General features: G+C 39.0%; 4 protein-coding genes across 5 annotated transcripts; 1 reads left to right on the top strand and 3 right to left on the bottom strand.

Moving 5' to 3' along the window:
• Positions 1-17841: 17841 nt before the first annotated feature.
• IER5 (immediate early response 5) lies at positions 17842-20481 on the bottom strand. The gene has a single exon (XM_070746281.1). It carries the CDS (start codon positions 19269-19271, stop codon positions 18504-18506), a length of 768 nt encoding a protein of 255 aa, XP_070602382.1. The 5' UTR covers positions 19272-20481; the 3' UTR covers positions 17842-18503.
• A 16506-nt stretch (positions 20482-36987) lies between these two features.
• STX6 (syntaxin 6) lies at positions 36988-53477 on the top strand. The gene is made up of 8 exons (XM_070746280.1): positions 36988-37302; positions 41385-41554; positions 42232-42326; positions 43964-44026; positions 45858-45980; positions 46460-46566; positions 48771-48865; positions 49919-53477. The coding sequence occupies exons 1-8, from the start codon at positions 37268-37270 to the stop codon at positions 49993-49995; spliced, it is 765 nt and encodes a 254-aa protein (XP_070602381.1). The 5' UTR covers positions 36988-37267; the 3' UTR covers positions 49996-53477.
• A 15755-nt stretch (positions 53478-69232) lies between these two features.
• Positions 69233-115779, bottom strand: KIAA1614 (KIAA1614 ortholog). The gene is made up of 10 exons (XM_070746279.1): positions 115471-115779; positions 112743-113711; positions 111474-111537; positions 100656-100799; positions 97640-99228; positions 92825-93011; positions 80092-80350; positions 77642-77769; positions 75184-75368; positions 69233-70831 (listed from the first exon to the last, which is right to left on the bottom strand). Exons 1-10 carry the CDS (start codon positions 115499-115501, stop codon positions 70638-70640), a joined length of 3750 nt encoding a protein of 1249 aa, XP_070602380.1. The 5' UTR covers positions 115502-115779; the 3' UTR covers positions 69233-70637.
• A 10104-nt stretch (positions 115780-125883) lies between these two features.
• Positions 125884-237983, bottom strand: XPR1 (xenotropic and polytropic retrovirus receptor 1). Of its 2 annotated transcripts, XM_070746277.1 has the most exons (15): positions 237490-237983; positions 228661-228712; positions 185759-185860; positions 183412-183635; positions 180692-180841; positions 178285-178368; positions 177397-177478; positions 168057-168244; positions 166079-166258; positions 164026-164191; positions 163157-163351; positions 148959-149125; positions 147672-147811; positions 146582-146803; positions 125884-131317 (listed from the first exon to the last, which is right to left on the bottom strand). In XM_070746277.1, exons 1-15 carry the CDS (start codon positions 237556-237558, stop codon positions 131257-131259), a joined length of 2082 nt encoding a protein of 693 aa, XP_070602378.1. In that variant the 5' UTR covers positions 237559-237983; the 3' UTR covers positions 125884-131256. The 2 variants fall into 2 exon arrangements, with proteins under 2 accessions (XP_070602378.1, XP_070602379.1); XM_070746278.1 differs by lacking the exons at positions 125884-131317; positions 146582-146803; positions 147672-147811; positions 148959-149125 and adding an exon at positions 157110-157974 and having other exon boundaries at positions 237490-237964.
• Positions 237984-288358: the final 50375 nt, after the last annotated feature.

Raw genomic sequence — 288358 nt, 5'->3', positions numbered from 1 at the left:
CAGAACTGTGGACACTTTATCATACCACCTTCAGGACTTGGGAGCCAGACAGCTTCACCCTGTTCCAAATTTTCAGAGGGGCGCGTGTGTTGTTCTTAAATGAATACAGCAGAAAGGTACTGAAAACCTGGACTGAGACAAGGCAACACTTTCTTTCTTTCTTTTCTTTTCTGGATGGAGTACAGCTAGCGGACTGTTACTGCTGCTGCTGTTGCTCAGGACTTGCAAATACAGTGATACCTCATCTTACGAACTTAATTGGTTCCGGGACGAGGTTTGTAAGGTGAAAAGTTTGTAAGACGAAACAATGTTTCCCATAGGAATCAATGGAAAAGCGATTAATGCCTGCAAGCCCAAAACTCACCCCTTTTGCCAGCTGAAGCGCCCTTTTTGCATTGCTGGGATTCCCCAGAGGCTCCCCTCCATGGGAAACCCCACCTCCAGACTTCTGTGTTTTTGTGATGCTGCAATTTCGCTGAGGCTCCCCTCGCTGGGAAACCCCACTTCCGGACTTCCATTGCCAGCGAAACGCCCGTTTTTGCGCTGCTGGGATTCCCCTGCAGCATCACAAAAACATGGAAGTCCGGAGGTGGTGTTTCCCATGTAAGGGAGCCTCAGTGGAATCCCAGTAGCACAAAAACAGGCGCTTCGCTGGCAACAGAAGTCCGAAGGCGGGGGATCCCAGTGGCGGTGGCTTGGGTTTGTAAGGTGAAAATAGTTTGGAAGAAGAGGCCAAAAAATCTTAAACCCCAGGTTTGTATCTCAAAAAGTTTGTATGACGAGGGGTTTGTAAGATGAGGTATCACTGTATACAGGTCATGGCACTGGTCCTTTTGTTGTTGTTGTTGCAGGTTTCTATTGGCCAACTGGAGAGCGAACACTGATTGGCCCACTGCATTACCAGTGCTTTGAGGTCTACAAGAGAGACAGGTCTGTTTCAAACTGTCTGAATAGCATCGATAAGCAGAAAAGAAAGGCCCATAATGACTGTCCTTGCACATCCTTCTCTTTTCTTGTACCCACAGAGGGTCCTGCTGTCCAAAAATATTTGGTTTGGGAATCTCATCTCCAGACGTGCACTCAGTTTTGGCAGTGATTGATGCACACCAGACAAGAAGACTGAATTTTGAATTAGGCTTAGCCCCAGAAAGCTTATGCATTCTTTCATTTCGAAGTATGAGCACAGACATCCCTGAATGTTCAAAGGTCTAAGAATTAATTGCAGAGAATATAATGCAGATGTTCTATGTCCGTATACTTTAGCTACTTGTCCTACCCTGTCCTTGTAGATGTCGCTAAGGCAGTGTTTCCCAACCTTGGCAACTTGAAGATATCTGGACTTCAACTCCCAGAATTCCCCAGCCAGCAAATGCTGGCTGGGGAATTCTGGGAGTTGAAGTCCAGATATCTTCAAGTTGCCAAGGTTGGGAAACACTGCGCTAAGGGATATGTGTGCTGATAAACAAGACATTACAGGCACAGGCAGTAGCATAAACTCCACTGTCCCCTTTTCCAAACATGCAAAGCATCTGAACAGGACCCCCCCCCCCCACCTGCAGGGTTTTGCAAAGAATCCACGCCTTTTTCAAAATATCAACTTATGTAATGCATTTCCACCTATCAACACATACTATAATCCTTTTTGGGGGGTGGAAACACACACTGTGGCAGACAAAGAATGGTTATCCACATATTGCAAGTGGAGAAGGGGAAATTGAGAGCCAAAAGAATAATACCCGCACCTTCAGGTGCGTTGGGAATTTAGCTCCCAGAATTCCCACCCATGCTGGCTAGGCATTCTGGAAGTCTAACATCTGAAAGGCACTGAGTTGAAAAAGATGTCAAAGCACATGGCCTATTAAACAAGACAGCTCTGGCTAACAATAGGTCATATTCTTAAACCCGGATGGGCACCAATGGTTTCGAAAGATCCTGGGATAGCCTTTTCTAAACAAACCAATGGAACCACAACAAATTCATGCTAAATCCTTCCCCAAATTGTGGCTTCCCTCTCCCAAGTTCTCTGTTTGGATATTTGAACACTCAGAACAATTCCACTACTGTTGTCACTTGGCTAGGAGAAAAGCGTTTGGGAACGAAGTTACCTACAGACAAACAAATGAGAGAGCCAGCTGGTGTAGAGGTTAGAACACCAGGCTACAAACTGGGACGCCCTGAGTTCTAGTCTTGCCTTAGGCACAAAACCAATTGGCTGACCTTGGGCTAGTTACTTTCTGTCTCTCAGCTCTAAGAAGTAGGAAATGGCACACCACTTCTGAAATCTCACTAAGAACATTGCAAGGCCTTGTCCAAGTGGCTACCTGGATTTGAGACCGATTTGGAGGCAACCCCCCACCTTCAAAGGGAGATAAAATTGATGAGGGACAAAACTGCAGCCTTCTCCTGTCCTCAAATATCCTCCTTTTTAATGTCTTGCCTTCATATGCACAGTTCCACACTTAACTGTTGAAGACTACATTCAAACTATAAAGACCTGCTTAAGAGCCTTGCTATATTCAAAGTGTTGGTTATGACCTACAAAGCCCTACATGGTTTAGGACCAGATTGTCTTCGGGACTGTCTTCTGCCTCATGTATCCCAGTGGCCAGTTAGGTCCCACAGACTCGGCCTTCTCCAGGCCCTGTTGGCCAGACAATGTCGACTGGCGGGGCCTAGGGGAAGAGCCTTCTCTGTGGCGGCCCCGGCCCTCTGGAACGAACTCCCTCCAGAGATAAGTACTGCCCCCTCCCTCTTGGTCTTCAGTAAAGCTTTAAAAACCTACCTTTGCGGGCGGGTATGGGGGCCGTGAGTGATGAGACCATCTTCGGCCGATACGAGATAATGATTGGACTGGATGAATGCGTGTGAGTTTACATGGGGTCTTTTAAAATGTTTTAGTAAACTTTCATATTTTGTAGTTATTAGATTCCTTATACAGTGATACCTCGTCTTACAAATGCCTTGTCATACAAACTTTTCGAGACACAAACCCGGGGTTTAAGATTTTTTTGCCTCTTCTTACAAACTATTTTCACCTTACAAACCCACCACCGCTGCTGGAATGGCCCGCCTCCGGACTTCCGTTGCCAGTGAAGCACCCGTTTTTGTGCTGCTGGGATTCCCCTGAGACTCCCCTTCATGGGAAACCCCACCTCCGGACTTCCATGTTTTTGTGATGCTGCAGGGGAATCCAGCAGCGCAAAAACGGGCGCTTCGCTGGCAACAAAAGTCTGGAGGTGGGATTTCCCAGCAAGGGGAGCCTCAGTGAAATCGCAGTATTGCAAAAACCAAAGGTCCAGAGATGCTGCGATTTCCCTGCAGCATCGCAAAAACACAGAAGTCCGGAAGTGGGGTTTCCCATGGAGGGGAACCTCAGGGGAATCCCAGCAGCGCAAAAACGGGCGCTTCGGCTGGCAAAAGGGGTGAATGTTGGGCTTGCATGCATTAATCTCTTTTCCATTGATTCCTATGGGAAACATTGTTTCATCTTACAAATGTTTCACCTTAAGAACCTCATCCCGGAACCAATTAAGTTTGTAAGACAAGGTATCACTGTATATTGTTATATTTAATGTTGTACGTTGCCCTGAGTCACCTCAAGAAAGGCGGCATAGAAATCTAGTAAGTAAATAAATATTCACAACTGTCTGATCTGGGAGCGGAGGCTCCACATTTGCGTCAAGGGCTTTCTAACCCGCGCGAGGTCTCATCACCTATATCCCTTTGCTGACAGCCGCTTTATTGCAGTTGCCATAAAAGCCCCATTGTTCTTCCAATCCTAGCAGCCTTTCCTTTGCATGTCCGAACCTATCCTTATGCTCAAGATTAATCCCCTCCGAAAACAAAGATGACAGCTGAGGTCAGACAATGTTAGCAGAAAGCACATGTGTGCAGTACGGATGAAGAAGAAGGGGGGGAGGAATCCCCAGGAAGCTTCACGTGTTCCCCAAGCTAGAACGATTGCTGCAAAGAGCAGATGGCTGGGTGGGTTGTGTTTTTTTGGTTTTTTTAATGGCTGCATTAATAAGTGTTGGCAAGAGAACCAAAACCTCACTCGTCCCCAGCACACATGTGAAGGCAGGGAATACACAGTGCTAGTGTGTGCCAAAATGCAGTATCTTAGCCTTTGAATAAAAAGGGAGGGAGGGGGACTACAGAGCTATTGTTTGCTTGGCGTGTGAGGTCACTTTGAAATCTTGAAAGGAACCTGCCAGGAGTACCCCCGGGTGGCGTTACTACAGGGTTAAAATCCTCGCTGTTGGCAATAACAAACAAGTCACTGTGTAGATGGATACTTCTGTGTCTCAGAATTGTTTGTGTGACAAAGATTAAAACTGGGGACAGGGGCTAAAGTGTTTCTTTCCCAGAGGTATAAACAGTGTAACCTAGTACAGTGATTTTCAACCTTTTTTGAGCCATGGCACATTTTTTACATTTACAAAACCCTGGGGCACATTGAGTTGGAGGGGGGCTAAAAAAAGTTTGGACAAAAGATTTTTCTCTCTCTTCCTCCCTTTCACTCTATTTCTCCCTCCCTCTTTCTCTCCCTTCTTTTTTCTCTCTCTCTATCCCTCTTTCTTTCTCTCTTCCTTCCTTCCTCTCTTTTTTGCTCTCTTTCTCCCTCCCTCCCTCTATGTCTTTCTCTCTCCCACCTTCCCTCCCTCTTTCTCTCTCTCTCTCTCTCTCTTGCTCTCTCCCTTGCTTTCTTTCTCTCTCTTGTTCTCTTTCTCTCTCTCTCTCTCTTTCTGGCTTTCTTTTTCTCTCTCTTGTTTTCTTTTTCTCTCTCTTGCTTTCTCTCTCTCTTTCTCTTGCTTTCTCTCTCTCTCTCTTGTTTTCTTTCTCTCTCTCTTTCTTTCTTTCTTTCTCCCTCTTTTGCTTTCTTTCTCTCTCTGAGCTTCGCGGCACACCTGACCATGTCTCACGGCACACTAGTGTGCCATGGCACACTGGTTGAAAAACACTGACCTAGAATATAGTACGAATAATTTTTCATTATTTATTGTATCTTCAGAGCAACAGAAAACAAGGCAAGTTTCTGGACTGTTGAGGTTAGTGTCTGTCTGTCTGAGTTTCAACAATTTTAATAGAAAGTCAATAATGTTCAATTGGCTCTACTGTATGGCTGTTCCTATCCATTCTTTGTCAATTAATGGGATTTTTGTTTGTATGCATTATTTGTTTCTAAGTTGAAACTACCGGTACATACTGCAGGATTATGTTGCTGAAGTGAGGTGGGGTGGGGGAAAGGCAATTTAAGCGGCACAATTTTTCTGCTGCAATTTAAGATTTTCAATAAGTACATCACCTACTTTAAAAAAGTCAGCTCCAATGACATCAGCCACTAGCTATCCATACCCTTCTGCTTCTTAGAAGCCAGCTAAGAAAATCTAATCCCTGGCCACAAATGTTTGCCCACCTCTCATTTTAGTATTTTGTGTGAATCATCTGTGGCTAATTCAATAAACTAGTTTTAAAAAGCCAAAGGCTAGCATAATTCCCTATGCCAGTGTTTCCCAACCTTGGCAACTTGGAGATATCTGGACTTCAACTCCCAGAATTTCCCAGCCAGCATTTGCTGGCTGGGGAATTCTGGGAGTTGAAGTCCAAATATCTTCAAGTTGCCAAGGTTGGGAAACACTGCCCTATGCCATGCATTTTTCTTATGTGGAACAGGATTGAGATCATGAAAACAGTCTACCACTATTTATTTCATTATCAGCTGCTTTGTTTGATGCAATACGCTCCTGGATTAAAGTGTAGCCTACTTGGGGGGAGGGGGAATCCCCATAACTCAACTTTTGGCTTGAGCAAATCACTACCATTGCAGGCATCTGCAAGGAGAGTCCCAGAGGTCCAGGGCCAATGGCTTTGTTAAAGCTGACAGATGCCTCCCATGCATTTTCATCAGAGAAACTTGGCTCCCTTTGAAAGCTCCACCCTTTTCCACTTCTGATTCCAGCTGTTTCCAGGCTAAAATCTGGCACACACTCTCCAAAGAAAGGAGGGATCTTGCTTTGGGATTCCAAATGTGCAATGCTCCATGTATTAAAAAAACAACAACCCAACCCACTCCCAACGTTCTTGAGCAATTTTTGAGAAGTTTACTCCATCTGATTCATATAGAATTGGAACTGACATAGGAACTATGGCAAAATCCAGATTTCTTGTTTAGCCAAACCAGAGTCATTTTCATTCTAATTTCAAGCAATGTCCTGGAAAAATAAGCACTTCTTTCCATTCTCTCTGCTCTACTCCTTTCTACCTGGCTCCCTACCTGGTTTCATGGCTCTTAAGCACGTGATCTCCGCTTCCATTTGTTCTGTTGGGCTCTCTGGTAGAATCCTCCCAAAAATTCAGAGGTACAAATTTCAGACACACACACACGTTTGAAAATTCAAAACAATGTTCTTTATCATGAAAATTCACTTAAAATAAGCCCTCTTTTGGTATAGCAAAGAGCACTAGTCTCCAAACAAACTGGTAATTTATACAAGTCCCTTATCAGTCCTGTGATACTTAGCTTGCAGCTGTGAGGCGATTCAAAGTCCTTTTTTCACAAAGTGAAACACACTTTGCTCTGGTTTAGGTTCAAAGCAGGGAAAAATCAGCACACAAAAAGTCAAAGTCAGTAACGCAGTCATGAAACACAACAAAGGATCAGATAATCCTCCACAATGGCCAAACCCACAGGCTGCTCTTTATAGCAGCCTCACTCATTACCACAGCCCCACCCAATCACAGGTTGCCTCATTTTCTTTGATAATAATCTCTCAGTTGTTGTTGCCTATGCATCGCTCTCCGCATGTGTGGCTGTATCATTAACTCTTGTTCTGAATCCAAGGAGGAGCTAGATAATTGATCTCCTTCTGAGCTGTCTGCCCCACTCTCCTCCTCCCTGTCACTCATGTCTTCTTGGTCAGAGGAGCCTTCATCACCAGATTCCACCGGGGGCAAAACAGGCCTGCAGCATGTGGACGTCTCCCACACATCCACAGTCCTTGGGGCTCTAGCTGGGCCAGAGCTAACCACAACACCACAGTTCAATCCTAGATTTCAATTCAGAATAAGTCCTGCTGAGTCTAACACATATCACTCCCTCCCGGAGAAATCTGTGGAGGATTTCATCCTTACTTGCCATATTTAGCAAATTGCTTTTCTTTTCTTTTTTGCAAATGAACAGCAGCTGGTTAGACAGAGGGGAAGATGGAAAACATTTTGACCTGCTCAGATTTCTGTTTCTCATTATGTTGCTTTGCAGCAGTGTATGGATTCTAAACTGTGAGAATAGGACTGAGATTACCAATCAGAAGCAAGGTACAATTTTCTTACTATGCTCAATCAGTGAGTCCACTACTCTTTCCTGGGTTGGTACACAGATTGGCCCTGTTTGTCTGACAGGAGCTTAATCCAGCATTCAATTTCAAAAGAAGAAAGTGTTTCCACACCCTGAATTGTTATAGAAAAGGGAGAAATTCAGTTAACAGATCTTGGAAGCTACTCCCTAATTTTCTGAAAAGCACAAAGGTCAAGAAAAATCTCCCATGACCACACTCGAGTGCTGTTCGAAGTACAAACATGTCCCTTAAAAATGGCAGATTAGTTCTATCATAAATCCCACCTCCTCTTCAGTAGTGAAGATGGGCCAGGGATGGTGTTAAAATCTAAAGTGCTCTGAATTTATCTGATCCCTCAGGGAACTCAAAGTATGTCCCATTGATAATAATGCAAAATAATTGCCACAAATTAGCATTCCTCCGGCAGGGAGGCAAACAGTATTAAGTTAATGAGTCAACACAATGATGGGTATCTCTATGGATGTAGTATGTAGACATCTACTGTACTACGTCTGGAAATCCCAGTGTGCTTTTAGCTAATTGGTTAGCTAAAATTCCCTAACCCTAATTTTTCTTGTATAAAATTGGCCTCAAGGTGATTAATAACAGGAACATACAAAATAAAAGTAAAATTAAGAAGACAATATTAAAACCATAGAATAAATACCTTTTGGAGCACATTTACCAAACTAACGTAAATTACTTAGAGATTAGAACTGCCCCCACCCTCCCTGTCTTTCGTAAACTACTCAAGACTCATTTATACCGCCAGGCATGTGGGAGTTGAGATAGCTCTTCCCACTAGGCCATTACATGTTATGCATGGTATGTTTGTGTGTATGTTTGGTTGTATAATAGGGGTTTTTAGTTGTTTTTTATTATTGGATTGTACATGTTGTGTTTATTATTGTTGTTAGCCGTCCCGAGTCTGCGGAAAGGGGTGGCATACAAATCCAATAAATTATTATTATTATTATTATTATTATTATTATTATTATTATTATTACTACTACTACTACTTGATGACATCAAGGACCCTTACAGCTAGTAGAATTTATCAGCTAGATTTTCCTCGGCAGGGAGTTCCAGGTCTTGGTAAGTTCCTTGAATTTTGCTTAATAATTACACAAAAGAGTCTTTTTTAAAGTCTTAAAATCTGGCTTGTATAAAACCATGATGGTGAACTTGTGGCACATAGAGTCATATCTGAGGGAACACAAGACGTTACCCTGTCAGCTCCAGCGTGCATGCACATGCTGACCAGCTGGTTTTCAGCCTTTTTTGGGACCATTTTGCTTCAGGAAAGCCTCCAGAATTCTGGGGATGGCGAAAAATGGCCCGACGGGCCAACATTGGCCATTTTTAGCTCTCTCCCGGTTTCAGGAGGTTTTCCTAAACCCTGAGGAGAGCGAAAATCAGACCAACGGGCGTACTGGAAGCCCGGAGGCTTCTTTTTTAAAAATAAAATAAAATAGACTTTATTTGAAAAATTAAAAACATACAAAGTTGACAGGATATTTACAATGATACAATTCAATGAATTACATTATAAATCAGTTGGGCAGATACAAATAGAAAAGGAAAGAAAGAAAGAAAGAAAAAAGAAAGAAAGGGAACTGTTTCTGTTGGCTCTTGAGGTTGAGCAAACTGTTCAAGAGTATTTTGTATGGTTAGCAAATTCTTGTTTTCCATACGTATTGTCATGAATTAAAAAGGAAAAATGTTTTATCGGAGATAGTGTATATGAGTGGGTGCATTCAAAGGTGAATTATGTTGATATGTAGTCTGCTGGTTTGTAATATAGAGTTCGTATTGAGTATGTTGTGGGTGATTTTGGGTTCCATTGATTAGTGGGGTAGCATGGTTATTTTATATATCTTCGGTGCTGAGATATTGTTTACATCTTTTAGGTTTTGCAAATATTTTTTCTGTTCTAACCATTTATACCAGTTTCCCCATGCACTATTAAAGTCAGATTTGTCTTTTTCTTGGAGTTCGACGGTCATTTTTGTCATCTCTGCACATACCGTGGTTTTAATTATTAAGGATAGAGGTGATGGGGAAGTCCGGAGGCTTCAGTGATGGGGGCTGAGCAGGGGGTTGTGCACATACACAGGGGCAGCATGGGGGTTGTGCGTATGCACGGGAGAGGGCATTGTATTATGGGTATGAGCACATGTGTGTGCGCTATTGCACACACACACGCGCACCCTTTTGGCACCAGAGCCAAAAAAAGGTTCGCCATTACTTGTATAGGAGAATATCTCAGGTTGAATAAAGGCAGTGATGGGATACCAAAATTTTTACTATCACACTGTGGGCGTGGCTTGTGCAAGATGCCCTGCATTTTGTTTCAACATCTTTCAGTGCAAATTGGGTGCCCTGGGGTGGAGCTCCATTTTCGCTACCCCACTGTGTTCCCCCCCAAATCCGGTCAGTAGCCCACCCCTGATTATGTAATATATAGTGTATGTACACTCACGCACGCACAGCTCTTCTAAAATTATACACATTCAACCTCATTTACTGCAATAGGAAAAACATAACCACAGACCAGAAGGGAAAAAAATAAAAAAATCAGAATTTTGCTACCGGTACTGTGTACCTGACCAAAAGTTTGCTACAGGTACTGCATACCTGACCGTACCCGTAGTAGCCCATCACTGCATTCAGGTCAAGACTAATCAATGGGGATGAAACCAAAGCCAGACAGAACTATATTGATCAGAGACATTTCTATTTTATGTGAATTAAGTTTCAGCTTGCTGTTATTCTACCAAAAGCACAAATTAATTTCAAACTTAAATCCTTGAATGGAAAGAAATGTTCCTGGCATTTTTGGAATGCTGCAAATATATTTGCTTTGGGGAACAAAAGGGATGCTAGAGACCAAAGTGAAAATATGCCAGCATTCCAATTTAATGTATTAACCTTGGACTGGATGGCAGTCTGTTGGGGCTTTGCATTCCTCCAAGGTCCCTTCCACCATTTACATTTTATGAGTCTAGGAACATCTGTTACCCTTAACCAGCACTGTGTCTGGATGATATCAGGCTGGGAAACTCCAGCCTACAGCATACATTAACCCTAATGCAGGCGCATGCAACACACTGTACATTTCTGGAGAAGACAAAGCTCTGGTGCCAAGCTATCTGAAATCCCAAAGAGAAGCAACTGTACTGCAAAATAGAGCTACACCGCAAAGTTTTATTGTCAGATCAGATTTAATCTCTTCGTTTCGAATGGCCAGAGAACCAAACTGAATCCTCTCCAGACAACCCCCGACTCTCCAGCTCACCAGTCAGAGTGGCAGCAACTTAACATTTAATCATGGCCACCAGATATGGCCACTTTCTTAACCCATCCACAGCTTTATGGTCGTTCTGGTACCTTTCACGTGGAAAGCCTCGTTTTTCAATAAACGGCATAAAGACTGCATAAGGAATGGAGGCCCCTAAAGTTTTGTTTTATTTTTTCTCTCAAAAGACTCGCAAAATTCCAGGCTGCTGAGATAAGCCAGAGAGATTTATATAGATCATGTTTGTATTTTCCCAAGCTGGTCATCCAAGGTCATGTCTTTCCCAATAATTATCCTTAAACACAGCTTAGCTACATTTTACATAATTCCTTGCTAATTTTCTAGCTTTGAACACTGGGGAAATGTGTGGGAGGTGAGGGGAGGGGAATGTTTATCCATTAAAGCTAGCTAGAGATACACTGCTTCTGAACATGGAAGTTCTGCCTGTGTAAAATTGATATGGGGGAACATTTTTCTTAAGGTAGGCTGCTGATTCATGAGGGAGGGAGGGAGGGAGGTTGAAGGCACAGCAAAAGCAAACCAAGAACCATTGAACCACTTGTGAAAAAAATCGATGGTTCCTCTCCATGCCAATCGCTCAACTTGAAAAATCAGAAAGCATTTATTTTTATTTATTTATTTTATTTATTAATTAGATTTGTATGCCGCCCCTCTCTTCAGACTCGGGGCGGCTAACAACAATAGTGAAACAACATATAACAAATCTAATATTTAAAATAATTTTAAAAACCCTAATTTAAAAAAACCAAACATACACACAAACGTACCATGCATAAATTGTATAGGTCTAGGGGGAAGGGCATATCTCAGTTCCCCCATGCCTGACGACGGAGGTGGGTTTTAAGGAGCTTGTGAAAGGCGAGGAGGGTGGGGGCAATTCTGATCTCTGGGGGGAGTTGGTTCCAGAGGGTCGGGGCCACCACAGAGAAGGCTCTTCCCCTGGGGCCCGCCAAATGACATTGTTTAGTCGACGGGACCCGGAGAAGGCCAACTCTGTGGGACCCAACTGGTCGCTGGGTCTCAACAATAACAGTATAACATGGGGAGTCTTCCCTTGCTTCACACATAAAAGAAAGACTGCTCAAAGTTACCAGGGCCCTTGATGACTATATGGATACACCCATGGATTTTTCTTGGTAACAGAGCCAGTTTGGCCTAGGTGCAGGAGAAGGCAAAGTTGGCTCTTCTATAGCATGATTGGCTCAGAAATTCTGGGAGTTGAAGTCCACAAGTCATAGAAGAGCCAACTTTGCCTACCCCAGAGATCATGAGTTCACACATCATCTTAGCCATAAAAGCTAGCTGGGTGACTTTGGGCCAGTCACTCATTCTCAGCCCAACCCACTTAACAAGATTGTTGTCATGGACAAAATAGCAGGAGGATACGTTGGATGTTTGCTACCTTGGGCTGATTTTAAAAATAAAGATAAATAAACAAACAAACCGCAATGAAACAATTTGCTTCTATTATTTTTAGGGACATTTACAGCTACTCATTTGAGTTTGTGGACAGATATGTCTTACTGGATTCCCAAGCACTAATCGTGATCTGTCCCTGTTTATCAGTCACCTGATCAGTACTAGCCTGTGCATAGTACACACTTATTTTGTTTGTCAAAAGTATTTTTAATCTACATTAGGCATTCAGGTCTTTTTGCAGTGAATAAGTAAGGTCTAGTTCAAAGATATGAAATTCGTCAAGTAGATTTTCCTAACACCAAAGATACTTAGGGTACTTCCAGACACAAAACCATCATAATAGAGAAGCTGAAATGGAAGAAATCACCCAGTCCAAGCTATTTTAGCCTTCAGTCACAATTTTTTTAAAAAGAAGTATAGGCAGGGCCCTTTTTATCTGAGGATATTTTTCTTAGCCTAGCCGCACTCTTATTTCTCCAAAAAGTAGGCTTGCTGTAATTAACCTGTAATTAACAATCATAATTTATTATTGTCGTTTTAATTTTACTCTAAGAGACTTTCTTTGTTCAGTTGCAATTCTGTTGATTTTGTTTACCTCTCATGTGGAAATAGTTTCTAGGTCATATTGTAATTAAAGATTCCTTTGCTGCTCCCCTTATATGTTATTCATAACAACCCTACTTTGATCTTAATCGAAATCAGTAACCTTTAAATAAAGGGTGTCATATCTTGGGAACTTTAAGACCTATGGACTTCAACTCCCACAATTTCTCCAGCCAGCCATTCTATGGGATAAAAACCATGGGTCACAGCATTCCCACCCATAATAACCAGGGATATTTTTGGTATCTAACATAACTGGAAGATAGCAGGTTAGGAAATGTTTCTCTGCCTTACAAAAAGAAATATTTTATTCCACAGCTGGAGGAAAATGTTCAAATCAAAGATCATTTTAGTAAAGTTGTAACATTCAAATTTACCTTATATATAATCTATTTCATTATTATATAATATGATATACTTTCTTATTGGACTAAATCAAAGACCATCTCCATCCATGGGTTTTCCAACGATATTGTATTATAGGTGATCCATAACCATAAGCACAATAATGAACCTGGGAGTGTCATTTGCCATTTGTCATAGGCAGATGAAGATAAAACTAAAAACAGTTTGGAGTCCAATATTAGCGTTATTAGTGCTATTTAGCTTTAACAATTTACATCCCCATATTTCAGCACATGCACATACAGATCAAAAGGTCAATTAGAACAACAGCAGCTAAACCTATTTTGGTTAAATGACATTTACTCTTAGTAATTGGGTGGACCCTTTTATTTCCTCAGTATCCTTGGTCATTTCCACAGAAGAGACTCCACCTTTCCCATAGTTATTGTTAGCCTCTTTTTTTCCATATTCATAGCTGAGTAAGAAATATGGATGAGAAACAGCTTAGCCCACTTCTCATCGAGGTGATTAACTAATATTCAACTACAGATGGGACTCTGCATGAAATTCCAGATCTCAACATTTTTAACTAGTCAATAAGGCATCCCTGAGAAAGCCAGCTAACCTCTCTTGTACCACTATTAAACAATAACACAAAAGTAGAACTTTAAAAGCAAATCATTGTATTGCAAACAATGTTCTTTTCTCCTCCAAAAACAAGACTGGGACTAAAGATGTCCCAAGATGTAAATTGCCATACCTACAAGTGTCCTTTCATTCAACCGTCTGTTTCAAAGCTAGTAAAATGGCAAATAGGCACGTTAAAACATCTTGCATTTACTTAATTATGCACATGGGTTTTTTGAAAGTAAACCTCCACAATATCAAACTCTTAGTACAGCTTTTCCCATACAGGTGCTGCCCAGAGGGTTTTGGATTACAAAATCAACTCAATTCCCAGCCAATCTGTCCATCAGCATGGTGGAATAAGATTTCTGGACATGATCTGGGATCCGGTATTGTTTCCACGATATTCTCTTTAACCAAAGCAGCAAGCATTCAACTTTTCTTTCTTTCCGGCTATTATGGAAAGAGTGTAAGTAAACCGCCTCCTACCGCACAAATCCCAGCGACCGTTAAGGTCCCACAGAGTTGGCCTTCTCCGGGTCCCGTTGACTAAACAATGTCATCTGGCGGGCCCCAGGAGAAGAGTCTTCTCTGTGGTGGCCCCGACCCTCTGGAATCAACTCCCCCCAGATATTAGAACTGCCCCCACCCTCCTTTTCTTTCGTAAAATACTTAAGACCCACCTATACCACCAGGCATGGGGGATTTGAGACACCTTTCCCCCAGGCTCTTTATACTTTATGTTTTGTATGTGTTGTCTCATTTTAATATGATAGGGTTTTATATATTTCTTTGTAATATTAGATTTGTTTCATTATAATACTGTTTTTTATCATTGTTGTGAGCCGCCCCGAGTCTTCGGAGAGGGGCGGCATACAAATCTAATTAATAATAATAATCCAAATGAAAAACAATTTACATTCTACTCTGCCCCACACAACTCTTTCTCTAGGATAGATATGGTATGGCTAAGTAAGAATATGCACAAAAAAATAAAATCTGTTGACATAGAACCAAATACGTGGGCTGACCATAACCCAATAACAATCACTTGGCAGGGGGAAAAGAAAGAATTTAGAAGATGGTCATTAAATACAAACCTACTTCGAGATGAAAAATATACAGAAATGCTAAACAAAGAAATAAAATTATTTCTAGAGGAAAATAAGAAACAACCCACCTCAACTCAAATACTATGGGACACACTGAAAGCATATACTAGGGGAGTTACTATATCATATACAGCTAAAAAACAAAAAGAAGAGAAGGCAGAATATAATCACTACGTAAATAAAATAGCCAACCTGGAAAAAACTCTTCAACAAAACCCAACAAACAAACAGACACAAATATCACTAAGGGAAGCTAAATCCAAAATAAATATATTAGAACAGCAAGAATTTATTAGAAATTTAAAACAAACGAAACAAAAATACTTTGAAACAGCTAACAAACCAGGTAGATGGCTTGCACAGAAAATCAAAAAAATGAGAAGCGAAAAATTAATTTATCAATTAGAGGATAAAGACGGGACAATACAACACATGGAACAACAGAAAAAGGAAATAATACAAGATTATTACAACAACCTATATAAAGAAGAACCAATCGAAATGGTAAAAATTACTAAATACATACAAGAAAATAATACCATACAAATTGAAGAACTCGATAAACAAATTTTAAATGAAAAAATTACTTTACAAGAAATCCAATTAGCATTAAAAAAACAAAAAAACAATAAAACCCCAGGGCCGGATGGACTCCCGGGGGAATTCTATAAAGGAAATAAAGATCTATTTGAACCCATATTACTGGAGACATACAATGAAATATTAGAACAAGCAAAAATTCCAGAATCCTGGAGAGAATCATACATAACGATGATACCAAAGGAGGGGTTAGACAAACAGAAAATAAAAAACTACAGACCAATTTCTCTGCTTAACGCGGATTATAAGATCTTTATGGTAATCTTAGCAGACAGAATAAAAGAAATATTAAATAAAATCATCAACACAGACCAAAATGGCTTTCTACCCTCCAGACAAATTTTCAACTGCACCAGGACAGTTTTAGACGTCTTAGAATATGGTGAAGCCCATCCAGGAAAACAAATAGCTCTTGTCTTCCTGGATGCCCAGAAGGCATTTGATAATGTTAATTGGCAATACTTAAATGAGTTAATTAGAGAATTAAAATTAGGTAACAGATTTGAAAACATTATCAAAAATATATATACCACCCAAAAGGCCAGAGCAATAATAAATGGAGACACTACAAAACCAATTTTGATAGAAAAAGGAGTCCGCCAAGGCTGCCCAATGTCACCCTTATTATTTATACTGACACAGGAACTACTACTAAATAAAATAAGAAATAATAAAAATATACAAGGAATTAAAATTAAAAAAGAAGAATACAAATTACAGGCATATGCGGACGACATGGTGTTCTTTTTAGAAGAACCAACCAGCTCTGGCCCAGAGCTAATTAAAGAAATTGAAATTTTTGGGGAATTTGCAGGTCTAAAAATAAATAAACAGAAAACAATGTTAATGACAAAAAACATGAGTATACGACAAATTAGGAAATTAGAAGAAACTACTACTACTACTACTACTAATAATAATAATAATAATAATAATAATAATAATACTTGCTCAGTTTGTAATAGAAAACATTTTGCATGCCTAATTTTCTAAGAGTTCTGCTGTTATTCTTTGTAATAAATATTAAATAAAAAATGAAATGTTCCCGAGACAGTTCCAAACTAGTCAATTTGCCTATTTTTTCTATAAAAGCAAGCCTACTCAAAACAAGCACTCTTTTCATGGCACATAGTTCAGGGAGGTGTAAAACTTTTCTAACTTGCAAGAATGGATTTCCTTTGGAATTTATCTCACTGAGGAAACCTGGGCGGTAGTGTTCCAAGCTTCAAATCCCTCAAGCAAAGATGATGATTAGTATGAACAGTATTCACCCTTTCAACTTATAGACAGGACAAAGCTTCATTGGTCACATTTTGGCTGATGCTGATAGCCTGCCTTGTGCCTAGTCAAAAGAGCTGCTCTAAGTTTGCAACTCTCAGACACGCTTCCTCAGGTATCCTAAATGAGAGAATACTTATGCTCTTCTTTACTCAAAGCTGTCCATGGTACCAACTTGGCCTTCATCCATATGTTATACCACAGATCAAGAAAGGATAGCCATTCTCTTGATATAAGTGAGAAACCAGCACCGATTAAAACAGCAATCTCATAAGGCAGGGGTCTTCAACCTTGGCAACTTCAAGTCTTGTGGACTTCAACTTCCAGAGTTCCTCAACCAGCAAAGCTGGCTGGGGATTTCTGGAAATTAATTAATTGATTGATTGATTTCTATGCTGCCCTATTCCTTGGACTCAGGGCGGCTCACAACAAAAATAAATACATAACATGAAGAAATCTAAATCTAAAAACATACTAAAACCTCAATTTCTTTAAAAAACCGCTCACTCACATTCAACCAGTCAGGTGACATTGACTAGCTGATGGGACCCGGAGAAGGCCAACACTGGGGACCTAACATGAGGCAGAGATGAAGTCCACAAATCTTAAAAGTTGCCAAGATTGGAGAGCCCTGCCATAAGGGACTTTTGATGTTGGATGCTGTGGATGGGGAACTCTGGGAGTTCAAGTCCACATATTTTCAGGCTGCCAGGATTGCAAAACATTACTTTGCAGTACCAGATTCTTCAGGGACAGAGATATCCAAAATAGCTTCTAATCAAAGCCAGATATAATTCCATCGCAAGGCGACTACTTGCATATATAATGAAGGCTTACCAGCAAATAAATTTATCACATTACACTCCAATGTAGGCAATTCAGTCAGCTTCAGTTATGGCTCCTGAAACATAATTCACATGCAGTTTTATTATTTGTTTATTTTTTCAGATTTGTGTGCTGCTCAACTCCCAAGGGATTCTGGGCAGCTAGTTTTCCCGCTGTCAGATTTGCAAAAGGGGCAACTTATCATTTTCCAACTCCCACCCTAAATTATCTTTTAGAAAAGTTTCATCCTAAATTGCTCTTTCCTAACTTGATGCTCTCTCCTGATGTGTGGGTGTCAACAATCCAATCAGTGCGTAGAAGTCTGCTCCAATCCTTGCCCAAACTCCCCCATCCCGGAAATTACAGACACACACAAGTGTAACATAACAATGTCAAAATATTTTAATACGTGTCACACACGCAGTTTACATTTTCATACAAAACACAACGGGGGGGGGGGGATTGACTGTACAAAAACATCCATCAAGAGCCACTTTTCTTTCCTTCAAGGGTCTTTATATAACTAAAGACCAGGAGCAAATAAAAGTCCCCGGGAACTCCAAACCCCATAGATTTTAACCCACCTCAGCAGCATCTCTCATTAACACAGGATATTATAGCAGGTTGGAGAAAACTCAGGTCCCAAATGTCATTTGAAGACTTTTGCAACTCACAGAGCATGCTCGGGTGGTGGCAGGATAGAACAACAGGTTTATAACAAGAGGTTTACTCTAACCTTGCCCAAAAGCTTGGAGGTGGAGAGAAAGGGGGGGAGAGGTTCTTGAGTAGGTAGAAACAAGCTGAAACAACTTTCATGCAGAATGAGACACTGGAAAAAAGAAAAAGCAGCGCGGGTCACTCTGATGGGAGTCCCATCACAACACAGCTGCTCCTTAAAGGAGGACAGCGCTTGGAGGGAGTGGAGGAGGCCGTGACGGGGAGCTCAGACGTCTCTATCCCCCCTTCCCAACGTCTGAATCAAAGCCGTGTCATATATCGTGTCGCCGGGACCCGTCGAGGGAAGAAGGAGGGGGGGAAAGTTCAGAAAGCCACGATGGCCGTGCTCCAAGGGTTGAGGTTCCGCAGCACCGATTCCTCGCAACAGATCTGCCCTGGCTCAGCCTCGGCCCCTCCTGCCTCCTCGTCCTCCTCTTTGTCTCGCCGCCTCCCCCGCAGGTTGCCGCCCTCCCTCCTCTCGCCCCCGCAGGACTTTTTGCCCAGCAGTCCCGAGAAACTGGAACCGAAGATGCTGATGAGATTGGCCACATTGCCCGTCTCCATGTCCTCCGCCTCCTCCTCCCCCCGGCGGAGCTTTTTCAGCGGAGACCTTTCCTCGGACGCGCCGTCGGGATGCAGAGCGGCGTTCCGCTTCCTGGAACAGTCGAGGGCGGCAGGAACGAACCCGGCCGGCCGTTTACCGGCTTCGCTGACGAGAGAAGAGGAGCAGCAGCAGCGTGGCGACCGTTGAACTTCCCAGTCCGGCGAGGGGAACTTCCGGCACCACCAGGGAGGCGTCCGGGGGTCGGACGGCGGCAGAAAGGCGCGAAGGGGAAGCGGCGGAGAGAAGCAAGGCAGCGGCGGGCGTCTTCCGTCCTCCACGCTGTCTCGGAGTGGATTCGGCGCGGGAGCAGCAGCAGCAGGCGAAGGGTAGCCATCGAGTTCACTCAGGTAGACCTGCCGGGCGCTGCGCAGGACGAGCGAGACGAGGAGGTTTTTGTGCAGTTTCACGCCGCCGCGTTGCCCTCGCGCGCTGTACATCTTGCCCAGCGAGATGCTGACGATGCGGTGAGCTTCCAATTTGCACTCCATGCCAGTGCGCGGCAGGGCAACTTCGCCGCGGGAGAATCGGCGAAGGAACCCGCCTCCCCCTTGAGGGTAGGTGGTGCTCGTGCACGCGCGGCCAAAACTCGGGAGCTTCGTTTCTTCGGTTTTGGTTAAATCAGCCCGAGGCAAACGCGCGGCACCATCGCAAGGCGGAATTCAACCCCACCGCACGCTCAACCCGCCTGCCTCTGCCGAATGCGAAGCCGCGTTCGGGACGCGCGCTTTTTATAGCGCCCCCTCTGCATTTTGACCAATCAGAACGCCCGTCCGTACCCGCCGTACTTGAATCGTCTTTTCCGCCAACCCCAGCCAAGCCTCCGGCGCGCGCCTTCTTTTTCTTTCTTTCTTTCTTTTTTTTTTTTTTGCGCACGCGCCTAATCCCCCGACCTTCGGCCAATGAGGAATGTTTGCAAAAGGCAAAAAGGTTCCAGCGCTTGTCTGGCTTGTTTTTGTTTTTGCTTTTTTTAAAGAGCGACGCTTAAAAAAAACCCTCGTGGGTTCTTGAGAGACGTTGTCGTTCGCTCCCGTGGGGAATTGTGGCGAAACTGGGGTTTAAGCTGCACGCGAGGGTTTTCTTGGCGACGAAGAAAGATTCGTAAATGCCGCGGCTGTCAACCTTAAGAGTTATTTAATTAAGATTTCATGCATTGATTTGCACGGGGTGTTTTCCCCTCAAGCGTAAACACACTGAACAGGATCCAGAGTTTGTTTACCAATAAAGCGGTGTGGACGGACAGTTTAGGACAAAACTCTTCATAATTGCAGAATGATTACTGAAGGGTTTACCATGAAGCTAGCAGGACGTGCCTTTATTTTAGATACGCAGCGCTGCTTCTTTTTCTTGCTAGTCCAACCGCCGACGGCTTCCCTCGTCTCTGCTAGCAAGTTTTTGCTCCAAAGCCGCCTAGTGAATATGGAAGTGGCAAGTTAACCCTTTACTCTCATTGTAATACAAGAATTATTACTTTATTCACAAAAAACAGTGATACACAGCGAACGAGATTTATATGCTGGATTTCATATCACAATATCACAAGTCGAACACATTATTATCATTATCATGCATAAGTGCACTTACGCATAATAATAATGTGCATAGGTACACCAGTGTGCCTTCCGTTACCTGTCCTAATATTTCTCTCTTACTAGTATCAGGTATATAAACATATCTTTGTATACCACCAATATGTACTTGACAAAGCAAATAAATAAAAAAAAACCTTGTTGTTGATGTTTTTGGATAAATAATCCCAGATGTTATTCCGAAGAGTCATAGTGGTTTTGCATCATTCTAGGAAGAGCTTATTCAAAAAGGCTTAGAAAAAAAGAAAGAAAGAAAGAAAAGAGTAAGAAAAATTGAGGAATTCTGGGAATTGGAAGTCCACGACTCTTAAAAGTTGCCAAAGTTGGAGACCCCTGTTCCCAGACCTAGAGAGTTTCTGAATGCAGTTGTAAGGGGTGGATCTGTAGGATATTAGTTCCATGAAACAAGAAATTGGAGCTTTAACTTATCGTTGGTTGCAATCCTCTTTAAAGGAATAAAAGTCGAGTTTGGGGATTATTGTCCCTAAGGAACCATAGAAACATAGAAGATTGACGGCAGAAAAAGACCTCATGGTCTTTGTATTTTATCTTAGGATGGATATGCAGGTATGTTTATCCCAGGTATGTTTAAATTCAGTTACTGTGGATTTATCAACCACGTCTGCTGGAAGTTTGTTCCAAGCATCTACTACTCTCAGTCAAATAATATTTTCTCACATTACTTCTAATCTTTCTCCCAACTAACCTCAGATTGTTTCCCCTTGTTCTTGTGTTCACTTTCCTATTAAAAACACTTCTCTCCTGAACCTTTAACATATTTAAATGTTTCGATCATGTCCCCCCCCCCCTTTCCCTTCTATCCTCCAGACTATACAGATTGAGTTCATTAAGTCTTTCCTGATAGGTTTTATGCTTAAGACCTTCCACCATTCTTGAAGCCCATCTTTGGACCCGTTCAATTTTATCAATATATTTTTGTAGGTGAAGTCTCCAGAACTGAACACAGTATTCCAAATGTGGTCTCACTAGCGCTCTATACAGTGGGATCACAATCTCCCTCTTCCTGCTTGTTATACCTCTAGCTATGCAGCCAAGCATTCTACTTGCTTTCCCTAAGTGCCATAATGATAAAGAACACACTTTACTAGGTTCAGCTGAATCACCAGGACAAGAATAACTTAGCTCAAGGATCCTAGACAGCGATAACATCATGCCTCTATTCTTATCATAGTGTATGATGCTGTCTTTATATTTGGCCTGCAAAGCATAGCGCAAAATGCAGCATCGATATAATGAGGCAAGACAATAAAACTGCATTTCGTATCAATTTTGTACATTGCCTAGGGAAACACTCATGACCTAATTATACACACATATTCAAACAAAATTGATAAAAGTTTCCCTGTTTCAGTAATAAAGCAAACAATTTGCCAATGACTTAATGGACTTTACACCCAAACTCCCTCACAAAAGCCAGATCTTAACCTATTTTTAAAAAAGTGATCTTAAGCAGAATTTTTGCTTTTATCTGGAGGTGTATTTCACTGAAATCATACAACTATTTTTTTCTTATTAAATATTCCAATGCCATTTATAAAATTCAGCCTAACTACTTGCTGTCCAGATAATCCATTTTAAAAACCTATATGTATTTATCCAGAGATTCGGTGGCAATTAAATCCAATTATGTGAGCACAGAATTACACTCTAAACGGGATTTAGCTTTTGTCTTGGTGCCCAATACCGCATTTCCTTACACATATTGTTTTTTTTAGCTACAACATTGGGTTTTTTTTCTAGGCAGATTTTATTTCTGATTTGACAAAAGTACATAAACAACAGTAGTGAAGCTGCACATAACTTGAAAATAAGAACATAACTGAAGTCACTTCTGAGAAGAAACGTCACCTTAAGTTACTTATAAAAATAATAAAGTTTCATTTTAAAGCTTCCATTTAAATCCCTTCACCGACACTTAGAAGAATAATCATAAAAGGATTCCAGAAAGCAGGACACTATAAATTCTAACAATGAAAACTGGCTGGGTGACTTTAGGCCAGTCGCTCTCAGTTCAATCCACCTCACAGAGGTATTATTATTATTATTATTATTATTATTATTATTATTATTATTAATTAGATTTGTATGCCGCCCCTCTCCGTAGACTCGGGGCGGCTCACAACAATAACAAGAACTGTAAAAAACAAATCTAATAATTTAAAAAACACTAAAAACCTCATTATTAAAAGCAAACACACACACAAACATTCCATGTATAAACTGTATAGGCCTGGGGGAGATGTGTCAGTTCCCCCATGCCTGACGACAGAGATGGGTCTTAAGAACTTTACGAAAGGCAAGGAGGGTGGGGGCAACTCTGATATCTGGGGGGAGTTGGTTCCAAAGGGTCGGGGCCGCCACAGAGAAGGCTCTTCCCCTGAGTCCCGCCAAACAACATTGTTTAGTTGACGGGACCCGGAGAAGGCCAACTCTGTGGGACCTATTGTGGGGAAAACAGGAGGAGGAAGTTGTATTAGGTGTGTTCACTTATAAAAATAATAGAATGGGATAAAAATCTAATAAATTTCATTGGATTCATGAACCTGACATTAGAGAAAGTGGAGAATTGTAATGTTGATCCATTAGCAAGGACTGTTTCTTCATAACTGTTGCTGATACAGATGTCTGCATTCTGAATAGTTCAAAATAAAAACAAGCAATGAGAAGTGTTTATTTTAAGGCACAATACTTCTTTTCCCACACCAGATTCTGGATTCTTTGCATTAAACACGGCATAGACCCTTTCTCAAGAAAGCATGGAAATAACCCATCATGATATTTTCTACTGATTAAAAAAACAAAACCAATTCACTAAGAAAATTGAATAGAAATTGCTTTGCTAATACAGCAGTTTATAAGATAAATAAACTTAATGGAAAAATGTAATGACAGAGTGTGCTGTATTATATCAAATGTATTCAAGATGCGTTTTTATATGAACTGTATATTAAAAAACATAGTAGTACTGTAATCAAGAAACAAATTCAATTAAAATGGCAAAATGGAAACAGGTAGCATTGAAAAGACAGAAATGCCCCTGTATTGGTTCACTGTTTTCTTTGAAGCTATTGTAAATGGGAAAAAGTGAAACATTGATTAAAGGAACAAGATCCCAACTTGAATTTGATCTACACATAATCAGGAAATACTACAGACAGATAGACTGCATCCTAAAATAAAAGAGGGAAGTTGTTGGACGTAATGCTGTTACTTAACCTCTATTTTAAGGAGAATGAGCAAAATAGCCTCTCTTGTGGGTGGAGATGGCAAATATGCCTTTCTTCAAAAGTTGGGGAGGGAAGGAAACGCTTGGGAGATGTAGTAGAATACTCAATTTGGGTCCATAGTGGGGAAGATTCTACAAGAGGTGGAACTGTAAGCATCCTAGGGGTGTAGGGGGAAATGCAGTTACTGTATTATGAAAGATACTGTAATTATTAATATTTCTAAATAAATAGTATAAATGCTATTTGCCTAATTTATTTTTATTATAAATCACATGTGTTGATTTTAGCAAAGACGTAGGTGCTCTAATTAGCAAAATAGTTAACTCCAGTAGGTTGATTTGCATGTCTAGGTAACTTTAGAACTGACTGGAAATTGCATTGCAATACAGGAAAAAATGTTAATAGTGGAATCCAAAAAGTCAAAAACAAAGCAAAATGCAAAAAGTCTGTGACATCATACAATGTATATGCAAACTTTAAGCAATAAAGGCTTGGCTGCTTAAGGAGTTACATCCAGAGCCAGGGTGGCACAGCAGTTAGAGTGCTGTACTGCAGGCCACTGTAGCTGACTGTAGATCTGTAGGTCAGTGGTTCAAATCTCATCACCGGCTCAAGGTTGACTCAGCCTTCCATCCTTCTGAGGTGGCTAAAATGGGGACCAGGATTGTAGGGGCAATATATTGGCTCTGTTAAAAAGTGCTATTGCTAACATGTTGTAAGCCGCCCTGAGTCTGAGGAGAAGGGCGGCATTAAAAAATCGAATAAATAAATAAATAAAATAAATCCAGGTAATCCTGAAGTCCCCACCTATGTAAGTTTCTGCTTCTTGTAACAATCACCCTTATTTTCTGAGACTAAGAGACAATAGGCAAACTACTGTGACATACGCCAATGCGGCACCTTTCAGATGCATTAAAACTGAAATTATCTCTAGAAGGAAGTACTGTATGCTGAATATCTGATATACATTAAGTGCTCTGCACAGCCAAGGTTGGAGAAAGCAACGAAAAGAGAAGATAAATATTGCAGAAAGCAGGCAGTGGCATTACCCTTTTAAGAAGACAAATGTTTTTGTTCTACATCCCTCATTCTCCTCCTCCTCCCTCCCACTTCTCAGGCTGATGTAATTCTTTAGTAAATTTCGAACAGAGGCAGCCGGTCACATGGCTGCTTGTGAGGCCAACATTAGGTGGGTGCACTGCCTTCCTGCTTTCTTACCCCTGCACGAGAGCGACAACCTGCTTGGATTTCAAGGGTGTGCATTGAAAGGGTTGTGGTTGCAGGCACCCATGTGCCAGTGTTGCTCTTACACAGCGGCTATGATTGGTTGCGGACTGTTTTTTGTCTCTGTGCCACGATTGGTTGGGATGTCTTACCACACAAAGACCCACAAGGGAATGTTGGAAATGAGTAACCAGGCTGTTAATGTCATATGTTTCTCTTCCTGGTTGCTTTTGGGCTCTCTGGATTTGTGTATTTTGCCATAAAAATACATCCCCCTCGCTCCGCTCTTGCTCAGGTGGGGTCACAGAGGGATATAACATGGGGAGTGAGACGGTCCGTAAGAAAGGATGTACATGTATGTTAATCCAGCTGTTCTGAAACGGTTTGACAACAATAAACATCAGTCTTTCTCTCCAGCTGCTCATTCTGAAGACAGCTCCTTGGCAGAGGGAGGGAGGCAAATCAAAGCTGACTTAAGAGGCGGCTTTTACCTATTCGTTTTCAATTCCATTTGATTTTTAAGGGGTGACTGCAGAACAGGTGATGATGGAGAAGGGAAAACCTTTTCACGGATGGGCTACATCAAATCTGCAGAGAGCCATTCCCTGCTAGGAAAGGAAAACAGACAGCCCTGCAAAAAACAGGGAGCAGGAAACAGCTTGTGAAAGTCATTTACAATTGTCAAAGGTGTGCCTGCTTCCCATGGATGATTTTTGTTGTTCTGAGTTTATATTTATCAGACACTGGGAAAGCCCTGAGCATAACTATTAGGGAGTGGATAGGTTGTTTTTTTTTAAAAAAAATATGTTTTATTGGTTTTGTACATAAGGTTACATAAAACAAACATAAAACAGTGCACAGTGCATGTGCCCATCACCCGACTGACAATAACAATCACCACCACCACCAATTGTGGGGGGTTCAAATATTTACTAGATTATGTTCTTTCTTTTTCCCCCCTTAGCTCTAATTTGCATTTGTTTACTATTCAAAGAGTGATTGGAATTTATTTTTCAAATTTTCGTCACAAATTCTACTCAACATATAATCTTTCACCTTATTCCATCGTACCATCAGCTTCTCTAATTTATTTTCATCAAACTTGTGGATATGGCTTGATAGGACGGTGCAGGATCACATCCTGGATACTCAATAGCCAATGTTCACAGATAAAGCCTGTGGATTACAGCGAAAGGGTGGATGCACACTATAATTCAAAACAGGCAGTTCTAATCAGCAATCTGTTGGGTGCTTTATATACAAAGCTGCCTTGTATATAAAGTGTAGTAAATAAATAGTATACTTACACTGTTAGGACTGGATTTAAATTTCCACACTGATGAAGCCCAACAACGTGCTGCTCCATCTACTTACAAGTCAAACTTACAGGTTTATGAAGCTCAGATCTCTGAGTTGACGTAGTTGCTTTGGCCATGTCGCTCTCTTGGCAACAATACATAAATGATTTCACATACCTTCTGGGGTATATTTTCAATTTCCTTGTCTAGCTAATAATGTTGGTGGTTCTTAGTAGTCTCTCTCTTTCACAAGTCCTTTTACAGAGGTGATATTCAGCAGGTTCTGGCCATTTCTAGAGAACTGGTAGCGGAAATTTTGAGTAGTTCAGAGAAACAGTAAATACCACCTTGAGTACCCCTGCACCCATCTATTCTCTGACTCCTGAGTCCCAGCTGATATGGAGGAAATGGAGATTTTACAGCAACCTTCTCCTGCTACAGCCACGAAGCCATGGCCACAGAACCAGTAGTAAAAATGTTGAATCCCACCACTGTTTACCTATATACACAATTTACTGGGCTCAAGGTTGGCCATGTCCTGGGCAGCCTGCTCTCTCATACTATTCAGATTAGATCCTAATTCAGCTTGTTGAGATCAACCAAAGTTGGCTAAATGCTGGTACGAAGATTTAAAAAAAGGATGATTATAAGAGTTTTATAAAAATAAATTTTAAGTAGCCCTTCCAATGAGAGTGAAGGTAAAGAGGAGGACAATCATTGGCCAAAATAGTTTAGAATTCTAGGATCTTGCATGGAACTTCCTTAATCTTGCATGGAGGGTTACTTTCTTAATCTAAATTAGGACCCAACAACACTAAAGTCCCAGATTTTAAAAAAGCAGACTTCAACAAACTTAGAGAAAATCTGAGAGCGGTCCCTTGGACAGAAGTCCTAAAAGTAAAACCACACAAGGAGCTTGGGAGACTTTAAAAACCATGATTATTGAAGTCCAGTGCAACACCATCCCGATGAAAAAGAAATACATGAAATCCAAAAAGAAACCAGCATGGTTACACAAAAACGTCACAGACAAACTGAATGGGGGGAAAAAGACAAACACAAAAAATGGAAAAAAGGACACATAACCAAAGCCAGCCAGAATCTGCAAACAAAAAATCAGGACGGCAAAGGGACTGTATGAACTAAGCCTAGCAACAAAAGTCAAAGACAATAAAAAAAGTTTCTTTCAACACATAAACAGACCCCCCCCCCAAAGAAACAGTTGGTCCACTAAAAGGAGAATATGGGAAAGAAATAATATACAATAGGGATAAAGCAGAACTACTCAACACATTCTTTATCTTCACTCAAAAAAAAGCTGTAAACTAACAAACCTATAACCCAGGTGCAGGATATAGAATTGGAACTCAACTCCACATCAGCAAAAAGACAGTAAGAGACCACTTGTTAGAACTCAACATGTACAAGTCACCAGGACCAGATGGACTACATCCCAGAGTCCTAAAGGAACTAGCAGAGGTCATCGCCGAACCACTTTATCACATCTTCGAAAGATCAGGCTCACAGGAGAACTGCCAGACAATTGGAAACGAGCCAATGTGGTCCCCATCTATAAAAAAAGCCAAAAAACAGACCCAGGAAACTAAGGACTGATCAACCTCACGTCAATACCTGGGAAAATAGTCGAAAAAATAATCAAGAAACAGATCTGTCACCACCTAGAGATAAATAACATAATAACCAACAGCCAACAAGGGTTTGTCAGGAAAAAATCGTGCCAAACCCACCTATCTCTTTCTTCAATATCAATTGACCAGCATAATACAGTGGACTTAGTATATCAGGATTTCAGTAAAGCTTTCAACAAGGTTGACTACAATCTACTACTCCGCAAACTAGAGAAAAGTGGGATGGACAGCAACGCTACCAGGTAGATTGGCAACTGGCTGACCAACCACACGCAACAAGTAGTCCTAAATGGATCCATGTTCACATGGAAAGAAGTCAGTAGCAGGGTACCACAAGGTTCAATTCTAGGCCCAGTACTTTTTAACATATTCATCAATGACCTATATGAGGGAATAGAAGGGGAACTAATCAAATTTGCACACGGCACCAAACTGGTGGGAGTGGCCAACACCCCATAGGATAGGCTCAAGATACAAAGGGACCTAGACAGACTAGTGCTATAGGCCCAAACAAACAAAATAAAGTTCAATGCAGAGAAAAGTAGGATCCTATACCAAAACATACATACAAACTGGGCCAAAACACTCTCAACAGCAATGAATGTGTGAGAGATCTTGGAGTCTTAGTGGAGAACAAACTAAACATGAGCCAACAATGTACAGTGGCAGCTAAAAAAGCCAACACAATCTTGAGCTTCATAAACAAAGGAATACACTCCAAGGGAGGTGCTAATACCCTGTAATACCCTAGTTAGGCCACACCTAGAGTACTGCATTCAGTTTTGGTCACCACACTACAAAAAAGACATTGATAATCTAGAAAAAGTGCAGAAGAGAACAACCAGAATCATAAAGGGACTAGAAACTAAAACATATGAGGAAAGATTGCAGGAACTGGGCATCGATAGTCTAGCAAAGAGGAGGTCTAGGGTGGACATGATAGCAGTCTTCAAATACTTGAGAGGCTGCCACAGGGAGAAAGGGATTACATTATTTTCCAAAAGCAACAGAGCCAGACAAGGAGCAACAATTGGAAGCTGTCCAAGGAGAGATTCAACCTGGAAATAAGGAGGGACTTTCTGACTGTGAAAACGATTAACCAGTGGAATGGCTCCAACACTAGAGACTTTTAAGACTGCTATTGGACTAGTGTGATGTAGGGTCTCCTGCACCAGCAGGGGGTTGGACTAGATGACCTGCAAGATCCCTTCCAACTCTAATAATAAAATAAAATAAATTGACCACTCCCAAATATTTCTCTTTTTGCAGACATACATAAGGGGCGCACATAAGTGCACCAGTGTGCCTTTCGTCCCCTGTCCAATTTGTCTCCCGTTATCCCATATGTCATACATCTTTCTTCCCTTTCATATATCTTCTCCATTTCCATATCCTTTCCTTGTATGTAATACTTCATGCCCATTCCCCTCGATGTGTTTTGTGCATTGGACAAATAAATAAATAAAATAAAATAAAATAAAATAAAATAAAATACATGCAGGGGTGGGCTGCTGCCCAGACTGGGGGGAACACAGTAAATGAAAATGTAGCTCCACCCCAGAGCATCCAATTTGCACTGAAAGATGTTGAAAGAAAATGCAGAGCGTCCTGCATAAGCCGCACCCACATTGTGGTAATAAAAATTTTGGTAGCCCTTCACTGCATACATGTACATATCTGTCTTGTTGGAAAGTCCCAGTTACTTATTTATTTCTACTTAAATGGAGTCAAGTAAATGTTTTGCAATATCAGCAGTACTTTGCCCACAGTTTAAAAAGCTTTGGGATGGATAAGATGCAGCTCCATTGTATTCAGTCTTTTTCAGTGTGGTTGGATGATCTTTGGTGGGCCCAAGGATATTCTGGGGTTTAGATATCTTCATACTGATTTGCCTAAATTGTGAGGCTTTGTGTTGTGGCTTCCAATGCCAACTTCTAGGAAAAGATTGTTTGTGCATGGGTCAAAGCCCTATTAAATCAAAGATAGTTGGCTGGACTTATGACTGTACAGTATGATTTGGGATGGCCCAATTGTTGGACATCTCACCTATAGTACTTTATCTATACAGAAAACAAAATAATGCAATCTTCAAATTGCAGTGTGAGACTCATTGTTAATTTAAGTTGCTTTTAAAAATGGATTAAACTAGTTTGGATTTGCCAATACTTATTTTGCATGAATAATTGTCAGATTTTCATGTATTCTTAAATCTGTTTCACCTTGTTTCTACTCAGTCTGCCTTAAAATACAAAACACATGGGAATATCTTATCCTAAAATAAACATTTTTAAAGGGTGATCCTTAAACATGAATTTTTGTATGCCATTTGCATTCTCTTCCATATACATTAGTCAAGGAAACATAAATCAGATCAATCTACACTCGTAATAGCAACATGGAAAGAACAGTATTCTTTTATTGTTTACTAAAGCTGGGAGCAACATCAGTTCTTGCTTTTTTGCATTTTTTAGAAGCTTCTTCTTGGATGCTATTGATGGCAGAATATTATACTAGAGCACCTAACAGTTGAGCAGAATGAAAATTTTATGTCTGCAGGGGTTTCTTCTTGCGCTAAGATATCATGTTCTATCAAGACTAGAGCTACAACTACAATATTGTATCCAAGGAGTGTCAGTGATGTATTGATACCCACAAGGCCCAGAACAAAATCTACTTATAAATCTTCTCTCAAGGCTTGCACCATAGGTTTTTGGTTATTTGGTCAGCAGTTTTGAAATTTCAATTTATTGATGTTGCTGAAAAAATAGATCCTTCACGTCTCTCTATAAAAGCCATTACAATCAACCAGAAATTAAATATGTCTTAAAACCAGCATGAAGTGCATAACACCACAGTTAGTAGTTAAGATATATTGGATTTCAGTTCCTATAACTGCTGTCCTGAAGGCTTGTGGTTATTAAAAATAAATAAACCATGATTTATTGTATTGTTTTTGATATGTTGAGCTGATGTGGGTAAACTCGAAATTTTGAGCATTTGGAATCTTAACAAAGGGGACCCCTCACCAAATATTCTCTTAGGACCTGACTTCACAAATTCACTGTTGCAAATGTACTTCTCTGAGCCCATGGTTCTTTTTCCTCTTACATGCAGAGCACACAAGTCTTATTCAGAAAGATTGCCGATAGTTGAAATCTATGTCAGTCCTAGGCACTTCAGTCTGTCTAAAAAAAATAATGAACCCCTAATTATTGGTAAGATATTGGTATGGTAAGGCCACACTTGGAATACTGCATTCAGTTTTTGTCGCCACCATGTAAAAAGGATGTTGAGACTCTAGAAAGAGTGCAGAGAAGAGCAACAATGATGATTAGGGGATTGGAGGCTAAAACATATGAAAAGGTTGCAGGAACAGTGCATGTCTAGTTTAATGGAAAGAAGGACTAGGGGAGACATAATAACAGTACAGTGGTACCTCTACTTACGAACTTAATTCATTCCGTGACCAGATTCTTAAGTAGAAAAGTATAAGAAGAAGCAATTTTTCCCATAGGAATCAATGTAAAAGCAAATAATGCAGAGGCTCGGGTTTGTAAGTGGAAAGTGGTTCTTGAGAAGAGGCAAAAAAATCTTGAATACCCGGTTCTTATCTAGAAAAGTTTGTAAGTAGAGGTGTTTGTAGGTAAAGGTACCACTATATTCCAATATCTCAGGGGCTGCTACAAAGAAGAGGGAATCAAGCAATTCTCCAAATCACATGAGAGTAGAAACTATGTACAACCCTTGTTTTATTGATTGCATGTAATATTCTAATTTTCTAAGATGGTGGATTTGGGGTTTTCATGAGCTGTACACCATAATTATTACAATTATTTTTTAATTAATTTTTTATTGATTTTAAAATATAGAATATAAAACACACACACAACACACAACAAGTGCTCAGTGATTGGTGCCCACCACCAGATAAACATTCACGCCCCACCATTCTTATATATACCATTTTAACTCAATAGCAATATATCTATTTACATATTATAAAGTGATTCCAATTTATTCCTTGTAGCTTGGTCTCGGATTCTACTAACCACATATCATCTTAACTTGTCCCATCATCCCATCAGTTGTCGCAAATCAGTTTCATTAACCAAATTCATCCTTTTGTCCATAATCTCAAATTGAATATGATCCACCATGTACCGGTACCAATTTTGCATTGTCCATTTTGTCGCATCCTTCCAACCCAAGACTATTACCGCCTGAGCACTTTCTATTGCTGCTTGTTTTATTTCTCTAAATTCTCCCATCGCATTGCTTTTAACTAATACTGCCATTTCCTTAGTAATTATCCATCGAATATTTAACATTCTATTAATATCCTCTTACACTTTTTGCCAAAAGTTCTGCACTACCGGGCATTCCCAAAGCATGTGCATAAACACTCCTTTATCTTGATCATAATTATTGCAATTACATTATAACAAATCACAGCTTGAACTATCTTGGCTTGCATGCAATGATTCTCTCTCATATATTATGTTTCACCTTTTAAGTTGCATTACTGAAATAAATGAACATTTGCACGATATTCTAATTTTTTGAGTTTCACCTGTATGGGGAAGGTGAAATCTTTATCGCTATCCTGGGACAATTTTCTTTCTCCACAAAGACAAAGAAAATCTTTGCTGCCTAAAGCCACTTTGCAAAGAGAAGAGGCTGCCTTGTGGCTCAATGCAAAAAATCTATGCCCAACCAGTTGTAGTCAGCTGATAGAAGCTATTGCTTTGCAGTTCAAATGCCTTCTAACAAGCAACTTTGAATGATCAAGTCTGATTGCATGAGCTTGTGTGGGCTCCCGTGGTGTTTGTACATCTCTGAGAAGATGAAATAATTATCTCTGGCAATATGTCAACAAACAAGATCTTTCCTACCAATTTCCTTTCTGTAATAGGGGGAAAAAAAGTTTTAGAACTAGATCAGAGCAGCGAACATGATGCTCTTCTTGAACTGCTGCTAGGTTTTGTTGTCTCTCTCAGGAATGAGAAGAATCCTATTGCTCTGCAGCTTTACAGTGTGGTCATCCCTTAAAGGCGTATTGCAGTAATGAGCAGAAGCCCAAACAGAGGAGACGGGCTTTGGAAGATAAAGAAAGGAAGCAGGCAGGCAGTCCCCTTCTCTTTCAACTTTTACTAGGGAGGAAAAAACCTTAGTAACAGTTTCTGGACTGCTAACAACCTAGTGCTGGGTGACAATGGAATACCTGAGGGAGAGGACAGTGGGGCCCAAGCCTTGGGAATTCCGCTTCAATTCACACCAAAAGCAAATAGGTCAGGCAAAAATGTAACAAAAGAATCTAACAGAATAGACAGTGCCCTGTAAAACAAAGAAAAGTCCAGCAATTTTTATTTGTGGTTTTTTTAAGGCACAAAGGGACCATTTTAATTTTATGTCTCAAAATGCAATGACAGTGTAGCCTCCTAGTAAAAGTAGGAACCTCATTCAAGAAATCAGAGTTGCTTAATGGGAATGTGGACAGGTGGGGTAAGGGTGGAAACAGAGGAGAAAGTGAGTGAGAGGATCTTGGGAACCTCTTTCTGGCATGAACAAGAAACTGAGGCAGCCTTGATGCTGTATGGTGGAAGTCAACTGCAGAAAATACGGCTTCAGCAACAGAGTATTGCCCACAAGATCATATGCTGCAACGTCCTGTCTGCTGGCGACTACTTCAGCTTCAACCACAACAACACAAGAGCACACAACAGATTTAAACTTAATATTAACCGCTCCAAACTTGACTGTAAAAAATATGACTTCAGTAACCGAGTTGTCGAAGCGTGGAACTCATTACCAGACTCCATAGTGTCATCCCCAAACCCCCAACACTTTACCCTTAGATTATCTACGGTTGACCTATCCAGATTCCTAAGAGGTCAGTAAGGGGTGAGTACAAGTGCACTAGAGTGCCTTCCGTCCCCTGTCCTATTGATCTCCTATATCTCCTATACCTTTCTTCTATTCCTGTATCTCTTCTTCTGTTCTTTTATTGATATGTTCTATTACTATATCTTCTTTTCTATTATTTCTTAGATTTTTTTTACTATGAGTATCTTCTCTATAACCTTCATCGTGTATTTTACTATGTGTATATAGATATATACCCACTAAAACCCTCATTGTGTATTGGACTAAAGAAAGAAAGAAAGAAAGAAAGAAAGAAAGAAAGAAAGAAAGAAAGAAAGAAAGAAAGAAAGAAAGAAAGTGATCAATGCCTGGAATGCACTACCTGACTCTATGGTTTCTTCTCCAAACCCCAAAAACTTTAACCTTGTATCATCTACAGTTAACCTCTCCCCCTTTCTAAGAGGTCTGTAAGGGGCGTGCATAAGCGCACCACTGTGCTTACCGTCCCTGTCCTTCTGTCCTATTATCCAGATTTACCTGTATCTATTTTGCTTTTGTTTATGTTCATATCACTACCTGCTATCCTGTGCATGTTTTGACAAATAAATAAATGAAATGAAACGGCACCCTGATGCATATTTCATGACTGAAAAGTCCCTTTGATGTCAAGAGACAATGTATCTGTGCATTGGTAAAAGATGGGTATACAATCAAGACTGTATACTGACCTCCTTGATGAATGAGAGTAACAACATCTAGCAAGAGACAGCCCACTGTGTAACAGCGTGGTCCTTAGTTTTTATTGATAACAGAGAGATTGCAATATTAATTTTAGCAGACTAGATATATTTTGTCAGTGGGAAAGAGATGTGAAGCCCTGAGGCAGATTGCATTGTACCACTGGATTGAAGTGGATTCAGTATGGGATACAATTGAATAAGGCAATTTTTTATAATTTTATAGGTAGAACAGTCGGTCTTCTTTTTTTCCCTGAAGTGTATTTTATTTAGAGAGCCAGTATAGTATAGTGGTTAAGGCACCAGGCTAGAAACCAGGAGACTGTGAATTGTACAGTTAAATACAAAATCAACTAAATGACCTTGAGCCGGTCACTTTTTCTCAGCCCTGGGAAGAAGGCATTGGTAAGCCACTTCCTAAATGTTGTGAAAAAAACTGCAGGAATGTGCCATCACCAGAATCCAAAAACTGGCTCAAAAATGTGTTGTGTGCATGGAGAGGGAAGGGGGGAGAGAGAGAAAGAGAAAGATTTGTATGGCTGCAGTATCTTGATGGTATGAACTAGCTCTCATTATTGATAAGATGAATATAAGAAACGGCTGTCTGAGTCTGAATTGAAATTCTCTCCCTCCCCCCTCCAGCTCTATAGCAGCAATAGAGGTAGTTCAATTTGGAGAACTCCATTTCTGTCTCCATGTCCAAGTAGCATTGAAGTACATTTGGCTACTATAATTTGCCTGCTACCTCTCTGGGATAAGGTTGAATAGGCTAAAAAAAAAAATCACATTCTGGTTCAATTAAGTTTCTGCACTATTCTGGATGCTGTAGTTTTTACAATGTGCTCTGTAATTCTTCCTGAAGAAAAGCAATTGCCTTAACCTTACCTTAAATACATACCTTTGGATAGTTTAACTACTTGGACCTTTTAAACCACAGATTTAATACCAGCTATATGATAATATGTCCTCTAGCAGTTCTTTGACTTAGCTAACATAGTTAATAACATCTATGTTAGTACCATTTTCACCATTCTCAGAAGAAAATAACAAAATACAAAGGCCTACAACTAGGAACAGAATGACTGGGCAAAAACAAGCAACGGTAGTACCAATAGGTACCTTGGGTGATTTCCCACAACAACTGGGGCATTGCTTGAATATCATTGGCATTATCAAATTCAACATCAGTCAATTGCAGACAGTGGCTTTTCTTGGAACAACTTCCATCCTGCAATGATATCTGTAACACAATCAAACATCCTGATCTGCCTCTCCCAGGTCCTTGGTAAGGACTCAATAGGTAGACAAAAATGTCAAACCCATTCTGAACATCTGGCTGACAGTGCGATGATTATGATGTTTGATCATTGCACAGTCAGTCAGATGTTCAAACTGGGTTTGGCATTTTTGTCTACCCATAGAATCCTTACCAAGGACCTGGGATAGGCAGATCCGGATGTTTGATGGATGATGATGATTACCTCTTTTATTCATTAAACATGAAACTCAGTCAACTGAACATTTATAAATAAATGTGTCCCATATATCATTGATTGGTGGTAATGGTTGACAGGGGTTGCTGTCAACATCCTAGGTCTCAACCAAGTATCTTCTTAAAATATATGATGTTCCAAGTAGTGCAGTTTTTTGCAGTTCTGATGGAGTTATTGCAGGAAGCTGCAATTCTTTGATATGTTTGTGTTGTAAAAATGATGTGCTGTAAAATTCTTAGACATGGTACAAAGTGCCCCGAAGGTTACATGTTTCATCCATAGCCTTGAAGTTCCGATGGCCAGGATAGGATAGGATAGGATTGCTGCTCCAAGCCTTCGGAGAGGGGCGGCATATAAATCTAATAAATTATTAATTATTATTAGGATAGGATAGGATAGAATAGAATAGAATAGGAATTTCTCATTGGCCAAGTGTGATTGGACACACAAGGAATTTGACTCTGTGCATATGCTCTCAGTGTACGTAAAAGAAAGGATACATTTGTCAAGAATTATGAGGTACAACATTTAATGGTTGTCATAAGGTACAACTAAGCAATCAGGAAACAATCAATATTAACACAAATCGTAGATACAATCAACAAGTTACAATCATACAGTCATAAATGGGAGATGATGGGTGATAGGAATGATGTGAAGACTAATAATTAATAGTAAATAGTTTGACAGTGGTGAGGGAACGTTATTATTTTTGTTGTTGCAAGACAACTACTATTTTAGTGAGGAGGGAGGTGATGTTGTAAAAATTGCACAGGTGGGATTTATTTATTTAGTCTGTCAGTTAGTTGAAACATGTACAAGATAGCGGGTATTGGTATAAACATAAATAAAAGCAAAGTAGAAAGCAGGGTTGGATAAGTAAGGTTGTTGTTGTTGCATGCAACAATCCCTTTAGAAAAAGAACTTTCAGAAGCCTGCCCACCTCCATCAACTGAAATGAAAACAAGAGCCCCCTCCTCCCCTATACTATTGACAAAGTCCCTCCTTTCCCCCGGCGCATCTGATTTGGCCACGCTCTCAGACAGGAAGGCGGGGCTTCCCCTGTTACCTCATCACGTGGGGCGAGGTGGACGTCCTTCTGATCCAATGGGGAGTGTCGCTGTTGTCTTCTCACGTGAACGGGGAGGGGGCTGTTCCTCCGGGCAAGGACTGCTGAAACCCGCCGAGTGGGAAAGAAGAGCTAGCGGGGCGGAGGGCTGTTGCTGCTGCTGCCCCTCCAGCCCGTAGTGGGTGGGGAAAGGGCGAGCGGAGGGTTGCAAGCCGAGTCGGAAGGGAACGGGCGGCCCAACCTGGGAAGCTCTCGGCACGGCGTGGGGGACCAACTTGGAGCCAAGCCCGCACCCGGCGACGGGCGCCAGGCGTCGTCATGTCCATGGAGGACCCCTTCTTTGTGGTGAAAGGGTGGGTGGACAGCCCGCAAAGGGGAGGTCGGGGGAGGAGGAAGAGGAGGCCTTGCCAGGGTGTGTGGGTGGGTGGCATTCCCGGCCTAGTCCTCCCTGGCATGGTCAGCCCGTCTTAGCCGGAGAAAAATCCCCTCCTCTTCTTTGAAATGGTGCCACTTCTGGACCCGAACCCATTGTTCTGATTTCTCGGAGGGTTCTTCCTTTCTTCCCCTCCCTCCTCGTTCTTGAACAGGATCGTCTTCTGCGCCCTGGGGTCCTCCCCCCCCCCATTTCCACGTTTTGTTATATGGTTGCGGTGTAAATGTTGCGGTTTGTTAGCAGGAGGGTGGGAGAATGTTGTAAAAATGGCACAGGCAGGCTTGTTGGTTTCCTTGTTTTGTTGGTTGGTTGGTTTTGTACAAAACATGTATGAACATAAACAAAAGCAATCTAGAAAGTAGGGTTGGATAAGGTGTCACTTTCTTTCAGGTGGATTAGCTCCCTTGGCAGATGCAAACTATCTATCATGTATCTTCTATCTATCTTTCTGTCTGTCTGTCTATCTCTTTCTTTCTTTCTGTCTGTCTCTCTCTTTCTCTCTTTTTGTACGCCGCCCATCTCCCGAGGGAGTCTAGGCGGCTCACAACAAATATTAAAACATATAAATAATATTAAAATTAGAAAGTAGGTTTGGATAAGGTATCACTTTCTTTCAGGTGGATTAGCTCCCTTGGCAGAAGCAAACTTATCTATCTATCTATCTATCTATCTATCTATCTATCTATCTATCTATCTATCTATCTATCTCTTCTTCTTCAAATATTAAAACATATAAATAATATTAAAAGCTCTAAAAAAAAATCTAAAAACCAATTGAATCCCACATATCATACATACCATTTATGGACGGATCTTGATGGTATGCCATCTGATCAACCTTGGTCCTGGCTAAGCCAACTTCCCATTTCCATCTGGCAAACCCCTGGATAAAGTTACAGCCACAAATTTGTCTGCAGCAGTGGCAGCCAAAATCCTACAGGGAGATGGAGGGGAGGGGGGGCAGTGGATGGCTCTGTTTTCCTTGATCTGTTAGACTGCATTGGGAAGCGTGGAGGTGTGTGTATACGTACTCTCCTAAAGGTGATTTAAACAAGGAAATGGAATGGTGGGAACTGGTGGGGGGGTGGGATAATCTAAATGGGTGAGTTCTGTCAGTTAAACTGGGTAATAGTTCATCCAGGACATGTCGAGTTATTTTATTCGGTTTGATAACAGCAGTTAATTTTCCTAAAGAAAGCTGTTGGACATATGCAAGAAAGTTTTAGCAAGTATCCATTAGAGATAATAGCTAAATGGCAGTACTGTACTTGGAGACAGTATTTCAGAATGCCGCGCTGTAATGTATAAATTGATTTAAGAGAATTAAAAATAACCACTGCACCTCCTCCCAAATCTCCCTTAACTCCCAGAAAGAAAATCATGCTCCTGTGTCTATATCATAATTCCACTATTTCTCTTGTTCTCATCCTACCACATTGTGTGGCTTCTGAGCATTGTTACTGGTCATTGTGCTACAATGTTGTTTTTAGGCCAGGATTATGAGCTTTCCATTTGCCAAGCAAGATACTTTAATATCCTGATCGTTTGCAATAGTATGTACATAAACAACTTTAATGCATATACTGTATACTGCTCAAAAAAATAAAGGGAAGACTCAAATAACACATCCTAGATCTGAATGAATGAAATATTGTTGAATACTTTGTTCTGTACAAAGTTGAATGTGCACAACAGCATGTGAAATTGATTGTCAATCAGTGTTGCTTCCTAAGTGGACAGTTTGATTTCACTGAAGTTTGATTTACTTGGAGTTATATTGTGTTGTTTAAGCGTTCCCCTTATTTTTTTGAGCAGTGTACAGTGGTACCTCTACTTACGAACGCCTCTACTGACAAACTTTTCAAGATACGAACCCAGTGTTTAAGGTTTTTTTGTCTCTACTTATGAACCATTTTCTCCTTATGAACCCAAGACATTGCCAGCCAAAGCACCTCCACTTTTGTCACTTTGAATCCCAGCGAGGGGAGGCTCAGGGGAATCCCAGCAGCAAAAGGACAGGCGCCTTGGCCGGCAACGGAAGTCCGGAGGCGGGGATTCCCAGCGGCGCAAGGCAAAAGGGGTGACTTTTGGGATGGGTTTGCACGCATTATTTGCTTTTACATTGATTCCTATGGGGAAAACTGCTTCTTCTTACAAACTTTTCTACTTACAAACCTGGTCACGGAATGAATTAAGTTCGTAAGTAGAAGTACCACTGTATATTTAAATATACATCTAAATATTTTTGCCCTAGGATGCTGTTATAGCTGAAGCATTCATACAAGCTACTGTAAGAAAGTAATATAGGTGCATTTAGAGTGCATTAAATGTGAATAGGCAGAAAGATTGCCTATTGTTCTGTTTTAATCAACCTTTCAAATATTTCTATTTTCTGTTACTATATTAAGCTTTCTTGACCTGATCCTCTCCAGATTTGTTGGATAGCAGCCCTCACCATCCCCAGCCAACATCAGGGTGTTGGTTGGGAATAATAAACATTATAATCTATCACGTCTGAAAGGCATTAGATTGAGGGAAAGCTAATCAAAAGCTTATGTGCAAGAATATAATAAGAGAAATAATATTTGGTAGAATGTTCATGTCATCTAAGCACCATAATCTTCCCTCTCATGAAATAAAGCAGTTTTTTCTGCTGAAGTAAAGGATGTGCTTCACATATACCCTAACATGCTGCGCATTCTATGAACTTGATAATGTCATAGTATAAATATACAGTTAACATGTTTTATTGCCTCTTCAAATTTACCTAATTCAGAAAATGCTACTTTCTCTGCCCATATTTTGAAATTATGTATTAATTTCCAGTTGAATAATATTTTTCAGGTGGAATTTTTTATGGCGCAGTAAAATATAGTAATTAGTGATTTGTTTTATGTTCAGCTGTATTTGGGAAAGTTATAATTGGTTGTGAAATGCTATTATTGTTCCATATTGAATGCACTATCATTTTGTTACTAAAAGATACTGTATCTTGTTTACTTATTTCACATGCCAAATTCATTACAGTGTGTGCATAACTGCCATAGCCTACTGTGTAAGTGGCATTCTTGGAACATTTTGCTAATTTTGAATGAGTCCTTGTGGAACTGAAAGCCCTGTGTTATAAACTGTTTGAAGAAGCCTTTTTTCTAATTTGTTACTAAGGTTTCTGTAGTCAAAGACATAAAGAAGGATATGTGTGAGAAAAGTCTATTTTGTTGATGGGAGAAAAAGACATCCTTTACTGTTTCTTTATTTTTCCTGCAACCAAGATAAATTGAGATTGATGAGAGTATTTAATAGTGCCAAGTTTTGAGCCATCTTTTCGGTTTTGCATGTTCTCAGAATTTCTTCCAGAATTAAAGTCCTTTCTTGGCATTCCTCTAGATCAGGGGTAGGCAAAGTTGGCTCTTCTATGACTTGTGGACTTCAACTCCCAGAATTCCTGAGCCCATCATGCTAGCTCAGGAATTCTGGGAATTGAAGTCCACAAGTCATAGAAGAGCCAACTTTTCCTACCCCTGCTCTAGATCAATGATGGTGAAACTATGGCGCGGGTGCCACAGGTGGCACGTGGAGCCATATCTGCTGGCACATGAGCCATTGCCCTAGTTCAGCTTCAATGTGCATGTATGTGCTAGCCAGCCCTTTTTTTGGCTTGCACAGAGGCTCTGGGAGGACGTTTTGGCTTCCAGAGAGCCTCCGGGGGTGGGGGAGGGTGTTTTCCCTTCTCCGGACTCCAGGGAAACCTTTGGAGCCTGGGGAGGGCGAAACATGAACCTACTGGGCCCACCAGAAGGCTACCAAAATTTTCACTACCATGCTGTGGGCGTGGCTTATGCATTTTCTTTCAACATCTTTCCGTGCAAATTGGGTGTTCTGGGGTGGAGCTCCATTTTTGCTACCCCACTGCGTTTCCTGCCACTCCCCAGTCCAGGCAGTAGCCCACCCCTGCTTCTATGTGAATACTCATGAGGATTTTCCTCCCTCTTTCACTTCCAGGGAAGTTCAGAAAGCAGTGAATACTGCTCAAGGGCTGTTCCAGAGATGGACAGAACTCCTGCAAGATCCATCAACAGCTACAAGAGAAGAAATTGACTGGACCACAAATGAGCTAAGGAACAACTTAAGGAGTATTGAGTGGGATCTTGAAGATTTAGATGAAACAATTAATATCTTTTTTTCTTGGGATGAATAAATTCACATAGTATCTAGGCAAGGAACCAAATGTTTTTTTTTCATAAAATTAATAAATAATATTTATAATATATTTATATTATAATATAATATGTATGTATAATAATATATATAGATATAGAATTATAGATAGATATATAGACATAGAATTAATAAATATATGATATTTATATTAATAAATATAATAAATAATAAACAAAAGTTCTCACCTAACATCTTTTGGAGCAGTTGTTGAACCAAAAAATATATAACTACTCTCCTTTATAAAAATATAAGACATACACTATAAGTGGACAGCTTTGTACATTTACAGGGTGTAAAGTTGTTATATATATGTCTGCTTTTCTTTATACAGTTTGTAATCACAAATGGAACATTGTTAGAGGAAGATACATTTAATGTGTCTCTAAGAAGTACCTAGCCAGCAAAAGACAATCAGAATTGAATTCTGTAGCATTGTTGATGATGGTTTTAGCCACGGATCTCACAAAACGGGGAAAAAGAAAGCAAGACATAAAACCATAGCAGTTCTGAAAATGCGATAGAATAGTTTTTCCTTGTGTACTGGCACTATTAACTTTTAAAGGTTTCATGAAAATATATAAGTAAAAATTGTATTTGAAATGCAATCCCTTAACTGATTATTCTAAACGCATTGTTGAAGCAAATCCTCGGAAATTCAACCTTGATGCCACAGAACTCGGTGTGAGAAAAGCCTTCATCACAAGCACTCGGCAAGTGGTCAGGGTAAGTTGCTTATATTTCTTGAGGAGTCAACATTATGATATAACACAAAAATGTTCTATCTATTTATTAGAGCATAAACAGTTTCTAATTCATCATTAAATTAAGTGGAAAATGAAGGTATCTTTCAAAATTGCTGTTCATGAACAAAAATATAATTCTGGTCATGCATTACAATGCTTCTGAGGGCAAGTCATTAAAAGACCTTACAATATTTATGTCTATTTTAATAAAACAGGATTTTATTTTATTAAAATAGAAATGTAGAAAATTGATTTTTTGTGATGGCAATCATCACTTCCTTCAATACTAGAAGTCAGAATTCATGAAAATACCAAAAGCAAAATGCCTTTATACCAGACATGGATATTTTTTGAGCACATTTTGGTCTCCAGATTGTGACATTACAGTAATTCTCAAGCTGCCTACTTTAAGCATTTTTTTAAAAAAAATATTTCTGGGTTCTCATATTTGTGGTGATTTGCTCATTGGTTAGTCATTTGACTCTATGTCGCCGTGAACATTATTTCTCCAAGATTGTTTTTAATAGCGATTGCTCCTTCAATTTCTTGTAAACGAAAGGTATCAGTGATAATAACTGGCCAGCTTGCTTTTCATCAACCTTTTTTTTAACCTGGCTTTGAGGCCTTTGAGAAGCCTTGTCAGGACAGAGATACCACAAGAAATGCTAGTGTTTTACTTTATTGATTTAAGCCATAATAACAGAATCTTGAAAGCCTGAGAGTGTTTCCCTTTTCTCCTTTAAATTAAAAAGAGACTCAAAAGAAGGGAGGGGGTTGAGTTCCTTTCCCTTAGTTCTTTGTTTTCCTGGCTCAACTGTTTTTGTAACAGTTACTGAATGTTGTAAACTGTTGTTGTATGATACTGCAAATGGCTATAAATACAGGCCAATTTCCAAGTGCCCCAAATGCAGTGACTTGGTGGTGGCTGGCAGCACGTTGGAACTGGATCATAATAACCTTTTGGGGAATTTGTCATAACTTTGATCAATCACTAAGCAACCAGTTATAAGTCAAGGACTACCTGTACTAATTGTATGTAGTATTGTATCTGTATCTTTATCATGTTGTAAGATTTTGAACAATTCTGTTTCTATTTCATTGACTTTAGTTACAGCTTTAGCATTAGAAATAGTCTTTAGAGTTCATTTAACTTTACTGACAAGAATGTCTTGATCAAGTTCCATGATCAAACCTTTAGACATATCAATTTCAAGGTTCCTTTTGTAAAAATTTTCTGTATTATCTCTTTTCTATGAATTTCATCTTTAATTTTTTATTCTATTTCTGGCTTTGCTTTGTACACCAAGGCCAAATTCTTCCATTATTAATCATTACGTGTTATACTTTATGATTCTTGACGAACATATTTTTTTTCTTTTATGTACCCTGAGAAGATATGGACCAAGACAAATTCCTTGTGTGTCCAATCACACTTGGCCAATAAAAAATTCAAAATATTTGCGACCTTTACAAGGCTTTTTGTTACTGAAACATTCCCAAAGAAAACAAAGCGAGAAAAAGACAATTGGGTTATATTTGTCACATAAATTATTTTATGGTAAATGAACTGCCGTATCAGTCAATTATACTAACTTACTATTTTTAAAAAAACAATAGGATATGAAGGATCAAATGTCAAATACTTCTGTTCAAGCTCTGGCAGAAAAGAAAAACAGGCAGGTCAGTATTGATACTGGATTACCTTGTATCTTGGATGCCAATTTTGTTAGTTGTGATTGGAGTGTTTGTATTAGGTGTTTAGTTATAATATTAGCCACCCACCTAAAAGGGAAGTACCCTTAGTTCAGGAAGCATACTTGACTTAGTTCATTTTTTCCTCCCTAAATTAATGGAAAGGACGGAATTATTGTTATGCTCACATTGATAATCCCCCAAGTAAGTGATTGTTGGGATGCTGAAGATAGAAACCATGAATTTCCAAATATAGACACAGCTTTGGTGGAAAATGAGTTTGTGTGGGGCAGCAGCACCACCTTTGTCTTGCTATAGGGAAGAAATGCCAGTGAGTTCCCTGAGCCTCTCCTGGACATGTTAATAGCTCAACACTGATTGGATTTCAAGTGAATGGACAACTATTTGTGTACTCTTTAAAGCTATATGAACAGAATATTATTCTTAAACATTGTACATGTTAAACTGTTCAGATATAATAATTAATAAATAAGCTTTTCTGAAAATTAATAGCTAAATCTTGCAGGTTCACATTGTTCTGAGTCTGACATAGCTGTGAAACAGCAACGTTAACATTTAAACGTAGATTAAAATAAGCAGTTTTTTCTTGGTGATTTATCATCACTATAGTTCAGCCTGTCTTTAACTACTTAGTTTCAAACTAGTACATTTTTTCTGTCGCCACTGTTCCTTTTTTGGCTGTTGTAGAAAGAAGGAGATTGTTTCTTAATAACCTGCATGAAAACTGAGCTGCAGCATCAGTATTGAAAATAGAAAATTATTGAGTCCTAAAAATCTGATTTTGGAAATATGATGAGATCAGTCTGGGTCATGAGATTTAAATGTTGTATTTGTCCATGTGCTTTACAGTTGTTGCATGCCACCATAATCCAATATATAGTCTGGAGGTTTCTAAATTAAAAACATACAATCAAAATAAGCAATAAACAGTTTAAGAGTTGGTTTATTTGTTTGTTTGTTTACAATATTAATAGTCCATCCTTCTTAGTAGAGTCTGAATGGAATACAACAGTCAAAAAAAATACACAACCCCACAATATTGAGAATGATTAAAAAGTGTCAGTGAACCAGCAAATAGCACTCCCCACTGATACCTGACACTGAAGCCAAATTTTCTGTTAAGCAATGCTACCTTAAAGGCTTTCTAAAAGAAAGCTAGGTGGTGGTTAATTAAATCATTTCTAGGAAATGTTATTCCAAAGATAAGGGCCTGCATAGAGAAATACTGTTTCTGTTTCTCTTCTGTTTCTTACATGAGGAGAATGTTAAAAAACCACCTTGAAATATATGGATGATGTTCCTTGAAGGAGAGACTCCTAGAGATACCAGGGAAGCATCTTATGTTTTATGTCAATGCTTCATGATATTTTAAAAGCAGCACTTTGAATTGTACCAAGAAGCCAATTGAAAGCCAGCGCAGTTTCTGTTGTGCAGCTATAGTAGATATTACTCTCACTTGTCAATATATGGGCCACCACCTTTTGCACCAGTTGCGGACTACAGTTATTATAGCATGTTGCAGTATAACCTAGAGGTGGTGAGAGCTTGAGTTATGGTCACCGAGACCTCCCACTCAAGATTCAGCCAGTGCATCAGTCAAAGCTGAGCCGAGATCCCCTCACCTTTACTCTCTTCCTGCAAATCCAGTGGATTCAGGAGAAGCCCCAAATATCACATCATTTGTGATTGAGTACTAGCCCATCTAAAATCAAATCTTGAGGGGACAAAGCAGCACCTACATCCTGCAAGATTTCAGTTTCAACATCATGCAAAAACTGACCATGTATTTCCTCTGCAGGTGCTTCTGGGAGAAAGTAGAACTCATAGCTGGAGCTCCAGGGGGGATAAATACAGCCGCTTGGATCGAGAACTGCAGTCTGCAAATTCACACTTCATTGAAGATCAGCAAGCACAGCAACAGGTAGTCTGGATCTTTCTGTCTGTGCAAAGATGCCATTATCTTTATATCGTGGTATGTTCTGCTAATTTACCCTGTTTGGATGAGTTAATGCTTCTGGATATCCAACTGGGTATGCTCATATAATATTTCCCTTTTATTTCTCCTCATACTAAATATAATGAATTCCTAATATAATGTTTCTGGAAAAACCTCTGTATTTTATTTCTCCCTTACCGTATAAATGTGTGCCAGCCTATCTGCAAGTTGTGTCCTTCCAGGATAAAAAGTCTTTGATTCCTTAATAAAATCCATTCTGTCATCCATGTCAATACTGTTGCATGGTAATAAATCTCCCGATTTGGAACTTTTTCTTCAAGGCAGTATCTGGATACTAAAGAGGCCAGAGTATTTTGCAGTTGTAGCCAATGATCTTTTCAGTGCATAATTTGAACTATGTAACTCTTTCTTGTCCCCTGATCCAACTCTATTCTGTGTTCCAGTTAATCGTTGATCAGCAGGATGAACAGTTGGAGCTGGTCTCTGGCAGTATTGGAGTACTAAAGAATATGTCCCAACGCATTGGAGGGGAATTGGATGAGCAAGCTGTGTGAGTATTGAGGAAATTGAATCCCTGTGCACATAATATAAATATACTATTATCAGCAGCCTTCTTGGCAGCTAAATCCCACTACTGTATTGACTTCTTCATGAACAATCATCCCTAGGATAGGGAGGGTCAGAAAGAAAGTTATTGAGTATGTGCATGATGGTATCTTTGTTGCAATTTGTAAATATTATTTTCTCACCCAGTGGAGTTTGGGCTAAAAAAATTGCCTTAGAAATGGTTAGCTTCCTTATGTAGAATTGAGTGTTTTAAATTATTTGTCATTTCCTGGAAATGCTAAGTATTTTGTCTCATTTACTTTGTATATTTATGAAATGGAATCAGCAGCATGCATTCTCATTTTGTCAAACCAAAACATAAAAGCAAAGTCATTTTGGCTTAACTTTCAGCAGCAAAGTCATTTTTGGCTTAACTTTCAGCAGCAAAGTCATTTTTGGCTTAACTTTCAGCATTAAAATACATTTTGGAATGAAAAAATGGAACTCAAACTACAGTGGTACCTCTATTTAAGAACTTAATTCGTTCCGTGACCAAGTTTGTAAGTAGAAGCAATTTTTCCCATAGGAATCAATGTAAAAGCAAACAATGTGTGCAAACCCATTAGAAAAGAAAAGAAGCTCGGAATTTGGGTGGGAGGAGGAAGTGGAAGAAGAGGACAGTCGCTGCCGAAGGAAGAAGGTGAGGGAAGGGGAACCCCCCCAAAAATCCAAAACTTTAAGGCTTAAAACCGCACCAGAGAGAAAAACCCATGGGGAATGGCAGGAAACTGGCAGGGCCTTCTTGCCTCTCTCAAATTTCCTAGGAAATTTTTTTGGGCTCGGGTTCTTAAGTAGAAAATGGTTCTTAAGAAGAGGCAAAAAAATCTTGAACATACGGTTCTTATCTAGAAAAGTTCTTAAGTAGAGGCATTCTTAGGTAGAGGTACCATTCAATGTGGTAGACACTGATAGAAAAGTAGTAATTCGCACAAAGCAGGGAATTTACTAACAGAATCTTCCATTTAGAATAATAAATTATTTTATTTCTATAGATGCTGTTTATCACAAATACACTCAAGCAATCAAATTGCTTGCTTCTTAAAGGGTTTCAGTACTTCATTATTGTGATTCTCCAAATACTGTCCAATTAACTTTAAGCTTAAAAAATAAGATTGCTGCTTTTTCTATTTCATATGAAAATGTTTGAAAACAAACAACGTACACTACTCCTCAATTTGTATTTTTGTAATGCCAGGTTTTTTCCAAATTAGACATTAAGTATATAAAGATTTTTTAGAAAATAAAAATAGTTATTTATTATTTATTATTTATTTATTACTTAGATTTGTATGCCGCCCCTCTCCGAAGACTCGGGGCGGCTCACAACACGTGGAAACAAATCATAAATAATCTAACAAATTTAAAATTAAAAGATTTAAAAGACCCCATATACTAACAGACATACACACAAGCATACCATATATAAATTAAACATGCCCAGGGGAAGATGTTTCAGTTCCCCCATGCCTGACGGATAGGATAGGAAGATGCTAATATGACCTAAGAAATTATTTCCCAGTTGAAATTATCCCTACCTTGTTGCTCTTATTCATCAGAAAGACAAAATATTTTTGAACACACCTTACCCCATAGTAATGAATAGACAGATGGCTAAAATCGTTACCATTGCTAATAAATACTGTTATCGTAGGAGACAATGATGAAAGTCTTAGGTAATTTCTAGTTGGGCCTTTTTGTAATAATTGATTTGGAAGGTTGTGATATAAGAAAATGTATATATAAGTGAAAGATCATATGAACTTTGTGTGTGAGAGAGATAAACTGAATAAATGAAGAAGGGAAAATTGTGGGGAAGATAATGACTGAAAGAGAAAAAAGAGGGAGAATAGCTACAATCGGGTCTCGTGAGGAAGGTAGACTCCAAGACACTTCCAAATTATATCTACTTTACAAAAAGTAAAACTTTTTGTAACAAACTCTTAGCTAACTTTTCTTATGGGAAGTTTCAACGCATAGGCCATTGCATCATAGGGACCTCAGTCATCTTCCAGTCAGTTCATGTTTATGCCATTACAGTATATCAGTAATGAGCATAGGAACAGTGTTAGGCGATGCTATAAAATGCTAGTGAAGAAACAACGAACGTCCAAAGCATAATCAATCCCCTATTCCTTCCTCTGCTTGCAGCATGTTAGACGACTTCTCTCATGAAGTGGACAGCACCCAATCCCGACTAGATAATGTTATGAAGAAACTCGCAAAAGTATCCCATATGACTAGTGGTAAGTAGCCTGAAATCTAACAAAATGTCATTTTTTCCATCATGAAAGGCGAGACAGTCTTAATTCAGCAGCTATAGCCTCTATATCAGTAGAGTGTCTCAAACCACTTGTTTCAAATCTGCTAAGTGCACTGAGAAAACAAAACTAGTGCAACCTTAAAGTAAAAATATTAAAAAATTAAAATAATAAAAAAGAGAATAATTTTGCACCTGACACTTTTGCCAAGCATGGAAGACCTGTATGTCTCCTTCAGAGCACCGGGGGGAGGGGGGGGTCCTAGGTTTAAGTTTGTTTGTTTGTTTGTTTGTTTGTTTGTTTATTTATTTATTTATTTATTTATTTATTTATTTATTTATTTATTTATTAGATTTGTATGCCGCCCCTCTCCGTAGACTCGGGGCGGCTCACAACAATAGAACAATTCATAACAAATCTAATAATTTAAAAACATTTTAAAAACCCCATTATTAATCAGACATACATACCATACATAAATTGTATAGGTTTGCCCAAGCCTTGCCTTCTGGATTTAGATTTATTGTTGATATCCATTATAGGCTTTTAGATTTTGTTGATAATGTTTTTTATAGTTTTTAATGTGTTGACATATACAATTCACTCTTTGATATATGCTCTGAAGGACATACGATTCTTCCATGCTTGGCAAAAGTGTCAGGTGCTAAATTAATCTCTTTTTTAATTATTGATGCTCAGTTTCATCTGTGAGATGAGTGGCAGTATAAAATGTATAATAAACAAAATACAGCTAATAAAAATGCTGCTAAAATGCTGCCATTGATTCAGGGAATTGATATATCAAGGAATGAGTTGTTTATGTTGCATACCATATTGATTGATGTATCCTAATGTGTAAGTGAATTATTCTACAAAAAGTCTCCCTTAACCCCATGCTTTATCTTATTGCTGTCTCTCTCCCCCTCCTCCACTCCCACCCCAAATTTAACTGTAGCACTGTTCTCAGTGAAAAGAGCTAGTTTCTCTGGAAAACATACCACTAATTTCTCTTCCTCTTGATTTTGTTTTTACTGGCAGATCGAAGACAGTGGTGTGCAATTATCATCCTCCTTGTTATCCTTGTGGTGGTGCTTATTCTGTTTTTTGTGCTGTGATAGTTTGGGGCTCGGATTCCTCTATGGGCTCCTTTTGTGCAGAAATCTTAGCACAGTTCCTGTCCACCAAAGGAAAGTCTTATCAAAAACACTTTAGGAGAGTTTGATACTGTGTTCTGCTGAGGATGGCTATCAGTGACATAACTCTCTGTCCTCATGGTTCTTCTTCTCACGATCCTCATTATCTTGCTCAAGGAAGAGATGGACCATTCACACAGACAGATACTGTTTACACTGGAGGTTGTTCCCCTGGGCTGAAGCGTTGGACCCTGCTCTACTATGGGACAGGTGGTTTAGACTGAAAGAAACCACTGTGGGATCATTTCCATCATATCATGTCAGATATAAGCCACCAGATGCCTTTTGTCTGCTTAACAGGACTCTCACCAATTTTAAACAAGTATAGGTATATGTGTGGATTCACACAACAAGCAGATCTTGCAGAAACGATTCCATCTACAAGATTCCTTTCACATGTTTTTTACATAGCCACTCCTGCCAAATAATCATGGATCTTTAAAGGAGGGAAATGGCCAGTAAGAGCAGCCACTGAACTCATACTGTGAATATTTGTTTTCCTCCAGAACAGAATTGTGCGCTTGAAAATGTCAAGGGCATGTAGTTCTGCACCCACTGTTGTAAGGTTAACTAATGTTAAATAGAACAATAGAACGTTACACGCAGAAAGCTGCAGGCCTGAATCTTAGCTGAAGTCAGACTCAGTACTCCTGAAAAGTAGGGGAAATGGCAAAAAGAGTCATAGCAAGTCTGGGCATTGGACTGGAATTCAGTTTTGCTTCAGGGAGGCAGACGGGTCCTAGCAGGATAATACGGTGCCGTAATCAAAATATATGTGCATGTTTGTGTTGTACATCAGACAGCTGTAGTGACTCTACTTTTCAGACCTGTAATCTCAAATTTTACTGCAGGGTAGACAAAGACAAAGTCAGTAGGCATACTGTGGTTGCTAAAATATTGTGATTTTGTGGCTTTGATTATCAGTTTTCGGAAAGAGAACTTTATATTTGAGTTCTGCTAATTTAAGAGATGCTTCTGCTGGATAGATGTCAAGATTTAAATGCAGGAATAGGAAATGGCAACGTGCCTCTTCCTTCTGTCTTGTGTTTACATCTTGGGGAGAATATGGACTCCCCTAGATGCACAAGCACACAAGGAAACAAAATTGCACAAATCCCTTAAATGTTTTCAGAACTTCAAAGTGTGTCGCAAAATGCACTCCAAAAGAATATATTTTGCCATTATTTTACTATGTTGATAGTTTGGTGGAATTAACTGCAGTCTAATAAATAGGATAGTGGTTGCTCCTGGATCTTAACCTCTGGACATTTTCCCACTATGGTCTGGTAACAGTAAGCTCCATTTCCATTGATTCTGTCATAAGGCGGTTTACTTGAACTCTACAAGCTTATGACTTACTATCTAAAATGTATCTGTTATGAAATTTTGGGATGCTATGTCCAGACATCATGATGACAAAAAAGGGGGACTATTTTGGATGATAATGTGTATTTCTTTGTTAACTTGGATGTGTGGGAAGCCTACTCTGCTGCTTTAGATGATTCCCTCATACTTATTCTGCTGGGAGTACAGATTTTGGATTTCCTCCAAAGCTACTTTAATTACGCATTAATATGTGTCATATGCACTCCTTTTCCGTTAAGAAACTCCATGCTAAAAGTTGTTAAGGCCCAGTACAATGATTGCTGTCAAAAGCTCAGTTTCATTTGCACCCAGTTCTCAACCAACAATGAGATTCGGATATTGCATTTCTATTATGACATCTGTAAGATCATAATTATCTGAAGATTTTTATCTGAGTCCATAGAGCCCATGGGTTCTTCTTTTTCTGTATTGCGATTGCTAAACAGACTTTGGTGGGGGAAAGTGGATTGAAAATACGTTTCTTCCAGCATTTGATTGAGAGAGGTTTTTTATCTCCCTATGTATTTCCCAATGTGAAAGTCTTAAAATCATGATGTGTGTGGGTCTACAGCTAGGAGCATTGCAGGTCATGTTTTCTATCTCTCAGTGATCTGGTGTACAGAAGCATGTGAAGAAGCCAGAATCTGATGTTTAGTTGATGTCCATATTCAACTTCTGAGGTCATCAGAAGTTGATTGAGGTTAATCCAGAATAGCTGCCTAATCATCTCTGCTCCCAGAAATTATCAGTAGAAACAACGAAATATTCTGAGCTGAGAATTTAAATCATCGTTTCTCAACTTTATCAGTTTTAAGTTGTGAATTCAATTCCCCAAATTCAAATTTGGTTGGGGAGTTCTGAGAGTTGAAGTCTATATATTTTAAGATTGCGAATGTGGAAAAGCATTGGTTTAATCTTAGACAGATGAGATAGCATTTATAGCTTGAAAAAAAAAGTAAGATATTTTGAAAGCCAATTGAGACATTTGAATGCAAATTTCTCTATTAATAGAGAAATAAAATCAAAAGAGTATCTATGATACTGTTCAGCAAAAATCCCAATTAAGTTAAAAACTTCCCCCTCCATTGCCAGCTAACAATCATATGGATTCTTGCAGGACCAAAATAGCACACCTATTGTCAAGCTTCCCTAGCAGCCATGAAGAATGTTCTCATTTAAGGAAACTCGCTTTAGGGGAGACTTTTTAAAGAGAGGAAGTCTGGTATTTTATTTATTTGTCATAATTTCCCCTTCACTCACATAATTTTAATTTCTCATTCTCAATTGCCCATGTGTTGCAGTAAATCTGTTTGGAAAGCAATGCTTTTAGACATGATCTCTTGAATGTTTTATAGGATTGGGTGTAAAATCCAAGAGTACTTGTTTAACTATTACTTAAAGATGTACAGCTAGTCCTCAACTTACGACAATTGGGACCAGAATTTTGGTCTTAAGCTATTGCGACCATAAGTCAACACACCAGTGACTGATCTGACTTTTTCCCCAGTGTAAAAATACCGGAAACTGGCCCCAAAACATTGCCTACTGTGGTCACATGACCATGGGATGCTGCAGCTGGTGGTAAATGTGAACCAGCTGCCAAGTACCCAAAATATGGTCATGTGACCGCAGGGAGGCATCGCGGCATTTCATGATGGATGGAAATGCTTTACAAGCTGTTAAACATCTTTTCCAAGGCCATGGTAACCTTGAATGGTGGTTACATGATCAGCCATATGTCGAGGACTATCTGTGTGTTTACACACTCACTTTTAGCCAATATAAGAATTGAACTTAGTTCAAAACTGTGTTTAATATTCTGCAGCATGTATCATCAGAATATTTTAATGCTTTTTAAAAAAAAAAAATGTAATGCTTAAGCTCTTAATATTTCCAGGGGAGTGCTGACACTCCATCATTCTGCAATGCTGTGCTTGTGTGAATTACTGTGGGTTTTGACTTGAAATCATGCTTGTATGCTCTCTTCTGCCCCACTCCCTTACACTTCTCTAAAGAGGGAAAGCATTGAGCTAACAAAAGTCTCTGTGTGAATGTCCTCCTTTGAATGGCTACCTTTTCAGTATCGCCATAACAAAGGCTATCTTTGTGTATCTGGACGATTCTGGCGCGGCTGCTACTTCAGAACAAGCTGGGTTTTTGTTTTGAACTAAATTCCATGAAATGACTATTTTGAGATACGAGACTAGAAGTGCTGCCTTGGGAAACAGCAAGAAGCGTCTTCACCCCAGGCCACTTCTACAGGAGGACAAAGCTCCGTTTCTCCAGGTGCTTCCAGGCAGAGGATGCAAACTGTTCATCCAGTCTGACAGCACACATGGACCCGCTCCGAAGAAAACGGTGGTTTTAATTTTCTATGTTTGGAGTTGAACAATGGATTGTACAGGGGGTGGAGGGGAAGACAACGTGCTTCAGAAAGAAGAACTCATTTCCAGGTTGTGTGCCAGGTCATTTAAAGATAACTTGCAGCAAGCACTACTAAATTGGAAGACTGACATCATTCCAGGCTTTGTGCTAACCTCTTTCACATCAACTCCCTAGGGACAGATTTTTCACAGGATTTTTACTCCAGGTGTGATTGTGTCATTCAGTCCTTTTCATTGCAGAGATGTGCCAGACTATTTGCAAAAGTAGCTGCCATCTTCATAGCTGCTGAAGGATCTGCTAGGGAAATGCCCTTTTCCATTAAAAATAAGGCAAAAAAATAAGGGCCTCTAACCCTGAAAAGGTGACTGTTTGATAGCTTACACATGTGAATACTTAAGAGCTATGTCATCCAATAGAACTTAGGGACAAACAGGAACATCCCAACAGCTTAATAATGTATGTCCATGCAGGTTTTCCAGAAATGTTAAGGGGCAGTTGGTGTATTAACATGCATTAAGCAGTCACTGGATGGGCAACTGCTTATTTATATTGTTAATATAAACAATATTCCCCTCCCCTCATTCTCTTCTCTTCCCATTACTCCCATCATTCATTTAGAACATTGCACCATTGTTTCATTTACTTTATATGTCAAAGGACTACTAGCAGTAATAGACAATAGCTGCTTATTCTGTGTGAAGCTTGTATGTTGTATTCTTGATTATAACAGAAAAAGCTTGTTCTTAGTGCCATAAGGCTGAATTGTGACTATGAGGTCCTCTTGCGAGGTGAAAGGTGTACAAAGCTGCTTAAACATTTTTATTACTCTTTGGCTTAAATTGGTAATTATGTTAAGCCAATTCATTACTGCCTTTGAGGATCCCACAGACCAGAGCAGAATTAACTTCTCATTCAGTTGGATTCAAGAAAAATTGACCAGATGGCCAGGAGCAGCTGAAGAGGCTGTGGGGGATGTTGCCTTGTTCTAGGTGTCTTGAATTCTGCTCAGCTATCTGGGCAGAAAATGTCAATAGAACGGAGTAAAGATCTCATGAAATTTTCAACAATTGTTGGCAAATGTGATTCCTTGATTTTGCCATACAGGAACCAGAAAAGCTACACATATGAAAGTTGCCTTAAGAGCTGGTGAAGCCCAGCAGGTAAAAGTTTGAAATGCCAGTTTGGGAGGACTCAACAATCTTGTAAGGGTTGTGATTTGCCCCTAAAAGTCAAAGTCAAGGTTGAGCTCTAGAGATTGAGCTCATTTGCCATTGCCTTTTTCCAGGATGTTTTGCAACCATTCAGATTGACCTGCAACCCTGGCATGTCTTCACATCCAAGTATTATATGGATCAAGGGTGACTAGGTACTACTGCTTCTATAGGCGGCTGTCAGGGAAAGAAGCCTCTCCTTTTTATATGCATAAACCGCCCTGACAAAATTCAATGGGACCTCCTAAGGTATCTAGACTGACCTCATACTTAGACCAAGGTACCTCTACTTAAGTAGAGTGGTACTTCTACTTAAGAACACCTCTACTTAAGAACTTTTGTAGATAAGAACCGGTGTTCAAGATTTTTTTGCCTCCTTAAGAACCATTTTCTACTTGAGAACCCAAGCCCGGAAAAAATTCCCAGGAAATTTGAGAGCGGCACAAAGGCCCAGCCAGTTTCCTGCCATTCCCCCTTTAATCACAGCCATCTCTGGCTTGAAATCTACCTTTCTGAAATCCAATACTGTACATGAAACTGACTTTGATAATCCTTCCCTTGTAATTGTGGAACTCAATGAAACATTCTTCCAAAGTTTCATTTGCTTTCCTTCCTGTTGGTTACATGCATGAATACATAGATTTATTTTAAATTTTTGATGCCAGCAAACTCCAACTTTGTTCTTTGTTTTTATGATGAGATTGTTACCTAAAAAGGATAGGAAATTGTTGGACATGATTCATCACAGATTTCTACCATCACCCTTATTATGTGTCTCTGAAATTTTGATCATCTGGCATAGAAAAGCTTTCTTCTGGTTTTCTATCTGGATAGCTTACAATAAGCTATTCATTTATCATTTTTATAACCCACCGCAATCCAAAGAGTCTGGGTTGAAACAACATATAAATATAAACAAACCCATTGGCCGCCAAAATATCCCACCGATAAAAGTTAAGCTCAATGAAAGAATTCCAGCATGACACTGCTTGAACTGGCCTGTTGCAATACTATTTTAAGCTTTGTAATTTGTATTCAGCTCTTTTATTTCAGCCCAAAGCTAATTGGTAACCAAATCAGTAACTTCAAAAGTAGCAGTGTTGCCAGCAATCTCGCCACTGCGTTCTGGACCAATCAAGGTACAGTGTTCCCTCGAGTTTCGCAGGTTCAAACTTCGCGAAAAGTCTATACCACGGTTTTTCAAAAATATTAATTAAAAAATACTTCGTGTTTTTTTCCCTATACCATGGTTTTTCCCACCCGATGATGTCATATATGTCATTGCCAAACTTTTGTCCGCCTTTAATAAAATTTTTTTTAATAAACTTTAATAAATAACCCTGGTGAGTAATAATCTAAATGGTTGCTAAGGGAATGGGAAATTGCAATTTAGGGGTTTCAAGTGTTAAGGGATGGCTTGTGATACTGTTCATAACCAAAAATAGTGTATTTACTTCCGCATTTCTACTTCGCGGAAATTCGACTTTCGCAGGCGGTCTTAGAACGCATCCCCCGCGAAAATCGAGGGAACACTGTATTCAAAAATTATTCCATGTACAGTATAAAATAGTAATGCAACCAAACCGTGATGAAAGCCTGAATAATCATTTTCAAAGTTCAGTCTGTTAGGATCACAATATTATCTGTGATAATATTGTTATCTCCCCCTGCATATCTTTGCTGGAAATATTGTAGACCACACTGTATTTATCCATTATATGGCAAGCTAATCAGGTATGCTGATTATAGCTGTGCAACTTACAGTATGTTTTGGCTAGCATGTGTTGATTCGAATTTACCACGCTGGGAACACATTTGTTCTTTTAATTGCTACTTAAGATTCACCCAAAAGTAACAGAAGCCTTCCATTTATCTACTTCAGTGTTTTTCAACCAGTGTGCCGTGGCACACTAGTGTGCCGCAAAACATGGTCAGGTGTGCCGCGAAGAAGGAAGCTCAGGTTCCTGTCTCGCAACTTTTTGCTGAGAGAGAGTGAGAGAGAGAGAGAGAAAGAGAGAGAAAGATAGCAAGAGAGAGAGAAAGAGTGAGAAAGCAAGAGAGAAAGAAGAGAGAAATAGAAAGCAAGAGAGAGAGAGAGAAAGAGAAAGAAAGAAAGCAAGAGAGAAAAGGAGAGGAAGGGAGAGAGAAATGAGCAAAAAGGGGAGGAAAAAATAGAAATGAGAAAATGATTGAGACAGAGAATAAGAGGAAAGAGAGAGAAACAAAAGAGGGAGAAGTGACTCTTAATTTAAAGCATATGATAAAAAGCACTCAAAGAATAAGAGAGAAAAAAACCCCAACCCTCACCTGTTTTTGGAAATGGTTCAAGAGTGTGTATACAGACACAAAGGTGGGGAGGAGACAGATGGAAAAAGAGAGGAGAGTGTCTTAGGGTGTCATTTTGGTTAGTGGTGTGCCCCAGGATTTTAAAATGTAAAAAATGTGCCGCAGCTCAAAAAAGGTTGAAATTTCTTAGCAGTGAATTCAAACATGGCAGAAGAAACATTTGCAGAGTTAAACTGTAGCCAACATTTCCAGTGGGAAAAACTGGGTCCAGTGGGAAAAACAGCCTAGTTATCTGCGGCGAAGACAGAATGCAGCGTAGCTTCACCTGACTTCTTAGGTGAAAGCATCGTGACATGTAGGCAAAGAAGCTGCTCCATAAATAGCACGATTCTGAAAGGTCAAGCCCTGATTCCTAGCCCGGCTGAGCAATAGGGTCATGGCTATATTAAAACCAAAACAATATTGCGCCAACATTTAAATGATTGACTTCTTGTGATTTCAACTGGCAGGCCTGTTGCAGCTGGTTGGAAAATGTGCTAGGGGCAGGTTTGCTCTTTTCATTTGCTCCAAGCACTTCAGGGGGGATGGACAATAGATAATAATAAATCCCTGACATTGTCACGTTATTTCAGAAATTAATATGGTTCTCTATTATTACTTTTGGAGTAGTACAGGCCATCATTTTCATGTTTTAAAAGATTTTCTTGCATCGCATGGGACGTGTTTCTGTGCCTCTTCATCATCTAATGGGAATTTGAATCTTCAGTTTACCTGGATATTATACCATGAAATGGATTCTCTTCAGAGCTGATCTCAAATGCAATTTATGCCAAGCAACGTTTGCACTCATTTGACACAAGATGATATGTTAGTTACCTGTTGTTCTGCCGGACTCTCTGCTAGGAGTCTCCCAAAAATTCAAAGGTACAAATTTCAGACACACACACGTTTCAAAATTCAAAACAATGTTCTTTATCACAAAATTCAAAATAAACTAAGCACTCTTTTTGTATTGCAAAGAGCACTCGTCCCAAAACAACCTGGTAGTTTGTACAAGTCCCTTATCAGTTCGTAAGTACTTAGCTTGCAGCTGTGAAGAAAGTCACAGCCCTTCTTCTTCCATGAAGTGAAACATACTTTGCTCTGCTTTGGTTTCAAAGTGGTGAAAAGTCAACAAACAAAGGCCGGAGTCAGCAAGACATTCATGAAACACAATGATCAGATAATTCTCCACAACGCCAAACCCACACGCTGCTATTTATAGTAGCAGCACTAATTACAGCAGCCCCACCCAACCACAGGTGGCCTCATTTTCTCTTGCAATAATCCTTCAGTTGTTGTCTCCTATGCGTTACTCTACGCATGCGTGGATGTGTCATTAATTTTTGTTCAGAATCCAGAGATGATACAGATGATTGATCTCCTGGGCTGTCTGCCAAACTCTCCTCCTCCCTGTCACTCAGGCCTCCTTGGTCAGAGGAGACTTCGTCAGCAGATTCCACTGGGTGCAAAACGCGTGCAGCATGTGGATGTCTCCCCCATATCCACCTCCACATTGCTTGGGGCAAGAGCTGGGCCAGAGCTAACTACAACACCTGAAAGGATTACAATCCTGAATTCAAGATAGCCAGCTCCCCAAAGCAGAGAAGAAAATGCAAACAAAAATCCTGGGCATTATTCCACTTTCCCCTTTTTTGTTAATTTTGGGTTGCCAGCTACAAAGAAAATCAATCCCAGAAGCTTCCCTCACAATCAAAGGTGTGTGTGTGGGACACATTCTTAATGCGCACCTATGTACTTGCCAGAAACCCCAAAAGCATGTACAGCCAGGCCAAAATAAAGCATTACCAATTAAAATTTATTTCCCAAAACGCAAAGCACCTCATTATTTCTTATCTGCACATTTTCCCCATCTGGTATAGACAAACTCTTATAATGTGCGTGACAGAAACATGGAGAGGAGCTGAGCAGCTGCCCTGTGAAGGTGAATGGGGAGCAAAAATGAATGGAGATGAGAAAAGGATAACTGAATTGGGGTGGGTGGTGGTGGAATCTTATAAAAAGGCTTGTATCTTACAGAAAGGTTTAACATTCAATAGACAAATAGCACTTATCAAGTCATAGTCAACCAGGCAGAAGCAGAGTCTGCATTCATTGGGCCATCCTGCCCATTTGTCATTTTTCTCAGGTGAGAGTCCCTTACCCTCACCATGCGTAATTGTTTTGTGGTGAAATAGCCTAATAAAGCCACCTTTCCCAAGTTTCCATTGTGTTGTTTTTATTGTTCATTTGTCTTGTTTTGGTGTTTGGATTTTTAGAGGATGTGTATTCATTGGGGAGAGCCATGATAAAACGTTTAGGAAACATTTTTTAAATGTCAAAGGGATGTCAAAGGGATTTTCTGGTACACACAAGGCACAGGTTAAATGCAATCCAATTGCTCACCCAATAACTGGGAAATTGAGTCCAATTCTAAAGTCCAGAGAGTCCACACACACAATCCCGAACAGCAAAAAACCACGATCTTGACGAAACAATGAATCAGATAAACTGCCATGAGGCTAACACACCAGGCTCCACTTTTATCTGTAGCACTAATTACAGCATCCCCAACCAACCACAGGTGGCCTCATTTTCTCTTGTAATAATCCTTCAGTTGTTGTCTCCTACGCATGCGTGGATGTGTCATTAATTCTTGTTCAGAATCCAGGGATGATACAGATGATTAACCTCCTCCTGGGCTGTCTGCCAAACTCCCCTCCTCCCTGTCACTCATGCCTCCTTAGTCAGAGGAGACTTCGTCGGCAGATTCCACTGGGAGCAAAACAGGCCTGCGGCATGTGGATGTTTCCTCCACATCCACCTGCACATTTCTTGGGGCATGAGCTGGGCCAGAGCTAACCACAACAGATGTGACACCACCAGGGATTGCTGTCTGTACACTGGACTGAAAAATTGGACAACCCTGCTTGCTGATGGCATTGATAATCTGATTCCACATTCCCAAGAAACCTACAAGTGAAGGGCTCTAGAATGTGTGGTCTATCAAAGCAGGTCTATCTCTTTGTGATTGGATTGGGTCACAGGCCAGAAGACAAAAAAAAACCCACCCTCTTTGCTCCCACTGAAAGATGACAATTGCTTTGCAAATTAGCAAAGTGAGTGAAACATTGCTTGGGCTGCTAAATTGTTTCCATAATGCAAATGATATGGCAGGGGCCTGTGGAGATCTCAAGGGGACGCCCACCCAGAAACAAAAGATCCATTGTAAAAAGAGCAATACTAGAAAGATTGTTTATGGGGGCAGTTTTGGTGAAGAGGAAAAAATTATATTGGGGCACAAGGCATTTGAAACAAGTAGTCTTACCAGACTAATGGGGGGGGGACATGTCTCAGAAGACCCTCAACCACTCAAGTTTACTTTTCTTATTTCTTTTTCTGCTTCACATTTCTCCCCTCTACGTATGAGCACTCCGTGCAAAGCATCTGAAGGAGGTGCTTCACAAAAATGCTAGGAGAACAGTGTTTCTCATTGTAATAAAACAGACCACTTCTGGAAGTGTGTCTGGAATTGCCAGCAAAGCACTCGTGGATAACCAGAACTCTCTTCGAAATGGCCAAACCAGCTTTCAAAATGTTCTGTCGAGCTCTCTGGTAGAATCCTCCTGAAAATGCACAGATACAAATTGCAGACGCACACACGTTTGCAAATTCAAAACAATGTTCTTTATACCGAAAATTCAAAGAAACTAAGCCCTCTTTTTGTATAGCAAAGAGCACTCGTCTCCAAACAAACTGGTAATTTGTGCAAGTCCCTTATCAGTTCTGTGATACTTAGCTTGCAGCTGTGAGGCAATTCACAGTCCTTCTTTCACAAAGTGAAACATACTTTGCTCTGGTTTAGTTTCAAAGCGGGGGAAAATCAGCACACAAAGGTCAAAGTCAGCAAGGCAGGCACAAAACACAATGATCAGATAATCCTCCACAATGGCCAAACCCACAGGCTGCTATTTATAGCAGCCTCACTAATTACCACAGCCACACCCAACCACAGGTGGCCTCATTTTCTTTGATAATAATCTCTCAGTTGTTGTTGCCTATGCATCGCTCTCCGCATGCGTGGCTGTATCATTAACTCTTGTTCCGAATCCAAAGAGGAGCTAGATAATTGATCTCCTTCTGAGCTGTCCGCCCCACTCTCCTCCTCCCTGTCACTCATGTCTTCTTGGTCAGAGGAGCCTTCATCATCAGATTCCACCGGGGACAAAACAGGCCTGCGGCATGTGGATGTCTTCCCCACCTCCACAGTCCTTGGGGCAGGAGCTGGGCCAGAGCTAACCACAACACAAAAGGGCAGGGATGCTTTATTGATTCAATGAGAACTGCTTCTTTTCTCATGTACACAAGTATTTTTGCAAAGCACCTCTTTCAAATTACTTGCACAGCTCTAATCTATATTAACGAAGGTCTCTGCAAAGTAAGAGACTTAGCAAATATATATATATATGCCGCTGCTGAATTTTGTAGTGTGATCTCGGAGCCCTTTGGAGAGCATGGATGTGAAGCGCAAGGCAACCTGAAGTCCACAGGATAACCAGACTATCCTGAATAGGTGATAAAGGGGAGGGTTACTCTATTTGCATTGATCCAGAGTCTTCCTAGCAAAATCTGACTGTCTGCTGCTTTTGTTGTTAAACTCCAACAGATCTGAAATGCCAGACAAAGAGGCAAGACTCATCATTTGGGTCCTTAAGCCTTTTCCTCTCTCCCTAGGTGTCTGAATGAGTCACACAATCCTACCTTTTCTATGTGGGCATCAAGAAGAAAGAGAATTTGAGGGGGGAGACAGCTGCTGGAGAGCAAGGGAGAAATAAGCCACCTTTTGTGAAATTAGCCATCGTTGGAAAGGAAACCGGGTTTAAAGAGCCGTTCGGGATTTTGGATTGTATCCCTCACCTTCGCCTTGTAATCAAGCCTTTGGGCAAGTTCTTTAGGTTTCAGCTCACCAATGAAGTGGAAATAGGCCACAGCAGTAGCCTCTAATGCAGTCTAAAATGGCAAACCCGCCCCCTCACTCTTTCTTCAAAGATAGTTAGAGGGTTTCAGTTCTCTACCCTCCTGGAGGTTTTCGCTTGGCAAAAGCCAAATGTCATTCAAGGGAAAAGTGGGAAGCAATTATGTGCCAGTTCACAAGCTCTGTTCCGAGAAGAAAAGCTCCCCAAGAAGCCAGAGGCAGTCCTGGGCTCTGCTTCCCCTCCACACACTATGCAGGCAAAAGGTCCAGACACACTGAAACAATTAGCATTGCAGGAACAAAAGGTGAAGTTACTCGTCCAGGGAACAGGAACCTTACTGGTGGGCTGGGGGGGGGGAGAGGGAGGCAGCTGGAAGAGCTAAAGCACAACTGGGGCTGGGCAGGTGGCTTCTTGGCTTGGCTGCCAGCCCAGAATTCTTGGCTGCGTCACAACTCTCTTTTGTGTTATTGGAAGCCTTTGGCAATTGCAGCAAGATGCTCGCCTGCCGTTGGGCCCTGCTGGGTGATGGAAGAGCTTTGAGAAAAGCCAGCCAAACTAGGCAAAGTGGGGGCAAGAAGAGAGAGAAGGTGCAAGCGAGAAACAGCAACTCAAATGGTGCTGCCAGAGGGGGCAACAAAAGAAAGAGAAAAAGAAAGGACACTATCTAAGAAACTTCCTAGCTTGTGGGGCGAGACTGTAGCAAGCCTGAGATCCCCTGCAGGCAGTTGGCTGCAATTCACTCACAAGAGAAGTCATAAAGCCATCTCGGAAGAAGCTGTTGCCAAGAAAGCTCCACTGTCGTCAATGCAAAGGGGAGTGTTGCAACAGGTTTCTCCAAAAATGTTGGGGGAAATGGAGAAGGCACCAACAGATGATTGGATAGGTAGCATACTTAGTCAGCATTGATTAAGATCTGATCACTTTTTGAGAACCTTGGAAAGAATTGAATGCACTGTAAAATATTTTGGACCAAATTGTATAAATAGAACCCTTTATATTTCAATGTTGTAAAAAAAAGCAGCTTTTTGTATTGATACTTCTAGTACCCCCTTAATTGCACCTGATACATTTGTACGGGTTTTTTTGTGACCAATGCTCCTCTCTCCAATTGTATATGTGCCTTTGAGTCAATGTTGTCTCCCAACAACTGGGCAAAGAATTCAGAAGTGGGTTACCCAACCATATGCCCAAAATGTGATTAGAACTCACAGTCTCCTGGTTTCTAATTTGATGCCATAACCACTACATCAATGGCTCACTAATGAACGTTGAAAGCAAAAACATTTGTTGCAGACTTTGATCTGATAGCAGGCAGGCAGGCAGGCAGGCAGGCAGGCAGGCAGGCAGGCAGGCAGGCAGGCAGGAAGGAAGGAAGGAAGGAAGGAAGGAAGGAAGGAAGGAAGGAAGGAAGGAAGGAAGGAAAAGATGCCCAGTTAAAGATGAGAGAAACCAGTGGTTCCTTGATCCTTCCAGAAACAGGCTATAAAGTTCCACTATTGAGAAATTATTTATTCAGTTCCCAGAAATATATTTATAAGTTTCTTATTAAGGGATTCAGCCTTCAATCCATTGAAAATAAGTAAAACATTGAATTCTGGGTGCATTCTACTCTTTATTTATAATTCTTACCTTTTAAAATATTCTCTTCCAAAAAAAGTGCAACTTTTTCACTTGTCCATCACATATGGAAAAAACAAATCCTTTCTCCTGATAACTCATCCAAAATTATTGTTATTAATTATTATTATTATTATTATTATTATTATTATTGAATAATGTGTGATATTTGCATTAGTTTTACTAGAGTTAAATGCCAAAAGCAGAAAATATTCATCTGCAACTCTTACATAAAGCTGATAAAACAACAGCCTGATTTCCACAATTTTTGCAATTTCACCTTGTCCTTTTGTCTCCCCATGTCCCAAAATTTACTTATGTCCTTTTTATTCAAAAGGTTTAAATGTAAATCAAGTGTTAACTCACAAACCAAAATAATGGGCAACTACCAATTTATGATCCAATCTCTTCCTTACTATGTAGCATATTATTATTATTATAAAAAATCTTTTGTTCCTTAAAAGCTGTGATTTCTTCAAGACTTCAGCTGAACATTGCTATATTTAATTTTAAAGTCCTAGATAGATCATTAAGGATTTTAGATGAAAGATAACCTCAGTGTTGCATATCAGTCTTCAAACCTGAAACATAGCCTTTGTGAATGTATTTATATTATTTTCTTGTACAGGCTCTATAGGCAAGAAAAATGATTTTGATATTTAGATTATTAAGCTGTTATATGGTTTCTATTTATAGCCATTGCCCTCCTGGATCTTTCCATATAAATGAAATAATATGGTCTCAAATATGCTACTTGATTATACAATTTTAGACTTAGAACCTGTTGTGATTCCGTCCGAGGCCCCTCAGGGAACGGCTGATCTTCTGTCGGTTTCCTGCTCAGAGGGGGAGGATGAGGAACAGGAGGTGCAGGCAGACAAGGAGGAGGAATCCCAGGCTGAGGAAGAGGGGGAACAGCCAGAGGCCCCCGAGAGGGAGCTCTCCCCAGCAAGCAGCCTGGATTCCTTAGAGGAAAATGCACAAGCAATAATCGATCTGCGACAGAGAAGAGCAACACAAAGAAGGGACCAATTAGCCAGGTACTTTCAGCACTAAAGAGGCAACAGCTGGGTTTGGGTGTGGTGCTCTCTGGAAAGGCTAAAAGGCAGACCCACCCTTCCTGGCTTGTGGAGTATTATCTTTGGGAGTCCTGGGACCTGGCTGTGATCTTTGGCGTCTTGGAATTCTGGTTTGTGACTTTGAATACAGAAACCTTGGGGGGAAAAGGTGGGGGTCTTATGCTCTACAGTGGTGGGTGTGCCAGCAAGAAGTTTGCTGTATTGTCTGGACATCAGGACTCTGCTGTAAAGTCTCCTAGCCTGCCTGTTGGGAAGAACAGGTTTTTCTCTGTGTTTATTTTTCAAGCTATAAAGTACTTTTGCTTTTACAAGCGTGTCTGGCTGTTTTTTCCAGTTGGTGTTGAGGTCTGGGGGAACCCAGACAGAACAGAACCTTGCATCCTTCTTGTTTCTCAGGCATTTAAAGAATCAATGAACTCTTAATTTTCTAATATTGATGCAAATGGCTTTGCTTTTTTCCTTTGTCATAGCATTAATAATTTATACAGATAGAATTGTAATTAAATAATTATAATTTTGAAAGAGTTCACCATTTTAACTGCTGCCGTTCATTCAATTCAATATTTAAATACTTCTTATTCCAGATAATTCCTTTTCTTTCTTCTTTTTACTCCAAACTGGAAAAAAGTTTTTGTTACTGCAATATTTATGCCTAGATAATTGCAATGTGTTTAAAGTTATGTCTCTCCGTATGTGTTAGGATGAATCCCAGCGGCTGATCAGGTCCCACAGAGTTGGCCTTCTCCAGGTCCCGTCAACCAGACAATGTCGTCTGGCGGGGCCAAGGGAAAGAGCCTTCTCGGTGGTGGCCCCGTTCCCCTGGAACCAGCTCCCTCTAGAGAGTCGGACTGCCCCCATCCTCCCAGCCTTTCGCAAGAGCCTTAAGACTTATCTATGTCGCCAGGCATGGGGCAACTAGCATATGCCCCCCCTTCTGAACATTAAAAGTTATGTGTGGGTATGATTGTAATATTGAGTGTTGATTGTGTATTACTGCTTGTTTTTTAAGATAATGGGTTTTTAGCCATAGTTTTAATTTATTAGATTTGTATTTATATTGTGTTATTGTTGTTGTGAGTCTAATAAATTATTATTATTAATTATGAGTATAGAAGAACATCAATTGTGACTTTCATTTAATCTGACATTTCTGCAAATTTTGGTAATGCCATTCGGACATGTTACTGAATTGCTGGAATTTGAAAAAAGGAAATATATTGTATGTGGTCTATTCTTAATAAATGCTAAGCAGCTAAAGAACTCTTCCTTAAAATTTTAATTAATATTGTTTCTTGATTGCTTATTTGACACCTATGACAATCATTAAGTGTTGTACCTCACGGTTCTTGACAAATGTATCTTTTCTTTTATGTACACTGAGAGCATATTCACCAAAGACAAATTCCTTGCGTGGCCCATCACACTTGGCCAATAAAGAATTCTATTCTATTCTGTTCTGTTCTATTCTATTCAGGGCGCTATTGACTTGAGGTTGCAACAGGCTATGGGAAGGCCTATGCCTCTCCAGATTGACCACCAGGAAGTGGAGACAAGGTCTGGTTGTATTTTTCAGTTACAAGAAAAGTATTTTCTTAGGAAAAGAGATGGTAGCAAATACCAGTTGAAAGGCAACTAAATGTTATTCTGATTGGATAGGCAGATCTAGTACTTAACAGAATCTAATAGATTTCAGGAGGGGAAAAATCTGGCTTTAAAGCACCACCTCTTTATTAGAAACTATGCTTCTCATTCCAGGAAGTGACATCAGCTAATCGTTAGAAGTATAACATAAGATTGTTCCTTACTTCTTGATAAAATGAAAAAAACTATAGGTACACTTAAAAGTTATACTCCCTATCTAGGAATTCTTCCCTATGACTTCTTACTATAGTCTCATAGTGAAGTCTTGCCTGTTTCAATGCAGAAATAATATTTCAGGTCTAGGACATGTTTACGCAATGTTCTTGTTTGCCAGGACCTCAAATTCTGATACCATCAGAATTGAAAAAAATCCAGCAGAGGGAAAGATCACCTTAGTTTTGGGGGGGAGGAAAATAAGGAGAAAAAAAATTCTGCCTCTGCCTACCAGCATCCTTAGCCTGGTCAGCTTCAGCACATTCGTTAGCTGGTGGTGAGCGCATATGCGTGCATGCTTGCTTCGCTCGCATGCGTCTTGTTGGGGCGGCAAAGCAGCTTCAATAACACAGCTAATTGTTGGAGGGACATTGAACTCATTAAGTCTTTCCTGATATGTTTTATGCTTAAGACCTTCCACCATTTTTGTAGCCTGTCTTTGGACCTGTTCAATTTTATCAATATCTTCACACTGACATCACACTGATCGCTGTGAAAGACCAAAAACGGGGCGTACAGAGGTCTAAAATATGATGTGCAGAAGCCAAAAACGCAATGTGCAGAGGCCGCAATCAGCAGTGACGTGCTTTGGCGATCCCTGCAACCATTGTTTCTGGCAATCTCTGCAGCCAGGAAGAGAACACGGGGAGGCTGAATGGCGGGAGTTGGTAGGTGGGTGTGGCTACATTTGGAGTATAAGACACACCCAAATTTTCAACCTCATTTTCTGGGGGGCGGGAAGTGCACCATATATACCCAAAAATATGTTAATTTATCAAGAATTCACAATTATGTAGCTGCAGTAGCATCTCTGATGATCCAATTAATTCAATTAACTCACCAGTGAAATAATTTGGGTGATTTGTGCCAGTCACTGTCTCTTAGTGTTTATACCAAGCTGCTCAACAATTAATTGAAAATTTTCACTAATGTGTCCATTGTCTATTTATCCCCCTGTTATATTGGATATGACAAGGACTGTATTCTTGTTCAAAAGAACCCCTAGTCAACCCATAATAGAGCAAGAGTTGTAATATAATACTTGGCTTTTTTATATTTGTAAGGTTAATCACCCCACGCAATTTGAAAATCTGAACTATCAAGGTTTCTATTTACTATAAAAGTTACAATAAATCTGTAATTTTAAAATAACACACAATCTCACTGAATTTGATGAAATCTGCATAAGCAGTAAACCCTTCTGTAAAGACAATCTTGGCAAATTTTAGGTAAATTTACATGTGGGACAGGGTGTTCAAGATTCCTTTCTTTATAACTATTATCTGTCAAAATTGGATAAAATTTGCAGATATGGTTGGTCACTATAAAATAAAGATTGTAAACAGTCTTCTACAAGCAAGAGCTAGGCTTATAGTTCAGGGATGGCTTTTAAAAAAAGTTAACAAATCCCTCCCTCTAGTGTTTGAAGAATAATTTCTGTTAAAGCCCTGCACATTTTATTCAACAAATTACAAGGGGAGTGCATGGCTTTAGAGGTAGGCACATAAATTGCTTTTGCAGCTGGAAGCTAAAAAAAGGACTTAATGCTCATTACATCACTTTGTTCTGTAATGGAGGGCATGCAGCCAAGTTGTGTGACAACTTGAGACAAATCAAACAAATACCAGCAGGAATAATTGAACTTCTAAAAAACAAATTAAGAAATGAATGAATGGAGTAGAACAGAAAAGGAAGTTAGAGAAAGGATTGGTGTGAACTTCTAAAACAGGATGATAATAATTTAGGGCTTAGAGTTGTATTCTGTGCAGCACTCCCAGAAGAAACTGGGCAGGTTCAGAACTAATGATTAATTGATTACGTGCCATCAAGTTGTTGACAACTGTTATCAACAACATAACACTTTTTCTATGAGGATCTATCCCTAATCTTTTCTGTCAAGTCTCTCAACAGTATGCTCATCACCACTGCAACTGAATCCACCTGTCTTGCTTCTGGTCATCCTCGTCTCTTTCCTTCCATCTTTCCCAACATTGAAGCTTTTCCCAATCTTTACATACTGTGTCCCAAAGTGTCTGGATTGCAATGGATTAAATATCTGAATACCTTGATTTCCTTGATTTCAGATATACCTTGATTTCCTCTAAATCATGTTGAAGGCCACAGGATTTGAATTGATCTGCCCGGGAAAGCACATTCAAGTTGGACATGAAGTAAACAATGGGTCGAAGCCAAGGCTAAATGGATTGGACCATCACGTGGGACCACAAGGCACTCTTGAAATTAGTTGGGGTGGCAACCACCTAAAATGAAGCCATCCTGATTTTATATAACCATACATGACCACAAATCAGCTATCCCATCGTAGATTCAAGCCAAGAGTCCAAAATTGCTTTTAATAAATAATTTAATCAGAGAAATACAGTAAAACAAGGTAGAGAGGCTTTCCAGTGTTGTCAAAAGCAGCCCATGGTTGTGGGTCAGAGCTGAATATTGATAATCATCAAAAGGAGGAGCCTCTCCTGTCACAATCATATTCTGGGTACAAAGCTCATGAGATAACCTGGTTTTTGCAGCTATAGAGACTAGAAGATGGCTCTAAGACAGACAAAAAAGAAGATCAGTGGTGACAAACCTGGCTATGAACTCTACCATTTCAGATTGCAGCTAGAAATTGATTAACTGAATATTCCTACAAACAATCAAAACGAAGATCATTTTATCTTGTGAACGCCATGTGCATTCTAGAATAGTACATTCCAAGCCCAGGACTACCACTTCTTGAGAAGCAAGTTTTGAAAGAGAGCTGAACATAAGAGATACAGGATTATAAAGTTCAGACTGACTTGTGAAATTGCAAGTTGGAGAATTTCTCTGGTAGAAACTGAGAAGACTTTCTCCAAAAATTAAGTATTTTGAAGAAGCTATGGGAATCTGCAAACATTAGGAATTCTCAGATCTGGCCTGTTGAAAGAGCAAAAACTCCAAGATCAAAAAGCTTTCAGTGCAACCATAAGACATCTAAAATAGAACAATTAGACAGAATTGTCTACCGATACTGTGGCATGAGTGAGTTTGGCCATGTATATAATAGTGCATAAACTGATCAAGAATGGATATTTTTGTGGATGCCTGTAAAGACTCTTAAGCAACTGTAGATTTTCTGGTAAGAGATCTAACTTCTTTAAAAACTCCCGAATCATAGAATCTTTCCTTGTAAATAAAGGGTGTAGAGGGGGAGAGATAAGACTTCCACAATAGGGAATCACTTAATGCTTTAGCAATTAAGTCAAAAACCTCTGCATTTCTAGACAAATTATTAGCTTTGAATATTTTTTTTAATGTTTTTATAAACACACCCAACTTGTTATGGGTACTTTAGTACAAAATAAAGAATTTAAGATGATCCGGCGTTCTCCAATTTTTAGATAGTTTGTGGGGATGTTGGTGTTTAAAAGGTAAATCTTTATTCACAAATTGTTACCTGATACCTCCTTCCCCCTCTGCCCCGAATCTTTGTACAGAGAGATGCCAGATAACTAATTCCTATTTCTTGGTGATGGACAGAGTCCACATTGCACAATTAATCTTTGCATAAATTAAATATTCAATAGATACCAGGTTCCATTACAGAATAACCCATGGGGTTGATTTGTGCCTCCATCCACATCCAAGTCATAAAAGCACTGAGACAAGTCTCAGGTATGCTTAAAAAGCACCAGAACTGCTATGCTCTGTTCACAAGGCAAGATGCCCACCCATTCAAGGTGCCCTCGCAAGGATCTCCTCTTCTGCTACTGCCGAACTGGTCTCTGTTTCAGCACTCGAAGGGAGAGTGTCTCTGCCCACAAGAACAGTTCATTGATCCGGGCTAGGCCCAGCCCAGCAACTTTGGCACCGTTTACTTCAAGTATCTCATCCCCAACTTCTAGGAGTCCAGCATAGAGTTTAGCTGTACTGGTGTCTGCCATCTCCTGGACGTAGATACCTGTTAAGAAGAGAAAAGTAACATAAAATTGTATGTCGTGTAACAACTATGGAGTGAGTAAAATGTTTCTCCTGAAAAATCAAGAAAGTTTTAGGAAAAAAGTGAGAAACATATAACACTTTTTCACTGAACCTATGCTTATTAAACCTTCATTAATCATGCAGAACTTGCTATAGAAAAACACATGTTTCCCTGCTTTGTATGAATCCTCTTTTATGCATTTCAGCATTTTCATTCAATGATCTTTTGGATTTCTTTACAACAAAATGCTCCAAAACTGTCACTATGTTTGTGTAAGCTTGCACCAAAAATTTGGAAGCATTCCAAAACTTTTTGCCATCAAAACCACTTGAATGTTTTCCCATCAAAACCTTTTCTGCCTTCATGCTTTTACCGCTGTACTGTGCAATTTACTATTACCATTTCTACTCTTTTGATGCATTTATAAATGATTTAGATGAAGAAATAAAGAGGAACTCATCAAATTTACAGATGATACTAAGCTGGCAGGAACAGCCAACACCACAGAAGACAAACTTAGGATCCAAAAAGATCTTGACAAACTTGAACAATGGGCCGTATCCAACAAAATGAATTCTAATGTGGAGAAAAGCAAAGCTTTGCATTTAGGCAGGAAAAATCAAAGGTAAAGGTACAGATTAGGGTGCACTATATTAGCTATTTTATAGCTAGTTATGAGCAATTTATAAATGAGGACTCTAGCGGAAGAAAAAAAAATGCACTCAAAAAAACAGCACAATGGCTAAGAAAAAAAATCACCTAAATAAATTTGTTAAATCTAGTAAATAGTTATTCACGTCTTCCTGGGAGGGGTAGCTCAGAACAAGAAATTGTTTAATTGAGATGAATCTCAATTTATTTTGAATGGTTTTTTAGGATGGAGGTGTAATGGAAACAGTATATTCCTGGAATCAGAGCGCTTAATGCCAGGACAAGCTTTTGTCAACTCGGTCATAAATGTTGCAACATTCCCAGGAGCTTGCCTGGGGGAAAAAATACCCTTCAGAACACATGTTCCAAATTATTCCTGCCATTTGACCTATTTTAGACAGTCCTTCTCTTAAGAAGAAAAACAGAAAACATAAAAACATCAGAGTGAGATTCTACCATTACCAAATATTTGATTGTGCTTTGGAGCCTACTTTTAAGTAGTGCTGTACAGCAGGATATCAAAGCAGATTTGTAGCCTAGTGGAGGAACAGGTATGTAGGTGAATATTTCAAATGTATTTCTTCAGAAACAAAGAATAATAGGGAAATGACTGCAGTGAAGAAAGCAGTAATACACATGCACCAAACAATATAACTAAGTGGTTCTTGATCTATGGTCCACAAACACCTGGGGGGATCACAATGTCATTACATGGGATCCACAAAGGAGAAGAAATGTTATGATTTTAAAACTTGAGTTAAGCCTTAGAGGTCCATGGCCAAAGTCCATGACCACAAAAGGTATTAAAAATATTAACCTCTCTTTGTGGGGTTCCTCAGGGATCGGTCCTCTCACCCCTGCTGTTTAATATCTACATGAAACCACTAGGTGAGATCATCCAAGGGCACCGGGTGAGTTGCCATCAGTATGCTGATGATACTCAGCTGTATACATCTCCACCCATGTCCACTCAGTGAAGCAGTGGAAGTAATGTGCCGGTGTTTGGAGCCTGTTAGGGTCTGGATGGGCGTTAATAGGCTCAGACTCAACCCCAACAAGACAGAGTAGCTGTGAGTTTTGCCTCCCAGGGACAATACCTTCTGTCCATCCATTACCCTGGAGTCTTTGCCCATCTGAGAGAGGGTCCGCAATTTGGGCGTCCACCTCAATCCACAGCTGAGCTCAGAAGATCATCTCTCGGCTGTGGCAAGGGGGGCATTCGCATGGGTATGCGTTGTGCACCAGTTGTGGCCCTATCTGGACAGGGGGTCATTTCTCACAGCCACTCAGGCCCTTATCACCTTGAGGTTCGATTACTGCAATGCTCTCTACGTGGGGCTGCCTCTGCAGTGTTCAGAGACTACAAATTGTGCAAAATGCAGCCGCGCGAGCTATAGAGGGGCTACCAAGATCTGCCCACATTTCAACATCATTCCATGAGCTGCACTGGTTGCCAATTGGTCTCCGGGCACAATTCAAAGTGCTGGTTATGACCTATAAAGCACAATATGGCTTAGGACCAGATTACCTTCAGGACCGTCTTCTGCCTCATGTATTCCAGTGGCTGGTTAGGTCCCCCAGAGTCAGCCTTCTCCAGGTGCCATAGGCCAGACAATGTGACCTGGCGAGACCTAGGGGAAGAGCCTTCTCTGTGGTGGCCCAGGCCTTCTGGAACGCACTCCCTTCAGAGATATGTACTGGCCCCTTCCTCCCGGTCTTTCATAAAGCTCTCAAGACCTACCTCTGCCAATAGGCATGGGGGCCATGAGTGATGAAATTGCCTCCGGCCGATACTATGTATGACTGAATTGGATGTGTATGTCTGTATATGGGGTTTTTAATACTTTTTAAGTAATTAGTATAATTCTTTTGTAGTAATTTAGATTTCTTTACATATTGTTGTATTTATAATGTTATACCTCAAGAAGGGCGGCATAAAATCAAATAAATGAATAAACAAACAAATAAAATAAATAAATAAATAAATGGGGGTGCAGGGTGAAGAAAAGGTTAAGAACCACTGGTATAACTGAAACAGGCAAACCTGGTTTTGAACAACAGGGCTGCTTTTACCTTCCATTTGTGTAGCATTCCCATTTTTTGGTATGGTTCTGGTTTCCTTAGAATACACATGGTTTTTCAATTACTAAACCAAACCATAATTAACAAGGAACACATGGGATCATGTAGCCATGTCAGTGCAGATAATGCCATTTTAAAAAAATGATATGTTTTTGAGAGGATGCTGTTCGAAGTTCTGGATCTTCTTTAAAAAAATGAATCAGGTTTGCAGATTGCTTTTGCACACCTGTTTTATTGGAAAGAGTAACATCGCTGTATTGCTCTAACTCAGACAAATTATGTAAAGATAAAACTGGGCATTACAAAAACAGTACTTGGGTGCATATATCCTGTGGCTAGTTTGTGATTAGGAAGTTACCATCCTTGGTTTTGTGGGCAAAGCATTTGTAAAAGGAACAACAATATTATAATTGGCATAAGACCTGGCTGTAGAAGTCCATGAGCAAAATAAAACAAAATAACTTCCAGGTCCAGAAGAAGGTTTTAAGACTAAATTAACTTAGAACACACAGATCAATGAAGAGGCTAGACTGAAACTGGTTATTTAAGCTTGCCTCTGAATGAGCTTGTCCCTTGTTTTTCTATCTATAATATAAAAATGAAGAAGGCAAAGCGAAAGGAAAGAAAATCTATCACAAGGAAAAACCTCTCTCTGATGTTCAGAATCCTGAGCAAATTTTCCTCTGGAACATATTATAAGGAGCAGGGAATGATATATATAGGACTTGCTTTAGGCAAATGAGTTTCCAGAGATTATTGACAGTCCTTTTAGACTGGTTCTTTGGCTTGTAGTTGTGATCGAGACATAGAATTCCTATTTCAAAATCCTATGTTCAGCAAATAGTAGACACTGATAAAGAAGAACAGGCAATTCTTACTCTATGGTGTCATAGCGTGTTCACAAATGTTATGAAAATATGCCAGAGAGAAGGAATTAAACTCGGGAATTAAACCAAAAGGCCCTAAAAACACAACTTTGCTGGTAGGCCTGGGAGGGCCATTGAGTACCAACACCATGCTCCAGCCTAAATGCTGAATAATTGACGGTTGAATGTTTTCTTTAATGGAGTTTCAACTTTTGTATTTTATTTCATTGTTGTTTGCTGCCCTGAGTCCACAAGGATATAAATATATAAATATAACTAACTAACTAAATAAATAAATAGATGCAAAAGAATTTTATAAGGTTATATAATTCCAAGAATTATATAGTTCCCTTCTATCACCCAAACCAGCTGAAGGCCAAAAATAGATAAAGTATTATATATCTTGCTTCCTTTATCTGGAAAGGTACAGTGGATAAAGACAAAATATTTTGACTATTCCTTCAGTTAAATACATGGTTTCTTTATACTAAAAATATATAAAGCTAGATTTTAAATTTATAATGTTTTTGTTTCTCAAACTGAAAAATTATGGATACAAATTGTAAAATAAAGCAAATGTAAACTAGCAACCTTTCCCCATCCCACTCCCTGCAAAGAAAAAAAAGTGTACAATTTTAAAAATCATAGAGATACTCCAATACCATAGTTATAAAAAGAAAGCCAGGGGTCCACTTAGTCAAGGTTTCAGGCCATTGGTTACCAAACTCATACCTGTATCAGGACGACCATTCCCTGAAGAAACACGAAACCCAAAGTTGCCTTGTTGGGACCGCTGCAATTCTAATTGACTAGTTCCATCTGGAAAAACTGCTACCACCCGCCCAACGGTTCTGGCCAAGTTAGGGGACCCAATGTCCTCCACACTGAGGGATCTTTTATGCTGAGTCCTGGTTTTCCTAAGAATGGAGAAAATATTATCATATCATACCCCAAAAGATGTGAAATCTGAAGTATGTATAAAAAGTAGAGGATAGTTGTTGTTTCACTTATTGTCTAATCTAACTTCTTTATAACATCTTGATTTTTAATGAACAGAGTTACAGCTCACATTTTAGATGCATTTGATTGTAAAAATCAAAGTATATAGTTGTTCTAGCAATTGTGTTCTGCTTAGGGATCTCTGAGAGGCCAACTTTTTGAATTTCCAATATAATTTAATTTCAGTTGCATAACCAGCAACACAAGGAAATAAGACTTCAGTTAGCCCCTAGGCTTCACATTCTCAAATACTCTGATATATACTTCAAGAGTGGGGAAAATATATATTAAGACACACCTTTTCAGACAAATCCACATATGGATTTGTTCAGACATAATGCATGTTCACATTGAATTATGTAGCATTACATAATTTTCTTCTTCCCAGCTTTTTCTCATAAAGCAATCTTAATGTCTGATATGGATGCTATAATTATGACAGAGCAAAATAAAGCAATTTCACTCTGTTTATGAAAACTGATAATTTCCTATAAATCAAAATTAGTATTAATAATTCAAGATTCACTTTGAATTCACAAAGTTACTATTAAATAGTACAATATTACTGTTAAAATGTAAGATTTAGATGTAATGAACTTGAACTTGAAAATTAAACAACAGTTTCCATAACCTTATTTACATCTGCATCAGAAATTAAGCACAGCACCCCACATTCTGTGCATAGAACACTAGACCATAGGTTAATGTTAAGGTCAGGTATAGAAACATAGAAACATAGAAGACTGACGGCAGAAAAAGACCTCATGGTCTATCTAGTCTGCCCTTATACTATTTTCTGTATTTTATCTTAGGATGGATATATGTTTATCCCAGGCATGCTTAAATTCAGTTACTGTGGATTTACCAACCACGTCTGCTGGAAGTTTGTTCCAAGGATCTACTACTCTTTCAGTAAAATAATATTTTCTCATGTTGCTTTTGATCTTTCCCCCAAATAACTTCAGATTGTGCCCCCTTGTTCTTGTGTTCACTTTCCTATTAAAAACACTTCCCTCCTGGACCTTATTTAACCCTTTAACATATTTAAATGTTTCGATCATGTCCCCCCTTTTCCTTCTGTCCTCCAAACTATACAGATTGAGTTCATGAAGTATGGATTAATTCTGTGCATTAAAATGAAAACAAGATGAAGCTGACTTTATGACAAATCGCATACAATAGAAATCTAACTACTGTATTTAAAAACTCTGAATTTCTCCTGCGAAACAGCAGTTAGGGACAGGATTGGATCTGGATTCATGTCTCTTTCAGAAAAGCTAGCCACTGTTAATCAAATACAGAAAGATCCTGCAGGATGCAAACAGAGGTGAGTTGCTGCAGTCAGTGTCTAAAAACAGATTAAGTGATTATTTATTTATTAGATTTGTATGCCGCCCCTCTCCGCAGACTCTGGGAGGCATACAATTATCCACCATCCAACACATAAAAAGAACCATTTAGGACAGCGGTCCCCAAACTACAGCCCGGGGGCCGGATGCGGCCCGCTGAGGTCTTTTAACCGGCCCGCGACAGCACACGAGATTTTACCGATCAATATAATAAGAGGGGAAAATAGAGAGGGAGAGAGAAATGAAGAGGAGAGATAGAAAGGGAGAGAGAGAAAGGGAAAAATAGAGAGAGGGGGAGAGAGAGAAAGTGTGAGAGATACAAAGAGGGAGAGTTAGAAAGAGAGTGAGTGAGAGAGAGAGAAGAGAGAGAGAAAGAAAGAGAAAGAGGGAGAGAGAAAGGAAGAGGGAGAGATGGAAAGAGAGAGAGAGAAAGAACGAGGGAGAGGAAAATGAAACAAATGAAAGAAAAGGAAGAGGGAAGAGAGAAGTGGAGAGGAAGGAGGGAAGGAAGGAAGGAAGGAAGGAAGGAGAAATGGAGTTTGCTGATTTAAGTTTAAATTTACTTGTTCATAAAGAAGTATAAATTACTTTATTACTTAATTATTAATTACTTAATTACTTATTACTTCTTCTTTATTTTAAATATTGTATTTGTTCCCATTTTGTTTTTTACTTTAAATAAGGTATGTGCAGTGTGCTTAGGGATTTGTTCATAGGTTTTTTTAATAGTCCGGCCCTCCAACAGTCTGAGGGACAGTGAACTGGCCCCCTGTGTAAAAAGTTTGGGGACCCCTGATTTAGGATATGATCACAATAGTCACCTGACATATTCCAACTCTCACCTGTTAGAAGAAGTTTCTTCATCCTTAAATTCCTCCACCATGTAAACATTGGACCGATTATTCTTGCCCAAAAAAGAATGCAGATTTTGAACAGAAGAGGCTTTCCTTGGTTTGCAGAAAGATGACACCTAGTGGGAAGAAATACTGAAAATCAGAAAGAGTATTGAAGAATCAAACTGCAGATGTATTGGACAAAGAGGAATAAAGTTTTCTGACCGCAAGCTTGGATTATCTTTATCCTTCTGGAAACCAAAATAAGTAAAAACAAAACAAAAAAGAGGAGTGGCAATGTTACTAGATTTGCTTTCATTAAGTTAACTTATTAAACATGTTTCAAAAATCTAAATTCTGATGCTTCAAGAGTTGCGCATTGTCACAGCATAATCACGTTATTAAATATTATGTACATGCACTTATGAAATTTTTACTTTTGCTAAATAGTAGATATTTAGTAGGGATCAATAACTCAGTGGTTTTTTTCACATTTTATAATAATTTTAATCAGATATTATATTATGCAAATTATCTAACACAAAGCATGAAAGAAATAAAAACTGCAATAAAGAAAAATAAAATGAGAACGAATAAAAAATAACTTCCCCCTTTGTCTCAGCATGTACAAACAATTTTAACAACTTATCAACATCTCTTAAAATAGAACACTCTTCATCCCATATCTCATTTTATTTGTTACAAACAAATCTTTAAAACCTCACCACCCATTGTAATCAGCAGATGTCTATTAAGGATTACCCAAAATAATACCCTATTTATTATAACCTTGATTTCTTCCTTTTAAGTTATGTCTATTTTTCTACAATAATTCAAAACCCCCAAACTCATCATTCAAATCTAGAATACACTAAAGACACCAAATAATATAACTGTTTTAATCTTAATCAGATAAATTTAAAATGCATCCAATAACATTTCTCCCATATAACCTTTAACTGTAAACAAAACCTTAAAACAGTGGTGGTGGACCTTTTTGTCCTCGAGTGCCAAAAGAGCGTGGGCGTGCAACATCACGCATGTGCGAGTGCCCACACCCATAATTCAATGCCCAGGGAGGACATTAGCCTCTGGAGGCTGGAAATGGCCTGTTTCCCAACTTCTGGTAGGCCCAGTAGGTTTGTGTTTAACCATCCTCAGGCTCCAAAGGTTTCCCTGGAGCTGGGGGAGAGTAAAGATGACCTCCCCTATCCCCCTGGAGGATCTCTGGAAGCCAAAAATGCCCTTCAAGAGCCTCTGTGCCAAAAGCCAAAAATCAGCACACACATTCATGGAGCTGAACAAGGCAATGGCTCGCGTGCCAGCAGGTATGGCTCCACATGCCACCTTTGGCACCCATGCCATAGGTTCGTCATCACTGCCTTAATACATCATTATCAGGTCCTGGTCAGAAAAATAAAAATTCATTAAAATTTCCAGGAATAGTAACCAATCTATTTTAACCCTGATCAGATAAACCAGTACCACTTTTATACAGTGCCACTAGAACAGCCTAACAAATCACATCAATGTAATCCAGCAAACAACCATAAATTTGTCTATTCTTCCCTTTTCATTTGCCAATTGAAGTATTTTTCCTACTTGGTAATTCTGAGTATTATTGTTTTGACATACAAAACTTCAGCAGCACTTTAATAATCCTTAGAGATTAAAACATTTCCTATTGGAGTGGATTCTTGCTGTGCCTTATATGCCCATGTATTTATTCATGGTCAGCTAGGCTTGGAAAATGAAATGAGTTCATTTTCTGTAAAATTCATTTGATTTGATAGAAAAAAAATAACTGAATTCCAGTGTTTGAGATTTGAAAAGCAGGAACTACAGAAAAGTAGAGTATCAATATATGTAATGTTTGAATCAGTGAATAACTAGGACTGTTGGGCTTCATCATTGCCTCAAAGAACAGGAAGCATTACAAACTAAGATGCTCTAAATAGGATGGATTTCAATGGTGTCATCATATTGTAAAAAATGAAATGGCTTTCTAGATGCTTACTGGGCTTACAGGTGGACTTCAGGGTTTAAAATGTTTAAACATGCATGATGCTGTTTAATGCTAAATACATTGAATAACAAAAACAGTTTTATTGATAATATATCATCACTGTAAGGCTAATATTTTTCTGGAAAATAGTTTTAAATTTGTACCATAAAAATTAAGCTAGTTTACTGCTATTTAATTCATAAAACAGGTGGGCAATTAATATTCCTAGAGGGACACGTGAGAAACACAGATTGTTGTGAATGACCACCTCCAGTGCCCGGCCCCTGAAGCCATGCTGCCCCCTCCAGCGATGCTGTCCAAAGCCCCAACTCCTGCCACTAATGCTGCCAATACCATGGGCTGGACTGGGACCAGCCATGGGTCAGATAAGGTCCACAGGCTGTAAAATTCTAGGTCTGTCATAAAATTTAATCAAAACACGATTTCAACTCACCCTCTGCAAAGATTGTAAAGAAGGTACTTTCTTCATTTTTGGAGAACAAATGATATCTGGACCAGTTTCTATATTGGGCTTGTCAGTTCCTGATTCTAGCATAGAAATCTGTTCCACGCTATAACATCGGGATTTGCCCAATCTTTGTTTGGTGCTCTGAGTCAGAGTGGTGAAGAATTTTTTAAAACCTGATGTAGAAGAGACTTCTTTCTTGGTGGATTGCTGTTTCTTTGGCTGCGAGTAGACTTCTAAGTGTTTGCTGAAAAGCAAAACAACCCGCCAAGAGAATTATAAAAATCAAAAGTACCTTCAACTTTATTTACAATTTGGAGTGCCCCAATGAATTAGTTTGGTGTAGCAGTTAGTAGGCATCACACTAGAAACTAGGAGAGATTTTAAGTTTCAATTCTGCCTTAGGCGACTTTGGGCCAGTCAGTCTCTCTCAGCCTTAGGAAAAAGGCAACAGGCAATCACTTCCAAAAATCTTGCCTGACTTGAAGGCACACATAAAAACCCAAGGACAATAAATGATAAAAGGATTTTGAAAGGATTTACAAATATACAAACTAGACACATTTACCTATATTGTCAAATTAACCACATTAATACCCAAGGAACAGAGAAACTACTATTATAACTATATTCCACAATTCTAATCTAAAAAACCCTTCTCTAGCTAATATTATTTTATTTTATTTTATTTATACCCAACTTTTGCTTTGTTTTTTTTTAAAGTATAGAGAAAAATTCTTTAAGTGGAGAATTGTAGCTTATTTTTCTGTGAAGTTTACTTTTTGAGTAATTAAATTTTTCCTCTTACTATGACTAGGATTTTTCCATTTCAAACTGCAGACCTAGAATTGCATATATGAGGTATTGAAAAGTGTAAGGGCATTGGTCTCTAATCTTATCACTATTTTGACTAAGTGAAACAGAGCAGCTGTACTCTACTGTATCTCTAGTAAACAAGGGAGCTTCACAAATCTGGATTCCACGGAAGAGTTGCAATCAGGAAACCTCTGCTCTCAAAGACAAATGTTTTAAAGCATTTAGAGTGGTGCAGAAACCACCAGAAATGGTCCCTCGGGCAGTGGCAAAATGTGATTTTCTCTGACGAATAATCATTTACCCTTTTTCCGACCTCCGACCGTGTTTACGTCTGGAGACAGCCAAAAGAATCATTTCATCCAGACTGCCTTCTCCCAACCGTCAAACATGGCAGGGGTTCAGTGATGATCTGGGGTGCTATTTCTTGGTAATCCGCCGGGCCAATGATTTCCCTTCATGGAAGAATTAACAGCCATCACTATTTAGGAATTTCGGCTGACCAAATTCATCCTATGGTTCAAGAACTGTTTCCAGAGGGGGATGCCATCTTTCAAGATGATAATGCACCAATCCATAGAGCAAGAAGTGTTAAAGAATGGCACGAGGAACATTCTAATGAAGTTCAGCATCTCATCTGGCCACCACAATCACCAGACCTCAATGTTATTGAGCATTTATGGTCGATTTTAGAGATTCAAGTAAGAAGTCGATTTCCACCACCATAATCTCCAAAAGAACTGGAGGGTGCTTTAACTGAAGAATGGGCTAAAATTCCTTTGGAAACAACTCACAATTTTTATGAATCAATGCCTCGGAGAATTGAGGCTGTATTTGCCGTAAAATGTGGACCAACACCATATTAAAAGATATTTTGATGATTTTTCAAGGTGTTTCCGGTTTTTTGTCCACCCCCTGGAGGTCAAGGATAGAGGTATACCCCAAAGAGCTTACAATGTAAGCAGCTTGAAAATAAGAAGCGATTGAAATTCTGAATGAGCAGAGAATGTAAATTTCCCAAATTTATGTTTTATGTTTTTCTTTGTTTTGTTTGTCATTGTTATGTTTGTGTGTACAGTATATAAAAAATAATAAATATATATAATAAAGAAAATAGGAAAAAGCGAAAGAAATAAAACAAGGTATTATCAATAAATGAATATGCTTCACTCAGAAATTTGAAGGTAAAGAGACAGAGAAAGGGGTACAACATCAAACAGATATTTTGAAAGAGTTTAAGCTTTAACTGGGGCTCTTTTTTATATAAGTGATATCTCATTTATTCTGGTACATCACTGTGATCTTTGAAGTAGGAAGGAGTAAAAAGCCCAAATAGCCCAGGAAAGCTTTAATATACTGTTCTTTCTATTTGCTCCTGTTATAGCAATCTTTCCGCTTTCTGACAATCCAACGTTGCATTCAATCCAATGAGAGCTGAAAACCAAGTAGATCCAACTGATATCTGTAACTGCTACATAGTGCTATTAGTTAACATGACAAATGACTTGCAAACCCAATAAATAAATGAATAAATAATAATAAATGTGTTTCTTTATATCACCCTGCCCGAATTCTGTTTCTTTAATTCTTGAAAACTCAGATTTGATCATTCCCGTCTATATATAGTACTGTACTTTTCTCAGATTTGTAAATCGGTTCTTATAAAATATTTCCTAAATATCACATTTTTCGGTGTATAAGACGCACCAGTGTATAAGACGCAACTAGATTTTAGAGGGGGAAACCAAGGAAAAAAGTATTCTGAACCAAATGGTGTAGTATTACTGTATATTGTTTAGTAAATACGGTAGCTACTTCTATAAAGATACGTGACACTATGTCATGGATGAACAGAGCAAAACTGTCCCCAAAGACAAGAGTTTATTCTCTGCCTTCTGTAAGAGAAAATTATAGACACTTAGCCATCAGAGTGACAACACTTAAGAGTCATCACTGGCGTAAGAGATGCTATTGAGAGTCAAACTTCACCCTTTCATCCCTGGTTAGTAAAGAAATGACAACTGTTCAACCAAATTGTACAAACACTGACCAGAAAGAAATAAGCACATTATATTAAATTATGCTTTTTAATAAAAAATATAGAACGTTGTGCCTTTTGTGTACAAAATACTTTTTGTCCAGCACAAAGCCATCTGGAACATGTCAGGCAGTTGCCATAAACCTGACTTCAAGGCACACACACACACACCAAAAAAAAAAAGGGGGGTGAGGGGGAGAAAACAAAATAGGCGTTGATTGCTTACCTGAACGCCTCTTCTCGTACGGTGAGCGGGTACAGCAGTCACATGGGTTGCTCATGTCCAATCCGGTGGAACTGAGCCTAGTGTTAAAAAAGCTTGCCGGATCCGCCCCTTCCCCAGAATTCGCGAATCCATAGACTAGGCTCAGCTGTGAAGCTCTGTAGTGTTCAACTCTCATAGTTAGAGGAAGAAAGTTATAGGAAAGTAAAGAAGACACATACAAGGGCGGGAAGTGACTGCTGTACCCGCTCACCGTACGAGAAGAGGCGTTCAGGTAAGCAATCAACGCCTATTCTCCGTACTGAAGGAGCGGGTCCAGCAGTCACATGGGACATACCCAATAGATGGTCCCTAGGGTGGGATTAGATTGCTATCGTGAGAGATAACGGATTGGAGTACCCTTCTGCCGAAGGCAGCGTCCGCTGAAGCGTATGAATCAATCTTGTAGTGCCTGATGAAGGAATTTGGCGAGGCCCAAGTGGCTGCTTTGCAGACCTCCTCCAACGGGGCTTGAGTTGCCCAAGCGGCCGAAGTGGCTGCGCTCCTGGTGGAATGCGCTGTGATGTTCCTTGGAACTGAGAGGGAGGCCGACTCATAGGCCTTAGATATAGTCCCTCTGATCCAACGGCCTATCACTGTTGAAGACACTTTGGCACCCATGACTCTGGGGTGATAGGCTATAAAAAGTGCTTCTGACCTCCGAAAGGGTCCTGTGCGTTGGATGTAGATTCTCAGCGCTCTAATGAGATCCAGGGTGTGCCATCTAATTGCCAAGGGATGGTCTCGTTGGAGGCAGAAGGAAGGTAGGACAATATCCTGAGTTCTGTGGAACATGGAACTGACCTTGGGTAAGAAGGTGGGGTCCAGTCGCAAGACTACCTTGTCCTGATGGAATTGACAAAGGTCCTGTCTGATTGAGAGGGCAGCCAGCTCCGAAATGCGTCGGGCAGAGGTAATAGCCACCAGAAATGCTACTTTAAAGGATAGGTATCTGAGGGATGCCGATTTTAGGGGTTCGTATGGTGCCTGCGTGAGGGAGTGGAGAACCCGTGGCAAATCCCAGGATGGATACCTGTGGACCTTGGAAGGTCTAAGGTTGGCTATGCCCTTGAGGAATTCCTGAACCTCTGGGAAGGATCGGAGAGGCTGTCTGCGGGGGCCCCCCAGGACAGAGGAAATTGCCGCCAGATGACGCCGGAGGGTGCTGGTGGAGAGTCCTTTATGGAAACCTTGCATAAGGAAGGAAATGATTCTGTGTATGGGAATGCACAGGGGAGAAAGGCCTTCCTGTAGACACCACTGGTGAAACTTGGACCACGTGTGGTCGTAGATTCGATTGGTCGAACCCCTTCTGGCCTTTAAAATGACCTCCACTGTATCGGGGTCGTGACCACGCAGTTCTAAGTCTCTCCTGATAACAGCCAGGCGGTGAGGTGGAACCACTCCGGGTCTGGATGGAATGAGGCCCCCTGCCGCAGCATATCCCCCGAAACGGGGAGTCGCCAAGGGTCCTGGACGGACAACTGTTGGAGATCCGCGAACCAAGGCCGGCGGGGCCAATGAGGGGCGATTAAGATTACTCGGGCCCTCTCGGTGAGGACCTTGTGAATCACATCCGGGAGAATTGGAATTGGAGGGAATGCGTAGAGTAGGCCTGGAGGCCATGGGCTCCGGAGGGCATTGATTGCTTCCGCTCCCGGGGATGGAAATCTGGAAAAGAAGCGAGGGAGTTGGGCGTTCGCATTGGTCGCGAAGAGATCCAGGACTGGTAGGCCGAATCTGAGGCTGATTTGATGGAACAGGTCCTGATGGAGGTTCCACTCTCCTGGGTCTATCGTTGCTCGAGATAGCCAATCCGCCTGGACGTTGAGGCTCCCCGAGATGTGGTCGGCTAGGAGCGACCGAAGATGTTTTTCCGCCCAAAGGCCTAACTTGAGGGCCTCCCTCATGAGGGCTTTTGATCTCGTGCCCCCCTGTCTGCAGATATGGCTTTTTGTGGCAATGTTGTCGGTGAGAATGAGAACGTGCCGGTTGGGAATGCGAGGAGAGAAATGCTTCAGGGCCAGGAAAACGGCTCTTAACTCTAGCCAATTGATTGGCTTGGAAGCTTCCTCCGGGGACCACGTGCCCTGGGCTATCATCCCCTGGGCGTGGGCGCCCCATCCCGATAGACTGGCATCTGTGGTGATGACAAATTGATCCGGGCACCTGAACGGGGATCCTTTGTCCATGGCCGGAGACTTCCACCACTTGAAGGATCTGCGAACCATTGGAGGGATGACAATGCGACGATTTGAGTTGCTGTGCCCCGATCTCTGAAAGGGTAATAGGAGCCACTGTAGTTCCCTAGCATGAAGGCGAGCCCAGGGAATGATGCCTATGCATGACACCATCTTCCCCAAAAGGGAAGACAGGGATACTATGGATACTGAAGGTTTAGATAGAATGCAAGAAATTAACTCCCCTATACTGAATTTTCTCTCGGGAGAGAGAAAGACCTGGGAGGATTCTGAATTAATAATGGACCCCAGGTGTAAAATAGATGTGGAAGGTTGGAGATGACTTTTATCAAAGTTGATGGAAAATCCATGGTCCTGAAGGACTGACATGGTGACAGAAAGGTCTGTTTTCACTTTCTCTAGGGAGTTCCCATGAATCAAAATATCATCAAGATAACATAAAATGTGAATGGGAGACGCCCGGATATAGGCCGCCAGGGACCCCAAGAGCTTTGTAAAAACCCGAGGGGCCGAGGAAAGGCCAAATGGCATCGCCCTATACTGGAAATGCCTGCCTTGAAAGGAGAAACGCAAAAATTTTCTGTGGCATTTGGCTATAGGAATGTGGAGGTAAGCCTCAGTAAGGTCTAAAGAGACCATGAAATCTCCCGTGTGGATGGCGGCCAAAATAGATGATAAGGAGTGCATCTTAAACTTCCTATATTTGATGAATAGGTTCAGCTTCTTTAAATCCAAAATAGCTCTCCAACCTCCGGAGGATTTTGGAACCATAAATAGGATGGAGTAAAAACCTAGACCCTTCTGGCCGGGAGGAACCGGTTGGATGGCTCTGATGGACAATAAGTGGGAAATGGCCTCCTCCATACGGTTACAATCTGAGGAGGACCTGGGAGAAGGGCAGGAAATGAAACGTTTCGGGGGGGGGGAGAGATAAATTCTAAAAGAAGGCCTGTTTGAACAGTGTCAATGACCCAGGGGTCCTTGGAGGTGAGACGCCAATTAGAGGCGAAATGGGCCAGGCGACCACCTATGGGAATTGAGGAAAAATTACCATCTAGGTTTCTTTGAAGCCCTGTTAGAGGACGCTCCCCTTTGGAAGCGAAACCCTCTGCCCCTGGAGTTCCTACCTTGGGAACGAAAACGGGGGGAATACTGACCTGGAGATCTCTGATAGGAAGCCGCTTGGTCTTGCTGACGCCCTGGGCGACGAAAGGACTGCGTTTTGGTAGCCTTTTTGGTGGTTGGACCCAAAACTTTCTTCTTGTCCGTGGTTTCCGTGAGGAGTGGATCCAGAAGATCACCGAAAAGAAGGTCGCGCTTTAAGGGTCCCAGGGATAACTGCCACTTCTGGCATACTCCCGCTTGCCAAGGGCGAATCCATAGGAGTCTTCTTGCCGTTGTAGAAGCTGCAATAGACTTAGCAGAAAATCTAGTAGATTTGTAAAGTGGCATCAGCCACGTACTGAGCAGCTGCAAAGACCTTGTTGAAGTCTTGTTGACCTCTCAAGTCATCGGGAGGAATATGCTGTTGAAGTTGGCGAAGCCAGAGAAGCATGGCTCTGGAGAAAAAGGAAGCCGCTGCAGAACTTTTAATGGCCCAGGAATCTGCGGTGAATCCTCTTTTGAGCATTTGTTCAATCCGCTTGTCCTCTGGGCGGAGGACTTCCTCTGCTTCGCCTGGCACAGCAGCCGCCGAGTGAAGGATCTTGACCGGTTCATCCGGTTTTGGAAAAGATAGGAGCTCCTCATAGGAAGAGGAAAGTTTGTACAATTTTCTATCCTTGGTTGAGGGATTAAGCCCAGAGGCTGGGAAATCCCACTGTTTAAGTAAGGCATCTTTAAACAATTTAGGCATAGGAATTACCTCGTTATCCTCCTGTTCCTCTGTGAAGTAAGGTAAGTTCTCCTCCGGGGGGTCAGTGGATGTGGAGGCCTGTTTCTCCTGGGCCGCCAATCCCGTAGAAATTCTAGCTTTGAGGAGGAGAGATTTGAACAATTGAGAAGGAAAAATAGTAATTGGAGAAGGCACCTTTATTTGGGATTCCTCATCATCTGAGAGGCCTTGAAAGGGATCCTCATCCTCCTCCATATCCTCATATTCGTCCTGAGAGGAATCTGAATCATCCTGAATAGGAGCTCTAACCGCTGGGGAAGAACCCAAGGGGCGGGAGGGACGAGGAGGAGGAGGAGGTAAGGGAAGCTCATTGATGGAAGAGAGTTTAGCATCAATGGCCTTGGACAACACAGAAAAAATAGATTGGAATTCAGGAGGTAAACTAGAAATATCAGCAGGAATGGCAGAAGAATCCCTGAAGGCCTGGGAGGATCCTGGCTGGGGGGAATCTTCAATAATATCTGGTTCCTCTGGACCTATTCCCCATAGGTTAGGTTGGGGTCTGTCTAGGTTTGGCTCATCCAGAGATAACACAGGGACCCCAGAAGGAGGCAGACTAGAAGCCTCTGGGGGGTCTTGACTACTGAGTACTTGGGCCTGTACTTTCAAACGCTTTGCTGATTTATCATGGATTCTTTGTAGGGCTAGGTCCCTTCTCTTCTCAGCCCTGGTGACCTTGGTCGAGGGGCGGGCCCCTGAAGAAGAGGAGGTCGAGGCCTGGGGGATACTGGTAATCTCATCGCCTGTAGGCCTGGCCTCTCTGGGACCTTTAGTTGTGCCTCTCTTGGGAAAGGTAGCCATAGTCTGACAATTAGCAGAAGACCAGGCTGAGCCAAATAACTGAATAATTAGGGAGAAGAATTTCAAAGGCTTCCCAAGAGGAATGGATCCTGCTCCGAGGCCTCGGAGCTGCTGAGACTTGAGGACAATCTGGGCAAACCCAGAGTTCGTGCCCCCAAATACAGCGTGGCCAGCCTCCCTAAACTTTAATTAAAGTAACCAAGGCACTCTGGTTGGAGGCTTAGCCGGTGGAGAATTAAGCCTGAGCGTCCCAAAGCCCACTCCGGGATCCACGCGGTGGACTGAGGCCTACGCGGCTGGCAGGAGGCCAACACGAGAGACCTAATTTTAAAAAGGGCGCGAAGGCCTTCGCGCCGAAAAATCGCTCCGTAATGGAAGTTCTTAAAGGGGAAGCGATCGACTAAGTCCAGGAGACTAGAACAAGCGTCTCACTCCGCAGGAGGTATTTCTTAAGCCCTTTATCAATAATACAATAATTTAGCAATGAATCAATACTTGCACCAAGACCTCCAGGCCAAAGGATTAAAAGAATCCACAAGCGGCAGCGGGGATCGTACACGGCAAGACAGCCGGGGGAAAACGAAACCGCAACTTCTCCCAAGAAAAAAAGCCGAGCCACAAACGGCTGGCGCTATTAGTGCAAGTAAATAAATAAGAACAAATAAATCTTACTACTTTTGAAGGGAAAGATCGAAGGGAAGGTGTTAGAATGTTGAACGAGCTATCACAATACAACCGCAGGATATGCGAACTGAGCGAATTCTGGGGAAGGGGCGGATCCAGCAAGCTTTTTTAACACTAGGCTCAGTTCCACCGGATTGGACATGAGCAACCCATGTGACTGCTGGACCCGCTCCTTCAGTACGGAGAAAAGACTCAGAGTCAAAAGCTTTTCTTACTTCTCCTATTTGTCCTTTCCAAATGTATCTCCTGCCTACTTCCTTGAGCCTCATTTCAAGTGTATTCTGAGAATCGTCTCAGCTTGAGCATCTCTATTCTCAACCTACTTTTCAGTAAATCTGCCAAGCTTGTGCTGGCTTAGATTAATTTGTTTCTGGCAACGCTGGACAGAATTTCATCGGACCAAATTATTTTATTTATCTGGTTAACTAATCAGACAGCAGTAGAATCCAAACTAAACACATTGTTGACATTGCTAAACATTGCAGCTACCAGAGTGATCAATATGGATTTTAGATGTATTGAGGAAACCAATAATATGCCATTTTTGTATTTTAGATATAATTCCTGGATTAGAAAGAAGAGGCTTAATTTCTGTGAATCGAGGTATCCAGCCATAACAAGAACTTTCTGGGGATTTGGGCAGGAAGGGAGAAGTAGGTCAAAGCAGATTTCAGAGCTAAGAGGGAGGGGAAAACAGCAGGGAAGGCAACGGGGGCTCTAAGCCTGCTGGCAGCACCAACAAGGCAGTACTTGCCTGCTGTGAGAGTGAAAAGCCAAGCCTGAAAAAGCAGAAAGCACCTGTGGGGAGAACTGCAGCAGATCTCAAGGGAGTTCAGCAGAGGAAAGACTGTATCACAGACAGCTGAAAGCAGACATGCGGGAAGCATTTGTTGCTAACAAACTGAAAGAGATCTTCAATATGTACTGCTGCTGCTTTCCCTGGGAGAAAAAATGGTTTTAAGAAGAGATTGGACAGCCATTTGTCCAGAGTGGTATCGGGCCTCCTGCTTGTGCAGAGGTTGGACTAGAAGGTCCCTTCCACAATGAATTAGGGCAGTGTTTCCCAACCTTGGCAACTCGAAGATATCTGGACTTCAATTCCCAGAATTCCCCAGCCAGCATTCGCTGGCTGGGGAATTCTGGGAGTTGAAGTCCAAATATCTTCAAGTTGCCAAGGTTGGGAAACACTGAATTAGGGGACAGAGCCCAGGAGCCTTACAAACATTTGAGGTTCACTCTCACTGAATGTATATAAATAGATCTTCTATGAGATGATGTGTCTCTAAAATAGTCCTTCACTGATGCACCCATCACCCCTGTAATGTTTGATGCTGATCACTCTTCCCTTTCTTTCAACTTTTCAACCCAACTCTAGTCTTTGTAAGAGAGCCAGGTCTTTGCATAATGTGTCGAAAATATGATAAATTGATCTTCTAGTCCATTTTATTAATTTAAAATTTATTTATTTAATTGTTATATCTGGATACATAGATAACATTTGGTTGCTTAAGATTAGAGATTAGAACAGCCCCCACCCTCCTTGTCTTTCGCAAATTACTCAAGACCCACCTATATCGCCAGGCATGGGGGAACTGAGATACCTCCCCCAGGCTTTTATATTTTATGTTTGGTATGTATGTGTTGTATGGTTTTAATTGTTTGGGTTTTATATATCTTTTCTTTTAATATTAGATTTGTTTACTGTTATATTGTTTTTTATTATTGTTGTGAGCCGCCCCGAATCTTCGGAGAGGGGCGGCATACAAATCTAATAAATTGAATTGAAATTGAAATTGAATTAAAGACTGAGTAGTAATTCAGAAATAATTAGAAGAAACTGACAAATTATTCTCCTTCTTCTTTTCCCATTCCCCCCTGCTTACTGAACTGGGAGCAATAGCCAGTTGGCCACACTCCCAAACCATCTGTAATGACAGCACCTACATCTTGTTTTTGGCTTTTGTGCATGCACAGAAGCTTGGTTTTCAGTTCTGGCATGCAAATGGCCTTCACGGCGCAGGAGGAAGCAAACCGGCAGCGAGCTAAGTTAGAACCCGAACTAAGTTAAAACCCATCCCTGTCCCTGTTTGCTGCTCCGAGTCCTCGGAGAGAGGCAGCATACAAATCTAATAAATTATTATTGTTGTTATTGTTGATACTGTTGTTGTTGTTGTTATTATTATTATTATTATTATTTATTGCTTTATTGGTTTAAAAGTCTTGGGTAACCCTGATGGGAGTGATTACTTTTGGCGTACATTCCCAGCATTGTTTGTTCATCTCTCCTAGGAGCACCTCCCACCATATGAGACAACATAGCAGGACAAACAATCCACTCTACCAATTAACTGAAAATATCCAGGTTCCTTTTGAAGGCAAACATCTATCCTGCATAGAAAGTATATTTTTCACAAATAATGTTCACGTGCTATGTAGTCTTGAAGAAGTACCTCATATCCTAAACCTACTTTGCAATTGTTCCAAAGATAAAATGGAAAAATACAAATTAAGAGGGGTGGCACACAAATCTAATAAATTAAATTATTATTATTATTATTATTAATTGTTTTGTTAAGCTTCCTGGCTATACCAAATATTAGGATTACTTTCCTCCTGGCAACCTTTTCCACTTCTGACAAATTGATATCCTGGAGGACTTTCCTTTAAAAAAGGAGGGAGATATTATGAGGGTGGAGTGAGGTGAGGGGCTCTAAATTAACTAGCTGCTGCTTATTTGCGTCAGTATATTTCTTATATAGTTCCTCTATTTAATTGTGTCTGATTCTTGAAGACTGCATGGAGAAATCCCTCCAGTTTTCTTAGCAAGGTTTTTCAGAAGTGGTTTGCCATTGCTTTTTTCCTAGGTCTGAGATTGATTTGCCATGACCACCCAGCCAACTTTATGCCTAAGGCAGGACTATAACATACAATCTCCTGGTTTCTAGCCTGGTGCCTTAATCACTACACCAATCTGGCTTTTTTAGTATATACCATTGCAAAGAAAGAGATCATAGTAGGGAAAAAAAAACCCAAAACACATTTTTGCTTAAACTGTGTTTTGGTCATCAGAAACCAGTTTTGATTAACCTTCATCAGAAGAAAATGGCAGTACACCTCCCTCATAAGAACACAAGAAGAGCCATGCTGAATCAGGCCAAAGCCCATCGAATCCAGCATTCTGCGTCACACAGTGGCCCACCAATTGTCCATGGGAATCTTGAGCAGAAAGAGAAGGCAAGAGCCTCCCTTTCCCTTTACCCCCAACAAGTGGTATTCAGGGGAATCCTGCCTGCCTCAACCAACATAGAGGCAGCACTTGGACATCCATTTCAATAACCATCTATATTCTTGGTATCCATGAATCTGTCTAATCCTGCCTTGAAGCTATCAAGGCTGACAGCTGTCACGACCTCTTCTGGAAGTGAATTCCATAAACCAACGACCCTCTGGGTGACAAAATATTTCCCTTGATTTGTCCTCACTTTCTTACCTATGAGCTTTAGGGAGTGTCCCCTTGTCCTAGTATTGTGTGATAGAGAAAAGAATTTTTCTCTATCCACCTTTTCTACCTCATGCATGATTTTATACACTTCGATCAAGTCACCCCTTAAACGCCATCTTTCAAGGCTGAAGAGACCAAGACGTTGTAACCTGGTATCATAAGGGAGGTGCTCCATTTCCTTTATCATTCTTGTTGCCCTTTTTTGCACCTTTTCCAGTTCCATTATATCCTTCAGTACTCCAAGTGTGGTCTCACCATCGATTTGTACAGAGGTCATCACCATCATTTGCCACACAGGTGGGGGATTAAGGGAAATGAAGTTCAGGTAATTTAGAGAATATCAAGTTAGTAAGGCTGATGGACAAGACCCCTCAGTAGCAGATCATTTGGGCATGCTGGCTGAGGGATTAATTTGGGAATTAATTAATTTGTTTTAGCTTTAGAAAAATCTTATGATCTTATAAACAGCCCTGCTCTATGACATTCCCACCTAAACTTTCTAACAACGTGATATATTTCTACTCACCGTTGAATAATATTTGCTTGCCCGGGTTTTATCTTCTGCATATCTGCTACTGGAGTTTCTCTGCTGATTGATTGAGTGGAGATTGTGAAGTTGGTCTCTTCAGTTGTCTGGGAGAGGTTAATAGCAGTGGAACTGATGACATTGGGAGCAACAGGGGGAACACCACATGTTGAAGATGATGGACCTACTGCAACGATACAGATACGTCCAATTGCTGTTCTTAGAACACCTTTGGGGTGGACTTCCACCTTCAGCTAGTATGACAGGACATAACAAGTAATTGTGGCTTAGCACATAATGTCTGATATACATTCTCTTATCAAAGAAAATGTTCTTAAAACATATCAGATGCCACCCTGTACAGTGGCACAATCCAAATAGGAAAATCTTAGAAGAGATCTTATATTTATACATACTGTTCCTCTTTCCCCCAACACAAAACTACGAAACAGAAGTTCTTTGAAGATACTGAGAATTTCATTCAATCCTTCTGAATTCTCTACAATCTTTAGAAATGTAATAATAATTCATCCAATTTAACAATAATATAGGCATAGCATTAAATTGTCACACAAACATTCTGGCTTTTTGATTTCCAGATTGCTCTAGAAACAAACTTAAAATGGACTTGTTATATAGAAGGCCAGAACAAGCAAAAGAAGTCACAGTGAGCTAGTACTGATGATGTTACTTAATTTGATAATGATATCTGCAAGAAAACAGTAAATAAGTCATTTTATTGTAACATATTCTTAATTTTCACCAACAGCTCCCAAATCAAGATTTCTTTAAGATATAATGCTAATTTTCGTATCAGAAGTTAGTAACTTAACTAGGGTATTACAATAGTTTAAGAATTCTCCTGCTTATAAAACCTATGCAAACTATATAACCAGCCAGCAGTATCATCACAATACACATAACAGTTGTGACGTTCAGACTGATAATATAAACAACCTACAGGTTGTAGAGTATTCTCTTCCATGCAATAAAGGAGTAATAAGCCTGAAGAAAAAGTACGTGCCAAAAAAAATCCCAATTAAAATGTTTCCAGCTGAAGTTTATTTTTAAAATTCTTTGAAAAAATTGGGAAATAAGTCCATCCTGATTCAAGATTGCAGACTGAGAGATGCCTAAATGCAAGAAATTTATGACTGAAGCAAATTGGACAATTCATTTTACAGTTTGGCAAGTGTAAAAAATATATATAGAAAATATTAGTATACAAAAATTTATTGATTTCTTTAAAAAATGAGATTATGTTTTGCATCGGTTTAGCCTAAGGAGAAGAATGGGGGGAAATCCCATTACCATTTGTGGGGCCTCATAGAATATAATCCGGGCTGGTTTTCTCTGGGAGGAAACCTCTTCTCTTGATTTAGAATTCAGATCATCCAATTTTGAAAATATGTACAAATCCTACACACTCAAGTAGAAAAGGTTTGCTTTGCAAAATTTCAACCCAAACAAATGGAATAAGCAGAAATAGCAGGGTGGTTTATTTATTGATTCAATTTGTACAGCCACCCTTCTGAAACTAGTGACACTGGGCAGCAAACAATCATAAAACTGATAAATTAAACATGGATTGAACTGAAACATGATAACAGAATGTAGGCGAGGGAAGTAAATACAGATAGTCTCAATTTATGACCACAATTGGCCCTGGAATTTTGATTTTAATCATGGTGGTTATTAAGCAAGATGCCCAGGTGAGAGCTTCACTCAACAATGACAATCCCAGCTCTCTCAGTTGCAGTTGTTAAAGTGGGCGGAGGAAAATGTGCAATTTCCCTCTATGCACAGAACGGAATTCCTGCACTGGGCTGTAGAAAAGAAGCTCAGATCTTTGTGATCTAAGTTTTGTTTCTCCAGTCCACTCCTGAAGTTTCCCTCCCTTTAATGCACAGAAGGGAACTCCAGCACTGGGCTGGAGAAAAGAAAGTTGGGATCTTTTAGATCTAAACTTTGTTTCTCCAACCCCCTATAGCAGAGGTCTTCAAACTGCCTGGAGAATTCTGGGAGTTGAAGTCCGCAAGACTTAAAGTTGCCAAGTTTGGGGATCCCTGCCCTATAGGCTCTTCCCCTTTCTTTTGGGTGCAGAAGCTGCTATGCTGGGCTAGAAAAAGGAAGCTCAGATCTTCAGAATACAATCTTCCTTTCTCTAGCCCGCTCCAGGGGTCTCCCTCTCCTCCGTGTGCTATTCTTTCTACCCTTCAAAAAAAATCCCATTGGTTGTTTTCTGGCTTAGAAAACTAGGGAAAGCAATGTTTCTGAAGAGTAGAAAGGCTTTTCTAGCCTTCACAAACATTGTGTTCATTAGCTGCTTGTTAGCAGCCACACAAAAAGGCAAAGGTACCATTTCCCTCAACATAAGACATCTCCTGATAATAAACCCAATCGTATTTTTGAGCACATGGCAATAAGGCCAAGTGCTTATTTCAGGGTTCAAAAAAATATAAGACAGAGTCTTGTCTTCAGGGAAATATGGTATGGGGACCTGGGCATGGTGGGGCATAGAGAAGGCCAGGGTCTTCCGAATCTGGTGAGATAGAGAGAAATAGGTAGGGAGCGGGCTGAAACCTCCGGAGCAGCCCTTTGCCTATGCGAAGGGGGGAGGGGTCAAGTGGGCAGCTGAGATGTGGGGCAGAGATAGGTAGGGAAGAGCTGAAACACCCCTAAGTATAAAGGACCATTATGCTGCCAAGGACCCAAATTTTGATCATGTGGCTGCAGGCAAATTGCAATGGCTGTAACTTCAGGCAGGGGTTGTAATTCTTTTTGTTCAGTGCTGCCATAATTTTGAATGGTCACTGGATGGATGGCCGTAAACTGAGAACTACTTATATTTGAATATCTCTATTATTTTTCATTTTGAGGAAAACATAACATTGATTGAATTATTGTATAACTGCAAATTAGGGTTATTGCTTTTTGGTGGTGATAGTACCTTTTCCCTGAAAATATTACCTATCCCGTAAGTAAGATCTAATATTTTTTTTAATGTGTGCATCTAATATAAGCCCTAGCCCCCAAAATAAGCCCTTCTTAAGAGCCTGTGCAGCCAGCCAGCCACCATTCTGTCTGGTTACTCACAATGGCATGGCCTGAGGTGAGGTGCAGGGGGTGGAGCTGCCCGACATCCTCCGGGATTATCTGAGGGCCCCAGCAGCCTGATCACCCACACCCCAAAACGTGCCTCACGGTGGCAGCACCGAGAGCCAAGGGCAGCAGGAGCCACATGATTAGCAGGCCACTTCTTCTGCTCGCTCACAGTCACAATGGCGCAATAGGCTGAGTGGTGTAGTGGTGCCGTGGCCGGGAGGCAAGGTGTATGGATGGCCTGTTGCAGGAGCCCAGGGGTAAGTCAGTGTGGGTTGCATGGGGCAGCTCTACCCACCCACCTCATCTTGTGATCGTGGTATCAGTGTGTCACTTGGCCTCCTGCATTGCGGCTGCGAGCAAGCAGTAGAGGCTGCCAACCATATGGGGTTCTGCTGGATAGGACTGCTAGAGCTGCCACCATGAGGCAAAGCAAGTACAATAAGGTTTTTTAACTTGTTTTAGTATTGGATTTACATGCTGTTTTTGTTTTGTTTTGTTACTGTTGTTAGCTGCCCCGAGTCTACGGAGAGGGGCGGCATACAAATCCAATCAATCAATCAATAAAATAATAAAATAAAATAAAATAAATAAAATAAATAAAATAAATAGAATAGAATAAAATAAATAAAATAATAAAATAAAATAAAATAAAATAAAATAAAATAAAATAAAATAAAATAAAATAAATAAAATAAATAAAATAAATAAATAGAATAGAATAGAATAGAATAGAATAAAATAAATAAAATAATAAAATAAAATAAAATAAATAAAATAAAATAAAATAATAAATAAAATAAAATAAAATAAATAAAATAAATAAATAGAATAGAATAAAATAAATAAAATAATAAAATAAAATAAAATAAAATAAATAGAATAAAATAATAAATAAAATAAATAAAACAAAACAAAACAAAACAAACAAATAAATAAATAAGTGTCAGGGCATGGTGACCTGGATGCATTGCATTTATAATCCATGAAAAGATAATCTTTTGATTAGATTAATAATCATTTAATCTTTAAGGACCTTCAATATTCTTTCCTTTTGCTACATCAGACTGATGCTACTAATTACCTCTCTCAAAATGTACTGTAGTTAGCTCTTATTCTTTGATTAGTGATGAATGATTAGCTTTCTAATAATTTTGATTGCAATAATAAAATTGTGAAACTATCAAAATACACACTAAAACTGCATTGTTTAATGTACCTGCATAGTGCATGTAGTGCATAATTATATAACGGTATGTTACGACAAGAATTAACAATTAGCAAATTGCACAAATTAAGGGAGAAGATGACTATCAATGGCTATCATTGTAATATCATCTTCAGAATCCAGCTGCATGCCTCAGCATCTTGGAAATCAACCAGGGGGAAAAGTTACAGCTCTCATGTCTTGCTTTTGGGCATTCTCGAGACTTTGTTTATCTAGTTTGAAAAACAGATGTTAATTATATATGGGGTTTACATTCTTTTAGATGTTCTTCTAACTGCTCTAAAAATGTCCTATTCACTTTGTTTTCTCACTGTTGCTTATACCATCACTATTTCTTCCTATACAAATTTGTGTGAATATCCCCAATATTCCCATTCAGGCCACATAGCTACCTTTCAATAAAACAATGTTAATTTAGCACACATTTTTTATGTCCTTGTTGGAGAGATTCCCTTTTTTACAGCGAACTCAACATGATGTCTTACCTTGATTTTTTCCTATCTTCTCACTCTCCTGAAGTTGCTCATCTCTGCCAGATTTTATGGTTTTGGGCTCTGGTTTGGTTGTTACGTTATTGTGATTATTGGAGGATAAAGCCAAATGTTTGGAGAATATCCCTGGATTCTGCTGGACATTATGCTCCTCTAGCCCAGGTACACCCCCATCCTGGAAGTCAGAATAGGCAGCTGAAACTGACAGCTCATTGGTTTTATTTATATGCCCAGAATCCTGTTTGATCAATGTGGTGCTGCCTGTTGAAACAGCTCTCCTATAAGACATTGGGGAGCAGTGAACTTTTCCAGTAGCAGGAGGTGCTGGAATTAGATTCATTAAATTGTTGGCAGTGGCCACCTGCTTTGTATGCGGCTTGGTTTGGCATAAATGATTAACTGGCCTGTTCATAGGAATTTTTATACCATCTTGGAAAACCAGCTGCTGAGAATAGATGGGAGATACAGGTTCTCTCAACTGGGTGCCAGGTACCTTTGTTTGTGCTTTGTCTTTGTCTTCCTTCTCCATCTGATTCATTACCTGTTTGCTTCTTGGAATGGCTGCCTGAGTCTCCTGATCTTTTACCCCGGAGCCCCCCTGCAAGCTACAGATTTGTGCTTCCTCTGTACGTGACCCAGTTTCCAATCTGCTTACGCTAGGAATGTTACCTGAGACAGTTTTGCAGCTGCCATTTCCCCATTGCCCATCCCTGATAACAGTGTTGGCTTTCTTCTCTGAGGAACCCAATGGTCTAGGGACACCATGACGATTTTGGATTGCAAACTGCAGACTGTTGATGCCAGCTTCTTCACTGTCCGTTCTGTAGCTGTCTGATGTGTCAGTGGTGCTGCCTAAAGCCGAGTCCACATCTTCGGTGCTAGTAACTTCACCAATATATGTCTTCCTGATGCATTCTGAAAAAACACGCTGCCGAGATGGAAGGATCCATAATGGAGTCCCCTTAGGACCTAGGGGCTTTGTCCGAGAGTTCTCCTGGGAAGGTCCACGCTCTTTGTTTTCATTAGTGTGAACAGTATCACTGCCTCCAGGAAGGACATTGGCTAATTCTTGTTTGCTGTTCCCAGTTTGGTTGACTCTAGTGCCTACTGAATTGTTGATATAAGATCCACAGGCACTACATTGGCTTTCTTTATTGACTTGAGTAGGAGGCCCTTTTTCAGAGCATCCTCCATTGTTCTGGCGAGTATGCATTTTGGCTCCCTGTCCCATGCGTTGATGTTCCCAGATAGGTTTGTTGATGCTATTCTCTTTACGCTGGAGGTCACCATTTATATAGCCAGCAAGATCTGGTTTGGAGAGCAGTGGGCCTTGGCCAAGAGATAACAGAACTGAATCTAAGGGCCGTTTCTGACGTTGCTGCAGGCGTTCCAAGTAGCGAACTTCCGCGTCCCTTGCAGATTCATCTTCAAAACGCACCCGAGAAGAAGATGGTCCTTGCTTCCTCTGCTGCCCATAGCTGGAGTCACCACTAGATGAATCACTCTGGTTTCCACTAGTGTGGATGTTTCCATCCTTCAAAACTAAGTCTTTTGCGTCTGCATCAGAGGATCTACAGGCACCCCTAATGAATCAAAGAAAAGATTATTTTTTATTACTTGGTGAAACTATCCACTTTGCTACTCTTTTCATCTACTATATTTACAAGCCTTTAACAGAAGTAACTGTTAGCCTTAATGGCCACCTATTGCACCCTAATGAAGAACAAAGCCTTCTATAATATCGCTCAGATCTTTGCTGCTTAAACTCATTTAGCCAGTGATCAAAAATAAAAGGTAATATGATTTAGCTTCTTAGTCATCAGAACAACAAGAGATCTAGCATTTTATTACAGTCCTAGCGTGTAACAAATCAGCAAGATGAATGTATACTTATAAATAAAGAATAACACAGGACTGGAAAACAACAGGGATATGCTGTGGAAAGTTGAAATTGCTTGGAGATAATATAAAACAAGACATAATCAGATAATATCTGAGGACAAAATGTAGCTGCAAACCAAATTCAGATCTATTTATTTTTATAGGCAAAAGCAAACCATCAACAGACTATGGTAGTATATATGTTACAACGGTGAAAGGCAATGCTTATGAAAACATTTAAAGAAGTGTTTTACAGCTATATATTGATTTATTTTTTACAATTAGCTGGGCTCCAAAATACTTTTTCCAGGAATTGAAGTGTTCTATTTTTAAAGAAGGGGAAGGGGGGGGTATAGAAACCAATTCTTTTACTAGCTTTCTTGTCATTGTAGAATATCCATATAACCTCCCCCTTCTGTAGATGTTTTTAAGTATTAGCATTTGGAGTTGTTAAGATATGCAACAAGGATTATCTCTAGTATTTGTTTTTGCCATTTCCTTAGCTTTACATTATTGCGGTAATTATGTCACAATGTTTTTACTTAGATGATAGTTGCCCAGGGTCTCTGAAATTAAATAAGTATTAGCAAATAAATATTTATTTTGTTTGTGTTAATAATAATCTTGATGCATTTGGTGTATGAAAAAGTTTGTGCAGAAAGAAAATAGAAGCATTAAATACAAATAGCAATTTTTATAAAGTTAAACTGTCCACTATTTTTGAAAAACTGCATTTTATAAAACTACTGTGATGTCAGAAAACATTTAAATCTTATGCATCCTCACCATTGAATATTTTATTGCAAAGAACATCAAGCCATGGCAAATAATTTCATTTGAATCTCACTCTATATTCACTCTATTATATAGCATTATTTGAATTAAATGTTTAAGTTTTACTTTCACTGTTTCCTTCAGGTCCATATTTTTTGTGCTCTAAATCAAAGTACATACATTTCTTTTTTTATTCTTGTAGAGCATTTTATTTGTAAGCTGAAAACTTTAAAAGGTTACAGATGTGAAGATCAAAAAGAAAAATAACCCACGCACTCTTCTTAACTAGTTCCTCCCTTCTCATGCCAATCCCTCCAGAATCTCAAGGCTACCACATGGAAATGACCAAGCTTACCTCTTGTCTGGGGAGGCAGTAAGCAGGATGTTATGGCTAGCTCGAAGCGGGTTTGTCCTGGCCTTCATACGAGCTCTCTGTAGCAGTTGTTTGGCCTGTTCATGCCTGGGGCTCAGCTCCAGCTTTTGGTTAGGAACAAAGACCCTGCAGGCAAAGCAACAGGGAACAAACAATGCTGGATTAGTGGGGAGGGGGGAAAATAGGGATTAAGAGTGGTTTAATGATGAGAGTGGCAGTACAGTGGAGAGGCACCATAATTGTAGAGGCTGGATTGAAGCTTCCACTGTAGCCTAACTTAAAATAGAATAGATGGTATTTTTCGTGGCTAATATATTCTCAAACAGACTAATCATCAAACAGCAGGGTAGCCAGAATATCAACAATAAGAAGGCAGTAGCAATGCTAAAGTGTTCAAGAAAGATATATGACTAACGTTCATAAAATAAACTTAAAAGCAGGCATTTGTTCATGTAAGAGTAAAGGGATGCATGATAGTAAAAAGTTATTTATTCTATGTTAAAAAGTAGAGGTAAAGATGGCCCAAAATTGGCTTTGTTTCCTTGTGAAAGCATTGGTGCAGCTTTTCTGGCATGCAGAACTCAAAGGACGACTAGATCTAGGTGAAACAAAGTTATACAGAGATTATTGTGTTGAGCGCATCAAAAACAAGACCCACAATCCATCCCACAACATCCTCCATTCCACAACAACAAAACAACATCTCACACACTACTAACCAAGACTAGGTAAGTGTGGCCCTTATTTCCTCAATCCAATCCAATACTAATCTCAAATGCAAACTGATCAATGCAAGAAGCATAGGTAACAAAATGCTTGAATTAGTCCTCCTATTAAACACTGACACCTTTGACATTATTTTTGTCTGCAAAACATGGCTAAATCCATCCCTCCCTGACTGCATCATCACACAATAAACTACCTTGTCTTCCGGCCTGACTGAATCCTGCAGAAGAGGTGGATTAGCTATATTCTACAAAAAGACACTAAACCTAAAAAATATCCAAGTTACACATAATCTCGCCCTTCCTGAAACCATCATCTATGATCTGTCCTTAAATACCACACTTTTGCTTCCCACTTTGTTACAGAGCCACAGACTACGATATCACACAAATTAGCCTCCTGCCCATACCCCCTTACCTTTCTTGGAGACCTCAATCTGCTTCTCATTAGCTGGACTCTAAATGAATGCATGATTGAATCCATCCATCCAACCCTATTCAACACTGTTACCAATCCAGGACTCGACCAACTAGTAACAAACAATACTAGACTCAACAACTGCCTTGACCTCATATTCTGCAACAGCAAAAGTGCAATTTATGGACTACAAATAAAAGAACCCTTTTCCAACAGCGACCACAATATGGTAGATTTCAGCTTCAATCTACACCATTGCAAGAATCACCTTAATAATGGGACACCCAAGCATAGTTCCCTCTAAGCTGAGCAGTGAGCAATCGCTCACTTAAAAATCATAATCAACTCAGAGTTTTCCAAACCTGCCCAGAAGCCGAGAGGGAAAGAGTGAGAGGGAAGGAGAGAGAGAGGAAGAGAGGAAGAGAGAGAAACAGATAGAAAAAAGAGAGGAAGGAAAAGAGAAAGAAAAAGAATGGGAGTAAGGAAGAGAGAAAGAAAATCAAAATCTAGTTTGAAACTAGCTCAACTATTTAAGTGGCATTTTGATATTGATAGAGTTGCCCTATTATGAGCTCACTGTTATAGACACACAGTACAGTATTTTATTTTGAAATTCTCTGAGGCAAAACAGGGTGGGTTTTTTATTTGTTTGTTTGTTTGTTTATTAATTAATTAATTATTTCTGTTGCTGCCCAGTCCCGAAGGGACTGCCGCTCAGACACTATACTTTTCCGCCCACCCCCCAAAAAAATTAGAGGGAACACTGCACCCAAGTACAAATTTTAAAGAGCCAACTATGAACTCATAGATGCCGACCTCTCAACTCTTGACTGGCAAACTCTATTCTCTGGCTGTAACATTGCTGATGACCTCTATAACATCTTCCTTGAAGGCAAAAGAACCATGAGATTACATGTTCCCCTAATAACCACCATAACCAAGAAAAACAAACTACCCATATCAATAAGGAAGCTACAATCCAAAAAAATTCCCTCTGGCGAAAAAACAAAGCAGCTATGTAGCTAACTTCAAAAATCGCTACAAAACTAAATGCCATCAAGTAAAGATGGAATGCTCCAACTATCTCAGCAAAAAAGAGGAAAGAGGAAAAGCTTCTGTGCACAAAATCCAACGGCACCTTCTACAACTTTGTAAATAGTAAACTCAAGAACTCGAGACCTCTCCCACCACTAAAAGGACTCAACAACAAAAATGCTATGATGAAACAGTCAAAGCTAACCTCTTCAACACATTCTTTGGCTCAGTCTTTGTGGCCAAAACTCCCTAGACATACCACAAATTCAATGATTTAACACAAATAGACTTCACTGAAGACAATGTTGAAAAAGCTTCTCTGTCAATTGCACCTCATGGACTATGTGCATTCTTCCTAAAAAAGCTCTCCACAGCCATAGCTGGACCACTAAACATAATCTTTCAAAAATCCTACAGGACCAGTTCCCTACCAAACCTATGGTTACTAGCCATGGTCATCCCCATCTTCAAAAAGGGAGATCCCAGTCTAGTAGAAAATTACAGACCAATCTCTTTATGATGCGTCACATGCAAAGTCATAGAATCAATCATAAACCAATGCATTACCCTCCACCTTATAAACTAACAACCTACTTTCAAACAAGCAATTCGGTTTCAGGGGAAAAATTATCCTGCAATCTACAACTAATACACTGCAAAAACATATGGACTTCAAAACTTGTCCAGGGCAAAACAATAGACACAATTTATGTAGACTTCTGTAAAGCCTTCAATTCAGTAGTTCATGATAAACTACTTCTGAAACTGAAATCCTATGGTATATCTGGACCTCTATATGACTGCATTTCTGTCAAACAGACAAGTGGTCAAAATAGGGAGTACCCTATCCTGTTAACAGAGGTGTATCCCAAGGCAGTGTACTAGGACCATCACTCTTTATCCTCTATATAAATGACCTTTGTGCTCACATTACAAACAACTGCGTTCTCTTCACTGATGATGTAAAACTCTTCAACACCAACAACAACACTACTACCTTCTAAAAAGACCTTGACTCTGTGTCAGAATGGTCAAACTTCTGGCAACTCCAAATCTCAACCAACAAATGCTCTGTCCTGCACATTGGCGAAAAGAATCAGAACATCAATACAAGCTGAATAAACAATAGACAGATGACCCTCACTCTGTCAAAGATTTTGGAATACTCATATCAAATTACCTAAGTGTCAAAACCCACTGCAACAACATCGCCAAAAAGGCTTCAAGAGTTGTTAACCTAATCTTACGTAGCTTCTTGTCCAGTAATATCACACTATTAACCAGAGCATACAAAACATTTCCAAACCAATACAGCTAATCTGTTTGGAACCCACACCGCATATTGGACATAAATACATTAGAAAACATCCTGAGATACTTTACTACAAGAGCCCTCCACTCCTCTATTTGCAACAGAATACCTTACACAACCAGACTTGAAATCCTGGGCTTAGAAAGCTTAGAACTATGTCGCCTTCGGCATAACCTAAGCATAACTCATAAAATTATCTGATACATTGTCCTACCTGTCAACGACTACTTCAGCTTCAACCACAACAATATATAAGCACACAACAGATAAAAACTCAAAGTGAATTGCCCCAAACTTGACTATAGTAATACGATTTTAGCAAGAGTGGTTAATGCCTGCAATTCACTACTTGATTCTGTGGTTTTGTCACCAAACCCCCAAAACCTTACCCTTAGACCATCCACTATTGACCTCACCTGATTCCTAAGGGGTCAGTAAGGGGCATGCATAAGCACATCATCGTGCCTACCATCTCTGTCCAATTGTTCCCTCTTATCATTACCCATCTTATGTAGTCTCCGAGTCTACGGAGAGGGGTGGCATACAAATCTAATAAATAATAATAATAATAATAATAATTAATAATAATAATAATAATGTATAAAAACAAGGTTATATCTATGTATATTACAAATATGTACTTGATTAAATAAATAAGTAAGTAAGTAAGTAAATAAGTAAATAAATAAATTGCTGGAAACTGGCGTTCCAATTTCCTGCAAAAATTGCCACATAGCAAACAATGGATTAGTTTAACAACTGTGGTGTCAAGGCTTTAAAATATTAAATGACCTAAGTGCCAAAGTCCACTGCAACAAAAAAGGCCTTAAAATTAGCCTGGTCATAAGATAGGCCACTTTATCATTATTACAATCATTATTGCAAGCTCAATTATGCATAGAAATATTCTTTAGCAGGTAATTTGCAGACATATGAGCCCACAACAACCAAAGCAACAACTGAACAGAATATGTACTTCTGAGATCTCTTAAAAGAATAAATATAAAATAGTGGATAAAACTGAAAAACAAATGGTTTTCTCACAGATAAAATGAAAAGTGAACTTCTGAATATTAATTAATTCTTGCCCTATTAATATTACATCTGCTTCTCATTATTCCTAAAACATACACCAATAGAAGCTGATATTGCTGTCTCTGCCCTATTGTGGTTTTCTCCCCTACAGAGCTTACCCACACACTCAGACATTTCCTATTTGTCTTGATCATAATCTTTTCAATTACTTTAATCAGCTTAGTGAGTCATTTTGGCTGATCCAAGTTTAACTCTTTCAGCCTAGAATGTAATTGCACACAGAGGCTAGTAATATGCATATATCTTATTTTTGCAGTTCTCTTTCAGACATTGAAATGATAAAACAAGTCTCCAATGATGTTTGGAACCTATTTGAAATATCATACTTCCTTTAAAATTCTTGACACTGAGCTTAAAGAGGCCCCTCCAACGAGATACATTATGCTTCCAGGAGTGCTTGCTTAGCTATGTATATTTATTTAATATTTAGCCTTTTATTCAGCAGCTCAAGGTAGAATACATCCCTCTCCTAGGATATAAATCATGCTAAGAGACAGAATGGCCCTAAAACATGTAATTCTATCTTCCAGAAGGTTAACTAGGTAGGAGCCTTATCATCCCAAATAACACTATTCTGATAAAGAAAATTCTTTAGAAAATAAAATATACGACAAATTTTTCTGCAAAATACTTTACTTCAAGCACTTGTATCTCTCTCTCTCCCCCCCCTCTCTCTCACACAGAGTATATAGTACAAGAGACTCTAGGTCATATTATGACTTGATTTGTAGTCTCATTTGTATTATCCCGGCCTCCAACCTTCTTGAAGTATAACTTCAGAAAGCTTCATTTTGAAAAGTTCATCTTTAGAATCACATATACTACCCACCTGCCTTTTTGTAATCTCTCAAACTATACTGAAGTCACATATGTCATGCCATTGTTTTATGGTGTACCTTATCAGGTGGTTTACTTATGCTATTCACTAGGAGGCAGCACATGATAGCTATTGTTCTTACTTGGGACTCCTCAGGCATACCTAGCCATGGATATATCTATGGGGCTTAAATCGTCTGTCAGGAATTGAAGTCATGGTGCACTGTAGATTACTACCTTGTAGGGAGTCAGAGAAAACAGAAAGGACCAACATCTCTCCAAAGAAACACCCAATCTCTGCAGCACTGTACTGCTGCTATGTATGCCCTATTAATCTTGAATTAGGTTTAGAGCAGGGGTGGGTTCCACTTACCTTCGCCACTTCTTCATATCATGAAGGTTCACACAGCCCTGCTCACGAGTGCAACCCCTTGTGCGAATTCACTTTTACACATGCTCAGAAGGTGGTTTCAGCTCAAAACACAGCTGAGCAGATGCTCAGCTGTGCTTTGGGTGAAGAAATAAAGATTGCTATTAAGCTAGGGGCAGATGGGAGGGCTTTTTTCAAAGCAGAGGATGAGGAGAAGCCCTGCAAATACTGACAAAATCACTGAAAATTCTGAAAATACAGATGGCGCTCATGGACCGGCACAGACGGAACCGGATCCGTGATGCCATCTTCACATCACTAGCTCAGTGGTTCATGATAACTAACCGTTTGGGCAATCTGGCCCGAACTGGGAGGAAGTCACCCCTGGTTTAGAGAGAAGAGGAAGAACAAACAATTTGATCAAATGTTTGGAATTGTTCTCTACATGAAATGAATTACCAGAGCTCTTTTTCCATCTCCTTTTTCTTTTAAAAATATATTTAGATATTATTTTATTAGCTCTGCTTAGTTCTCTTTATTTGGTTTGGCACAATCAACTATTTGTAAAAGTTTGTATCTACTAAGCATCTTGGCCCTGCCTTTGAATCAGTGTTCACTCCTAGCAACTAATGCCTGGACTAATCCTTGCAGTTTACTTGGTTCCCCCCCCCCCCCCCCCCCCCCCCCCCCCCCCCCCCCAGAAGTGGTTTGCCATTATCTGCTTTCTAGGGCTGAGAGAAAATGACTGGCTTGCGATCTCTCAGCTTACTTCATCCTTAAGCAGAAACAGAACTCAGTTTCCCAATTTCTAACCCATTGTCTTAGCCAGTACACAAAACTAGTCCTGATTAAACATTTAGGATGAACTTTATATAAGATAAAGTCAAATTCCAGAAATATTTTCAAACTACCTTTTCTGCTTTTCAAGTTGGACATTTTCATTTTTTTTCAAAATCCCTATGATGACAAATAAAATGTTTGTTTTGTATTTTGAATTATATGCTTCAGTTATATGTAATACATAGAAACATACTGACCTCTGTACTAAGAATTTTATGCATTTTTCTGGATGATTTGGGAGCATCAAAATAATTACGTTTATTACATATTAATTTCTAACTTGTACTCTTTGCCTTACTGTTTTTCCCTTCTAGCCCAGTTTTGCCCTGGTGATTTTTGAATAGGGCCTATGATATATTATGCAAAAAAGAACACAACCAATGACTAGCAATCACAGAATGTGACTACTACTACTACTAGCATGAGAAGAATGGGGCAAGTGATTAAATCTATTTTGCAATGTTACATTACAAGTGCAAAAGGGCGAAGCTTGTACTATAATAAAACAACAAAGATCTTGTTATTCCTGCATCATTGTGTTTACGAATGGACAACTATGCATAACTCTACACAAAAAGCTTGCTTCGTTCAGGCCTACCAAATGATTTATCATTAGAGTTGATGGAGCATAATAATTCAAGAAGTCTTGATTGAAATTTTGCTTTGGCCATAAATCGTCCATTGTGGCTCATTGCTTCTAGCCTCAACTCTCCATAATAATAATTTTTGGATAAAATGCTGACCTAGAGCTATCTACAATATTACATACTGAAAAGATCTGCACTTGCAAAGTTACATAATTATCAGAGACGATTTAAAGACTAAATGGGCCTCTGAAATGAAGTCATTTATGCATTTTCAAAATTGTTCTCTAGAACTGGTAAAGGGCCTATTCTGTCTTCAAGGTCCTTTCTGGACAATAGGAGTAATCTAGCATATGGACTGTGTAAATGTCATTCCAACTAGATTTATTTATTCTGAATGCAGTTAGTGACCACTCTGATCAATTCTCATCCTACTCAAATGATAAATTATATAGTGCATTCTCCAAGTCTATCCGTCCATAAATTTTAGCCAGGTCTGAGAGTGATCATTTACTTTTACTAACAAAATGTAGTTCCCAAATGGTACCACATGAATCTCTGAGATACCATGTACTCTCTCATGTAATCTCTGAGACACCATGCTGCTCCGAGTCTCCGGAGAAGGGTGGCATACAAATCTAATAAATAATAATAAATAATAATGTACATGGAAGCCAGCCCAAGGGGTTGTGCATGCATGTGGGGGGAGGAAGGCATTGCATTATGGGTGTGAACACACATGCGTGTGCTATTGCACATGCAACACACCCTTTTGGCACCCGAGCAAAAAAAAATTGCCATCACTGATCTAACCTTAACCCTCAACCTTAAGGGAAGATAGTGGGTTGATATTACAAGTCAAATTATTATTAATAAAAAAACTGAAATAATCAGGAATGCTAGATGACATCCCAGGGAGTTAGATGCTCATGAAAAGGCAACTTAACAGCTCATAGCGATGCTAGTATTTTGGGCTTGCCAATGATATGAGGAGGCAAATCTATAACATGCTCTCAAAATTCTGGACATGCTTTTTAATATCGAAGCTTTGCTTATAGCTGTTCTGTGGTGCTACTTTGCAAACATTTTCTCTCATTTCTCAATTATTTCAATTCAGTCAACTTATTACAGGCTGAAAGAGGTACAATGTACCTACTGTATGCGCATTTTGTGAGTACTTATAAATTTATCTTGGGAGACAATGTATACATTTTAAGACAAAATTAAAATACATCTATAAAACAACTTACTAGAATCCATGAGCAAAGTCGAAAAGGAGTGATTTATGTTTAGATTTTAAGGAAGTTAACATATAAAATGTGGTAACATCTAAAATTAGAAAAATATGATGGTATCTAAACTCCATGTAAAATTACATAAAACATGATAAAATCTAAGACCATACAAAACACATCTGTGTTGAAGGAACTTGGCACAGCAGGTTCCAGCAGATGTTGTATGCTGCTACACAAAACTAGCCCCATGCTCTGTAATAAAAGAGTTCTATCAGCAGCATCTGGACATAGGTCAAGTCTGAATGACCAGGATATCTGCTGATCAGAGAGAGGAGAAATCTGGTACACGTGTCTCTATTAAAGGAGCAATGAGGAAGGACATGTTAAGTGGCTTCCACCTTCCAGAATCACAGGAACAAAGCCTTTCAGCTCTGAAGTAACATACACAATTTTGATTCCCCCCCCCCCCAGGATTAGGTAAACCAGGGGTCCCCAAACTTTTTACACAGGGGGCCAATTCACTGTCAGGGAGGGCCGGACTATAAAAAAATTCTCTCTCTTTCTCCCCCCCCCTTTCTCTCTCTCTCTCTCTCTTTTTCTCACTTTCTCTCTCCCTCTCTTTCTTTCTATCTCGCTCTCTGTGTTTCTCTCTCTCTCTCTCTCTTGTTCTCTCTCTCTCTTCCTTTCTTCTCTGTGGAGGTTGGCAAAGGTTTTTCTTATTTTGAATGGGGGGCGGGAAGTCTCACATCCGCGGTGGGTGGGGGCGGCCGCAGCTCCCTTTCCTTCTCCCATCGCCTATGTCTACTGCCGCTGGCCATCGCCGCGGGTTCCTCGGGTGGGAGCTGCCACTTCCCTCTGGGCAGCCCAGCCAGGCGGCTGTAGAAAGTGCAATAATTTCTGCACTTTCTACGGCCACCTGGCTGGGCTGCCCGGAGGGAAGTGGCAGCTCCTGCCCGATGAACCTGTGGCGCCGGCCGCCGGCAGTAGACATAGGCAGTGGGAGAAGGAAAGGGAGCTGCGGCCGCCCCTGCCCCCACCCGCCATGGATGGGCGGGTGCCAAGATTCTTGGTTGTGGCCTCCCCTCACCCCCGCAGGCTGGCAGGGGGATGGGGAGCGCACGCGTGCGTGCACGCAACATTTAAAATAAGAAAAACCTTCGCCGGCCTCCGCACTCTCGTCGCTCCCCGCCCCCAACTCCAGGCTCCATTGCGTGGCCTTGGAAAAGGCTGTGCAGGGGATTGTTTTTGTGCGTGCAGCCGTGCGCCTTAGAGAGAACATTGCTCTCCACCTCCTCCTCCTTGCCCGTCCATTCACTGCGGTCTGCTGCTGAGCGTCTGCCGGCTCAGCAGCAGACCGCGGTGAATAGACGGGAGATTCAGGAGCTTATTATCAGAGAGGGGCGGCATACAAATCTAAAAATAAATATCTAGTTGTAAAATCTCATGCGCTGCCGCGGGCCAGATAAATGGCCTCAGCGGGCCGTATGCATCCCGCGGGCCGTAGTTTGGGGACCGCTGAGGTAAACCATCAAAGGAGGGGTGAAACATTAGAAAACAACTATATTATGCCCTTTGGATAGACAAGTATTCTCTCATTTTTCAGAATCCCTAATGGAACCTGAAAGAAATTAGACATTTTTTTTCCTGCATGTAGTTTGATAAATGTATATTCAGAGCAAATGCCAAGTTTTAAGATATTGCAGGATCCAATCTGAGTCAGTCACCTGGACAAAAGGTTTAGTTTTCCAAGCTTTCAGACTCCTGGTGGCCATACATCCTGATGGGAGAGAAGTTCCTGTTGGATTAGATCCTGCAATATTAACCTGAGATACATATATTTGCCTTCACTCGTGAATTTTAGGATATATTGTAGTAATGGCCATTATCATTTAGGGAAAAATAATCAATGAATCATTTAACAAATCAATCCAGATTTCTCATTCAAGGCATCAATGACCAGCATCAAATTATCCTATTCTGGATACATTATGCAAAGACTGTAAAAGGCTCTAATGTTGGGGAAGGTGGAAGAAACAAAACAAAAAGGGCAAGCAGTAGGATGGATAGACTTAATTGCAAAGACAATGAATACACTATTGCACAGGTGTCAAACTTGTGGAAACATGTTGCCATCACATGATGTTTTGTGATCCCCCCCCCCCTTTGTGGACCTGGGCTGGGCATGGCTTGCATATGATGCATCTGGCCCATGGGCTGCCATTGTTACACTCCTGCTTATTGGAAGACCTGAATGACCATGTTTGATACAGCCCTTCATATTGAAAATCCACATGGTCACCAGGAGTCAAAAATGACTTGATGTCATATAATCAAACAAACAACCTTAGTTTAGTAGCTCTGTAATCTTACCGATAGCCTTCAGAATCCTGTAAGGAGACATTAGAATCCCAGGCTCCATCATTTGGCACAATCTCTGTTATAAATGTGATAAAAGTAGCATTTAATTAATTTTGTTCATTTTAGTCACAAGAAACATAGCAGGACATTAAAAAGATGCCTTTTGCTTCAGTATTCTTCAATGATAATTTTATCCATTTTTTTCATGTGAATGTGGATCTGCTGATCTTTTTGGTCATCCACACTCAATAATTTCCCTACAAAGAAGGTATCTGCTACCAGCAATAATTATTTAAAATATTTGCTTATTTACATTAAGATTTTTTAAGATAAGAAGGGGCGGGGAAATAAAGTACAAAGTAGATAAATGTGGAATGTCTAAATTTCCTAGGATTAGGTTACCCAAGTACCCAATTATTTCATTAATTAAAATTGTTAAAATGAGGTACTATAGGAATACCAATAGTATAGTCCCATGATGGCGAACCTATGGCACATGGATCCATATCGGAGGGCAAGTGTGGCATTGCCCTATGTCAGTTCCAGCATGCATGTGTGCGCTAGCCAGCTGATTTTTCAGCCTTGGGGAAGGCCGTTTCGCCCTGCAGAGACTTCAGGGAGTGCAAAAAACTGCCGAACGGGCAAACTGGAAGTTCGGAAAACAGACTTCCAGTTATCCCCTTGTGCTGCTTTTCTCTGTTTATTTTTTTATTTTTGGCTGTTTATTTACTTCTCTTAGAGATCCAGAGAAAGGATTAAACTCAAAGTTTAGATCAAAACCCAACAGTGGGATAACCTAAAATATGAACTGTGCAAAACAAATGGAGAAGGTGCTGCAGAAATGTGGTTATGTTATATTTTCTCTACTGTAATAGTTTCTTTTTTTAATATAATTTTTATTGATTTTTATAGGTTTACAAAAAACAAACATATAACAGTGCACAGTGCTTGTGCCCATCACCAAACAACACACACACCCCGTCACCCCCACCACCCCTACAGGAGGATTCAAAGAGGTTTCACTTGTTTATCTATCTATTAATCCTTGGCTCTATCTTGAGCAAATTTTACTAAAAGAGTGATTGTAGTTTATTTTTCGTATTTACATCACAGATTTTACTTAACATATAATCTTTTACCTTGTTCCATCGCACCATCAGCTTCTCTAATTTATTCTCATCAAAATTATTTAATGTAATAGTTTCTGAGGCATTTTATCACCTATTCAAATTACAAAGATATTTCAGTTTTTATAACGTCATTTTCATCACATAAACCTACCATTATTAGGCCCAAGGTCTTGAGTTTCCTTCTGGTAAGTATCCAAAGTATGATGTTCCTGCAAATAACTTCTGTTCAGCTGTGACGTGCTCAGCATCTCCTGCAACTTAGTACGGTTTCTTTCCACTCTCTCTGCTAAAGACAAAGTACTGACATTGCTGCTGCTACTGCCAAGACTGTCCCAGCTCTCTGTTCTCCAAATCCTCCCAACTGACGCCACCTCAGGGCTGTCATTCTTTTTCATAGAATTGCTATCAAACTCCTTGGGCCGAATTAGATGGTCTTCTCTACCATCTGTTTCTTCAAAATATGCTGGGATAAAGGAAAGGTCTTTTAAAGAGCCATTTCCAGAGTTGGCACTTAAGGGTACCTTTTTCGGGGAGTTTCCTAAAGAACTCTTTTTATCTGGTATGTTTCTTCCTGGGAGCCTCCTGGATTCCTTTGGTGGGCTCATGCTTGTGGGCTCTCTCGTTGTCATAGATAGTGTTTCAAAATCATTGTTGTGTGGATCTGGAAGGTTTGTTCCTTGGAATTGCTCCTGCATCTGATGTGGATATTCAGTGCTATCCAGCAGCACATCTGTCAAGTAAGTGCGGATTTGAGCTTGTGGCTCCACTACAGTGTTCTGAAGAATAGGGTCTGTTGATAGTTTTCCCTTCCATGCTTTAAGCTTCCTTAGAGACTCCTCTTCCTGCGATGTTGCTTCAGTTCGCTTGTTTATCAGGTTCTTTTTCTCTTTAAGAGCTTTAACCTTGGACTGCCAAACAGTGGTGGACTTACTTACAGACCCTTTCTGTCCCACTGGAATCCAAGTTGGCCCACTAAGAGAAAAATTATTTACATGTTCAGAGCACTTGTCAGGCTGTTTGGGTCTAGGAGTATTTTTAGCACATTGTTTTATGCTGCCTATTCTTTTTTCAATAGAGAAATTGTCCTCCATGGTCTCATGTCCAGCTAGTAACAAGCCTCCTGGGGGAAAAACAAAAATTGTTTGAGCAAATCTGCTTGCTTTGCTTGGGAGCATTTTCCAAAGTTAATATCTTTTAGAATGGGCAGACAGCTTCTCTCTGGGGAAAGACCTTTGTACAGAGCTGTATACTACAAATACTAGCACTCCACAAAGTATGCAAAATTCTGTACAATATAATCTGACCTCCAGCAAATTCACATTCCATTAATTATGTAGACTATATTCTATTTTCCTTACAGGGGAAAGAACCTCTGGTGCACTAAAGCCCTTTCTCATTACTGCTGACAATAAAGCTTCTATTACATGCTAAAATATTTAAATAACTACATTAACATTACACTATATTTTTGCCAAAAAACCCACCCTGAATTGTACAACCTGTACAGCTTATATAAATTAAAAATTTCCAGTTTTGTTATTTTGTATATTAAGATTTTACTTAGTCTGCTCTTGTTCTGCTATTGATTTGGAAGGCTCTATTATTTTTCAAGGTCCTACACTTTTCTCTTATTCAATTCCTACACTTCACATCCCAGCAGATAGCCATGGTTCTAAGTATATATCTATACGTATTGAAACAAGTTTATATGTGATGTTATTACATCACAAAAGCTTGTTCTGGCCATTATGGACACTATGCCCTGGACCACCATATTATAAGGTTATAAGCAGTGATGGGCTCCTATGGGAACGGTCAAGAATGCAGTTCCAGTAGCAAAATTTGGAGCTCTACCCCAGAGCACCCAATTTGCACTGAAAGATGTTGAAACAAAATGCATAAGCCACGCCCACAGTGTGGTAGTAAATTTTTTGGTAGCCCATCACTGGTTATAAGGTTACTATAAGGTAATTAAAATAGATTCCTTCAAAGGTAGAGGGGCTTGGGAGACATTTAGATTCCTTGACATTAAATCCATTTATCACCTTAAAAAGGAATGTTACTGGGGGAAAAGTTAAAGGAAGTGTGCTCTCAGGCATATTACAGGAGCAAGATGTGAAAAAGTGTGGAATTGAAGCTGAGGAGCAATGCAAAAGAGAGGACCTTTCTACTTCATGAGTAGAATTAAGTGTCGAACTCTTGAAAATATTGGACATGGCCCAGTAATAATTTCAACAACTCTGTCTCTGGGACCAGGCTGTCTTCCAAAGAAGTTATAGAGGAAATTTGCCTACACCCAAACTATGAAAAGTGTCAACTCCCTCACACTAGAAAGACTCCCTTTTATATAGAACAAAATTATTAACAGTCATCCCCTTTTGATTAGGGACCTCATTGAACTCAAATCCTTACATTTATGTATTTTATTTATTTATTTGTCAAACCTGTATAAGGTAGTAGTAGTTTGTGTAAACGTAAGTAAAATGTAACAATAAAAGAGGACAATAGGATATAAATATATCATGTGTGTGTGTGTGTGTGACATTTTTGCTGATAATGAAAAGGGAGACTACTATAGGTCTATTTTGACAAAATTATGTACATTATATATATATAAATATACACGTTCATACACATACATACACAAACGCACAAACACACACAATATAAAATATACAATAGGATATAAATATAAAACTTATGGGGCATTCTCCTTCCAGTCCTTGCCCAGATTGTAACTAGGGGAAACTTTTTCCATGCACTTAAGAAAAGAGCAGCAGATGAAAAAAGTTTCCTCGGAAGAGCAACAACGTTACCAATCTCCTAAGGAGACAAAGATACTCACCCAACTTTGGGAAAGGAAAGGGGGGGAAACTCACCTTCTTGGGAAGACGTTGCTCCTAAGTCCATCTAAGCCATAAAGGTTTGCGAGAACGGCAGCCCATTTCTTCTCAGCTACCGAAGAAAGGAGGCCCTATATTAACTCTTTAAAAAAAGTGGGAGAGAGAAAGAGAGAGAGAAGACTTTCTTCTAGCTTGTTCCTTCCAGCATTCCGAGGTGGGGAATCATCTTTTCAAATGAATATTGCCGATATTTTCTCGCTTTCTGGCGGCCCCCGCTACGATCGCTCTGGGTGTCCATTTGCTGTGTGTGTGGTGTGTGTGTGTGTGTGTGCTTTATTGTGACCCTGGCGAGAGGCCTCAGAGCGGCATTTGGAGCCGAGAACAAGCGAGCGAGCGAGAGAGAGAGAGAGAGAGCAGCTTAAGCCTCCAATCCTCCTCGGGGATGGCGGGCGGGCGGGAATTGAGCTCTCCGGCTCTGCCAAAGTTCAGCTGAAGTGAAGCAGGAGAAGCCCCCCTTAGGCCTCAGCCGGTCTGAAGGAGCAGAAACGCCGCTTCCGGCGGGGGGCTTTCAGCGCCTCGCCTCTCTTCAAAGCAGGCGAGATACGAAGACAGGCGAAAGAGTGTGGAGGGGGGGGGCGCCTCCTCCTCCTCGGCTGGAGTTGGAATAACTCTTCTCTCAGCGGCGCTATGACTTCTCCTCCCACTTTTCTCCCCCCTTCCTCCTCCTCGCCCTCTGCTTCTTCCAGCCAGCTGTGTACAAGGAAAGCCTTTGCCTTTGGAGACAGGACGGGCTTTTTTGGCTGCTGGAAGCTGCATACCAGGGAATCCAACCAACAATCCTTCCCGCTAACCGCAAGAACGGGCTGCTCCCAAAGCCTTTTTTTGCCTGTTTAGCAGGGCTCTCTGGAGTTGCCATGGAGACGGCTCAGCGGAGTCGTCCAGCGGGAAGGAGGGAGGGCCGGCGGGGTGGGAGAAAGAGAAGTGCCCAATGTGGCCCAGGGAATTTCATTCAAATATTTCCCCTTGACGGGCCCGAGAATCCTCTTAACAAATTTACTGTCTGTAACTCTACACTTCAAGGCCAGCTTCCCCCCCCCCATCGTAGTCTACAGAAGAGCATTTTGAGGCAGAACATGAGGGAAGATCAGTCCCCCCCCCCCAAACGCCATCACTCTACTATACAAATAATTCCCTCAACACTGTCAAACTATTTACTAAGTCTGCACTACTATTACCACCAATTTTTTCTTATCAATCCTATCACCCTTCTCCTCTCACTTATGACTGTATGACTGTAACTTGTTGCTTGTATCCTTAAGATTTTTATTGTTGCCTGATAGCTTATTTGAGCCCTATGACAATCATTAAGTGTTGTACCACATGATTCTTGACAAATGTATATTTTCTTTTATGTACACTGAAAGCATATGCACCAAAGACAAATTCCTTGTGTCCAATCATATTTGGCCAATAAAGAATTCTATTCTATTCTATTTATTATATTATATTATATTATATTACATTATATTAATTATATTATATTATAAGTGATGTGCCGGTGCCTGGAGGCTGTTGGGGCCTGGATGGGTGTCAACAGACTCAAGCTCAACCCGGATAAGACGGAGTGGCTGTGGGTTCTGCCTCCCAAGGACAATCCCATCTGTCCGTCCATCACCCTGGGGGGGGAATTATTGACCCCCTCAGAGAGGGTCCGCAACTTGGGCGTCCTCCTCGATCCACAGCTCACATTAGAACAACATCTTTCAGCTGTGGCGAGGGGGGCGTTTGCCCAGGTTCGCCTGGTGCACCAGTTGCGGCCCTATCTGGACCGGGACTCATTGCTCACAGTCACTCATGCCCTCATCACCTCGAGGTTCGACTACTGTAATGCTCTCTACATGGGGCTACCTTTGAAAAGTGTTCGGAAACTCCAGATCGTGCAGAATGCAGCTGCGAGAGCTTCCCATTTTCTTTTGTTTTTTTACACCTGGCTAGAGTTTTAAGAGCCTAATGCTGGGAACCATTGAGGGCAAAAGAAGGAGGGGGCAGCAGAGAATGAGATGGCTGGATGGAGTCACTGAAGTGGGTGGATTGGGGAGGATGGTAGAGAACAAGAAGGCCTAGAGGAATGTTGATGGGGTGGTGATGGACGTGACTTCACAACTAACAAGAATTTTAAATGTATTTCAAAATTCAAAGATTTTAAAAAACAAAATGACGTAAAGGCAGTTTTGCAGGGAGAAAAGTGAACCTAATAGATGTAAGTCGCCTAATACATGTGTTTAATTAATATTCATTATATATCATGAGATATGATGAGAAGTAGAGGAAATGGACATTAAAATTGGTGAGAGAAATCCACATATGCCATTGCCACTTATAGAACTCTTCTGAAAGGTAAAAGAATAGAGGCAAAAGACAATGTGTTAATCAACATAAATAAATCTCTAAGGCTGTGATGGTGAACCTATGACACACATGCCAGAGGTGGCATGAAGTGCCCATTATGTGGGCATGCACACTTTCACTCCAGCTCAGCCGGCTAGTTGTCAGGTTTCTGAGGTGCACTTGCACACCAACCAGCTGTCATTGGGTTCCTGGTACTCTGGCGCGCACACATGCAGATGCGCCTTCCAGTTTGGGCACTCTGTGCCTAAATGATTCGACATCATTGCTCTAAGGCAATGTCAATGGACAATGCCAATCCAGTGTAAATAGAAGTAGTTGAAGTGGTAACACATTTATTTTTTGAGGCTAAAAGATTCAACAGGGATAGTAACTGTAGTCAGAAAGTGAACAAATGTCTATTATTTCTCAACAGACTGTGTTAGCCCTGATACTCTTTAATAACTTTCTCAATGATTTAAATGAAGTGATAAAAGAGAAACTCATCAAATTTGCAGATGACACTAAGTTGGCAGGAATAGCCAACACACCAGAATATAGGCTCAAGATATAGAAGGATCTTGACAGACTTGGCATTATCTAAAAAAATGAAAATCAATGAAGAAACAAGTAATGTTCATCTATACCAAATGCTTAGGTACAGTATAGGTGGTGCCTGGCTCAATAGTAGTAATTGTGAGATGGATCTTGGGAGTCCTAGGGGACAATCACTCAATATGAGTGTGCTGCAGCTGCCAAAAAAGCCAACACAGAAAGATAAAATCAAGATAATGTGAAGTATTAATTCCATTTTAAAATGCCTTAGTAAGGCCACACTTGGAATATTACATCCAGTTTTGGATGCAACACCAAATAAAAAAGTTGTTGAAACTTTTAAAAAAAGTGTACAGAAGAGCAAAAAATATGATTAGGGGACTAGAAGCTAAAACACACAAAGAATGGTTACAGGAATTGGATGTGTCTAGTTTAATGAAAAGAAGGTCTAGAAGTGGCATAATAGCAGTGTTCCAATATTTGAGGGGTTGCTACAAAGAAAGTGGAATCAACCTATTTTCCAAAACACCAGGAGGTAGAACAAGAAGCAGTGGATGGAAACTAATCAAGGAGAAAGTAACTTAAAACTAAGAAGAAATTTCCTGAAAGAACAATCAGCGGAATGATTCGCCTCCAGAGGTTGTGGATTCTCAGACACTAGAGGTTTTTAAGAAGAGACGGAATTTATCTGAAATGGTAAAGGGTTTCCTGCTTTGAACATAGAGTTGCACTAGAAGATGTCCAATTTCCCTTTAAACTCTGCTATTCTATTATTCTGCTACATATTAAAGTACAGATATATCGCATCAATAAGGATACATAAGGCAGTCCTTGACTTATAACCAATCACTCAGTGACCATTGAGACATATGACACATCCCCCACCACTGAAAGCAACTTACCACCTGGTTTCAAAGATATGCCTACTTTCTCAAAGCCTTGGTTGGAGTGATTTGGGTCTGTTGGGGAAGGGAGAATGGTGGTGGTTTCTCCCCAGTGACTTCCTTTACTCCCCACTTGGGCTAGAAAGAAAGCCTTCAAATTATGGCTATTCCAAAATGGCATTCACTTACAGAATGAAGCAATGTAGCCAAGTGATGGAGCAGCTTACTCTCCTTTTCCAACATGGGCTCTGGAGCTTCCAAGTGAGAGAGATTGGTGACAGGGATGGGGAAGAGTTTGTGGTACCTCAGAGAAGATCCTTGTGGGAATTCTGAAGGGAGGAAACTGGAGCGCCCTGGTTCCTCAGGGTGAACAACTCCTTGTAAGGCAAGGATTGCACTAGACATCACAGGGCCTCCCCTACTTTGAGGCACCGTAAGCCATTTAAAAGGCTGCATTGGGGAGAAGAGGAATGTAGAAATCTTAAAGCTAGACGATTGTGTGAGAACTCGTTTAACAGCCATTTTGTGACCCTAATGGGCAGCCTCCATTATGATTGTCCACCAAGGACTATTTGTATTAGCAAGACTATGGTTTTCCAGTTGTAGCATAAGACAAAGCTGGATAGACTTGAGAGAGAAGAAATTTTGAACTAAAGTTTGTGACAGAATGAAGAACTGTCAAATAGACCGACTCTTTGAAATATCTTTCTGGACAAAAAGAGGACTTGGGATTGCCCACAATGCTCCAGACAAATGTTTCTTGTGAGGGGACTGCAAGACACGTGCAAATCTTCAGTGAGTTTAGAGGTCTTGGAAATGAACAGTTTCTGCCCAAATCATGGTTGGAACTTCTATGGACACAGAGTTTACATATTTCCTTTGACAATCACTTTTAGAAATTGCTTGCTAATTGCTTTTCAGATATTAAGAATCCTCAGAAAGATAACTTCCTTAAAATTGGTGTTTCTTTTCATCTTAAATGAAAGAAGCTTTAAAGACAAATTTAAGGATTAAAAAAAATCTTATTTAGAATAAAGAGCAAATGGTGACAAGAATTTTGATTTTGGAAAAGATTTTGTTTGTTTTGATTTCTTAAAAAGTGATTGAATGAGAGTTTAAAGGTTGGATACTAGCAGGAACCAGAAGGAACTAAATATTACATCTAAAAGAGAAGTACACTTATATTTGACTAATGGAGCAAAACACTTCCATGTTGGAGGATATTTGTAACCAATGGACTTACCTTTTAGTTTTAAGAATCTCTGCCAGTCAGTAGAGTATTTTAAAAATGATATGGAAGAAAAGCAAGTTTTACCAGTCAAGACTGAGACTGATTTAAATATGAATTTAAAAATAATAGTCTACTAGAATGATAAGGAAAAAATGCTACACAGGATATGCAAATGAAATCAGCTGTTGTTTTCATAATAAGGGATATACAAATAACACCCCAAAAGAGTGACCTGAATAACTTTCCCATACTGGATTTACAGGGCGTGAAGTTGGTTCACCATCTGTGGACGGAAAGGTAGCAGTTTCAGCAAGGGATGCATTTGCTAACAATAAGACTCAGCAACAGACATCCTTGTCACCCATTTTGTTTTGTTAGGTTTTTACCTGTTGATTTAATGCTGCTGTTTTTAATTGCATTTGTTTTACTGTGGGGGGTTGTTGTTTTTTATTAAGCATTTTTAAAAGTCACTTGACTTATAGAAAAAAGGTGGGCTGTAAATCAATCGTTTAATGTCTCAATATCTTCTTCCTAATAAAGCCCTAATAAGAGGTTTCAGTACTGCAAGTAACTCTGATGAGGACATATCTTACAACAACTAAAGGGGTTTTTTAAAGTGTTTCTTCTATTTCTTCTCTTTTTTTTGAATTTTTTCATTTTCTCCCCTCCACCATTTTAAGGGCAGTTGCAGCTCAATAGACAGTATCATATTCACATTAGGCAAAAGGGTACAAATAATGCTCAAATTTATTTATTTTTTTGTTTAAGTTGTAATGACCAGCTGAGGCTACTTTGCATTTACCCTCTTTAACTCAATTTGGCATTTTCATCTTCTTACTGTACAGTGTTTTTCTCCTTTAGAAAAGTACACTACAAGTAAGGTTTTTAAAAATAGTAGGCGGCTGAAACATTTATGTAAGACAACATTTAACATGGTGGTCTATAAAAATATGTGTGTCAGTGATCAATTAACATGCTGTAATGTGGAAGCCATATTTTGAGTTGTAATGCCTAGATTATTCTTAACAAGTATATAAACATAACCCCAATACTGAGATAAACTACTTACTCTTTAGACTTGGTATATAGATATTTTGCTTGTATCAGTGGCAAATGCTTTGCCATAACAGATAACAAAAACCACTCTCCATGGAATGGTTTAATTTCCTAAATCCTAAATGTAAAACAATTCTACAAGCAATGTTCATTTCTTACTTTGGTTTTGCTGTAAGCAGAACAATGTAAAAATTTAAAGTGCCTTACCTGGATATCATCAGCTACCTCAGTTAAATCCAGTAACCCTCAAACTGTTATGAATTCAAACGAAGAATCTCACTAAATAAAATGGAGAATAGCTATTCATTCTTGCCCTACTGATTCCTTTGTCTCCTACATCCATCACTATAAAGCATATGTCCCAAGAGGCTGGTTTAAGCTGTTGTTTTTGATATTCATGATTGGTTTCATAATCCTGATAAAAAAGAAAATCACTAGGATTATGAAATTGTTTTAATCCACTCCTGACCCCTCCATGACTGTTGCCTTCCATGCGCAGGGAATGCTACAATAAATGTTGCCAATCAGCTTTCCTTTCTAAAAACATGCCTGCCTGATAACCTGTTAAATTGTGCTAAATGTAAGGTCTTTTCTTCCATTCATTAATTCGAAAAAATTGCTTCAATTTCCAGTATTATCCCCATTTCCAAGTACAGTGGAACCCCGACATAAGAGCTGCTCTACTTAAGAGCAACTCGAGATAAGAGCTGGGAGGGGAGAGATATTTTTGTTCTACTTACAAGCCCAAATTCGAGATACAAGCGCCAAGGAGCTGTCTCCTGAAGCCAAACGCTAACTTCCGCGTTCGGCTTCAGGAGACAGCTGCGAAGCGGCGCGCGTGTTTTAAAAGGTTGCAGCCGGCCTGGGGGGCTCGGGGGGGTGCTTGCAGCTTTCTTTCTTGCTCTTTTTCTTTCTCTCTTTTACCTTCCCTTCCTCTATTTCTTCTTTTCTTTCTCCTTCCCACCTTCTTCCCTCCCTCCCTCCCTTCACTCATTCCTCTCTTGCTCTCCCCTTTCATAAGTTTCCTTGCTTCCTTCCTCTGTTCCTGTCCCTTCCCCCTTTCTTTCTTTCTTTCTTGCTCTTTTTCTTTCTCTCTTTTACCTTCCCTTCCTCTATTTCTTCTTTTCTTTCTCCTTCCCACCTTCTTCCCTCCCTCCCTCCCTTCACTCATTCCTCTCTTACTCTCCCCTTTCATAAGTTTCCTTGCTTCCTTCCTCTGTTCCTGTCCCTTCCCCCTTTCTTTCTTTCTTTCTTTCTTTCTTTCTTTCTTTCTCTTTTTCTTTCTCTCTTTTACCTTCCCTTCCTCTATTTCTTCTTTTCTTTCTCCTTCCCACCTTCTTCCCTCCCTCCCTTCACTCATTCCTCTCTTACTCTCCCCTTTCATAAGTTTCCTTGCTTCCTTCCTCTGTTCCTGTCCCTTCCCTCTTTCCTTCCTTCCTTCCCACCCTCCGTCCATTCATTCACCCATTCCTCTCTTGATCGCTTAAAGCCGGTCCCTGGTGCAAAAAGGGTTGGGGACCTCTGTCCTACAGGATTGGGTGGCAGGGAAGTTGAACATATGTAAATTTAAAAGTTTAAGAAAGTTTACAAGTTAAGTGAAAGAAACTTCATTATTCATTTATATGTACATGTACATTTCTTCATTAAAAACATGTCTTTCTGCATAATTTAGACTAACTTTGTGAGTTTTTTGAGGGCTGGAACCAATTAAAATTATTTACATTAATTCCTATGGGGAAAAGTCGTTCGAGATAAGAGCTGCTCGACTTAAGAGCCCAGGTCCGGAACGAATTAAACTCGTATCTCGAGGTACCACTGTATAATCAAATCTAAATGGGGATAAAATAGCATCAATTGCAGAGTTTTGTCTGCATGCTTATAATGTTGGAGGACTTGTGATAGACTAGGAGAAATTGTATTGGTTTGAGTGTCTAATATATAAAGATGGCAGAAGAAATGCACTCTGTCATCCAGTATGTACTGATCTGTAAGTTAAAATACTCACTTCTGAGTGCAAAGTTTTTAATATGGTTTTTTGCAACCTTCAGGTTTACTGAAGGAAAAGAAGTTTCACCACAGTGTCTGCCTTTAGAAAGAAACATCAATAAAAGTACTCTTCTACTTACAACCATCACTGGAACTAGAATTTCCATTGCTAAGCAAGGCAGTTGCTAAAGGAGTCAAATATAATTTTACAACTGTTTTCATGGTAGTTAAGCAAACCACTGCATGTTAACTGAATTGTGCAGTCATTAAACAAAACTGGCTTCCCCCACCAATTGTTTTTCGAAGTTGGCTAAAAAGGTTGCAAATGGTGATCACATGACCTTGGGACAGTACAACTGTAATAAACATATACTGGTTGTCAAGGGCTCAAATTTGATCATGTGATACCATGAAGATGTTGTAATGTTCATAAGTGTAAGGACTGGTTGTAAGTTACTTTTTTCAGTATCATTATAACTTCAAATGTCACTGAATGAATGGTTGTAGATTGAGGACTAATCTATTCAAATAATCAGTTTAAACAATTTAGATTCTGGCCAAAGAGACTGTTTAAGAGACTGAACAAAGTTTTTTAAAGAAGGAGATGCAAAGATAGTGGTTAAAATGATAAAATTGATGGCCGAAACCAATTTAGTCTCTGGACCCTTTTATAGTAGACATGAAAATTACAGATTCAAGGAATGCAAATTTCAAGGAAAAAGGGCTGACTAGCCTTATATGTACAATTATATGTTTTTCAGTGTGTACTGTATCCAAGTGCTAAATGATTATTTTAGTATTTTATTCCTTAAAACAAATGACTACATTTCTCCTCTATGTATTAAGTTGATCAGAACATGTTTTACTCTGCTGCTCCTATCCCAGTTGATAGTGCCAGAAACAGTGCTACAGCGAAACAACAAAAACAATATTAGTCAACATGTGGAGCTCAGTTAAGATGCTGGGCTTGTTGACTTGAAGGTTGGCAGTTCAAGACTCAAATATCGAATGCTGGGGTGAGCTCCTTTTCTTGCACTGCCCCCTAGTCTGACATGACTGAACAGGGGAAACTTTTATCTTTTTATACGAGACAGTCCTAAGCCATTGGACCTTGATTACTCGATTTCAATTGAGATTTTGAAACCAAATGGCCACATTGTTCTATTTGGGAGTCAACTGTGCTCACCCGAAGGACAGATAAAAAATGTAATGAACTCCATTATGACTGCTGAAATGCATGATAATGACCCATATCAGTGATGGTTAACCTTTTTGGCACCGAGTGCTGAAACTGGAGTGCATGTGCATACACCAGAACAGAAAAGAGAGCAGCTAGCCAGTGTACATGCCATACATTCACCATCACAGACCTATATGGTAAGCCTTTTTTAATTACCGTAGATATGGCATATACACTCTCTAGTGTGAATATGTTACTGACCCGTCCCTTTATGCTAATCATAGCATTTTACATATTTAACACTATATAGATGCATGTGTTTTGTTCTTAATGCTAATAAAATTTACTCTTCATCTAGGCATCAATATATTAGCAATTAAAAAGTGAAGAAGCTTAATTCCCTTTATTTGGAAAATAAGCATTATATTCTAGTAGAGGACCATTCGACTTAATTATTCTCCCGCTTCCTGACTTGCCTTCATTGTCCAAACAGTGCTAAATGCTTTTCATAAATAAAAGTTGTTCTATCTGAAAACAACATTTCTTCCCTAGCTTTTGGAAGGGCTGTTTTAGCACTGTTATACATTAGGTTTGAAAGCACTTTGGAATTGATTCAAAAAAGGTACTTTGGAGTGTGTGAGATTACAAACCTAGCACCATATATCTTCAAGGTAATCCAGGATTTTTTCTTCTTTTTTTGCTGCAAAAGAATAATATGGCTGCTATCCTTTGGGAAAGCTGAATTTAATGGATGATATACTTGGACAACACTAATATGGGATTCTTTTCTGCAATGACCCAGGTTCAAATGACATGAGAATTATACAAAAGACCTACTGGGGAGAATCAATTCTGTTGCTCAGGTAGTGAAAAATATTATTTGCTGTCTAAAGTTTGACCTCACCAGGTTGTTTGTTTGTTTAAAAATGAAACAAACATGGTCAGCATTGATAGAAATGTAATCACAATTATTTACAATTATGTCCTAAAGGCAGAATAGAAATCTAATATGTAAGTAATAAATGTGTAAAACAGTCTTGTGGATGCCCTAGTAAGTTACATAAGGCTTGCACAGGTGTGATCTATGTGCCTGATGTATTCAACATCAATGTGTAAGAATAAAATCAATCATTAAAGACCCATATAGTGTACAAAACAAAACAGGCAAGTAGTCATTGGAAAACAAGCTTGTAATAATGAAAAAGACAGATTAATAAATCAATCACTTATTCCTTTTAAAGCACAAACCACATTAACTCTTTTTATACAACCATCTAAGAACTATGAAACAGTACCACATTGTGCATTTTTTAAACCTACTTATCAAGAAAGTTAATTCCACACTTCAGAAAAGTCTTATATCCATGGGGGGAGAATAGGGGAGGGAGAAGGAGACAGCTAAAAGCGCAATCACAGAAAACATCATTATGAGTCCAAGCAAGCGGCAAGTCTTTTCTTCACCTTTTCCACTGAACCAAAACAGGAGTGGAGAAGGGGATAGAGAAAGGAAGAAAGTAAAAAGAAAAGCACCCACTAGAGGACTATATCACATTCCATAGTTACTTTTGACACCTACAGCTTGGGGTTTTGTAATATATAATCATCATTTAGACCAACACACCAATAAGGTGAAAAATGGAAATTAGATATATCTCAATATAGCAGCAGGGCAAAGTTGGATCTCAAAAGGCAAGTTTGTTGCCATCTCAAATCATTTTCTGAAGAATTCTTAACAGTATAAGGTCGAAGGCTTAAACACAGTGAAGATAATTTAGAGTTTAGCATGGTAAATGGACTAATCTATTGGCAAAGTCAGATACGAAGACTGCAGTTTATAGTCTAGTTATCAACCTATAGCTCCTTTATTCTACCTATTACAGAGGCATAAACAAAGGAAAAAAATGTGAATTTTTGACATTGAGCTAATAAAGATTTGGACGCAGGATATATCCAAATGCACACCTTCCAATCAGAACCAACACAAATATTTTGGCAACATTGTTAGTGTCTTGTGTTAAGTTACTCATGTTCATAGAAGGAGCAGAAAGAAATATATAGGGGAAGTTATTAAAAGCATAAAAATGGCTCCCCCTCAAAGAAATATTTCTTCCTTTTTAATAACCAGTGTTAAAAAAGACACCAAACTTACTAAGTCAGTATAATTTCTTCTAACACAACTGGTTTACAGAAAGATTTAACAAAAATGATATAGGGGACTAATGTAATTGCCCAATTCAGCATGCTGGTTAGAAAAGGAAATAGTTTTGTCTTATCTGAAAACTGTACCAGTCCAATTGCATGATTCTGGATCTAACTACAGTAGTAGGTTATAAAATCTAGAATTTCAATGTATGCCTTCTGGCTTTTTTATGACCCTTGGAGAAAAGTGAGATAAGAAATCAAAATTGTTATATATCAACAGGAAATCTTCCTAACCAAATTACATTTTTCTCCCCAATTCTTTGCAAATTTGTGATACTATGAGATTGGAGCTCATATCAATAATGCTTCCTTGAAAAGGAAAATATGAGAACACAATCATGGGTTTAAAATGTGCCTGTGCACATTTGAAGAAGCTTAGAAATATCTAAATGGTGAAGACAATGCTTAATTTAGACACAGCACTTCTTCACAGAAAATAAATACACAGGACAAATTTTTCCAGTGAAGGAATATTTTTTTGTGAGGAGGGAGAAAAAAGGACTTTCTCAGTGATGAAATTGTCTGATGTTTTAAAAATATTTTAAAAGGAAATGATTTATACAAAGCTTCTTCTACTACTATTTCTTCCCTACAGGCTTGTGATCAATTTCAAGCCAAAGTCCAGAATAACACATTGGAATTTCCTCCTTAGACACCAGAATTATTATATGCTTTTTCCTGGATAAATGCTTTAACTTCCAATATGTGAGCTTTTGTTTATTTTCCTACAAAACACACTTGCTTGTGTCAAAAAGATAAAGAAATCAGGTAATAAAAAGCAAAGCATGAAAACAAAGGTGTTTTTCTTTTTAATGTTCAGAATAAAGCCTAAATCCATTGCAAGATTCCTACTCTCCACAACTCTGTATTTGTCCATATAGAAAATGGACAAAGAGCAAGAGAGATATTTTAATTCAAATAGAACAAACTCATCTTCTGACAAAACAAGGAAAAACTTGTTCCCGTAATTCCCATGAGGTTCATATAGTTTTCTCCCCCCCCCCCCCATTAGTTAGGTCAAAGAAAATCTAACCATTATGTAATGCTACATTAAATCTGTTTGTCAGAAATGGAAAAGTCCAAGCGTAAAGCCAAAAACATCAACCCTTCAACCCTTCTTTCGGGTCTTTAACTCTGTGAGAGGGGAAAAAGTCTTTTGAATATTTTTTTATGAGTTATATCGCATTTCTCTACACTCCAGGAAAATGGAAATGGTATCCTAGCTATCTCAATATTCCATTTTAGTTATTCTAAAAGCTTTCTACATAAGAAATTCAGATAGACTGGTTTTAATGGCACTAACCACCCACAGGAAAATATAGTGAACTCTGGAGACTAACAGCTACAAAATGGCAGGTCTCCATTTCTTAAGTTAGGCTACCAAACATGAATTCTTTAGGGCACACATTTTCCCCCAAACATACAATTCAATTCAATCTAGGGCTTTTTGATGACAGCACCCTGTGGGGGAGAGGAAGTGGCCACTTAGTTAATGAACCTGGCTAATCATTACATAGCTTCAAAAAGAAAAAAAAACACCCCAATACACAGTTTATGAAAGTTAGTCAAGTTCTCTAAATATACATTTAAATCTGGAACTTCACTTAATACTTCCATGTAAAAGGGTGTGCTGTGCACAAGGCAGTGATCTTTTTCAGTCAGATGAAGTGGTGTGGAAAAAAAGCCTGTTGATTGTGGCATATATAATCTTCCTAAACTGGTAGGCAAATTATTTCAGATTGCTGATACTTCTAAATTTCCACCATGAGTTTACTCCTTCTGCTTAATCCTCAAATGTCAGAATTATTCGGTATATCCTTTCCCTGTTATATGTCTTTGGCTGGAGGAATTTAGGGGACGCATGATTTATTCAGATTAACATTCCTTAGGTAGAATGACTTCTCATATTTGTTTAACTGAATGTATAAGTAGTTGCCATTATTCACATAAAGTTCGGTAGTAGTCTATTATTATAATATGTTAAAAAAAAAACACCTCTCATTGAATTGCAGACTCATCTTGTTACAAAACAGCTTAGTGGGACTCCAAAATCCAACTTTTCTACTAGAACAGCCTGGTACTAGAATACCAAGCAATAACTGCTACACTGCAGAAGCACAAATAATGTACAACTACAAGATCTACTTGCATTACGACAACAATGTCCTAAATCTTCTACCAAGTTAAAGCACAATAAAAAATAACTGTGATTTAAAGTTTCATTCTACCGCTCTCTTGCCTGTCAAGGAGTCTTGATTTTTAGCTAATTTGTTTTGCCAGAAATTTGTTTTCTAGTTCCTTATGGCTACAGGCACATTATGCATACTATTTTTAAGTCACAGTTGCTTTACAAAGTAAGTCTTTGAATGGCTTGAAAGATAAAATAAGGAAATAAATTAGACAAGGTTATTAACTTGGAAAGGAAAAAAGGATAAAAAAGGAATCTTCTTTGCTTAAAATGCTTGTGATTTGCAAACCAAAGGAGATTGCACAGAGAAAGGAACTAACACCATCTAAAAACCTAAACAAGAACAACACAGTCCTTGCCGTGAAATCCTACATCAGTATCAGATTTAAGAAAATCTGAAGTAACTTCTCCCATCATAGGGTGATGATCTCACAAATGCACACATTGTGTAACAGTACAATAAGCTTTCATTTGCTAATATGAAGTACAAATGCTTGGCATACACAACACAGGCTTTCTACTACAAGGAGAGGGAGTGGTCATCTTATGCGTTCATGCTGTTCTATCCTATGGATGCTGGAGGCAATATGGAATTAAAAATAATAATCAACTGATAACTTTTTAAAAAGAATTTACTAAAGCGTATGACCATCTACCATAAGTCCAATTAGCAGTGCCACTCACAATGCTTGTAAAAGTCAGGCCTAGCACCACACTGGAAATCTAGGACTTGGGGCAGGTAGGTTTAAAAAATGAAACAAAAGTTAACCTGAGGATGTTCTTGGACAGTGATTGTCAGACAAGCTTTTGCCAAAGTACGGCAAAATATTTTATTTATTGAAAAAAAATTAAAGAGCCCTTTCTGTGGCAATACCAACTTTCTTAATATTTAGAAACTACGCAGCCTCTGGATGACATAAATGACAAGTTATCAAGTGTCTGCCTGAACCCAGTATATGCTGAATGAGTAATCCTATAACCGCTACAGGACAGACCTTTGTCTCAATCAGTTATTTTTCTCTATTTTTTAGCTGAAGTGAATGAACCCCCTATTTAAAAACGGGATGATATCCTGGAGACTCAGCTCACTAAAATGAAAACCATTCTTAAAGGTACAAAGGCTTTCTTGCATGGATATCTGACGGACTGCATTGGATTAGCTCTAGATTCTTTTTTCCCAACAGAAATCTGGAGATTGTGTTACTATTTCTGTGGAGGCACACATACAAAGAAGATCCAGCTAAGGAAGGTGACAAGGTTTCTACGGGACCAGCAGCAGCAGCAAGTGAAATTCAACAGAGCGACTTTGGCTTTAAAATCAATCAATCAATACAAAGAGAAATAATAACAATAATTAAAAGGTTAAGCTGGTGCAAGTTCTCTCAAAGAGGTATTTTAAAGGACTTAACCTTGCAGCAAGAGAGATACAGGATCTACATCCCCTTCTCCCCAACCACTTGCCTTTTTTCTTTTTCTTTTTAAAGAGTTACCACCTTCATTGCACAGGACTCAGAAACCATTCTCATAAGGTTAACTATCATAAATAATATGAAAAACTATGTGCAACAAATACATCATATTTTTTAAAAAAACAAGAAAGTTACACCAAATTAAAAAGTAGCTTCGTGAATGAAGGTACTGCTCTAAGTGCACTTTCCCGGCAAGTGCAGCTAGTGCCTTGGCGCTGGATATGAAAGAAAACACCAAAAATCAGAGCGCGAGCCAGAGTTAAAAACGCCGGTCCAGTTTCAACCAGTCAAAACTGGACTGAGCAGAGACCGAATGATTTCTCAGTAAAGTCCCTTTAGGGAGTCCAAATGATGCTTCTTCATCCAGATTGTATGTCCTTGAAGAGATTGTAAACAATCTTTAAGACAGCTCCTTCCTTAAATGTCCCTCTGATTGGCAAAACAACGTTTAGATTTATATTTTAGAAACAAGAAATCAAATTAAAACCAGAAGAAAAGAAAGGAAAACACAGTGAGCTTATTGGAGTCCATAGGAACCGATCCGGAAGAGCTCAGAAAATGTGTTCAGATTTTTCTCCTGTTTTTAGCTGGAACTATACCAGAGGATAGACTGGGTGGCAGTTGGGGTTGGGAAGGTAATAAAGCAAGAGAACATGAGGGATATGGAACTTGACTCTGTGGGCATTTCATGTGTTTGCTTCATCATCTGTATCTTCTATCAATACTTTGGTGTCATGAATCTTTGACCTGAGAAAACAGGAAATTAAATTTTGATTAACAATTTGTTGTTTATTCAATAATAATAATAATAATAATAATAATAATAATAATAATAATAATAATAAATTAGATTTGTATGCCGCCCCTCTCCGAAGACTCGGGGTGGCTCACAACAATAATAAAAACAATATTATAGTAGAACAAATATAATATTAAAAAACATATAAAACCCTATCATTATTTTTTTTTAAATTGATCAATCTTTATTTGCTCATAGATAGGCAATTAAAACACAAATTAGGATAAAGGAAGAAAAATATAATAACTCTAACATACCTAAAAAGGATTAATCTAATTTTGTTTCTTTTACCACAACTAAGTACTGTTGTGTAATTTGTACGGTATGCCATAGTATTTCCATTAAACCCTTTTAGGTATTTTAGAACAATTAAATTTTAATTATTTGTTTATCCTAGCAACACAAACTTTTAACCCCACTGTCTATTAGCAGAGTTCATGTACCCCCGACCCAAACATCTGGGGAAATAGTTTTCTGTGCATTCAAAACACAATCTAAGCAGAAGAATTTTGGCCAGGCATATTAATGTTTATTGAACCAAATAAATATTATACATCAACAGCTCCCTCTGCTGAGTACTTGCTAGTATGAAAAAAACCCAGAAGAAAAAGCATTCCTACTAAAATGTTCATTCATTGTAATCATTGTTGGTACAGAAAAAGTAGTGACGCTCTATGATCAGAATATATTTTGCCTCTGTTGCAATCCCCTTGCCATGAATCGCTTTATTTTCTAAACTATTGAAATCAAAGAAAGCTTGCATGAGTTGAGCTGTGCACGGGTGTGTGCCGCCCTGCCACTCAGGTGGCCCAGTTGAGAATAGGCCACAGTCTGGTAGAAGACCATTGCCCAGAGTACTAGATAGAATCAAAATGGCAGGCTTCTAAAGTACATCTTTCCCTATCATCATGAAGAAAAGATATGCCTATATCATCTCTATCTCTATCTATGCCTGTCTGTCTGCCTATACGTCTATCTATAAACCTATGTATTAATTGGGATCCAAAATGAATAAATGACAGAGATTTTAAATGTAGCCTTCAAACTCCCCTCCCATCAGTATCCATAACGTTCAAGCTCATATGAGCATTTGCTAGCGCACTGAGCATACCTTTGAGTTGTGATATGCATTAAATAGAATGTTGCCCTGCAAAGTAATCTTTTAGATTCTAGTTTGCATACAAAAGCAGGAGGGTTCAGGTTAATTCTAATCGGGAAGGGGAGAAAACTCTGCTAAAAAGAGAAAAAAATCTGTTATATGCTATGCACACATGACCTTGAACAAGGTGTGAGAGAACCCAAGAAAGAATGAGAATGCTGACCTGAGAATAGGCGCTTAGAAAGAGCTCTGTTATTACTGTTTTATCACAATGGCATGAATAGAAATATAAACCCAAGACTATTTATGATGAAAGATGAACCGTTGAACTTACCTGAACGGTCTTCTCGCTGCACTGCGAAGAGAGTCCAACGTGGGTAATACTTCAGCCTTATTGGCAGGGACTGAGTTAGAAATTAGCATAATTATTATGTCCCGCCCACCACTGCCCCCTCTTAGCCAGTGATAAAAACGAAGGAATAGTAAGGAACAAAAACTTTTATTTAACAACTGTAACCTTCAAGAAACTGTGCACCTGGGCCAAAAGGCCGGGCGGGTTTGGACTCTCTTCGCAGTGCAGCGAGAAGACCGTTCAGGTAAGTTCAACGGTTCTTCTCCACTGCACTGCTCAGAGAGTCCAACGTGGGATATACCCAAGCCACACTTTAGGGAGGGATAGGCTGGACCAGGGGCGCTGGAACACAAACTCCCTGTAGCACTCTTCTGCCAAAGGCTGCCTCCGTTGAAGCAAAAGAGTCCAGGCGGTAATGTCTGATAAAGGTGGTAGGGGCAGCCCAGGTAGCTGCCCTGCAAATGTCCTCAATCGGTGCCTGTGTAGTCCAAGCCGCTGTGGTAGCCGCACTTCGGGTAGAGTGGGCTGTAATCCTACCCGGTAAGGGTGTTGTTGTGGACCGATAAGCTTCGATGATACAAGTCCTGATCCATCTGCTGATGGTCGTAGATGAAACTTTTCCTCCCATTGAGGATGGGAGAAAGGACACGAAGAGGGCCTCCGACTTTCGAAAGGTGCTATTGCGGCGGATATAAATCTTAACTGCTCTTCTAGCGTCCACCTTATGCCACCGCAGCTCTGATGGGTGAGAGCCATGGGTGCAAAAGTCTGGTAGGACAATGTCCTGGGCCCTGTGAAACCTGGTGTTAACTTTGGGTAGAAAACAGGGGTCCAGACGCAGAGTCACTCTATCTGGATGAAAAACACAGAGGTCCAGCCGAACCGATAGTGCTGCAAGCTCCGAGACCCTACGGGCCGAGGTGATGGCTACTAGGAAAGCCACTTTTACTGAAAGAAAACGAAGTGATACTTCCCTCAAAGGTTCAAAGGGGGGTCCTGTTAGCGCCCTTAGAACCAATGGTAAGTCCCAGGATGGAAAATGGTGTATGACAGGAGGAGACAGGTTTGCCGCTCCTCGGAGGAAGTCCTTCACCCAAGGGTGATGAGAAATTGGGCAAAACGGGTCTGGTCGGAGAATTGTTGCTATAGCCGCCACCTGACGGCGGAGTGTGTTGGGCGCCAACCCCTGGTCTAGTCCTTTCTGGAGGAATTCCAGGAGATGTAGTACTGAGGATGACGAGGGCGTGATTCCCTGAGCTCTGCAAAAGGTGCAGTATGCCGCCCAGGTAGCCTGGTAAATACGTGTCGTTAATGGTCGCCGTGCTGCTTGAATGGTGTTAATGACACTTTCTGGAACCTGTTTCTGTCTCATGCGGTTCCCTTCAATCTCCACACGGCAAGCTTCCACCACTGTGGGTCTGAATGTACTATTGATCCCAGTGTCAGAACCAGCCGTCGAAGCGGGATTCTCCATGGTGGTAAGATTGACAACCCCATCAGGTCGGCAAACCAAGGACGCCTGGGCCAGCATGGAGCTACGAGGAGAATGTCCGCCTCCTCGGAAATGATCTTGGCCACCACCTTGTGCAATAGACAGACTGGGGGAAAAGCGTACAGAAGCCCCTTGGGCCATGGTGATAGCAGTGCATTGACCTGCTCGGCCTCTGGTGTCGGAAATCGGGAGAAGAATCTGGGCAATTGCCGGTTGTGTTGCGTGGCAAAGAGGTTCGCTACTGGTACGCCGTACTTTTGGACTATTAGTTGGAACGCCTCCGGGTTCAATGTCCATTCCCCGGGATCGATCGTTGTGCGGCTCAACCAGTCCGCCTGGGTGTTTTCTATCCCCGAGATATGCTCCGCTCTGATCGATGCTAGATGTCTTTCTGCCCATGACATTAGCCTGTGGGCCTCCTGCATCAGGCGGTCTGAGCGTGTGCCACCTTGGTGGTTCACATGTGCTCTTGTCGCTACGTTGTCTGTTAAGATTAGGACATGTTGGCCCTCTACCATCTCCGTGAATGACTGTAGAGCTTTGAACACTGCTCGTAACTCCAGTCTGTTGATATTGGGATCCTCCAAGTCCTCTGGGGACCATCTGCCCTGGGCCACCTGTCCCCCTGAGTGCGCCCCCCAGCCGGAAAGACTTGCGTCGGTAGTTATCGTCACCTCCTGGTGAGTCAAGAAGGGGAAGCCCTTGGTTAAGGCTGGTGAGGTCCACCACGGGAGGGAAAGGCGAACTGTCGTGGTCAGGTGCACTTGTCTTTTTGAATTGCTGAGGTGAGCCTTTTGGAAGGGGAGGAGGAACCATTGAAGGGGGCGAGCGTGAAGCCGGGCCCAAGGAACGATGTTGATACAAGAGATGAACATCCCTAGCAGTTGTGACAGCTGAGCTAGGGAGGTTCTGTTGCGATGGGAGATGGAACGAACCAGTGCCCTTATCTTCTGCCTCCTCTCTGATGAGAGGAAGACTAGGCCTGTCGAGGAATCTATTATGGCGCCCAGATGGAGCAGGCGCATAGTTGGCTCTAGATGACTCTTGGCTCGGTTGATGGTGAAACCTGCCCTCTCTAGCGAATCTATTGTCTGGGCCAGGTCTTGCCTGGCTTGCTGAGGGCTTCTGGAGAGAATGATAACGTCGTCTAGGTATGCTAGAAGACGGATGGATTGAGCCCTGAGGCTCGCTGTTAGAGTGTCCAAAATTTTGGTGAATGTCCTCGGGGCTGAAGACAAACCGAAGGGCATGGCCTTGTACTGGAAGTGCTGGTTGAGAAGAGAGAAGCGGAGGAATTGTCGATGTTGTGGATGGACTGGGACATGGAGGTATGCCTCCTTGAGATCGATGGAAGTCATCCAGTCCCGGTGGCGAATGGATGCTAGTATAGTGTGCAGGGAATGCATTTTGAAGCGTTGGTACCTGATGTAAAGGTTCAGCTGTTTCAGGTTTAAGATTAGGCGGCAGCTGCCGGAAGACTTGGGGACCACAAACACGATGGAATAGGACCCCAGCATCTCCTGATGCATTTGTACAGGCTCTATCGCTCCTATGTCTAGGAGATGTTGAACCTCCTGCAGGGTGATGGATCGCTTTTGTGGTTGACTCAATGAGGTTTCTATAAACCTGTTGGGAGGACGGTGTAGAAATCTTAGTTGAAGACCTTGAGCTATGGTGTCCAAGGCCCAAACGTCTGTGGATATGGACTCCCAGAATTCGGTGAAGTACTGCAGGCGGCCACCGATGGGATCGTCCTGGGAGGAGTCACTTTTGTTTGCGATATCCTCCCCTATTGCCTCCTCGAAAAGGTCTGCGGGATTGCTGGAACTGCTGGTTTCTGTTCCCATAACCCCCGCGATCAGCTCGGTAAGTGGGTGTATAGGTCCCCTGTCCATAAGACCTTGCGACCAGGGATGAAGTCGAGGCGGGGTCCGAACGAAAGGACTGCCTGCGAAAATATGGAGCCCCCCGTCTGTCCTGTCGCCTTGCTGATCGTGGCAAAACTTTTTTCTTGTCCCTGTCCTCAACGAGGACTGAGTCTAGGGATTCACCAAAGAGCTTAGAGCCCTGATACGGGGCCACAGCAAGGCGCCATTTCGACTTAGCGTCCGCTTGCCACGAGCGAAGCCAAAGTAGACGTCGAGCTGACAGGTTGGATGCCAAGGTGCGAGAGGAGAATCTAGCTGCCGCCAAGGTGGCGTCCGCGGAGAATTCTGTAGTAGCAATAAGCTTATTAACATCTTGGCGGAGCCTGGCATCTTCCGGGCCTAGTCTGGTAAGCATATCCTTCAACCACAGGATGGAGGCCCTGTTAAAGAAAGACGCGGCCGATGCCGCTCTGAGTGACCAGGCGGACAGCTGATGAATTCGTCTGATCATGTTCTCCGCCCTTCTATCATCCGGCTTCAGTCCATCTGCCATGTCTGATGGCACGACTGCATTGGACATCAAGGATGTCACTGGTGTATCCACCGAGGGATACTGGAGTAAATCCTCCACCTCTGGATCAAAAGTATAGAACTTCCTGTCCCAGGCTGAGGGTCCTAGAGCTGCAGTTGGTTGCTGCCAGGGCTTTTTGATGTTCTCTGCAAAAATGGGTATTGCAGGGATGTGTTCAGACTCCTTCTGTGGCTCGTTGATGAGTCTGGCTGCTGGCATGATGCCCACATCCTGAGCTGCTGGCTTTGCTGAGTTATCAGGAGTCAAAGTGGCTTTGGCCTTATTCAACAAAACTCTGAAGAGAGACTGCTTGAATAGGCCTGCTAGCGGAGGTTGCTCAGGCAAGGTGGCTTCATCTCCGGATAGCTCATCCTCCTGGTCCATGGGCATCTCACCAAGGTCCTGGTCTTCCTGGAAGGAATCATGCACAGATGTGGCTGCCTCAGGTACAGTCCAAGGATCCTGTCTGCTAGGTCTAGGGAGAGGGGAAGGCCTCTGCTGGGCACCCACTGCAATGCCTTGAGAGTAGGCCGAAGCAATCATATCCTGCAAGGATGGAGACATTGTTTGCCAGTTGTCCATGGGCCCTCTAAGGCCCGCTGCAGTTGGTGTGAATGTGGCTGCTGCAGCTGAAGATGGTTGAGACCTTGGCTGTATAGCTGGTCTGGACCATTCTGCCCTCTGAAAACCTTCTGCAGGTGGTGCACTTAAAGGGCGATCAGGTGACAATCCCCCTGCACCAGTGAAGTGAAAGCCCTCCATTGGAATCTCTGAGACCGAGGGGCTCTGCTGACGTGGGGGAAGACTGATTGAGGGGCTAGGGCCTTTCTTAGCCTTGGTTATTTCCAATTGGGCTTCTAAGGCCTTAATTTTCTTCTCAGCCTCTTTAAGTGCTGAGGACTGAGAAGACTTCCCTTTAGATTTGCCATGAGCCTTGTCCTTCCCTTTATTTGTTGAGGGAACTGTAGGCTCACTAGAAGCGGTTTGTGGTAACTGCGACATGATCAGATAATTACTCACAGACAGTAAGGAAAAAGGCTTTTCACGATGCCAGTAAATTGCTGAATGACTAGGGTAATTGCGACGCCTAAAAAGCGCATCATCGCCCCCTAGTGGTTGATTGGCCTCTGGCTCGAGAGATCTGTCTCCTGATCTCATTACCATGGCAACCGTTGTTGTCCAAAATGGCGGCCGGGAAGCTTAAGTAGCTAAGTCATTGCCTCTAAAATGGCGGCCGTGACGTCAGCAAGAGGAGGAAAATTGTCCCTTCACAAGGCAAAGGAGGATCTAAGCCCCCAAAGTTTGCCATTCTGCCGGTTAGCTCTGGGGCGACCTCCCAGCCCCCTCTCGGCAAATAAATACTCCCCATGCTGTTCGCTCCGTAGGCGGCGTTTCTGACCGCCAAACAGCTGATGGGGGCGATAAACTCCTCATTCGGCCGTTCGGAAGCTTCCTCCGATGCCGCGTTTGAAACAGCGGTCTTTTTTGCCACTGAACAGCTGATCCAGGCTTCTAAATGGATCGAGGCAGCCGGGACTCCTCACACTTGGCATAAAAGCCGATCCGGAGGAGCTGCCTCGCGCTGGTCACCCCAGGAGGTAACTGGGCATAGGTGAGAGGTGGGGGGTTTGATCGCTCACGTCAGGGACCCCATACCAGCGTACCCTGTCAGCAAAGCTTGCTCTGGGGAGCAGAGGCTTCTCAGGGGTGAAGAGTTGGAGAACAATACCCCAGAGGGCAGAGGCTCTCAGTCCAGGAACTCCTGCTTCCATCCTGTAGAGAGAGATAAAAAAAGGGAAAAAAAGGATTATTTTTCAAATAACAGAAACATATATTTATTAAACCATTTATCTCCAAACTGGAGAGAACAAAACTCATAGTCCCTACACTATAACTGAGTTTTTAAAACTGGCTAAGAGGGGGCAGTGGTGGGCGGGACATAATAATTATGCTAATTTCTAACTCAGTCCCTGCCAATAAGGCTGAAGTATTACCCACGTTGGACTCTCTGAGCAGTGCAGTGGAGAATGAGAGGAAACAATTAGTGAAGTGTATGAGCGATGAGAAGTTTTGAATGTGAGACAGACCATTTTTTTGAAACTATCAAAATTGGACTGTGGGGAAACAGATAAGGAAGAAGGAGGAAAAAGTGAAATGAGTGAAATGAGAATGACTTCAGGAAGGTACTTTATGAAAAAAATAATTAAAAATGTGTTAATATAAGGAATTAAAGAGGATGAGGAAGCTCCCTGGAAGAGAGTTAAAACAATTATGTTATAAATTGCTATATAAATATGAAGGCAAATAGGGAGTACAAAAAACTATGTCTGTTGAAATCATAAAGTGAAAGAGTGGGAAAATGTATATAAAAATGATTGTTGTGAAAAATGAGAATACCCAAACCCAGAGACAAACGTAAAAAATCAATAAATAAAATTAATTTCAAAGAATAAAAAATAAAAGTGGCAAGAAAATGAGCAATGTTTTGATGGAAATAAAAATGTTCTGGAAGCAGGAGAAGAGGGCTAATCAAGTAACAGAGCCCTTAACATACCAAGCTCAGGCCCTGGTACAAAGCCAAGTTGGAAAAGGCTAATAGGGTTGGGGCCATTCCAATCTCTGAGGGGAGGATATTTCATAAGGTAGGAGCTGCAGTGGAGAAAGCTTATCTTCTAGGTCCTACCAGTTGACACACTTTGGCTGATAGGATTTGCAGCAGACCCAATCCACTGGATCAATTTGGATGGGTAGAAGCTCTTGCAAAAAGCCAAACCTTCTCAAATAACCTGGCCCCAAGTCATTAGGTGACATAAAGGTGACAAGCAGTACTTTGAATGGGACCCAGAAACTTACTGGCAGCCAGTGCAGATCACAGAGTAATGATATTACTCCGGGACCGCCTTCTGCTGCACGAATCCCAACGACCAGGTAGGTCCCAGTTGGCCTTCTCTGGGTCCCGTCGACTAAACAATGCCGTCTGGCGGGACCCAGGGGGAAGAGCCTTCTCTGTGGTGGCCCCGACCCTCTGGAACCAACTCCCCCCAGAGATCAGAGTTGCCGCTACCCTCCTTGCCTTTCATAAGCTCCTTAAAACCCACCTCTGTCGTCAGGCATGGGGGAAATTGAGATATTCCCTTCCCCCTAGACTTATAAAATTTATGCTTGGTATGTCTGTATGTATGATTGGTTTCTTAAATTGGGTTTTTTAAATTTAACTTAAACTTAAATATTAGATTTGTTTATATTGTCTTATTATTGTTGTTAGCTGCCCCGAGTCTACGGAGAGGGGCGGCATACAAATCTAATAAATAAAATAAAATAAATAAATATTACATTGTAGTGTAGCCAGCACCATTTATTAGCTGTGCAGCTCAATTTTACACCAACTAAAATTTCTGAATGTTCTTCCATGACAACCCAATGTAGAGCATATTGCAGTAATCGAGGTGACAAGGGCATGGGTGTAGGGTAAAAATAATCAAACAATATAAGTAGTCCTTGATTTATGACCACAGTTCAGACTAGAACTTCCATTGCTTAATATGCAATTGTTAAGTGAGTCATCACATAATCACACCTGAATTTATGATGTTTTCTATCAGTCATTAAGCAAATCATAGAATGGTCAAATGAATCGTCTATTGACTTTGCTTATTGCGGGGTGAAATGCTCCCGGTTCACTTGTGCCTCTCAGCCATCGGACAGCTGGTCACGAAAGGGGTGTGAGGCCCCCCACCTGTCCAGATGCCACTGTTTGAGTTATTTTACCTTCTGCGCATGTGCAAAGCATTCGGTGCATGCACAGAGGGTAAAAGAACCTAAATGGCAGTGTCCTGGTAGAGCCTCACACGGCCTTTACGACCGGCTTTCTAATGATCAACAGGCTCAAGCGAATTGGGAGCATTTCACCCCTAACCCCTGGGATGCTGCAATAGTTGTAATTATATGCCAGTTGCTAAATATCAGAATTGCAATCACGTGGTTGCAGAGCTGTTGTGACCATTGTAAATTACTTTTTTCCCTTTAGTTGTAACTTTGGTTGATAAATAAATGATCATAAGTCAAGGGTTACCTGTACAACTTAAAAAAAACATAGCTAAGCATTGGAATTAAAACCTACATTAAAAGATAATAGAACACGCTAGACTCACACATCCATGCCTACCCGGGCATGGGCAAAGAGCCAGATTTTCAGGACCCTCTGAATATAGTCAGGGTGGGGCCCAGATCTATCTTGGTAGGGGGACAGTGTTCCATAGGACAGGAACGGCTCTGCTTCCTAGATCCCATCAGGCCACACTGAAGGAGCTGTGACCCCAAAAGAGTCTTAAAGAGCAATTCACTCAGGACTGTTAATAAGCCTGTTCCTTCTCAGTATTGTCTGGTAAGTCTGATATATAATTTTGTATCATCTGGATACTGATGATGCTTGAATTCAAATTTATTCAGCAAGCTCATGAAGATATTGAAAAAAAGAGGTGATAGAAACATAGAAGACTGATGGCAGAAAAAGACCTCATGGTCCATCTAGTCTGCCCTTATACTATTTTTTGTATTTTATCTTAGGATGGATCTATGTTTATCCCAGGCATGTTTAAATTCAGTTATTGTGGATTTACCAACCACATCTGCTGGAAGTTTGTTCCAAGGATCTACTACTCTTTCAGTGAAATAATATTTTCTCATGTTGCTTTTGATCTTTCCCCCAACTAACTTCAGATTGTGTCCCCTTGTTCTTGTGTTCACTTTCCCATTAAAAACACTTCCCTCCTGAAACCTATTTAACCCTTTAACATATTTAAATGTTTTGATCATGTCCCCCCTTTTCCTTTTCTCCTCCGGACTGTACAGATTGAGTTCATTAAGTCTTTCCTGATATGTTTTATGCTTAAGACCTTCCATCATTCTTGTAGCCCGTCTTTGGACCTGTTCAATTTTGTCAATATCTTTTTGTAGGTGATAGCCCATATACAGGCAGATCTGACTGTTCCCCTACTGAATCCATCCATAGAGAAAGGAGGAAAAGCATTGCAGCATTGTACCTTCCAATCCAAATTCTCATAGGCTCTCTAGAAGGATACTCAGGTAGAATGAAAACTATTGAAAGATCAAGAAACCCGGGACAGTTGGTCTGCCACCATCCCAAATTCACAACAAGTCAACTACAAATGCTATCAATGCTGTCTCCATGCTATGTCTGCACCTGAAATCTGACTGAAAGGAGTCCAGATAATCAGTTTCGTCCCTTTTTCATCTTTCATGAAAAGAAATGATTGGAACCGTGATTAAAATTGTCCAGGATGCCTGGGTGCTTTTTGAGGAAAATGTGTACTACTGCCTTCTTTGATTATAGCATGGATCCAGCTATCTGTCAACTCCCAAGAAGCCTTCACTAACTGGGAATGTTCTTGCATAATAGCATGAAGATGAAAAAATTGAACAATGATAGCAAGCTAAAGAGCAAGAAAAAAATCAAAGAGGTAACAATAGATGTAGATGAGCTTTAAACAACTTAGACAAGAGGATTTGCTGCAGCATAATTATATGGCAAGTGCACTATACCCCATTAGATTTCATAAATTATGCTGTGCTAGATTGGGAGGTTAAGAGATCTTATAATTTGAGAACAGAGGAAACAATGGAATTTAAAGCGAAAAGTTATTCATTGCTTTCTCAAATAATTATTTCAATCAACAGCCATTTAAAAGTTGCTAATAACAAAACAAATGAATTCTCCTTAAGCAATATGTGATAAAATTACAAGAAAGGTATCAAAAGTTAAAAAACTAAATCTCCAGAGGGTAGAGGATAGAACAACAAGCATTATACTAAAATGATTTAAACAGGACCACAGCAAATGCAGCACTAATGGAAGCTGAGAAGGGGCTACCTTTGAAAAGTGTTCGGAAACTTCAGATCATGCAAAATGCAGCTGCGAGAGCAGTCATGGGCCTACCTAGGTATGCCCATGTTTCACCATCACTCCGCAGTCTGCATTGGTTGCCGATCAATTTCCGGTCACAATTCAAAGTGTTGGTTATGACCTTTAAAGCCCTTCATGGCATCGGACCAGAATATCTCCGAGACCGCCTCCTGCCGCACGAATCCCAGCGACCGATTAGGTCCCACAGAGTGGGCCTTCTCCGGGTCCCGTCAACTAAACAATGTCGGTTGGCGGGCCCCAGGGGAAGAGCCTTCTCTGTGGCGGCCCCGGCCCTCTGGAACCAACTCCCCCCGGAGATTAGAACTGCCCCTACTCTTCCTGCCTTCTGTAAACTCCTTAAAACCCACCTTTGCCGTCAGGCATGGGGGAACTGAAACATCTCCCCCTGGGCACGTTTAATTTATGCATGGTATGTCTGTGTGTGTGACTGTTAGCATATGGGGTTTTTTAAATATTTAAATATTTTAAATTTGTCTGATTGCTTATGATTTGTTTTTACATGTTGTGAGCCGCCCCGAGTCTTCGGAGAGGGGCGGCATACAAATCTAAGTACGTAATAAATAAATAAATAAATAAATAAAAGACAATAAGGAAGGATAGTAAAATTCTTCATGACTGTATATCAGTTTCTGAAAGAAAGTGAGAAATGATACTGCATTATCTTCCTAACCTAAGCACTCATGGTTAAAAAGAGTGGCAACTTCCATTTTTCTAACAGGATAATGTTGTTGTGAATGAAATGCATAATAGGAAAACAGTAATGCATTCTCTTACCCAGCTGCTGTTATTCAAGTAATCTGATTGATATTATGTGGCTCCCAAGTTACCATGGCTATAACAAAAATTGTATTAAATTTAATCTGTAAACTGCCTTTGATGTATTAGAATAAAAAGGTTTTTTATTGAGGTGATTACCGGTATTCCTGGTTGGGTTTTAAAAATGAATTCTGAAATCAATTTATGGCTCCAAGAATACAAGGTCATAACACTCATAATCATCTGGATATAAAACATGACTGTTCAATTACTCTCAAGGTGAAATCCTGTTGTATACGACTTCTCTGAACAGAGAACAGGAAGGCAGAAATAATTAAGAATTGTAAACTAATGCAACAAAAATATGATGTAGTCCTTTAAAATTTCCCCCCCAATCATATTGTGTTGATACTGGTGCTACTGAAGAATATATCTGTAGGAGCTGTTTCTGCTGCAAAATAATTTAAATTTTTTAGCATCAACATCTTTTCTTTTTATCTGCAACCAGAAGTGGTTCTCAGCAGGTTATGACCAGTTCTGGACAAACAGTAGCAGAAATTTTGAATAGTTCAGAAAACTGGCAAATACCACCTCTAACTGGCTCCACCCCATCTATTTTCTGCCCCCTGAGTCCCAGCTGATTGGGAGGAAATGGGGATTTTGCAGTAACCTTCCCATGGAATGGGGAGGGAATGAAGATTTTACAGTATCCTTCCCCTGGCGTGGAAAGTGAATGGAGATTTTGCAATATCCTTCCCCTGGAGTGGGGTGGGAATTGGGATTTTACACTATCCTTCCCCTGCCACGCCCACCAAGTCACACCCACAGAACTGGTAGTGAATTTTTTTAAACTCACCACTGATCTGCACTATTGTTTTAGTTATTCTTTGATTTCTATTCTTTTAATTTTTGCCCTATACAATTTTGTTTACTTTTTACTTATGTGAAAATATTTTATAGAAATTGTGGTGTGTGTATGTAAAGTTTAATAAAGAGAAGAGCAACAAAAATACCAAATACAACAGCAATGGATCAGTATGGGGATAGATCAAGGCCCCTATATATATATCATATTCCAGCACAAAATGGTGATGAAAGAAGAAAAAACACAGCAATGATCATGACACGAGGATAGCTTGCCTAGAGTTAAACACACATTTACTTAGAGAGGAACTGTCTCTAGCTCTTATAAATCTGATAGCACACCCATTGATATTTGTGTATAAATGATAACAATCCTGTAACTAAAACTAAGGAATATGCTTCACCCACAAGACAGCAAGCTATTGGAGGATAAAGATAATTTAACAGTATATTTTAGCTAGCTTGGTATCTAGTCAGTATGCCCAGATTACTGGTGATGGCAATAGAAAACAATTGATGATGGTAGCTTCAACAGATTTTCAAAAGACTGAGTTACACTTTGAATCTATGGCCTCAACAAAAGACTTATACAAGAAACCAACAAAGATGCTTTGTTATAACAGTTATAGCAGTGACGTGGAGCTGGAATCACAGCAACTGCTTAATACTTCTCCTCAGTATTATTGTAGCTAGATTCATTACTTATTAGTAGTGAGTTACACCAATTATTATGCATGTAAAATTATGCAGATTTGGTGTACAGGCTTCAGCTCAATATGCTTGGAAATATTAAAACAATCTTAATTTCATGCTGTATATACGTGCTATATGTATATAGAGAAAATCTCTATGCAATTATACTGAGCAGGGCAATACATTTAAACTAGAATTGGATTTGGACAAAATATGGATAAGTACTGTATATAACTTGATAAATTATATCAACCTCTTTATACTAGACATCTTAATATTTGGATCTAATTAGATACTGAATGATCACAAGAATATAAGAATACAAGAACTATGTCACATCCTTATCATAAATTCTAACCTTCCCGAAGTTAAGAAAGTTAGATACATTCTGCTCTTGCCAATAAGCAGTGAATTACCAGTATCTAACTTAATGTCAATTTCACTTAGTATATTAATGTAACTCTAAATATCTTTATACCAATCACAGATTTCTTTTCCTTGAATGCTAACAACACTGTGGGTAATAGGTGTTCTGGTTTCTGGTAGAAGTTTAGTAATTACAAATAACTCTCATTAAATGCATCATTTCATGAATAAAGCAATTCCATTTATTTCTCTGCTCTCTTGTACTTCAACACATTTCCGACTTAAAGCGGTCCGTTATCTCTCTTCTAGTCACATTCCTCACATTCTTTTTCCAGCTTAACTTAGACAAGATTTATTTCCTAATTACATGGGTATAAAAAACAGCCACTCTGACTAAATACAATACAAAATACTTTGGCTTACTTTAGCATGGCGAAAACCCCCTCTATATTTCTTAACAGCAACATTGAAACTCTACCCTTCTTCTCCACTAGCCCCCTGATGTGCCAATTACCTCACTACAATATTTAACCCATTCCTCTCCTTAATATCTTCTTCCAGACCTTTGCTCTCTACGTTTCTAAATTCTTCTGAATTTAGGATTAACCCAGCGTGCATCTGATTCTCCCTCGCTAGATCCTGAACTCATAGCCCCATCCTGTGGCTGGCCTCCCACCTGTTGTACTACCTGTAACCTCGGGGGCCCCACTACTTCATAAACACTATCTGAATCTGAGTCCTCAATATCTTCATCATCCTCCAACTGATCAAGAGTATGTACAACAATAGGTATGCATACATGAGAGAAAATCCAACTTATCAATTTTATTTCCACTGATATTTAACTTCTGGCTACATGATGAGTGTATGCAATAATTAAATTAAATATTACATATATTAATTAAAATGCATTAAGAATTCTTAACCTTAGGAAAGTTGGATATCAGAAAGCAATGTAAACTGGCTTCTTGTGTGGTGGAATGCAATAGAAAAAAATGGCCAGCTTTCTTTTACTTCTCCTATGTTAGATTTATTTATTAAAATCTAATTTAGCCTCTTCCAATTACCGTATATGTCCTTCAGAATATTTAGCACTCTTTTGGTCATTACAGCTAGGAATTCTGGAAGTTGCAGTTCCCAAAATATTGAAGAGAAATATATATTCTAATCAAATAAGAAACTCATTGGGCTATTGTGTAACACGTACTGTGAAGCAAGATGTGGTCTCTGCAAGGACACACTCTGGCTACGCTTCCAAGCTCTATATTTCTGACGGTTTCGGACACCATCGTCCTGGTCCATCATCTGTTCAAGCAGTGTCTGATCATCTGCATTCAATGGTGCCACTGAAATATCCCGGACAGCTCGGAATTCACCACAGTTATTCAGATGCTCATTCTCTAATCGGAAGAAATTCCACACAAAACGCCTGAAAAGTAGAAGATAATAAGCAACTAAAACAAAGATTTGAAGATACTAACATAGACTAAGACTAATACATAAATGTATTTTATAAGGAAAATCAATTTTCCACTTCTCCCCAAAGGAATGACAAACAAGACAATTAAAGCCAGAGAACATTTGCATTAATTTTCCAACTGACTAATCAATACATGTAAATTGAATGACAGTCTGTTACATTTTTTAAATTATTATTAAATTTATTTGCTACCTAGCTCACCATGGAAGTGTAAACAAAGTGGAAGTAAAATAATAGAATAAAATAAACAAGGAAAAAACCAAGAAAATACATCAATATGACTAGCAAAAAAGTAAATAATATAAATGTAACAAATCAAATACTGGAGAGAAAAAAGATCAAAATTTCAATTTAATGAGTTGATGCAAGCATATGCTAAACTTGGATACTGAAACCCAGACCCTTTATTCAAATATTAAATCTAGGTTTGTTCCCCAATAGATAAACCCAAATTCTCAAACTATCGTAAAATGCAAATACACTTTCATAGATATTTTATAACCCTTCTTAAAAATAATATGGAATTATATTAATTCGCTTCTAGGGTATTTCTAATAGTTATAAATATAGAAGTTTCAAATCCTGAATGCTAAAGATCATATCCAAGGTCTCTTTTGATTGGCAGTTTCTGTCTGCATTTTTAAATGCTACATAATACTTTTGAATGTCGCAAGCATTGCTCATCTGAGTGGGCTGATTTAGAGCTGTAGAGAGAGAATAAAATATTTTTAATTATAGGGGATATATGCAGTCATAATTATTTGCAAATAGGCCTTCCAAAGCTCAGTAACTATGCCGTTAGTGCAGTTCATCTTACCGGAAAACCTCTAGTGGTGCAAATACAGTAGCAATGATGTCACCAGCAAAAGGATGAATTTCCATGGTAGTCAGAGAAATCTGGATAGTCCACGCAAAACGTAGAATCACATCCTCTACAATGGCACAGTAGTAATAGGCCTATAAAACAGACAAAATAGGCAGCCATAGTATCAAGGAATAATATCTACCAAATCAACTTCCAAATAGAGATATCCAGTTCTTCATTTGTGGACACTACCTTTGCAGGCATTTTTATGGCTGTAAGTACAGCAGCATCAGAGATGAGCTGAATTTCTAGCTGTCAACTGGTTGAAGGACAAACATTACAGTAACTAAAAGGGCAGCAAGAGTTTCATTTCTGATAATTTGCCAGTAAATTAATTTGATATTCTTTTCTAAACAAAGGTAGTCTTTGACTTACAACCATAAGTAAGCCCAAAATTTCCATTGCTAAAGCAAGACAGTGGTTAAGTGAGTTTTGACCCATTTTATGACCTTTCTTGCCATAGTTGTTATGTGAATCACTGGCTTTGTTAAGCTAGTAACATGGCTGTTAAATTAATCTGGCTTCCCCATTGTCAAAAGGTTGCAAAAGTTAATCACGTGACCTGGGTTACTGAAAACATCATGAGTCTGTTGCTAAGTGTCCAAATTTTGATCAGGTGACTGTGGGGATGCTGCAAATCTATCTATCTATCTGTCTGTCTGTCATCTACCTACCTACCTACCTATCATCTATCTATCTATCTATCTATCTATCTACCTACCTACCTACCTACCTACCTATCATCTATTTACCCACCTACCTTCCTATTATCTATCTATCTATCTATCTATCTATCTATCTATCTATCTATCTATCTATCTATCTATCTATCTATCTATCTCTAGAGCTTTATGCCACTAAGCTATTGCTTTATGCCACTAAGATGTGGAGATGGGAGACGACTAGCAAAAATGTGTGCATGCTTGGGAAACAGAGAAAATGAAAGAAAATAATTATGAGCTGCTAAGGTGAGAGAAGAAAATTTAAAATTAATCTTTTTGCTCTTTCAGAACTACTGTAATTCTTCATGTGGGTATCTACTTATTTTTGATTCTCCAACTATGTTTCAGATTAATCAGTTCTCTCTTTCAAAAACATTTTTAAAGATAGTGTCTATCTATAATCTAGATAATGCTCAGCTTAAACAGAAATTATTAGCAGAAGCCCTCTTCAGCATGCACACTTAACAATAGCAGTCTCTCATAAGCATTTCCAAATAAACACTGTCCATATACACACTTTTTGTGGGTATACAATCTCTTCCCGGAGGAAAGTATTTTCACCGGCATTCTTGTCAAAAAGACCCCAGTCCATCTTTAAGTCCCAGATAAGAGTATAGCAGGAACTAATGAAGTAGAAGACGATCCACAAATAGAAGAATACTTGGTAGTCATTGTGTTTTTGAACTATAAGAAAGAAAAACAATAATTTAAATAAGACAATATAGTACACACTTCATTCCGTAAAATGGAATGCAGTTAATCATGTCTCAGATTCCTTTTGGCAGTGGATGGTATTTTATATAAGTAAAAACCCCTATAACACTGCATTTAAAGAAATACTAATATCTGCTTTCCACATATATAAAAAGCCTTGATTGTTCACATCTGAATAACCACTTAGAAACTTATGAAAGTATAGTTGGCTAAAAGGAAGTCACCTTTGAATGCTACAGGGAAGGATTACCAATGACATTCTGCACCCCCCCACCCCACAAAGGTCATAAACACTCATCTTTGTACAGTGTGAGGATGTATGTTTATTTTTCTTTAAAGGGTTGAGGTTACTAAGAGATTGAGCATAGCTTTGCAATTCAGTATTGTGTTCAAAATATTTTAATTAGTTTACTCCTCCTAAGAATACATATTATTTGACAGTCTCAAGATTGTGTTCAACAGGCTGCAATGTGTGTATGTTTAATGATAACAAGATGGTGGGGTTATATACAGTATATGAGTACTGTATCTGATTACAGCGTGGAACATAAGCAAACTTGTATAGTAATGAATAAGTACAGAATAGCAATGAGTACATAACAATCAATTAAAAGAGTTTAAAATCACATGCAGATCATACTTTTAAGGTGACACTACTCACCAAAAAGGAACTTTATTGCCTATCTACATATTGAGAAAGATCATGTGAATAAGCCAAAAGGTTATTGGAAGAGTGTTCTGTGGATGACTGAAATTAAAATAGTACTGGTGAGCTTGAATTTTTTTAAAAAAGTTATATCTGGGGAAAGGCATTCCAGTAAAAGAACATTTCATCTGTGAAATGTGGCGATGGCAGAATTGTGATTTGTACTTGCTTTACTATCTCTGGACCGAGATAGGTTGCCATCGTTAATGGAACTATGTATTCTGAATTTTGCTAGCAAATTCTACAGGAAAATTTTAGGGTATTTGCTTGTAAATTGAAGCTAAAGAGAAAGTAGGTCACAACTCAAAAAACACAAGTCCTATGACCAAATACAGTTAAAATAGAAGAAAATTAATGTTTAAAAATAGCCAAGTCAAAATCCTGGTGTAAATTTTAAGAAATGTAGTGAAAGGACGGGGTTGATAATTCAAGAAAGCTCACCAACATCACTTAGTTGATGCTAATTTTTAAGGAGGAATGGGCTAAAATTTCCCCAAGCTGATGTCTAGGAGTGATCAACAGATACCAGAAACATTTAATTACAGTCATTATATTGCTCAAAGGGGAAGACCAGTTACCGCTAATGGAAGCAAAGGTTCACATACTTTTGCCATATACAAATATTTAGCTTTGGATTATTTTCCTCAATAAATAAAGGAACAAGTATAAAGTCTTTGACTCATTAATTTAATTAGGTTGTCTTTAACTACTTTTAGAACTTGTGTGGAAAACAGAGCACATTTTAGGTCATTATGTTACAGAAATATTAATAAAGGGTTCAAAAAGGTTTTTATAAAGAGCTGGACTTAGGACCAGAAAGTTCCAGCTTCTAGCCCAGCCTCAATACTCTAAATTACTTTGTATCTGATACTATTCCTTAGGGCAGGGATCACCAACCTTTTGGACTTCGGGGACCACCAAGGTCATAATTTTAAATCCCGTAAAATAAATTGTAAAATAATGATCAGAGAACTTCCATTTTATTAATATTAAATGCTCCTATTTAACATAACAAAATTATAAATGCTTATTTAATTATAACAAAATCATAATTTAATGGTGGCTTGCTGATGTCCCATATTCCAGAGCTATAACTATAGTCCCGTCCCTCCTTTCCTCTCTTTTCCTTTTCCCTTATCTTTTCTCTCCTCCCTTCTTCCTGGACTAGATTAATTTTTTTTAAATAATAATAATAATAATAATAATAATAATAATAATAATAATAATAATCACCATCATTAATTAAATTTGTATGCCACCCCTCTCCGTAGATATGGCTCTCAGGAGCCAAGATTTCTCCACGGACAAACAAACAAATACATAAATTTTCTTTCATTCTTTCATTTTATGGAGTAAAGTTGGGCTAAGGAAAACATAACCCCAAAAGAGCTACAAAAGGAAAACAAAATATAAATAATCTCATAAATTATTTTGTAAAGATATTCCATAAGGATATTTTAAAAAGCAAATTATGTTGGATTTCACATGCAGAGATGCAAGCTAGATTTTTAGAATGAAGCATTTAGGTAAATTCTATTTAACATGGGTTTTGGTTGTTTAGTAAACTTATGAAACAATGTTTCTTTAATTTATTTGTCACCTATCTTGCCATGGGACTAATCTAAGTGGTTTATAACAAAAAGGGGGAAAAATGAAAGGCATGTAAACTGTACACAATGAGATACATCAATATGATATTCAAAAAGATGGACAGGTGTAGAGCAGAGTAAAAAGGGTGGAGAGTCTGCCATCAATCCAACAGTCATCTGCAGCATGGACTTCCCACATTTTGTACCAGCCTAGGCCAACGAGCAGAACTTTAGGCTCTTGCCACTGAAGGGCTACCAAATGTTTTACTACCACACTGTGGCCGTGGATTAAACAGGACACCCTGCATTTTCTTTCAACATCTTTCAGTGCAAATTGGGTGCTTTGAGGTGGAGCTCCATTTTTGCTACCCCACTGTGTCTCCCCACCCCACTCCGTCCTGGCAGCAGCCCACCCCGAGACTTGTGGTAGAATTTATCTTATCTTAGAGGGTAAAATGTATGGGAAACATGATTTAAATAATACCCTTAGTATGAAATAATTTATCTGACAACAAAGCATTTATCTGAGATAGCCAGATACTTTCCAAGAAGAGCTTGATAATAAGAAATTGTGTGTTTGAAGTACGTTAAACGCTTAGAAAAATCATTGCATAAATGCAGATTGCTTTTGCTATTGTACCCAATAAGGGTGCCATTCAAATTTTCTCCAGTAGATGGAAACGGATGCTTTCGCATACGGAACTCAAATGTTGTATGCAAAAAATTCAATTAAATAATAACAATGTCATCAATCCACTTAGCAGTCATCTACCAGGGTATTTTACAACAAAGACTGAATAGAGATGGTATCGCTGGGGAAAGGGGAGCTTTATCCTTTTTTTTGGTTTTAGACTAAATTCATGAAAATCATTCTGACTTAAGTCAGGATTATCTTAAATTCTATATATAGTGTACTAAATTAATACAGTATACTTTTTACGCTAATATATATATAAAAAATCTGTGTACAATATTGTTTCATCTAATTTTACATATGCATTTACATTTTATATAGTAAAGTCTCCTCTGTAATGGATTTTGGGTGCATATTTTCATATACAGTGAGATAAGTAGCATATAAATTTAACATGTATTTTCAAAAAGTAAATAAACAACCTCAAATTATAGTGCTTAAAAGGTTCTTCGTTTTGGCCAAGGGGGAAACAGCAGTCACTTTAAAAAAAATAGGTGATAGCTGATAAAAATGCACAAGAATATGTCAACAAAAACATTCAAATAATGCTAAAATAGGAAGGCCCAATGCAAAAATATATATAGGCAGAAGATAGCAAGTTTCTCTCAAGCTTTAATTGCTAGGCTCGTCATGAAAATTCTGCCACACAAATACCAGTCTTTACAGTCCCTCTATGTCAGACCTGGGCAAAGTGTGGCCCGGGGGCCAGATGCGTCCCGCCCGCTGTCTGTGACCGGCCCGCAGAGGTTGGAAGGAAGGAAGGAAGGAAGGAGAAAGGGAGGGAGGGAGGAAGAAAGGAAGGAAGGAAGGGATGAGCAATTAATTTATAATTATAATATAATTATAATATGTAATTATATCAATATAATAATATAATATAATATAATGTATAATTATAATTTATAATTATAACTATAATTAACTCAGTTCTACCCAATAATATACAGTATTGGGTAGAACTGAGTTAATTATATTAATCCGGCCTTCTAAAACCATCCCAATTTCTCATGCGGCCCCATGGCAAAATTAATTGCCCACCCCTGCTCCATGTGAACATGTAAAAACTGAATAAATATTCAAGTGCAATATTCAATAATACATAGCATAAATATTTAAAATTCAGTTGATATCATCTGGGGAAAAAATTAAATCACTATTCCAGGACAGATTTCGTTTTTGAGTGGAATGCACAGGATAACGAATAAGCATAAAGAAATGTGTCAGGACAAAAACGAAATATATTTAATTCTTCTCACATATTAAAACAATATTCTTCTAATTTATTCAGAATTACTTTTCAATATCAGCTTTTGGAAGTGTTCTGAAATCTACAGGTTATCAATCCTAAAACAAAATTATCCCTAATAATAATTGGGGAGTTATGGTAGAATTTCATATGTAAAGATATATTTGTTTTTGATTCTTTAAAATCATAAATCTCATTTTATTGCTATTATTGGCTGCATTTTTTTCTTTCAGAGAGAAGAAAATTGAAGCCTTATACTGCACAAATTCTTGGTCATATACCTAAATTAAATTATGGATTATTATTATGCGCAAGCATAATACCTAAATTTAAATTATGGCTTATTATTATTATGTGCAAGCCCTCTGTATGTCTCTTCATTTTCTTCCTTTGCAGGTGACAAAATTAATATAGATCAATTATAAATAATCTAGAATAATTTAACAGTAATGAGCACATTTTATTAGTTGCAACTAAAAACTAAAACAAAGCAAACTAAATTGTTCTATGGTTCTCAGACCCTATATTTTTGGAAAATGTCAAAAATGAAAGCTGAAAAATAAGGTGAGCTTTGCTCGGCTATTATATTAGATATTCAATACTGGATTTCCATTTTAGAACTCTTAAGTAAAAGTAGATAATTTTGGAACCATGTGCTATAAGAGAGAATCTACTGTATCTCTATCATTGATGATACCCTAGCCATCATGGGATGCAAACTATCTGCCTTACAATCATATATATCTGAAGTGCCTACAGGAAAACTAGGTAAATAATGAAGGAAGCATCTAAAAAGGGACTTAATATGAATGGTTAGGTGAATATGAACAAAATTACTGAACTTTAATAGAAGATCATAGGAGCATTCCTTATAACTTTTACAAGATACTTTTATAAACGTTATCACAAATTTATCAATTTCCCAAAAAACAAACATTTTTCTGTCTGTTCCAAAAAGTTTTTAATATGTAAAGGATCTAGAAATCAAATGATCCATTCTCCACACATATTTAAATTATTTTCAAAAATTGAGAAAGAATAAAAATGAGACACTTCTATTTCATTATTCTGGGAGAATCAACATTTTATTTTACTGGATCCTTAGGCCACAAATGTCTTCAGTAGAGAATAGGAAGCTATGTTTTCTGTAGAATTTTTACAGTGTAACTATTGAAAAAATATATAAAACCACAAATAAAGAAATCAGAAAGATTTCCAAGAAAAATCTTATAAAAAGATATCCATTCCTGAACATTTGGTCTCACCTTCTGAATGTTTGTCTACAATATCCTTAACCTCTCTCTCAGTATTCATGTTTCTAGGATTCAGTTATCACCCTTATTCCCTATTGTTTTTTCTCATTGATATTCAGGTGATGTACCAAATGATGTTGCTTTAGGCAAGTAATTATATCTCAATCTCCACTAGCGAATCCTAACAATTCTCTTCAATGCTGTTCAGAAAATCAGAACATTGGTATTCCAAATAGAACCCTCAAGCACTACAATTCTCATTTATTGGTTGAAATAAGCCATGGTACATGCACTTGTAATGTCTGTCTGTATTAAAAAAAACCACAACAGTATTTCTACTTAAGGACTTTCACATACAAAGACATTTGAAACTAAACCAACATACTGAATAAAATAGATGTAGGAAAAGCTGTTGTCTTTAATTCCTGTCAATTCCTGTTTAAAATGCAGCAAGATAAGGAAAGTTTCTTTAATCTCTTTCTTGTTTCTATGGGATTTCTGTATGAAATTTGGAAAATTTAATTCTACTCCTATGATACAATAAATTTTTACTGTAACATTTTAGCTATGGTTTGCATATTTAATTCATTTTATATATTTATGTTTCACAAAACATTTTATCTAAAAGAACAAAATAGCTGTTTCATATTTTAAAACTGTGCATCTAACACCTATGTCTGATAGATTGGACTAGTTTAATATCAATATTAATAATATTGAATCCCAGCGTCCGGTGAGGTCCCACAGAGTTGGTCTTCTCAGGGTCCTCTCAACCAGACAATGTTGGCCCCCACCCTCCTTGCTTTCCGAAAAGGACTCATCTTTGCCACCAGGCCTGGGGCCATTAGATAACCCCCCCCCCCAACAAATGTGTTTAGAGTAAATTATTGATTGAGTGAACAATAATTGAATGTTTTTAGTTTTTAGGATGTTTTTAAGTCTTTTAACTGTTATTAATTGAAACAAATGGTTTTATTATGTATTCTATATTTGTTGTGAGCTGCTCCGAGTCCATGGAGAGGGGTGGCATACAAATCAAATCAAATCAAATAATAAACAAACAAACAAACAAACAAACAAATAATATATTGGCTACTTCTAAATTGCCTGAAAAATAATAATGTAATATTTAGTAATTAAACAAGTTAACTGATATAATGGAGATTCCTTGTGATTAAAATTCTGGGAACCAGAGATCGTCATGAGTGAAATTATGGAGACTGCCCATAATGATCACAAGTTATAATGTAAATAATGTTGTAAATGTTTTTTTAAATTGTTTTTTGAGATGGTTGTTAAACCAACTTTGCAATGTTTAGATAAATGCTGCAGCTGTTAAGCAAACCAATGGTGACTATGGGTGTGATTTTGCCAAAAAATTGAAGTAATTACTGCTTTAAAAAAAACAACTCTTGAGCAAAATCTGGTTATACAATCTCAGGACACAGCAAACGCCCATAAATGCAATTGTGTTGCTGAGCTATAGCCTTCTTGTATTTTACTTGGTAATGGTTCTAATTATAGGTAGAAACAAGGAAAGATTTCTTTATCGAACACAGGATTTAACGGTCCTATCAAGCAGTTGACTGTCTCTGAGTACGTTTGCATCCATTTAAGTTTTCTTTAATTCATTCATTCATAATTCCTTCATCTATTTTTTTTAATGGCAGGAATGGGAACTTTTCCACGAAGAAAAAATCTTAGCTTCCTTTTTCTCATTCTTCCCTTCCTTTCGATTAGTATTTGAATTTTTATTTTCTCAGCATTTTGGTCTTTCTGCCTAGTTAATTTTCCCAAATTAGGCAGAAACCTATGTACCATTAACTGATGGTTAACTGATATTAACTTCATCAAAATAATTATACAATAATTTTGAAAATAAATTACTGTACTTTTTTGCACAGGTTTACATGCTGTGAAGTGTGCTCAACAATTATTTTGGAAGGCCGGATTTGTCAGAAACTTGTTGAAATAAAAAGTTCACTCATCTATATTGAACAATCACACAAAATGTGTTACTTGATTTCTGAAACATGTAAAAATGCATCAAAATACAAAAGTAAAAAAATGGAGGTATTCCTCAAGCTAACAATTGTCTTTCAAGTATAATAGTTTACATTGGCTATTTTAACAAGGCAAAAAATTAATACAAGTGAGCACCACAAATTGTAACGTTCCCTCTATAAAGTATAACTTTTTACGTGATTTTTCTTTCAAATTCTTATCACAGGTAGACCTCACTTACTGACTGACTTGCTTGGTGGTCATTTGAAGTTATGATTGCATGTTTATAACCATGCAGTATCCCACCATCATGTGACCATTCAGCTACTTCACCACAAGGCATTTACAGCCATTGCATCCCTTAGTCATTTTATTGCCATTTGTATGCTACATACTAACAAGTACATCGCAACTAACAGTATCAATTGGAGAAAGCAGCAATGACATTGAAAGTTACGGTTATGTGATATGTTGCATTGCAACCATGCCTGATTTATTTAACGGCCATGGCAGAAGTAAGGTTATAAACCTATTGCAGTAATGTGATGTTTCACTTAGTGTCTGTGAGGTTTAGTGACAGATCTACCAATCCCAATTGTGGTCACTAAGCAAATACTGCCCTTATATACATTGTGTAAATAGCCTATAAATAGCCATACAGAATCATTTCTATACTACAGACTGTTAACATTGTATTTACTGCCAATGAATGTTTACTGTTAAATTATCTAGAAAAGTCAAATAATATATTCTGTTCAGTGTAACTGAGAAGGAAATAATCAATGATGTATGCTATCAAAAACTGGCACAGAACACAATGACTATGATAAGCTTTCTGGGAGGGTCACTCACTGTGGTTTCTGTTAAACATTGAACCATGATAGTGAGACCAAGAAACTGAGAGGTTATCAAAAACTGCCTTAACTTTAAAATTGCTACAGACTGCCTGAATCAACCATTATCTTGTAAAAACTGTCACCTTCAAGTCAGTGACTTTATATATCCAAGCTATATCCAATTTAATTTCAAATTAGGCTATCACATTTTCAGAGCAAAACTGGGAAGCAAAGCATATATAAAAAATTCTAAGAACAGGCATACTAGAGCTGTCAATTTTGACTCATTCATAAAAGAAATATGCAAAATTTGGTAAATTCATTAAAAAGGAACATAATTCTTATCTATTTCTCTCTTGGGAGCATTGGACTATAATGCAGAGTAATTCCAGGTGGAATATTATTTCTTTCTTTATTTCATCCCACAGAATTCCACGCCTTCTTAATCTCTCTCTTGCTCGCTGGCTCTCTTTCTCCCCCAGGGATTTTGTCTTGGGAATACAGCCAGAAATTTCAACATCAAAAAATCAATGAAGGAAAACAAGCCCATCAAAAAAAAAAAAGTTGAAATAGGTTGAAGTAGCATCCACACAAAGTAGTATTCATTTCCAGAGTGGAAGTCTAACACTCACTTCTTTCTGAAATCAGCAACTGGCATATAAGAGCATAGGAGGGATAAGGCCAGTAATGGGGGTAGGAAGGTTTAAAAAATAATGAATTTTTTTGGTTACCATGACAACCATGACAGCTCTTTTCTTTGGCAGAATTCCGACAGTAAGTGAACTGCTTCCTCCCCCATCCCCATCGTCTTTTCCTTCAAGTAAATATCCTTCAGAAACACACATCAATTCTAAATTCCAGTGATGATCCCTGCTGTTTTCTGCTTTTTTTCTAGTCATTTATAAATGCCTTGGAATATCTGTTTAATTGGGCATGTTATCATCTCTAAACTAGTTTCAACATTACGTTTTGCTTAAATAAAAGATGGAAGGAAAGAAAAAAAATGCAAACACATTTTTGAAAGATGCATTATAAGAAAGGGAATTTTATGGGTTGGAAAGAGTCTATAAAATGGACATTACAGAACTGGTACTGGTACATGGTGGATCACATTCATTTTGAAATAATGGAAATAAGATTAAACAATTTTGATGAAAATAAATTGGAGAAGCTGATGGTACGATGGAATAAGGTGAAAGATTATATGTTGAGTAGAATTTGTGACGAAAATGTGAAAAATAAACAATCACTCTTTGAATAGTAAACAAATGCAAATTAGAGCTAAGGAAATAAAAGAACATAATCTAGTAAATATTTGAACCCTCCGCAATTGGTAGTGGTGGTGGTGGGCATTGTCAGTCGGGTGATGGGCACATGCACTGTGCACTGTTTTATGTTTGTTTCATGTAACCTTATGTGCAAAACCAATACAAATATATTTTTTTTAAAAAGAAAGGGAATTTCAGTTATAACAAAATCAAACTGTTGTTTGACAGTCATTCCTAAAGAAGAAAATTTCCAAAGATTTAATACTATTAATAACTAATTAATAATTGGCCTTTGATTAGAAAAAAAGATAAATGATATCATCTCCTGATTACCATAAAATTGTTCACATATACAGTAGCTACATGCTTAACCAATTCTCATAACATCTTTGGGTATGCTAATTTTACACCGAGCCTTTTATGCAACTTTTTTGAAAGTCTAACTGAAAAATTATAGAATGGAAGCAATTTAAAATTTACAAAAGAATTGATCAAACTAATTATGTTAGCTTTAGACAATAATTCAAATATTTTTCAATAAAAAGCAGCCTTTGGTGATACTGCAATGGTGAGGAAATGGCAATATAAAGATCCAAAATGTCAGCCAAAGTCACCACATCTCAATAATAAGAGAAATGCACAAGCATTATTTTTTAACCAGAATAATAAAAAGTAAAGAATTATGAAAGTTACATAAAATGGGAATGTGCCATATCACTCTCTGAGGCGGTATGTCAACTAATAAGATATGCCTCCTTTGCTGCTGTCACTGCCCTTTTAAATGAGTCACCCCCCACTTCTGTTCAGATGGTCCAAACCTATTAGCCTTTCACAGAGCCATGAAGATGTGACTTTCCTTCTAACCATTGAGATAACTGAGAATTCCACTGAGAAAACGTCTGTCATGCCCAAGTATGTGGATACGTATAATCATGTTTCACTATTTTGATTTCTGTTAGTTTTGACTTTCACTTATGGATGCAACCAAGAGTCATCTGATCAGTTAGGTGGTCTTCAAATTTCTTTAAATAAATGAATTCTGATACTATAATTATTTACAGGTACTGGTTATATTTGTTTTATGTTGGAAAATAAAATATTTGTTTTGAAGATGTAGTAAGATGATAATTGAGAAATGTGTCCCTTTAGAGAAATCAGACTACTTATTTTCTTCAGGTATGATAAAATCCAAGCACATGAAGAGTGAATATTGGTCATTTGCTTGTACAAAGATACAAGTGAAAATTCTATTTCACAGAAAGAAAATATTTCACATGCTCTATTTTTTGCCATTTATTATTCTATGTTAAACAATTTCTAATTCATCTTTGCTGACTATAATTTTATCATGTTTTGAAAACATTTCCTTTATTTTCTTTTTATTAGAATGTTCAAGTATTATATAACCACTTATACAACTCTGGAATTAGATTTCTTTGCTCTGGGTTGTTTCCAGAATTCCAAATAACTCTAACTATATAAAAAGATATTCTCAGTACCTCATAAACAGGCCAGGCAAAGAAAGAAAGAAAAAAAGCAAAGAAATGGATGCAGATATTTGAAACTGTCTTATTTATCTAATCATATTTTTTTTTCTAATCATTTTTCATGCTTTACTTTGACTTATATTAATTCTGGAAAAGGTTTTGCTTGAATTTTAGTTCAGAATGTTAATCCAAAACTAAATTTTACTAAAATGAATGAAATGTACTTCTGGGTAGACCTGTAAAAAAATGTATTGCCTATCAATTTGGTACAAGATGGATGAAAACAGGGTTTTTTAAGCCTCAAAGTCTATTCAGAAACAATCTGCCATACCAGGAATCTCTCTCTCTCTCTTTCTTGACATACTGTACATATTATTCTTACTGAATAAACAAGTCTTACAAAGCCTTTCTCTACATTTTCCCATAATCTTTCTGAAGGCAAGGGTTTTTCGGTGTGCGCTGCATTAGGCACCAATGTTTTATGTTTCTGGAAGTAAGGAAAAGTCCTACATATGCCTTCAAGCAGCACCATCCACCATTCCTTTCCACCTCGGCTTCTCCTCAAGGAATTTTTTTTTCAATATTGTTAATTTTGATGCAAGTGTAATGCCAATATCCTCAAATTTACATGTAAACATTTAGATTTTACTATGATGTTTAAAATGTTGATTCTTCTTCACTATCATCAAATTGGGAAGAAGATCTACAGTAGGTTTCCATATAAAGCCTGATGTGGGTTTTTTTAAAATATAATTTTTATTGATTTTTTAAAATTTTTACAAAAAACAAAACATAAAACCATCACCAAACAGAAAAATAAAAATTCCTTCACCCGGGAAGATTCAATTTTGTATCCTTCATTTACTTCATCTCTGGGTTACATTGTTCATTCTTTATAAAGTGATTGGATTTTATTTCTTACATTTGCATCGCTTACTGATAGTTAATATATAATTTTTGACCCTTCTCCCACCGCCTGATGTTTATCTTAAAAATTATAAAAAATATAAGTCAACTGAAGAAAATTAGACATTTACTGGGGTGTAATAGAACAAAGTTGGAAGCTTTTCTATTCTTACATATAAAGTGAAATATGTGCAAAACTGAATAAATTAGTATATATTTTAGAATAATATTAAACCTCTTCACTAGAGTAATAGTTGAAAGAGGTGGGATCAAAGGAAGTTAAAGATGCTTAACGTACTAAATGGTTTATTCTTCTGTAAAAACAACAAAAGGAAATCACTGTGGTTTCCACAGAGATGTAGGAATACAATGGTTCAGAGATCTCAGTCTGCATATTAATAATTTAAAAGAATTTCCTATCGATTTGCATTTATTTCTGTTTTAAGCTCTGTGTGTTTGTGTGCTTGTGTATAATATGCGTAATAAATAGGCACTTTTCTAGAACTGGTTATTTTTCTTCACATTCATCAGACAATGATATATTTCGGCTTCATGCAGTAGGTTAGTATACTGGTATCAGAAAGGTAGTAATTACTACATCTTGAAATATTATAGATTCTGTGAGCTAAACTATCTTTGTTTATAATAAAAATACATTTGCATATATCTTAAGAGATGTTTAAAAATGGCACTGACTGTATAAACAGAGCAATTGATTTAATTGGAAACAATTAGAATCAATTTACAGGCCTAGCATTTAAAACTAATTTTATAACTCCTCTTGCATGCATGTTTATGGTATTTGCATTCTTATTTAGCATTATGTAACCAAAGATGCACGTCTTCTGTCACAGCTCCTGAATAGCATCCACTCTATGATAGGTATGGCACACACTCTCTTTGGATTCCAAAAGGCTTTTTAAAACCTGTCTCTTAAAACTAGGTTCTGATTGTGTGTGCGGCTCATATTGTGTTCTTCTATTGTTGTAGTTGGGTTGTTTTTGGTCCAAGCTCCTATGTTTGAAGTTCTGTTTTTAATCGTTTTAATTTTGATATGTTGTAACCCACCCAGAGTCGTTTGGATTAAGCAAACAATAAATTTAATAAATGAAATAGAGGATGATATTGATGATATCTTTACTATAATTAAAATTTGGCAAACCCCTTTGGGAATAGTAAATGGTCTTTTTATATAAATTGTGGGTGTGTGGGTATATTAGTGCATGTGCGTCTTTATGCATCATGTACTTAATAGATACAGGAAAGTTATGCACTAATTTGAAAGCTAAGAACTGAAAGGATATGATTGCCTAGAATTATAATAAAATACAATTGTTTTAATAAGTGAGTACAGAGGATTCATTTATTTCTGCTGCTTGGTTAATTAAGTTCCGTAGCAGAATAGAAAAAATAAATAAATTTCTTTTACTTAATTTTCTCAGTAGAACTTCTTTAAATTTACCTTTTATGTCTTAAATAGTTCTCATCGAATGACTATTTGTTCAGCAATACTCTGAAGTTACACCAAAGCTGAACAAGTAGACTTATTACCAGTCTTAGAAGCTGCAATTGTTACAGTATTCCTGTGGCCACGTGATCCTAATTAGGGGGTTCATAGGTATGATGGTCGTAGCATCTTGCAATTACTGAATCACCATTTGTGACCCCACTATTGGCTTCTGAGAAGCAGTCATTGGGAAAGCCAGCAGGGGATCACAAATGACAATCACATGATGTTTCGCCTAACAACCAAAACTGGAACTGCTGGAAATGCTGTCATAAGTTGGTGTAGTCATTTAGCTTTCCTTAGCAATGGAGTTCCCAATTGCAACTGCCATCATTAACCAAGGATTACTTTGACTCATAAATACACACTGTCCACAAGTCTATAAAATCTTGTGCTGGATAATGACCCCAGTAAAGTTAAGTAAGTAATTCTGAGAAATCTTAAATAAGCTGGCACTTAAAAAACAGAGACCCTGAACTTATAAGAAAAGATCTCAAAATAATACCTTTGTGGGTGCTGTAAAGGGCTGCAAATGTTACCATAAAAAATGTGGTGGAGTATTTCCCAGCATTAACCAGATGGGGAAAGGCCCGTTTAGTATCACGATATCGGCGCAGGCACTGGACAAACCTCAGCCAAGCAGGAATGCATTGAACAACTGCACGCACACCATAGGCATAGGTGTTGCAAATACGAACGCCTATTAAAAAAAAAATCAAAAGGTAAGAAATCTCTAGGAAAATGGTATTGTGAATTACAGATGAGCAATTCCAGCTAACATTCAACAATATAAATCAAATAACATATGTGTGTTCAGAGATAAGGGAATATTGGAAAATAAAGACGTAGCAAATAAATACAATTCTTTATTTCCATCCCACTCCATCCCCAATAAAAGAGATAATGAATATCTATATGGGAAAGCTAGGCTGCTGAAAGTTCTTCAGTGATACTGGCTGTTGCTGTACTGCTACAGAGGTCACATACTTTTCATTTCCATTTTGTGACAATTTTCTACCTAATCTCAAAATCCCCCATTCCCTCCCTCACTGAGGAACCGAGGAGGGAAGGGTAGAGGAGGGAAGAATTCTGATGCTTCTTGCCTGATTCCCATAAGGAAACTCAATGGGGAAGCTGGCAAGGACTCAAAAGTCACTTCTGCTCCCCTTACTTTTTTTTTTGCCAGCCCTGGGTTGTTCTGTTTCTCCATTTAAGGAAATAGCTCTCAAACAATGACCCAATGGAGCAGGGTTGTCTAGTGTATAATGAATGTGACTGTATGGTTGCATTGAACAAATAAAGGACAAATTTTTTGGAAACACACAATGCACACAATTTATAATGTGGTTACCAATTCTCTTCTCACGGACATACCTGGATCTTCCAGCAATGCATTTTTAGCTTTCCACTGGAGCTCAAAACTATAGAAACAGATCATGTATTCAAGGTCCATAAGTATTACAGCCAGACTATTAAGCTGGTCAGCGAGCCAAAAATCTGCAAAACCCACCTTATGGAAGGGGGCAGTGAATACCCGGAACTACAAAAAAAAAAAAAAGATTTAAATATAACATTGGAAAAACTCAGACCCTGAAAGTTGAAACATTTTCTCTTAAATGGTAAAATTGCATTACAGAAATTATCCTAGCATTTAATTTTACAAGGCAGATATAGAAACTAAAGGGCTTGTCGGTGCAATTCTATGTAAATAGCATGCCTAATTATTATAAGCTTGGTTTGTCCTACTGCACAGAATGTAACAATCCAATGTCCTAGTTGTTTTGAACTTAAAACTCACACTAGTTTAGTATGTATGACCAAAGATAGTGGACTGAGGGAGGTGATGTATCTAATTTTTAAAATGCTTTGATCACCTTCAGTATTTACTAAAAAAAATTTTTTAAAGAAAGTTTGCAGATAATATTGGGACTGGGAATTTGTATTCAAATTTTGTTTTACATTTACTATAATATACATTCAAATTAAAACTGTATTATAATTGAGAGTTTTGTAATTAATTTCAATAGGGAAAGTGTTTAGTAATACTATAGCATTAGTTAACATTAGCAATTTTATAAAATTATTTAATGGATTATAAAATACTTTGTATGTTGTTTCTCTCCAAGCATCAAGTTTAGGAAAACTATGTAGAACTAAAGATGACATTAGTAGAAATGTTTGCTTTCGCACAATATTGCAACCATAGTGGAAGAAATAGTAAAAACAGATTCTTTTCTATCTCAGTCCATTCTGCCTTCAGCTATGTGTTTCTCAAACTAGGCCATTTCATGCTCCATTTATCTTAGATTATAGTTCTTCCTGCATGGTTAGTTAAATCAACATCCCAATGCTAAAATGGCAACACCAAGATCTATACAATACAAACAAGCAGATGGCAGAGGATTGTTTATTGGATTTTTATCCCATCTCTTTACTTTGTAAGCAGCTCAAGGTAGCAAAAATACATTAGTTCTTCCTCTTCCTATTTTCTCCACAACAACAACCCTGTGAGGTGAGTTGGGATGACAGAGTGACTGGGCCAAAGTTTCCCAGACAGCTTTCATGCCCGAAATGGATTTGCTGCTGATATTAAGATACCTCACATATCTTTTAGATTCCTCCGGGAATAAATTAGACACTTTTTGCCAAAGTATAATTACAATGAATTTTATTCGGAAATTCTTGCATTTGTGCTAATTGGTAGCAATCATTCTTTCCATTCTTAGCTAGTTGGATCAAATTCAGAATGAAAAAGAACAGAATATTCATGATGAATGATCAAATATTGTAGTCATTTAGCTAGTTCATTTATATTCAAATTAATATACATTGTGCACCATTTTGAATTTTGTAATTGTAAATATCAACTGATTATTTCATAATTTTCCTTATTCAATTGTCTCTTCTTCTGCTTGTTATACATGGATTTTGCTGAGTTACCAGTTTCAGTTCCCCACTGATTTCAAACCAGCTAACCTCAGTATGAATTTGCTTAACAATGTTATGAATATTAAGCTAGAGTTCACTGATTCATTCTTTAAGGAGCTGAGTCAAACGCTACAAGGGAATGAGTGAGCAAAGCAACACTCTTAATGTTGGAAATATATGATACAGTAGAATGGAACAATACTTTGCAGCAGCAATGATAAGTCATATCTATTATAGATATTTATATTTTGGATATAAGAACAAAATACAATGGTTAAATTTTATGTTACACACTGATAATGAGATGGGTTATAAAATGCCAGCGTACATTGCAATCACTTATACTAAAAAGTGTAGTAGGTAAAGTAGAAGAATTCACAGTACATCTGATCAGTTGTTATATAAAATGATACTTATTTCAGCAATGGAGATGGAACTACTATATTCCAAAAATAGTGTAGTGATTTTGCTGATGGATTTTAGTTAGATCTTGACATACCAAGAGTTTAAGCAGCCAAAATCGAGACTTGTAGTAAAAGGTTTTTGTAGGATTGATAAGGAACAGCAGCATAAATCCATACAAGATAAGTGGGTTTGCCTGCATAGGAAATCCAGTGCTATCTCCATAAATACATGCCAACAGACTCAGACACCATAGCATTCCAAGGAATCCAGCAATCTAGAAAAAATACATTTTTAAAATATGCAAATTTTAGCAGTTATGTGCAGCTAAGGCATGACACAATATATATATGAGGAATATATTACTTCAGTATTACATTACTTATTAATTTATTTTGGCTCCAATTCCAATTCTAAGTTTAAGTTTTAAACTTATATCATTCAGCAACAAACTATATTTATTTATTAAATGTATATGTCACCCATCTCACTGTTACCAGCTATCTTACTCCTAAATGAACTCTAAGTGGTTCTTGACTTATGATTGATCTCTTAGTGACCATTCAAAGTTACAGCAGATGTCCCCAGAGCTACCTACAACATGTTTTTGAAGTTTCAATTGTGCCCTCCACAGACACAGTTCAATTATATTTTGGGCACTTGGCAACTGATCCACGTATATTTTCAGCAATTTTTGCCAGAAACTGGCATTTATTTCTGGTTTCTGGGGAAAAATGCTCATTGGCTAAAATGGGTTCGTAGTGTTCACTTAACGGCCACTACAAAAAAGGTTGTAAAATTGGGCAGTCCCAAAAATGACTTTAATGACTGCCATGATTTACTACCATAATTCAGGCTCAATTACAGTGATAAATTGAGGATTACCTGTGTATGGAAAATGACTTCGTCAATCAATACTAACCCAACATTTTGAATAACAATTCTCACTCTTCCATTTAAATGTCAGTAGATGAGTGCAAGATGTTTTAGATTATAGTAGTAAGTGTATCTATAGAATGCCCTTTCAAGAAAATATTAGCTCATTTCACTTCTGCTGATACAAAGGCCTTTTTAAAAAGGAATTTTAATTAGAACCCATTAAAATATTTTAATATTTCCAAAACAGAAAGGGAAGACAGTAATAACATTTTTATTATTGTACTGTAAGCCACCCAAAGTCATTGAATACAATATGGGCAGCAAATAAATTTTACATATAAATAAATAATTTTCATTCATAGCCAATATTTAAATTAATAATAATAATAATAATTTATTAGATTTGTATGCCGCCCCTCTCCGAAGACTCGGGGCGGCTCACAACAGTAATAAAAACAGTATAACAATGGAACAAATCTAATAATAAAATATATAAAAACCTCAACAATTAAAAATCATACAGCACATACACATCAAACATGAAATATAATAAGCCTGGGGGAGATGTCTTAGTTCCCCCATGCCTGGTGATATAGGTGGGTCTTAAGTAACTTGCGAAAGACAAGGAGGGTGGGGGCCGTTCTAATCTCTGGGGGAAGTTGATTCCAGAGGGCTGGGGCCGCCACAGAGAAGGCTCTTCCCCTGGGGCCCGCCAAACGACATTGTTTGGTCGACGGGACCCGGAGAAGGCCAACTCTGTGGGACCTTATTGGCCGCTGGGATTCGTGCGGTAGAAGGCGGTTCCGGAGGTATTCTGGTCCAATGCCATGTAGGGCTTTAAAGGTCATTATCAACACTTTGAATTGTGACTGGAAACTGATCGGCAGCCAGTGCAGGCCACGGAGTGTTGTAGAAACGTGGGCGAATCTAGGAAGCCCCATGATAGCTCTCGCGGCCGCATTCTGCAATTATAGCATCATAACACAAAAACCAAAAATTCTTAGTCAGATGCTGAGTTACCTAGTCAGTATGGCCAGTGATCTGAGATGCTTCCATTTTAAAGAAAAATCTTAGGGAAAAAAACTTCCCAATAAATAAAACAACATACATATTTAGCTGTGCTCCTGAACTTATGAAGTCCTGCTTTTCAAAATAAGCACAGGAGCATGTAAAACTCCTTTAATTATAGAACTTACCTCAAAAAGATGCTGATGGGATAAATTACTGCGGGGATTGAGTTCAAATATGAGAACATGATTCACTCCAGCTTGCCTCCAACCATATGTGTTAATGCCAAGGAGAAAAAGGAATTCTATCAGAAGAAAACCCCCTCGATAGATTCTTATCAGGGGCCACACGTTTGATCCGTCCATTTTAAACACACCTATCAAGTAAAAGATACAAATCAAACATATACAAAACAAACAACTTCGGAGAGATAACTAAACAACTCTTTCTTTATAATAAAGGACATATATTCTCTGTATTTAAAATTCTGTAATAACATTTAAAATTCTATAATAACATTTAAAAGGCACACTTGCTAATTTCAGCAATTATGTTCCTTGAATGAGCAGGACAGAGAGTCAACTGACTCTCCATATTTGCCGAACTACACTTACCAGCGGGCTGACCTAACCTGTGATGAATACTGGGAATTATATTTCAGTAATATGTAGAAAGTTTCAGCAGGGAGCAACACTGGTCTGATCCTGTCTGAATTTAGACGATAAACAAAAGCAGGCCTTGGTGCTATGATAGGGAACACCGGGGTAAAACCATTTCCATATTGTTGGAAGAAATTAGCATAGTTGTGTCTGTAATTGTGCTTGGTCCTATTTATCTTGGGATGCACCTTAACCTAGGTATACATGGGGCACGTTTCATTACCCCAATAGAAACTTGAATGTGAGTCAGACATGACTATTCCTTTTTCTTTCTTTTTTAAATATTTTTATTGAATTTTCAAAAGGACAAACAAGGACATACAACACTAAACATTTAAGGAGCTACCATTGCTCCGGTTGTCGTAGAAGTCTAACTAATACAAAAATATAAAAATTCCTAACTGTAATCAGATCAAAGCAGAAATACCACACTTGTAAGTTACATTCTTGTTAGATTTAACTCTATATTTTTAATATTAAACTTATTAATTAAATTTCTTTATATTTTAAAATATTCTATGCTTATACAAAAGGAAAAGGAAAAAAGGTTATTAGTAATACTATTTACTATTTCATTCTATATTATAATTAATTATTAATACCATTTTTAAAATTCCACCAATCATATACTTTATCCCATATTTTATAATATTCTGTTTCAGTTTGGTTATTTAAACGTTTAGTCATCATATCTAGTTCCGCACATTCTATAATTTTTTAAAATACTTCAGTATCTTTTGGTATTGTTTTTTCTTTCCATTTCTGTGCGAATCCTATTCGCGCCGCAACCAATATATGTATTATTAAATAATAAGTTTCTTTTTTATACTTTGTATTTGAAATACCCAATAAAAAGAGTTCGGGAGATTTTTTGATCTTCTCCTTTGTTATTTCATTTATCCAATTCTCTATTCCTTTTTCATTTTACTACAAGATATACAGTAGTCCTAGCTGCCATGCATAAACAAAACGCTTTATATGGCCATTTCAATGCAACTGACAGCATCAGTTCAATGATATAAAAGTTCTTTCCCTTTGATGTTCCCTAGCAGTTGATTCTGAGAAGCATGTAACCTTTGAAGACATTCCATACAATCCACATCATTAATTGCTACAGATATAGTCTATCCACTTTTACAGCCAACCAAGATAATTCCTATTACTATCATATGGCAATAAATCAAAGCTTGTTTATTTATATTCCACCTTTATTATTTTTATAACTCAAGGCAGCAAACACACCTAATACTCATTTCTCCTCCCATTTTCCTCACAACAACAAACCTGTGAAGTAGATTGGCTTGAAAGTGAGTGACTAAGTCATCCAATCGACTTTCATGCCAAAAGAGGGACTACAATTCAGTGTCTCCCAGTTTCTAATCTGATACCTTAACCAGTACACCAAATTGGCTCTCGTTATGCCTTTCTACCCACTGTAATAATCTTTTTTCTTTGATGACCCCAAATTGTGACATTATGAGAGAAAACTGTTTGCTCCCTTTCTTCATACCATTTATGTATTTACTTATTTATTTATCACCATATCCCATATGCATTCAATCATAGCTTAGCAAGTAAACTAAGGCAAAATATTTAGGATAATATTTTAAAATGCTATTCTGGCAAGAGAATGTTCTGCTTTTGTCAGCTGGCAGTGACCATGTATCTTATATTTCCTGGAAATATCTGAAATACGGATATAATAAATAACTTGTGAATTGATTTAAAATTATCTTGGCAATTTTGGACAATTTCTAGGAAATCATGTGACAATGTGAAGCATTATTATTATTATTATTATTATTATTATTATTATTATTATTATTATTGTTATTAATTCAATTTTTATGCCGCCCTTCTCCTTAGACTCAGGGCGGCTTACAACATGTTAGCAATAGCACTTTTTTAACAGAGCTAGGCTATTGCCCCCACAATCCGGATCCTCATTTTACCCACCTCGGAAGGATGGAAGGCTGAGTCAACCTTGAGCCGGTGATGAGATTTGAACCGCTGACCTTCAGATCTACAAGTCAGCTTCAGTGGCCTGCAGTACAGCACTCTACCTGCTCTTTCCCCCTAGGTCTTTACAATTTTATGCATGGTATGTCTGAATGTGTTTGGTTTTTACTTTAATGGGTTTTTAATTGTTTTTACTATTGGATTATTGTGTATACTGTTCTATTATTGTTGTTAGCCGCCCCGAGTCTCCGGAGAGGGGCGGCATACAAATCCAATAAATCAAATCAAATTAAATCAATTAAATCAAGACAATTTCCCGTATTTCCTTATTTGGTTTCCAAGAAGTAGAAGAAATTCTTCTTCTATTTCTCTTTATAAGCTTTTATTTCTCCATGAGCCCCTGAAAAATAGTCTTAATACTCTTCTCAGTTTTTTTTTAAAAAAAACCAGGTATAAGTGAGAAGATTGCTAAATAGCTGAATTAATTAGTGCCATTGTAGTTCTCATGACTGGCATAAGCTATCCCTTGAACCATTTAATACTACTTCAGTCAGAAAATTTTAAACAGTAGTAAAAAGAAATTAAACTTCTGTATATTTTTAGATCTGTATTGCCAACTAAATGAAGACTCCATGAAAAATAAACGAACATAATTCCAGTCTTGGAAAAGTAAGGGATATTTAGAATATGCATCATGGGCACTGTATGTATGGTGATGATTATAAATTAGAAAAAACAAAAGAATTGAGAACACTTCAAATTCTCTTCTAGTGACTCTCTTACAGCTTTTGAAATACAGTGGCAGACATAAGTAGCAATTTGGCAGTAGGAATACACTAATTTCTTTCAATTCTACCAAAATATGGAAGGTAATCTCATGTTAGAAAAATAAATCAAGAAGTTTAAAAAGTTCAAAGTGCAAAATAGATAATTTCAAATATTTTAAAATACGATTGCCAACTGACAAAATGCTTATATATCTTATGTGATTATGATTTAGCACAGGTGATCGAAAGATCAAAAGGAAAGCATTCTGTCCCAAATTCTACATGGTGGCATCAAAATCTAATGCCAGATACAAATATTCTTAAAATGAATGGGAACAATGACCACACAAACAAGAAGTGGAAACAAATGGGAAATGTCCAAATGTCCACATTTGATTTCAAAATGGGAACAAGATCCCTATGAGATTAATAATAAGACAGTCAAATAAATCTAAATGCTTGTTATTAGTCTGAAACTGCAAGAATGCATATCATTGTAATTGGGGGGGGGGGGGTGTCATTCCGGGAGGATGCCAGCATACTTAATAAGCAAAACCAAAAAAACTGTAAAGACCCAGAAGTATTGGGTTGTAAAATGGACATCTTGCTAAAATGAAGAGAAAGAAGTGGAATATATCAATAACAAAACAAGGAAAAAATATACATGCTTCAAAAATGATTCAGAAGAAGTGCTTCAAGATCTTAGGCAGTATGTATCTGCTATTCATTAAAACAGCCCCTTTCTAGGTTTCTACATTAGCTTGGGGAAAAAATGTGTTTATTTTAACAGTTACATTTATTTTAATAATTAGACCTTTTAAAGGAGCAGTATCTTTTCAAATTCTGAATAATAAAGAGGTCATGGATATAACAATGGTTCTAAACACTTCCACAAAAACATTTTCAGGGCATGCACAATCCTTAAAAGGTTTTCTTTCACCCACCCAACAGATCTATATTCACTTCTCTTTTATCATTGCCTTGCCTTCTCTGTGTCCCATATACCAAAATAGTACTTATAACATAGAATATCTGGGGTTTGGGGTCATAGTAAACATTAATCATTTAAAACTAGCCAGCCTCTTCTGGATTTGTAGACAATTTGTAGATAAAAATCAGAAGGCAGAAACCATAACCAGGACAGCCTTTGCTAAGGATTGGCTGATACAATAGCTGTGCCCTGTTCCAAATTATGAAATTGACTTATACTCTTTTCTATGTTTTGGGTAACTACAAACTGGGAAAAAAGGCCTCATCTGCTGAAAAACGCAGTTGATCAGTTACTAATGGACAAGAACAGTTATAGCTGGATAACACATATACTATATTGAGGAATATCTCCATTGGCCTTCAAGATAAATTCAAGATCTGGCTATTACCTAGAATAACCCTTATTGATTGGGCCTTGCTACTTCTGGGACCATCCGTTGAAAGCCAAATCTGCCTGTTCAATATAGGTTGATCAAGGAGAACATATGAATCATTCCATGAGATATTAAGGGGTGTAGAGGCAGGTATTGTCAGCTCCCAATGAGGATTCCCAGCTGGTCAACATGTCATTTGTACAGAAGAGGGTACCCTATAACTGGGAGTAGTTGTCTAGGATAAGGGTCCTCAACTTGTGGATTGCATCCCACTCCCAAGCTATGGCCCACTACTGGGCTGTGGTCTATTTGCAATCAAGATGTGTGACTGGTAGGCTGGCACACACATGGGTGCATGTGCAGTCCCATTTGTGCAAGGGGCTGGCCTTTGCACGTTCCTGCCACTCACACAAAACCATCTCCTCTTCCCCCCTTCTACCCAGTCCAGGAAGGTAGTTTTAACACAGTTCAAGAATGAATGATGATTTTATACCTTCCTAATGCTATATGTGGATATTACATTTTAACATATTGTTTTATTTTTTTTTTGTTTTAAGGTTTTTAAAAAATATATAAGCTACCTACAGTATCTCAGGAAGTGTCATATAAATGCATTTACTATGGTGTATCTTTTAGGTGAAGAATATCAAGGACTGGAGTCTTTTCTGATGAATTCATTGCTTCATAATTTCATGAGCCGAGGTGGCGCAGTGGGTAGAGTGCAGTACTGCAGGCCACTAAAGCTGACTGCTAGATCTTCATGTCAGCGGTTCAAATCTCATCACTGGCTCAAGGTTGACTCAGCCTTCCATCCTTTCAAGGTGAGTAAAATAAGGATCTGGATTGTGGGGGCAATATACTGGCTCTGTAAAAAAGTGCTATTGCTAACATGTTGTAAAGCCTCCCTGAGTCTAAGGAGAAGGGTGACATTAAAAAAATTCAAATAAATAAAGGAAGGAAGGAAGGAAGGAAGAAAAGAAAGAAAGAAAGAAAGAAGGAAGGAAGACTTAAGCAGGGTAAAATCAATAGTATTGGGCCGGGGTATTTTCCATTTCTAACTACCTTCCATCTCCTATATGTTTGTTGCTAAGGTTTATATTCCAGAAAATCTTACTAATAAGTCCTAGAAACAATTTCCAATTAGATTATAAGATTTCTGGCTATTTGCCAAATTCAGTCTATGAAGTGAGACAGGATAATCTTCTCCTCTTACTTCAGAGAAAGCTATTTACATTTTTCCTATTTTTGTCCTTTGCTAGAAATGAGTTTGCTCACTTTTCTGTCAAAGGTAAGTCAACTTAGCCTAACACTTCTTCCGTGGATACTTACAGACCATTTTCATTATTGGGATGCAATTATTTAGAAGTGACCAAGACAGATTGGTTTAAGGCAGGGGTATCAAACTCAAAGCCTAGGGGCCTGATTTAGCTTGCAGGATGCTTCCATCTGGCCCATGAGGGCACCTTGGAAACAGCAATGATTGGTTCTCCATGATTCTGCCAACAAAAACAGACCTCAGGAGGTCGCACACAGCCCTCTCAAGCTCCATTTTCACTAGCGGGGGGTTGCAGGAGGCTGTTGCAGCCAAAAGCAGAACTCGGGAGCCCATTTTCTCTGGCAGATGCTCGGGCCACTACAGGCGCCCCTGACATAAGTGATGTCAAGCTGGCCACACCCAACCTGGCCCCCTGAGATCAAACACAAACTCTAATGTGGCCCTTGATGAAATTGATTTTGACACCCCTGGTCTAAGGGCTTCCCTTCTCATTCCTTTCTATCACCCTCTGTTATTGCTAGGTGCTTTTTTGAAAATACTAGTTTATCCACAGAAATGCTACTATTGCCATCTGTGCATTTTGTACAGTACATCAAAACAACAAAAGAACAGAGAAATGTTATCTGCTTTGATTTCCAAAGTTACTAAAGTAAATGCTTTTACTGTATGATCTCAAACATCCGAATGCAAATATTCTCTTTAGGTTAACAAGATTAGCTTCTAAGATATTGTTGAAGATCTGATTCAGGGAAATTCACATTACTGAAGCAACATTTTAATCCATTGTTTCATAACTAAGTTTTGTAAAAAGCTATATGTAGTTATTTCCTGGATTTGCTTTAACCATATGAAAAACCGATATCTCGATAAATTATGTCCACTTATTTCAATACTAGTTATTTTGTTTTGTATTGTTTTAATAACATGCCTATGACCGTAGCCTTGATTTTGTGAATCTTAGCCCCATAGATTTTAAACAGAAAAACAAAATTTGGCAATGAATTTTACCCCAAGGAATTAAATAGCTTGTTGTTTGTCAAATTAGTGTGGATAATATTCACTAACTTTGCACTTATTGTCTATATATATAACATATATTACATGCATTTTATATATGGGGAGATTATCAATCATGTTTTAACATCAATTGATCCTAATCAATATTACACTCCACCATTATTCCGTTGAATTGAGAGTTTACTGTACCATTATGTTGGATTGATCCAAAGGGCACTCCCAATGCACTATTTACAACCAAATTTTACAAAGCTGTTTAGGAATGAGATTATGCTACAACATTGCAACCCTCATTTATACTACAATATGCTCTCAGCCATCAAAAGACTTGTGTTTTTCCACTTTCAAATTAGCAATTGAATACAAACACACAGATGGTTCTAAGGACATCCAGAATTGAAATAAGCAAACGATGCTAGTTTGAAAAGATAAATTAAAAAAAAAACATTTTAAAAGCCCATTTGCAGAGAGGAAATTGAAGATGTGATTTTTGAAAAACTGAATGATTACTTTAGGAAAACTATACTGAACATACAATTTCTTTACTTTTTTGAATATTAGTTTTTAATTATACAATAGTGATAAAAATTATATACTGCATTAAAAACGGCATCAGCAGGCTTTGTAAAGTTCATGTCCCCAATCCAGTGGTAATATGGAGTAACAGTTTCAAGGGGCGTACATAAGTGCACTGGTGTGCCTTTCGTCCCCTGTCCAATTGTCTTTCCTTTCTCTCACTTATCATATATATTTTCTTTCTTTCATATATCCTCTCCCCTAAGTTCACTTTACCCTTATATATATTACTACATGTCTATTTTTCTTCCTATGTATTTGTGTATTGGACAAATGAATGAATAAATAAAATAAACATTGAAACCCAGGAGCAAACCTATTCCGTTACTTCACAATTCGATGGCATCAGAAAGCTTTACCCCTCACATTTTTGAGAAAGGGATTCTTTTTTTATGCAATTCAGTTTAATAATCTACATATGATTGACAGGGATAGGAATTTCTTACCCTACAGGAAAAAAAATACTGATACACTCTTTCTTTTTTCCTTATGGCAGAGATACACAATATTGATCCCTTTATCAGCATCCTTTACCCAGGACTTCTTTTAACCTATGAGGTAGCTTGCTGCAAAAAGTGTTCTTCCACACCTCAGGAACCCTGTATCCTCTATTGCCTGAGCTGTATAGCCTGTGCAGGAGGCCCTATCCACCATTCCACCTTTTTTGCTGCATTTTAATGATGTCAGCAAAGGTATTGCAAATTATGTGAGAAACCTAGGAAGGGGCAGAAGAATATGGATTATTCTTTTGTTGTTGTCCCCTCCATTCCAACATTGTGGTTTCCAGGGAGTAGAAGTTGAATTAATCTGCTACCACACTCCTCTTTTCATTAATGTAATTTCTACAATATCCATCTGGCACCCACCTGTCATGTTTGGCAATACGCAACTTGCACACTGCTTGGGGAGGCCCTGCCTAAAACCTATCTCTCTCTCTGTTTGTGTCTGCCCTCTTTACCTCTGCTACTGCTTTCTTAGGAGGCTTGCCAGTTTAATGCAAAAATAATGTGAGATGCAAAAGCAGTGGCAGTTCCAGAGGGCATTTTTAAAAACACATTATGTTTTCTTTTCAAAGGTGAAATAATCATGCCTGGAGGGTGCTAGATTTCTATGCAAAGCTCTAATCATCTGACAAGATGAAGGGAGGCGATGGGAATGGAGAATGAGTACTGACTTATTTTATTGTGGTGCCATAGGAGAAATAGCACCAAAAGCAACTTTTAATCTGCCAGTGCTGTTTGCTGTAGCATTTAAGAATATTGAAGAAAAACTGATTTTAAGGCAAGGATAACTATCCCCCCTCCTTCCCAACTATAGTAAATAAGAACAGCTGTCTTCAAAACCAAATAAATAAACGAGAGATTTCCGGAATTATGCAAAAAAAAGTTCATATGAAAAATTATGATTTTATATATTGTTATACATTATACATTATTATACATTTATAAACTTATAAGGCTCTGTGATGGTTTAAACTGACATATTATTATTTAATAATTAATTTTTTAAACTACATTCTATATTTATTTTCTGTGCAATCCTAATCCCAACAACAGTATTATTCACTTTATTCAGGGAGGGTTGTGACATTCATTTTAAAAAGTTACAGCATTGCAAGTTTTGAGATTTCCTGGCTTAAAGCTAGCTTACATTTGAGGCTTTAAAAACTGCCAAATATTATGATATAACTCAGTTTCAATGTTTCTACAGAGTCAATAATTCTGACTGGAGAAAAGGTTATTCAAAATATTATTGTGAGCTTGATACCTTTATTTAGTTTTTGAAGCGACTTAACTCATCCTATGTTTGAAGCAACTTAACTCATCCTAACGTTACAACTATACACACACACACACACACACACACACCCAATCCTAAAACAAAGTAAAATTTACTTATTGAAAACTGACCTGAAAGTATGAGTGTGACATTTAGCACAATGAATATTCCACAGAACAACCCGACCCTGAAAGTAGTCCATGCTGGTGCAGGCTGTAGAGAGAACAGAACAGTTTTTATTTTAAATATCTGTCTAAGATTTTAAAAGATTGTACTGGCATTATCAAACTTACTGATGTATCAGTTTGCAGGCAAACCAATGATTGAATTCCTTTCTGCCAACTGAATTCTTTTACCTGCTGTGTTTATTAATGAATGTTAATCTTAGACCTGAACTTTTTTTTAAATTCAGACACTGCTATATACAGCAATTGATACCAAGTATTGGTGATGATAAAGTATGATAGTGATATAATGTCAAGAAACTATTTAGCTCTCATGACATGATTGTGTCAATGGTACTATTGAAAAGACTAAGCCAGGGTCTAATCGAAATCAAAGAGGCAGTTAGATGATTAAGACACTGCTGACTGGAAAAAGGAAGCAGTGTTGGAAAAGGAATGAGGCTCAATTGGCCTCAGCAGACATTTAAAAAAATCCATGGACTAAAGGAATATTTTGCTTCAAACAAATGACTAAAATCTCAAAGAATGACTTAGCTATATGAAACCTTTTGTTACTCTTGCTGTTTTACAGAGTTCTTTGCCTATGAATTTTCATTGGAATAAACAGCAGAGGAAAATAACAATTCTTAATTGGAAATACATATGAACTTTTTTATTCTAGCATCATTTCTATTCTGCCATTACATATTAATGTGCTGTCTACTTCCAAGATTTTTAAAGTGAAAATTAGAAAAAAAGCAAAAGATAATTCAAGATGTGAACTTGATGCCAACTCTTAAACAATGTCCATTTATCCAAGGAAATATAGTGAAGAACTTCTTCTATTGCCATCACCTGTGCTGCCCCTAGTGGTGGGACACGTAATCGTTTCATGGCTTTCTGTCGGTCTCCATCTTCCAATTCATTGGTTACCACTGTCTAAAATAAAAAATAAAAAGTTATAACATAGTTTAAAAAAAAACATGAAATAAGTACTAAAAATTCAACTCCCAATTTTAAAATATACAGGTGGTCTTTGATATACAAACATAGTTTGAATTGGAATTTCCATCACTAAGGAATATGGTTGTAAAGCACAATATCACCTGACTGCTAGCCATGAGAAACCTGGCAGATCTAGCCATCTAACAGGGTGAAAAACAGAGTGTGTCCCAGGTAGAATGTGGGGGGTGCCAAAAGGGTAGAGGAGGCATTGAAAGGTTTAGCACAGGCCACGCACAAGTTGGAGAGTGGATTCTGCAGTGTGGTGCAAGCTTAGGAGGCCAGGGATAGAGGGTACAGATTACATGCATGTATGCATATGTAGGAATGCTGGGGAAAGCACATACTGGAGTTCAAATGCTTTTTGGCGTGTACTACAACTGTGGGGTTGCAAGAAGCCCCTGTGCTGCAGCACAATGCCCAGCTACAACGGTGTGGTCTAAAGGGGCTTCTTGGTGTTCTGCAGCTCTGAGGCTGGAAGAAGACCAGGCCATAGTACAGCATGAAACCTAGCTTCAGCCCAGTCATGCAAAAGGGTTTTGTTGGCTCCTCCGACTCTGCGTCGGCAAGAAGCACAAAGCCCAGTTCCACCAGCATAGCACTAAGGGTCTTTTGTCCCAGGGAAGCTGCAGCCATCCTAGCCCAGTCTCAGTCATTGACAATCTCCCCCATTACCTTGCACTCCATGCCCTAGCTTAGGTTTGCAATCTTCTACCTTTTTCGGCCAATGAAGCATGCCTGGTCTGTCACTTTGCGAGGCAGCTGCTGACCACACCTTCTCCAGATATCACTAGGAAACTGCCACGCAGTTACCTAGAAACCCTCATGCAGCTAGCAGCTGCCTTTCAAAGGCCAGACCTAGTATGTTTGATCAGCAGCATGGGCAAGAAGATGGCAAAACTCAGCTAGGGGATCAAGGGCTGCAGACTGCAGGGGAAGGCAAGAATATATCAATTGAAGAGGCAGGCACTAAAGGAAATTGAAGTGCCCCTGTGGTTGTAAGTGTGCCAAATGCCTGAAATTTAACAGCATAAGAACATAAGAATATCCATGCTGAATCAGGCCAAAGCCCATCGAGTCCAGCATTCTGTGTCACACAGTGGCCCACCAATTGTCCATGGGGATCTTGTGAAATTTGATCACGTTCAGCAGTGCTAAAACTCTGAATGTTCACAAAACAAATGGTTGTAAGTCTGTCACTACTTCTACTGGCATACAAATACTATTTGTATAAAAAAAATGACTTAGTAGGATTTTAATTTCTACACAATTATAAACCTGCCATATTAGCACTGAAACAATCTGGCTCCCAAATACAGTGGTACCTCATGATAAGAACCCCTCGTCTTACGAACAAACCGAGATACGAACCCGGGGTTCAGAAATTTTTTGCCTCTTCTTACGAACTTTTTCCTTCTTATGAACCCGCCACCGCTGAGAAGCCCCGCCGCCCAGCTGTCGCTTTTTGAAACAGCCGGGGGGCTTCTCAGCGTCCTCCTGAACCCGAACGCCAAACTCGAACTTCCGGGTTTGGCGCTCGGGAGGCCGCCGAGAAGCCCCCTGGCTGTTTCAAAAGACGACAGCCAGGTGGCGGGGCTTCTCGGCGGCCTCCCGAACGCCGAACCCGGAAGTTTGGCAAATTTTCGGGTTCGGGAGGCCCCTTGGAAGCCCCCTGGCTGTTTTAAAAGCTGACAGCCAGGCGGCGGGGCTTCCCAGCGTCCTCCTGAACCTGAACGCCAAACCCGAACTTCCGGGTTCAGCGTTCGGGAGGCCGCCGAGAAGCCCCGCCGCCCGGCTGTCGCCTTTTAAAACAGCTGGGGGGCTTCTCGGCGGCCTCCCGAATGCCGAACCCAGAAGTTCGGGTTTGGCGTTCGGGTTCAGGAGGACGCTGGGAAGCCCCCCCCCCCCCGGCTGTTTCAAAAGGTGACAGCCAGGCGGCGGCGTTTTTTTGTGGGGGTTTTTTTTGGTTGCACGGATTAATTGATATTACATTGTTTCCTATGGGAAACAATGTTCCGTCTTATGAACTTTTCGTCTTACGAACCTCCCCCGGGATCCAATTAGGTTCATAAGACAAGGTATTACTGTACTGGAATCGGTTGATTTGAGTGTTTTCTGGGAGATGTTACTTCTAGATGGAAACCAAAGTAGTCAGTAGTACCCTAGGCAGTTCATTTCTAGAAACAATGTAGCATGAACCAATACTGGGCCATTTTGGAAGAGGAGATTCTAGAACCATCCCTTACGTAGTAGACTATACCTCTGTTTCAGAGATGAGCTGATTGATTTTCTTGCAAGTATAGAAAGGAGCCACTTCAACATGAGCCACTCTCCAATCAGCACCTCGAGGTGTCTCCAGGATCTTATCATGTTTCTTCAAAATCTTACGGAACCCTGTGAAATTTAGATTCTAAAAATAAAGAAAAAATAGAACCACATTATTTACGCGAATACTGCCTTTTTGTTTGATATCAGGGAATTGGGAAGGAAAATAAATCACCTAGAGGAAAAAACTATAAAATCCTTTTCTTCATAAGGAGAAACATATTTTACATTTTTCCATCTATAATAAAGCTAGTCTTTTTTCTTTAAAATTAACAAATTATTAACAAAGCCAGCTTTGAAAAATCATATATTCCCTCATAAAAGATTGCTGCTACAGGAGTGACCTTTTGTAAATTGCATGTTTAAAGAAAAATGTTAGACCTAAGTCTGCTTGTAATCCACATTGTTGTTCTTCAGTTTTATACATAATAATGAATAAACTTGATTGAAATCAATCATAGCAACTCCATACTTCATACAGACAAAAATGGAGAATTACAAACAAATCAACATTCCCAATTCACTGACTGCTGAACACTTGGCATAACATTGAGTATATGAATGTGTATTTATATTTATTTAATTTAAAAAAACAATGCAATTGAATTTAAGGAAAACTCAATAGTTTGTAGCATTATACATAGAAACAGTAAAACGACACCACTTTATCATTATTATAGGATAATATATAAGTTAAAAAAGAAACCTAACCTGTTACAGAAATAAAATTTTATAGTAAAGTAAAACATATGCTGTATTCAAAATCAACCTAAATTTTAAAAAATGGGGAAATTATATAAAATAAGAGGAAACGGCTTCCTTATAAAACCGAACCTCCAAAAGATAATATTATTTGGAAAATGATCTCATTTAGTTAGGCCAGTTGGTAATTTCATTTCCAAATCTGAAACAAAACAAAGAACAGAACAGAACCAAAATATGGTGCCTATGGGAAGAGTTACAGAAGCTCTACTGAAATTATTTTCAATTAAATCATGCCTGGAGTGATTTTATAATGGAGCTCAGTAGGATAGAAAAGCAAGGAAACAATTTGGAGATGCGAAGAGAAAATTAATATATTAATGATATATATTATCTTTAATAAGAAATTTTAATTATTCTCTCTTGAAGAAACCCAGCAATCTCCCAGGAGAGCTATACCTGGTTCACAAGCCTAAATGGGGGGGGAAATAGGAAGTGACAATTTCAGGCTTAGGATTTTATTTCTGGGTTGAATAACTTTGATTGCTCTGGGAATAATTACATACTTTTGAGAAATCTTAGCGACATGAAATGTTTGATAAGTCTAATACCACATCACAGTGTTGAATTCTTTCTATTCCAAATGTATATTTTGAGTGATAAGGAGTTAATCATAAAGAATATTAAACTGTAGGAATTCAATGAGAAGAGAAATGAAAAAAGGTAATTGCTTCCCAAACAATCCATGTGGTATGGAATTTTACCAGAGATAAAAGATGATAGAGTTTCTCCTCAAGTCTCTCTCCCTCTCCCCCCAGAGTATTTATCTGGACACTGATTATCCCCCTGTCCCTTTTGTCAAATAAAGATGTGGCACCTAACTACAGGCAGTCCTCGATTTACGACCACAATTGAGCCCCAAATTTTGTTGCTAAGTGAAACGTTTGTTTCATTTTGACCTATCTTGACACAGTTGTTAAATGAATCAAATCAAATTAAATTAAATTAAATTAAATTATTAAATTAAATTAAATTATTAATTAAATTAAATTAAATTAAATCCCCACTGAATTTGCTTGTCGGGTCATAAAAGATGATCACATGACCCTGGGACAGTACAAGACATTGCAAATGCCATAAATATGAACCAGTTGTCAAGCATCTGAATTTTGATCATGTGACCATGGAGATGCTGCAATGGTTGTAAATTGTGAAAAACAGTCATAAGACACTTTTTTCAGTGCTGCTGTAACTTCAAACCACCACTAAATGAACTGTTGTAAATCAAGGATTACCTGTAGTGTAAGAGGATAAAGGACAAATTAACTAGTTTTGTAAGTGATAGTCTACAGATAGCAAGCCAATCTTTTTAGTTCAAAGAAATTTTTGCCATGCACTAGGAACCATAAGTAACATTGTTGGGAAGAGATATTCCATTATCTACAAGAAGAAAATTTTCACATGCATTATAACACAGCTCAATGTTTTGGTGTCAATGCAGAGGTTATCACATTCTATATCAGAATGTGGTATCCAGTGGCCAAGGAGATGCATCTATCCTTGACATGTTTTGTATTACTCCAGATAGCAACTGCAAAATTAGCCTAATACCTAGTTTTTCAAATGTTGGTGGGAAACAAGAAGATTTTGTTAGTCATTAGGTAAATTTAAAGCAGAAAAGTGAAAATGTTTCTGAACTGATCTAAAGGGTGAAATGGTAACTTGGAAATTAATTCTGGGCCCAAGATCTTCATATTATATAAATATATAAATATTATATAATCTTTATATTATATAAAATTACACAAACCATATAATTATCTGCACTAATTGAATCGTAACCAATAGCTATATGATGAACCAAATAAAGGCAGTCTGGTTGCAAATCTCACCCTAATCAAGATTAATCCCACTTTAATCACTGGAAATATCCTTTAATTATATGATCAATACCTGATAATTTTGCAGTAAGATGAGGCTGAGGTAGAACTCGCTGAAGGCCAGTTTCAGGTCTTTGATGTTCCTATGCTGAACACGTTCCTCATGAGACAGATGGAAGACTGGCATTTTACGTTGCCGCAGGGTAGTAACACCACTGGTTTCCTTTTGTGCATCCAAAGTTGATTGCAATTCATTCTGTAGAGTAGCAAATCTGCGCTGAGCTTCTGCCAGTTTTTCTATGGAATGAAAATACAGAATACTTATTTATTTATTTTATTTATTTTGTCCAATACACAATGAGGGTTTTAGTGGGTATATATCTATATACACGTAGTAAAATACATGATGAAGGTTATAGAGGAGATACTCATAGTAAAATATATCTAAGAAATAATAGAAAAGAAGGTATAGTAATAGAACATATCAATGAAAGAATAGAAGAAGAGATATAGGAATAGAAGAAAGGTATAGGAGATATAGGAGAGCAATAGGATATATTGTATTAAGTAAGCTCAACATAAATAACAAAGGCCATGTTGCTCTTTTCCCAAAGAAGATCAACAGCCAGTATTTTATAGCACACATGGATGCTAAAATAAAGAAAACCCAGTTGTCATTTGGTGGGTTTCCCCCCCTAAAAGATGATATTCCGGGGGAGGGGGAGTGTAGTTCATTTAACTACAATGTGGGTGGGAATATTTAATTCCTAATGAATAATGCAAGTGTGTCCAGTTAAGAATCTTGTAAAGATACAACTTTAAACGATGTAATTAAAATGTACTGTATTTTTTGCACTGTAAGATACACTGGACCATGTGATGCACATTAGTTTTAGAGGAGGAAAACAAGAAAAAAAATCTGCCACTGCCTCTCAGCATCAATCTGGTATTCATCTGGCTAGCATGTTTGCAGCAAATAGCAAACAATCGAGTCAGCTTCAGCATATTATTGTAGCCCCAGCATGTGGCTCGTCAAGGCTCCGCTCTGTTGCACCCACCACCGGTCAACTGAGATGAGCTGTTGCCGCAGCCAGGGAATGCTGAAGCCTTCATTGCCGATGGGAAGTTGTATCGGCCTCCTGGAATACTGATTAACTGTTCTAGGCGGCAAGGATTCCCACAGCTGCCTATCACCGCTGCTATCACTGTTTCCCACCAATCACCACCCCTGTCATAGTGGTGCCATTGGCAGTGGCAGTGATTGGTGGTGACGATACCCACCGCCTAGAACAGCTGGTTGGCAGTATCCAACTGCCAATCAGCTGCTCAGTAATGAAGGCTCCAGCGTTGCCCAGCGAGGGTGAATGGCAGCAGCGGTGACAGGCAGTGGCAAACCAACCCCCTCAAATCCGCTACAGTATTTGCTCTATAAGACGCACAGAATTTCCACCCACTTTGGGGGGGGGGGGGTGCATCTTATAGTGTGACTATTTTACATTTCTCTTTGAAAAGGATTCAGAAAATACAATTTCATTTTCACCTATTATTATCCAAAGCCTAGTTCACAGAAGAAATTTATTTTCCTGATAGTAAAATATAACACTTCAATACATATATATGCATTTCTTTATATTAAACCCTACCAACTGCTATATACACTTAGACTTTTTTCCCAGAAAAAGATTTTTTTTAACAGAATGAACAGATAACAGAATTAGGCGATACTTTGGAAGACCTCTAGTCCAACCAGCTGATCAAGCAGAAGATTCTCAAGTGGCTATCTTCTTAAAAGCTTCTAGTGATGGAGCAACCACAACTTCTGAAGGCAAGCTATTTCATTGGTTAATTGTTGTCACTGTTAGGAAATTTCTCTTTAGTTCTAGGATGCTTCTCTTCTTGATTGGTTTCCACCCATTGTTTCTTGTTTGCCTTCTCTTGATTCCCTCTTTGTGGCAGTTCATCAAATATTGGAATACTGTTATCATGTTACCTAGTCCTTCTTTTCACTAGACTAAACAGACCCAATTCCTGCAACTGTTTTTCATATCTTTTAGCTTCTAGTCACCAATCATCATTGTTGGTCTTTTCTGCCCTTCCAGAGATTCAGTAACTACAAATAGTCTATATATGTACAAATCTGACATACAATTCATTCCAGACAAAGACACTTGTTTTTCATAAAATCTGGATGATAGTTCCTTATCTCCTTAACAGATAATTCCTAAACTATTACAGATATTTATAAGAAAAAACCCATAGTAGATATAGGTATACATATCAGAACGTCTGATGTAGTTAGATTAACATTAGATTAAAAGGAGTTTCTTAAATAGGGTAAGGTAAGAATTATTGCAGAACATGGGATAGCCTTGATATGGCAATTGCCTCTTAGGACTCTGATGGACCAAAAGATATCTTACCTGAATAAAATGTGTTGATTTTAGCAAGCTCCTTCTCACAAGTTTGGAAAAACTTTTCTTCAAACTTGGCAAAATATCTCTTTACAGTATCTTCATCTGTGACTGGGAAAATTAAAAAAAAAATAGAATTTGTAAAAAGATTCCTAAAATCCATTCTAATATTAATCTTAGTTTTTTCAATTAATATCTAAAAACTAGTTTTTTCAACTAATATCTATTTATCTGGAGGAAAGCCATTTCTTGGAATCTGCAAAATAGTAAAAAAAAAATCATTAAAAAATCATTTTAGTTTTTTTAAATTACAATAATTTAAGAGGACCCATTATAAATCAAGAATTATTGTAGGAGAATTTTCTCCTTTATTTGTTTTAATAATAGAGACCTGAATACCTGCCAATAGAGGAACAAATTGCAGTTTATAACTGAGATAACCATTTACAGTTATAGTAGTAGTGAGCATTGTTTTCCTCCCCCTCTCCAATAAATTTTATTTATTAATCTTTATACCTCTCATGTTGTAGAGTGTTTGCTTTCTGAGTTTCATATATCCATACAATAGTCTTAACAATATTTTTCTTAATAATTATAATTCATTTATCATTTCATTTTTAATCCATATTCTAGTATCATCCTTCTATTTCTAAAACCTTCAAGCCCTTCTCTCACATTTCTTTTCATCTTAATATCTATCTTTTATTCTTTCCCCCCTATTATTTTATCTCTATTTTAATTATCTTTTCTTTCCCCCTTTTTCTGTTATTTTCCTCTATTCCAATAATCAAAGATATGGCCTTTTCCAACGTTATACATTTCTAGTATTAATATATTTTACTTCACTTCTTTTCTAAACAATAATCAAAAAATAATCTTTACTTCTTTTTATCTTTTCCATATGATTCTTACTCTTTAATACAGGATGATTTTATCCTCTTAACAATTAATTCCATCCCTTTATCACATTTCTAACCATCATTCAAAATTAATTATCTCTTATACCTCACACAAAACATTTTAAAGGTTACCGATTTTCAATCTTCTAATTACTATTTACATTTTTCATGTATTTTCTTGTGTTATTTCATAACTTCATTTCTATAAAATATTCACACATATTTGATACAAATTATTTTCCCCACATTGTAACTCTTCTATATTCATAACTTATATTCAAGAATATTTTTGTTTCTTATCACAATAAACAATTATTCAGATCATTTAATTCTAATATACTAATTTAGAATATACATTCTTATTTTTATCCCTTATATTTTATTTTACCCTGTTCCATATTTTCAATCCTCTTTTTTTTCGCTGTCTCCCACATATTTCTTTCTCTCACATTTCTTTCACTTAAATCCATTTTTTTGCTATGCTCTCTATCTTTCTCTCCTCCCTCCCCCTATGTTGTTTTATTTTGCTTTCATCTTTTCTAGCCTTTTCCCTTTCTGGCTTTCTTTTTCTCCCATATCTTTTCCATATCATCTGAGATCTTCCCCTTCTGCTCTAATCCCTTTTTCCCATTCGATGTTTCCATCATTCCCTTATTGTATTTTTTTCTTTTTTGTTTATTGTCCGATTCCTCTGTTTCTTCCACTCTTCCCAAATCCTGCGTATTTTCATCATTTATCTGGTCTACACTAGTTATTATTTATATTCTCGTTTCAGTTTTATACAATACATATCTTCAAGTATTTCTTTCATTCCCATATTCTGCTTATTTATTTATTTGATTGATTGATTGATTGATTGATTGGATTTGTATGCTGCCCCTCTCCGTAGACTCGGGGCAGCTAATAACAGTAATAAAAACAGCATATAACAATCCAATATTAAAGCAGTTAAAAACCCTTATTATAAAACCAAACATACATACAGACATACCATGCATAAAATTGTAAAGGCCTAGGGGGAAGGAGTATCTCAGTTCCCCCATGCCTGGCGGCAGAGGTGGGTTTTAAGAAGTTTACGAAAGTCAAGGAGGGTGGGGACAATTCTAATCTCTGGGGGGAGTTGGTTCACGCCACAGAGAAGGCTCTTCCCCTGGGTCCCGCCAAGCGACATTGTTTAGTTGACGGGACCCGGAGAAGACCCACTCTGTGGGACCTAACTGGTCGCTGGGATTCGTACAGCAGAAGGCGATCCTTGAGATAATCTGGTCCGGTGCCATGAAGGGCTTTATAGGTCATAACCAACACTTTGAATTGTGACCGGAAACTGATAGGCAACCAATGCAGACTGCAGAGTCCTTAATATCCTGATGAATCCATTCCATATCTTTATTTCCACTTGTTATCATTTTTACAATCCAGCCAAATTTCAAAGGAAAAATCTGGGGGCTTTACCACCTCTTCCTTCTTTTTGGTTTACTCGGGTTTATTTATCTAGCAAAAACCAAAAATCCAAGGGTTACACCCTTCTTTCTTTCTTTCTTTAAAATGACGCTCCTGCTTCAAGTCAATATTATTCCTCTTCATTATTCTGCACTCTCAATTTCATTATTTTGTATTTATAAATCCTGTGTATAGAAAGCTGTGTAATAATCAGTTTAATTATGATAAGGTAGGACAACTTTCAATTCAAATATCAATATTTTTCTTTAAAACAAAGTATCTTTCGAGAACCACATTTTCTTTTAAAACTTTCAAACAAAACTTTTTTCCTCCCAGTTCCTGAACATTTTATTCAACTTTTTAATGTGCTTGTCCTGCTGCTAATGTTTGACTTCCACATTTCTTCCCCCTCATAATTTTGGGGTTATCCTTAAAAAGCAACAATCCTTTTTCTCTCAGATCACAAATTATTCATTTACCCTCCTGCTCATTCTTAGTTTTTCTGGTCTGCTTTCAGCTTTGTTGCTGCTCCAACGCTGTCAATTAGGGGCTTTCCAGCTCAGGGAGGGGAGATGGGGCTCCCCTCTACCTTCCCGGTAGTCCCTCTTCGCTTTGCCCCCTCTACAATGGGGCTTAGGTTCCAATCTGGACCCCTGGACATGAAGTGTTTGGAGCCAGCCATGGAGCTCGCAGTCCCGGCTTCCGATGTTGCCGAAAGCAAATCTAGAAATCTCCATATTCCTATAATTTTATCTTGCAAATTATTTAGGGGTTTTTCTACTGTTATACAATTGCAAACTATAACAGATTCAATAAGCAATTAGAACAGTACCATATCTTGTTGCTTAAACTTACAAAACCTTTATCATTTAAGTATTTATTATACAGGGTTATTTCCATTTCTATTGCTACATCAATGCATAATACAACCATAGATATTTTATATAGATCTACATTTTAAAGCTATGATTAAGCCGATTAGGATGTGTTTTACAATTTATTTTCTTGGGAAAATTTTAAAACTACACAAATCTGATCAAATTATTACTGCAAGCATCTCACACAGCAGGAAACAAGATGTGGTCAAGCTAAGTTGATATAATTTTTGCAATAGGGATGTAAAACTTATTCACAGATGAAAAATAAACTTGATTTATATTGAAATGCCTTAAACATTTTAATAAAATGGATACTATACTATTTAATATTTAACTAGGGCATCTTAACTAGCAAGATACAAATTTTCCTCTCTTGTAATTGAAAATAAAACTCTAAACCATGATCTCTGATTTATTGCAACTGGATCTGCCACTGGGGGAATTTAAATGTATGTAATATGATCAGGAGTACATTACATTCTACTGAATTTAAAGGAACCTATTCCCAGACAAATAGTTTATAATGCTGCTGCTTAATGAATGAATAAACAATATTTCAAGGAATAATTAATTAAATGCACAGTATTTCACTTAATCAAGAAACATAATAGACATCATCACTTTAATGTCATATTATGCACATCTTTAAAAGATTACAATAAAAATTTATCAGAGCAATTAGTACTGTGAAATAAATAGATAAATATATATCTAAATTTTTCAAAGTAACAGCTCTTTAATGTTGAGTGGAGAAGGCACTCTAATGACTACAAAACAGTCTTGCAAATCTCTCTTTATCAATGGGCCAAAGGGCAGGACCTCATGTATTAATTATAAAGCCAGGGCTGACTCTAATGGATGCAGGCAATCCTTCTGATAAGCTAGTCTCAAAACATTCAGGGTCTAAAGGTCAGTACTCACACCAGCTTTCCCCAAACCAGAAAAAATGGATTTCAAAGGTCAGAATTGATAGCCACCATACTGATTGCTGAGAAGCATAGGAAATTTCTATAGGCACCCTGATTGGGGAAATGCTGATGGATAACTTAAATTACACACACACACACACACACACACACACACACACACACACACACACACAAGACAAGCTGAGTAACAAACAGAAAATGAGAGAATTTCCACATATATAATCTCTAACGTTGTTCCTGAAATAATATTCTGCATTGTCTGAAGTACTTTAACCCATCTTAAAATTATCCTTAAACAGTACGTGTCCACTTTATTTTTTTCTGCATTAGCATTAATGGAAAAAAAAGAGACGCATAGTATATAATTCTTTTTTAAAAGATCCATTAGTATTTGCAGCACCACAAATGGTTTCACAGAATGAAAACCAAAAATAAGAAGACATATGGGCAATTTCTGTCATTTTAAAACTAAAAATACAAATTTTAATTTACCTATAAGCAAGAAAGTAGTCCTTCAAGAATTTATGGAAATGAAAGCTTTTGTTCAAAGGATGGAGGAACTGGTTGGTAACAAATAATTGATAAAAGGTAACAAAACTGGTATACAGGAATAATCTCCAAAGAATCAAAATAAAACAGAAAACAACCAAATTATCCTTAAACAGTACATGTCCACTTAATTTTTATGAAATATTTGCTTTTTGAAAAGACACCTTTGAGTCATTTATGATTTAGATTCCTAATTTGTTTCACTTGTCATCTATGATTTCCAACTAAAGCTACCGAACTATATCATCACTTAACTACAATTCATTCCAGATTGTCTGTCTGTCTGTCTGTCTGTCTGTTTGTCTGTCTGTCTGTCTAATTTATATGTCACCCAACTCCCAAAGGATTCTGGGTGGCTTAACAAAAGAATAAAATGTTAAAAACATTGTAAGCATTAAAGCAATTAAAATCTATACATATCATTCCATGGCCGGATCTCGTCAATTACAACCGCAAGCTCAATGACCCCAGGCCTGCTGGAAAAGCCACGTCTTAACTGCTTTTTAGAAGGCCAACAGGATGGGGGACAACTGTCTCTCATAAAATCTGAATGACAGATCCCTATGTTTTTAACAGATAATTCCCAAACTATTGCAGCTATTTACAAAAAAAAACCTGCATAAAAATAATAAACAGCAAGTAGCAAACTCCCTTGCAGCTCCAGGTTCTCAGTTAAACTCTGAAATGCAACTTGGCAAATCTAAAGGATCTTCCAATTCTGAAAGACGACAAAAGACTGCCGTTCTCAAAAAATCTGGGAAAATATCATCCTTGGTAAAGCTGATCTCTTCTAACCTACGTTTTGGAGGAGACTCCTAGTTAATTGGCCAACAAAATCTATCCATTTGTTTTTAATACTTGTGCAAATTTATAACAAAGAATTAAACAGGAACTTGCATATAATTTTTTAAAGGGTGGGTCCTCCAGATTCTCCAGCATTTTAGTATAATGGCCTTATCAAAGAGGCACATCTTAAAGGACAAAGCAAGGCAAAATTGGACATCAACATAGAAAGAATAAGTCACTTTTAAAAACAGAACCATCTGGTGTTCCAGCATGTCCTGAATTATAGCTCCAACCATGTTATGACCCAATTAATTCTAAAAGAATTCTAACATTTTTAAACGAAGGCTCCATGGAGCTATAAAAATGCATAAACACATAGATCAAGGCACATAAGTCAGGCATGTGTATAAGAGATAAAGTGGCATGGCATGTGATCTGTCATGAGGTAATATTTCAGACGGTTATACTGTACTTGAATAGATCATAGATCACTAAATCAATGGAATTCACATAATATATTGGGATATATTAAGAAACACCATTTCTAAAGAGATTCTGAGCCCTTTCTCCCTGGCAATGTTCTTGTATATATGTCTACTGATATAATCTTCAAGCTTCCATTTAATTTGAATGTGAAACCTCACTTTCCACATATCTCTGAAATGGCCACTGCATCTGCTCCAATGGTACAACTGGCAAGAAGCCAGAATCATTCATTAAATTTATTTGTCAAGCATATTAAAGATTACAGAAAAAGTATACAGTAAACATAATTGTGAATATATGATATGATTATGAATACATGGGGACATTAGGACAGGGACGGTAGGCACACTGATGTGCTTATGCACACCACCTACAGACCTCTTAGGAATGGGGTGGGGGTCAACATTAGCTAATCTAAGTTTACAGTTTTGGAGTTTTTTGGGGGGGAAACCACAGTCCGATAATACATTCTGGGCACTGACCACTCTGTTGCTGAAGTTGTTGAAGCAGTTTACCTTAAGTTTGTATCTATTGTGTACTTGTGTATTGTTGCAGTTGAAACTAAAGTAGTCATTGACAGGTAGGACATTGTAGCAGATAATGTCGTGTGCTACACTTAGATCAGACTGAGGATGACATACCGGTAGTTCTAAATTGTCTAAGGTCTAGTTGCATAAGATATTCTGTTGTAAACAGAGGAGTGGAGGACTCTTTTCATGAAATATCTCTGGACATTCTCAATTGTATTAATATCCGATATGTAGTGTGGGTTCCAGACAGATGAGGTTTACTTGAGAATTGGTCTGGCAAATGTTTTGTATGCACTAGTTAGAAGTACAATATTACCAGAGAAGAAGCTAAAAAACATTAGGTTAACTACTCCTAATGACTTTTCGGCAACGTTGTTACAGTGGGCTCTGGCACTTAGATCATTAGAGATGAGTACTTCAAGGTCCTTAACAGAGTGAGGGTCATCTACAAGGTTGTGTCCATCCAACCTATATTTTATGTTTTGATTTATTTATTTATTTTGCAATGTGCAAGTCAGAGCATTTATTGGTTGAGATTTGAAGTTGCCACTTTTAAAAATCATTCTGACACATAGTCAAGGTTTTGGGTTTTTTTGAAGGGTAGCAGCATTGGCAGTGGTGTTGAATAGTTTTATGGCATCAGTGAAGACAACACAGTTGCTTTTAATATGATCGCAAAGATCATTTATGTAAAGTATAAAGAGTATGGGCCTAAAATGCTGCCTTGTGTTAACAGGTACAGGATTTGATAGAGGGAAAAGTTTTATTTATATATATTTATCAGTTCTGTGATACTTAGCTTGCAGCTGTGAGGCAATTCACAGTCCTTCTTTCACAAAGTGAAACACACTTTGCTCTGGTTTAGTTTCAAAGCGGGGAAAAATCAGCACACAAAAAGTCAAAGTCAGTAAAGCAGTCACGAAACACAATGATCAGATAATCCTCCACAATGGCCAAACCCACAGGCTGCTATTTATAGCAGCCTCACTAATTACCACAGCCCCACCCAACCACAGGTGGCCACGTTTTCTTTGATAATAATCTCTCAGTTGTTGTTGCCTATGCATCACTCTCCTCATGCGTGGCTGTATCATTAACTCTTGTTCTGAATCCAAGGAGGAGCTAGATAATTGATCTCCTTTTGATCTGTCTGCCACACTCTCCTCCTCCCTGTCACTCATATCTTCTTGGTCAGAGGAGCCTTCATCGGCAGATTCCACCGGGAGCCAAACAGGCCTGCAGCATGTGGATGTCTCCCCCAAATCCACAGTCCTTGGGGCACGAGCTGGGCAAGAGCTAACCACAACAGTATATATAATTTGATCAAAAGAAAACTCATCTGACACCAGCCACTGAGCAGCCCTCTTCTTACTACTATTTTTGCTTGAACCCTAACCCTATTCCTTACTTTGGCTATATCAAAAAGGGAAAGAAAGAAATCCTCAATGCAGGCACTCAATGCAGTGTTAGTGGGCACTGGAGAAACACTGGAGGGCTTGAATCCGACTAATAGGATGGCTTCATGATGTTTCTTAAAAAGGATAAAGGATTTGAAAGTAATAAAGAAATACCACGAGGAACTGTAGTAGTAGATATCAGAGGCCTGAACTGTTCCCTAATCTTAGTAAGCAAACCAAGATAGTGACAGTTCAACCAAGCTTCTCTAAATGTTTCTCATTCATCAAATTTATTTTGATAGCAATTCAATCTAACCCCCTTGACATTACATAGAAAGTTGTCATAGGATAAGCATAACATATATGCGGTTACCAAGGGAAAAGAAAGCAGAGCACTGAGTGGTAGCAGTAGCAGTGTTTGGGGAACAAGTGAAGGGGTGGCAAGAATGGGCAGGCTCATGAATCCACTTTCAACAAACTCAAATGTCAACCCAGAAAGCAGCCAATATCGGTCAAAAAGCCCTTCTTCCCACAGACATCCTCTGCCTACAGAATATGGCTGTTTGATATTCTGAGGAGGGATAATTCGTTTGTCTCAACATGGTACGCAAATAGACCTTTGGAAAGGCTTTGCAGAACTCTGCTATGGATATGTTCTATGTGTCACACTGAAGAGGAACTGACTGGTTTACGAGACAGTTTGCTAAACTAGTTAAAGGTTACAATATGTAGATTCTTAACTGAAATCTCATGAATGCTTTGCCTTGTATTAATTTGAAAAGTTCATTCCACAGCTAAGAAAAAAAATGTTTTGAAGAGTCATTATGTCGAGTCATATTGTTACAAATACAAAAGTAGGTTGTACACAGCAACTAACTTCAATATATTTGCAAAAATATTAGTTTAGCCAGGATGGAACACCTTTTTCTTTTCTATGGGAAACTAGTCCAAATGGCTCTTTGAGTGTTTAAAGTTGTAGACCCCTGGACTAAGCCTTTTATTCCACTATTCATATTTTCATGAACAATAGTCAAATGTATATAATATTTAACATACATATAATAGTTAGCCAAATATTGTTATGCCTGTTCAATTTTCAGTATACAGTACAGTGTTCCCTTGATTTTCGCGGGTTCGAACTTCACGAAAAGTCTTTACCATGGTTTTTCAAAAATATTAATTAAAAAATACTTCACGGTTTTTCCCCCTATACCACGGTTTTTCCTGCCTGATGATGTCATATGTCATCGCCAAACTTTCATCCGCCTTTAATAATTTTTTTTACTAAACTTTAATAAATAAACATGGCGAGTAATAATCTAAATGGTTGCTAAGGGAATGGGATATTGTAATTTAGGGGTTTAAAGTCTTAAGGGAAGGCTTGTGATACTGTTCATAGCCAAAAATAGTGTATTTACTTCCGCATCTCCACTTCGCGGAAATTCAACTTTCGCGGGCGGTCTCAGAACGCATCCCCCGCAAAAAATTGAGGGAACACTGTAGTTATTCACAACCAAAGTAAAAGCAATTTTATCCCAAATCTCTAATAATTATAGGTGTATAAAACTGTCTTCAAGCTACAGAGAAGTTTAAGGAAAATTAACTGGAAAAGGAAGTTTTCTGCATCTCTAATTGACTAGACTGTGATTCTCTCTAGGATAGGAAAAGGTAAAGTTTCATCAGAAAGAACTGAACTTATTCTGACAATATAACTGAAAATATTGTGAGCTGATTTACTGTATTTAAACAAATAGTGTAAAAATAAGAGAGAAAATGCAATCAAATACAGTAATACCTCGTCTTACGAACCTAATTGGTTCCTGGGGGAGGTTCATAAGGCGAAAAGTTCATAAGACGAAACATTGTTTCCCATGGGAAACAGTGTAAAATGAATTAATGCGTGAAAGAAAAAAAATGCAAAAAAATGCCGCCGCCCGGCTGTCACCTTTTGAAACAGCCCGGCGCTTCTCAGCGTTCTCCAAATGACAAACCCGGAAGTTCGGCAGAAGTTCAGGTTTGGGTGGCTGCCGAGAAGCCCCACCGCCCAGCTGTCACCTTTTGAAACAACCGGGGGGCTTCTTGGCGTCCTCCCAAACCCGAATGCCAAACCCGAACTTTGCCGAACTTCCGGGTTCGGCGTTCGGGAGGCCGCCAAGAAGTCCTGCTGCCCAGCTGTCATCTTTTGAAACAGCCAGGGGGCTTCTCGGCGTCCTCCCGAACCCAAACGCCAAACCCGAACTTTGCTGAACCTCCGGGTTCTGTGTTCGGGAGGCTGCCGAGAAGCCCCACCGCCCGGCTGTCATCTTTTGAAACAGCCGGGGGGCTTCTCGGCGTCCTCCCGAACCCAAACGCCAAACCCGAACTTTGCTGAACCTCTGGGTTCTGTGTTCGGGAGGCCGCCGAGAAGCCCCGCCGCCCGGCTGTCGTCTTTTGAAACAGCCGGGGGGCTTCTCGGCGACCTCCCGAACGCCGAACCCGGAAGTTCAGGTTTGGTGTTCGGGTTCAGGAGGATGCTGAGAAGCCCTGCCGCCCAGCTGTTAGCTTTTCAAAAGAGCCGTGGAGCTGTCGGGCCAGTCAGGAGGCTGGAAAGGAGGTGGGGAATCCCAATAGGGAATTCCATGGGCGGAGCTTTGACGTCACAAAGACGTCCTTCCTGGAGTCCACGTTTCTGCTCCGCGGCTCTTTTGAAAAGCTAACAGCCTGGTGGCGGGGCTTCTCAGCGTCCTCCTGAACCCGAACGCCAACCCCGAACTTTTGCCGAACTTCTGGGTTCGGCGTTCAGGAGAACGCCGAGAAGCCTCCCGGCTGTCCCAAAAGGACTATAAGATGCACCTTAATTTGAGGGAAGGAAACAAGGGGAAAAAATTCTGTCTCTGCCTATTAGTTTCCATCGGTATTCATCCTTCCAGCAAACCAGCAAACATCCTGATCAGCTACAGCACATTATCACAGCCTGATTCAGCATGAGCAGCTGATTGGCAGGTAGATCGGCCTCCCAGAATACCCCCAATTAGCTGTTCCAAGGCTGCCGTAATTGACACAGAACATCGCTGTCTCTGTGCTTCGCGTTTTCGGGCAGTTTCAGGCAGCGGGGATGCTCAATTTCACTCAGATTTTGATGACGAGTAACACAGATCTTTTTATCCATTTAAAACTAACCCTATCACTCTATGCACATTTAACTAAGATAAAAAAGACAAGAATATAATTTTTAAAAAGAATTAAATATAAATTTAATTCTCACAATATGAAATAACAGAATAAAACAAACCAAACTCACACCACCACTACATATCTCAAGCGCAGTGCCACAATATCACATGACTCTCATTCTTACATTTGCTGAATTCACTTTGATCCTAGCTCAAAGCTTGGATAAAGAGGCAGATCTTCACAGTTCTCTGAAAGGTTATCCCACATTTTACAGTGTTATATAATAAGATCTAATTGCTTCACTGTGTTAAAAAGCATACCAAGTCTTTGTCCCAAGATACTAACTCTATCAAAAGAGATGGGGTTTCCATTTAATTATTTAAGTAGCATTTCTTCTTGTGACCAGTTGCTACTGTTTATGTTATTCGAATGCTATTTTTTTTAAAAAAATCAAATACTGTTCTGGAATTCTTAAGAGGAAAAAAACCAAGTACAGTGGTACCTTAAGATACGAACCCCTCGTCTTACGAACAACTCGTGATACGAACCCGGGGTTCAGAAAAATTTTGCCTCTTCTTACGAACTTTTTTCGAGTTACGAACCTGCGTTCGGAGACTGCTGGGAAGCCCCGCGGCTGTTTTAAAAGGTAACAGCCGGGCGGCGGGGCTTCCCAGAAGCCTCCCGAACGCCGAGGCAAAATTTTGCTGAACCCCAGGTTCGGTTCGGGAGGTTGCTGGGAAGCCCCCAGGCAGATTGCGACCTTTTAAAACACCCGCGCCGCTTCGCAGCTGTCTCCCGGAGCCGAACAGCAAAGCCTGAAGCTGAACAGCAAAGAGCAGCTGAAGGAGTTAAGCGGGCAGGTGGAGGCCATCAGAAAGGAGCAGAGAAGAACACGGGCTCAGCGTGAGAAGAGAGCCAGAAAGTGATGGTGTTTGGTCCCTTGTCTTGTTGTGGGGGGGGGGGGGGAAGGAAAAGGAAAAGAATTATTACTATTACTATTACTATTATTGTTGTTATTATTATTATTTTTCTTGGAGATGCCTTGGGATTCCTGTATATCTGTCATTCAGTGGGGGAAGTCTAAGGGGGAGAAAAAGGGGGTTTAAGAATTTAAAATTAAAGAAGAAATTAAAGAAGGAATTATTTAAAGGAGAAAGGAGGGGGGGAGAAATTTTCTCTTTTATAAAATTAAAAAGGGTTGAAAGAGGAGCTAGTTTGAGTGGGAACGCAATCCAGAAAATGTGCCTCAGGTATGGGCAAGGTTTTTTCTTGTCTTCTCCCCTCTCAGTGGGGGGAGCACAGGGGGAGGCACGTTGGGGGGGGTAATAGGGGTAAAGAAAAGGGAAAAATATAAACCAAGGGCAAAACAAGAGGGGAAAAGGGTGTTTTTGGTATATTATGACGGAGTGTAAGATAATGGTTTTAAATGTGAATGGTTTGGGATCGGATTTGAAACGTTTTAGGATATTAAGGATGGCTAAGCAATATAAGGTGGATATTATGATTTTGACAGAAACACATAAAAGAAGGGGAGGAAGGGATAACTTGATTAATGATAGAAATTGGAAATGGGTGTTTGAGTCAAGAGGAACGCAAAATAGTCGAGGCACAGCGATTCTGATTCATCAGAGGGTTAATTTTGAAGAGGTGGGAATTCAGAAAGACAGAGAAGGAAGGTGGATATTTGTTAAAGGGAAAATAAATCAAAAGAAGTTGACATTAGCAGCAATTTATGCCCCAAATGGGAAAACAAAACAATTTATAATAAATACTAAGAAGAAGTTAGACAATTTTAAGGAGGGCTCAACTTTTTTGGCAGGAGATTTTAATATGCAATTAACAAATGGGAATGCAAATAGCAGGATGTTACATTTAAATAGACTTAATATGGTGGATCTACATGCAGATATTTTAAACAGAGCTACATATTATTCAGCAAGATATCACACATTTAGCTGCATAGACTACATATTAATGAACAGGGGAGGTAATATACAAGTTAAAAAAGTAGACATTAAAAGTATATGGATATCAGATCATGCCCCACTATTGGCAGAATTGGAAATAGGTCAGGAACGAAATCAAAAAATTTGGAGATATAATGCAGTTGTAACTGCTAGGGAACAAGATAAAGAGAAATTGCAAACGGAGTTATCAGAATATTTTAGAATTAATGATGTGGGTGGTATTAAACAATCAATTGTATGGGATGCATGTAAGGCCTTCATGAGGGGACAATGCATATGTATGGAAGCAGATATTAGGAAGAGGTGGGGTAGAGAGAGGGAAAGGAAGATAAGGGAAATAGATTTGATACAAGAGCAGTTAAGAATGACGAAAAGTAGAGATTGGAATAGTTTACTGAAATTGAAAAAGAAACAGTTGATGGTGTATGATGAGATTAAATGGAATAAGATGAGAATGGCGATGCGACAAAAAATACAGAGTTGGGGGACAAGATCAATGCAGCAAATGGCGAGATATCTGAAGAAGAGGAAAGAAAAATCATGTATTTTAGCATTGAGGGACACCAGTGGAGTGGTTAGATATGGTAATGACCAGTTAGAGGAGATAATGAGGAAATATTATGAAGATTTGTATAAAGAGGAGCAAGTGAAGATAGAAGTCCTCAAGGTTGGGAAAATAGTAAGTGAAGAAGACAAACAAATTTTGAATGCAGAAATTACACAAGATGAAATTGCTAGAGTAATCAAAGGGTTAAAACAAGCCAAAGCACCGGGCCCAGATGGGTTTACAGGGGAATTTTATAAAACTTATGTGAATGTTTTGCTGCCGCATTTGGGGAAATTGTTTAATAATATATTGTCAAATCGTGATATCCCGCAGACATGGAAGCTTTCAGAAATTGTTACCATTCCGAAGATGGGTCGAGATTTAAGAGAGCCTGGGTCTTACCGTCCGATCAGTTTGGCAAATCAGGATTATAAAATATTTATGAAAATACTGGCAAATAGATTAGAAAATATTTTACCAAAAATAATTGAAGAGGATCAATATGGATTTGTGAAGGGAAGGAAAATAAGTGAACCAATTAGAAATGTAATGAATGTGATGCACCATGCTACCGCTACTAAAAGGAAATTGGGAATTTTGAAATTAGATGTTTATAAAGCGTTCGATAAAGTTAACCATAGTTATTTATATAAATTATGTAACAAATTAAATATGGGGGAAAAATTTTGTGAAACTATAAAAGAGATTTATAAAGGAAATGAAGCATATATAAGAGTGAATGGACAAAGAACGCAGAGTATTAAAATATTAAACGGCACCAAGCAGGGATGCCCTCTGTCTCCAAAATTATTCGTAATAGCAATAGAGATCTTAGCTAATAAGATAAGACAAGATAACACTTGGGCAGGATATAGAATAGGGAAATTAGAAATGAAAATAAATTTATTTGCAGATGATGCAATTATATTGACCCAGACCCCGATGGAGATGATTAAAGGTATAATAAATATTTTACAAGAGTTTAAGCAGGAATCGGGACTGTCGGTTAATATGGAAAAATCAGAGATTATGTGTTTAAATACAGATCCGAGAGAACAGATAGAAATTAGGAAAGAATCAGGGTTGAAATTAGGACTTAAAAAAATAAAATATTTGGGAATTTGGTTATTAAAAAACCCAGTGAAAATGGAAGAGATTAATTATAGAATAACATGGAGGAAAATGTTGAAACAGATGAGGAGCTGGAAAGATAAAAAGCTAAGGAGACTCTCTAAAATAAGAGCTTTAAAAATGATGATAGCTCCCAAGATGATGTACCTATTTCAGGTGCTGTCGGGGGGGTTATCGGTATGTAAGGTTAAAGAGTGGGACAAAAAATTAAATTATTGGATTGAAGAAGATAAGAGACCAAGAATAAGAAAAAAGTGGTTAATTGCGAATGAAAAAGAGGGGGGATGGGGTGTTCCATGTTTGGAGCTGTATAGGGAAGCTTTTCAAATGGAAAGGTTAATGGAGTTGCAATTAAGTGAAAATAAATGGGCGAAATTGGAAAAACAGATAAACGGGATGAATAATAGAGAATTAATTTTTAGGAAGTGGAATAGGAGAGATATAGGAAAATTAATAGGCCCAATGAAAGGGACTATGGAAATTTGGAAAAAATGGCAAGGGAAAATAGGATTATATAAATCTAAACTGTCATCGCTTTATGTAATAAATAGAGAAAACGAAATTAACTTAAATAGGGTTATAGGAGAGTTGAAGGGAAGAGGGATAACTAAGATAGAACAGTTATACGAGAAGGATGGCAGGCCAAGTAGAAATCGCATAGAATGGTGGTTAGGTAAGGGAAGGTGGCTACAAATAAATGCAATATGTAAATATCTAAATGAAAGGGAGAATAAAGAAGTATTATGGCGGGAGGAGACAGGGTTAGAGAAAATAATAAGAGAAAAAAGTGAGGGGATAAAGGCGCAAGCAACTAATATATACAAACTGCTAGTGCAGTCAGATGGGGACACGATTGATGGATTGACTAAATGGTGGCAAAATGAGATATTAGTAGAGGTACAAGAAATGGAAAATATAGTAGAAGATATAAGGAAAATTAAAAATACAAGAATTAGGGAAATGAGAAGGAAAATATTACATAAGTGGTATTTTACTCCCGTTCAATTTGCACATTTTCAGCAGAATGTTAGGGGGAATTGTTGGCATGGTTGTCAAGATAAAGGAGTGTTTATGCATATGTTTTGGGAATGCCCGATAGTGCAGGAATTTTGGCAAAAAGTGAAAGAGGATATCAATGGAATGTTAAATATACAATGGACAATCACTAAGGAAATGGCAGTATTAGTAAAAAGCAATGCGATGGGAGAATTTAGAGAAATAAAAAAAGCAGCAATAGAAAGTGCTCAGGCAGTAATAGTTTTGGGTTGGAAGGATGCGACAAAATGGACAATGCAAAATTGGTATAGGTACATGGTGGATCATATTCAATTTGAAATTATGGAAAAAAGGATAAATTTGGATAATGAAACTGATTTGGGACAGCTGATGGGACGGTGGGACAAGGTAAGACGATATATGACGAGCAGAATCCGAGACCAAGCTACAAGAAATAAACTAGAATCACTCTATAATATGTAGACAGATATATTGCTCTTGGGTTAAGTGGATTAAAAAAGAAATACCCCCAATTTGGTGGTGGGGAATGTGTGTATGTCGGGGTGATGGGCACAATTCACATTTCACTATGCACTGTTTTATGTTGTGTGATTTTAAATTGTTAAAAATCAATAAATAAAATTATAAAAAAAAAAAAAAAAGAAGCTGAACAGCAAAGCCGAACTTCCGCATTCGGCTCCAGGAGACACATGGGAAGCGGCGCGGGTGTTTTAAAAGGTCGCAGCTGGCCTGGGGGGCTTGCCAGCAACCCCCGCACCCCGAACCCGGGTGTGGGGGGGGTGCTGGCAAGCCCCCCAGGCCGGCTGCGACCTTTTAAAACACCCACGCTCTTCCCTCACCCCCGCCCCCGCAAGGCATCGCAGCGACAAGCGGGTTTTTCCGACGCGGGTCTTATGCGCCCGAGCCGGGTTTCCCCCCACATCCGGGCCCACGCACCTGTTCCAGCGGGCTATTTTCCGCCGGTAGTAACGCAGCGCCTCCTGCCCGTTGAGCAGCTTCTCGGCCGGTCTCTCGGGGGTGCTGTAGAGCGGGTGCGCGAATAGCCTCCTCAGCTTGGAGTGGGGGGGCCTGGCTGCTCAGGTTGGCGGGCGGCCGAGTCCGGAGCTTTGGACCGGCGGCAACGGCGGCTTCTTCGGCGGGGCAGGAGCAGCGGGGCTCAGCCATCTCCGTGGCCGGACCGAGGCGCCGCCTCATTTGGGGCCAGAGGTGGAAGTAGAAATCGGCGCTGAGCAGCGCCCCGAGAAGCAGCAGAATGAGCAGCCGGTCACGCCGGGTCCCCAGCATGGTCAGCGCCGGCGGCTGGGCGAGAAGCAGGCCGGGCGCGAAGGCAGCGGCGCACGGGCGATGCCGGGCCGTGGGTGGGAAAGGAAGGCGAGCCACGCGCCTGTTTGGCCGCGAGAGCCCGGGCGAGTCCCGGCAGGGCCTCTGCCCCGCTGCCGCCGCAGGAGCAGGTGGGGGAAGCCGAGGCAAGGGAAGCAGCAGGCAGCGCCCCGCTTGTGGCCGAGAGGCGACCGGCTGCATCTTTGCCCGGTGGCCTCTCCCGAGTAGGCAGACCGTGCCGCCTCTGGAAGGATGGACGCGTTGGGCGTTTGTTTGCATCACGTGATTGACCGGGTGAAATAAAAGATCTAAAAATCCCTTGTCTCCCCAACCCGGATTTTTAGATCTTTTATTTCACCCGGTCAATCACGAGATGCAAACAAACGCCCAACGTGTCCGAAAGCCAGAGACTTTGGCTAGAGGTCTCTCCGACGAGCTCCGGTTCTCGTCGGAGAGACCGCTTGCCAAAATCTCTGGCTTTCGGACACGTTGGGCGTTTGTTTGCATCTCGTGATTGACCGGGTGAAATAAAAGATCTAAAAATCCCTTGTCTCCCCAACCCGGATTGAATACGGGTTGGGGAGACAAGGGATTTTTAGATCTTTTATTTCACCCGGTCAATCACGAGATGCAAACAAACGCCCAACGTGTCCGAAAGCCAGAGACTTTGGCTAGAGGTCTCTCCGACGAGCTCCGGTTCTCGTCGGAGAGACCGCTTGCCAAAGTCTCTGGCTTTCGGACACGTTGGGCGTTTGTTTGCATCTCGTGATTGACCGGGTGAAATAAAAGATCTAAAAATCCGGGTTGGGGAGACAAGGGGTTTTTAGATCTTTTATTTCACCCGGTCAATCACGTGATGCAAACAAACGCCCAACGCGTCCATCCTTCCAGAGGCGGCACGGTCTGCCTACTCGGGAGAGGCCACCGGGCAAAGATGCAGCCGGTCGCCTCTCGGCCACAAGCGGGGCGCTGCCTGCTGCTTCCCTTGCCTCGGCTTCTCCCACCTGCTCCTGCGGCGGCAGCGGGGCAGAGGCCCTGCCGGGACTCGCCCGGGCTCTCGCGGCCAAACAGGCGCGTGGCTCGCCTTCCTTTCCCACCCACGGCCCGGCATCGCCCGTGCGCCGCTGCCTTCGCGCCCGGCCTGCTTCTCGCCCAGCCGCCGGCGCTGACCATGCTGGGGACCCGGCGTGACCGGCTGCTCATTCTGCTGCTTCTCGGGGCGCTGCTCAGCGCCGATTTCTACTTCCACCTCTGGCCCCAAATGAGGCGGCGCTTCGGTCCGGCCACGGAGACGGCTGAGCCCCGCTGCTCCTGCCCCGCCGAAGAAGCCGCCGTCGCCGCCGGTCCAAAGCTCCGGACTCGGCCACCCGCCAACCTGAGCAGCCAGGCCCCCCCACTCCAAGCTGAGGAGGTTATTCGCGCACCCGCTCTACAGCACCCCCGAGAGACCGGCCGAGAAGCTGCTCAACGGGCAGGAGGCGCTGCGTTACTACCGGCGGAAAATAGCCCGCTGGAACAGGTGCGTGGGCCCGGACGTGAAGGGAAACGCGGCTCGGGCGCATAAGACCCGCGTTGGAAAAACCTGCTTGTCGCTGCGATGCCTTGCGGGGGCGGGGGTGAGGGAAGAGCGTGGGTGTTTTAAAAGGTCGCAGCCGGCCTGGGGGGCTTGCCAGCACCCCCCTGCACCCCGAACCCGGGTGCGGGGGGTGCTGGCAAGCCCCCCAGGCCGGCTGCGACCTTTTAAAACAGCCGGAAAGCCGTTTTTTGGGGGGGGGGGTTTTGGTTGCACGGATTAATTGACTTTACATTGTTTCCTATGGGAAACAATGTTTCGTCTTACGAACCTCCTCCTTGCACCAATTAAGTTCGTATCATGAGGTATTACTGTATTTCATTTATGTTATAGACAAAAAAATTCTTCCCTTTTCTGTAATATAGCAGAAAACATATTTTCCAAGTCAAGTAGAAGTCGTCACATCATTCAAAAATAATGGTGATCTTAGCACTCTCTCTCTCTTCACCCTCTCACTGAATGTGTGCGCGCACATGCCCTCCTGCCCTAATTCCCCCTCTTTGACTTAGTCCTTGGCCTGAATACAACACGCACAGCACTGTATATTTATAGCTCCAAAATCACACCTTTCCTATTTTTATCTCACCTTGGTACTAGGTTCATACTACTCAGCATGCAAAATATGTACTGTATGCAACAAGTACATCCGTAAATACCTGTGTTTCCCTGAAAGTAAGACCCCGTCTTATATTTTTTTGAACCCTGAAATAAATACTTAGCCTTATTGCCATGCAGTCAAAAGCCTAATTGGGCTGATTATCAGGGGATGTCTTATGTTGGGGAAAACAGAGTAACATTGTCAGATGTAATATTGTGAACCCTTTTCATATCCTTTTAAACAACTTAAATACTATTTCATATTTTTTTTAAATTAAAGTCAGAGTTTTCAGATTTTGCTTTAAAAGGCTGATTAATATATTTGTACAACTCCTTCATCTAGTAGAAATCTTATATTATTTTATTAAGTTATTATTAAGTTACATGACAATTAAATAATCTCTCTAAGATGTTGTATTGAGATAGATTAGGTAGACAGTAGAAATATATTAAATTATAATTAAGAAGTAAATGATAAAACTTAGATTAATTAATTGTTAAAATGGCATATTTCTGTAACCAAAGTGACATTTACTCTCACAATAAAGTTAAGCCTACTTAGCCACAAAATTATTATAATATGCAACTGACTTTTTCAAATCATAATTGTGTTAAAATAAGATAGGGTACAAATTATTTGCTTAAGTTCTTGTCCATCAGTTATCTCATAAGACATATCAAAATAGATACAACTGTGTGCAATCTGTCCCGATAAATCTTCAGACTTGTGCAATGTTCCACAACATACTGGATTTTCTTTCTTTCTTTTATTTTTTACAGCTGAATCCCAGCCAGAGGCACTATTACCAGCAACAATGAAAAAATCAGAAAGGCAGAGCACAGCACAGAGACTTGTGGATCATAACCATGAAACTTTTATGTCAAAACCTGTTTAGACATTTGTTAAATTATGAGAGATTTTTGCATTTGGCCCTGTTCTTCAAATTTTTCAGAAACAGCTTAGTTTACAGTATAGAAATATGAAAAGATACTATATCTTGATATGGTCACATTAACAGCATAAGCCTAGGTAAATGAATACTGAGTAATGAGTTGACTATTTAATAGAACAGCATGTTCACAAATCATAACCTAATGGGAACTCAGACTGCTGTACATTCTGTACTCTCTTTCTTAACTTGCCTAGAACTTTCAAGGCAATTTGGAACCTTTGCACATAATATTTAAGGCCCAGTTTATATAAAAAGAGGGTATGTGTAGAAACACAAAGCATCACAAACAGATAAAATTTATGAAAGTAATTTATTTCAATATCTTGAAGTTTTAAATTCCCATATCCTCAGCTAATATGGCTATACTTAGGATTTACAGAAGCAGAAATTCTAAACATCTGGAGAAAAGGTGCTGGTCTTACCTGATAAGCCTCTTCTTGTAGGATGGAGCTAACCTCCAAAAATGGGATGGCACCATCCCTTCAGCCAATGAGGACTAAGTCTCTCAAATTGTGTTTTTTGTCCTCCTGCCTTAATCAAAGGACAATGGACAGACTCGATGTGTAGCTCCCAAGTCAAACAATATATTAAAAAACAATTTGATATTCCAAAGGCCAGACCAGACTAACTTTGGGTGGGATTGGAGTTTAGCTCCATCCTACAAGAAGAGACGTATCAGGTAAGACCAACACCCCTTCTCCATAGAGAGTGAAGCTACCGTCCAAGAATGGAACATACCAAAGCAGTCTGTCCATTGGGAGGGCTAAGTCTGGCTGGCTTCCCCAGTCTGTGGCAACATGCATTGGAGAACTCTGTATCCAAACGCCACTTCAGCTGATACAAAAATGTCAATTTTGTAGTGGCAGATGAAGAGGGTTGGTGAGGCCAAAGTGGCCACCTTGCAGACCTCCTTGAAGGCTGCGTGCATGGATTACACAGCCATCGTTGCAGCACTACAGGTTGAGTATGCTGTCACTCTGGTTGGCCATGGCAAGGACTGCAGGTCATAAGCCTTTGCAGTTACACTATGCAGCCAGCGCCCCACGGTGGAGGATGCCTTTTGCCCAAGGAAGTGGGTTAAAGGGAGTTGAAAAGCGCTTTGAATCTGCACAGAGTGGAAGTGTGCTTGAGATAGATCTTCAGGGCCCTCCTAACATCAAACGTGTGCCACCATCTCTCTAAAGAATGCGAAGAATTGGGGCAAAAATTGGACAGTAAATTTCCCACGGTTTGTGAAAATAAGAGTTTATTTTGGGGGACAAATGTGGTCCGGTCAGAGGACCACTCAATCAGAATGAAATATACAGAGACAAATCCCTACCCAATAGAAAAGGCAGCAAGCTCAAAGATGATTGCCATTAGGAATGCCACCTTACAGGTAAGATGGCAAAGCAAAGTAATCCTCAAAATCTCATAGGGGGCACCCATCAGTGACAGGAGAACCTTTGAGAGGTCCCAGGTTGGGTACTGATGGATGACAGGAGGACACAAATTGAGAGCCCCTTTCAACAACCTGCGCAACAGATATATTGAGATAAGGAGTCGAGCACAACAGTTCCAGTGACAGTCAGTGAACTGTGACAGCAAGCGATGATAATGCTGTCAGGGCCAGACTCACAACATCTCAATTGGAGCCAGAAAATAAAGGGTAGAGCAAAGCTCCTGAGGCTAAAATGAAGGGAAATTCCCCCATGGAATGTAATAGTTCAAGGCTCGGCAGATGGAGAGCTGAAGCCCTCACCACTCGACCCAGCAACTCCAATGTCAATTCAGTCAGCTGGGGAGAACTCACTGTTCATTGAGTTTACCAATGGAAGGACAATCTCATAGAACGGGAGCGAGAAAATTGTGTCATGTTCAGGCCAAGGATGTGTCAAAGAGATGGAATTAAGGCAGGAGGACAAAGAAACACAATTTGATAGACTCAGTCCTCATTGGCTAAATGGACGGTGTCATCCCATTCTTGGAAGTTAGATCCACCCACTATGGAGAACAGAAGTTTCAGAAGCACCCTGAAAAGGTTATGGCCCAGTGAGGGGAAAGCTTGAAGTATTACAGAAAATAAGGTCAATTGGACCACAAAAACACTGCTAGATTAACTGCTTTAAGGTATGAGTTTAAAAGAGGAGCGAAAATCAAGGAGGTGAATTATAGACAAATATGGAGGAAAATGTTGAAACAGATGAAGAGCTGGAAAGAGAAAAAGCTAAGGAGAATGGCTAAAATAAGAGCATTAAAAATGATGATAGTTCCCAAAATGATGTACCTGTTTCAGGTATTGCCAGGAGGTTTATTAGCATCAAAGTTTAGGGAGTGGGATAAAAAACTTAATTATTGGGTTGAAAAAGATAAGAAACCAAGAGTAAGGAAAAAGTGGTTAATAGCTAATGAAAAAGAGGGTGGATGAGGAATTCCCTGTTTGGAGTTGTATACAGAAGCATTTCAAATTGAAAGATTAATGGAATTGCAATTATTTGAAAATAAATGGGATGAAGAATAGAGAATTGATTTTTATAAGTTGGAATAGGAGCGATCCAGATAAATTAATAGGTCCCATGAAAGGGACTATGGAAATCTGGAAAAAATGGCAGGGGAAAATAGGATTATATAAATCAAAACTGTCACCATTATATGTAATAAATAGAGATAACAAAGCAAATATAAATAGGGTTATAGGAGAGTTGAAGGGATGAGAGATAACTAAGAATAGTTATATGAGGAGGATGGGAGGCCAAGTAGAAATCGTATAGAATGGTGGTTGGGTAAGGGAAGATGGCTACAAATAAATGCAATATGTAAATATGTGAATAAAGAAGCACAATTTAGGGAGGAGATAGAGTTAGAGAAAATAATAAGAGAAAAAAGTGAGCGTACCAAGGCGCAAGCAAGTAATATATATATAAGATGTTAGTGCAGTCAGACAGGGATGTGATCCAAGGATTGACTAAATGATGACAAAGTGAAATACAAGTAGATGTGCAAGAGATGAAAAATATAGTGGAGAATATAAGGAAAACTGAGAATACAAGGGTTAGGGAAATAAGAAGAAAAACATTACATAAGTGGTATTACACACCTGTTCAACTTGCATATTTTCAGCAGAATATTAAAGGTATCTGTTGGCATGGGCGCCAAGATAAAGGAGTGTTCATGCATATGCTTTGGGAATGCTCATTAGTGCAGAATTTTTGGCAAAAAGTGCAAGAGGATATTAATAGGATATTAAATATACAATGGATAATTACTTAGGAAATGGCAGTATTAGTTAAAAGCAATGTGGTGGAAGAATTTAGAGAAATAAAACAAGCAGCGATAGAAAGCGCTCAGGCGGTAATAGTCTTGGGTTGGAAGGATGCGACAAAATGGACATGTATCGGTACATGGTGGACCATATTCAATTTGAGATTATGGATAAAATGATGAATTTGGTTAATGACACTGACTTGCGACAACTGATGGGACGATAAAACAAGGTAAGACGATATATGGCGAGTAGAATCCGAGACCAAGGTACAAGGAATAAATTGGAATCACTCTATAATATGAAAACAGATATTTTGCTCTTGAGTTAAAATGGTATATACAAGAAACACCCTCTATTTGGTGGTGGGGTGTGAATGCTTGTCTGGTGGTGGGCACTACTCACAGAGCACTTGTTTTATGTTGTGTGTGTGTTCATATTTTTAAAAAATCAGTAAAAATATTAAATTAAAAAAAGCTTAAAAGAGCAATTGACTGGAGTTATTTGCATAACAAAAACGAAAGCAGTGCTTTGTTGAATCAGCATTTATAACTATGTACAATCTCACTGTTACAAGTCAAGTTATAGGATTATCTTACAATGTTAAGTATCTATTAATGAATTTTTTCAACTAGAAATCCTTAATAAACTGTTTTTAAAAAGACACCAGTGTTTATTATTCTGTTCATAATATTAGTAATTTAGCTTAAACAGTGAAAAACAATTTTACTTACAATGTCTTCCTAGGGTAAGTTCCAATATGACTTTTTGTTACTATTTTTTGAATTATAAATTCAAAAGCTAAGCATTTATTATGAAAATGTGTATTTGTTAACAGTCTGGCAGTGATATGAATACATTGGACTTACTTAAATTAAATTGGCATTATGAGCAGCATAGTTCTTTATTTTATCCCTGAAACAACTTACTATAATTAACACGAATAAGGAACAGTCAAATATAGAGAGGATTCACTACACTCCATCAATTAAGGTACTTAAATTACTAGTTAGAAAATTTTAGATAGACAAACTGGGCAGCTAAGTTTTGAAGTTGGCGCCAGAAATCATAACACTCTGAGCCAAAAAAGCCAACATTACAGTAAACATGTCAGGTATGATCTATGTCAGGCACTTACTCACCTGATTTGGAATTTCAGCAACAATGATGCAAACCAAATGAAGGGGTTTTCTGAAGTAGTTTATACTGAGCAGGTGAGTTATAATTAAGGGTATGCTGCTTTTTTTAGTCCAGAATTTTAAGAAAAAGAGTAATAATGAATACTCCAAACAATAGGGGGGGGGGGTATCCCAAGTAGTGATTGAGATTTGTGAATATTTCCCAAAAGAATGTTCATTTTACCTATTTTTTTAAAAAAACAATCATAACTCTTTTTATTTACATTATATTCAGCAGCTATTTTTTTAACATCTGGACTGGAATAAAATAATTAAGAAACATGAAAATTCACACTTGCAAAAGTAACCTTTACTTGATAGGTACATATACTCAGACCTTCAATATGATAGCTCTCAAATGCAAAACAGAATAGTTAATAAAGAGACAGTTAACAGCAAATCTTGCACATTGCATAAAGAATTAATAATAATAATAATAATAATAATAATAATAATAATAATAGAATTATTATAGATGAGAAAAATATGTAGAAACTATTCTGTTCTAACCTTACAACTGCAACAGTGAATACATGTTTTCCAATACTGAATTACACAAGTTACCCAATTTTAGGCAATAAACATTAACAATGAATAAGCCTTTCAGCGTCACCTGAAATACTATTTTTTCTCTTAATGAATGAACGTGAATTCAAATTGGGTTGACAAGCAGTATGCCTCCATTATGTTATGAAAATTGTACATTTCTGTTTGATGAGCAAGCTTAGAGTAATGGCAGTGGTAACAAAAGATTTGTGTTATAACACCAAAGAGATTTATCTTTCATGTTTTGATATAACAAATTTTCAGACCACCTGAAATATACCCTTTAAAAATGTGTGAATGTATGTGTGTCTTCCAAAAATAGATTATTTCTCAAGTCAGGTTTGTATCTACAGTTTTGAACAATGTATTCAGAAAATTTAAGCACCCATCCTGGAAGAAAGCAATAGCAAATCACTTCGGTGTTGTTGCCAAAAAAATCAACCACCTTACTGGAATGTTTATCTATGAAATAATAAAACTTGATGTTTACTTGAAGAAGACTTTACCTTTAGTATGAAAGTATTGACGTAATATGCTTTTCAAATGCACTTATGTTATCAAAAGAAATTACACTTCAATTAGCATTAGGTTTTTTAATTGCCATTGTAATTCTGAAATTTTCTCTGAGTGGGTCTATGACAGTATTTAAATAATGCCTGCAAACAAGTAATATACTGGAACATGCTGTTCTGATCGCTCCCTTTGGGTCTTTTTAAAGATAGGCACAGCTAACAAACTGGGAAACTTCCCTTGTTCTGAAGAAATTATGGATTGAACTTGGAATAGGGGTTCTGAGATAAATCTATCAGTCTCTAACTAAAAAAAAAAATGCACATGGCCTATTCCACGCTTCTCTATTTCCATCTGTTTCCAGAAGGCATACATAGAAGTATGAGAGGAACGTGTTTCATCACACTGCTAGTTTTACAAAAGAAAGATCCAGAGCCGCACAAAACATCATGTTATCACATTTATAAGGGCAACCCAATCAATATTTTAAGGCCTTCTCAAAATTATTGATATCTGCTCAATGCCAACATTTGTTTTATCTGCAGAAAGAATTCCGATCCAGTATAAGCTTCAATTGGAGAGGCTTAGGTCTTATTTTTAATCATCTAATCCATCTATTTAAAAATGTCAATTAAGTCAATCCCATTTTAACAGACCAAATATTTTAGGAATAAATCGAAACACAAAAATTTACAACAGCTAGGATTCCAAATCTTTTTGCCTCAGATGGGAAGATCATCCTACTGCAGAAATACTGAAAATCAAAATCTAGCGACTTTGCCTCTCTTCGGAGAGGGGCGGCATACAAATCTAATAAATTAAATTAAATATGTGTGTATCTGACTAGCCGATGAACATTTGATGACAACTGCTGGAACTACCATTGATATAGTCTGCGGAGAGGGGCGGCATACAAATCTAAATAATAAAATAAATAAAAATAAATAAATAGTAATCATGGGGAAAATCTGTGTTTAATTCCATGGATGGAATCTGAATAACTTTCAGTATGATCCATATCCTTGCAATAAATTTCCACCTAAAAACAGAAAGTATTGGATACTTAGATTAACACATTTTTTTCTATATGGGCAAAATGTTGTGAGCACTCATAGATAAAACTTGTTTTTCTACATGATGGGATTTGCTTGCTGACCCTGAGATGAACAGCTAATAAACTGCAACATGCAGCATATAATACTATAGTATTTATTATAACTGCTAGCCCTCGGATTTTCTTTTTCAAAAATATTCAGGAGAAGAATGCTCAGTTCTGAATTCTGGGTAACTTAGGACTTTTAACTATACAAAAGCTTCTTCAGAGAGGTTTGTGTCTACAAGTTTACACAGCTATCTATATAAGGTTCCAGTTGGTTGCAGAGATAACTGTACTGTCCACAGTACTGTTAGGGGTGAAAACACCTCATTCAAGAGGAGCTATCCAAGGTCCTGTTTCATGCTGTCTTTTTCACTGGATCTTCTGCAGATTTTTGTTGACTGATATTTCCTGCTGAAGTACATGTACCTTACCTGCTAGTGTGTGTGTGTTTGTGTGTGTGTGTGTGTGTGTGTGTGTGATTTTTTTTGTCAAGTTCATTACCCTTACTTTTCATTATCAGCAAAGTACTGTATACTGTATATATAAATATATAAATATATATATTTAAAAGAAAGCAGTATGGTCCCTCCCATATTTGGGTATACCAGGGTGATTCGACAGAAAAAAACATAAAAGTCTTCCCTGGTACAAGCTGAGAGAAGGAGAATCTGTTGTCTAGAGATTAAAGCTACTGCCTTAAAGGCAGACTCCCCAGGTTCAAATTCAGTAAGGGAATGAATAGCTAGCTGATGACAGCAAAATAGTGTGAAATAGATCTATACTAGTCTCCCTTCCTTATGGGATACTGTTTGTTGGACAGTGCAGGTGCTGCAATTGTTGCACTAGTGTGCCTTGCTTCAGCGGTGCCTCTCTATCCAGCAGAGAGTTGGGTATATGTTCATCAGGGATATAAGTAACATGACCTTTCCACCAGGTCTGTGCTCTCATCAGTAGAATGTGAAATGATGGTAGGCGTACTCTGATGCCTAATATTCAGCAAAAACAAGCCAACTGTAAATGGTTTTCACAGGCATGCCTATGGCTCTGTAGATATTCAGTTTCGTTATTGAGCTATTCCTTGATGCCCATCCCTCTAGTGGAGCACAATCTATCAAAAGCAGAAGTTGTCTTCGCTATTTTTCAGTTAATTTCAGCATTAATAGTTACTACTTGGAAGAGGACACCGCCAAAGTAATTAAACTGGTCCACTGACTAGTTTCTGCCCTTTGATTGTGATTTGGGGTTCTGTGTACAATTCATGAGAAGTAAGCTGATGCATTATTATTTTTTTATGCTGATGGTAACTTTAAAATAGTTACAAACCATGGAGAAGATATTCGCACATAACTTGCTCTAAGCCAGCATTCAAAACACAGTCATCAGCAAAGGGGAAGTCTCTCAAAAGTCTCTCTTCATTTTGGTGATAGCTTTAAGCTTCCTCACATTAAAGAGCTTCCTATGCCCTTCCATACCTGAATCTGGTTCCAGCATCACTGTCCTGGAAGGCATTGTTCAACTATGTCAGGAAACAGCATGCTGAACAGTGTGGAAGCAAGCACACAGCTGTGTTTGACATCATTAGTGACTGCAAAAGCCTTTAGAGGATTCCCAGCTATCCAGCACACTGGCCATTATGGAACTGGCATACCATGTGAATAAATTTTGGAGGAATAGACAAACGTCAACACTATCCTCCTCCTCATGACTCTGAAAGTTTTGTGGAATCAACAAAGATTGTGCAAAGTTCATAATTCTTCTTCAGTTAAAGCTGGCAAACAGCAAACTCATGTCAAGAGTCCCACAACCTTTGCAGAAAGTGCATTGTGACTCTAGCAGCAGGCCCAGCTCCAAACTATTACCAGACAATTTAGCATGACATCTGCAAGGGTTTTTCCTGCAATGGAGAGTAGCAAGATTCCTCAGTCACATACTTGTAGATTGCCCTTCCCCATGTAGAGGTAAATGATACATGCATTTTAAGTTCTAGATTTAAAGATGCATCTTTATGTTACAGACTATATAATAGAGCACTAGAGCACTAGAATCCCAAATACAGTGGGTCTTATGCATACAAATATTTAGAAGAATATAATTATAACCTTCCCTCATTTATGGGAAAAGGAAGGAGGTACCTCTTTAGAATGCAGCCAGAGCTAGCCTCAAACTGAAGGAATGCTCTTAATAATTTAATATTCAGAAAGGTGAGAAAACTGGACAAAAAAAAGTTTAAGTAATTTGCATGAGGAATATGAATTGTTAAGCTAAAAGTACAGTAACTTAGTACAGAAACCAAATAGTAAATATTTTGTATTTTATAAATCACTCTATTCAAATAAATTTAGTCATGTCATAAAAATATTAGCTTTCCTTGTTAGTGAATAGGAAGATTTTCGGACACACATGGCCATATCATAAGTCTCTGGCTGCAAGACTGTACCACACAGTCGAGGATACTTCGCCAAACGACTTAATGGATGGGATAGTTTGTCCTCTCAACTTTTTCAGTATTCCAATCAATTTCAAAACTAGTATTTTATTCTAAAAATATTAAGAGTGGGTAACTTCCTCTTTCCCAAGAGAAAGATTATTATTGAATCAAGATTATCATCTCATTCTCTGGCTGGCATTCCAAATATTATCCTGAAATTCAGGATTGCATACAATGACTGATGGTACAACTTGTCCCTATATAACAACTCAAATTAATTTACCCATTTCTGGTACGAAGTGGAGAGCTTCCACAGAAATCACAACTTTTATATGTCTTATTAACCCATTGTAATCCAGGCCAATTTCAATTATTTTGTTCTGCAACTCCCAGAAACCCTAAGGCAAGGTCAATTGTCAATTATGGGGAATTCAATCCCAAATGTTTTTAAAATCATGTTGCTTCCTCATACATGATAATGAAAAACACCTAAAGAAGAGAATAGTGTTGGTGTAAAGATTTTGATGGTTTTCAAGACAAGCTTCGCTACCACTACCTGCTTCAATATAGCATCCTGCTGATCCTGGGGCATTACTGTACATATCAAAACTTTAGCTTATGCACAAGTCTTTTGTTCTGCTATCAGGAATTCAGTGTCAGAAATACAGACTTCATTATTTGAACCTAGAATGCCATCTGCTTCTTACAAAGAAATCGATGCTGTGATTGTAGCAATCTGCAGCATTACATTTTTTTTGGGGGGGGGGGGATGTTCAGAACATTTTTCATAATAAGATGAAAATTTTGGACCTTGCAATTAATATTTATATTTCCATCTCTGCAGGTCTTGAATACAAACTCTTCCAAACTCTCAATTTTTAAATAACCAACCATGAGCAAAATGATAACTGACCACCCATCCCCTTTTATTTCTAACACTAGCCAATCATATAAAGCCCATCTGTCTCCTGGCTTCAAGCCCGAATCTACCAACTCCTTTACTACAAGAGTTTTGTAACGAACAAACCTATTAAACCAGGGTTTAGATTACTGATGTTCTAGAAAAGCCATAGTTACAAATAATAATAATAAAGGAATATTGCTGTCTGAAGCATCCTCAAATTAAATTCATTGATTATTAGGCTTGGGTTGCTTCCTTTATTCCCTAGATAACTAGTATGTATTCCGCAGTAGAAGTCATTAGTGTAGCTTTATTATTTGCTAAAAAATAAGATTCTTTTGTTGAAACACATGGATTTTATTGATTTGTGTCAAAAGACATGGCTTCAAACAGTGAAGGAGGAGAAGCTGCCTATCAAACAAGCTTAAGAATTTTTTATTTTTTAAATGCAATATTAATATTTCAAGGTTATTTTCTAGCCTGTTCAAGACTATTTCTTGACTCATATATACTTGGAGACCAGAGGAGTCATCGTTGACGGGAAATGATTACATAATATGAGATACAATTATCAAGTTTTCAGCTAAATGCTTTATTGGCTTGATACAGGAGTTAATGTGACTTGTTTTTAACTCACTGCTGATGCTGATAAATATTCTACCCTTTCTTTAATGTATTAAACTGAAAAGGATGCTGGAAAAGATGTCAGTGCTGGGGAACAAAAATATATATTAAATACACTTAATTTTTCAAGCTTTGACTACATTTTAAATTATGCAATCAAATAAAACAATTAGTGATTAAATAGTTAATATAATTTCAGTAGCTGGTATAATTCTCCCAAAGCCAAGAAGATCCTGACCAGAATTATTTGTCAGTTTCAACAATGAACATTTTGAATTTTCAATTAGCATGACAAGCAAGTGAAGTTATTATAAAGGTCAAAACTGTATTTGATTTAGCCAGTAAATTGATACCATTTCATACATTCTTATTGAAATAGTGTGATTTTTTATCTTTAGTCAGTAGTTTGGATTGGTCAAGAGTTACTTTAATTCTCAGCTAAACATAATTAACAAACTGAAAAATATATTTAGATTTATGCATTTGTTTCATTCCTGGAGCAAATTCCTTTCTTAACTATGACTAATTTAATTTTTTAGCTATTAAAATATATTTGAATACTGGTTTAGTGATAATTTTGTGTTGGAGCTATAATAAGAGATTTATTTTTATTTAAACTTGACTTAAGTTTTCTGAATTTAGACTATTAAATAAAATCCTCTTTGTAGACTTCAGTTCAGCATTCAACACCATCATACCGGACATTCTCTTAACCAAACTAAATCAGCTAGCAGTACCTTTAACACACTTGTAAGTGGATCACAAGCTTCCTAACAGACAGGAAGCAGCAGGTGAAGCTAAGAAAAATCACATGAGATACATGTACGCCATCACTCTACTGAACAAATAATTCCCTCAACACTGTCAGACTTTTTACTAAATCTGCACTTCTATTTCTACTAGTTTCTTTTTCTCATCATTCCTATCATCCTTTTCCTCCCACTTATGACTGTAACTTGTTGCTTGTATCCTAAGATTTTTATTAATATTGATTGTTTCTTCATTGCTTATTTGACCCCTATGACAATCATTAAGTGTTGTACCACAGATTCTTGACAAATGTATCTTTTTCTTTTATGTATGCTGAGAGCATATGCACCAAGACAAATTCCTTGTGTGTCCAATGGCCAATAAAATTCTATTCTATTCTATTCTAAAATATTGAGATCAGGGATTGTTTGATTTGTTCTTTACATTGTGTTCTGCAGAGGTGGGTTCCTCTCGGTTTGGACCGGTTCACCCAAACCAGTAGTGACCTGCTGATATCATGGACCGGTTCGGTCGGTCCCGATCTATGGAGGCCGCCATCTGTTTTTGAAATTATTTTGGGAATTTTTCCCATTAAAAAAAAATCCAGGTTTTTTTCTTCTGCAAATGCACAGAAGGTAAGTTCCCGGCACTATGCATGTGGTCGCCATCTTGTTTTTGGATTTTTTTGGGGGGGGTGTCAATTTTATTTTATTTATTTTGGAACTTTTTTCTGGGTTTTTTTTCTTTTGTACATGTGCAAAAGCCGAGTTTCTGTCACTGTGCATGCGCTCTCCATCTTGTATTTGGCTTTTTTATCTTTTAGATTTTTTTGTCAATGCGCATGCGTGGCCACGTGGTGCAGGAGGAAGCAGAGCAGAAGCGAGGTGTGTTAGAACCCACCCCTGGTGTTCTGTCAAGACATGAAAAACTTTAGACTCTGCTAGTTCCCATGAAAGTTAAATAATCAGCTGTTATCTATCTTGTCATGTTCCTGTCTGAATAATTCAAGGAGTATGTCTATTCAATACTGCTTTTGTTTTAAAAGAATTACAGATATTAGCAAATGATTAGCATATTTTATTATTATATATTAGTATATTATATTAAATTATTATTATATACAGTATATATTAATATTATATATTAGCATATTATATTATATTAGTAAATACTCATTGCTTAACTTGATTTTTCAGATTTTTGTAATTTGCACATTGATATGGAATTATAGCCTAGTGCTTATGTCACACTGCCTTCCCCTCAGTCACATGACTAGAAACTGAATACTTGGGAACTTGTTTGCACTCAAAAATTATTGCAAAAGGCTCCACAATCATGTGTTCAGGATTTGCAATTTTCTCTGCTGGCTTCTGCAGACAAGTTGTCTGCCAAGGGCAGCTGAACTCCTTCAGCAGGACCAAGAAATGGAACTCAGATCATGGTGACCTGAGCTCTATTTTTGCATACAGCTCATTTTTGCACATGAAGGAGAGCCAATTTCCTTCAAGCAGAATGTAGAAATGGACCAAAGGCATTCTCTTCTGCACACAGAGAGGAATTAACATCCTTCAACTAGTCCCTAAAGGCTAGATGGAGCTAGAACCCAAACAGAAAATGGAGAAGCACCATGATAAGGAGTGCGGTATCTTTTAGGTAGGTGAGGGAAATGCTGGGAAGCCTGAGCCAGGTTATGCATGAGTGCCTCTCAGAGTCTGAAAATCCCGCTTGGATATTGGCAGGAACGATTTTCCGTTCCTAAGTGGAGCCTACCAGGGACCTCTCCTCCTGAGACACCTCTGTCTGCCTAATAACCCATGCAACTGTTTAATGACCCAAACCAGGAGTGCTGGGATTATAGCTATTGAACAAAGCTTAATGATTGCTTCACTCAATGACCAAAATTCCAGGATCAATTGTAATCATAAATCAAGGATGTACACCTTTCCTATTTTCTTTTCACAAATGCTAGCTACATCTTCAACTACAGATGTAAAGGAAGGACCACAAAACTGCATTAAGTTATGACATGCCTAAATACTGTTAACAAAGTAAGCTGCATCATGTATCAAGCTAAGCCATAAATGACGAATGAATAACCTTTTTTTCTAATGTCTTAAACAGCATCTGTGGGGGCTGAAAAAAACGAGGGGTCCGAAGCCCAAACCAACAGAAGCACTAGAATATCTCCAATGTCTTTCTTTTCTCCCTCTTCCACATATCAAGGATAGGATAATTAAACAACTCATTTCTTTCCAAAGTTATATTTTGTACAGACTAATTTCATACCGCACTGTTAACCAAAACAGCCATATTATGACCTAATTTGATGTCTGAGAGAAGCAATTTGGTGTAATGGTTAAGCCATCAGGCTGAAAGTCAACTGAGTGGCTTTGGGAAAGTTGTTCTTTCTCAGCCCTAGAAAGGCCATTCACTTCTGAAAATCTTGCCAAGAAAGCTTAAGGTATTTGTCAGGTGTTAAAACTCACTCTAAGGCATTCCCGTCCCAAAATTTAAGAACCTGATCAGTATGCAAGTTTTTTTTTTTTGTCAAATATAATTTAACAAATTGAAGTTGTTATATCCAAACTGGCATGTGCCTCATATAAACAGAGATTATTAAGGAGTTATAACCCAGCAACAACAGCTGCAACTGGACAAGCCTGGGCAAGACAGAGGTTTTAACACATCTACATGTCAACACACATCTTCACAGTCTTCCCTTCAAACTAAAATGTAAACCAAGAGCTATAAGCAAGGACACATTTAAATGTTTAAGGTTTGCATTCAAAGGCAAACAAAAAGGGACATTCTGACCACCTGTTGCAAAACATAACCAAGAGACTAAATTTTACTGTGAATTATGATAGTAAAATTAAAATGAAATATATGCAGCACTGACTTTAAAAAAACTCTTGGATTTCAGACATAATCAGAATCCTTGAAATTAAAGTACCATATTTTTCTGAATATAAGACAACCTATACACCAAATACAGCCTCCCCCCCACCCCCGTGTCCCATTTTTGCTAAAAATTGGCCTGGTTTTTGCAAAAATGGGGTGCGCAGGGGGTTTGAAAGGGCTTCAGTATGCTCCTGAGGGCTGGGGGAGTAAAAAAAAACACCCATTTCCCCCAAAAAAGGGGCGTTTTTGCTTTCGCCCAGCTCCCAGGAGCTCCCTGCAGGCCTCTCAAATCTTATGTCCACTCCATTATTGCAAAAAATAGGTGAAAAACAGGTCCGATTTTGCAAAAAATGGGATGCATAGAGGGTTTGGGAGGCCTGCAGAGTGCTCGGGGGGAGGCAAAAAACCCCGTTTTTGCAAAAAAAAAAAAAAGGGGGAGGGGCATTTTTACAAAAAGTGTGGAATACAGAGGGTTTGGGAGGCTTGCAGAGTGCTCCTGGGGGCTGGGGGAAGGGCCAAAAAAACTTTTTGCAAAAGAAAGGGGCCCATTTTTACAAAAAACGTGGCATAGAGGGTTTGGGAGGCTTGCAGAGTGCTCCTGGGGGCAGGGAGGACCAAAACAAAATTCTCTTTGAAATCTTAGTGTGTCTTATACACCAGTGTGTCTTATAGTCTGAGGGGCGGCATACAAATCCAATAAATAAATAAATAAATAAATAAATAAATAAATATAGCATATATAAAGCTATAACCTTATTTTTCCAGTTACTTTATCCTTTATTCTTCGCTTTGTTAAAAGATTAAAGGCAGGTAGTCTAATGGCTTATCACCAAAATCCATGCTTGATTTTTCACATACTGGCAAGATTAGCAGAATTCTAATATGCATGCCATATAATACATAACTTCAATCTCCCTTCCCAATCCATATTGCATATATTTAAAAAACCTGATTTATACCAACGAAAAAAACTACTTTGGGCTAGTAGTAGCCCAAAGTAACAAGTACTGTCATCTCAGGGCAGTTAATTGCACAATGGAGAGATAAAGTCACAAATACTAAAAATTTAAATTCAAACAACTTTATTGTGGTCATTTAACAGACGCACTTGCACACACACAATAAAAAGCATCATGCTTATTAGTTAAAACTAATCTAAAATGTAGAACTTTAGAGCCCCCATCGAATCTGAATTTTAGAGTCCCTGCCAAATAGCAGCTCACATAAGAAAAATGACCAGTGGGTAATGCTACAGCAGAATATTCTTCGCTCAAACAAGTTCAATTACTCTTAATTATCCTTTATATAATTTTGTCTGCCACTGCACAGAACCTGGCAATCTTATATATTATTTCAGGATTAATATAATAAGAATTGCTTGTATTACTGGCCATTATACTCTGTTTTACTAACCAAGAGTGGGGCAATTAGAGCATTTTGGGATGCTGTGTAAAACTGGCAGTACAAAAGAAATATTTAGTTGTTTTTACATGTTCTGAGTCGCAAGAACATACTTGTAAAGGGTATGGTATTCTTTTATATCTTCCAACTGGGAGTGCTGAAGGTAGTACATTACATCAGACTACAGTAAAGGCCCTGCCCTGGTTGAAAATATTAAGATGTGTGAGATACATAGCTGGTGCCAAAATGTATCCCTGAGTAGCCTAGTAGTATTTCCTGCATCCAGTTTCTTGATCACATTATGTAGATGTTGTTTTCGTGTGGTTTTTGCCTGCTTATAGCTCAGAGATAATACTGTAGATAAGTAGGAGAGAGTCCTAGGAGAGGAAGCTTCTTGTATACAGTATATGCTAAAAATATACTGTGCATATCCCAGCTTTCTTATGTACAAACTGCTGGCATTAATATGTTATTTCTAATTTATAAGTCAAACTGCACTTATTGTTATACACTTCAACATTAAAAACCACTAGCATACCTAATAACCCAATGAATTCTTTAATGTATAGTTTCCACTATGAAATGCAACGTTGTAAATCCTAATATCTCATTTTTGGACACAAAAAAAATGTTAATATTCTTCTTTTCATTATATACTCTTGTAGATTCTGGATACAGGTTAGCAAATTAATCCAGGGGTCGACAAAGTTGTTCAGAATCTAGGAGCCAGCCAAAAAATTTAGGAGCCAGAATTTTTTTTAAGCAAACTTGGTTTTTAATTTAACAAAAAAAATCGGGCCGGCAGGGAACAGAATGGAGCCTTCCGCGGCGGGGCTGGTAAGGGGGGGAGCCGAGGGGGGAGCCGAGCCCAGCCCCGTGGCATTCGCTTTCCTCCCGCCCGCAGCCGACTGATCGTGGGCTCCTTCGCAACCTCGGAGAGCTTCCTGGTTTTCGTGAGCTTTCATGCCCTGGAAGCTCTCCGAGGTTGCGAAGGAGCCCACGATCAGTCTCGGCTGCGGGTGGGAGGAAGGCGAATCCCCCGTGGGCTCCGTTACATCTTCCGCTGCCAGCCAGGCCATGCTGGCGGCAGCGGAACAATCGCCTTCCTCCCGCCCGCAGCCGACTGACCGTGGGCTCCTTCCCGAGCTCCCTTCCTGAGCCTCCCGTTTTCTCTCCCCCCCCTCGCCCCTTCGCCTCCCTGTGTTCCTAGGAGAAGTGCTGGGGATTAGAAGATAGATAGATAGGTAGATATATGATAGATAGATAGATAGATAGATAGATAGATAGATAGGTATAAATAGACAGACAGTGATAGTCAAAGAGAGATAGACAGAGAGACAGATGATGAATGGATTGGGCAGCATAGAAGATAAATAGATAGATAGATAGGTAGATATATGATAGATAGGTAGGTAGATAGGTAGGGTGGGTATATGATAGATAGATAGATAGACAGACAGACAGACAGACAGACAGACAGACAGACGTAGGTAGGTAGATATAAATAGACAGTCAGGCAGATAGTCAAAGACAGATAGACAGAAAGACAGAAGATGGATGGATTTATAGATGATAGATAAATAGACAGATAGATAAATAAATGTTAGATGATGAATGGATTGGGCGGCATAGAAGATAGATAGATAGATGGATGGATGGATGGATGGATGGATGGATGGATGGATAGATAGATAGATGAGGGAGGATAAAATGGTATTAAAAGGGGAGGAAGAAGAGAAGTGTGTGTTGGGAGGGGGGAACCACTCCTGATTATAGATTCGAACACGTGGATTGTGGAAGTGAGAAGGAAAGAATTACGCCGGGATAGGATGGTATCAATGAAGTGGAATCCAAGCTTCACCCAAGAGGTTAATGGAAAGCGCACAGGGAGAAAAGCGAAGGGTGGCCAACAACGTGATTCTGCCCGGGTTTTGCCCGCCTCGGGGTCTGGAGAGGCTCGTAAAAGCTGAAGAAAAGATTGCACGGGGTTTTGCAGCTTCCGACCGGACGGAACGGGAGAGTAAAGACCCGTCCCGGTTGCAAAAAAAGTTTCTTAGGGCCATGAAAGGGCGATGGGCAACCTCCGGGGTTATGCGAGGATGCTTCCCTAGAGGAGTCCAAAGAGAAGCCATCCCCCGGGGGAAGAGGGCAACTCCCGGGGCTTCCCTGTGAAAGGACGGAGCCCGGCTCCTCCCGCCCCGTCACCCGCTCCGCCTCCCCCCGGCCGAGCTGCCGGCCTCGCGCGGCTCCCTCACCATCAGCACTTTGGCCGCGCTCTCCAGCTGGGCGATCACCTCGGAGGCTCCCCCCGCCGCCGCCGCGGCCGCCGCCATCATGGTCTCTCTTCAATGGCGCCATGCAAGGCATTCTGGGACGGGGAGGACGCCCAGCCAATCCGCGACTCCCGGGGAGGCTACAAGGGCCCCGGGGTGTGAGAGAGCCCCGATTGGGGAGGTCGTGGACGGCCCCCGCAGAGCCGCTCTCCCCCGACGGCTGAGGGAGCGGCGGGGCGTCCTCTTGAAATGGCTTCGGGGAGGTGGAGGGGGGTAGAATGGAGAGAGAGCAGCTCCGTCAGGTCCGGGAGGAGAAGGGCGGGATGTGGCCATGTGGTCCGACCCTTTCTCAACTCCTCAAGCACCAGGCAACATTTTCTAGGCGCCAGACAACATTTTCTAGGCGCCACTGGCGACCAGGCGCCTGGGTTTGTCGACCCCTGAATTAATCAAATACTGTATTGTCAAAATTTAGTACTGGGCATGTTCACCTGAAGGACAAAGATTAATTTGAGGTTAATTTGGAAATGTTTAAGCCTGAAAAATATGGAGACAAGGAAGTAAGTAGCTGACTTATTCTGTAGGTTTTTAATTTATTTATTGACTTCAAAATCAATGAATCATAAAAGCAGTTACCTAAATGCTCTCCTTGGCATTCTTCCTACAATAACCACTATGCTGCAACATCTAAGCAAATCAATAAAATTCAACTGTCAATTCTATCATGAATTACATTATAGGAGAGTAAAGTTATAAGAATTCTAATTCTTTTTTATTTAAATTCTAAATTTTCTTGATTTTTATTATGAGAGCTCTTAATTTCTCAGGATGCTGGTAAACTATGTCCAACTTCCTTCAAAGAGTAGAAAGTATTGATCTTTAAATCTCAGAAACGGATGAAGTGTGGATTGATTAAACAATGTGACAAAGTATATTTTTACAGCCAAGCACTAACAACTCATTAACAAAATATTATTTGCAAAAGTGCCCATAGCAACTGCCCATGCTAAAATCAGAAGTGATAGTATAAATGTTTATTGACAAACTGCGTCCTCAAGATGCAGGGTTATAACATCCACCAAATAATGTTATGGAAAGTGTGAATTATTTCAAGTTGTAACAAGCACAGGCAGTTAAGTACAAGCACAGGATTAACATAAAAATGTTAATTCTAAAGTGGCGAATTACTGAAATAACAGCAACTTCAAGATGCCTTATCATTTTGCTTACATCTGAAGATTTGGTTTATGGAACAGGAAGCTGTGAACTATTTCTCTTTTTTCATTCATCTTACATATATAGGGACGATATTCCTATCAGACCATTAAGCCGTCCACAAAACTCCATTTCCTACATTTCTGAACTCCAGATTTATAAATTCCTTGATTGTTACTTTCGTTTCATTTCCAAGAAGAATCCTTCTTTAGCTTCATCTTATCAGCACACTACCTTTTCAATCCCACTGGGTCCATTAAATGCATTCTGGTTTTCTTCCACATTAGTGCTGTTTGAAATAGTATTCTTTAGGGTTTTTTTCAAGATATCCCAGTTGGTTTTAACACTAAAAAATTTTCCATTACATCTTTATTATTCCTTTTAGTGTATTAAAATTAGTCTTTTAAAAATATGTAGTTTACAATTTGTTACTGTATTTTTTAATTAAGCTTTTGGTTAAAATCAAAAATTCTAATAACCATGGCCACTCGTAATCAAAGTTTCCACCACTTTCATATTGTCAGTCAACCTCTATCTGTTATTTAGGCGCATGAAGAACATCCTATAATCTTTTATTCCCTGTCTCCCTAGAACAAAAATTCTAAGACACTTCTTAACTATGAAGAATTAGAATATACAATATACTGGTGTGCTGAAAACTGCACTGATACTGAGAAGAGCTGTATTCTACTAACCAAATAAAGATAATTGGGGCCCTAGTCATCTAACATAAAAGTATGTGCAAGGATAGAATTCTCTACCACTTCATTCTCAATGAGAATAATATATTCTCATCAAAGGCAAATCAGAGCTGCTATAAACATACTAGTAACTTTCTCAAAGCAAGATTAAATCATTTGATTTACAACATCAAAAATTACAACATCAGTCAAATCTACAAGTTTCCAAAATCCAGTTCATACTGAATTACATTCATTTAATCTGCTGGCAAATATTTCTGAAGTTGTGTTAATATACTATGGTGTGCTGGTGAAGTGATTAAGATGATGGGCTTGTGAGCTGGAAAGCCAGCAGCCCAGGTTTGAGACCTGAGCATCATGCAATGGGGTGATCCTGGCACCCAGCTCTTGCCAATCTAGCAGTTGAAAACTTTAATGCAAGTAGATAAATAGGTACCATTTCAGTGGGAATATAAGAGAGCTCTGTGATGTCATCCTAGCCCCATGACTGTGGAAATGTCTTTGAAGAGCACTTGCACAAAGGCCTTGAAACAGAGATGAACACTGCCCCATTTGGCATCAACGACTAGCAGTATAAAATCCACAGAAACACTTTTACCTTTACCTTTAACATTACTATAATCAAAAGATCCATTTATATAAGTTGGATAATATTTGTAAATTAGATCGTAATGCTTTTTCTATTAAAGAAATTAAAGTGCTGGTTGCTCTTATACATACTTATTTTAGATAGACACCACTGACTCAGGTTGGAAGCATGGTGATTGTATAGACAAACATTCTTTATCTTAACTTGTCTCTAACATTAATTTACAGCTCTTTCAATGACACACCAGCAATTACCTTGCTTTTGTTTATCAGTTTTACCAGTCACTTTATCCTTTTCCCTACTTCCCATAAACCTGCCGAACAGAATCTTCTTCAAGCCCATCTTCTGCTTACATCATCTGTTCAACATACATTGCCTCAAATAATCAGTCTTTATTTAGTCCAGATTTTATGGATATGGTTTTTGCAATCCATGATACTAAATATCTGCCTGTAAATTCATACTTCAAAGACACCTGCTTCTTTTTTGGATTATTAGTCTTCAGTTCTCTAAGAATGTCACCCTTGGAAATCTTATCTGTCACAGAAATGATCTTGTCCTTCATAATCTTGCCTAAGTCTGCCATTAAAACAAAGAAAGGAAAACTACTTATCACCTTTACTTCTTTACTGTCAATTTCAAATTCATTTAGCATGCGGTTTCATATTTTAACATTTAATATTAATTCATAGTTTTATTTTCTATTTCTATAAAGCTGAAGCTTCTTTATGTTTATCTAACCAAGTTGCATATCTGCATGTTTCACTGTTTTCACTCTCAATTTTGATTCTAGCTGTCACTCCCATTCTTGTTATTATTATAATGTATTTATTGTATAGATTAAACACATATGGGAACAACAAGCAGTCCCTTCTTTATATAGACCTGAACAAATTCAGCGGATACCAATTCTAATTGTATATCCAAGATTGTAATGCCATCTATGTCAAATCCATAGGATAGATTATTCCCATTACAGCCATTAATTCAATCAGTTCTGTACAAGCAACAATGATACATATCCAAAGTTATATAAATTGAAATAATAATTTGTGTAACTCACTAGTTTATGACCAATTTTACTATATTGAAGCAAATCCTCCAAATCAAAAAAATTCCAGTATCTGACTTTTTCCCCATCTAAGCAACCCAATAATTAATGTCTTCTGAATATATTACATTGCTAAAAAGTAACATGCCAGAAAATCCAAGGTGAGAGCTATTTTGATCTAAGGCACTGGCTTAGCCATGAAAGCCAGCTGGGTGACCTTGGACCAAATGCTCTTTCTCAATCCAACTCACTTCACAGGGTTATTATGGGGGAAATAGGAGAAGGAAGAATATTTGATATGTTCATTGTCTTGGGTTATTGGTAAAAATAATAAAGATGGGATAAAAATGAATATAATAATAAATAAAAAGTATAAAATGTAGAAAAGCAAGTAAAGCATTTAACCAATTTCTGTGTACGTTGCTTTTAAAATGAAATTGTAAGAACACAAGAATACAGTTAGTACTAATTTAATTTAATATAATGCAATATTACTATCTGACCAAGTAGCAAGATAATCTTGTGCAGTTTGGAACAACATTTTGAAAGCAAGACAATAATCTTTGCTATTTGCGGGGGTGTTTTCTTAATTTTATATTTTATGTAAGATGCTGGGACTATTTTGATTGTAGTGGGTTAGAAATGTGAAACCTAAACAGAGATGCCACAGGATTTTAAGAGGTGTATAACTGCAGTGAATAATTCTGATTGCCCCATGCAACTCTTGAGGTCTTATTTTAAAAACAAAGACCATATTAGTCTACTTCTATGATATCCCTTATTATTTTCTCCTCTTCCTTCCTGAAACAAGAAAGTAGTTACAGCTAAGCAGATTCATTTTTGTTCTATGAATTACAAACCATGAATTGAAATAAATATTTTATTTCTACAAATGTTATTTTAAATGCCATGCTGTTTTATGCCCATGACCAAGAAGCAAAAGTAGCACCTACTTTTTGAAAAACACAGAAAATATTACAAATGAGAAGTTTCAAATCAACTTCTGAGAATACTGTAATAAAAATTGGGAGTTAAGGAAGAAAATGATACAATACTGATTCTGATTTATAACATTATTTATGATATACAAAACATTTTAACTCAAACCTCTGTAAGTTTAAAACATCCCACTTAACATAGAAACATTTCAGGTTTTGTGCTTGAAATTGATTGTTTTGATCATTTTGTAAGTTTTTTCAGCTGAAAAACAAATTGGTCAAAGGACTTCTTTTTAACCCCATTTTTGTCTATGTAGAAAATGGTATCTGGATACTCAGAGGGAACTATTGAACTAATAATTAATATAATTAATCAATCAATATAATTAAAATAATTATAGTTGGTGTTATACCTTCTATAGAAGGGGCCTGGTCCTGAGCAGCATATAGCATTTCTTTGAAAGCCTGTAAAGAAAGAAGGAAAAATAAATTTGTCAGCACCAGCACATTAAATCACTTGATCTGCATACTTTAAATCAATTAGAAATTAAATCCCATCACCTCTTACAGCAAGAAACGTAAATTTAATGTTATTTCACGTATTTCCAATGTCAGAAATGAATTCTACGTCCACAAAATTTAGCACAAGAAACAAACTGACTAGCAGAACAAAGCTCTGCTATATTTTTAAGTTTGTCTATTTTTTATTATCATTCACATTAAGTTTTATTATCATTCACATTAAGATTAGTTGGAAATTGGAGGAGAGAAAGAAGTATCTCAGATTGTATTAGCAGCATGAGTGACCATAACAGTAGTCTATAGTATGCATTAAACAGGTAGTCCTCGATTTACAACAGTTCCTTTAGTGACCGTTCAGTTACAATAGCACTGAAAAAAGTGATTTATGACTGTTTTTCACACATATGACGATTGCAGCATTCCTATGGTCACACAGTCTAAATTCCCAAGTGATTCATATTTATGACAGTTGCTGAGTCCCAGGGTCATGTACAACTTTTTGCGACATTGTGAGAAGCAAAGTCAATAGGGAAACCTGATTCACTTAACCGCCTTGTTACTAGTTTAACAACTGTAGAGAGTCACTTAACAATTGTGTCAAGAAAGGTCATAAAATAGAGGGAAATTCATATAACAATTGTCTCATTTAGCAATAGAAATTTTGGGTTTAGTTGTGTTGTACATTGAGGACCACTTGTCATAATGCTGTTTTCTATCATTAGCAACAGAAACTGTTGTTTCTTCCTTCTGTACTAAATTTCAATAGGGACCTTAAAGGTGTCAGCACCAGCACATTAAATCACTTGATCTGCATACTTTAAATCAATTAGAAATTAAATTTCTAATTGATTTAATTAGATAATGTCATCAATTACAATGACATTATTACATGAAAATATGGAAAACTTAGAGAAACTGATTAGAAAAACATTAACCTCAGTGGGTTAATGTTAAATATTAAGACCCAAATATTCAGTTATGTCAATCAGCAGAAACTGAGTTTAACTCATGTGGCCTCAAACTGTTGAACTATGGATTTTAACTTAGCAAATCAAACTTTAGAGCATTAGTCTTTCATCTAAAAGTAAGCAATGAGTGATCAGCAGTCACAATTTAAAGGAAAGTAAACAGAAATATCAAAACACTTCTGAAGAATTATTAGCTGAAATGTGTGACTTTGCAATATAGATCCAAAGTCTAAAAGGACAACCTGGAAATGAAGATGGAAAAATGGAAAAACAAATTGCTTTCAAAACTTTATCAACTGATCTCCATGTTGCAACAAATTAACTGCATGCTGATCTATGTTACAAGTTTCATACAAATTTTAGAATTATGTTTTATTGAATGAAAAAAATCAAACAATTACAATAGCCAAAGCCAATCTCCTCATCAGCTGGAAGATTTCTGACGCTTCAAGTTACTGTTTTTATTTGGTTAATTAAGTTATAGAAAGAAGAGAGCAGAGTACAATTGGTATCATTTTTCTTTACCATTATTAACTCTGTGCCTTGCAATATTAATTTATATTATGTTTGAACAAGCAGTATATTTGCACCAGAGGCATCACAGTTTTGCTAAAGGCTCAAAACATGTTGTTATATTCTTTTTAAAGATATGGAATTTACTAGGCAAGGACAGATAGGGACTCAGCCTCAAATCTATTTCCAGGGCTTGAAACTTCTATTTGTGCCAATGGAAGTATTTTTTACTGAGTTAATTGCTATAGGCAGGGCAGGGCTGCTTTTACTAAGGGTGGAAATAATTTTGTTTCCATACTTCAGTTCAGCGCCTGTCAATTCTGTGTCCTTCAGAAATGGACACTGCCAACGTTACCAAAATTTCAAATAATCTATCTTTGTTTCTGTACAAATTGCGCAGAATTGTAATGTAAGCTTATATTACAAATGTAAGCTTAACTTCGAGACTAGACATAATACTGTTTTCCATATAACCAATGTGATTGTCTTAAAAAGAAAAAAGTTATACCATGCATTAGTTCTACAGTATATTGAAACTTAACTACAAAACCAATTAAAACACTCTGACATTTAAAATTCAGTTTGTAATCTGTTGAATACAAGACTGAACTTGCAGATATCTGATGACATGATGTCATCATATTTCTTCTCCCTTGCTATCTTCCATGTTCCTTCAAAATTCTGAAGGACTAAAGTTCTCTCTGTAACGAGAGAACGGCATGCAGCAGTTTCCAATGCACCTTTTTCTAATATCAGAGGCTGCGTGACTGTGTACCCACGCATGTGACTAGAGAATTGCATGCAGTAGTTTCCAATTGCTGTGCGCCATTTTTTAACTTCATTGCTCCTATGTGCTGTTATTAAGCAAATCAGTGATAAAATCAGCGAGAATGTTACTTGGTCGCCATTTGCAACTTCCTACAGATTCCACCTTGATTTTTCCTGTTGGAAGTTGGCAAAGAAGGTTGCAAAAGGCAATTGTGTGACTATAGGATGCTGTCACCATCATAATCACACATTGTATTGTAAGCCACCCCAGGGTCAAACAGGAGTTGGGCGGTAGATAAATCCCATAAATGAATGAATGAATAAATTAGTCACCAAGCACCCAGATCTCAATCATGTAATCACAGAGATTACAGCTGGAATTATGCCGCCCCGAGTCTTCGGAGAGGGGCGGCATACAAGTCCAACTAATAAATAAATAAATAAATAAATTCCAAGCTCATTTGAACAGCAGCTGAATGCGAGGTCATTAAGTGAGAACTACCTATATATTTTACCCCAGTTTTTTTAAAATATTAATGAGCTAGAATTAAGTCTTACAAATAAAAGCTTCTCAGGTTCTCATTAAACTTAAACATCTTTCTCTTCTTTCACAATATGGACTAAGTCAAGATCATGAAGATTTAGATATATTCTTGTCTAATCAGATTCAAGAAAAAATATGTAATCCAAATTCTGCCATGATTTTAACCAGGCCACTTTCAGCCATGACTGTCATATAAATAACTAGTCTATAGTACATTTATGCCATATTTAGTAATAAACAGTAGTGTATCTATAATAACTAATCACAATTAAACCACAATACAGTAAGACCTATGCCAGTGATGGTGAACCTTTTTTTCCTCAGGTGCTGAAAGCATGTGCATGCACATTATCATGCAGGCATAAGTGCCCACACCTATAATTCAATTCCTGGGGAGGGTGAAAATGGCCTCCCCCGCCCTTCCCGGAGACCCTCTGGAGCCTGGAAACAGTCCATTTCCCAATTTCTGGTGTGCCCAGTACACCCGTTTTTCACCCTCCCCAAGCTCCAGAGGCTTGGGCGAAAACGTCCCCACCCACCTACTGGAGGTCCTCCAGAATCTGAAAACGCCCTCCCAGAGCCTCCATGCGAGCCCAAAATCATTTGGCCAGCACGTACATGCACACTAGAGTTGAGCTAGGGCAACAGCTCGCGTGCCAGCAGATATGGCTCCATGTGCCACCTGTGGCATGTGTGCCATACGTTTGCCATCATTGACCTAGACACTCTCTTTTCAGAGTATCAACTGGAAATGTTCCACAATTTTCAAATCTAGGCCAAAATCTTCATGCTTCAATATGAGTGAACCTTGTGTAATGTTTTAATTTGTGATTGTTTGAAACTACAGTGTTCCCTCGATTTTCGCGGGGGATGCGTTCCGAGACCGCCCACGAAAGTTGAATATCCGCGAAGTAGAGATGCGGAAGTAAATGCACTATTATTGGCTATGAACAGTATCACAAGCCTTCCCTTAACACTTTAAACCCCTAAATTACAATTTCCCATTCCCTTAGCAACCATTTAGAGTATAACTCACCATTTTTATTTATTAAAGTTCATTTTAAAAAAATTATTAAAGGCAGACGAAAGTTTGGCGATGACATATGACATCATCGGGTGGGAAAAACCATGGTATAGGGAAAAAACCCGCAAAGTATTTTTTAAATTAATATTTTTGAAAAACCGTGGTATAGACTTTTCGCGAAGTTTGAACCCGCGAAAATCGAGGGAACACTGTATACTTAAAGATGCAGTTATCACTTTTAAAGCTTTTAAGCCATGAGGTTGAATTATTTGAAAGACCATCTGTCATTGATCAGTTGTGTCCATCCAGTAAGATTCAATAGGGATTGACATGCTCTCAGTTCCATCTCTTAAGCAATACTAGAGGACGTAGTAAACATATATTTCCAGTCACTGCATCTCAGAGTTAACTCAGAGATACATACTGTATGACCCTGACCCTATCAATTTGTACTAATATCTTAAAGACCTGGCTTTTCTCCTGACATTGTGCCAGGTGGTTGTTTATCACTATCTGTTATGATTCTTTGTTGGAATTGCAGACTTTTGCATTAGTTTTATCTTTAACATGATTCTTGTATTAGTTTTGTTATATTTCATACACCCTAAGAGTTTAATTTTGTTCTACTTGTTTGGCACCTATACCAATCAGCCAACCACTAATTGTCTGCCCTACATTTTATTCACAGCCTTTTGCTGTACTTCATTCTGGAATAAGAACCCATTTCTAGCAAGGTTTGAAGTAATTTGTACAGTGAGGGAAGCCTCAGTGAAATCACAGCATTTGTGATGCTGCGATTTCACAGAGGCTTCCCTCGCTGGGAAACCCCACCTCCGGACTTCCGTTGCCAGCCGAAACACCCGTTTTCGCGCTGATGGGATTCTCCTGCTGGGATTCCCCTACAGCATTGTAAAATCCGGATGTGGGGTTTCCCATGGAGGGGAGCCTCAGGGGAATCCCACCAGCACGAAAACGGGCGCTTCGGCTGGCAAAAGGGGTGAATTTTGGGCTTGCATGCAATAATCGCTTTTCTATTGACTCCTATAGGAAACATTGTTTCGTCTTACAAATCTTTCACCTTACGAACCTTGTCCTGGAACCAATTAAGTTCGTAAGACAAGGTATCACTGTATCTCTGTCCACACAGGGCAACGAGTTACAAAATAACCAGGTTTATAATATAATGTACTATGTACATTTAATTCGTGGTTTATTGCTCAGTGCATCTTGTGAACCCATAAAATGTGAGCTAGCAGTAGTTAACTGAACTTTAGTAAGTATGGCATACAAGCATAACCACCAGCAAAATATGTCATGGAGCAGTGGGAAGGTTCAATATTTTTTACAAAATATATCCTGATTAGTTATAAATAGATATAATTACACCATAATTTGTCCACTCCTTTTTCAGGTAGTTGATCTTCTTTCAGTTGAGTTATTAGAAGCCATAATATCTTTCACTAGTGATCAGTATAATGACTGAGGAAAGTGTGTTCAGCTATCAAACATTTCAATGAGATAGACAGATTGTTTCATAGCTACAGCTACATGGTCTGGCTTGTATTTGATATAGTTTTATGAAGTTTGTGCCATCAATATTCAGATTACAATCCATCCATTTCATGAATTCAGTTCCACAGTAATTGGGAATTATCAGACCTGTGGATCTCTATACCTAAATTTTCATGGCTTTAACTGGACTGTCAAAGAGCATCTAGAAATTTCTACGATTTCTTAAATATCCAGGATGGATTATCCCTGTTGAAGAGTATATGGTCAATAAAAAGGTTACTAAGAAATGTTATGATCATAGTAGGCTCGTGAGGACCTCTGTATTTTACAAGACCTAGAATTTCTTGCTTGATTTAAAACACTAGGCTAAGAGCAAGGCCTATATTATGCATCAGGCTGATCACATATTTATCTCATGGTTGCCAAAAGCAGTATTAAACTTTTCAAGAACCACTGAGGGGTTTTTTTTAATATCTCACCTGGGATATCTTAAGACAGCTCTTGCATCAAAACAGACAAATCAATAAAATACTTTATATCTGGACAAATATACAAATCCATTTTGGACTGTATAATGTTGTTGAATATTCCATCGTATCTAACAAAATAGATCTTCCTTGGCAAAATTGTATTCACTATCAAAATCTAATCATAACATAGGTATATAGAAATGTGTCATGGCTTGAACAAAGGAGATTTTTGGGGATCCCCCCAAAACAGTTGTTCATGCTCCCCAGGATAGAAACTTTGTTCAAGCCATGACACATAAATATAGTTACAAAATCCTTTCCAAAGAGTTTGGATTTCAATAGGCAGATTGTGCACAAATGGAGGCAATTCAATGTAGTTGTTACCCTGCACTAGAGTGGCAGAGCAGCAAAGAGGTGCATAATATTCTGGGAGGCATGAAACAATCCCATAATAATGTCTAAGAAATTAAAGAACTTTCTTACATTAGTGAATGTTCAGTGCTCATGGAACCACCATCAGGAGAACAAAAATAAATAAAAATGGTGTTCATACCAGGGTTGCAAGGAGAAAATTACTATTTTCCCTTCTGTGAAATATGGTGGTGGCAATATCATAGTTTGAACTTGTTTTGCTGCCTCTGGACGTGGACAATTTGCCATCATTGATGGAGCTATGAATTCTGAATTGTAGTGAAAATGTCCAGGTATCTGTCTATGAACTGAAGTTCATGAGAAAGTGAGCCATGTAGCAAGACAATGATCTAAAACACCCAAGTAATACAATCAAAGAATGGTTAAAGCAGAAAGAAGTTAATGCTCTGAAACAGCCAAATCAAAGTCCTGACTGCAATCCTACAGAAATGTGAAATGATCTGAAATGGGCAGTTCATGCAAAGAAGTCCACAACATCTCCAACGTCAAACTGTTTTCTAAGGGAGAATGGGTTAAAAATCCTTCAACACAATCTACTAACTAATTAAGTTATTGAAAACATTTAGTTGCAATTATTATTGGCAAAGGTGTGGCTCACCAGTTATTGAAAGCAAAGATTCGTTTTCTTCTGCCATACAGAAATATGTAGCTTTGGATCATTTTCTTCAATAAACAAGTATAATGTTTTTAATTGTGTTCTCTCTAACTTTAAGACTTATGTGAAGAATAAATCATGTTTATACAGAAATAATGAAAATTCAAAGGAACCCACAAACTTTCAAATACTATAATACATTATAAGGGACCCATTGCGTCCCTTAACCCTCCAACATCAAGAAACATTTTCTCCCTATTAGTTAAGAGGCTAATGATTCTAATAAGAAAAGGACTTACAAAGTCCTTAAATAATTTTTAAAAAACACTAAAAATCTAAAGAAAGGATTCTACACCCCCCCCCCAACAAAAAACACTACACAGATTACTTGTGTAAGAAAACGCATTACAGACATAAAATAAACTGAAATGTTTAATTACTGAAAACTTTACAAGTTTCAAATATAATGAACAAAAATGCAATAAAACTGGGCTAAAGCAATTGATGCAAGCTTTGAACCTGATGCCCAATCCATCACAGAAACACAAATATGGAAAAGTTGGAACTATGGAACTATGAGTTATGCAAACTTGGTTCTAGAAGTATTTCTAGGAATTACCACACCCACAAGGATACCCTTGACCAGGCTCAAGAGACTATAACTTCAAGTCCAAAAAAGTGCAAAGCTCTAACTTTCAGAATTGTATCAACATATATCAAATCAGCAACCAATTAAGGATAATTGTCAGTAGTTAGTCTGAAGTGGTATAAACCCCAAGTGTCAAAAGTGGAGACTGAATAATACTGGGATACAGTGCCATCTAGTTTCCTTCAAAAGCAGTTCACAGGCCAGCCTTTCCAGGTGCCTTCCCCTCTCACCCCATCTTCTTTGGGAATAGCAATATCCCAACAGAAGATCCCCTATAACAGCCTACCACACTAAACAGGAGTCTTCTGACCTTCGACAAAAGAAACGCTGCTTAGCATAATAAAGCTCTCCAGCGTTCCCTGAATGCTATTCCTTTCCAGCTGGATTAAATGTATCAAGGTGTGTGTGGAAAGCATCAAAGCCCAAGGAAATCTCTGGCAAAAGGGAGCTTTTCAAATGGAGAGACAAGTTAAAGAAAGCCTGGCCGTCCCTATAAGAACCTGGGTAAAAAAATGAAGCAACAAGCAAAAAAGCAGAACAGCAGAATGCAGCTGGAAGCAGGGAAGAATGGAATTCTACCAGGGAAAGGCTGAGCTGGAAGATCAGCGAAGCATCCATGGTGCCGCTACGCCCAACCGTGGGTGGGGAGGGCCAAGACGGCAGCTCCAAAAGACTACATCAAATGGAGACCCTACTTTAAAAAGGGTCTTGGCACCAGAACTCCCCACCACCAAAACCCCAATACTGCTACTGTCCTATTGTCCAAATGTACCTGTTACTTGCTTTGCTTATGTTTATTATGTTTATACCAATTCCTACTAAAGACTACATCAAATGGAGACCTTACTTTAAAAAGCCTTGGCACCAGCCCCCCCCACCACAATCACAATACTGCTTGCTACTGTCCTATTGTGCAAATGTACCTGTACCTACTTTGCTTATGTTTATACCACTACCTACTACCTTGTATATGTTTTTGACAAATAAAAATAAATAAAGACTATTTCGGCTCGAGACCCGTCGCCAAGCCTTTTTCTTTGCACCAGGTGAGCCCCCCCCCCACACACACACTCATACATATACGCTCTCAAGCGCGCATCTTTTAATTCTACATTTTCTTCCCGAAGAGCTTTTAGCCTCTCCGACGCTACCCGCTCCTCTCCCTCCTCCAAAGGCTGCTCTCCCCGTCCGTCTTTTTATTTTCCATTCTTCCCCCCCCCCTCCCGCCCCGAAGAGCTCAGGTACCTCATATTGGATGTATTGCTTCCGCCACTCCGGAGTGATGTGTGCGGAAAGGTGCTCGGCGAACTTCATGCTGCTGCTGCTGCTGCCGCCGCCGCCGCCTCCCCCTTAAGGCTTCTTAACCTTGCCTGCTGGAGGCAATGCTTGACTTTTCACGCTTCGCTCGAGCGCCTCAGAGCCTGCTCAAACAGAAGCCGGGATGCCTCTTGTCGGTGCTTGAGCTGCGGGCGACGGACGCGGACGGCTGCGACCTCCGCCGCACATGAGCCCCGCGCCTGGATCTCTCTTTTCACACGCGCAACGCCGGCCCTTAGCGTGCTTCCCCGCTTTCCCCCTTCAGGAATGCCCTGCCGCGGCTCCTGCCGCCGCCGCCGCCCGTTGTTGCGGCCCCGCAGCCTCCTCTCGCGCTCCTGAAGCAGCGGCAGCCTCCGCCGCCATCTTTCCTCTCCTCCGTTGGCCTGGGCCCGCCTTTCCACACTGAGGGACCTGACGTCATCATCCCAGGAACCGCCTTCCTCCCGAACAGCAGACGTAAGGCGAAAACAAAGGGGGTGGGGGGAGAGAAAGAGGAACGCCGCTTTCGGCCACGCCCACTTCCCCTCCTCGCCGCTTTTCTACCCAGCCCACACGAACCGAACGAGAGGGGCGCGAGGAGTTCGAAGGGGGCGGGGCCATCGTTCAGGAACGCCCGCCCGGCACGCCCTGAGTGGTAGCGGATTTTCAAACAAAACGGGATCTGAGGGGTTGGCACGCTCCCCCCTTTTTTTTCCTGCCCTGCGGCAGCGACTTTGAGGGCGCCCCCGGAAATATTCCGCGAGGCTTCCATTGAGGCGAAAAAGGGGTTGATATATTAAGGTCCCCTTTGCTTTATCCTAGGGTTACTTTGTCCGGCAACCTCGCTTGAAGGGAGAGGAATGCTGCCATTTATGTTATTAACAAACTGGTTCGAGAAAGTGATTTTTACATGAATAATAAAACGAGGTCTTTCGTTTTATTTCTTTCTGATGACATTATATATGTGTATATAATGCATACACTCGCATATGTCATTCTGTGATAGGTCTATTCACTGATTCCCAAATAATTTTTCCTTGTTTATTATTTTTATTTTTTGGTCAAACAATTATAGAATGTGTGCTATCAAGTTTTTTTGACCACATACATTGGAGAACATGATTGATTAATTATATACGGTCAAGTGACAATGAAGAAAACTAACATGTCCTTTTATGTCTTCTGACCTGCATTCATAGCGAATGTAACCTGCTGTTAGTGGTCCATTTACGGTATTTTTCTTTCCACCTTTCCCAGCAATAAAGCTTTTTTTCCAGTGAGATGGGTTTTCACATTGTGGGTCTGAAGTGGTATAATTTGAGCTTTTTTCTTTGCACCTTATATGAAAAACTGAATTGAGAAAAAATGAACAAGTTTTTCTTTCCGTGTGGATGCTCACAGCATGTCAAATCACTCATTAATCACTCATTAACAAAGCACTTGGTGAAGTTTAATATAGTATCCAATCATGATTTAACATCAGTCTATAAACTTATACTGTATAGAGATTTCACAGATTAATTGGATCTTTTGTACAAAATGTCAAGATCTACATATGAAGAATTCAATTTTATTGCTCAAGACAATGTATAGAAATATTGTTCAACTGAGAGTATTTACACCTGTGTCAGATATGTTTCAATGGCATTCAGATTTTGCTCTCTTATGACCACATAGGGATTCCAGACTACGGTAATTCCCTGTTTGACTCCTCCCACTGGCTCAGAAAATTTCTCTCCAATATGGGTGGATGAATTGTTTCATGTATGCTGTGCCCATTTTTCACTCACAAAATAATATTCTGATGAAGAAATCTATGGCAACTCTTTGCAAAAATAGTGTGGCCTCACATACATGTTCCTAAACTCCACTTATTAGGAGAAATAAATAAGCATGAAAAGGAAGATCCAATATAAACTGCAATTAATAGTTCAGGAAATTTTAGATTTTGTCTTGGTTTTCATAAGTTAACTTAAACACTGCTCAAGAATTGAAGAGAAAGGCATGTGCCCACAGCAGCTTAAAGTCGGCACAGTAGTTTGGGTAGATCAACCACTGATGTATCATCAAGGAAGCATTCCAGGTCATGATCACTACAATAACTGTTTTCAGAAGAGGGAAAACTCCACTTTAAAGTTGGAACAGCTAAAGATGATTTAAACTGTGGGCTAGGGGTGAGACAAAATGACAGCAATATGTTATAAGAATAATTAGGGCATGTTTAAGCTGTGGTAGCCCCAGGAGAAAAACTTTGCTCATCCCTGCTCAAATAACCAGAGCTTCCTGGATCAGATCAAGAGGTGTATTTGTCCAACCCTGAGACCCCAATAACCTCTCAACTGCTAATATAAGCACTACATAAGGACAATATAACTTTCCTGTTAGTTTCTCTCAACTACTGTCATTGAGTACTTCTTGTAAAAGGGAGTAATAAATAACTATCAAAAATAGTAGCGATAGACAACCATGATTTAACCTTTTAATCGGGTTAATGGCCTGCTTTGAGTAGTATAGAGTTATGGTCTCATAGTTAACTCTTATATGAATGAGAAGGAAAAACAATCTTTAGGCCAAGCTGGCTCAGTGAACTTTTCTTGCCAACAGTATGAAGATGTTTGATGTTAACTTCTGCAGAAATTTTCCAGCTTCTCAGTCTAGAACTTGGTCTCCTCTCCAAATACCTGATCCTGCTAGCTTTTTCCAAGTTCAATTATAACTATCTTATGTCTAGGTGATCTGAAGATTATAGTCACTTAGTGTTGTCATAATTTGTGCAAGAAAACCTAAATAATTCATATTTATGTGAAATACTGGGGAAGAAGGGAAAAGGTTAAACTAGCCTTTCTCAGTGTCTTCTCTCTTGATAGACTGCATTTCACACCATTTAATTTCAAACCAATACTGTAGCTATTGTCACAGGTGTGAGGGAGGTGTTGGTGGAAACAAATCTGAAAAGGGGGATTTATTGGTTACATAGAGCACCATTTATGTTAAAAACATAGCATAAGATACGTTCTGAATGGATTAATATTTTTATGATCCTTCTAAAATGGCCTGAATGTCTAAAGTAATATAAAAAAATCGATTAAACTATCTAAATCTTTTCTTATTTTTTCTGTATTAAAACCAGTGAAGGGCTACCAAAATTTTTACCACCACACTGTGGGCATGGCTTATGCAGGACACCCTGCATTTTCTTTCAACATCTTTCAGTGCAAATTGGGTGCTCTGGGGTGGAGCTCCATTTTCACTACCCCACTGCATTCTCCCCCTACATCCTGGCAGTAGCCCATCCCTGATTAAAACCATTCATTTATCCAAAAGATAGGAGTTTCTTGTATTTGCTCTCTACATGGGGCTACCTTTGAAAAGTGTTCGGAAACTTCAGATCGTGCAGAATGCAGCTGCGAGAGCAATCATGGGCTGCCCTAGGTATGCCCATGTCACCCCAACACTCCACAGTCTGCATTGGTTGACGATCAGTTTCCGGTCACAATTCAAAGTGTTGGTTATGACATATAAAGCCCTTCAAGGCACCAGACCAGGATATCTGTGAGACCGCCTTCTGCTGCACGAATCCCAATGGCCAGTTAGGTCCCACAGAGTTGGTCTTCTCCAGGTCCAGTCGACTAAACAATGTCATCTGGCGGGACCCAGGGGAAGAGCCTTCTCTGTGGCGGTTCCGACCCTCTGGAATCAACTCCCCCCAGAAATTAGGACTGCCCCCACCCTCCTTGCCTTTCGTAAACTCCTTAAAACCCACCTCTGTCGTCAGGCTTGGGGGAACTGAGACACCACCACCCCTTGCCTATGTAGTTTTGTGCATGATATGACTGTATGTATTTTATCTATTGGGGTTTTTTTTTCCTTTTTAGATTTTTTAATGTAAAACTGTTATTTTAGATTTTAAGTATTAGATTTGTTACCATGTATTGTTTTTATTACTGTTGTGAGCCGCCCCGAGTCTACAGAGAGGGGCGGCATACAAATCTAATTAATAATAATAATAATAATAATAATAATAATAATAATAATAATAATAATAATTTGAAAAGCAATCAGAATCTTTCCTAGCAGCAAAAGAAGAGCATGAGTCTTCGGAGAAGGGCGGCATACAAATCTGGTAAATAAAATAAAATAAAATAATAAAATAACAAAACAAAACAAAACAAAAATAAAACAAAAATAAAACAAAAATTAAAATAAAATAAAAATAAAATAAAAATAAATAAAAAATAAATAAATGTAGAGCACAAATTTATGCTGCAAGGCTGCAATGGTGAACCTATGGCACGCATGCCCTAGAAGTGGCATGCAGAACCATCTCTCTGGGCAAATGAGCTGTCACCCATTGCACTTCTGGGTTCTGGTATGCCAGCCAGCTGGTTTTCACACATGCAGGAACACCAGAAACTGGAAGAGCAGCCACCTGGTGCACATATGCTCAGCGAGTGGCTACTTTTCCGGTTTCCAGTGCACACATGTCCACAGGCCACCTGATCTGCTGGTTTCTGGTGCTCCAGGCACGGGTTCCAACTTACTGCCACTACCAGTGCTAATATACATGCAGCTCTGGGTGACCAGTGTGTGCTCGGGCTTGCCCAGCGCATGCTCAAATTGGAGCGAGATTTGGCTTCTGTGTATGGTCAGGAAGCAAATCTCACAAGAAGAAAATCATAGAAATCTTCTGCGTGTGCACTTCCCCTCGTACGTTTTTGCTTCCTGTGCATATACAAAAGCCAAATCTTGCTCCAAAACGCGCTCTCACCCACCGATCAGTTCCATTTCTTGTGCCCAGGAAATGGAGCTCCTGTGTGCACAGCTTCATTTCCAATAATTGGTGTACTGTCCTACCCCACCCCCATCCAGGTAGGAACCCAATATTATATTGCGCATGCGTATGCAAAGACTGCTGGCCGGCACACGTGTACGTGCCGGAAACCAGAAGATCAAGAAGAGGAATAGTCTAGAGCAGTGTTTCCCAACCTTGGCAACTTGAAGATATCTGGACTTCAACTCCCAGAATTCCCCAGCCAGCATCCGCTGGCTGGGGAATTCTGGGAGTTGAAGTCCAAATATCTTCAAGTTGCCAAGGTTGGGAAACACTGCTCTAGAGTTGCGTTCCTGCCTGTTGAGACCAGTTCTATAGAACCAATAGTAACTTGGCAGCCTGGGTCACTAGAACCAGCAGTGACCCAGGCCTTCCACGCCCCCAAACTGGCTCTCTCAGCTGCACAGTAGGCACCGCCAACCTGTTTTTCCCTTCTCCGCAGGCACAGCTGTTTTCTAATCAATGCACATGTACAGCACCCCTGCAGTGCGCAACGCACACATGCAGAGTGCCACTGAGCAAAACGGCAGTGAAGAAAAGCGGAACCCACCCCTGGAGTAATCATATAGTAAACCCTATCATATTAAATTCTTATACTGCCCCCTTGTCAGGCTTCACACCAGGAATCAACAGTAAATCAACTTCCCAAGAATTAACCCATTGTTCTGTGCTAAACTTAATTTGGCAAAAGACTAGTAAGAATCAGACTCTATGTCATACATAGCATACTTTAGACCAGTGTTTTTCAACCAGTGTGCCGTGAGACATGGTCAGGTGTGTCGCGAAGCTCAGAAAAAGAAAACAAGAGAGAAAGAAAGAGAGAGAAAGAGCAAGAGAGAGAGAAAGCAAGCAAGAGAGCAAGAAAGAAAAAGAAAGCAAGAGAGAGAAAGAAAGCAAGAGAGAGAGAGAGGAAGAGAGAGAGAAAGCAAACAAGAGAGAAATAAAAGAGAGAAAGCAAGAGAAAGAAAGCAAGAGAAAGAAAACAAGAGAGAGAGAAAGAAAGCAAGAGAGAGAGAGAGAAAGAGCAAGAGAGAGAGAAAGCAAGCAAGAGAGAAAGAAAACAAGAGAGAAAGAAAGCAAGAGAAAGAAAGCAAGAGAGAGAGAAAGAGAACAAGAGAGAAAGAAAGCAAGAGAGAGAGCGAGAGAGAAAGAGAGGGAGGGAAGGTGGGAGAGAGAAAGACATAGAGGGAGGGAGGGAGGGAGGGAGGGAGAGAGCAAAAAAGAAGAAAGAAGGAAGAGAGAAAGAAAGAGGGATGGAGAGAGAGAAAAAAAGAGAAAGAGAGAGAAAGAGGGAGGGAGAAATAGAGCGAAAGGGAGGAAGAGAGAATTTTTTTGTCCAATTTTAGCTGCCCACCCCCACTCAATGTACCCCATGGTTTTGTAAATGTAAAAAATGTGCCGCGGCTCAAAAAAGGTTGAAAATCACTGCTTTAGACCACAAGTGTCAAACTTGCAGCATCACGTTGCTGTCACATGACATTTCGTGACATTTTCCGTTTGCAGAGCTGGGGTGGGCATGGGCTGCACATGACACATCCAGCCTGTGACCCCCCTGCTTTAGATAAACTGATTTCCACTGCAGAGCAAAAATTTAGTTTTTATCTTGCTTTGCTGTGTTAACCTGTACTTGGTGAGATACTTAATGGTTTCAGCAACCATGATATATTTACATAACAGTTCTTTCTAGCCTGGGAACTACTGGTTTCACTTCACCTGCTTCAACCTTGTATCAAAATTGGTGCACTTCAGAAGTGATTGTTAAGGGAGAAAATCAGTTTTGTCCTTCTCTGCCTAATTACACTGACTCTACACAACACTCTAATTCATGGCTATCTGAACGATAAATTATTAATTTCACTAAATTGTATGACTTCACCCAATGAAAACAAACTCCACAATAAGTATATTGGCTGAGTTCCCACTGAAACACTGAACCACAGCACATTTTACTTTAGCATGTGCTAATCCATCTATTAACAGAATGAAATATAAGATCTACCAGTAGGCTAATTCAGACAAACCGCATCAGTCCAAGCATATCATCACCAACAGATAAATTTGTGATCTATGGAAAATTAATCCACCAAAAAATTGCAAAGAGACTAATAAAAGACCTAAATCAAAACTTCAAGCTCTTTGACATCTAAGTCAGAACAATTGCAAATGATTGTTATCTTTGTAAATAAGTCGCTGCTGCCAAAGTTTCTACTAGTTGCCTTGGGGTATAGATTAATAAGAGCTCTAAGTGCTCAGGACAGGTTTGCTGCATGGTATTATGTAAATGATTAGCAGTATAGAACTTCAATTGGAAAACAACAATTCAGTTATTTTCAACTGTTTTCCAGTTGCACTAAGCCATAATATGGTTTGTTTGGCTTACTGTAGTAGATGAATGCGATGACCATGTTTGAACAGACTATGGCTTAACATGTTGGATAAACTATATCAAAGTTTCTCAAATCTACGGTCATCATCACAACAGAAAAAGATCTATGATTAAATTTTGGTGCAGAAGCTGAAGTTAAAGCCAGACGAAAGGAACTGTTGCCAATTAACAGGAAATAGTTCTGGGACTGATATCCAGATTATGGAGAATGTAGTTACAGTCCTCATAAAAGAAGGGGGAAGCAGTTTGGGAGTGCTGGCACTACATTCACAGATGGTGGCAATGGTAAATAGTGCATAAAAATATTGTTTCAGATTTAACATCATCTTGTTTCACATTTGAAACTGTTTGACAACTTCTTAAAATTGTTCTTTTAAAAATATTTCTCCTAAAAGCCAGTGTGGAACATTGCTTTGGCTAGTGAAATAGAAGTTCAAATCCATGCTCATAGGAGCTTTTTATGTGAATTTTGGGGCAGTTATATTTACCTTTCTATCTTGGGAAATTCCCATGGAAACTTGGAAACATCTGCAGAAAGGTAGAATGGATAATTTTTCTGTTTTTGTTTTAATGCACTTTATTAGTTTTATAAATAATTCAAGCTAGCAAACTGTTCTGTCGAGCTCTCTGGTAGAATCCTCCCAAAAATTCACAGATACAAATTTCAGACACACACACGTTTGAAAATTCAAAACAATGTTCTTTATACCGAAAATTCAAATAAACTAAGCACTCTTTTTGTATAGCAAAAAGCACTGTCTCCAAACAAACTGGTAATTTGTACAAGTCCCTTATCAGTTCTGTGATACTTAGCTTGCAGCTGTGAGGCAATTCACAGTCCTTCTTCTTTCACAAAGTGAAACACACTTTGCTCTGGTTTAGTTTCAAAGTGGGAAAAATCAGTACACAAAGGTCAAAGTCAGCAAGGTAGGCACAAAACACAACGATCAGATAATCCTCCACAATGGCCAAACCCACAGATTGCTATTTATAGCAGCCTCACTAATCACCACAGCCCCACCCAACCACAGGTGGCCTCATTTTCTTTGATAATAATCTCTCAGTTGTTGTTGCCTATGCATCGCTCTCCGCATGCGTGGCTGTATCATTAACTCTTGTTCCGAATCCAAAGAGGAGCTAGATAATTGATCTCCTTCTGAGCTGTCTGCCACACTCTCCTCCTCCCTGTCACTCCTGTCTTCTTGGTCAGAGGAGCCTTCATCAGCAGATTCTACCGGGAGCAAAACAGGCCTGCGACATGTGGATGTCTCCCCCACATCCACAGTCCTTGGGGCAGGAGTTGGGCCAGAGCTAACCACAACAGCAAAACATACCTAGTATTCTTCCATCCCACTAAAAAAACTGAAATCAGGTGAGGCATGGCACTGAGGCTTTGTAACACCTAATACTTCGTCTGTTGAAGGTATAATATAACAGATCTGCTAGGAGCAGGGTCACCCTGTATGAGTAATATTTTCCACGGATTCCAATTTCTCTTTCTACCCAATAGAGTTCTCTCATCTAATGGGGGGGAGGAACCTATCAATACATAAGAGTTGTACTAATAGTAGCTTCTGGGAAGTCTTAAAGGTAGAAAGTTCAACAGTAGAATTATTATTGTAATGGTTTCATGTTTAGTGTCACTTTGCATTCAGTCAAATAACGCAATAACAATTATTTTCTAGGATAAATCAAGGACAGACTACTCAGCTGGTCAGGCACTCAGCTCTGAGTCAAAATGTAGGCATATACTAGGGATTTTTTCCTTTAAGCTTCTTCTCTGGGTACTATTGATTCACTATGGAAAATACTGTAGAATTATGTGCCCTGGGAAATTGTAAGCAACCCATTGCACTTTCTTAAATATATAAAGCAGAATACTGTAATCATTTGAATTAGTAACCGTAAATGTATGATTACTTATAAATCATACATCATAAGCACACAATTGAATATAACTGACAAACTTTGTGTGTTGTTGTAATAAAGAAATGATCAGGAATAAATTCTATTTTACTTTACCATATTTTTTCTTGTTCTGTACTGCAGTTTGGGTCATATTCCTAATGGGAGACCAGGCTGAAACTGAAACTGTCTGTTGCATTCCTTCATTTTACTGAGAAAGCCTTACAGTTATTCCTTCTATGTCCATACCAATTTCTTGCTTAAACAGCAGATTGGACATACTGTATTGTATAATTGTAAAACTGTTTTTAATCAGGTCTGTTCAATATTCTTTCTTGAAAATTTTCTGGTATGGCAGAACTGAGAAGAATGCTTTGCAGGCACTTATTTATTTATTTATTATTTAGATTTGTATGCCGCCCCTCTCCGCAGACTCGGGGCGGCTCACAGCAAAATACAACAAATCATGACAAATCCAAATAAATTTAAAATATTTTAAAAGATTTTAAAGGAACCCCATTTACTAACATACACACACACAAACATACCATGCATAAATTAGACATGCCCGGGGGAGGTGTTTCAGTTCCCCCATGCCTGACGACAAAGGTGGGTTTTAAGGAGTTTACGGAAGGCGGGGAGAGTAGGGGCAGTTCTAATCTCTGGGGGGAGTTGGTTCCAGAGAGTCGGGGCCGCCACAGAGAAGGCTCTTCCCCTGGGGCCTGCCAACCGACATTGTTTAGTTGACGGGACCCGGAGAAGGCCCACACTTCCCGGTGTCAAATGCCACTCAACTATTATTTTAACTATGATGTGCTGATTTTTGTCATCTATTAATACATAGCATAGTAGTTTTATATCAGGAGGTAAGGTTAGCATATTAGTCACAATTTGTACTCATATTTTCTAAATTATCATGAGGATTAGGTACTTCCTTAGAGGATGTCAAATCTCAAAACAATTGGCAATTGGGAGCGTTGGGGTCTACAGGGGCACTTCAGTCCCCTTGCTACATCTTCAATATCATAAGCCGCCCAGAGTCCAACTGGAATTGGGTGGCATATAAATTTCAGAAACAAACAAACCTGATTGACGGTGGCTCTGGTAGAAGCCCTAAGCTTGATTTAGACTTGTCCACAACTATGTGGAGGCATTGACACAAGCCTATACTGCAAAGGGGTAAGCATAGGTTGCAGATGGCTGCAGATGGGCGGACGCACACACTTCCCAAATCTCAACCATGTGTTGTGTGGAGATGCGTGTCCTGCATGCTGATTGCTTGGTCTGACTATGTTTTCTGTGCTTTATTGTTTGAGCACCCCCTAGGGAGAACATTAACATTCGCAGAAACATAAATGCAGCAGCTATGTAACCGTCTCCAAATTACAGACCTATATATTTCCTGACTTGCGGTGACACAGAAGTCTGACTTAGGTTTCAGCAGAAAGCAATGCAGAAGAAAGAGAGAAAAAGAGTTACAGTTGTTACTAGTGCTATTAACTATCCTCTCCTCAGTAGTGCTGATTCAGCTACTTCCTCAATAGCACCATACCTTTGTCTCCCTCTCATCAGTCCGATCCAAGTAGAAATGGAGTAAGGAGAGGCTGTACCATCTATTGCAGGGATCTCCAACCTTGCAACTTTTAAGACTTGTGGACTACAACTCCCAGAGTTCCCCAGCCACCTTTGCTGGCTGAGGAATTCTGGGAGTTGAAGTCCAGAAGTCTTAAAGTTGCCAAGGTTGGAGTCCCCTGATCTAGTGCAGTGGTTCTCAACCTTTCTATTTGATTTGATTTGATTTGATTTGATTTGATTGCCGCCCCTCTCCGTAGACTCGTGCCGTGACCCCTTAATACAGTTCCTCATGTTGTGGTGACCCCCAACCATAAGTCTAGTGCCAATTCCCCCAATAGAGCTTTAAGCTGATTGGCAGGAAGATCAGAGGGAGACCCTCCCATTGTAAGAGCCTGATTGGTTGGATTGGAAAAATATGTTCCAAGGCACCAGAATAGAAGTTTTAGTTCCTAACACCATGGGAAATTTGTCTTTTCCCACAGCGACCCCTGTGAAACAGTCATTCGACCCCCAAATGGGTCCCGACCCCCAGGTTGAGAACCACTGATCTAGTGGAATTGGCACACTTAGCGGTCCTGGCAGATTCCCCTATGCATGCTGACTACTTCCTTCTCCTTTCTGCTTGTAATGGTTTGTGGGAATGACCTTGAGAACAGGACAGGACAGGACGGGATGGGATTCTTTATTGGCCAAGTGTGATCAGACACACAAGGAATTTGTCTTTGGTGCATATGCTCTCAGGGGTGGGCTGCTGCCCGGACAGGGGGGAATGCAGTGGGGTAGTAAAAATGGAGCTCCACCCCAATTTGCACTGAAAGATGTTGAAAGAAAATGGCGTCCTGTATAAGCCACGCCCACAGTGGGAGTCCTGTATAAGCCATAAATATTTTCACGGCATTCTTTTTGACTCCTGCAGTATACAGGTCCTCAATGGAAGGCAGGTTGGCAGTAATTGTTTTTTCTGCAGTTCTGATTATCCTCTGAAGTCTGTGTCAGTCTTGTTGGGTTGTAGGAAGAATAGCAGACTCTTTAATTATTATTATTATTATTTATTGGATTTGTATGCCACCCCTCTCCGTAGACTCCGGGCGGCTAACAACAATGATAAAAACAGCATGTAACAATCCAATACTAAAACAACTAAAAACCTTTATTATAAAACCAAACATACACACAAACATACCATGCATAAATTGTAAAGGCCTAGGGGGAAGGAATATCTCAGTTCCCCCATGCCTGATGGCAGAGGTGGGTTTTAAGGAGCTTACGAAAGGCGAGGAGGGTGGGGGCAATTCTAATCTCTGGGGGAGCTGGTTCCAGAGGGCAGGGGCCACCACAGAGAAGACTCTTCCCCTGGGTCCCGCCAAACGTGACCTTAATGGTCAGGTAAATGGCAGCTGAGTCTGAAAAAGGAATGGGGGCATGTCAAACACTTCAGAATGGACCCTCCCTAGTTTCTTAGGCTGTAAAGGCAAGGGGACAGAGGTGTGCTTTCAGATTTGCAAGCTTCTGTTAATGTAACCTTGTAATAAAGTTGGGGCTATTACTTGTGGGCATGCTTCTTGTCTGAACTACCTTCAGTAGGTTGATTCTGCTTGAGAAAAGAAAAGAGAGAAAAAAGAAAAGAGAAAAGAAAAGAGAGAAAAAAGAAAAGAAAAGAAAAGAGAGAAAAAAGAAAAGAGAAAAGAAAAGAGAGAAAAAAGAAAAGAGAAAAGAAAAGAGAGAAAAGAGAAAAGAAAAGAGAGAAAAAAGAAAAGAGAAAAGAAAAGAGAGAAAAAAGAAAAGAGAAAAGAAAAGAGAGAAAAAAGGAAAGAGAAAAGAAAAGAGAGAAAAAAGAAAAGAGAAAAGAAAAGAGAGAAAAAAGGAAAGAGAGAAAAAAGAAAAGAGAAAAGAAAAGAGAGAAAAAAGAAAAGAAAAGAGAGAAAAAAGAAAAGAGAAAAGAAAAGAGAGAAAAAAGAAAAGAGAAAAGAAAAGAGAGAAAAAAGAAAAGAGAAAAGGAAAGAGAGAAAAAAGAAAAGAGAAAAGAAAAGAGAGAAAAAAGAAAAGAGAAAAGAAAAGAGAAAAGAAAAGAGAAAAAAGAAAAGAGAAAAGAAAAGAGAGAAAAAAGAAAAGAGAAAAGAAAAGAGAGAAAAAAGAAAAGAGAAAAGAAAAGAGAGAAAAAAGAAAAGAGAAAAGAAAAGAGAGAAAAAAGAAAAGAGAAAAGAAAAGAGAGAAAAAAGGAAAGAGAGAAAAAAGAAAAGAGAAAAGAAAAGAAAGATTTTGAAGTGAGTGAACAGAGGGATGAAGATGTGAACACACACATGTGCAGGGCTGCATAAGAGGAGGAGTGACGCTTGAATTTTCTCATCATGGGGAGTGAGGCTTAGAGAGCTGTTTTTTCTTCCGGCCTCAAACTCAACCCTGATAAGACAGAGTGGCTGTGGGTTTTGCCTCCCAAGGGAATCCCATCTGTCCGTCCATTACCCTGGGGGGGAATTATTGACCCCCTCAGAGAGGTTCTGCAACTTGGGCGTCCTCCTCGATCCACAGCTTACATTAGAGAACCAGTTTTCAGCTGTGGCAAGGGGGGTGTTTGCCCAGGTTCGCCTGGTGCACCAGTTACCTGGACCAGGACTCACTGCTCACAGTCACTCATGCCCTCATCACCTCAAGGTTTGACTACTGTAATGCTCTCTGCATGGGGCTACCTTTGAAGAGTTTTCGGAAACTTCAGATCATGCAGAATGCTGCTGCGAGAGCAATCATGGGCTTCCCCAGATATTCACATGTCACATCAACACTCCGCAGTCTGCATTGGTTGCCGATCGGTTTCCGGTCACAATTCAAAGTGTTGGTTATGACCTATAAAGCCCTTCATGGCATTGGACCAGAATACCTCCAGGACCGCCTTCTGCTGCATGAATCCCAGCGACTGATTAGGTCCCACAGAGTTGGCCTTCTCCGGTTCTCGTCGATGAAACAATGTCATCTGGCGGGACCCAGGGGAAGAGCTTTCTCTGTGGCGGCCCCAACCCTCTGGAATCAACTCCCCCCTGAGATCAGGACTGCCCCCACCCTCCTTGCCTTTTGCAAACTCCTCAAAACTCACCTCTGTCATCAGGCATGGGGAAATTGATTCCCCTGGGCTGTTTCCATTTTATGTATGGTCTGTATGAGATGTATGATTGGTTTTATGTTAAGGGTTTAAAATTGTTTTAAATGTTGGATTTGTATTGTTCTTGAGCCGCTCCAAATCTTCGAAGAGGGGCGGCTTACAAATCTAATAAATAAATAAATAAAATAAAATAAATTCCTCCACACCCTCCATTCTGATTCAAACCCTATAATGGAACCACCAGTTTTTATAGTTTCTATTACAACTGTCCCAACTGTGCTTTTTCCAAGAGGTAACTGGACTTTCTGATTTTCCTTTGAAGATGTTTCGCTTCTCATCCAAGAAGCTTCTTCAGCTTTGAAGAAGCGTTGATCCCAAAATGCATTGCTAAATGTCTATGGGGATTCTCAGTCATCCAGGTCATGGTTGTCCCAAAGGTGCTTTTTTCAAGAGCCAACTGGACTTTCTGGTTTTTCTTCGAAGAGCTGAAGAAGCTTCTCAGATGAGGAGTGAAATGTCTTGAAAGAAAAACCAGAAAGTCCAGTGGCCTCTTGAAAAAAGCACCTTTGGGACAACCATGACCTGGATGACTGAGAATCTTCATAGACCTCTATTACAACTCTTTTAAATATTCAAGAAATATCTTCTTGTCCATCCTATTTCTCTATAGACAAGCTTATATGTCTGCATATAAACGTACATATCATGAAAAATATGGTAGAATTCTGGTCTCCAGGGCTGACAAAAGAGAATATGAATAGCCTCTTTTTAAAAGTTCTTGAAAGTGCTGGTTGATAACCTTGAGACGGAAAATTGCAATGCAGATTTCAGAAATTACTGAATTATTAAAGCTATTGCTATTAGAATATATTATCTGTGTATGCAGGACATGCTTATCCATATATAAATTAACCTCAGTTTAATCAGCCCAATGTTTTGATTTTATGTGAACCTTGAAGCATAAATAACCACTGGCCGTATTCCCATAAGATGCTAGGGTAAAAAGTGGTTAGCTATTTTGTGAGTCAGTGTTTCATGTGAACACAACTACAGTGGTCCCTCGATTTTCGCGGGTTCGAACTTCGCGAAACGACTATACCACGGTTTTTCAAAAATATTAATTAAAAAATACTTCGCTGTTTTTTCCCCTATACCACGGTTTTTCCTGCCCAATGACATCATACATCATCGCCAAACTTTCGTCCGCCTTTAATAAATATTTTTTTAATAAACTTTAATAAATAAACATGGTGAGTAATAATCTAAATGGTTGCTAAGGGAACGAGAAATTGCAGTTTAGGGGTTTAAAGTGTTAAGGGAAGGCTTGTGATACTGTTCATAGCCAAAAACAGTGTATTTACTTCCGCATCTCTACTTTGCGGAAATTCAACTTTCGCGGGCGGTCTCGGAACGCATCCCCCGCAAAAATCGAGGGAACACTATACTATCAAATGTTGCGTTTCTGTTCCTACTGATTCCAAGTATCGGCCAGAGTCAGAGAAACAAGTTTTACCCATGCAAATCTTCTTCATAAGTATTCCAAAAATTGCTTCTTTTACTTTTCCTTATAATCCGCGAGCAAACAACCTGCTTTTTCTGAGACTGATTCAATTGCAACAGCCGATTAGCTTATGCTGTTTTATCTTTATCTTAGGCTGGTAGAAATATTTTAATGAGTGATGTTTCGTGATCTTCAGCAGATTCTTTAGTGCCTGCATTTGAAAAAACTACTGACCTTACTCAAAGCTAAAATCTTATCACTACTTGATGCTCATTTCCTGAACAAGTTGTACTTTAATGTACAGTACTACTTTTTGTAAATAGAAATGTGTAATATTTCTATTTACGTATAATAATAATACAGCAGGAATTTTGTGTCCCTTTATGGAACCCGATTGTGCTGGATGGATGGCATCATAACCTGCAGCCTCTGAGCTAAATCAACATTTTGCCCCACAACAAGGCTGCTGCAGTGCAAAATCAAGGATTTTATGTTAATCCCATGGGTTTAAATTCCAGACCTTTTCCTCCCATACTGTTGAATTGACAGATAGATGGCCCAGCGCTTGAGGGCCTTAAAGGTGGTATGTTTCCGAAACTATCAGCATTAGCTTGCCAAGCTCAATGCTTATATGAGATCTGGTTTTTTCTCTAATGGAAGAGTTACAGGAGCACATCCCCGTGGGCAGGCTTTTATTTCAAAATAGGAAAATATAATAACTGTAAATATTATATAAGGTAACTGCAGCAAGATTATTATATGTTAGAAAAGCAATGAGATATCTGTAGTGGGTTATGAAATTGGATTATAAAATTATTGGAACTTGTAGAAACGGTGAAGCTGATCAGTTTGGTGGGAGATTGAAAAGAGCATGGGAAGACTATCTTGAAAGACCAGGGCTAAATGTTACTGGTTCAGTCCGGTTTGGGTGTACCAGTAGTGGAGGCTGCCGGAGGCTCGGAGAACCCATAGTGGTGGCAGCGCAAGGTTTCACCCAGTAAAATTTTTACTGCCACACTGTGGGTGTGGCTTATTTTGTGGGTGTGGCTTAATGGTCATGTGACTGGGTAGGAGTGGCTTGAATGATCATCATTGTTCAAGTGAACTGTTAAGTCCGCGACTTACAACCTTACCAGTGTTGCTCGCTGGAGTGACAATTTGCTTCGCGTTTCCCATGCTCTCCTTACTGGGTCATCCCCCCCCCGCCTCAGGCTGGGTAGCTAGGCGAACGGGTGCTGCCAGAAGCATAAATGCTGCCACCCACACCTTCTGCTTGCACCTCAGACGGGAAGTGATCATGTGAGGCTGGAAGGGAGGCGGGCAGGAGAGAGGGAAATTTGTTCGAGGCCAGGAAGGAGGAAAAAGGAAAAAAGTAAGGAGCGCAGACACAGCAGCAGCAGCAGCAGGGAAAAAAAGGAGAGCCGAGCTGAGACCAGTAATCCAGGAAGTGACAGCCACCGATCAGCTGGAGCTGCACACGCATCTTCATTTCTGCCAGTGGAACTGCGTTCCACTGTGTCCTGCCTGCTGTCTACCCCTGGTTCCACCCACCTGCCAGGATGTTATCATTTTCTTGTTTTTAACCCTCTGCTTATGTGTAAAGCATTCTGCACATGCACAGGTGAAAAAGCACAGAGTCAGTTATGATTGTGGCAGAACACAAATACAATAAACAAACCAGTTAAGATGGATTTTCTCCTTGAGAAGGGGGTTGGGTGCTACTATCCTTTCAACTCTTACATTCTAGAATATTTTGAAATGAGAGGAGGGAATGTTGGTTAGCAAAGTTCTGTCATATAACTTTTCCAAAAAAGGCTTTCTGCTATATCACAAAGACATATCCTTATTATGCCCTTCCCATTCTTAATAATGCTTGTTTTTTAAGGATTTCTTCCCTACAACTATACTCTCTGTGTTTTTTCAGATGTAGATAAAGAACTGTGAAAAATCTGTTTCCCACTCCTGTCTTGCACCTGCTTTGTCAAATTAACATACAGTTAGAATCCTTTATAAATAGAACAAATCTTTTGAGTAATTACACTTTTGGAGTATTCATGTAGTTTAGAGAAGAAAAGGGAAAAGCACATTTTTCTCACGTGAAAAAAGATTAGATTAATATCTTTATAAAACCTATCTTTATTTTATAAAGATAGGTGTGTATAACATTTATAAAATGAAATGATTACTATTCAGCTTATAGGCTGTGACCAGTGCAAATTCAGTTCTGTCCTGATGTTCTGCGTTACCAAATTAAACAATTTTGATGACAATTTTCATAGAGGAAAGCTGTGTTCTTACAACATCTGTTAACTTATTTAATTAATACATATTATTAATACATGGGTTTATACATGAACTTCAAATGTTGTAGTCTGGGTTCATATAACCCACTAGGCTAAGATGTGGTTGGTTAATCAGTGATCCAGTATTATGGAAACCTAACCGGTATTCACCAACACCAACACCATTTTCATCTCTCACTTTATTTATTTATTTAATTGTCTGTCTGTCTGTCTTTCTGTCTGTCTGTCTGTCCGTCTGTTTGTTTTATAGGCTGCCCAACTCCTTCCGGACACCATATGCACCAAGTAAAAGTGTTTTTGCCAATGGAGTCATCTCTATAAAAGCAAATTGAAATGCTCCACTTCTAAGAACTGAAAAGACTGAATCTGGAAGACCCTGCTTGTCGGTGACAGCATTTGATTTTTGGAATAGTGCCCAGATGACATACTAGTTGTTCCCTCTTTGATTACCTTCATAAAATTATTCAAGACCAAGCTCATTTGCAAAATGTTTATAACGGGAGATGATGCTATCTGTCTATATTGTGTTACAGTATTGACAAAATGAAAGTGCTGATTCAGTGGAAATATGTATTTGCTTTATTTTTATTTCAATTATTAGTCTTAATTTATCACATAATTTTAAATATTTGAAAAATAATGGTATTTATGTGAATGAATGAATGAATGAATGAATGAATGAATGAATGAATGAATGAATGAATGAATGAAATGTTTTAAAAAGGAACCCATGATTATCTTCTCATCAACCAATCTGGATACACAGAGACAAGATAGAGATATCATGAGCCAGTGAGAACTCATCCAGGTTTCTTCCAATGTAGCAGAAAAATGTTATCCAACAATTTCCTGACCACCAAGTTATTACCAGTCATACAGCAACATTAATTCTATTATCCCTACCACACCACTAAAAAAATAAATACATCACTTTGTTCCACATTTTTCCTACATGCATTTTTCTTTATTCATCTTATTATGATATTTTTTAGACTCTGATGTATCTTCCATATAATTTTAATTGATGCCACTTCATCCTCTTTATGGTGGTCCATGATCATAATAAAAGTCTGATTTGATTTGAAGATTGGGATTAAAGCAATATTGCAACAAACTGAGTTTGCACTGTCAGTGGCAAATGGCCTAAATTTTGGCTGCCTGATTTTAGTCATTTTGGCAGATTTGGGAGTAATGTTAACGCTGGGAATGAGCGACCTCCTGCTTTTATTGTCATCTTCCAGAGAGTAATTCACACACACACACACACACACACACACACACACACACACAAGCACTCATTGGAGGTTGTGGCCTCCAATCTATCAAATGTTGCCAACCCCTAGCTTAACATTATGTCCAAAACTAATATTGGGTTTCATAGACTTGGTTCAAGTTTGAAGGGACTGGTTTTAAAGAGTTTCCAAAAAGGGATGCATGGATTCCATTGGTATTTGAACACTTAGATGCAATATTGTGATGCTGAACATCTCATCCCCATGACTTCTGGATTGAAAGCAAGCAGGAATATCCAGATGCACCTCCATGCACTCTGGCACTGCTAGAAAACTTTTGTCTTCATTTTGGAAGACGACTTGGGCAACTGGTAAGGCGGAAAATTAAACAATCCAGTTCTGCGTTGGAGGAATTTGAGCTCCTTAGTTCATGAATAAAGGCAAGTATCAAGTTGTTCTTCTCTAGCTACAGAATGCTTGTTTAACTGAATGAGGTTTAACTGTAGGTCAGCTTGAGGTTTACGCAATCTCCAGTACAGACTATTGCCAAGGTAACTGGGAATTGGGGCATCCTCAATAGCTGTCTTAGGGCTAGCACAAGGCCAAAAGAGAGCCAAATCTTTGCTCCATAGGAATAATTAACTGTCTCTGATATCCCATGTTATTTTCTGTGCAGTAAGCACTAAAGTTATTTTTGAAAAAGAAATAGTTTCAAAATCCAGATCCAGATTTTTGCTGTTGTTGTACAGTTAAAAGTTTACAAAAGGAAGGGAACAAAAGCAAAGCTTAAGCTCAAATTAGAAAGAAATATTCCTGAACAATTGTATCCCTTCATGCCAACCATGGATCATAAGATCATGCCACCCATATAGCTCCTGATCTTGCTTGGGAAGGGGGGGGTGTTGAATTTTTCAAAAGAAACTAACACAAAAATCCAAAAGGAAATAGATCTGCAGTACTTTCCCATGTGCCTGCCTACAGAGATGTTTCAACCTGTTGAGACAAAAATTGTTTGGCTTAAAAACAGTAATGGGGGTACTGGAAAAAAAGAGGTTCTGAAGGCAACTCAGTGTAATAATAATGGTGATAATGGTTTTTAAATGCTAGTGATCTGAGCCAAGATTTACTATAGGAATTAGTGAGATACACCAAGGACCTACCTGAATTGAACAGAAACGATGAAAAGGACATTTTTATTAACTCTATCCTTTCACTTATGCCTCGCCTTCAGAAGATAAGTGATAATAGTGGCTGGGTTGTTGTGACACACACAACTGTGGTAACCAAGATTTAGTTTATTTACTTGTTTTTGTAATTTTGTATGCTAGTTCCACCATAAACTGAACACACTGGGCTGAATTTGAATAATATCCTAGGGTAAAATGTGGTTGGCTGGACTGTGATTCAACAGGTTCTGCAGATGGGGTAACTGCAAAGAGAGACATGTCAACACAAAGTTCTGATAGAGCATTAAAACCACTGAGTCTCCTCAGCTTTGTTTCACTGCCTATCACACTTATTTTCAAGTTTACTCCTCCCCACCACCTTTCGGAAAACTATTCTCTTGGTATGCCTTTTTAAATTTCCTATATTCTTAGCTCCCTATAAATACCTCCCTGCTCTGTTTTTTCCCTAGACCTTCCTACTTCACCTGCTTGAGTCTGGATTCAAATCAGTTGAGCCAAAATATTAACCAGCCAGTTCCATCCTTGGACAATTCCACACTGATCTTTGGAGCCATATCTAAATTAGTGCTGCTTTCCTATAACCGCATAACATTGTGAGCAGTCTGGCTGAGCCAAAATGCAACTCAAACCTTTCTGAAGTATTATTTATTTAAATGTGTTGTAGCTGCTACATGTTAGATTTAGGGCAGCTTCCAGAGGCCAAAATAAGTTCATTTTTTAAAAAAAATGCAACAAAGGCAGCCTGGACTAAAACAACCATCATAATAATGAAGTATTTATTTATTTATTTATTTATTTATTTATTTATTTATTTATTTATTTATTTATTTATTTATTTATTTACTTACTTACTTACTTACTTACTTACTTACTTACTTACTTATTTATCAATTATATTACAATGGTAATATGTAATATTACATGATATTACATATAATATAATGTAATATTATATTATATTAATATTACAATGGTAATATGTAGAAATAAACATTAGATAGGTAATGATAAAAAGCAATGATAGAAGACAATAGAAACTTTAGGATAGGGACAGTAGGCACGATGGTGCCCTTATGCACGCCCCTTACAGACCTCTTAGAAAGGGGGAGAGATCAATTGTAGATAATCCAAGGTTAAAGGTTTTGGGGTTGGGAGTAGAAACCACAGAGTCTGGTAGAGCATTCCAGGTGTTGATTATTCTGTTACTGAAGTCGTATTTTTTGCAGTCTAGTTTGGAGCGGTTGACGTTTAGTTTAAATCTATTATGTGCTCGTGTGTTGTTGCAGTTGAAGGTGAGGAATTCGCTAACAGGTAGGATATTTTGGTATATGATTTTGTGAACAATAGTTAGAATCACAATAGAGATCCCACGACACCAGACCTGAGATCAAAGTCAGATCTTGAGTGGTTTCAGAACCCGAGGAGGAAGGGTGTCATCCATTCCTCTGGAGGAGAGGGGAGGGGAGGCATGTTTGTTCAGTGTTGTAAGATGACCACCTTTAATAGAAGGGACCTGGAGTGATCTCACTCTGCCAGAAGATACTGGACAGGCACACAGATGATTTTCCCTGCCCCATCCGGAGAGGGGTGGCATTCAAATCAAATCAAATCAAATCAAATCAAATCAAATCAAATCAAATCAAATCAAATCAAATCAAATCAAATCAAATCAAATCAAATCAAATCAAATCAAATCAAATCAAATCAAATCAAATCAAATCAAATCAAATCAAATCAAATCAAATCAAATCAAATCAAATCAAATCAAATCAAATCATCTTATACAGTGGTGAAATACTTCTGGTTCACTCGTGCCTGTCAGTCATCAGAGAGCTGGTCGCAAAGACAGCATGAGGCTCTGCCCATCCACCCACACCGCCATTTGGGTTCTTTTACCCTCTGTGCATGTGCAAAAGAACCCAAATGGAGGCACTCGGGCAGGTGGGCAGTGCCTCATGCTGCCTTCATGACCAGCTCCCTGATGACTGACAGGTACGAGTGAACCAGGAGCATTTCGCCCCTGAGCTTATGCCGTATTTGTGTCATTGGAGCTCAAAAAAACCTGGGCATGGGTGTTACATTGGCAGGTGTTATTGTCAATCTTCAGTCCCCAGCTCTTCCCCTTCCCCTAGTTGGGGTATGTGATATCCTTGCACCAAGCTATATTGTATCATGATGCATTTTTAAAATATATTTGGATTGCCACTTATATCTCCCCCCTTCCCCAATTCATGCTTCCCCGAAGTTTACCGAGACTCAGTCCTGCTAATCTATTTGGATAAAATGACACCTCTAGAAACATGGTTAATACAGCGGTACCTCTACCTAAGAACGCCTCTACTTACAAACCTTTCTAGATAAGAAAAGGGTGTTCAAGATTTTTTTGACTCTTCTTAAGAACCCTTTTCCACTTACAAACACGATCCTCCGAAACTGTAACCGGAAAAGGCAGAGAGAAGCCTCCGTGGGGCATCTCTAGGAATCTCCTGGGAGGAAACAGGGCCGGAAAAGGTGGGGAAAAGCCTCCATAGGACCTCTCTAGGAATCTCCTGGGAGGAAACAGGGCCTCCACCCTCCCTATGGTTTCCCCAATCGCACACATTATTTGCTTTTACATTTATTCCTATGGGAAAAATTGCTTCTTCTTACAATCTTTTCTACTTAAAAACCTAGTCACCGAACAAATTAAGTTCGTAAGTAGAGGCATCACTGTATTTAGATTACAACTGTAAAGCCTTGGGTAAGATAGTGAAGGAACTAGAAGCACAGCTATCTCTTTTCAAGGGATAAGGCAAAGCAACAGGAATATCTGGCTACCAAGTGAATAATGATTTGGAATTGTTGACTGCAATCTCTGTTACCAGTGTGAGAAGCTCAGAAGCAATGGTGGGCCAGTTCTGAGAAGGAAAAACTATAGCTGGGAGACAGAGGTACAGATTCCCAGAATTACTGGCAGACCTATATCTGTAAATGATAATGGAGACAGTACAAGGCTGGAGAAGGTGCTCAGAAAATAAATGTAGTAAACAGGAGTTTGCAAATATATGCAAGAACGGGTAGACTAATTCTTTTGAAATTGAAAACAGGACAAAGAATGAAAAGGAAAGGCAAGAAGATAGAACATGCTGTTCTAATGACAGCTGAAGCCACTGTTTTTCTTTACCTCGCTTTGACCCTGTGGATAATATTATTTCAGTGGGTTGCTTATGCCTGTTCTCTGAAGTTTACTTTGTTGGAATAAGGTCATATATTTTAATGTCTAAAAGTCAGGAAACGTGTAACGAAGAAAAGAAATTACCTTCTCTCCACTTCAGACAGAGAGCTCTTCTCCAATAGAAAGAGAGACAGACAAGGCTGGGGATGATGGACAAATAGTAACTGGATTTGGCTGAGTCTTCAATAAATGACAGTTGCTGCCATCTCTGCTCAATCTCCTGAAATACAGCAACCTTAAGTCCTGATTTATCTGTGTGTTTATCTGGGGAGGAAGAAATAACAGGATTTGAGATTAGGGTTAAACTGTAATCAATATGAAGACTCTGAGAAGAGATTTATGGGTTTCCAAATTGCCATGAAAGCTTTTCACGAAGATGTGTTTTATTTGTTGATTGCTATGCAGTACAGTTTTCCTGCCACAAGGCTGGACAAATTTTTCAGGAAAAAAGTTTTGGTGACTTAAAACTAAGACAATGAAACACTGTTTTAAAATACAGTAGTTCTGTAAAAATTGTTTATTTATAAATCCCTGAGTAAATGTTTTCTGAAATAAATCAGGAATTGAGCTAACCTAGCACAACTGGAGCACCGTATTTGAGAAAGCCATACTCTTAGCCCCCTCACTTTGTGTCAAATCCATGAGTAACAAAACTAGCAGGGTGTCTCCAGCTCTGGATTGTGTATAGATAACAACTATGGTTCTTAAATTGTAATATCTGGTTCAATATAATGTGGGAGCCATCAATTTTTACTACATCTAATCAAATATAGTTAAAAAATATTGTAATATGATTGAGTGAAGGATTAGGCAACTTCTTGGTTGCTAGAACTGCAGTTCATATTTGAGAGGAAGCAAAGACTTCACATATTTTGCTTTGTGACACTGCCATTACAATTAAATCCATTACATTATGTAAAACATTTGATCTTGGTGCTTTTACAGATGATTGGTACTAAAAAATATATTGAATTTTTGTCTTCGACTTGAGAACAGATTTACAATGACAAACAAATTTCTGCCTTTTAATTTTAACGAGGCAAATATTGCATTTATTTCTCAAGCTGCCAGAGATATTACTCACTGTGCTAACTATAGATACCTGTTCTTGATGTGGATGCTAAGATTTTAACAGCTACTTTGGCTTGTAGATTACAGGGTATTTTTCCAACTATAGTGTATCACTGCAGGCTAGACTTATACAGAGCAGTCAAGATTCTGACAATATGAAATTTTTAATTGTTGTTCTTGGTTTAACCCAAAATAGACAAGGCCCAACAGCTATAATTTCTTGGATGATGAAAAAGTCTTTGATATAGTTCCTTGGTATTTTTGAAGTAAGTTTTAATTTCTTTAGAGTTTTCCCAAACTTTTATATTTTGAATTGATATGGTCTATTCAATTCCTAAATGATAATAAATTATTAATAGCATGCCTTCTCCTTGTTTAAAGTTATGTCAGAGTACGTATCAAAAATGTCATCTTTCTCTTTTTGTTTTTCATTTGGCCTTTGAACCTTTTGCCTACATAATTAGATATTCAAAGAACGGGCCATAAAATGTTATTATATAATTAATAGCTAACTTCAACATTGAGAAGTTGGCACATAAATTATGATGTTTCATTGCAAACTTTGTCTTGATGTGCTTGCATGCCAATGCCTCTTTAAAATTAGTTTATAATATAAAATACAAAAGAAAATAGTAGGAAAATAAGGGAAAGAGAATGGAAGGGGCAAAAAGAAAGAAAAAGTGTTGACTTCCAACTCCCTTTGGTGCAGTAAAATACGATGTTAGCATCACACTTCAACTTTTTACTTTTACATAATATAAACTAGTCATTTCTATCACAACAAACTTATCCAATTGGTAAAACTCCAAACCAAAATTTCATTTTTGTCCACCTCAAGCACAATGTCCAGAAGGGGTTTCCAAGTAGAAACAAGTCATTGTGATTTTTTTTCTCTTTAATTCAATTCAACATTCATGTGGACAATGATATTGGATGTGACTCTCTTAGTGCAGCCCCCAAACACAAAATACATCTCAATAACTTGTAAGTGAAAGAAAGGAGAAAAAAACTCCCAGTAGATCATACTAACAGACACACAATCCAATATACATATATGTGCATAACATAACATTATATTATATTATATTGCACCAATGTAGACATGTTGCACATTGTGCTGGCCCTGCAAGTCCATCATATTAAATAGTTGTGGTGTTATGTTGCATTCTGTCAGGGTATGTAGATTTAATAGCTGTAAGCTGATGAGACGTTGTAATGGGAATGCAATGGGAATGAGACAACAGGGTTACTGCCACTTTAAGAAGCTGGGTAAGAAGCTGCCTATATAAGGGAAGTCATTAGAAAAGCATGTCCCTTCTCATATTCTCTTTCATCATGTATTCTCATTTGCTCTTCTCTGTGTATCAATAGCTGTATGATTTAACTACGTATAAGTTTGTATATATTTAGCTGTTATATAAACCACTGTTAATTATCTAAAGGCTCTGTATGCTGTGTGTTGTGTTTTTGCTCCTGGGTTTATCTACTCATGGTGCAAACTCTGATAGAAGTCTGACAGCCCACAGATAGAAGCTATTTTTCATCCTGTTCATTCAACTGGCTATGCTTCGGTATCTCCTGCCTGATGGTAGGAGAGTAAAGAGGTGTTGACCAGGGTGTGAATCATCTCTATGGATTTTCCTCACCCTGCTAGGACATTGAGTCCTAGCAATTTCATCTAATGAGGTCAGGGGACAACTCATGATATTTTGTGCTGTGCCCATCACCCTTTGTAATGTCTTTCTACCCACGGCTGTCAAGCCAGCATACCATACCGTAACGCAATATGTCAAAATGCTTTCCATTGTAGATTTAAACAAAGGGTTTTAGATGTTAATGCACAAACTGATATTGAGGCACTTTCTAAGTGCAGGTCACTGAAATGGTTAGCCAAGAACAAAACAGCCTTTCAACTAGAAAAATACCTGGCAATAGGTCTGACCCAATACCATAGAACAGCACTCACTAGAGCAAGATTTGAGCAGTTAGATTCTATGGTCAAATATGGACGATTCCACCAAGTACCATATTTTGAGAGAACATGCATTTGCGGTGCACCAGAAATAGAAGACATTGCACATGTGCTACTCAATTGTAAACTATACTCCTCAGTAAGACCTCAGTATTTACAGCCCCTACTTGACAAAATCATACACTGGTACTGTAATAAACAATTATCATATTTTCTTCAGGGTACAAATATATATGTAGTTTCTAGAACCGCTAAGTTTATAGTCAGGGCTGTTCAGATGAGAATATGTTTTATAGAACATATTGGGGTGGCATGCAAAGGAGATGAACTCACTTAAGAATATTTTATATCAGTATCTTAGATTTGTTTAATATAATCCTTTGCACGAGTTATATTCTCATGTTTTACTACTCAATTTTAGCATATTATACTGCATTTTAACTATTATTTATTTAAATTCCCTTTATTTTAGCCAATTTTATTGTATTTTGACCAGTCACAGTTTTATGACGACTGATGTGGTCCTTTTCCTCGCTTTGATATGGTCGATTGACTAATCAAATAAAGCTGATATTGATTGATATTGTAGATTGGTAGAATGTCATCAGTCATTGTTCCACCTTGTTTTTCTGCAAGATCCTGAGAAATGAAATCTCTCTTAAGCCTTCCTTGACCACCTGGGTCGTATTATTTTCCAGGTGAGATCTTCACTAAGCTGGACTCCTAGGAATTTGAAAGAGGTGACCCTCTCCACATAGTCCCCTTTGGTGCAAAGTGGGCAGATTCCTCTCTCTTCTTCCAGAGGTCTAGCACCATTTCCTTGGTCTTCTTGATATTTAGGTGCATGTTGTTTTCCAAGCACCATGTGTGCTGATTTGTCACTTCCAAAGCAATCGATTTAACCATCTCTGCTAATACCATCAACTTTTTAACCCATTCATCCATTGTGGGTATCAATGTCTGACAAAAAGTCATGATGCCTATTTTCTAACTTGTCCTCCTACCTCCATGCAGATTCCTATGGAAATTACAAGTTATACATGGGAACTAGGAATCAATATTTGTAAATTGATTTCATCAGCACATGAGTTCGGGAACCTGTCTGCTCAATATATCTCAATATATCAAATCAAATATTTATTATGATCAGAGCCAGTATAAGCAGGCTGGGGTACAGTCAATTGAAAAGCATAGGAAATATATCAGAGTCTAAAAAAACTTCAAATTAAACTTTCCTGAGATATTGAAAAATATAAGGATTAGGTTTTTAGGTTATGTTCAGACTCCTTTGTTTATCTTGTTACAGGAATCTTCAGAAACTCTTCTCAACTGGTTGATTTGAAGTTTTATTCTGTTTTGAGACAAATAAAAGAAGATCTAGATATGTGGACTAATATTCCTTTGAGTATTTGCGTAAGATTGAAGTTATTAGGATGAACTCATTCCGGTATGAATGAAAAATAGAAAAAGAATCAGCCCAAATATACCACCCCTTGTTTCAATATTAAATATTTCATTTCACAAAGGGTGAATACACAAAATAATTTGATAAAATAGGAAATAATATTTTGTGTGGACTTTTAAGATCTAATTCTTAATTAAACAAAGACAATTCCCTTCAGCTTTATTTGGAATAGTTAAAATCACCTCACTGATTTCAGTATCTCAAACAATAAATACAGATCAAAAGGAGACTTACAAAAAAGAGCAAAATACTCAGAAACCTAATTGGATTGCAATGCAAAACTGGGAATGTTTGCTGGAGATTATTTACAAGTTGTTATGGAAATGTGATTCAGAAACCAAACAAGTGAATGCTATGCGATTAAATGGATGCTCAATTTAAACATCAAAGTTGACAAGCAACAAGGGCAGTATGAATACCAAAAAATATTAACATCAACATGGCATTTATAAAAACTGGTACAAGATGTTGTACCACTCATGTTATTTCCCCAGTGCTGATTGCCAAAACAGATGATCCTTTTTCTAATAACTATTGGAGATAAAATAATTGGGTCAAGTCACTCTTTCATAATTAACAGCAATTCTGCACCATTCTGAAAGATGAAATAAATTTTAAAGCTTAAAGTCTTTTTCTGCCAGCTATTTTTCTGTTTACATTACTGACCCTGATATTTCAGCAAGGTATAACAAGTCAATGATAACAGGTGCCAATGATAACTGGGGGTTTGTTTGTTTTTTTGGAAATGCCTTGTGATTCTCTCTTTAGAACAGTATTTTTTAACTTTGAAAAGTTTAAGATAAATGGACTTCAAACACTGTGTTAGAAGAAAGAAAAATAGAACTACAGTACTCATCAATGTAAGAAAAAAAATCCATTCCTTTTTTTTTGGGGGGGGGGAATTAATGATCACTACATTTGAAGTTCTACAATGGTTAAAAATTCTGGAGGGATTAATTGTAGTTCTTTTATTGGTGGACTAGTTATTAGTTATTTATGTGACCTTGGGAATAACAAGGTCGAACCTCCTATCATGCCTTACCAATAGAGGATTGCATTAAAACAAGAAAATGGTTTTCACTTCATCTCAATACATATAGACACCTTAAATAATGTTCAGTTATGGTTGGTTTCAGCTGTTCTGCCATTGGAGTTGGCACATTAATTGATATAGTATGCTCTTATACTGTTATTGCTGCATTTTAGTCAAAGACATTTTTGTTAACATGTCTCTGAATCAATTGCTGGGTTAAAGATGCACCTTTTTTCTTGGCTGTAGAATATTTGCAATATGTTAACATATAAAGAATTATATATCTGGGGGAGAATGGGACTTGGCTAAGAAAAGTATCATACAATATTGGAAAGAGAAATCTATATCCAATTTGCAGCAATGAATTTAATGTCAACATTCAAATTACAGTCCTTTTCAGCAAAAAGGAAAGGAAGAACATTTCCAAACAATAGGGCAAAATTTTTGGAGTTGTTATACTGCTTTTTTAAAAATTCATTTTCCCCTTTAAAGTTCTATGCCTACCAGTTCTGAAATTTTACTGATCCAAGACAAATTCTTTGTGTGTCCAATTACACTTGGCCAATAAAATTCTATTCTATTCTATTCTATTCCATTCCATTCCATTCCATTCCTTCCATTCCATTCAATTCCATTCTATTCCATTCTATTCCATTCTATTCCATTCTATTCTATTCTTTAATGCTGCTATATATATTTGATTTTAATCAATTAAATATAATTTAACAAACATAAAAATGAGCAAGGAATAGTGGAACATCAACTATAGAAAATGGGAGAAACTGATCTACAAGATAGATTGCAGCAGGGCCTGATAGGGCTCCTGAATTAACGCATGAGTTATTTTGGTTAGGAGAACCTATGAGGCTCAGGATTTTAAGACTGTGTTAGAGCTTCCGGGAACACCCCCACCCCCATTGATTAGTACAGTGTTTGAATCTAGCTATATATTCATCAATGATTTGGATGAGGGGTTAGATGGGGAACTCATCAAATTTGCAGATAACACCAAGCTAGCAAGAGCAGCCAACACTCCGGAAGATAGGTTTAAGATACAGAAGGATCTTGATAGACTTGAACATTGGGCGCTACCTATCAAAATGAAATTAAATGATGAAAAAAGTAAGGTTTTACATTTAGGCAAGAAAAACAAAATGCACAGTATATGTGGTACCCTCCTCAATAGATGTGACTATGAGGGGGGCTCTAGTAGTTCTAGCAAACATTCATGTAAATATGAACCAGCCAGTATGTTGCAGCTGCCAAAAAAGCCAACACAGTTCTGGGCTGCATAAACAGAGAGGTAGAATCAAGATCAGGTGAAGTGTTAATATCACTTTAAAATGCCTTGGTAAGGCCACACTTGGAATTCTGCATCCAGTTTTGGTCATTTGTAAAAAAGATGTTGAGACGGTAGAAAGAATGCAGAGAAGCGCTACAAAGATGATTAGGAAATTGGAGACTAAAACATATTAAAAACGGTTGCTGAAATTGGGTATGTTTAGTTTAATCAAAAGAAGGACTATGGGTGACATAGCAGTATTCAAATATCTCAGGGCTGCCACAAAGAAGAGGGAGTCAAGGTATTGTCCAAAGCATTTGAGGACAAGACAAGAAGCAATGTGTGGAAACTGAACATTGTGTGAATTGAGATCCTCTTTCCCCCTAGACCTTTACAATTCTATGCATGGTATGTATGTATGTAAGTATGTCTGGTTTTTATATTAATGGGTTTTTAATCGTTTTTAGTATTAGATTACTATTGTACACTATTTTATTGTTCCTGTTAGCTGCTCCGAGTTTCCGGAGAGGGGTGGCATACAAATCCAATAAATCAATCAATAAGTAAATAAGTAAATAAGTAAATAAGTAAATAAGTAAATAAGTAAATAAGTAAATAAGTAAATAAGTAAATAAGTAAATAAGTAAATAAGTAAATAAGTAAATAAGTAAATAAGTAAATAAGTAAATAAGTAAATAAGTAAATAAGTAAATAAGTAAACAAACAAACAAACAAACAAACAAACAAGGAGAGAAGCAGCCTAGAACTAAGGAGAAATTTCCTGACAGAACAATTAATCAATGGAACAACTTTCCTTCAGAAGTTGTGAATGCTCCAACATTGGAAGTTTTAAAGAAGATGTTGGATAACCACCTGTCTGAAGTGATGTAGGGTTTTCTGCCCAAGCAGGGGTTGGACAAGAAGATCTCCAAGGTCCCTTCCAACTTTGTTAAATTATAATTGTACAACTCTCTCTCTCTCTCTCTTTCTCTCTCTCTCTCTCTCTCTCTCTCTCTCTCTCTGTGTGTGTGTTATTGAGGATTGATATACAGTATATCTAGAAACCAGCTTCCCAGCATTTCCTTCATTTTCCCTTAAAGTACTGAACATTTGCAGGAGTTGGCTCTGTCTTTCTTCTTGCCACTAAGAAACTGTCCAAGCTGATCTGTACTGTAGTCAGAGATGAGTCACGATGACAACACATGGCTCTCCAGCTAAAGTACCATTCACAATTGCCATGTCACACACATTTGCTCCCTTGTGGCTATTTCTGATTGTGTGAGCTGGGGGAACCCAGCTGGAAATAGAGCCATGAAAAAGTCAGCGCATAGAAGAAATTAGCTGGTAGGAGAACAAACGTTCCACTTTTGCAGCATGGATAGCGCAAGAAGTAACTTTCCATTAAAAAAAAAACCCCTGCCTATTCAAATGTTTGATGCTCAAAATGGTCTCCATTCTTTCAGTATGGACTGATTTACATTTACATTACAAACTCTCGATTCAGAGAAGGTAAACCATTGCATGGAAAAGCCTAAGAATCTGTCATCAAATTTAATGAGAAAATTATTTTTGGCAAGAAAATGAAGAAACACTGGGAACTGGGTTAAAACCCATAACCTTACCACTTCTATGAAACTGTGGAAGGAGAATCTACAGTATATATTCCAAAACTAATACATGGGCTAAAGCAGAAATTGTGAATGCTCCAACACTGGAAGTTTTTAAGATGTTGGATAACCATCTGTCTGAAGTGGTGTAGGGGGTTGGACTATGTTCTGTCGAGGTCTCTGGTAGAATCCTCCCGAAAATGCACAGATACAATTTCAGACACACACACACGTTTGAAAATTCAAAACAATGTTCTTTATACAGAAAATGCAAATAAACGAAGCACTCTTTTTGTATAGCATAGAGCACTCGTCTCCAAACAAACTGGTAATTTGTACAAGTCCCTTATCAGTTCTGTGATACTGTACTTAGCTTGCAGCTCTGAGGTAATTCACAGTCCTTCTTCTTTCACAAAGTGAAACACACTTTGCTCTGGTTTAGTTTCAAAGCAGGGGAAAATCAGCACACAAAGGTCAAAGTCAGCAAAGCAGTCACGAAACACAACGATCAGATAATCCTCCACAATGGCCAAACCCACAGGCTGCTCTTTATAGCAGCCTCACTAATTACCACAGCCCCAACCAACCACAGGTGGTCTCATTTTCTTTGATAATAATCTCTCAGTTGTTTCTGCCTATGCATTGCTCTCCTCATGCGTGGCTGTATCATTAACTCTTGTTCCGAATCCAAGGAGGAGATAGATAATTGATCTCCTTCTGAGCTTTCTGCCACACTCTCCTCCTCCCTGTCACTCATGTCTTCTTGGTCAGGGGAGCCTTCATCATCAGATTCCACTGGGAGCAAAACAGGCCTGCAGCATGTCTCCCCCACATCCACAGTCCTTGGGGCAGGAGCTGGGCCAGAGCTAACCACAACAGACTACATGTTGTTATTTGTTATTATTGTTATGTTGTTGTTATTATAAAAAAAATCTTGACTCTGACCATTCAAGAAATGTTATGACATCTGTTATGTATTTAAATAATACATATGTAAATACAAAAGGTCTTGGTAAGTTTAAGCAATTTGAATAATGCCCACGGATTGGCCGAAAGCCGTGGGTGGGAAAAATAAATGGCTGTCAAAGCCGCCCCCTCGCAAGGAAAAAGTTTTAAATAGAGGCAGCCCGCGCGCACCTATTCAATTCCTCACGATTACGAGTATTTGACAGTTTGAAAACAGTTTACATTACAGCCAAGTCTAAATAAAATTAGATTTTGGCTACAACTGGACTCTTATTCCAAACTTAACAACATTATCACCCTAAACACCGTGATTGCCAGTGTTTGTAATGTAAAATTTGCTTTAAATGATTTTTTCATTTGCAGCCTGATTTTATCAAATGTATTGGAAAAAATTAATTAATAATTATAATTATAATAATAATAATTTATTAGATTTGAATGCCGCCCCTCTCCGAAGACTCGGGGCGGCTCATAACAATAATAAAAAATAATATTATAGTGAAACAAATCTAATATTAAAAAAGAAGCATATAAAACCCTATCATATTTAAAAACCAAACAGCACATACATATCAAACATAAAATATAAAGAGCCTGGGGGAAAGGTGTCTCAACTCCCCCATGCCTGGCGGTATAGGTGGGTCTTGAGTTGATTGATGTTGATTTCACCAAGTCAAGATTTTATATGCATTATTAACAGAATTGTTTGTGGTCACTACTGCAGTTGCTGCCTTTTCATTTACAGTGTTCCCTCGATTTTCGCGGGTTCGAACTTCACGGAAAGTCTATACCACGGTTTTTCAAAAATATTAATTAAAAAATACTTTGCGGGTTTTTTCCCTATACCACGGTTTTTCCCACCCGATGACATCATATGTCATCGCCAAACTTTCGTCTGCCTTTAATAAATATTTTTTTAAATAAACTTTAATAAATAAACATGGTGAGTAATAATCTGAATGGTTGCTAAGGGAATGGAAAATTGCAATTTAGGGGATTAAAGTGTTAAGGGAAGGCTTGTGATACTGTTCATAGCCAAAAATAGTGTATTTACTTCCAGATCTCTACTTCGCGGAAATTCGACTTTCACGGGCAGTCTCAGAATGCATCCCCCGCGAAAAGCGAGGGAACACTGTATACCAATCAAAGCTGATCCAAAACATGAGGCTTTCCTGCAAAGGAGACAGCCACCTTTTCTTTCATCTTAGCAGTGAAGCAAGCTTTCATCACACTTCCTCTACACTGGCACGCCTACCATCACAGAAGTTGAAACAAATTCCACGTCCATCCAAAATCAGACTTAATTAGCTCTGCTAGCCACTTTTGTCCAATCTTTGTTCTGCAAATATAATAAAGAGCAACTTCTAGCCTAGCCATTTCTACTTGGAGCTGGTGGGTAGAAACAGTCATAAATGACTCTGGAATCTAAACCTTCAACAGAGATTTCCTGCTTCCTACTGCTGGAGATGAAGGATAGAAGCTAAGGTGGAAGAGATCTAAGAAGATACAAGCCAAGGGTCAGGATCCTCAGGATTGCAATAGAACAGAAATCCTGCCAATGGGAACAGTCAGTTTCTCTCCACCACTGAAAAAGAAGGCAAAAAGAAGCATTTATTTAGTTTTCCAAAGAGGTTTATTGGTCTTTATCCTCAAACCCAGTTTGGGAATCCTCTTCACAATTGTGCCTGTTTTTCAGGTGGTAGGAAGCAGAACAATTCTACCAACTGTTTTGTGTAGTCCCGTTCAGCCTGAGGATTATTCAGGTTCCGGAGTGGGGAGTGATTTTGAATTGGCAGATGGGCCTGATTTACAGATAGAAAGAAATGTTAGTGAAGAGGAGGAGGAGGAGGGGGGGAGGAGACAATTGACATAGAGATGCATTCAGGATCGAGTGAGGAGGACTAGAGGTGGATTAACCCTTACCTCAGACATTCTCAGAGGAGGTTAGAACAAGTTTCAGGGAAGAGATATTAGAAGGCGAGGAACTAGTTAATCAGTTACCTCACATCTGGGTGTGAACGGAAGAAGAAGCTGATTCCGTTCAATCTTGTCATCTCAACATGCTCCAGAGCGTAAGCTAACAAATGTGCGATTTATTACCTGCTTTTATGACTCTTGGCTAGCACTGATTAGTCCATAAATTTTAGAATGACTTGTGGAACGTTTTTATGTTACTACCAAGATAATTTACTTAACTACTAAAGATAGAGATGATAAAGGAAAGCACTGTGTGCAAAGTTTATTCATTTGTTTGTTTGTTTATTTACTTACTTATTTATTTATTTATTTAATTGGATTTGTATGCCACCCCTCTTTGAGGACTCGGGGCGGCTCACAGTATATACAGAAAAATAAGAATAATAGCAATCCAATTAATACATTAAAAAACAGTCTTTAAAATTCTGATTAAAAAGAAAAAAAGTTGATGTATGAATGGGAGAAAAATGAGAAATAAAGAAGATGTTGTGTTTTCACAAAGATATGCATTGAGCAATCATCTATTCCAAATATTCTCTGAATTAGCCTGAAACCAGAACACCAACCTTCTTGGAAATTCTCTTTGTCCCAGGGATGGACTGTGGGATAAACACTAGTCTGAGGGATTCCTTCAGCTCTTTCATGCTTTTCGATCATTCCTAGAGCAAAATCTGAGATTACCTAGCCATTGTTGCTTAGCACTGCTTGTAATTAAAATACTGTCTTTGGAGTTTATTGAAAGAGCTGCTGTATGATTGCTACTTGATAAGGCCCACATTCCATCATGGCTTGATTGCAGTCTGATTTTTTAGTTCTGGGGCAGTGAGACCTCTTGGTGATGTTATTGCAACCAGCCAACTTATTATTCTGAGCTGTGGGGTTGGGATACTGTCAAAAGATTCCTTTCTTACCTAAGTGAGAGGTTCTAGTCGGTGGTAATGTGGAAGATAGAGAGTGATCTGGAAGGTATACTAGAGCTTTCGGGTCTTCCCATGTGGAATTTCTCAAGGATTGGTGCTTGGATATGTTTATGAAATTTATCATCTGTGAGGCTATAAGCCTGCTAGAAGGAGTATCCTCCAATGAAGAGGGCTAGGAGAAAATGGAGTCAAAGGTCAAAGTTCTACAGCAACAAGAGGCAGTAACTTTGATAGACCAAAGAAGTTTACAGAACTGAACTTTTCACCTGCATCACTGACAGTAGCTTAGACTCAGAGGTTCAACCACTTAGTCATAGCCTAAGATGCTTAATGAAGATGCAGCATCAGAAAGCTGAACTTTGGAGATTTGAGAAGCTAGTAGATTTTGCAGCTGCAGTTTGAGGCATCTCTGCTATGCACTGGGTGCATAAGGTGTTGTGGTTAGCTCTGGCCCAGCTCCTGCCCCAAGGACTGTGGACGTGGGGGAGACATCCACATGCTGCAGGCCTGTTTTGCCCCCGGTGGAATCTGCTGATGAAGGCTCCTCTGACCAAGAAGACATGAGTGACAGGGAGGAGGAGAGTGGGGCAGACAGCTCAGAAGGAGATCAATTATCTAGCTCCTCCTTGTATTCAGAACAAGACTTAATGATACAGCCATGCATGCGGAGAGCGATGCATAGGCAACAACAACTGAGAGATTATTATCAAAGTAAATGAGGCCACATGTGGTTGGGTGGGGCTGTGGTAATTAGTGAGGCTGCTATAAATAGCAGCCTGTGGGTTTGGCCATTGTGGAGGATTATCTGATCGTTGTGTTTCGTGACTGCTTTACTGACTTTGACCTTTTGTGTGCTGATTTCCCCCCGCTTTGAAACTAAACCAGGGCAAAGTGTGTTTCACTCTGTAAAGAAGAAGGACTGTGAATTGCCTCACAGCTGCAAGCTAAGTATCACAGAACTGATAAGGGGCTTGTACCAATTACCAGTTTGTTTGGAGCCCAGTGCTCTTTGCTATACCAAAAGAGGGCTTAGTTTAAGTGAATTTTCATTATAAAGAACATTGTTTTGAATTTTCAAACGTGTGTGTGTCTGAAATTTGTACCTGTGAATTTTTGGGAGGATTCTACCAGAGAGCCCAACAGAACATAGGGTGACTGTTTTTTATTACACTCAGTCAAGGCAATGCTGAAAACAACCTATCAAAATGCATTTCCTGCTTATAAATAATCTGTTTTGGATTTTTTTTAAACTTATCTCTTCTTCCTCTGATATGTTGCCTATTTGACCATGGACACCTTCTCTGAAAAGGAGACAAACAGACCCCTTTTTTCTAATCTCCTTAGCAGTGAATTTAGCTTTCATCATACATTCTCAACATCGGCATCCTTAAAAAGGACTTTATACAAGACTGTTTTCCTCTGGCTAAAGGCAATAAAGTCTTGCTTTTCCTCTGGCTTGTGACATGTTTCTAACTTGCTAATTTGTTTCCAGGCAGCCAGGAGGTCATCCAGAGGTACAAGGTGAGGCATCATCAACACACTGATGACTTTCTATTTTGCCATCTCAAACTGAGTTAGAGATGCTGTGGAAGTGCTGAATCTCTGCTTGGGAGCTGTAGGTATCTAGATGAAAGAAAACAAGCTTAGATTAAATCCCTTCCAGAGGGACTTGTTATTCATCAGTGACATTGCTGTTCATCAACAGCAGAGCAACTTGCCAATGTCAGTCCTGCAAAGAGCCACACTTCCTCTAAAGGAAGTGATTTATGATTCAGATGTCCTTCTACACTATTTGCTCCTGCTTCAGTAGAAGGGGAAACTTTGGCTGATGTACAAGATACAATACTACTGGGACCAGGTTTCCCTTTAGATGTTTCCCCAATTAGCTGGATTACTGCATCGTGCTCTGTGTGGGGCTACCATTACAGGAGATCCAGAAGCTGCAGTGGTATAATGCAGTGGAGCAACGGGTTGAGGCGCAACCCAATCTTTAAAGATTATATGTTAAATTACTAACATAGATTGGGGGGGGGGGTTTGGGGGGGGCTATAGATTATTTTTTTTGTATTGGATTTTAAACAAAATTGTTGTAGCACTAGAAAATTTAAAGGAAATCTCTATTTGTCAATAGTTATTTAGCAAACTAGATATACTATATTCTTGAGTTTAAAGTAAAAATATAATCTAAAAATATGAAAAAAGTAACTCCAAATAGACTTATGGCAAGAATTCCTAGTTTATTGCACTAAGTAGGAGGGCAGTGTAGAATATTAATTCATTGACCAATACTTTTTCTATTAGTTTTTTTAATTGTTATATTTAGTATATTTCTCATTAACATTTCATCCTGATTAGGCAAATATTCTGAGCTACCTTCCTCAACCTGATGCTTTCCCATAGTGTGATTAGAAGAGTTGTGGACTATGAAAAGCTATTCTTACAGGATAATTAAACCTGCATTTCTTGCTTTTAATAATGGGGTTTTAGTGTTTTTTAAATTATTAGATTTGTTCTTACATTGTCTTTGTTATTGTTGTGAGCTGCCCCGAGTCTACGGAGAGGTGTGGCATACAAATCTAAATAATAATAATAATAATAATAATAATAATAATAATAATAATAATAATAAAAAGCAGGAGCAAGATTGCTGTTAGAACAACCCTGCCAGTGCAGAATAAGGACATCATTTAAAGCTAGTTTGATGATAACCAATAGGCTTCAAAATTCTGGTCTTTAAAGTCCTGTGCTGTGAAGCACCAGGTTAGCAATAGCAACAGCACTTAGATTTATATACCACTTTATAGTGCTTTACATCTCTCTCTAAGCAGTTTACAGAGCCACCACATTGTCCCCAACAATCTGAGTCTTCATTTAACCGACCTCGGAAGGATGGAAGGATGGGTCAACCTTGAGCAGGTGAGACTCGAACTGCCAAACTGCAGGCAGCCGGCAGTTAGCAGAAGTAACCTGAAATATTTCATTCTAACCACTGCACCACTCTGGCAACATATTGCCAGAACAGCATCTGGTTCAATCATCTTACCAGATAAGTAGAGTGACATGTTTTCCTGGTGATTGCTATTGCTAATAGTCCCAGCTTTGCAGAACTGCTTTCTGTCAGAGATATGTGCATTCCAAAAGCAAGCAAAAAAAGTCCGGCTCCTTCGTGCCTGGTTGGTTTGGGATGCCATTATAGGTATTTTATGAATTTATTGTTTTTTTATTAGTTAAGTTGTTTTACTGGAATTTGTTGTTTGCTGTTCATCACTCTGAGGTATTTATCTATCTATTTATTTATTTATCCACTGGCACATGATCAGTTACCCTAGCTCAGCTGCAATGCCATCCAGCTGATTTTCGGCTCATCCAGAGCTCTGGGATGGCATTTTCGGCTACTGGAGGGTCTCTGGGGGGATGGGGGAGGGCATTTTTGCCTCTGGAGTCTGGGGAGGGTGAAAAATGGGCCTGGTGTTGGGAAATGGGCTATTTTAGGCCTCCAGAGGGCATCCGGGGGGGTGGGGTAGGCCATTTTTGCCATCCCCAGGCATTGTATTATATGTGTGGGCACTTGCGTATGTGCGATAGCACATGCACACATGCTTTTGGCACCTGGGGAAAAAAAGGTTCAGGTCACTGCCCTACACCATTTCTAACAAATTGCAATCCAATCTCTTCCTGAAAGTCTCAAATAATGTGTTGTGGTTAGCTCTAGCCCAGCCCCTGCCCCAAGGACTGTGGATGTGGGGGAAACATCCACATGCTGCAGGCCTGTTTTGCTCCCAGTGGAATCTGATGATGAAGGCTCCTCTGACCAAGAAGACATGAGTGACAGGGAGGAGGAGAGTGGGGCAGACAGCTCAGAAGGAGATCAATTATCTAGCTCCTCCTTGGATTCAGAACAAGAGTTAATGATACAGCCACGCATGCGGAGAGCGATGCATAGGCAACAACAACTGAGAGATTATTATCAAAGAAAATGAGGCCACCTGTGGTTGGGTGGGGCTGTGGTAATTAGTGAGGCTGGTATAAAGAGCAGCCTGTGGGTTTGGCCATTGTGGAGGATTATCTGATCGTTGTGTTTCATGACTGCTTTACTGACTTTGATCTTTTGTGTGCTGATTTTCCCCTGCTTTGAAACTAAACCAGAGCAAAGTGTGTTTCACTTTGTGAAAGAAGAAGGACTGTGAATTGCCTCACAGCTGCAAGCTAAGTATCAGAGAACTGATAAGGGACTTGTACAAATTACCAGTTTGTTTGGAGAGGAGTGCTCTTTGCTATACCAAAAGAGGGCTTGGTTTAAGTGAATTTTCATTATAAAGAACATTGTTTTGAATTTTCAAACGTGTGTGTGTCTGAAATTTGTACCTGTGAATTGTTGGGAGGATTGTACCAGAAAGCCCGACATAACATAATGAAGCTTCCACAACTTCCAAAGGCAAGCTTTACCATTGGTTGATTGTTCTCGCTGTCAGAAAGGCTTTATGGTTCTGGAGATTTCCCGATTATGGCATAAGTGGTTTTCACTTTTATATATAGAGATATCCATCTTCTCCACTGCAGAACATCAGTGGGTACTGGAGAGCATTATAGGGATGGTGCGTCTCACTGATTTGTAGCAACCTGTTGTCTCTGCTATGAAGAATGATATCTCTCTTCTCAAAATCCTGGCCAACAATGATAACAACCACTTCTGTAGTCACGGGGACATTGAAACGACCTTGGTGCTCTCTCCAGAAGGCTTGCTATCAGCATTAATCACCACCTTGTGGCCCTTAGGAATAGAATCAACAGCAGCCAGTCTTAAGTTCCAGAATATACTTTTTGTGTTCACACAGCAACTTCTGCTGTTGGCTAACCATTTGTGGATTAATGCCTGGGTAGATTCCCACAACAGATGTCCCTCTCATCAACAAAGTATATCTGGAGAAATGAAGGTGGCTGCTGAGGCCCCACCATGACACTCCCTATCTTGTGGTAGACCTGCCCCTGCATTTTGAATATTGGCATAAAATTTCCGTCCTTCAGCTCTCTAGCTCCAAAAGGCGTCATTTGGAAGCATCCATTGTACTTCCGGACAGCAGAAAGAAAGTGTTTTGCCATTGGATGCTGGTAAGTGAGAAGGCTTTGTAAGGGTTCAATGGAAAGCTGAAGGGAGGGAGGTGGACTTTACTGCCACTGCAGCACATGCCAGGACTCTTATCCTGCCCCTATAGAGAATGGCATCAGGCACAGGGTCCAAGACCAACAACCTTCACCCTGGAGTAATCAATCTGAGGTTCATATTTAAAATCAGACAAATACTTATTAGTCCAAGGCATTGATCTATTTGTGACTGATTAACCATGGAGGTTATTAGATGTATACTTTTTATAGCCTGTCTACTGACATGGGGATGAGTTTGAAGATATTTGTGGGCAGCTTCCCTTACTTGTTGTTTCCTAATCACATCGGTAAATCTTTCCCCTGATGTTACAGTAGAATGAACAGATTCATCTGAACTGAAGAGGAAAATAAGGGGAATAAATTATGTCTCTACCTACCAGCATCCATCGGTATTCATGTGGCCAGTATTCCCTCAGTGTGTGAGAGAGTTGAGGGGTGTTTGGAAACTCAAACAGTATTTGCCATATGAGCAAGGAGACAGGGAGGAGCCTGGCCATGGCTTAGCGCAATTGTTCTGTAGTAAAGGTACTTGCTGCTGTGAAAGCAAAAGTGAAACTGAAACTCCTCTGCTTGTGTTTTGCATTTGGATGAGATTTCTTTTCAGGTGGGGAGAGAGAGTAGAGCTCCTTAGCAACAGAACATCTTAATAATAATATAGGAAATACTAATGCTCCAATTGTCATTTTAAAAAAATAGTTTCTCATTGAGCACCTAAAAGACAAGAGGAACATATCTGGCAAATTCCAAGTTTGTAGGCTTTACTGTTCTTGAGATTTCATGATTAATGCGTGAGTGGTTTTCACATTTATATATATAGATATATTATCAAATAAATGTTTGACAAAATAAAATAAATAAATAAACAAATAAAATTTAGGGTGTTAGGGTGCGTTAGAAATTGTGTTAATAAAACAAACAAATAATCGTGTGGCTCCTGCAGCAGTAGATGATAACTGTGATATTTGTAGCAGTTTATGCCAAAGAAAAATTTTCTTCATTTACATCCAGAAAAAATATGATTCAGAAAAAATATAGCAAAAGTACTCCCAGCCCCCCCTCCCCCTTTAAAGGTGGTTGCTACATACTGTAGTTTAACATTTCAGTAGGTTTATTTTAGGGCTTCTAGTCTTGCTTATAAGATGGCAGTTTTTACAACACGGATGAAAAACTCTACGTTACTATTCTTCCCTGACGCTTGTTTATACTAACCACATTTTCAGTTATGAATAATTGCTGATCTGAGGAAAGACAAAAGAGCAAGCAATCAATATACTCAACCCTGTTCTCCAATGCACTTAAGATAGTTAAGTCATTAAAATGAAATAATTACAAATGCAGCCATCAAAGATCTGAAGCTAAGCCTGCTAAAGACTCCATCTAGCTTTCATTTTCCAAGAAAGCAAGATAACAAACTATTTTTAGTGTGATAAATTGCTACGCTTGACAGCAGAGTTAACAGCAACAGCAGAAAGAGAAGAAAAAAGCCAGAGCCCTGATTAGTCCAGGACACCAAATTTATAACTAAAACGTATAACAATATGATAACATAGAGGAAGTAGTCAAACCAAACATGGTAGTCTGGATGAAAAATTTTGGTTATGCAATTCAATTAGAGGAATGGGAAAGAATCTGGAAAGATCAAGCCTATAAAGAAAATCTTTATAAATTATTTTACAGGTGGCATTATGCCCCAGCAAGACTTGCAAAAATTTATCCAAACATAGATCCCAATTGCTGGAAGTGTAAAAAAAACCCCCTATGGAACATATTTATTTATTTATTGGATTTGTATGCCGCCCCTCTCCGGAGACTCCGGGTGGCTAACAACAATAATAAGACAGCATATAATAATAATCCAATACTAAAAACAATTAAAAACCCATTATAATAAAAGCCAAACATACATACAGACATACTATGCATAAAATTGTAAAGGCCTTGGGGGAAAGAATATCTCAGTTCCCCCATGCCTGGCGGCAGAGGTGGGTTTTAAGAAGTTTATGAAAGGCAAGGAGGGTGGGGGCAATTCTAATCTCTGGGGGGAGTTGGTTCCAGAGGGCCGGGGCCACTACAGAGAAGGCTCTTCCCCTGGGCTCCGCCAAGCGGCATTGTTTAGTTGACAGGACCCGGAGAAGACACACTCTGTGGGACCTAACTGGTCGCTGGATATTACCACCTCCGTTGGTCATGCCCAGAAAGCAAGAAATTTTGGACCATGATTCAAACCTGGATAAAAGAAATATTAGATTACAAATTGGAATCAAAACCAGAAGTGTACTTAGTAGGAATAATAAGAGAAAAACATTTTAAATCCCAATATTACTTAATTATACATATTCTGACAGCTGCCTGACTAGCAATTGCACAAATTTTGAAAATGTGGAAAAATGAAAATATGCCCTCTGAAACAATGGTAATTAATAAACTACTGGAATGCGCATTCATGAACAAACTCACCTTAGAATTACGAAATGAGCAAAGGGAAGAAATACATATTATATGGGAGAAACATATGGCTTGAAAAGAGAAAAGGTTTATAAGCTTAAAAACTACAAAACCGTAATGAGATATCTCATTAAAAGATTGTAATGGAGATTGTATAATTACAATATCAAGAGAAAAGGAAATATATTTATTTAGATATAAGCAAAATGTATATGGATATAAATAACTACAATTATATACTGATGTCAAAGAAGCGAATATTAGTGATAAGAAATTAACAATGCTGGATATTGTATTTGTTGTTGTTTGTTTAGGTTTTCTTTTTCTTTCTCTTTATCTATTTTTTTCCTTTTCTTATATGTATTTATCTTATTGTTTACTGTTTTTATGTATGTATGTAAAACTTTTCAAAACTCCAAATAAAATTAAAAAATAGATACTGCTACATTATATTTTAAAACTAATAAGAGAAAAACAGAATGAAGGCACACCCATATCTTTTATTTCCTATAAGTTTCCTCTATAACAGCCTTCCATGACTTGAGTTTCAACAGTTATATTGAACTTTAACTCCAGGATCCCAGATCGACTTGTCCTTTGAGAATGTGAATCGTTAGTTATATTTACATTACCACTTTTCTAACCAATTACAAAAAATGTAGCATAAAAGAGCCAGTTTGGTCTAGTGATTAAGGCACCAGGCTAGAAAGCAGGTTGTGAGTTCAACTCCCACTTTAGGCTTGAAAACTGACAATGTGACTTTGAGCTAGTCACTCTCAGTCCAACCCACTCACAAGGTTGCTATTGGAGGGAAACTAGGAGAGAGGTGTGTTGGATATATTTGCTGTCTTTAGTTATGGGTAAAAATAATAAAGTCAGAATACAAATAAGGAATAAAAATAAAAAATAAACAAGCAAATAAATAAAAGTATACAGCAATATCTTCAATTACCAGAATTATACTGACTTTTTATTTTTATTTATTCATTCATTTGTCCAATACACAATACATATGGAAGAGAATAGACATGAAGTAATGTATATAAAGATAATATGTAAAAATAGAGGAGAAGATATATGAAAGGAAGAAAATAAATATGATATATGAGATAAAGGAAAGACAATTGGACAGGGGACGAAAGGCACACTAGTGCACTTATATACGCCCCTTACTGACTTCTTAGGAACCTGGAGAGGTCAATCGAGGATAATCTTAGGGAGAAATGTTTGGTGTCTCCCAATGATAAAATCTAACTGTGAAAAGCTCTCCTAAACAGCTTCTTAAACATTAAGAGGCAGGGTACTACATGGATCCCCCAGAGCACGTTATTGCAGGGCCTAGGATGGGTTCTAACTTACCTCGCTGCTGGTTTGCTTCCTCCCTTGCCACATGGGCATGCCAGGTGCACATGTGTGGTGACAAAAAAATCCATTTTCCCCCCAAAAAGCCAAAAACAAGATGGCGATGCATGTGCAGTGCCAGAAACTTGGCTTCTGCACATACACAGAAGGGGGAAAAATGGGGGGGAAATTAAAAACATTTTTTTAAAAAAGATGGCGGCCTCCATGGACTGGCACCAACTGGACTGGTCCAAACCAGGAAGAACCCACCTCTGATCTTTTCCCACAAATTTCTTATGGGGGCAACCCAAGCAAATAAATATGGGATAGACAAACTGGAGAAATAGGTCTAACTCAGTGGTTCCCAACGTGGGGCTCAAGCCCCACAGGGGGGCAATTTTATTTTTAATGGGGGCCATTGGAGCCTTGTTTAAACCAAGTTAATGGGCTTTTAGGCTTCCTCTGCATGTGTAGAGTTCACTTTTTGAACAGTAAGGATTATACAGTATGTCATTGGGGGGGGGCATTTGGATTTTAGAGATGCTTCAGTGGGGCATGGCCAAAAAAAGGTTGGGAACCACTGGTCTAACTGAAGTAGGCAATCCTACAGATACTTGAGGTCCCAGATACAGAGGTGGGATTCTACCAGCCCTAGCAGATTCTCTAGAACCTGTTATTAACTTTCTAAGCAATTCAGAGAATTGGTTGTTAGAAGAAATCTCCTTTTGATTTTTTCCACTTTACAGGATCAATCCTGTACGGAATTACAACATTCTAGTATTGTTTCTATAGCCTAATTTTTATTGCTCTGCTTACAGAAACTGCCTCTCCTTAACCCTTATTACATTCTTGGCAATATGCCTAGACTTACTGTCCCCAGAGTGTTGTTGTTTTTTTGCTTAACTTTTTTAAAGTGGAAGGGTTGTTTTAAGCTTTTTACCCTGCTGTTGGGAGGAAATACTCCCCTGTTGGAGTTGTTCCAGCACAGAGCTGCTGGATATAAGCTTTTAATGACAAAGAACCAAGAAGCATCCTAGTGGTGAAATTATTGACACTGTTGTTAAGAATGCTGCAACAGGCATAAATGTGAGGATGGTCATAAATGCAAAGATTGGTCATAAGTGTGAGGACCTGTCATAATTTACCTTTTTTCAGCCTTCTGAGTAGTTCCTATGTATGTAGCAGGAGCTTTTCATAGGCATGTAGAACTATCTGCAAAGTGGTAACGTGTGGACATTTTACTTAAGCTCTACTTTATTATTGTAGAGCAGTGATGGTGAACCTATGGCACGGATGCCACAAGTGGGACGCGGAGCCATATCTGCTGGCATGCGAGCCGTTGCCGTAGTTCAGCTCCAACTTACATGTGTGTGCCGGCCATCTGATTTTCGGCTTGCACAGAGGCTCTGGGAGGGCATTTTCAGCTTCCAGAGAGCCTTCTGGGGGATGGGGGAGGGCATTTTTACCCTCCCCTGGCTCCAGGGAAGCCTTTGGAGCTTGGAGAGGGCGAAACACGAACCTACTAGACCCACCAAAAGTTGGTAAACAGGCCATTTGCAGCCTCCAGAGGACCTCGGGAGGGGTAAGGGAAGCTGTTTTCATCCTTCCCAGGAATTTAATTATGGGTGTGGGCACTTGTGCATGCACAATAGAGCGCATGCACAGTCTTTTGGAACCCAAGGAAAAAAGAGCTTCACCATCACTGTTGTAGAGTACAGTGATACCTTGTCTTACGAACTTAATTGGTTCCAGGACGAGGTTCATAAGGTGAAAAGTTCATAAGATGAAAGAATGTTTCCCATAGGAATCAATGGAAAAGCGATTAATGTGTGCAAGCCCAAAATTCACCCCTTTTGCCAGCCGAAGTGCCCATTTTCATGCTGGTGGGATTTCCCTAAGGCTCCCCTCTATGGGAAATCCCACCTCCGGTCTTCCACATTTTTGCGATGTTGTATGGGAATCCCAGCAGGGGAATCCCAATGGCGCAAAATGGGTGCTTCGCTGACAACGGAAGTCCAGAGGTGGGGTTTCCCAGCGAGGGGAGCTTCAGCGAAATCACAGCATTGCAAAAACACAGAAGTCTGGAGGTGATGTTTCAAGGACTTCTGTGTTTTTACGATGCTGTGATTTCGCTGAGGCTCCCCTTGCTGGGAAACCCTACCTCCGGACTTTCGTTGCCAGCCGAAGCGCCCATTTTCACACTGGTGGGATTCCCTGCTGGGATTCCCCTGCAGCATCACAAAATCCCATGGTGGGGTTTCCCATGGAAGGGAGCCTCAGGGGAATCCCACTAGCATGAAAATTGGCAACGGAAGTCTGGAGGCGGGGCATCCCAGCAGCGGCAGCAGATTTGTAAGGTGAAAATAGTTCGGAAGAAAAGGCAAAAAAATCTTAAACCCCAGGTTCGTATCTCGAAAAGTTCGTATGACGAGGGGTTCGTAAGACGAGGTATCACTGTATACAACAATAGGGTATAATCACAGAAATGTGAGAGCCTTGCAAAGTTTCTCTCTCTGCCTCCTTTCTTAGAATAAAGAGAATCAAGGTAGGGCACTGCTGAGATTCTTTCTCATCTCCTACTCTTTTGGGGCTAAACTGATGATTCTGTATGTAATCACCCTTGTAATCCTTCTTGGTTATGTCTGTACTTGGCTATGGTACCAATTCCTACCTGTCAGTTGCGTTTTGCATCAACTGCAACTTCTGAATAGTCTTCAAAGCGCCATAGACATGAACTGATGTAGTATAGATAGGAGGTGACAAGAGAATGAGTCAATGTCACCAAGGCTTTCTTCTCCGAGAAGAACTGCAACTGATATATCTTCTATAACAGAGCAAAGCAACACTGCAGGGAAGATATTTTTGTAAGGCAGCAGGCATCACTCCCACTTCATTTCTCTACATTGCTTTTCTCTCTGTGCCAATGACTGAACCTCAAGGGAATGCTGTGTTAAAGTTCTGCAGTTTGCAGATGATACAACGGTCATTGGCCTCATTCGAGACAGTGATTTGTCTGCATATAGACGGGAGGTCGAACAACTGACCTTGTGGTGCAGCTGTAAAAATCTGGAGCTGAATATGCTTAAAACTGTAGAAATGAAAGGGGATTTTAGAAGGAACCCTTCTATTTTACCACCTCTTACCCTATGCAACAGCACAGTATCAGCAGTGGAGTCCTTCAAATATTTGGGTTCTATAATCTGCCAACATTTAAAATAGACACTTAACATTAAACCATCATTAAACAAATACTGTTCTTCCTGCATCAGCTCAGTAACTACAGTAATTACTGTAACGCTCTCTACATGGGGCTACCTTTGAAAAGTGTTCAGAAACTTCAGATCATGCAGAATGCAGCTGCGAGAGCAATCATGGGCTTTCCCAAATATGCCCATGTTACACCAACACTCCGCAGTCTGCACTGGTTGCCGATCAGTTTCCAGTCACAATTCAAAGTGTTGGTTATGACCTATAAAGCCCTTCATGGCACCGAACCAGATTATCTCAGGGACCGCCTTCTGCTGCACGAATCCCAGCGACCGGTTAGGTCCCACAGAGTGGGTCTTCTCCGGGTCCCGTCAACTAAACAATGCCGCTTGGCAGGACCCAGGGGAAGAGCCTTCTCTGTGGCGGCCCCGGCCCTCTGGAACCAACTCCCCCCAGAGATTAGAATTGGCCCCACCCTCCTTGCCTTTCGTAAGCTACTTAAAACCCACCTCTGCCACCAGGCATGGGGGAATTGAGATGCTCTTTCCCCCTAGACCTTTACAATTTCATGTATGCTATGTCTGTATGTATGTTTGGTTTTTTATATTAATGGGTTTTTAATCATTTTTAGTATTTATTGGATTATTATTGTACATTGTTTTATTATTGCTGTTAGCTGCCCCGAGTCTCCGGAGAGGGGCGTCATACAAATCCAATAAATGAATGAATGAATGAATGAATGAATGAATAAATGAATGAATAAATGAATAAATGAACAAATGAACAAATGAACAAACAAACAAACAAACAAACTCAGACTGCCCCAGGAACTGTTGATACAGTTTTATAGAGGAATGAGTTTGTAATTTGTACTTATATAACTGTCTGGTTTGGTACAGCAACAGTACAGACTCCAACTGGTAGATAAGACTGCAGAAAGAACAATTGACACCAGCCTATCTTCCATAGAAGACCTGTATATTGCATGGGCCAGAAGGAAGACTGAGAAGATATCTGCAGATATCTCACATCCTGGACATAAACTGTTTCAACTCCTCCCCTGAGAACGGTTCTATAGGGAATTGCAGGCCAAAACAACTAGACCCAGGGACATTTTTCTCTCTCTAGGGCAGGGGTGGATTGTAACTCACCTCGCTGCCGGTTTGCTTCCTCCTGTACCGCATGGGTGCACCGTGTGGGAGCATGCACACTTTGCACATGAGCAGTGCCGAAAAAGCCAAACAAAGCTAAAAGCAAGATGGCAACCACATGCGCAGTGCTGGAAACTCTACTTATGTGCATGCTCAGACAAAAAAAATTAAAAAATAAAAAAGATGGTGGCGCCCATGGACCGGCACTGACCGGACTGGGTCGGTGACATCATCATGACATCACCAGCGAATTGCTACCAGTTCAATCAATGGGAGAAATCCATCCCTACTCTAGGGCTATCATTTCGCCAAACATCTAATTCTCACAATACTGTGTAATGTCTATGTGTATTTTCTCACACAGTATGGCTTGTATTATTATTTATCCTTATTATTATCTTTCTTACTCCACCCTCTTATTGGGGTAATGATAATGATGCTTTATATGTACACCGAAAGCTTCTGCACTAGAGATAAATTCCTTTTGTGCCTAATCACATTTGGCCAAATAAAATATTCAATTCAATTCAAATGAGACATTATAATTAACCAGATCCATCTGGCCATGTGTCCACCAGTTCTGGGAGACTCCAAAATCAGCCTGCAAAAAGTTCCAGAAGTCCAGGAATGAACTCTGCCATCCAGCAAGGTAAACAGTACATAGGCAGAAGTCATAATTGTCTCTATGGCCCAACAGTACTTACCATCCACCACCTCTATGAGAGAGCTTCTATTCATCTTCAAACTATCCCTAAGGATTGTTATCACTTGTCCCCCACTGAGCCTAAAGGAAGAAGGGGAAATTTGCAAGAGGACAATATTTGTTCTGCGTCTTAATCAGAATTCAGTTCATGTGTTCATCCATGAAATACTTGAATAGAGGTTTAAGGCTTACTGGAGTTTACCAGTAGAAGCCTGAGAGCAAGGTCTCCAGAAGTCAAGATCCATATGTCAGGGTTCCGACCAATGCCCTAATAAAAGCAGGAGCCTCAAACAATGTTTCTAGAAAAATCCAGTTGTTTTGGTACAGGCCAAATGAAGTCTAACTTCACTCGGTTTGTGCCTTGCCTCTGACCCTGTTTCCCTCTCTTCTCAAGGTGTGTCATCAGTCATGAAGCAATTTCGTGGTTTGTAGAAGTTATTCCCTCTGGTCATTGTGGGTCTCTGTGGAAATGGTCTTGACTTCGGCTGGCTAGGATGTGTTTTGTTTTCACTGAGGTGTGGAGTTTTCGATGCAGTCGTGAGGCAGGTTACCCATCTCCCTGTCTATGTCAACTCGGCAGCAGATCGGTTTACTGGTCATCCTTGAATTAGCTTCTCCAGTGCCTCATGTAATACCTACCCATACCTCTGACCATCATGATATTTCCAACGTCCCTCACCAATACCCCAACCTCATCCTTAAAGCAACCTCCTTTCTCTTTCACAAAAGCTGTACCTGTGCTATTTCTCCAGGTCACATTTTATCCCCCTTTAATATTCTCCACTTTCATGCTGTCCTGGTAGGCTAGTAATCTAGAAAGCCACTAGAATTGCTAGCATAACATATGTAGTTTATTGTTGCAGGGGCTTGGTGGCATGAGAGGAGAGAGCATTATGTATGAAACTTGAGCTTTTGAACCAAAGGCAGGATATAAATCTAATAAATAAATCTCAGATCAGACGATGCTGGCCTTACCATTTTCAAAACAACTACGGTAAATAATTGTTCAGTGAATTCCCTGGGTATGCATTTATTATGATACATAGGAAAGATTTGGGGTCACAGGAGGAAGAGACGCAACATGTAAAAGATATATCACTCCACACAAGGGGAAGCCATGAGAAATATTTCAGAATGGACCCTATCTATTTATCCAGATAGTAAAAGGAGGGGAGGGGACTAACATTTTCAGACTTGCAAAATTCTGTTAATATAACTTTGTTGCATTAGACACAGTATTCATTGTGGTATTTCTTGTCTGGACTACCTCGAAAGGCTAACAACATC

The sequence above is a fragment of the Erythrolamprus reginae genome, chromosome 3, assembly GCF_031021105.1.
Source record: "Erythrolamprus reginae isolate rEryReg1 chromosome 3, rEryReg1.hap1, whole genome shotgun sequence".
In the NCBI taxonomy this organism is placed as follows: Eukaryota; Metazoa; Chordata; class Lepidosauria; order Squamata; family Dipsadidae; genus Erythrolamprus; species Erythrolamprus reginae.
The sequence above is the reverse complement of the archived record's forward strand: the minus strand, read 5'-3'. Positions and strand labels throughout refer to the sequence as shown.

Excerpts from the sequence above, each read along its gene's own strand:
- IER5 (XM_070746281.1), bottom strand. The coding sequence starts at position 19,271 with ATGGAGTGCAAATTGGAAGCTCACCGCATCGTCAGCATCTCGCTGGGC.
- STX6 (XM_070746280.1), top strand. The coding sequence starts at position 37,268 with ATGTCCATGGAGGACCCCTTCTTTGTGGTGAAAGG. Across the intron at positions 41,555-42,231 it reads AGATTTAGATGAAACAATTA|GCATTGTTGAAGCAAATCCT; the intron begins ATATCTTTTTTT and ends ATTATTCTAAAC. Across the intron at positions 45,981-46,459 it reads ATCAGCAAGCACAGCAACAG|TTAATCGTTGATCAGCAGGA; the intron begins GTAGTCTGGATC and ends TCTGTGTTCCAG.
- KIAA1614 (XM_070746279.1), bottom strand. The coding sequence starts at position 115,501 with ATGGACTTAGGAGCAACGTCTTCCCAAGAAG. Across the intron at positions 100,800-111,473 it reads CAGGATTCTGAAGGCTATCG|GGTCTTTGTTCCTAACCAAA; the intron begins GTAAGATTACAG and ends CTTTGCCTGCAG. Across the intron at positions 99,229-100,655 it reads ACTGCCTCCCCAGACAAGAG|GGGTGCCTGTAGATCCTCTG; the intron begins GTAAGCTTGGTC and ends TTGATTCATTAG.
- XPR1 (XM_070746277.1), bottom strand. The coding sequence starts at position 237,558 with ATGAAGTTCGCCGAGCACCTTTCCGCACACATCACTCCGGAGTGGCGG. Across the intron at positions 149,126-163,156 it reads CCTTTACAGCACCCACAAAG|TTCAAAAACACAATGACTAC; the intron begins GTATTATTTTGA and ends TCTTTCTTATAG. Across the intron at positions 131,318-146,581 it reads AGACCACATCTTGCTTCACA|GTCAAAGATTCATGACACCA; the intron begins GTACGTGTTACA and ends CTGTTTTCTCAG.